Source organism: Nipponia nippon, unplaced genomic scaffold (assembly GCF_047370975.1).
Source record: "Nipponia nippon isolate SJK-2023a ecotype South Korea unplaced genomic scaffold, ASM4737097v1 scaffold_27, whole genome shotgun sequence".
Taxonomy (NCBI): Eukaryota; Metazoa; Chordata; class Aves; order Pelecaniformes; family Threskiornithidae; genus Nipponia; species Nipponia nippon.
The window spans coordinates 6172100-6458669 of record NW_028262344.1 but is presented as its reverse complement, the minus strand read 5'-3'; the positions used below and the strand labels follow the sequence as shown (position 1 = coordinate 6458669).

At 43.0% G+C, this 286570-nt stretch overlaps 4 protein-coding genes, 1 long non-coding RNA gene and 2 pseudogenes across 8 annotated transcripts; 5 read left to right on the top strand and 2 right to left on the bottom strand.

The window, feature by feature from the left end:
* Nucleotides 1-91826: 91826 nt before the first annotated feature.
* On the bottom strand, nt 91827-161228 carry LOC104017295 (geranylgeranyl transferase type-1 subunit beta-like). The gene is given in 10 exon segments (XM_087762685.1): nt 91827-93108; nt 93111-93248; nt 97503-97611; nt 97904-98088; nt 107360-107405; nt 109064-109196; nt 111573-111724; nt 120100-120167; nt 138041-138159; nt 160984-161228. Coding segments are annotated over 10 exon segments (1125 nt in total). The 5' UTR covers nt 161118-161228; the 3' UTR covers nt 91827-93067.
* Nucleotides 121775-129743, top strand: LOC148055106 (uncharacterized; annotated as a pseudogene).
* Nucleotides 161229-162200: 972 nt separating the features above from the next.
* On the bottom strand, nt 162201-184531 carry LOC148055104 (geranylgeranyl transferase type-1 subunit beta-like). The gene is made up of 4 exons (XM_087762675.1): nt 181531-184531; nt 171907-171974; nt 163383-163534; nt 162201-162234 (listed from the first exon to the last, which is right to left on the bottom strand). The coding sequence occupies exons 1-4, from the start codon at nt 181589-181591 to the stop codon at nt 162201-162203; spliced, it is 315 nt and encodes a 104-aa protein (XP_087618801.1). The 5' UTR covers nt 181592-184531.
* LOC148055105 (syncytin-2-like) lies at nt 173579-179092 on the top strand. Its single transcript, XM_087762658.1, is given in 4 exon segments — nt 173579-174893; nt 175163-175354; nt 177416-178454; nt 178456-179092. Coding segments are annotated over 2 exon segments (936 nt in total). The 5' UTR covers nt 173579-174893; nt 175163-175354; nt 177416-178155.
* Nucleotides 184532-193474: 8943 nt separating the features above from the next.
* Nucleotides 193475-207629, top strand: LOC148055103 (uncharacterized; annotated as a pseudogene).
* Nucleotides 207417-226674, top strand: LOC104014071 (protein fem-1 homolog C). Of its 4 annotated transcripts, XR_015705977.1 has the most exons (4): nt 207533-207755; nt 208525-209248; nt 220843-222909; nt 223934-226674. XR_015705977.1 is itself a non-coding variant. In XM_087763066.1 (3 exons), the coding sequence occupies exons 2-3, from the start codon at nt 208705-208707 to the stop codon at nt 222150-222152; spliced, it is 1854 nt and encodes a 617-aa protein (XP_087619192.1). In that variant the 5' UTR covers nt 207417-207517; nt 208525-208704; the 3' UTR covers nt 222153-226674. The 4 variants fall into 4 exon arrangements, 3 of the variants coding, with proteins under 3 accessions (XP_087619192.1, XP_087619190.1, XP_087619191.1); XM_087763066.1 differs by lacking the exon at nt 207533-207755 and adding an exon at nt 207417-207517 and having other exon boundaries at nt 220843-226674; XM_087763064.1 differs by having other exon boundaries at nt 220843-226674.
* A 2034-nt stretch (nt 226675-228708) lies between these two features.
* On the top strand, nt 228709-238093 carry LOC148055102 (uncharacterized). Its single transcript, XR_015705996.1, has 3 exons — nt 228709-228796; nt 229432-229538; nt 237877-238093. It is a non-coding gene; the product is annotated as an uncharacterized LOC148055102 (long non-coding RNA).
* The last annotated feature ends 48477 nt before the right edge of the window (nt 238094-286570 follow it).

The window sequence follows — 286570 nt, the reverse complement described above, 5'->3', positions numbered from 1 at the left end:
ACGTATATGGGGGAAAAAAAATCCCATCCTTTTTGCTTGAAAATGGTGTGATGCTTATAGCCATTAGTTTCTCAATTACAGTGCATTGTGTTTGGAGACTAGTAATGATACCTGGACTTTATTCCAGAGATTTCATGGATGTGTGTGTACACATGCACACTTTTGTTGATGAGAGCCATGAAAACTCTGGTTTTATCTGAGCACTTGGTTTCCATCTGTGGTCAGAGGTTTATTGTTGCCTTTCAGAAACCACAGACATACATGGGCTGAACAGAGAGAAAATAAGCTTTATATTTCAATGGGCAGTAAGGGAGATATAATGGAACAGAGCATAAGCTATTGTAGTAAGTGAATACATTTTAGTTTGAATGTAATGTACAATGACTTGATTTACTGCAGTTCTTGTTGTTGCATAATTTAATCTCTATCTCTGAAATAGCAGATTTTGCAAGCAAATGGTATTAGTATTCCAGGTTAGTATTTACCTCTGCTATCAGACTGATGTAAATAGATTGTGAATGACTTGTGATTAGAGGTTTTAATTGTAGACATCTGGCTTATGGAGGTCATTTGAAATTTTTCATAACTTCTTATAAATATAGTAATCTATCAAAATATGATATATAACCATATACTATTTAGTAGGTTATATACAGTGCAGCCTTTCCATAAGTTGCCTGAGGAAACTCAACAGTCTTGAAGACAGTTATCACACTTCTGATTCCTGCTGTGTTTTACACCCTCAACTTCACTTGTTGTTTTTGTGGTTCTGTCCAACTCATGTTGAGGGGTCTTCCCATTGACTTCAGTGGGAGATGAAGAAAACCTAAGCACACAAAAAATTGAATCATTAAAAACAAGGCTGTTTTCCTGCAATATCGAGCTTATACCTAGTTATAAGCATCTGAGTACCTAACCCATTGACTTCATGGTGAACAGATGCTTAAAGCTAAGCATGTGAATGCTTGTAGGATTGGACCCTAGTGAAGAATATTCATTGTTCCAATTAATTGTAATATGTGTATAAGATTTCTACACTGGGAAGTTTCCAGTGCACACTCCTGATAAGTCTTGTAAACAATCCCACCGTTTTAGTTTGCAAAAGTAAAGATAGTTGCAAGAAAAATGAGCTCAAAAGGAAGAATTGGCAATTTTCTACAGTAGTGCAGTAGTTTATTAGATTGGATGTGTGAATTCTCCATGGATTCAAAAGAATAAACTGCCATTTTACATTCATTCTTCTGTAAAAGGTCTAAAAAGTTTTTTCCCCTCTTCGCTTTTTCATATATTCTTATTAATGCTTCAATGTTTACATTAAGGATGAAACATCCTTTTAATTTTTATTAGCAAGTTTCCCCACTTGTTTTGAATCTTGTTTTGATTTGAGATTTGGTTGGAATTTCCAGATTTGTTTTGTTTTGTGTGTTTTTTCCTTAATTTTCTAAATGAAATCAGTTTCTGAAGATGGCAATATGCATGAGATCTCTTGTACATATTTTGTGCAGTGCCTAGACTCTCTTGTATTATTGTTCTGTAAAAAGGTTGAATAGGAATTATTATAAAGTATTGGGAAAAGTATAGTATTGTATTTGTAACAATATTGTTCTTTGTAAACACTGAACTTGGTGATCGCTCTCTCTTTATATATATAAATGAGCCTAGAATGTGAGCCTGCATATCTGAATGCAATTCCTCTGATGTTTTTTGTCACAGGTCTTTGATCCTTTCTCTGTAATGGAGCTGCAATGGTTTCATTTGGGGGGGGAGTTTGGGTTGAGGGGAAGTTGCCATCTGTTTTGTTGTGATGTATTTACTGTGCTACATTCCTTTATTTAGCAGAGCACTGATGTCTATAAGAATTGCAACAATAAAATACAGAACAAAAATACCTCAGACAAGGCTGAGAGTTTCCTGATAATAATTTAGGAAGTGGCTTGCCAAAACTGAATGAATGTATGATAAGAAGGTGTCCAAATTCTGCCACTTAGTTTGCAGTAATGTATATGTGCATCTGCAGAATCAAATACATAATATTAACTATGTATTTAAAACAGCATTGGTTTATGGTAATAAATGACACGACTGCTTCTAAATTATATCAATTACTTAGCTAAGGTTGTGTCCCAGCTTTCATTTTTAACTCTTGCCATGTGGATCTTTCCATAAATATGTTCACTATTTAAATATGTAATGCATATGGCAGAAATGCTATTTCACTGTCTAAATATGTTTTTCACTTAGAAAACAGTGTGGTGGGTTGACCCCGGCCAGCAGCAAAACACCCACCCAGACTGTCGCTCATTCCCCTCTCCTGTAGAGTGGGGACAAAACAGAAGGAAGTCAAGAAGACTCATGGATTGAGATAATAACAATTTAATAGGGAAATCAAAAGCTGCATGTGCAAGCAAAGCAAATAGAGGAATTCATTCCCTACTCCCATTGGCAGGCAGATATCCAGCCACTTCCTGGAAAGCGGGGCCTCAGTACACGTAACAATTGCTTGGGAAGACAAACGCCATAACCACAAATGTCCCCCCTTTCTCCTCCTTTCCCTGAGCTTTTACTGCTGAACATAACATCATATGGTATGGAATAGCCAATTCAGTCAGTTTGGGTCATCTGTCCCGGCTATGTTCCCTCCCAAACTCTTGCCCACCCCCAGTCTACTTGCTGGGGGCAGGGGGGGAGAAAAAGAGAGAAAACCTTGATGCTGTGCAAGCACTGCTCAGCAACAGCCAAAACGCTGCTGTGTTATCAACACCGTTTTAGCCACAAATGCAAATCATAACACCATACAGGCTGTTATGAAGAAAGTTAACTCCATCCCATACAGACCCAGTACAAAGAGGTTCTTCCTATATTACTAACTATTAATCTAGCAGCCTTCTATGATGGTGTGACTGCATCAGTGGACAAGGGAAGAGCTATGGATGTCATTTACCTGGACTTCTGTAAGGCCTTTGACACTGTCCCCCACAACAGTCTTGCTGCTAAATTGGAGAGATCCATATCTCTCTTTGATGGATGGACTGTTAGATGGATAAGGAATTGGCTGCATAGCTGTGACCAAAGAGTCACAGTCAATGGCTCAATGTCTAAGTGGAAACCAGTAATGAGTGGTGCCCCTCAGGGGTCCGTACTGGGACCAATACTCTTTAATATCTTCATTAATGACATAGACAGCGGGATTGAGTGCACCCTCAGCAAGTTTGCAGATGACACCAAGCCGAGTGGTGCAGTTGATACACTAGAGGGAAGGGATGCCATCCAGAGGGACCTTGACAGGCTTGAGGAGTGGGCCCATGCGAACCTCATGAAGTTCAGCAAGGCCAAGTGCAAGGTCCTGCACCTGGGTCAGGGCAATCCACCAGTATCGATACAGACTGGCTGTTGAATTGATTGAGAGCAGCCCTGCAGAGAAGGACTTGGGGGTACTGGTGGGTGAAAAATTGGACATGAGCCAGCAATGCATGCCTGCAGCCCAGAAAGCCAACCATATCCTGGGCTGCATCAGAAGCAGTGTGGCCAGCAGGTCGAGGGAGGTGATTCTTCCCCTCTACTCTGCTCTGGTGAGACCCCACCTGGAGTACTGCATCCAGCTCTGGGGTCCCCAGCATAAGGAAGACATGGACCTGTTGGAGCGGGTCCAGAGGAGGGCCACAAAAATGATCAGAAGGCTGGAACACTTCTCCTATGGAGAAAGGCTGAGCGAGTTGGGGTTGTTCAGCCTGGAGAAGAGAAGGCTCTGGGGAGACCTTATTGCGGCCTTTCAATGTATAAAGGGGGCTTATAAGAAAGATGGAGAGAGACTTTTTACCAGGGCCTGTAGTGACAGGACAGGGGGCAACAGTTTTAAACTGAGTGAGGGTAGATTTAGATTAGATATAAGGAAGACATTTTTTGTGTTATGAGGGTGGTGAGACACTGGAACAGGTTGCCCAGAGAAGTTGTGGATGCTTGTGATCCAAATGTAATTGAGTCTGACGACATGTTATAAAACAAAGCTTTACTGAGGCAGTAGGAATGATGAGTAACAACACGCCCATACAGAGATTCACCCAATCACCAATAGCGAACACAGGATCATAAGTGATGCCATGGCTCTGGTGGACTGCCAGTGACACTTGGTGGCCGGGTCATCTGGCAGCAACAGCCAATTGTGCAAATGCCTTTTGAATGTGGGTAAGAGTCGTGCCGCCCCATGGCTCCACCAATGGTAGTGTGATTTGAGAGAATCATACCTTACGTTAATAATGTGGGTGGCATCCTGCCTACACTGCCGATGTCAGTCTGGGGCAGGGTGTTGGCAGTCTGTCTACGCTGCCGATACTGGTCAAGGGGCAGGGTGTCAGGAGGGAGGGTGTCAATGTCCCATCATTGGAAGTGTTCAAAGTGAGGTTGGAAGGGGCTTTGAGCAAGCTAATCTAGTGAAAGATGTCCCTGCCCGTGGCAGGGGGGTTGGACTAGATGATCTTTAAAGGTCCCTTCCAACCCAAACCATTCTATGAATCTATGATTCTAGCTCCTACCACCTGCTACTGGTGGCACAGGTGGGGATGGGTAGAAAAACAAAGGCATGTAAAAGGAAAGCTCTGATCTCTGTGCCATGCAAGGAAGCAGCTGAAAAGAGCAGACTAGTGGAATCCTTTGTTTTGAGGTGATCAAGGTAAACTTGGAATGATATACATATTGTTTACAAGTGGAAAGTAACATGGCATGAGTACAGAGCTGATGGGAGCAGTGCAGGAAACTGAGTGTGGAACAGTGCTGTGCATAACCAGAGTGCTGGGTGCAGGAAGCACTGTGGAGTGTAGGGGTGCTGGTCACAGTGTGGAATGAAACTGCCCTCTGGTGTGTAGTTCTGGTTAGGGGGAAGGGGCGGGAAAGAGGATGGGAGGACTCCATAGCCTACAGTGTGGGGGTGTGCTGGGGATGTAGGAACACAGCTAAGCTGTGTTTTTACATGCAGTCCAATTCAGGCCCCAGTAAGGAAAAGGTTCCCAATCCCAAAATAAAAACTGTTTATATCTTATATCTACTCAAGCTAGCTCTAAATTTGTTGATGACAAAAACATGATTGCTGGCAATGAAAAGGTCGACAGCATACAGAGTCTGGACTTCCATTATTTTGCAGACTTTCAAATCAAAACAATTTGATGGCAAGAAGATGAGTGCACTGCAACTCATTAGCTCAGCACGCTATCTGCAAGAGAGGAGATAAATATGGACTTGTACATTCAGAGACAGATATCCAAGAAGAGATCATCTGCCATTTAGACACCCAGCATTTGGCCATGTTTTAAGAGCTGAGCTGTCCTGAATATCCAGTGCCAACTACACTTGGAAAATCTGTTGTTGTTGTTGCTTTCTTTTTAAGATAAGGACAGTTCCAAGCAGGGACACATTTTGGCCATCACCCATTTGAAGGCTTAAGACATATCACAGTCACCTTAACTGGATAAATTCTTCTAGATACCCAGCTGTGCCAGAAGAAGAAAAGATGACAGTGAAATATGTGAGATTTATATATAAAAGAGGCTCTACTACTCCATTGGATTTACAAGCTCTTTAGAGTGGAAATCTCTTTGCTGCTAACAGATACATTTCTATCTTAACTCTTCCCGAGTTATATTTTTTCCCACTCATTTGGATTTTTTAGAATGTTTATAAGCTATTTTTGAACTACTCTATGACTGAGGAATGCTCATGTCCTGAAAATCCTCAGAATATGTTCAGACTATTAAGTGATCAATGCTTTTTTTAGACCTACAGACATGTTGTACTTTCCAGGATAATATTTTCTGGCACAGGAAGGATCATGTCCGACACAAATATTAAATCATCTGAACAAACCACAGAAGGTAATGACAACAATCCTCTAATGGAAGCACACATTTTGAATAGCTAAGAAAATACTGAGAAATAGATCCAGGAAGGCTATCATATTCTGAAAGAAAAGAAACCACTGCCTCTGGCATCTGACAATTTGATCTTTGCTTTTTGAACTGGCCAGTGAGAGAGTCCAGTAACATACAAAATGTGTGATTTGAAATACAGAAGCAATAGCCCAAAACTAGGCAGCACATCAGGTGATGCAATCGCTAGTGATCTAGTGATGTGCTCCCCCCTTGGAAAAAAAACAACAAACAAAAACCAAAACACCCCAAAACAACAAAAAACATAGTCTAGTCTTTCTATTTGCATACCAAATTTCATGAAGGGCATTACAAGAAGAGTGGCTTATATGCTATTTTGCATAAAAATCAATCTTTAAGGTTTTTTGTCAGATTTGGTTTGGTAGAGGACTACCTCTAAAAAGGTAAAGCAAAACCACTGAGAATCCCAGCAGTAGGTTGCATATGTACCTGCAACCACAGAATTTATATGAACATGGTGCCTTCAGAACAGGTTCCCAAATACATAAAACCAGACACTTCTTAAAGGAAACTTTCCAATCTGGAAGACCTTACAAATATTTTTGAAGGCATTTAAGGCATTAGTGAGAAATTAATATTTTCACTTAAATTTTTATTAGTTTAATATACTCTGAATTGTACTGCAAAGTCTTTTTGAAGCCTAAGTGAGGTGCAAGGCACGAGAAGTAGAAATAGGCTATTACCTCACCATCTGTCATTTGGGCAGGATGCCTTAACTGGCATGACTGCTGTAGTCTAAGCATTGATTTTCACATGGGAGTGATTCCTCTCCCTCTATATGAACCATCTGATCGGCATAAACATGGTGGTCACCATGGAGACATAATATCCTGTTATTTGGAGGGCTGAGCAATAAATGAGATTTGCTGTCTTGTCAATTAGATAGCACTGTGTGAGATCATTTTATTTGGGACTAACCTGATTATAAGACTGACAACTCTGTATCTCCCAACTTCATTTTGATGTATTTGTGTATGATTTTACCCCTTGCTTATTTAGTTTAGTTTTTTTAAAAAAATCAAACTACATAAAATCAACAAGTTATGTGCATTGATATTTCTTTCTCAAAATGTTTGGGTTTTAATTAGTGAGAACAGGACATCAGGATTGATAACAGACAACTCAGCCCTCTGTGGGGGTGCTTGTGCACCCACACTTGGTAAAATGGCCTTGGTAAGAACAGACGATAAGATGCTAGTGTGAGTGGGTATATTGGGTCTGGCTGGAATGGAGTTAACTTTCTCCACAGCAGCCCTCATAGTGCTGTGCTTTGTATTTGTAGCTAGAACAGTGCTGATAACACACCAATGCTTTGGCTACTGCTGAGCAGTGCTCCCACAGCATGGAGGCTGTCTCTCCAACCCTCCCTGTCCCCAAAGGCCAGTAGGCTGGTGGTGGGCAAGAAAAGGTTCCTTTTCCTTAAGAGCCAGAAATGTGCACTTGCATCCCAGAAAGCCAACCATATCCTGGGCTGCATCAGAAACAGTGTGGCCAGCAGGTCGAGGGAGATGATTCTCCCCCTCTACTCTGCTCTGGTGAGACCCCATCTGGAGTACTGCATCCAGCTCTGGGGTCCCTAGTGTCCTATTAGAGCGGGTCCAGAGGAGGGCCACAAAAATGATCAGAGGGATGGAACACTTCTCCTATGGAGAAAGGCTGAGCGAGTTGGGGTTGTTCAGCCTGGAGAAGAGAAAGCTCTGGGGGGACCTTATTGTGGCCTTTCAATGTATAAAGGGGGCTTATAAGAAAGATGGAGAGAGACCTTTATACCAGGGCCTGTAGTGATAGGACAAGGGGTAATGATTTTAAAGTAAAAGAGGTGAGGCTGCTGCAGCTCCAGGTCCAACCAGTAGAAGGGCTGAGCATGTATTCCCAGTAGACACACAAATACACATATGCAATACATACATGATATACATACATATGATTTACATTAGACATTTTTTATGATGAGGGTGGTGAGACACTGGAACAGATTGCCCAGAGAGGCAGTAGATGCCCCATCCCTGGAAACATCCAAGGTCATGTTGGACAGGGCTCTGAGCAACCTGATCTATTTGAAGATGTCCCTGCCCACTAGATGATCTTTGAAGGTCCCCTCCAACACAAACAGTTGTATGATTCTATGATTCTAATTCTTAAACTACTATTCTTTTTCCAAAGTCTTCAGTATGATATATTCTAAACACCTAACATAACTTGAATAAAAACCATCTAATTGTAATATGTTTGTCATTAGAGCAAATCCTGGAACTGCCTGTGTGAAGACTGAAAAATATTTGTATTATTATAGGCTGACTTAAAACCAACATGGTAATATTGAAAAATTATTTATGCACAAAGATTCTGATATTATAAAAAATTAGATCTTTTTAAAGCATAAGAAGAACATAGAGAATACCCACAGAATTTAAATTCAGGGGCAGACAGAATTCATGGAGCATGCACATCATACCAGTGCAGGTTGAGAAATTAAAGGGATGGTTGGTGAATATTTCTAGCTCTGATGTCAACAGAACTTTTAAATTTCTTATGCCTCATGAGAAGGAATATGAAGTACATCAAGCCAGAGTCAACAGGGGAGTATTTCCTTATCAAAGTTTTCATAGAACCACAGGTTGTGTTAGGGGCAGACCAAATCTGGTAGCCCAATAGAGGCGAGGCTGCTGCAGCTCCAGGTCCAACCAGTAGAAGGGCTGAGCATGTACTCCCAGTAGACACACAAATACACATATGCAATACATACACACACACACATATATGGCCAGTCTCACAGATAAACACAGACATACTCAGCACTCACACAAACACAAAAAACAGCAATGGCCTCATCCTGTTCCCCTCTCTAGTAGTTCAATATGAAGGTCCACTAGTGGGAATATATATACATATTTACAATGTGGATCCCTCCAGTAGCTGGGCTCACACACTCAGTCTGCCCAGTAGCTGCCCCTGGATCCCAGTCTTCCCAGTTGCTGGCACCTGGGCATACAAGCTCCCAAGGCTGCAGTCCCACTCCAGTTGCTGGTACAGACTGTCGCACACACGCACACAGAGCTTTCTGGAAGTTGGCCAGAACTCTCCTGGTCCCTCTGGTAGCCAGCTCCTCCTGTGGTCTTGCCCTTAGAGACACACACACCTGGTTCCCAGGCTATTTCACCTACTCACTGGCTAGTATGGCTTGATCTTCGCTAGCATTCACACACTCACTCGCACACCCACTCTCACTCCAGTTGCTGGCACACAGGCCCTCCAACCTCTGGTTTCACTCCAGTTGGTGGCACTCAGACCCCCATACACACAAAACAGAGAGCCCTCCCTCACCCAGGAAAAGAATTAGAAAGGAATTTAATAAGAAGATAGGACAGACTGAGCTGATCAGGTGCAGGGCATGGCCGGACAAGCATACTGACCAGCCAACTATTTACACTCGACTGGCTCTTTTTATCCCTTTATCCCTCTATTTTCCCATGCTTGTTCCTCCCTAAACCTACTTGATCCCTCCGTTTCCCTGCCTTTGGTGGTTCCTCTAAACATCCCATAATAAGTCCTGTGTGACCCCAAGATGCTTTTCCTCTGCATCCCATAATGTGTCCAGCCCCCTAGGCAGCAACCACCCTTAGTCCGAAAGGTTATCTGGAGAGCTGCTCCCAATGACTCATGGTGATGGGTTTCATACCTGGAGACTGGGGATGAGGGTCTCCTGGGAGAGCCCTAGGAAAGACCTGGACAGGGGGTCCCTTCCTCTGAGTCTGTAATTTGAGTTCCCCTGCCTGCCTTAGTGCCTCTGTGCTCCTCTGGTCTTGTGGAGATGGGCCTTTGATGAGCAGATAGCTCCTGTGATGGGCCTGGGAGTAGCTGGGGCAGGGTATTACTTGGGTTCCCCCACCTGCCATTGCCTCTCTGGTCCTTGGGTGTGTGTAGAAGAGATTTTGGTCATATAACATAACAGTAAAGAGTACTTTAAATCTGCAAAAATAAATATATACACCATAGATGCTCTAGAGGAAAAATTGACCTTGGAGCTTCATGCACTGATTCACTAATCATAAATTGAAATATAAGTAGTATCAACATGGGAATGGGGAGGGACTGTATGCATACTTGTTCAAGGAAGGGAATAACTCCAATTACACCCACACCCACCCCGTGGAACAGCTGTTGTTGCCACACTGTTTTTCTATGGGTGTCTGTCAAAGCATGACTGTGGTTATAGAATCATAGAGTCATTTAGGTTGGAAAAGACCCTTAAGAACATTGACTCCAACTGTAAAGCTAACACTGCCAAGTCCACCACTAAACCATGGCCCTAAGTGCAATATCTACACATCTTTTAAATACGTCCAGGGATGGGTACTCAACCACTTCCCTGGGCAGCCTGTTCCAATGCTTGACCACCCTTTCAGTTAAGAAGTTTTTCCTAATATCCAACCTAAACCTCCCCTGGTGCAACTTGAGCCCATTTCCTCTAGGCCTATCACTTGTTACTTGGGAGAAGAGACCGACACCCACCTTGCTACAACCTCCTTTCAGGTAGTTGTAGAGAGCAATAAGATCTCCCCTCAGCCTCTTTTTCTCTAGGGGATCAGGCCCAGTCAGCATGGGTTTATGAAAGGCAGGTTCTGCTTGACTAACCTGATCTCCTCCTATGACAAGGTCACCCACTTAGTGGATGAGGGAAAGGCTGTGGATGTTGTCTACCTGGGCTTTAGTAAAGCCTTTGATACCGTTTCCCACAGCATTCTCCTGAAGAAACTGGCTGCTCATGGCTTGGACGGGTGTACTCTTTGCTGGGCAAAAAACTGGCTGGCCGGCCAGGCCCAAAGAGTGGTGGTGAATGGAGTTAAATCCAGTCGGCGGCCAGTCACAAGTGGTGCTCCCCAGGGCTCAGTACTGGAGCCAGTTCTGTTTAATATTTTTATCACTGGTCTGGATGAGGGGATCAAGTGCACACTCAGTAAGTTTGCAGATGACACCAAGCTGGGCAGGAGTGTTGATCTGCTGGAGGGTAGGAAGGCTCTACAGAGGGATCTGGACAGGCTGGATCGATGGGCCGGGGCCAACTGCACAAGATTCAACAAGGCTCAGTGCCGGGTCCTGCACTTCGGTCACAACAACCCCAGGCAACGCTACAGGCTTGGGGAAGAGTGGCTGGAGAGCTGCCCGGGGGAAAAAGACCTGGGGGTGTTGGTCGACAGCCGGCTGAATATGAGCCAGCAGTGTGCCCTGGTGGCCAAGAAGGCCAATAGCATCCTGGCTTGTATCAGAAATACTGTGGCCAGCAGGACAAGGCAAGTGATTGTCCCCCTGAACTCGGCACTGGTGAGGCTGCACCTCGAATACTGTGTTCGGTTTTGGGCCCCTCACTACAAGAAGGACATGGAGGTGCTGGAGCGTGTCCAGAGAAGGGCAAGGAAGCTGGTGAAGGGTCTAGAGCACAAGTCTTACGAGGAGCGGCTGAGGGAACTGGGGTTGTTTAGCCCGGAGAAGAGGAGGCTGAGGGGAGACCTTATTGCTCTGTACAACTACCTGAAAGGAGGCTGTAGCGAGGTGGGTGTCAGTCTCTTTTCCCAAGTAACAAGGGATAGGCCTAGAGGAAATGGCCTCAAGTTGCACCAGGGGAGGTTTAGGTTAGACATTAGGAAAAACTTCTTCACTGAAAGGGTTATCAAGCATTGGAACAGGCTACCCAGGGAAGTGGTTGAGTCCCCATCCCTGGAGGTATTTAAAAGAAGGGTAGACGTGGTGCTTAGGGATATGGTTTAGTGGTGGACTTGGCAGTGCTAGGTTAATGGTTGGACTTGATGATCTTAAAGGTCTTTTCCAACCTAAATGATTCTATGATTCTATAATGGACACAGGGTCTGAGGTCACTTTAATTCGCGGTAACCCTTCCCAATATCCAAGAAACAGATTGATGAAAATCAATGTCTTTGGAGGGATAGTTGGACGTACTTGTGAAATCAAAATCTCTTTGGTATTACAATTGGATTCCTACCCACCCTGACAGCAAATGGCTTAATAATATAACTGCTTTAATGAGATTGAATAAGAAGAGGATTATAGATAGCGAGTAAATCTTACATCCCTTCAGAGAGAATCATAGAAAGGAACAGAGTGACCCAGTAAATATCAATATATATGAGTTTGGAACATTGATCATGTGATTAATGCATAAATAACAGGTGGCTTTTCCAAAATTCATTTATCAAAAAACAAAGTTGTGTGTACAAGGAGTTTCATGCCTGCCTTTCCATCGCATGTGATTTGACTACAAGCCAACCACTTTATCCCATAAATATGACAACTTAAGTGAGCCTTCTTTGAGATCTCCCTGCTAGGCAGCGTGGCTGCATGGCAGTCATCTCCCCTTGAGCTGGGACAGCTCTTAAGGTTGCTCCTCAAGGCAGAGAGACCTTATACCAACAGCAGATCATTGGACAAGCCCGATTTGAGCTCCCCCTGAATTGCAGCTAGACTGCCACCAGTTGACTCTCCCCTTGAGCAGGGACGCCTCTCAAGGGTTGAGATTCCTCACCTGAGACTCAGAGATCCTTCCTTGCCCGAGGCGGAGAGATCCCTTACTCCTCGACACTGAGAGATCCCTTATTCCTTGACGTCGAGAGATTCCTTGCCACAATAGATCCTCGTTAAGTGACTAATAGCTTGTTAAGCTTTGTAAGTTTCGCTAACTCAATTTTCCTTTGTATGTTTCTTCCATACATAAGGTGAACCTTGCCATCAAACTTATTGAACCTTAGTAAACCACTGTCAAACTTTGTTAAATTCCATCAAATTTACTGAACTCTGTCAAATTATTATTTTACCTCAGTAAAACATATTGCCACTTCTCTCTTTTGAGTGAGGTGCATTCCACTCATCCACAGCAAAGGATGCCTTGGCTACCCCAATGAGACCCAGCAGCTCTTAGCACTGTTTTAGGGCTTGGCCTGTGCCTATCAAGCCTCTGTTCAGCATCATCAGAGGAGCATGGTTGAGAAAGGGACCCAAACCCCAACTACAGTAATCGCCCCAGCAGTGAAAAAGAAACTGGATGCTGAGGTCAACAGGTCCATACCATCGATTAGTAAGAGAGATGGAAGAGGAAGGGTCTGATCAGGAAGCTAGTCCTTCGGCAAGAAAACAGAAGAATCACACAAGAGGCAGAAACTACCTGGTCCCTAACCCTGGGTGAACTTCAAGACATATGGAAAGATTACGGCCACCAGCCAGGCAAGAGGTTTGCTGCCTGGTTGCTCTGATGCTTGGGATACTGGGGCCAACAGTCAGGAATTAGAAGGTAAGGAAGCTCAGCAGCTGGGATCCCCTTGTAGGGACCAGGGAATTGACAAAGAAATTGGAAGAAAGGTGACAATCCACAGCCTCTGGAGGCGGCTCCTGTTGAATGTGAAGGCAAGGTATCCCCTCAAGAATGATCTGGTAAATTACTGAGGCAAGTGAACCACCACTGAGGAAGGCATCCAATACCTGGGAGAATTAGTGGTGTTGGAAGTCATCTACAGTGACCTGGATGACAAAGATCAGATTGACATCCAGTGTACATGGGCCATGTGGAAAAGGTTTGTCCAAAATGCACCGTTGTCATATTCCAACACCCTGGAGGTGATGGACTAGCCAGACTTTTCTGTACCAACTGTGGAGGGACTGTCCCGCCAGCTCCAGAGAATCTCATCTGTCTTGTCCCCATGGGCCAGCATCTCCACAATCTGTTAAAAACACATCACAAACTGTTAACACTTCTTCAGAGTGCCACACTTGGTTTTTGGTTGCAGAAGTGCCATTGAAAGCCTCTACATCCATCTACATTGGGGGTGTATGTGAAAACAGGATTGAGCCAGCTGCTCAGGGTACTGCCACACTTTTGCTGTTTGAGCTGTCACACTGTAGTGTAAATAATAACCAGCAGATCTAGCTACTCTGGTAATGCAACAGACCTAGAGCTAGAAAGTGTTCAAAGTGGAGAGGAGTACGCTCTAACATGCCCCACTATGAAAGAGATCAGGGAGGCATTCAGGCTCCATCCCATAGCTGGAGTCAGAGGCACAAGGCACACATGCAGCAGAGTGGCCATCACCACCTTAGAGGGACAGCAAGTCAGGTACATAAGGAGAAACAGCTTGAGAAGCAGGTACCAGGTGAGTACTCTTGACCCACTCATCTGGCTTTGATTCTTGTGCCAGTGGAAAGGCATGTTTTCATTTTCTCCCTTGCTAACCCTAGTCACTCTGTGGGTCTTTGACACCACAACTCTGTGGTTTTGGTGTGCTTCTGCTGTTTTAGCTGGACTGTTCAATTTATACCCTGCTGAGGAAAGCTTCCTTTTCTAAGGAGGTGAATTTATGGTCCACTGGCAGATGCTCATTTGTTCAGGTCACCTTCTCAGCTGAAAACACTGCCCAGGAAGAATTACAGTAGCAAAAATTGCTTATAACATAAAGATGCATTTTAGCCATACAGAGTAGTCATCTTTCCAGGTGACAGAACAGTCACAGTCCAGAGGGATATAAACAAAGGGACAAACAATAGTAAAAGCAAGGTTTGCCCATGTTCAATCAGTCATGCTGAGCAAGCAGTTCAAAGTGCTTTCCTGTAACTGCAAAAAGTGCACTTGGAACCTGTTGAGCAAGTCCAGGCAAGAACAGTCACATTTTTGGTGCTTCACTCTGTACCTTGTGCTGTTTGTAAAGAGTCACTGACCATCAGGCTCCTCACATTCCTGTGTACCCTTGTGATATTAAGAGTGCTGAGGGCTGCAAGCTCTACACTAGTTGAATTAACTGTCTGAAAATCAGGTGCTTTGTGTCCATATAAGGATGGATACTTCCTTTTCAACAGTGGGATATTTTTTTCTCACATAGTCCAAATGCAGTGCCTATGTTTCCAAGGTGGCTGAAGATCACCAATATCCCTAATAGGAGGTAGTGTATGATCAAAGGTACAGCCTGTCCAAATGTTTTTTCCGGCACTTAAGGATGCTCTCGAAATTCAGTAACATTATCCAGATAACCTAGGAGTCCAGGCTGGCTTTGAGAGCACTCTTTGAAAAGTGTTGGGTACCAGTGCATCTGTATGGCACACTTTTGAAACCGTGCGATAAATATTGGGAGACCGTCACTGTCCTGATGCAGGGAGATATGCTTTGAAAGTTGAGAGCAGAAAATATCATAGGATTATAGGCAAATTCAGGTTGGAAGGGCCCTCAGAAGGTCCCCTAGTCCAACCTCCTGCTCAAAGTAGGATCAGCTATGAAGTCAGACAAGGTTTTTCAGGGCTTTGTACAGTTTGGTCTTGAAAATCTCTGTACTGGGTTTACATGGCAAGGTTTTGGTAGTGGGAGGGCTACAGGGGTGGCTTCTGTGAGAAGACGCCAGAAGCTCCCCCCATGCTGGACAGAGCCGGTATCAGCTGGCTCCAAGACAGACCTGCCACTGGCCAAAGCTGAGCCAGTCAGCAAAGTTGGTAGTGCCTCTGTGATAACATATTTAAGAAAGGGTAAGAAAATACTGTGCAGCATCTGTGAGAGAGGAGTGAGAAAATGTGAGAGAAACAACTATGCAGACACCTCCTGGCAGGACCTGCAGCCCATGGAGAGGAACCCATGCAGGAGCAGGTTTTCTGGCAGGACTTGTGACCCTGTGGGGGACCCACTCTGGAGCAGTCTTTTCCTGAAGGACTGTCCCCCATTGAAAGGACCCATGCTGGAGCAATTCTTGAAGTACTGCAGCCTGTGGGAAGGACATTGGAGAAGTTCGTGAAGGACTATATCCTGTGGGAGGGATCCCAAACTGGAGCAGGGGAACAGTGTGAGGAGGAAGGAGTGGGAGAGATGAAGCGTTATGAACTGACTGCAACACCCATTCCCCATCCCCCTGTGTTGCTTGGGAGGGAGGAGGTAAAAGAGTTGGGAGTGAAGTTAAGCCTGGGAAGAAGGAAGGGGTTGGGGGAAGGTGGTTTTAGATTTTTTTTCTTATTTTTCGCTATCCTACTCTGTTATTAATTGGCAATAAATTTAAATTAATTTCCCCAAGTCAAGACTGTTTTGCCCATGATGGTAACTGGTAATTGATCTCCCTGTCCTTATCTCAACCCACAAGCTGTTTGTTGTATTTTCTCCCCCTGTCCTGTTGAGGAGGGGGAGTGATATTGTAGCTTGGTGGGAACCTGGTGGCCAGCCAAGGTGAACCCAACACAACCTCTAAGAACAGAGACTCCACAACCTCTCTGGGTAACCTGTTCCAGTGTGTGACCACCCTCACAGTAAAAATTTTTTTTTCTTATGTTCAGACAGAATTTCCTGTATCTTAATTTGTGCCCACTGCCCCTTGTCCTGTCACTGAGCATCACTGAGAGGAATCTGGCTCTGTCTTCTTTATTCCCTCACATCAGATATTTATACATATTGATAAGATCCCCCTGAGCCTTCTTCAGGCTAAACAAAGAGAGAGAGTATGAGGCTGAGGGGCTTTCTCAGCCTTTCCTTGTATATCAGATGCTCCAGTCCCTTAATCATCTTAATCATTTTATAGTGAAAAAGGTTTTCCGTGTATCCAGTCTGTACCTCTTTTGTTTCATTTTATGCTTGTTGCCTTTCATCCTCCCACCATGCACCATTGTGAAGAGGCTGGCTCCATCTTCTTGATCTCCTGATACATACTGAAAGGCTGCTGTTAGATCTCCTTGAAGCCTTCTCTTCTCCAGACTGAACAAGCCCTGTTCCCTCAGCATCTCCTCATAGGGCAAGTGCTCCAGCCCCCTGACCATCTTGATGGCTTTCTGCTAAACTCACTCCAGTTTGTCAATGCCTTTCTTGTATTGGGGGGGCTGGGGGCCCAAAACTGGACTTGGTGTTCTAGAGGTGGTCTAATGAGCGTTGAGTAGAGAGGAAGAATCATTTCCTGCAATTTACTGCTTATGCTCCTTTTAATCCAGCCCAGGATGCTGTTGGCCACCTTTGCTGCCAGGGCACACTGCTGGCTCATGTTCAACTTGGTGTCTGCCAAGACCCCCAGGGCCTTTTCAGCAGAGCTGCTCCCCAGCTAGTTGCTCCCCAGCTAGTCAATCCCCAGCCTGTTTTGTTGCCAGGGTTACTTACTTCTCAGGCTCAGGACTTGTCATTGGTCCTTGTTGAATTTCATGAGGTTTCTATTGGCCCATTCCTCCAGCCTGTCTAGGTTTCTCTGGATGGCAGCCCTGCCCTCAAGCATGTTGACTAGTCCTCCCAATTGGGGTCATCTCCAAACTTCATGAACAAGCACTTCCTCCAGGTTATTGATGATAAGGTTTTTAAACAGGACAGGTCACAGGCTAGGCCTCTGCAGTATTCCACTTTTTTATTGAGCTCCCACTGAAGTATGAGCAATTAATCACCACCCTCTGAGCCCGATCATCCAACAGGTTTTTTTATCCACCTGGTTGTCCACCTATACAGATTGTAATTTCCCAATTTGGATACAAGAATATTGCTTTTGGATCACTTGGGCTTTTTCTTGTTTTTTTCCTTCACTTATAAAACTGTCTTTGTCTCGACTCACAAGTTTTTCTCACTTGTGCCTTTCTAATTCTCTCCCCCATCCTGCTGCAGGGGGAGTGAGCAAGTGACTGGGTGGGGTCTTACCTGCCAGCCCGGGTCAACCCACCACAGTCCTTTTTGGTGCCTGTTGTGGGTTAACCCTGGTAGGCAGCTAAGCACTACACAGCTGCTCGCTTACTTCCCTCATACACTGCCAGTGGGACAGGGGAAGAGGAAAGGAAGAGTAAAAGAAAGAAAACTTGGGGGTCCAGATTAAAAAAAAAGTTTAATAAATGAAGGATAATTGGAAGTAGAGAGAAAGAAAACAAAACAAAACAAATGATGCAAAGCCAATCACTCACCACCTCCCATGTATAGACCGATACCCAGGCAGTTACCAAGCAAATGATGATGTCGTGGTTTAACCCCAGCCAGCAACTAAGCACCACACAGCTGCTCGCTCACTCTCCTCCCAACCCCGGTGGGATGGAGGAGAGAATCGGAAGAGTGAGAAAACTCATGGGTTGAGATAAGAACATTTAATAATTAAAGTAAAATGAAATAGAATAGTAGTAGTAGTAGTAGCAGTAGTAATAATAATAATAATAATATAATACAATAATAATATACAAAGCAAGTGATACACTCTACAATTAATCACCACCTGCCAACCGATGCCCAGCACGTCCCCTGAGCAGCGATGGCCCCCGGCCAACTCCCCCCAGTTTATATACTGAGCATGACGCCATACGGTATGGAATAGCCCTTTGGCCAGTCTGGGTCAGCTGTCCTGGCTGTGCCCCTCCCAGCTTCTTGTGCACCGGGCAGAGCATGAGAAGCTGAAAAGTCCTTGACTGGTGTAAGCACTGCTTAGCAACAACTAAAACATCAGTGTGTTATCAACATTATTCTCATCCTAAATCCAAAACACAGCACTCTACCAGCTACTAAGAAGAAAATCAACTCTATCCCAGCTGAAACCAGGACAACATCCCTGGCTAGACTGAATTCCAGCTGGCCTTTGGCTTTCCTAACCTCATCCCTGGATGCTTGAACAATGTTTCTGTATTCCTCCCAGGTTACCTGTTCTTGCTTCCACACTCCATACATGTTCCTTTTGGTGTTTGAGTTTGGCTAAGAGCTCCTTGTTCATCCACTCGGGCCTCCTGGCATTTTTGCCTAAGTTCTTGCTCATTGTGGATGGATCCCTCTTGAGCTTGGAAGAGCTTGATCCTTGAATACTAACCAGCTTTCTTGGACCCCTCTTCCCTCCAGGGCCTTATCCCATGGGACTCTTCCAAGCAGGTCACTGAAGAGGCCAAAGTCTGCTCTCCTGAAGCCCAGGGTTGTGAGCTTGCTTTTTGCCCTGTTCCTTCTCCTCAGGATCCTGAACTCTAGCATCTCATGGTTACTGCAGCCAAGGCTGCCTTCAACCTTCACATCCCCAATGAGCCCCTCGTTTTTGGTGAGTATGAGGTCCAGCAGAGCACCTCTCCTCGTTGGCTCCTCTATCACTTGGGTCAGGAAGTTGTTGTCGATGCCCTCCAGGAGCCTCCTGGATTGCTTATGTCCTGCTGTGTTGTTCCTCCAGCAGATATCGGGGTGGTTGAAGTCCCCCATGAGGACCAGGGCCTGTGAAAGTGAGGCTGCTCTTATCTGTCTGCAGAGAGCCTCATCCGCTTGTTCTTCCTGGTCAGGTGGCCTATAGCAGACACCCATTATAATTTCACCCATACCTGTCTTCTCTTTAATCCTTACCCATAAGCTGTTAATGGTGGCTTTTGGCTTTTGCAGTTTGCTGTGCTGTTTATCACTTTGTTGTGTTTTGCCTGGGAAAACTGATAAAAGCACTGGCCTTGAGCCTAATCCAGTATTTGGGCCTTGCAGTGCTGCTGTCCCAGTACTCCGGGAATCATCTCGTGGAGACAATTAACAATTATATATTTTTCCTCTTCTCTGAGAGCCAATTTGTGGAGGAAACGAAGAATGGCACCTCCTTCTTTTCCTCCAGGGCAGATGTTTTCTGCCATGTTATGATGGCTTTTCAGTTTCTTGAATGTCCTTGGGTAATCAGAATACTCATATCGGTGTATGTCAAGTATCTGTTTCTGGTTTTTCCTAAGGTTAACGAACGTTTTAGGAATATCATGCAGGGATGTTCCCTGAGGCAGTCAGGTCATGAGTGGCAAGGTGCATGGGAGAATTTGGGCAGGTGATTTTCACCTCTGATGGTGTGGGACTTCACACCCCAAATGGTGTGGAATCCTGATGAAAGTGACAGAACACTTGAAGAAAGGATGCCCTGGCTATGCCAAAGAGATACAGCATCTCTCACACTGTGCTGGGGCCTGTCTTACACCTACCGAGCCTCTGTCCAGCCCCCTCAAGGGGGTGAGAAGGTCTCTGGATCTGAAGACATACAAATGGATGCTGTGAAGGTCTCTGGATCCAAATATGTACAGACACTGTGGCTAAGCCAGAGACCCAACCCTTGACTGTAACAGTCACTCCTATAGTCAAGAAGAAACAACAAAAAGCAGAAGACAACAAAGCAAAATGCACTATTCCAAACAAGGCCATTAATTAGTACAGCTAAGCCAGTTTTTGGCGGGGTGCAACAGTAAGCAAATGATTTTAGCACTCAAAGACCATGATGATTTTCGAGCACAGAGGAGTAGCAGGCAGGATGGTGGTAATAAAAGTGCTGGTGGGGCTGTTAGTTCTGAGGCCTTGACTTACAGGCTAGCAGAACAGAAAAAACTATTAAAATGAAGACTGTTAATTAGGAAAGCTAAATTAATTTTGTGTTGCTGCACGCATCTTATTGGCAAGGGGCTTAGAGGACCACAAGGCCCCTAAATGCAAACGTGGTGGGCCAGTGACTACATCTCCCACAAGGGTAGAAGATGACCCCCTGGAAGGGACTTCCTGGTTACTGCAGCCCCCTGCAGAGCAAGAGGCTGTCGAACACAATGAGGATGTTTCCCAGGGGAGGTTGCCTGCTGCACTTGAAAGGCCTGAGGGGGAATTTGAAAGCCCCCCACCCTCCAATGAAGCAGGCGTGGTGGAGGAGGCAGCAGACCACCCCATGGCTTCCATAGAGCATGTTAGGCCGTGGGACTGGCTGACCCAGAGGTTCAGAGCTAGACAATATGTAGAAGAATCCAGATTTGTTAATTTAGATCGGATATCACTACATGAAGCTTATGAAACATTTGTTTGGGGTGTAGAGCAAATTTCTGATCATTTATGCCAGCTGTTTGATCCTGGTGATTAAGCTCAGCTCCATCTTGAAGCTGTCAGCATGCATGACTTAGAACAATATGAATGCTGTAAAATTTTTAGACTGGGTCAGTACTCTCCTGCAACGTAAGAGAGCTGTGTTTTGATCAGTCTTTCCGCCTGGTTGTCATATTGTAAAAGCCATTGGGCAGTCTCTCCCCCATTCCAAAATTATAGACAAAAAGCAGAGTGTCCTGGTTTCAGCTGGGATAGAGTTGATTTTTTCTTCCTAGTAGCTGGTATAGTGCTGTGGTTTGGATTTAGGATGAGAATAATGTTGATAACACACTGATGTTTTAGTTGTTGCTGAGTAGTGCTTACACCAGGCAAGGACTTCTCAGCTTCCCATGCTCTGCCAGGTGCGCAAGAAGCTGGGAGGGGGCACAGCCAGGACAGCTGACCCAGGCTGGCCCAAGGGCTATTCCATACCATATGACATCATGCTCAGCATATAAAGCTGGGGGAAGAAGAAGGAAGGTGGGGACATTCGGAGTGATGGTGTCTGTCTTCCCAAGTAACCATTACGCATGATGGAGCCCTGCTTTCCTGGAGATGGCTGAACACCTGCTTGCCGATGGGAAGTAGTGAATGAATTCCTTGCTTTGCTTTGCTTGTGCGCACGGCTTTTGCTTTCCCTATTAAACTGTCTTTATCTCAGCCCATGAGTTTTCTCACTTTTACCCTTCCGATTCTCTCCCCCATCCCACCGGGGGGGAGTGAGCGAGCAGCTGTGTGGTGCTTAGTTGCCGGCTGGGGTTAAACCATGACACGGTGCTATTTAATTGATCTAAATAAGAGCGACAATAATCTCTGTTTTGCCGAGAGTCTCGCAGCACTTACAGCCATGAGGGACCTGACAGATGCAGCATTGTTAAGCAGAGCAAAAGAGCTACATGACCAACTGGGGTGGCCTGTGCACAGGAAGGTCATGCTGAATGACATCCTTTTGCTTGAGGATCTGCTGCACTTTAATATACACATCATCCTCCTATCCGAGGGGGAAAAGGGTTGGGGGATTTTTAAGTTAAACGACAGTCTTAAATATTCCAAGACCTGTTTCCTCCTTTAACATGATGAACATTATTATGGTGTTAAGGAAGTCAGGAAGTTGTTTCGGTGAGAAAATTTTGTGAGCTTTGTCAGACATTGTATAACCATGGCCATAGCTGTAAATATTATTGCTGGCTCTGTTTGTCTCCTGACTGTGCATTTAACTTGGGAACAATGATAAAGTACCCCAGCTGCAGGCTGTTGTGCAGGTCTGGGGAATGCTTACAGAGGCACAGGGCCCTGGCTATCAAAAAAGAAATTGACTGTTTGGCTATGATTTTCTGTGAAAAGCATAAGGCCTATCTAGAAAAAACAGCACTGGCAAAGCAAAGGCTGGAAGTGCGGAATGCTCTTCAGAGCAGATCTGTAATGTAAACCAGCACCAGTGTTTCATGCCTGTGATCAAAAAATCCACAAGAAGGGTGGGGCTATATTAGCTATGACATGGACTGTATGCAGGAAACCAGAACACATATCCCAAACTACATCTTTGCCATGGAGTTAGCACCGGATGCCCCTTGGGATGAAAAAGAAGGGGCAGAAAGGAAAACTGAATGGAAATGGGAGATTAAAGGGGTCAGGTGTCTTGTGGACTTTATTCAGTTGTTTATGGGCACAAAGTTCCATGGCTACACTTTTCTAGCTCATAATGCCAAAGGCTATGATGGCTATTTTGATGTTAGTCAGCTTCTGAAGGAAAAAATGGATGTGCAATTAATCACCCAAGGGGGTAAACTCATGTGCGCAGTACCCAAGTACACAGCCTGAGTATGTGTTTCATAGCCTCTTTAAATTTTTACCTTTGACTTGCAAAAATAACTGTTACTATTGCCAACAAGATGCAAAAATTTTGAGGGAGGCCTGCCAATCATACAGGAATGAGATTATGATGATGACCTGTTGCACATTCTATGAGAAAGAGGACAGTGAAAAGGTGAAGGTTTATCACTGTATAGACCCTTTTCAATATACTATGCTGGCCTCTATTTGCATGGTCATGTACCGGTTTATGTTCCTTAAACCTAACATGATTACATTCCTTCCTTCAGACAGTTATCATCTGAGGAAAAAGAGAAAATCAACCCTCTCTATTCAATTGCTTCTGTACGTGGCTGAAAAGGAAAATATTCAAATCCGTCATGCATTACAAGTTGGTGAATATCAAGTAGGATCCTAGTTCTTGGATGGCTATGCAATCATTGATGGGGTGCCAAGAGCTTTTGAATTTAATGGGTGCTTTTTCCATGTCTGTATCAAATGCTACCATGAAAATGACTGGAACCCTCTGGTGGGGCCACCTTTGGATATTTGCATTACACAAAACAACAAAAGATGGACCACCTAAAGAGAGCGGGTTTTAACATCAGATCTATATGGGAGCATGAGTGGGTTGCTATGACAAAATCTGATGGGGAGCTTGCAGAGTTCTTGGCCAGGACCAAACTGCCCACACCTCTGGCCCCCAGAGATGCGCTTTTCGGTGGCAGAACAAATGCCATTTGTCTGCATTACGAAGCAGCCCCTGATGAAAAGATACATGACTATGATTTTACTAACTTCTATGCCTTTATCAACAAAACAAAACCCTCTTGGGCACCCCAAAGTTATTTTTGAGAATTTTGATGCCCTGACAGCCTACTTCATGGGCTCTTTTCCCCTTTGCTTCCTGTGAGGGTAAATGGCAATCTATTGTTTCCCCTGTGACGTACTTGTGCTGAAACCTGCCAGACCCTCTGCACCCACAGTGATGAAGAAAAAGCCCTTGTGGGTACCTCGTGTTCCCCAGAACTGAACAAGGCTCTGGAGAAGGGCTACAGTGTTTGTGAAATTTATGAGGTTTAGCATTTTAAACAGAGGGGTAGCAGTTTTCTTATATGATTATTAGATTATATGAAACTCGACCTCCACCAGAAACAGGAAGCTTCAGGCTGTCCAGTCTGGTGCACAGATGATGACAATAAAGCTAAATCTGTTGAAGATTACAGGCAGAAAGAATACATCATTTTGCAACCTGAACATATTAAGAAAAACACCGCAAAACACCAAATTTCAAAACTGACATATGATAAGCTGCACTAATGTGCCAGTTAACTGCCAGCACATCAACACAATCAGCATTGAAATAAAGAGTGACCAGAACAAGCACAGCTCATTTCACTTTGGGAAGGTGATTGCATCTTTGGCCCCAGAAGCCTCTGATATTTTAAGAAGCCCCACCAAATTGGTAGTGGTAAAACATTATGGGGACCCATCCTTGTATGTGAATTATTACGGAGCCCACGACAGCAATGGTCTTTTGGGTTTTCAAGGCATTCCTGTGATGTATGGTGCAGGCATCGGACATATACACTCCATAGCCTGTTTAGAAAGGCCATCTCCCTTTTGAAAAGGGGCTTGGAAATTGTTAAGCCACACATTAAAAGTGCCACTCAAGATATTGCAAAAAACACATTTAGACATATTTCCAAGGTTGCCATGGACAAGTTGGAAACATATTGTCAAATCAGGAGGGTTGGAACTTGCTTATATTCAAAGAAAAAGCCTTAAGAGAGCCATGTCATGCCCCTGAAGGGAAGGTCCACCCCAGCCCTTTAAAAGAAAAAGGAAGGGAGGCAACAAGCCAGGCTGAACGGTTCAAAAGAAACAGGAAAACCCAGAGAAAGAGGTCCTGTTCTACTGCTAGAAAAGGAAATATATTTTTAAAGGGATGGCTTTCTTTCATGGCTGCTCAGAAGAATGTACCAAATCAAGACCTGGATTTGTTTGAAGTGTCCCCAACACAGACCAGCACTGAGAAAAGACTGTTAATTGAGGTGCCTCCACTTTCTACTATTTCAGAGTTAACACCTCTGGACTTTTTCATAGCTGGGAATGGGGAAGATTACAGAGAGCTAAACAACACCCTGCTGTACCTTTGCTGCAAGACTGTAAAAGCTGACAGGTCCAACCTTGGAGCCAGTGAGGCCGTGAGTCTCATGAATTACCCACTTCTCACTTACCCATTGGCTTCTATTTTCAGCCAGCTGGAGGTTATGCTGGGGGACTGACTGATAAGCCAGAGCAACAACTGCTACCCCTACCTGTTCTGGTTTTGGCCGGGACAGAGTTAAATTTCTTCATAGTAGTTTGTATGGGGCTATGTTTTAGATTGGTGATGAAAACAGTGTTGATAACACATGGATATTTCAGTTATTGCTGAACAGTGCTTACACAGAGTCAAGGCCTTTTCTGCTTCTCACCCCACCCCACCAGCGAGTAGGCTGGGGGTGCACAAGAAGTTGGGAGTGGACACAGCTGGGACAGCTGACCCCAGCTGACCAAAGGGCTATTCCATGCCATATGACATCATGCTCAGCAACATAAAACTGTGGAAGAAGAAGGAAGAGGGGGACGTTCAGAGTGATGGCATTTGTCTTCCCAAGTAACCATTACATGTGATGAAGCCCTGCCTTCCTGGAGACGGCTGAACACCTGCCTGCCGATGGGAAGTAGTGAATTAATTCCTTGCTTTGCTTTGCTTGCGTGCACAGCTTTTGCTTTATCTATTAAACTGTCTTTATCTCAGCCCATGAGTTTTCTCACTTTTACCCTTCTGATTCTCTCCCTGTCCCGCTGTGGGGGAGTGAGAGAGTGGCTGTGTGGTGCTTTTAGCTGCCTACCAGGGTTAAACCACGACACTGCTGCAGCTTCATTAAGTTGCTTCTCAATTACAGCTATGGCACCTTATCTACACACTTCTCCATGGGGCTGTTCTACAAAGACACAGGCGGGCAGCAGAAAGCAGCCACACTGGATGGTGTCAGTAACCAGGGGTTCAGGCAATGCTTGGCTATGACGACCCAGAGTAAGAGGATTAAACTATTGGGACCCCTCCACAGCAATCTGTTCTTTCAAGACAAGCTTCTGTTAAACGGTTTGGATGTAAAAATTATGCTGATGCACAGCACAGCTTTTGTTTGATGAGCTCCCTGGCAGCAGAAGCCTGCAAGCTGGTTATTAGCTATGCTTCTCTGTTCATGAAGATGGTGCAGGTGGTGCCTATAGTGCATTTGGGGCACGCTGCTGCACTATTTATGGCCAATGCTACATACCCAGCAGATCAGGCGGGCAGGAAAGTGTTCTGTCAGTCTCTGGGTCCATTTGTTGGTCTGTGGGGCTCTGGGTCCATCTGTCAGTCTCTGGGTCCGTCAGTCCGTCTCTGGTTCTCTGGGTCCATCTGTCCATTTCTGGGTGCATCTCTCTATCTTTGAGTCTGGGTCTGGGTCCATCTGTCCATCTCTGGGTCCATCTCTGGGTCTCTCGGACCCTGGTTCTGTCTCTGGGTCTCTGGGTCAGTCTGTCCGTCTCTGGGTCCATCTGTTTGTCTCTAGGTCCGTCTCTGGGTCTCTATGTCTGTCGGTCTCGGGGTCTGTCCATCCATCTCTGGGTCCTTCTGTAGGTCTCTGGGTCCATCTGTCCGTCTCTGGGTCATTGGGTCTCTGGGTCCATCTCTGGGTTCCTGGGCCTGTCTGTCCGTCTCTGGGTCTGTCTGTCCATCTCTGGGTCCCTGGGTCTCTGGGTCCATCTGTCTGTCTCTGGATCCATTGGTCCGTCTCTGGATCGGTCTCTGGGTCCCTCTGGGTCCCTCTGTCTCTCTCTGGGTCCATCTGTCCATCTCTGGGTCTGTCTGTCGTATTCTGGATCCATCTGTCGGTTTCTGGGTCTGAAGGTCCATCTCTGCATCTCTGGGTACATCATTCCATCTACGGGTACATCATTCTTTCTCTGGGTCTTGGGATCATTCTGTCTGTCCGTGGGTCTCTGGGTCTGTGCATCTGACTCTGGGTTCATCTCTAGGTCTGTCTGTCTGTCTGTCTGTCTCTGCATTTCTAGGTCGGTCTGTCCATCTCTGAGTCCATCTGTGAGTCTCTGGTTCTCTGCGTCCCTTTATAGGTCTCTGGGTCCATTTGTCCATCTCTGGGTCTGTCGGTCCATCTGTAAGTCTTTGGATCTCTGGGTTTATCTGCCCATCTCTAGGTCCATATCTGGGTCTCTGGGTCTGTCTATGGCTCTCTTGGTCTGTCTCTGGGCCTGTCTATCGGACTCTGGGTCCCTGGGTCCTTCTGCCCGTCTCTAGGTCTGTATCTGGGTCTCTGGTCCATCTGTCTGTCTCTGGGTCTCTGGGTCCTTCTGTTCATCTCTGAGTATGTGGTTCCCTGGGTCTCTGGATCCGTCTCTGGCTCTCTAGGTCAGTCTCTGGGCTGCTTGGTCACTAAGTCCATCTGTCGATATCTGGGTCCGTCTCTGGGTCTCTGGTTCCCTGCATCCATTTGTGGGTCTCTGGATCTGTCTGTCAGTCTCTGGGTCCATCTGTCCGTTTCTGGGTCTCTGGGTCCATCTGTCCATCTCTGGATCCCTCTCTCCATCCCTGGGTGTGTCTATGGGTCCGTCTGTCCATGCCTAGGTCTCTGGGGCCATCTCTAGGTGTATGGGTCCATCTGGGTAAGTCTCTGGGTCCGTCTCTGGGTCCAGATGTCCATCTCTGGGTCCATCTCTGGTTCTCTGGGTCAGTCTCTGGGCCGCTTGGTCACTAAATCTGTCTGTCGGTCTCTGGGTCCATCTGTGGGTCTCTTGTTCTCTGCATCCATTTGTGGGTCTCTGGATCCGTCTGTCAATCTCTGGGTTTGTCTGTCCATTTCTGGGTCTCTGGGTCCATTTTTCCATCTCTGGGTCCGTCAGTCCATCTGTAAGTCTTTGGGTCTCTGGGTCGGTCTGTCCGTCTCTGGATCTCTGGGTCCCTGGGTCTGTCTCTGGGTCCATATGTACACCTCTGGGTCATTGGGTGTCTGGGTCCATCTTTCCGTATGTAAGTCTCTGGGTCCATCTCTGAGTCTCTGGGTCTGTCTGTCCATCTCAGTCTCTGGGTCCCTGGATCCGTCCCTGGGTCTCTGAGTTTGTCTGTCCATCTCTAGGTATGTATCTGGGTTTCTGAGTCCATCTCTGGGTCCCAGGATATCTGCATCAGTCGTTTCATCTCTGGGTCACTGGGTCCATCTGTTTGTCTCTGGGTCCATGGTTCCCTTGGTCTCTGGGTCTGTCTCTGGCTGACTGGTCTCCGGGTTGCTTGGTCACTAAGTCCATCTGTCAGTCTCTGGGCCCATCTGTTGGTCTCTGGTTCTGCCTGTCCATCTCTGGGTCTGTCTCTGGGTCTCTGGGTGTGTCTATGGATCCATCTGCAGGTCTCTGGGTCTCTGTGTCCATCTGTTCGTCTCTGGGTGTCACCCAACACTGAGGGGACAGACAGGTTCTTTTAGGGATCCTTGGCAGAATGAAGACAGCACTAATCATAGTTACAATTAAAGCTTTATTTTCTTAACAGGATATTATGATTAGTATAGCACAGAATTTATGATTAGAATGGCACAGGTTTTCTACAAGCAGAATCAATATAGTGCAATCTATAAGTAGTGTAATACAGAATTTATAATACAACTTAACTTATAATTTCTAATCACCTGGACCCTCTGCAGATTGGGTCAAATCTTAATACTCGGTTTGCTGTATCAACATAACAATCATCATCTAGACTCAAAAAACATATGAAAGAATATGAGTCACTCACTCAATCCTAAGAGGAAGCAGACAATGGTGGAGGCATCCCTGACCACTGGAAGGTCACGGGTCTCACTGTCCAGCAGCAGTTCCAGTCCAAGTTCCCCACTTAGGACTTGTAACTGCTTGATTTTATAGACAGTGCTCTGTGTGCTGTATGACAGCTTCCCTGTTCTGTGACAGGGTCATCAACAACACCTGGTTGGCTGGGTGCCTGGGACCTTCAAGGCTGGTAAGGAGGGAGTAATAGGCCTGGTGCCCAGTAATCTTGAGGCTGGTAGGGAGGGGAAGAAGAAATCTGTTTGGTTTGTCTACTTGGTTCACAGGACCTTCAGGGCCCGATAATGAGGGGAAAGGGGACTAATATGTGACCCACTCGGTCACAGAGAATGGCTGCTTGCCTTATAAAATGGTGTTCGTTATGCTAACCACGTTACCAGGGGTCGGGACCAGGGGTACCAGTCACATCAGATCTCTGCATCTGTCTGTCCATCTCTGGATCTGTAGGTCTCCGGGTCTGTCTCTGTATCTGTCTGTCTGGTGTTATGTCTCTGGGTCCCTGGTTCTCTGGGTCTGTCTTGCTTGCTTGGTCGCTGGGTCCGTTTGTCGGCCTCTAGGTCTGTCTGTTGGTCTCTGGGTCTCTGGGACCCTGGATCCGTCTATGAGTCTCTAGGTCCATCTTGGGGTCCATCTCTGGATCTCTTAGTCCATCTGACCATCTCTGGATCTCTGGGTCTGTCTGTCCTTCTCTGGGTCTTTCTCTGGGTCTCTGTATTCATCTCTGTCTCTGGCTCCGTCTGTGGGTCTCTGGGTCCATCTGTCTGTCTCTGGGTCCATCTCTGGCTCTTTAGTCAGTCTCTGGGTCGATTGGTTTCTGGGTTTGTCTATCTGTCTCTAGGTCCATCTCTGGGTCCCTGGGTCTGTCTGCCCAGCTGTATGTCCATATCTGGGTCTCTGGGCCCGTATGTGGGCCTCTGGGTACATCGGCCCATCTGTGGGTCTCTGGGTACATCGGTCCATCTGTGGGTCTTCGGGTCTCTGAGTACATCTGTGAGTCTCTGGGTCCATTTGTCCATCTCTGGGTTTGTTAGTCCATCTGAAAGTCTCTGGATCCGTCTGCCTGTCTCTAGATCCGTATCTGGGTCTCTATGTCCGTCTCTTGGTTCATCTCTGTGTGCATCTGTCCATCTCTGGGTCTCTAGGTCCATCTGTTCATCTCTGGTTCTGTGGGTCCATGGATCTCTGGGTCTGTCTCTGGCTCTCTAGGTTGGTCTCCAGGTCACTAAGTCTGTCTGTGTGATGGATGCGCTCGACCCCTTGACCAGACCGATGGTGGTTTGGTGCAGGCTCCGAAAGAGATAAAGGCCTGAGCTGTAGACAGGCCATGAATTCCTCTAGTTTCAATCTGTTCTCTGAAAACCCACAAAGGAACGGAGTGACTCTTTTATCAAGGAACAAAGACAGTTGTGGGTACAAGGAGTCTCCTGCATACCTTTTCTATCGCATGTAATTTGACTACAAGCCAACCACTTTATCCCATAAATATGACAGCCTAAGTGAGCCTTTTTGGAGCTCTCCCTGCTAGGCAGTGTGGCTGCATGGCAGTGATCTCCCCTCACTGGGACACCTCTCAAGGTTGCTCCTCGAGGCAGAGAGACCTTTTACCAATGACAGATCTTTGGTAAGCAACCAATATTGCACATATGGTAACTTTGATTTTGTCTTGGTAACTTTGATTGCATGCTGAACTGATGCTAATGAAACATTATAATCCTTCAGACATAAACCGTTGACCAAGTCTGGGACTAGGATTGGATCCAGCCACACCTAGACTCCTCTCTGAGGAAGGAGTTTAGAAAGCAAGGGGGTCCTTTCTGAACCTCATGACTCAACGGGAGGGTCTTCCTTACTCTTTGTATTTCTTCCCTTAGACATAAACCGTTGTCCAAGTCTGAGACTAAGATTGGACCTAGCCGCACCTAAGCTTCATCAGGAGTTTAGAAAGCAAGGGGGTCTACTCTGAATCTCATGACTCAATGGGAGGGTCCTCCTTACTCTCTGCATCCTCAGTCTCTCTGTGAATCATTCTAACTCGAGTGTAACTCAGTTTTCCTTTGTATGATTCTTCCATGCAGTAATTAATAGAGTGAACCTTGCCGTCGAACTTTGTTAAGTCACGCTTTTATAACATCATATTAAACCCACTTTTGCTAATACCTATGTCGGTGATTCCTTAAGTGTTGTAAATCCCTCATTCACGACAAATTGGTGTAGTTGGCAGGATCCTAAATCAGGATTCGCGACAGTCTGTCTCTGGGTCCGTCTCTGGGTCTCTGGGTCTGTCTCTGGGTCAGTCTGTTTGTCTCTGGGTCAGTCTGTCTCTAGGTCCATATCTCCCTCTCTGGGACACTGGGTGTGTTGATGGGTCTGTCTGTGGGTCTCTGGGACCCTGGATCTGTCTATGAGTCTCTAGGTCCATCTTGGGGTCCTGGGGTCCATCTCGGGGTCCATCTCTGGGTCCCTGGGTCCATCTCTGGATCCATCGGTTTGTCTCTTAGTCACTGAGTCTCTGTGTCCATCTGTCTGCCTCTGGGTCCATCTGTCAATTTCCAGGTCCATCTTTCAGTTTCCGGGTCCAAAGGTCCATCTCTGGATCCCTGGGTATATCGTTCTGTCTCTGGGTATATCATTCCATCTCTGGGTCTTTGGATCATTCTGTCTGTCTCTGGGTCTGTCTGTCCGTCTCTAGGTTTCTGGGTCTGTCTCTCCATATGTAAGTCTCTGGGTCTGTCTCTGGCTCTCTAGGTCAGTCTCCAGGTCGCATGGTCACTAAGTCAGTCTGTCAGTCTCTGGGTCTCTCTGTGGGTCTCTCAGTTCTTCTGTTGGTCTCTGGGTCCGTTTCTGGGTCCATTTGTTGGTTTCTGGGTCAGTCTGTCCACCTCTGGATCTCTGGGTACATCAGTCTGTCTCCGGGTCTGTGGGTCCCTGGGTCCATCTCTGGCTCTCTAGGTCAGTCTCCAGGTCGCTTGGTCACTGTTAAGGGAGCAGCAGCTGCCCAAGCATTCACACACCATTCAGGGAGTCGCACGCACACCACCTGAGACTTTAACTGCTAGGACCAGAGTCCCTTCGCAGCGGGCAGCTCCGTTGAGCTGACGGGCACCCCTTTTCGACTCCTCACTCACACACTCACTCACCCTCGGGCACTTCCTCTCCCTTCAGGCTCGACCCTAGGTCTCCCCAAAGCAGAGTCTTTGACACAACGTATGCCAGGTGAATTTATTGAGTGGTACAGCAGTGAAGAGCAGCTTGAGCTGGGTGCCTCCGGAGAGGGACCCCGAACAAAGAAATCCCTGGGCAATTATACCCTTACAGTCTATGTTCCCCTCCCCTCATGCGACGGTTCAGTCCAATAGTAATATTTGGGTCTGGGGTCTTCTTGTTCCTTATTGGATCCTTTCCCTGTCTCCGGGCAGGACATTCCTTTTCTTATCTTGATTAGCTGCAGCTTCTGCTGATGGTTTTGGCTACCGTATCTTCCTGGTTTGCACTGGTTTCAGGGCCTTCCTTCATGTAGCTAGGTAGGAGTTCAGCGTACGGTCAGTGTATCTAGGTGGAAGTTCACAGCTTGCAGTCTAAGGCTTCAGCAGGTCTTTGGATCCTTATTTGAGCTAAAAATGACTTCTACAACAGTTACTAAGTCTGTCTGTTGGTCTCTGGATCCACCTCTGAGTAAGTCTCCTGGTCTCTGGGTCCACCTGTCCATCTCTGGGTCCATCTTTGTGTCCCTTGGTGCATCTTTCTGTCTCTGGCTCTCTAGGTCAGTCTCTTGGTCACTTCATTGCTAGGTCCATTTTTCAGTCACTCTGGGTCCATCTGTCTCTGCATCTCTAGGTCTGTCTGTCCATCTCTGGGCCCAACTCTGGGTCTCTGGGTCTTTCTCTGGGTCTGTCTGTGGGTCTCTGGGTCCTTCTGTCCATCTCTGGCTCCGTCTCTGTGTGCCTGGGTCTCTGGGTGTGTCTGCCTGTCTCTGGGTCACTGGGTCCGTCACTGGGTCCATCTCTGGGTCCATCTCTGTGTATATGTCCGTCTCTGGGTCTCTGGGTCCATCTCAATGTATATGTCCGTCTCTGGGTCTCTGGTTCCATCTGTTTGTCTCTGAGTCTGTGGGTCCCTGGATTTGTCTCTGGCTCTCTAGGTCAGTCTCTGGGTCACTTGGTCACTAAGTCTGTCTGTCTGTCTCTGGGTCCTACAGTCCATCAATCTGTGTCTGGATACCTGGGTCTGTCAGTCCATCTTTGGGTCCATCAGCCCACCTGTCCTTATGTGGTTCTCTGGGTTCTTCTGTCAGTCTCTGGGTCTGCCAGTCCATCTCTGGGTCCATCTGTCCGTGTCTGGGTGCCTGGGTCCCTGCATCTCTGGGTCTGCCTGTTCATCTCTTGGTCCCTGGGTCTCTGGGTCTGTCTTTCTGTCTCTGTTTCTGTCAGTCCATCTCTGGGTCCCTGGGTTTCTGTGTCTGTCTGTCCATCTCTGGGTCCCTGTGTCTCTGGGTCCCTCGCTGGATCCCTGGGTCCTTCAGTCCTTCTCTGGGTCCGTTGGTCTGTCTCTGGGTATCTAGGTCCATCTGCCTGTTTTTGGGTCCCTGAGTCTCTGGGTCTGACGGTCTGTCTCTGGGTCCCTGGGTCCATTGGTCCACCTCTGTGTCCGTCTTCCCATCTTTGGGTCCCTGGGTCTCTGCGTCCGACAGTCCGTCTCTGGGTCCCTGGATCCCATTGGTCCATCTCTGGGTCCCTGGGTCTCTGGGTCCCTGAGTCTCTGGGTCTGACGGTCTGTCTCTGGGTCCCTGGGTCCATTGGTCCACCTCTGTGTCCGTCTTCCCATCTTTGGGTCCCTGGGTCTCTGCGTCCGACAGTCCGTCTCTGGGTCCCTGGATCCCATTGGTCCGTCTCTGGGTCCCTGGGTCTCTGGGTCCCTGAGTCTGTCTCTGGGTGCCTGGGTCTCTGGGTCCGCCTCCGGGTTCCTGAGTCCCTCCATCTGTCTCCAGGTCAGTGGGTCCATTGGTCTATCTCTGGGTCTCCGTGTCTGTCTGTGGGTCCGTCCCTGGGTCTCTGGGTTAATCTGTCCATCTCTGGGTCCCTGGGTCTTTGCATCTGTCTGTCCATCTCTGGATCCCTCGGTTTCTGGGTTTGTCTGATAGTCTCTGGGTCTCCAGTTCCATTGTTGGGTCTGTCTCTGGGTGCTTTTCTGGGTCCCTCTGTCTGTCTCTGGGTCCAACTCTAAGAAGTCTCTGAGTTCATCTCTCCATCTCTGGGTCCATGCCTGGGTATCTGGGTCCCATCTCTGGGTCAGTCTCTGGGTCCGTCTCAGAGTCCCTGGGTCTGTTGCTCCGTCTCTGGGTCCCTGGGTCTTTGTGTCCATTTGCCTGTCTCTGGGTCCCGCGGTCTCTGGGTCTGTCTGATGGTCTCTTGGTCTCCAGTTCCATCATTGGGTCCGTCTTCCAGTCTCTGGGTGCATCTCTGGTCCATCTCTGAGTCTGTCCCTGGGAGTCCGGGTCTGTCTATCCATCTCTGGGTCTCTGGGTCAGATTGTCCATCTCCAGGTCCATTGGTCCATCTCTGGGTCCATCGGTCCATCTGTCTGTCTCTGGGTCCCTGGGTCCTTGGGTCTTTATGTCTGTCTGTTCGTCTTCTGGTCCCTGGGTCTCTGGGTCCATCTGTCTGTCTCTGGGTCCCTGGGTCTCTGCATCTGACAGTCCATCTCTGAGTTCCTGTAGCCCTGGGTCCTTATCTGTATCCCTGGGTCCATCAGTCCTTCTCAGGGTCCATCTCTCTGTCTCTGGGTCCATCTGTCCATCTCTCGGTCCATCTCTGGGATCCTGGCTCTGTCCCTGAGTCTTTGGGTCCATCTCAGTCTCTGTGTCCATCTTTGGGTCCATCTCTGGGTCCTTGGGTCTTTGTTTCTGTCTGTCCGTCTCTGGGTCCCTCAGTCTCTGGGTCTGTCTGATTGTCCTGGTTTCAGCTGGGATAGAGTTAATTTTCTTCTTAGTAGCTGGTAGAGTGCTGTGTTTTGGATTTAGGATGAGAATAATGTTGATAACACACTGATGTTTTGGTTCTTGCTGAGTAGTGCTTACACCAGTCAAGGACTTTTCAGCTTCCCATGCTCTGCCAGGTGCACAAGAAGCTGGGAGGGGGCACAGCCAGGACAGCCAACCCAGACTGGCCAAAGGGCTATTCCATCCCATATGACATCATGCTCAGTATATAAGCTGGGGGAAGAAGAAGGAAGGGGGGGACTTTCGGAGTGATGGCGTTTGTCTTCCTAAGTAACTGTTACGCATGATGGAGCCCTGCCTTCCTGGAGATGGCCGAACACTTTCCTGCCGATGGGAAGTAGTGAATGAATTCCTTGCTTTGCTTTGCTTTGCTTGTGTGCACGGCTTTTGCTTTCCCTATTAAACTGTCTTTACCTCAACCCATGAGTTTTCTCACTTTTACTCTTCTGATTCTCTCCCCCATCCCACGGGGGGGGGGGGGGGAGTGAGCGAGCGGCTGTGTGGTGCTTAGTTGCCGGCTGGGGTTAAACCACGACACTGATGGTCTCTGGATCTCTGGTTCCATCGTTGGGTCCATCTCTGGGTCTCCAGGTGCATCTCTGGGTCTGTTCCTTGGGACTCTGGGTCCGTCTATCCATCTTTGGGTCTCTGGGTCCATGCCTGGGACTATGTCTCCATCTCTGGGTGTCTCGGTCTCTGGGTCAGTCTCTTGCTCCCTGGGTCCATCTGTCCATCTTTGGGTCTGTTGCTGGGTCTCTGGGTACCTGGGTCTCTGAGTCCATCTCTAGGTCTCTGGGTTTGCCAGTCCATCTATGGTTCTCTAGGTTCATCTGCTTGTCTTCGAGATCCTGGGTCTCTGGGTCCAGGCCTGGGTCCCTAGGTCCATAGGTCCATCTCTGGGTCCATGGGTCTCTGGGTCTGTCAGTCCGTCTCTGGGTTCCTGGGTCCCTCCATCCGCCTCCAGGACCCTGGGTCCATTGGTCTGTTTTGGGGTCTCCGGCTCTGTCTGTGGGTCTGTCCCTGAGTCTCTGGGTCCATCTGTCCATCTCTGTGTCGGTCTCTGCCCATCTCTGTGTGTCCGTCTCTCCCTGTGTCAGTCAGTCTGTGTGTGTGTCTGTCTGTCTGTTGGTCAGTCTCTGTGTGTCTGTCAGTCAGTCTATGTGTGTTTGTCTGTCAGTTTCTGTGTCTGTCTGTGTCTCTGTGTCTGTCAGCTCTATCAAGTCTGTCAGTCTCTTAGCTTATGTCAATCAGTCTCTGTGTGTGTGCGCGCGTGTATGTATCTGTCAGTTACTGTGTCATTCTCTGTGTGTCCGTCTGTCGGTTGGTCTCTGTGTCCGTCTCTGTGTGTCCATCTCTGTGTGTCTCTCTGTCCATTTCTGTGCATGCCAAAGCAGATATTTCCCTGAACAGACTGTGGCTCATAGATGAGCCTATGCCAGAGCAGGAACATTCTGAAAGGGACTGCAGCCTGTGAAGGAACCATGCCAGAGCATAGGAAACAAGTGAGAAGGAAGGACTGTCACAGAGAAACCACTACGTCCCGACTGCAACTCCTCACTATGCCACTGACTGCCTCACTGAAGGGACTGAGTGTAACTTGCAGTGATAACAAGCAGGGAGGAGAGGAGTCTGGAGAGAAGGAGTGAAGTTGAGCCTGGGAAAGAGGGATGAAAGGTGTTTTCCCTAAGTGTGTAAATGTTTGTTTGTTTTGTTTCCCATGATACCATAATCAGTACTCAAATATTTATATTAGTTGGAAATAAATTAATTTAAATTCCCCAAGGTCGAGTCTGTTTTGCCCATGACAGTACTTGATAAGTGATTTTCCTGTCTTTATTTCAACCCATGAGTCTTGTCGCTCTCTTGTTCTTCTTATTTTCTTCTCCATCCCACTGGGGTGGGGTGAGTGAGCAGCTATGTGGGTGCTTGGCACTGAGGCCAACCCACCATAATAAAAAACAGAAGTAAAGCATGACAAGTAGCCTATTTTCCAGTATTAATTTTAGTATCTTAGCTTGAAGACTTTGTTAGAGATACAACCATAAATCAAAGCAACTGTGCCAGATTTGTGCCTGCTTACTTGCGGGAGAGAGATTCTAGAATTAAAATTGAAAGGAGACCCAAATAGTGAAAGCCTTTATCAGAACCCAAGCTGATTTCAAGTTAGCTCTGTAGAAATTTTAGCACAGATTAAAGACTTCAAAAGATGTAATATTATTGAGTTGGCATGAGTAGATTTTAACCTCAGAGCCCAGGTAAATCTTTGTGTATATTCTAGGCTACTGGGGGAGAATGACCCACAAACTTTCCTGTGAAGTCAGAACCATGTCTATAAAATGCCTGAATTATTTCTCCTTCTAGAAAAGCTGAGGTTTAGTCAGCTGCATAAGAAGGTCAATATTTGCATCAGCTTCAATGTCTATTTTGACCTATAACAAAGGTGGTTCAAAGAGAAGCTGAAGAAGCACCTAATATTGCAAAGCATTAACCAAAAAAAAAAAGGTTTTGCAAGGGAGAAATTTCTTAAAATGAAACTCTCTGAACACAAATATTTCTGATATTTGTAGGACCTTCAGTGACACAGGGGTACCTGAGCCAATGTGCACTTTGCTCTCAGACCCCGTTCTCCCCATCATCTGTGCTAGTCTGCTCTAGGAGCAGACAATAGCTCTCCTTGAGAAGCAGCTTGGATACATTATTGCTTGGAGCAAATGTACTCCAGTTTCATGCTTAAAACCTTCCATCATGCTGCCCCTTACATTATATCCCTTCTATAAAACAGACAAAAGCAATATGATAGAAAAAGCTTCATAAAACTGCCTCATTATTGGAGATACTTTGAATTGAACTTGCTGCATCAGCCCAGCCCAAAACATACATGTGGAGTTACATATCAGAACACTACCCAGGTGGGACCAAGAGATAAAATTACATGTACATGGCTAGTCCACTCCAGAAAGCACTAACTCTAAGCATTGCTGTCACAAGGAAGTCCATGAAAAATCACCCCAAGGCTCTCTCCCTGTCACAGGCCACAGCCATACAGCACATGCAGGGACATTATGATCTATTGTGGTCTTTTGTTAGAGAGGTGGCAGCTGTGACAATTGCTCCTCTCGTGTAACTTAAATTCAATAAGGTATAGCCATGTTCTTCATCACACTTAGCAGGAGAAACAAAGGTAACAGTAGTTTGCAGTCAGTCTGTTTTATCTGAATGCAGCAGCAGCAGCATGAAAAGTAGAAAACTAGCCATTACATTTTTCTCTTCTGCTATAGCTAAAAAATAATGGGGTGTAATAAGAGTGGAGACCTGAACTCTACCTTCTGCTATTGCTAGATGCAAGGGGGGACGACAGAAAGAAGATGCTTTGTATGAGGTCAAGTTCAGGCACAAAACATGCAAAAGGAACCAGTCTAAAGTGAGGGGTGGGGGTATATGTTTGTTTGGGGGTGGGGGGGTTGTTGGTTTTTTTTAAAGTTTCCCACACATGGATGTCCTGTTTGACCTGACCTTTAGAGAAAAGAGATGCAATTCTGGTTGTTCAAGATCATTAAGTCTTACAAAAAAAAAAAAAAAAACAAACACAAAAACCCAAACCACAAATAACACAATCCACTCCCCAAAGTAAAAAATTCTTATTAAAAAGGATTATTATATCACAAAATTGTTATTATTTCACTCAATAAATAACAGCAGAAGTCAATAAAGCAATAACAGTTCTAAAAAGCAACTACCACTGCACAGATATGTCTGAAGCTATATCCAAATGCTGCATTGTATTAAGATATACACTTACTTTGGGTCTGAAGTTGGTAGTTAGTCCTACGTATTCATGCTGGGCTTTTACAGTTCCCCAAGGATGGTATATTTTGAAACATTCATTGCAATAGCTTGCATTGCAGTACATGCAGCTCTCTCTGGATTCTCAAGGTGAAAGTTTGCAGAAATCAAACATAACAGCTGTGGCTGCACTGCCTGTATCTTTCCACAATGGTTTCCAAAGTAAAGTTTTGAAATAAGCCACTGATGCCACATTCTCAATGATCGATATCATGCTGACAGCCAGAACAAGAAAACACAGTCATTCTAGCAGTCAGTGAATTGCATTTTCTGCCTGTATAAACCACAAATCCTGGTTTAGTAGAAGCATAAACAAAAGGTTTAGATTTTAAAGGGAAAAGCACAGGAATTTATGAACCAATCCCAAACTATTTTAGCACATCATCCAAACCAGTACAATACTAATTCATATGCACTCTGCCAAGCCAAAGAGAACAGATTTGCCATTACAAGGCACTGTGTGTGAGTCAGCATAGGCAGGGCACAGGAACAACCACAAACCCATGGATGAAATGGAAAGAGTAAATTTATTTTCATTACCTCGCTAACCGGGGGATCCCCAAAGCAGCACCTGGGCAGAGCACAAGCGGGGATGCAGGCACCGCTGATCTTGGTCCATGCTGGAGGATCGCCGAACCTGATGTTTTTGCCTGTTTATCGGGGATTCGTGCAGGTGTAGTTTACCACTGTGCTTTGATCTTTCCCACAGCAGAGCAGGAATCTCAAGCATGTTTGATAGGGTGCCTCTAAGTCTATCACAGGCCTATGTTATCTAAACACAGGTGTTCTACTTGTCCAACAAACAAGGCTAAACAACAATTAGTATGATATATGTATTTTTCTACACCCCAGCTGCAAGTCACTTGAGCGTGTTTACAATCCTCCTCACCAATCTTCCATTATTTTCCCACACGTTGTAATGTTCAAATCCAGAGGACATTACAAACTACTCTAAAACTTAATTCCATGTCATTTAACTGTTCCAATTCTATCATCTGCTTCCCGCGGTTTTGTTTCTTGCAACAACGCTATATCAACAACCCTTTTCTTCAAAGCAGGAACTGCACACCAGACATTTCTAAAAACAGTTTCTTTTCTGTTCAGAATGTCTCACCATCCCTGCACAAGGTGGGGAAGTAGACTGGCTAAACCTGGGGCTGGTTACTTTAACTAGTCTGAGGGTTTACACAGGAACAAACTGCTTGTCTTCATAACCCTAAGAAACTCTTATCGTAATTATGTAGCATGTAGAGCTTAAAAAGACACTCCCTTAAGAGAACCTGCTGTAGATCCTGGTCTAGTTTTGGATGCATTCAATTTGCATCCTTTTTAAACACTAAACATGTATTTTCTGTAAACCAGCTGGTATTAGGCTAACTGGCTGCCCAAATACAGAGTCAAGGCTTTATAACTTTGATGGTAACTGGTGAGTGATCTCTCCCTGTCCTTATCTCAACTCACGAGCCTTTCATTATATTTTCTCTCCCCTGTCCAGCTGAGGGGGAGTGATAGAGTGGCTTGGTGAGCACCTGGTATCTAGCCAAGGTCAGCCCACCATAGATGCTTATTCCCAGAGTAAGAATAAACAGTTTTTCCCAGATGAATACAGCCAATTTTGAGCTCCTAGAAGTTTGCTCTGGCCGAGACAACTTTCTTATCCCAAGAGAATTCAGAAAAGCAAGAGAACTAGGCATTACCACTATGAAATACCAACCAAAACAGTCAAAACATACAGAGGTTGACTTGTCCTTTCCCCAGATAAATGGCCTTAATAAAAGATTACTGAGTCCCTACACCAATTAAAGGGAACACTGAGATGAGTAAATTTGAGAGATTCCTCTACCTTGAATTAGGGAACCATAGAGCTGCACGGTTAAACAAAATATGTCCATCTCTTTTTGTTTTAGAAGGGGATTGCAGAGAAGTTACATTCCCACCAAATAGCTATGCACACATTTCTTCTCCTCTCCAAAATAAAGTGATCCAAGGCTCAAATAAAGCTGCACGCTTAAAAGCTTAAAAAAGCCTTTGGAACTTGTTCTGAAAATGGCTCATGCAGACCCTGAAGATATTCATGGCACAATGTTCTTAAAGCTATCAAACACGGAATACATCCCTGTCTCGTTCATGAACTGAAGTGGAGCAACAATCAAAGAACAGTCATTTAAGTAAGTCTGAAGCAGGCTAAGCCAGCATTTAGGTCTAACATATCCTCTCAGCTTCCCCTTACAAAGAAACTAAAATCTAACCTCTGTAACTGAAGAACAGTTTTAAAATCCCTTTGAGAGGAGCAGAAGTTGCTACAACTAGCAAGTTTGTAAATGGAGGTATGACAGAGTACATATAGCTGAATTCTTAGAGTGTTGAAATAGGTTATTTTTTTAGAATGGGCAATTTGTTCTTAACTGTATTTAGTCATCTATCTTCTCTTCAAAAAGAAATGAAGAATCAACATTTCTGAAGTGTCCTTTGATGCTAGTCAAAAGACACTTGCCTTGCACTGGTTGCTTATGGTTGCTTCAACCAACAATTTAAACCCAAAACTTAAAAACAAACCAAAATAAGGAATTCATTCACTACTTCCCATCAGCAGGCAGATGTTTAGCCATTTCCAGGAAAGCAGGGCTTCATCACATGTAACAGTTACTTAGAATCATAGAATCATAGAATATCTCGAGTTGGAAAGGACCCATAAGGATCACCAAGTCCAACTCCCTGCTCCTCGCAGGACTACCTAAAACTAAATCATGTGACTAAGAGCGTCGTCCAGATGCTTCTTGAACTGACAGGCTTGGTGCCGTCCCCAGTTCCCTGGGGAGCCTGTTACAGTGATCGACCACCCTCTCAGTGAAGAACCTTTTCTTAATGTCCCATCTGAACTTCCCCTGACGCAGCTTCATCCCATTTCCTCGTGTCCTATCGCTGGTCACCAGAGAGAGGAGATCAGCACCTCCCCCTCCGCTGCCCCCTTTGAGGAAGTTGTAGACTGCAATGAGGTCACCCCTCAGCCTTCTCCAAGCTGAACAAGCCAAGTGACCTCAGCTGATCCTTGTAAGTCTTGCCCTCAAGGCCTTTCACCATCTTGGTTGCCCTCCTCTGGACACACCCTAATAGTTTGATGAGTATTGAGGTGCCCAAAACTGCACACAGTACTTGAGGTGGGGCCGCACCAGTGCAGCGTAGAGTGGGACAATCACCTCCCTCAACCAACTAGCTATGCTGTGCTTGATGCACCCCAGGACACAGTTGGCCCTTTTGGGTGCCAGGGCACACTGTTGACTCCTATTCAACTTGCCATCAACTCAAACCCCCAGATCTCTTTCCGCGGGGCTGCTCTCCAGCCTCTCGTCCCCCAATATGTACGTATAAGCAAGATTACCCCGTCCCAGGTGGAGAATCCAGCACTTGCTCTTGTTAAAGATTTCCTACGGTTGGTGATTGCCCAGCTCTCTAGTCTATCCAGATCTCTCTGTAAGGCCTCTCTACCCTCGAGGGAGTCCACAGCTCCTCCTAATTTAGTATCATTGGCAAAGTTGCTTCATGTACATTCGATTCCTGCGTCCAGATCATTTATAAAAACATTAAAGAGCACTGGCCTTAAAATTGAGCCCTGGGAAGACAAACACCATAACTCCGAACGTTCCCTCCCTTCTTCCTTCTTCCACCCAGCTTTTAGTGCTGAGCACAATATCATATGGTATGGAATATCTCTTTGGTTGGCTTGGGTCAGCTGTCCTGGCTATGTCCCCTCCCAACTTCTTGTGCACTCCCAGCGTACTTGCTGGTGGGGCAGTGTGAGAAAAAGCCTTAAGGCTGTGTAAGCACTGCTCAGCAACAGCTAAAATATTGGTGTGTTATCAACACTGTTTTGGTCACAAATCCAAAACATAGCACCATACCTGCTGCTATGAAGCAAATTGCCTCTATTACCCCAGCAGTAGCCAAAGCACTAGTGATAGGTGGGTTTATTGCAGCATTCTTTCCTCAGGCGGATGGTGACATACATCTGTGTTCATGTTTTGAAGAAAAATAGTTAAAAAGTTAATGCAGTTCTAATCTGAAGAATGACTGTAAATGCAGCATATTTTATTTTTTTTTAATGGATCTGTAGTTTCAATGCCATATATACACAGCTGAGCTTCCTACAAGATCAGTCTACTATCTGAAAGCCAAGCTGTCTTTTTGAACGCACTAAAGATTTCCCACTTTATTAATGTGAAGTGTATGTGCAGCTCCATTGTTTTCAGAAGCCTACTGATGGTTAAATGTACACAGTCCTCTTGACTTCCATGTAAATGCAAAATGTGAAGATAACGAGACTGGTATGGGTCATCTCACAAATGAGTTAATAGTTCTGTTGAGGTCGAATAAGGACAGAAATGATTCTTTCTCCTTGAAGCATTTAGCTTTTGTAACGCTGAGAATAGTGGCCTCAGTTTGGTTTTGCTGCAAAACTCAGATGTGACAGAATATGCCAGGGAAAGGTTGCAAAATAAGCAAATGTAATTTTTTCATAGGTGCTTTCTAAAATAGATTCAGAATTTGAACACTTCTGTAGCTCCTACTTTATGCAAAAAGCTCTGTTTAAATATTACATGGACTACAAAAATTACAAGTAACTTTTCACAACTGATGATTCAGGAAAATATTATTTTGTAGTCCTGATGTTCCCATGCTAAAAGATGTTAATAAGTTGTTGGTTTTAGAGGTAGCAGTGTTTCTTGATTTAAAATAGTAAGTGTTTGTACCAGTGTGCTTGTTGAGCAGTGATCTTTTAGAAAACTGTGTCTTGCCTTTGAAAATCAATCTGAAAAGTCAAGTGTCTTTTAAATGCTAGTAATCCTCTAGAATCATGAGCATACCAAAGTGAACTGCGAAAAGGCTATTGTTTAGTTTTTAGTAGTCTCTACAGGTAAGCATCTGCATAGGGTTGTCAAATGCAGGAAAGGCTATCAGAAGTTTCCTGAAAAAAAGCAGTTAGATCTGCTATCTTATGTTAATGCTACTTATTGCAAATATTAAAACCCCAAACATTAGGGTTCTACAGAGCTGGGGATTTTTTTAGAACACATACCTAAGTCATTAATCTTTTTCTAGATTTGAGCATAAATCATTATAAGATTTAAATAAATTTAGATAAATTTCTCTTAAACTGCTAGATGTACTGCTGATGCATCTCACTTGATATCTAATACAAAAGAATTGGAAACGTGTGAATTACAGGTGATGCAAAAGAAAGATTAAAAGATCTAACATGATAAAAAGAGGGAGAGGATGAAAATGAGTGTGCACATTTACTGAATGTAAAACACTGAAGTGAGATTTGCACTAGTAGAAGTATAAATCCACCTTGTATTTTTTTTTGTTTTTAAGACAGCTGCTCAGTAGTTGTGAGATTGTGTACTGCCATGTATTTGTGAGTTGCTCATGAAACAAAACATTTGGACCTATGTTTTTCAGCCTTGAAAAGCCTTGCATTTTTTATAGCTTTAAAGAGAGGAGTACACAGGCTGCATAGGTGTGTTATGGCTACAATGGAGTTGTGTATTAAGTTGATATGGATTTGCACAAGTGTAGAACTTTGTGGTTAAACTCACCAAATATCCCTATATAGCTAATTAGGTTTGTATATGGATTTTAGTGAGTATCAATGCAGCTTCCCACAGGAGTTAATATACTATATTTCCTGAAGTTGAGCTTTCCTTGCCTGACATGCTTTCTGCAAGGTCAATAGGGACTATATCTACTGAACGTGCTTTTGTCTGCATGTTAATGTTGATAGGCAGAAGCCATCTTTCAGAGAAGGTATCTGGCTAGCGAGACTCTAGCCATATAACTTCTTGTAATATCATTTTAGTCAGACATGAAATTAGTGATACCTCGAAAAGATTACCAAGTGTTGAGAATTTGGAAGGGACACATTAAGGTTGCATCCTCTTTCCATCTTTAGGCTGTGATTTCTTGGGAGGATAAGCCAACCTAATGGATTATTGTTGACCAGAGGGGGCAGGCTCACTCCTCTTCCTCCCAGCTTCCTAAAGTACAGCTGCATGTCCTTTCCCCTTTTTTGCACTAGATTTGGTGTATATTGAACATTTCTGCAAACCAGTTTAATTTGCTGAAATGTCAGAAAGCTGTCCAATTTTTCCTGCTCGGGTTAGTTTTCTTCCATGTTTTCTGAATTACTTTAAGCCATGGAGGGTGTTGAGCAATCTCTAGTGCTGGTATAAGACAGGCAGCAGGAGAGCTGTGGGATGGGGAAATAAGAGCATCTCATCTCTGCTGATCTTCATTAATTCATATCCTTAGGGTATTTTCTCTGGAAGGGGGGGGATTAGGGAAAGTGACGATTTTTTTCATACTTCTAAATCTTGCTGTTTGGCTACTGGTGCTAATTTTGGTGTTTCAATAGTCAGCTGTCCACTAAGTAGCCAGCTATCCACCTGACCTTTCATTTGCAAAAAAAATTCCTTCACGTTGCAGGGGACGGGGAGAGAAGATTTACTCTGTTGAAGGAAATGTATTTACAGCTGTTTTGCTGTTTGGCCTGAGAATTCAGAAGAAATTAAGTAGTGGGCAAGAATTGTTATAAACTAAAACAGACTCTAGTCTTAGAGATTGCACACCATCATTTCATGCTGGAGGGTTTGGGCAGAAATTATTTTCTTGTTTCAAATCCTAAGTTTAAAATGTAGCATCTGTTTGTTTTCCTTGGTTGTAATTATTCAGGGGTTTTGGAATCCAGGAAGAGTTGGCTGTTACAGCCTGACAGAAACATAATTTTCTTTTTCATTTTCCGTCCTGCTTTCAGATGCTTTACATGCCTACTTTGGGATTTGTGGCTTGTCGTTAATTGGAGAAACTGGTATTTGCAAAGTTCATCCTGCCCTGAATATAAGCACAAGAACCTCAGAGCACCTTCACCACCTCCATCAGATCTGGAAAACAAGAACTCTAAACAGTGTTCAGATGACACACACAGCTCTACATGAATGATTTAGACTTGATTTTTAGTTCTGATAGCATAATTGTAGCCCAAGGTTAAAAGCCATGTATAACCAGCGTGCTCTTTTAAGTGCTGAAGTCATACAATCAGATCTGTGTTGCTGGCATCATTTTGATAGGTAATTGCCTCCAGACAGTTATTCTGCACTGGGGAAAAAGGAAATATTTTGGATATATAGAAGTTTGTCACCACAGATGGTAAATAGATCTTCAAATGGCTTTACTTCTAAGAAATACCTTGAGGCAACTGAATTTAAGTTTTATTTTTTATTTTTAAAATTCATGCATACTGTGTCAAAATATATAATGGGAAAGTATTTTCAAAATCTGTTTACATATCATAGAGTATAGCACAGAACCTTGAAATTCTTTATGACCTTAATGTTTGACATATTTTTGGGTAAAGAATCTCCCATATTAACTCTCAGTTAAAAGTTACCTTTTATCATCTACTTTCAGATTCCATAAACTTCATTTGTTTTTTTTAAAGTAGATACAAATAAAATTATTTTATTCAATATACTGGACTTTTAAAGTTGTGTGGCCTTACTAAATGGATTTCATAATTCTACTGAGTAGCTTCTACACAGCTGCAGTGAATCGTTAGCCAGATACAGTGTTTTGCACTGAAATATTCTCTTCATGGGATATTAATGAGGGTGCAGTGTACTGATGTATAGCATTAAAAGATATTCAGCATAGAATAGCTGTGTGTGAGAGAAGCATTAGAACCTGTTTCTGAAGTCAAGCCTTTGCAATACATTAAAACTATACAACTGTACTTTGATTTTTTTGGATATTTTTCTCTTTTAGCGTGAAATAATTCTGAGTTTCTTAATGCTTCTGTGTAAAGAATGAAACATTGGGCTTTAAGATAAGTTGGTAGTGTTTTACTCAGATGATGAACATTCTCAGCTTATTTAGTAGCAGTGCCTTACTTTGTGTGCTTGAAATGCTGCTGTGGTGGGTTGACCTTGGCTGACCACCAGGTGCCTACCAAGCCACTCTCTCACTCCCCCTCCTCAGCAGGACAGGGGAGAAAATAAGATTAAAAACTTGTGGGTCGAGATAAAGGCAGCTTAATGAAAAAGAAGCAAAGGCCACACACAGAAGCAATGCAAGAAAAAGGAGATTTATTCTCTACTTGCCATCAGCAGGCAATGTCCAGCCACTTCCTGGGAATTAGGGCCTCAGTATGTGTAGCAGCTGCTTCAGAAGACAAATGCCTTAATAACGAATGCCCCCTCTCCTCCTCCTTTCTCTTAGCTTTTATTGCTGAGTGTGGTGTCATATGGTATGGAATATCTCTTTGGTCGGCTTGGGTCAGCTGTCCTGGCTATGACCCCTCCCAAACTCTTGCCCACCCCCTGCCTACTTGCCTTTGGGGGCGGGGTGTGTGTGTCGGGGTGGTGGTGGAGAGACAGCCCTGATGCTGTGGGAGCACTGCTCAGCAGTAGCCAAAGCACTGGTATGTTATCAACACCTTTCTAGCTACAAATACAGAGCACAGCACTATGAGGGCTGCTATAGGGAAAGTTAACTCCATCCCAGCCAGTCCCAATACAATCTCCACCCCTTATTCGGTACCATTTGTGTCATGCTCAGGTCCCACATAATTTGATACATTTACATATCTTCTAACCATCCCATTGTATCTATTTCTCATTCCTGAAATCCCCTCTTACCAACACTTACAACTTATACTACAGACTTAAACCATCTTTATACCCAACATACATACAGATTTATACATTCTCATTAACTACTATCCCCTGTCCCTTAACAGATAGGTAGATCTTATTTCCCCATTCTGTGGGCCTCTGCCACTCCCCAAAATGTCCATAAGAACAAGCTATGACTTGAGCCCCATCTGTCAAGGTGGTCGCTCAGGACAGGAGAAGCAGCATGTTCGATTCTTGGGCGCCAACACCAGCTTGGTTTTGGTCATCGCTGCACTCACCCGGTTCTTTGCGAAGCTCACTCTTTGTTGGTTCAGATAGTTCCTGCTACATTACTTCCTGCAACATACAACTCTCATCACAGATTATTTTTCCCCCAAGGTTAAATCTCCTTGAGGTACACACCGGATCTCCACATCCTTCCGCATCACCCACCAAGTACACGCATGTCCTTGAGCGAAGACAGTCCCACAAATGGGCTTGCCTTTTCCCAAGGGAGGAGCAACCCACAATGCCTTCCCCAGCCACTTCCCTACATGCACTACGGGGACCTTATCTCCTCCCACAGGATGTAGGGGTTTTGTTTGGGCAGGACCAGGACGGTTAGCAGATCCTCTGGTGTTAACCAGCCAAGTGGCTTCTGCTAAATTTATATCCCAGTGCTTCCATGCCCCAGTGCCCAACGCTCTCAGCAAAGTCTTTAACAGTCCATTATATCTCTCAATCCTTCCAAAGGCTTGTGGGAGATAGGGGATGTGATACATTCAATCAATGCTATGTTTCTTGGCTGAGGAGTTTATGAGGTTATTTCAGAAATGAGTCCTATTGTCTGATTCAATTCTTTCTGGGGTACCATGTCGCCATAAAACTTGCCTTTCAAGTCCCAAGATGGTGTTTCGGGCAGTGGCATGGTTTACAGGGTACGCTTCTAGCCAATCGGTAGTTGCTTCCACCATGGTGAGTATGTAGCGCTTGCCTTGGCGTGTTCGTGGCAGTGGTCCAATATAGTCAATTTGCCATATTGAAAACCCAACCACCACCCTCTATTCCATGGAGACTTTACTGGTGTGGCTCACTTGACTGTGGCACGTTTCACATTCATGGGTGACCTGTGTGATGGCCTCCATGGTCAGGTCCACCCTTTGATCACGAGCCCATCTGTATGTTGCATCTCTCCCTAGATGTCCCGATGTTTCGTGGGCCCACCGAGCTACAAATAGCTCACCCTTATGCTCCCAGTCCAGGTCCACCTGAGCTACTTCAATTTTGACAGCCTTGTCTACCTGTTCATTGTTTCAATGTTCTTCAGTGGCGCGGTTCTTGGGCATGTGAGCAGCTACATGACGTACCTTTAGAGTGATGTTTTCTACCCGGGCATTAGCCACCATCCATGAGTCAGTATAGAGATAGAGTACCGGCCACTTTTCTCGTTCAGCACTCTCCAGGGCCAGATGGATGGCTTTTACTTCTGCAAACTGACTTGACTCACTTTCTCCTTCAATGGCTTCAACGACTTGTCGTGTAGGACTCCACACAGCAGCTTTCCACTTCCGATGGTTTCCTACAACACGACAGAATCCATCAGTAAACAGACCATAACGCCTTTCATCTTCTGATATCTAATTATATGGTGGTGCCTCTTGGGCACGAGCCATCTCCTCAGGCGATGCTCTGAAATCTCTGCCTTCTGGCCAGTCCATGATCTCTTCCAGGATTCCTGGGCAGTTGGATTTCCCCAGTCGAGCTTGTTGCGTGATCAACGCTATCCACTTACTCCATGTAGCGCTGGTTGCGTGATGTGTAGAGGGGATGTTTCCTTTGAACATCCAGTGTAGCACAGGCAATCGCGGTGCCAAGAGGAGCTGTGCTTCTGTACCAACAACTTCTGAAGCAGCTTGAACCCCCTCATTTGCTGCTAGTATCTCTTTTTCAGTCGGGGTGCAGTGTGCCTCGGATCCTCAATACCCCTGGCTCCAAAACCCTAGAGGTCGACCTCGATTTTCTCCCGATGTTTTCTGCCAGAGGCTCCAGGTGAGGCCATGCTCCCTGTCTGCAGTGCAGAGCACATTTTGCACAGCTGGCCCTGTACGGACAGGCCCAAGAGCTACCACACGAGCTATCTCCTGTTTGATCTGCTCAAAGGCTTGTTGTTGCTCAAGGCCCCACTCAAAATAGTTCTTCTTTTGGGTTACTCGATAGAGAGGACTCACAAGCTGACTATAACCTGGAATATGCATTCTCCAGAATCCCACAAGGCCTAGGAAAGCTTGCGTTTCTTTCTTGTTAGCTGGTGGGGACATAGTTGTTATTGATCACATCCATAGAGATGTGATGACGTCCATCCTGCCATTTTACTCCCAAGAACTGGATCTCCTGTGCAGGTCCTTTGACCTTGCTTCATTTCATGGCGAAATCAGCTTTCAGAAGGATCTGGATTATTCTTTTCCCTTCTCAAACACTTTGTCTGCTTTGTTGCCCCACACGATGATGTCATCGATGTATTGCAGATGTTCAGGGGCATCACCCTGTTCCAGTGCAGTCTGGATCAGTCCATGGCAAATGGTAGGGCACCTGGGGCAGTCGATTCCAGGTGTACTGGACGCCCCTCCAAGTGAAAGCAAACTGTGGCCTGCACTCTGCTGCCAAAGGGATTGAGAAAAACGCATTAGCGATATCAATTGTGGCACACCACTTGGCTGCCTTTGACTCCAGTTCATGTTGGAGCTCTAGCATGTCCAGTATGGCAGCACTCAGTGGTGGCGTGACTTCGTTCAGGCCACGGTAGTCCACTGTTAGCCTCCACCCTCCATCAGACTTTAGCACTGGCCATATGGGACTATTAAAGGGTGAGCGAGTCTTGCTGATCACTCCTTGGCTCTCCAAGTGATGAACCAGCTCATGGATGGGAGCCAGGGAGTCTCGGTTTGTGTGATATTGTCGCCGGTGCACCGTCATGGTAGCAGTCGGCGCCTGCTGTTCTTTGACCCTCAGCAACCCCACAACAGAGGGATTCACCGAGAGGCCAGACAGGGTAGACAGATGTTTAATCTTCTCTGTATTCACGGTGGCTACACCAAAAGCCCATCGATACCCTTTTGCGTCCTTGAAGTACCTTCTCCTGAGGTAGTCTATGCCAAGGATACACGGGGCCTCCAGGCCAGTCACAATAGGGTGCTTTTGCCACTTGTCCCCTCAGCCTCTAATAGAGACAACTGTTGGGATCCCCCTGTCACTCCAGAGATCCAGATAGGTTCCGTGCCCCTGTACCCTGATGGCACCAGCGTACACTGTGTACCAGTGTTTACCAAAGCCTTATACTTCTGTGGGTCCAATATGCCAGGCCTTCGAATCCACACAGTCCAGTAAAACCGTTTGGCCCTTTCCTCCTCCTGGCTGAAGGCAGGGACCCTCTATTCCTGTTCGTGGTCGGAGTATTCACTGTCTGATCCTTGCAGTGCCAGACCAGAGGTCCCTTCACCAGAATCAAGGGAGGCGATCTCAGTCCTTCTTCTGCATCTGAGGATCGCTGATTGCCGCCTTGTGTCTCTAGAGCAACTAAGTTGACAGCCTTCTTGGGTGCCCCCTTCTTAGCAGCTGTCTCCCCACTCAGTTCGCATACATGGGCTTCTGGCTTAAAGGCGGGCTCACCATCCCACTTCCTCATGTCCTCTCCCTGGTCACGCAGGAAGAACCAGAGAGTGCCATGTGGCATACGCCTGGGGCTTCCCTTTCCCTCTGACCGGGGCAGGAGGAGACTGGCTCCATGGGCACCCCTGGCAGCCGAGGTGCTGGCGCATGGGGACAAGGAGGTTTTCTTCAAAATTTTGGAGTCAGGAAGAGGCTCTCCCCACAGTTGGTGTATCTGAATCTGGGCAATACATTGTTGCCAGGCTGTTGGAATATGACGCTGGGGCATTTTGGACCACCTCCCTCCACTTGGTCCATATACACAGGACGTCATCTGGCTCTTTGGAGACTTTGTCGTTGTCTAGGTCACTGTAGATGACTTCCAGCACCGCTAATTCTCTCACGTACTGGATGCCTTCCTCAGCAGTAGTCCACTTCCCTTGGTAATTTGCAAGATCTTCCTCGAATGGATATCTTGCCCTCACACTTGACAGGAGCCACCTCCAGATACTGTGAATTGTTGTCTCTTTTCTAATTCCTCTCTCAGTTCCCCGGTTTCTAGCAAGGGATACCAGCTGTTGGGCTTCCTTACCTTCTAATTGCTGACTGTTGGCCCCGCTGTCCCAGCATCGGAGCAGCCAGGCAGCAATTTGCTCACCTGGCTGGCAGCTGTAATCTTTCTGCATGTCTCAAAGTTGTCTCAAGGTCAGGGACTGGGCAGTTTCCACCTCTTGTGTGATTTCTCTCACTTCTTCCTCCCGTTTTTTTGCTGAAGGACCTGCTTCCTGATCAGACCCTACTTCCCCCTCCTCCCTTACTAATCGGTGGCATGGACCTGTTGACCTCCTTGTTCAGTCTTTCTTTTTGACTACTGGGGCAATTACTGTAATTGGGGTTTGGATCCATATACAACCATGATGTCCTCACATGTGGTTTGGGTTCCTGTCCGAACCATGGCTTCCTCAGGTGTGGTTTGGGTCCCTGTCTCAATCATGGTGTTATGTGAAACAGAATGGATTCACATTCAGAAATGAACCACAACAATTCTGATATTAATATCCTTTTATTCTGTATACTCACAAATCCTACAGCAGGGTGAAGCCCTGGGAGCACCCTGCAGAGAGGCATCGGGGGAGACCCAGGCGTGGCAGAGCATCCACACATGGTTGAGGCTTCAGCAGCTGTGAATTTTAAGTTTTTCTAAGGAGGGATTGTGTCATTTCTTGCATAAGCATACAATCACTTGTCAGCGAAGCGATTTGTGTGTGCACTAAATATAGGCTACTTTTTACTTGTTCCATACACCTGTGCATAGGTATATTATCTAACTTTTTTTGTATGTTTGTCAAGACCTCAAGCAGTGGGACATCCAGCTGCGCATATTTCTCTGGAGAACAGGGTGAATTGGTCAACATGACCTACTCCTCCTCGCCGTTCTTCCATTATTTCGTAGTTCCTAGTACACGTGGCATCCTCAGAGGTGGTTTGGGTCCCTGCCTTAACCACGGTCCTCTGATAGTACTGAACTGTGGCTCGGTAGGCACAGGCCAAGCCCCAGTACAGTGCTAGGAGCTGCTGGTTTTCATTGGGGTAGGCAAGGCACCCTTCTATCAGGTGGCGCATCAGTTCAACAGGATTACTTGCCTGTTCAGGTGTAAAATCCCAGGCTATGGGAGGTGATAACCTCCCTAGGCATCTGCCCAAAGCCTTCCACACACCCTGCCACGCAGGGACCGTCCGCCTCAGAGCATGTTTCAGTATATCTCACCCAAAAGGTGTCCCCTCTTGCGCCAGGATGACACCAGATTCCAAAAACCTGAGAAGGCTGAGGTACTCGACAATTTTTTTGCCTATCCCTTTGGTCAGTTGGGGTCAGCTGTCCCGGCTGTGTCCCCTCCCAACTTCTTGTGCACTCCCAGCGTACTTGCTGGTGGGGCAGTGTGAGAAAAAGCCTTAAGGCTGTGTAAAGCTCTGTTCAGCAACAGCTAAAATATCGGTGTGTTATCAACACTGTTTTGGTCACAAATCCAAAACATAGCACCATACCTGCTGCTATGAAGAAAATTACCTCTGTCCCAGCCAAAACCAGTACAACCAGTAATGGGAATCACATTGGTATTGCGATCGTACTGTATACTGCAATCTCTATATTTTGCTAAAAGTGTAACTTACACCTGTATTGTGATTTCAGTATATTGCTGTATCATGCTGCTAAATCAAAAATCCTATGTAACATCAAATATCTTCAAATAAGTAAATTTGATATTAAACATTATACCCTCCATGCATGGAATATCTAAAAGAACCTGGTCAGAAAGTACTGGACTCTGTCAATGCCACAAAGACAAATGTATTATATTTGAAATAGAGTGCATTATCCTTAAAATGAAAATACTCTTTGTATTGTTCTCTGTGCCATTGTTCTTGGCACAGAATGAACAAGACTTGCACTATCCCGAAGTCATCAGGAGTACTGAGAAGACACTTTAGCAATGCAGATACTGTTCAGTTCAAGTCACTCTAATATATAAAATTAGAAAAAAATATGCAAAATTCTGATACGTACCTGATCTACTAATCCGGTCAATTCTATCCATGCTAGTAGAATAGATTCTAATTCGAGGGCTACTCTGATTAGAGGATTCAGAGCCTCCATCAGTGAAAGAGAGTTTCTTTTATACATTTGTGACAGATACTGTGCTGATAAGGAAGGATCAATGGATGGGTAAACAATTCCTTGCATGCTGGGCAGAGGAGCTCTCTTTCAATATTCTTAATAGTAACCTTCATGACAGAAAGGGGGTAAAGCAAGTGTAAGCACAGAAAATGTGAGCCAGTAAGACTTACTGGATAACTGTACGCATATATGTCACCAAAGCCCAGATCTGCAGAATAATCATTCTACACAGTTTTAGCCGTTCTGAGGCACAGCTCTGATTAACACTGCAAACAAAGCTTAATTACCATTTATGAAAGCATTGACAACATTCATTTCAACTGAAACAAACACTGCTAATATACAAACTTCGTTCATCTTTAGGTCATGTCTGCATTGCAGGGAAGGAAAAAAGAGGAGGGGAGTAGCCTTAATACAGTTCACAAACCTAGTGAAATGAAAGCAATGATACTTCTTAAAAATAGGAATCTATAGGTTTAACTCATTTTGCTTATTTGCTTTTTCAAGAACAACAACAAAAAAAAACCAACACAAAACCAAACTCTCCAGAGTCAGACTGGTTAAATAACAGGCTTTCCTGGAGTGTAACTCACATTTAAGCACTGAAACTGCCTTGACTTCCTTAGGCTAATAGTTTGAACCAAGATAACTTTTTTTTTTTGGCACAAAGAGCAGTCAGTCCTTGGAACTATACAGTGTAAGGATATGTGGAAGGAGAGTGTCTGCTCCTTTAAGGCTATCTGGTCAAGGGCCTTTTTCAGTGCAACAAGGGAAAATAAGAAAAGGTGGAAGCCATAAACAAGAACGTACAGGGACACAACTAGATTTAGTGGGGGAAGGGGATGGAGTTTTGAGCAACAGAGAAAAGCCAGGGGCTGCTGATGTATTAGGAACCAACAGGGAAACACCTGTGAAATGCCTCAAAGGAATTAGGGTGTGTTCACCTGTCCATGAAGCCTTCTTACTTCAACTACAGGAAGCATCACACTTGCAGGCTCTGATCCTGCTGGGGGACTTCAGTCTCCCTGACATCTGCTGGAAAAGCAGCACAGCAAGCTGTAAGCAGTTCAGGAGACTCTTGGAGTGCCACAAGGATAATTTCTTAATCCAGGTGATAGACAGCCTGACCAGAGGAGAAGCACTACTAGACCTGTTGCTCACCAACACAGATTAACTTATTGGAGAGGTCAAGATTGGTGGCAGCCTGGGCTGCAGTGATCGTGCCCTGGTGGGATTCACAGTCTTGAGGGATATGGACCAGGTGAAGAGTAGAGTCAGGACCCTGAATTTTAGGAGAGCAAACTTTCACTTCTTTAAGGAATTAATGGATGGGACCCGCTGGGAAACTGCCCTCAGGGATAAGGGAGCAGAACATAGCTGGCAGCTCTTTAAGGGCATTATTCTTAGAGCACAAGAGCTCTCAATTCCCATGTGTAAGAAATCAGGCAAGGCAGGCAGGAGACCAGCATGGCTGAGTAAGGACCTCCTGGTCAAACTAAAGTGTAAGAAGGAAATGCACAGGCAATGGAAGCAGGGACATGTATCCTGGGAAGAATATAGAGATGCTGCCCAGATGTGTAGGGATGGGATCAGGAAAGCTAAGGCACAGTTGGAGCTGAATTTGGCAAGGGATGCAAAGAATAATAAGACGGGCTCCTACACGTACATTGGCCAGAAAAGGAAGATTAAACAAAATGTACACACACACACACACACACACACACACACATGCCCCCCAATAAAAAATACAGGAGAGCTGGTGACAACCGACATGGAGAAGGCTGAGGTACTCAACAACTTTTTTGGCCTCAGTTTTCAATGGTAATCTCTCTTCCCACATCTCTCAAGCCCCTGAACCTCAAGGCAGGGACTGGGGGAATGAAGTCCCTCCCATTGTAGGAGAAGACCAGGTTCGAGACCACCTGAGGAACCGGAACATACACAAGGCCGTGGGACCTGACGAGATGCACCCCAGGGCCCTGAGGGAGTTGGCTGATGTAGTTGCCAAGCTACTCTCCATCATATTTGAAAAGTCGTGGCAGTCAGGAGAAGTCCCCAGTGACTGGAAAAAGGGAAACATCACACCCATTTTTAAAAAGGACCCTGAGAACTACCAGCCAGTCAGCCTCACCTCCGTGCCCGGTAAGATCATGGAGCAGATCCTCCTGGAAGTTATGCCAAAATATATGGAAGACAGGGAGGTGATTAGGGACAGCCAACGTGGCTGCCACCAAGGGCAAATCATGCCTGACCAACCTAGTGGCCTTCTACGATGGAGCAACTGCATCAGTGGACAAGGGAAGAGCTATGGATGTCATCTACCTGGACTTCTGTAAGGCCTTTGACACTGTCCCCCACAATATTCTTGTCACTAAATTGGAGAGATATGGGTTTGATGGATGGACTTTTAGATGGATAAGGAATTGGCTGGATGGCCACATCCAAAGAGTCACAGTCAACAGTCAATGTTCAGTAAGAGTCACAGTTCAATGTCCAAGTGGAGATCAGTAACAAGTGGTATCCCTCTGTTACCACAAACCGGTTCAAAAACTTTCTAACACCAATTTGGCATTTAGAAAGTAGGCATTCTTTATTGCAGCGCTGGATGCACGGGGGATATCTCCACCTAGCGTGCATGCCGTAGGTCACGCCAGCAAGGTATTTATCAAACTTAAACATACATATTCATTAATTTTCTGAGAAAAGTCATTAATATTACAATTATTTCCCAGAAATCATTAACATATTTCCCCTCCCACTGGAGCATGCGCTGTTTAATTCTGGGGATTCTTTTGGGGGTCCTTGGTGGTCGTTATCCTCAAATTCGAGCTGTCCGCTTGTTGACCTCGTTGATTTTTTACACCTAATCATGCTGATTTGGCTGTTTTCTTTTGTTAAGAAAACAGCTGATGCTCCTCAATGTCCAGGGATGTTCTTGTTTTATGTTCAGACTCCCCATTATCTTTGTTCTGAGTTCACTCTCTCATTCAGATATTCCTTCTTATCTTACAGGCCTCTCCTCTGACCTTGGTTTCTGTCAGTTGTTGGTGATTGACTTTCTTCCTAGCTCTACTCTGTCCTTGGTAGCTGTCAGTCGTTGGTGATTAACTTCTTCTAAGCAGTCCTTGGTTATTAACTTCTTGAAGCAGTCCTTGGTGATTAACGTTTTTCTGAATCCCACAAGTAACACCTCAAGGGCCCATGCTGGGACTAGTACTATTTAGTATCTTCATTAATGTCATAGACAGTGGGATTGAGTGTACTCTCAGCAAGTTTGCAGGTGACACCAAGCCGAGTGGTGCAGTTGATACACTAGAGGGAAGGGATGCCATCCAGAGGGACCTTGACAGGCTTGAGGAGTGGGCCCATGCGAATCTCATGAAGTTCAGCAAGGCCAAGTGCAAGGTCCTGCACCTGGGTCAGGGCAATCCCCCAGTATCGATACAGATTGGCTGCTGAATTGATTGAGAGCAGCCCTGCAGAGAAGGACTTGGGGGTACTGGTGGATGAAAAGCTGGACATGAGCCAGCAATGCGTGCTTGCAGCCCAGAAAGCCAACCGTACCCTGGGCTGCATCAAAAGAAGCGTGGCCAGCAGGTCGAGGGAGGGGATTCTTCCCCTCTGCTCTGCTCTGGTGAGACCCCACCTGGAGTACTGCATCCAGCTCTGGGGTCCCCAGCATAAGGAAGACATGGACCTGTTGGAGCGGGTCCAGAGGAGGGCCACAAAAACGATCAGAAGGCTGGAACACTTCTCCTATGGAGAAAGGCTGAGTGAGTTGGGGTTGTTCAGCCTGGAGAAGAGAAGGCTCTGGGGAGACCTTATTGCGGCCTTTCAATGTATAAAGGGGGCTTATAAGAAAGATGGAGAGAGACTTTTTACCAGGGCCTGTAGTGACAGGACAGGGGGGAATGGTTTTAAATTAAAGGAAGAAATTTTTTACGATGAGGGTGGTAGGACACTGGAACAGGTTGCCCAGAGAGGTGGTAGATGCCCCATCCTTGGAAACATTCAAGGTCAGGTTGGATGGGCTTTGAGCAACCTGATCTAGTAGAAGATGTCCCTGCTCATTGCTGGGGGGGTTGGACTAGATTACCTTTAAAGGTCCTTTCCAACTGTCATGGTTTAACCCCAGCCAGCAACTAAGCACCACACAGCCGCTCGCTCACTCCCCCCCGGTGGGATAGGGGAGAGAATTGGAAGAATAAAAGTGAGAAAAATCATGGGTTGAGCTAAAGACAGTTTAAAGGGTAAAGCAAAAGCCCTGCGCACAAGCAAAGCAAAGCAAGGCATTCATTCACTACTTCCCATCGGCAGGCAGGTGTTCAGCCATCCTCAGGAAAGCAGGGCTCCATCACATGTAACGGTTACTTGGGAAGACAAACGCCATCACTCTGAATGTCCCCCCCTTCCTCCTTCTTCCCCCAGCTTATATACTGAGCATGATGTCATATGGTATGGAATAACCCTTGGGCCAGTCTGGGTCAGCTGTCCTGGCTGTGCCCCCTCCCACCTTCTTATGCACCTGGCAGAGCATGGGAAGCTGAAAAGTCCTTGACTGGCGTAAACTCTGCTCAGCAAGAACCAAAACATCAGTGTGTTATCAACATTATTCTCATCCTAAATCCAAAACACAGCACTGTACCACCTACTAAGAAGAAAATTAACTCTATCCCAGCTGAAACCAGGACAGTATCCACCCCTTATTCCATGCCATTTACGTCATGCTCAGGTCCCACATTATCCAATACATCCTCATTAACCACCACCCCACTTATTCTATGGACCACCCCTGTGAAATGTCTGTGAAATGTCTGTAAAATGTCCATAAACGTCCACAAATGTCCACATAATGTCCATTGAGTTCATTTATTCCGCGACTTTGGGCTCCATCTGTGACGGTGGTCGCTCAGGATAGGAGAGGTGGTGTGTTGCGTGGAGTTATTGGGCACCAAAGCCAGCTCAGGTCGGGTCACTGCTGCACTTGTACTGCTGCTTGTAAAGCTTCTCCTCCATGGGTTCAGGTGGTTCCTGCTATGGTAATTCCTATAACATGCAACTCAGATCATGGGTTACAACAATTTAAAGGTATTTCCATTACAATCTCCACCCCTGGCCCCTTTGGGCCAGGATTAACATTGCAAGGAACTCCTCCCCTTGCTCCTAGCCTGGCTAGCAATAGGGGTTCCTGCTATAGTAATTCCCATAACATGCAACTCAAATCCCAGGTCACAACAATTTAAAGGTATTTCCATTACAGTCTCCACCCCTGGCCCCTTTGGACCAGACCATTGGGTTTAACACTGCAATGGACTCCTCCCCTTGCCCCTGCATCGTCTTGGACTTATCCACAGACTGCAGTCCCTTAGGGGTTTACCTGCTCCAAGTGGAGCCTTGTCCATGAGCCACAGTCTCTCCAGGGGTATACCTGCTGCGGCACGGATTTATCCACAGCCACAGTCACTTAGAGGTGCACCTGTTCCAGCATGGCTTTCTCCATGGGCCACAATGCCTTCAGAGATATACCTGCTCCAGCGTGGCCTTGCCCGCAGCCACAGTCTCTTCAGAAGTAAACTTGCTCTACCATGGCCTTACCCATGGCCACATGCTTTGAGGTGCTCCAGCATGACCTCATGCACAGCCACTGATGCTTCGAGGTGTACCTTCTCCAGCGTGGACTTATCCTTGGGCCACAATCCCTTCAAGAGGTATACCTGCTGCGGCACAGACGTAACCATGGCCACAGACGCTTCGAGACATACCTGCTCTGGCATGGGCTTATCCATGTCCACAGATGCTTCGGGGTGTCCTGCTCCCGCATGGACTCATCCACAGGTCACAGTCCCTTCGACTCGAGTTCACACTGGAGTTCCAGCCTGTCCAGTACAGCAGCACAGAAACAGCAGCGATGCCCTGGCCATCTGCCAGCCCAGGCACGTGGCCATTGCTGTTATCAAAATGTTCCCAGGCACAGCAGAGTAAGATGATAAGCAGTTCAGCATGACAGCAAGCAGCAAAAGCAAAAAGCAGCCACTAACGAGCTCTAGACTCTAATATACAGTAAGGCAAGCAAGCCCCGTGGCAAGCACGGAAACCTGCCGATTAATACCTAAACAGCAATAACAGCTATAAATTCGATCTAGCACATTCCAGTTAAATCTGTCATTATCTCGAACCCTTCGAGCCCCACCTTGGGCGCCAAAAAGGACTGTCGTGGTTTAACCCCAGCCAGCAACTAAGCACCACACAGCCGCTCGCTCACTCCCCCCCGGTGGGATGGGGGAGAGAATCGGAAGGGTAAAAGTGAGAAAAATCATGGGTCGAGCTAAAGACAGTTTAATGGGTAAAGCAAAAGCTGCGCGCACAAGCAAAGCAAAGCAAGGAATTCATTCACTACTTCCCATGGGCAGGCAGGTGTTCAGCCATCCTCAGGAAAGCAGGGCTCCATCACGCGTAACGGTTACTTGGGAAGACAAACACCATCACGCCGAACGTCCCCCCCTTCCTCCTTCTTCCCCCAGCTTATATACTGAGCATGATGTCATATGGTATGGAATAACCCTTGGGCCAGTCTGGGTCAGCTGTCCTGGCTGTGCCCCCTCCCAGCTTCTTATGCACCTGGCAGAGCACAAGAAGCTGAAAAGTCCTTGACTGGTGTAAGCACTACTCAGCAAGAACCAAAACATCAGTGTGTTATCAACATTATTCTCATCCTAAATCCAAAACACAGCACTATGCCAGCTACTAAGAAGAAAATTAACTCTATCCCAGCTGAAACCAGGACACCAACCCAAACCATTCTATGAGTCTATGATCCCCCCTGCACCGCTTGGGGTTGGGCAGGGGGAGGAGGTAGAAGAGTTGGGAAAGAAGGAGTGAAGTTGAGCCAGTGAAGAAGGGGAGTGTGGGTGTGTGGGTCAGCACATGCAAGATGCAGGAACAACCACAAAAGCATGGATGAAATGCAAAGAGTAAATTTATTCTCGTTACCTTGCCAATGGGGGATCCCTGAAGAAGCACCTGGGCAGAGGCACACAAGCGGGGATGCAGGCACCACGGAGCTCAGGGCCATGCTAGATGATCACTGAACCTGATGTTTTTGCCTGTTTATCGAGGATTCGTGCAGGTGTAGTTTACCACTGTGCTTTGATCTTTCCCACAGCAGAGCAGGAATCTCAAGCATGTTCGATAGGGTGCCTCTAAGTTTATCACAGGCCTATGTTATCTACACACAGGTGTTCTACTTGTCCAACACACAAGGCTAAACAACAATTAGTATGATATATGTATTTTTCTACACCCCAGCTGCAAGTCACTTGAGCGTGTTTACAATCCTCCTCGCCAATCTTCCGTTATTATCCCACAGTGGGGCGAAGGTGTTTTAGTTTTTGTCTTTGTTTCTCACCATCCAAATCTATTTTAATAGGTAATAAATTAAATGTATTTTTCCCAAGTGAGTCTGTTTTGCCTGTGACTAATCGGTAAGTGATCGTCTTTATCTTGACCCAGGAGCTTTTTAATCTTATTTTCTTCCCCCCTAGAGGGGAGTGAGAGAGCGTCTGGGTGGGGGTCTGGCAGCTGGCCAAGGTCATCCCACCACATTTATGTGCTAAAAGCTCATCTGCACACTCACAAAGGAGCTCAGAGAGGCAATGGCAAGAGGGAGAGCCCAAATAATACCCTGCTGAGCTAGTCCCAGGCCCATCACAGGAGCCATCAGCTCATCAAAGGCTCATCTCCACAAACCCAGAGGAGCACAGGTGTGCACAGTGACAGGCAGGAACCCAAATCAAGGACTCCAGAGGAATGAACACCTTGTCCGGGCCCCTCCCAGGGCTGGCCCAGCAGAGCCATCAGCCCCATTGTCCAGGCGTGAAACTCATCACCATGAGTCATCAGGAGCAGCTCTCTGGATCAGCTTTCCAACTGGGGGGGGGTGTTGCCTAGGGGCATAGAACACACTATGGGATGAACAGTTAAAGATCGCGCAGGACTTGTTATGGGATGTTTAGGGGAGGAACCAAAGGCGGGAAAAGGGAGGGGTTTAGGTGAATTGGGGAGGAACAAGCTTGGGAAAATAGGGGATAAGAAAGGGCCAGTCAGTGTAAATAGTTTGCTGGTGGGTATGTTTGTCTGGCTATTCCCTGTGCCTAATCAGCACAGTCTGTCCTATCTTCTTATTAATTTCCTTTCTAACTCTTTTCCTGGGTGAGGGATCTCTATTCTGTGTGCATAGATGTGTATGGGGGTGTGAGTGCCACTAACTGGAGTCAGACCACAGGTTAGAGAGCCCGTGTGTCCGTGGTGCCAGTGACTGGAGTGAGTGCAGGTGTACAAGTGTGTGATCGCTGGTGAAGATTAAGCCAGACTAACCAGAGAATAAGTGAAGTGGCCTAGGAGCAAGGGGGTGAGTAGGTCTCTAAGGGCCAGCTCTGGATGTGAGAGCACCTGTGTGTCTCTAAGGGTGAGAGCACAGTGGGGTCAGCTATTGGGGCCTGGGAAGTCCTGGCCAGCTGTGTGTGTGCAACGGTCTGTACCAGCAACTGGAGTGGGGCTGCAGCCTCAGGGGCTCATACAGCCAGGTGCCAGCAACTGGGAAGACTGGAATGCAGTGGCCAGCTACTGGGCAGACTGAATGAGCTCAGCTGCTGGAGGGATCCACCTTGTATATGTGTGTGTGGGATATATTTTTTTTTTTTCTCCCCACTAGTGGACCTTCATCCTGCTCAGTCAGAGAGGGGAGCAGGGTGAGGTCATTGGTGCTGTCTGTGTTCATATGAGTGCTCTGAGTGTCTGTCTGTGACCTGTGTGGCTGGCCATGTATATATGTATATATGTAAATATGTATATGTGTGCACCTGCTGGGAATACATTTTCAGCCTCACTGGACCCGGGGACATGGAGCAGGTGATTGGAGTTGGTGATTAACTTCTTCTAAGCAGTCCTTGGTAATTAACTTCTTGAAGCAGTCCTTGGTGATTAACGGTTTTCTGAATCCCACATGTAACAGCAGGAGCCTCTAACACTTTTCAGACTGAATGTTGACAGCAGTTATAATTTTCTAAAGGTTGCAGAGGACATACTTGTTTCCCGTTAACACCTATGGCTTGTTTTTTCAGTCAGCAAACTGCTTATGCCTTCACCCCTCATTGAAAATCTAATTACTTTACTCGATATCTTTAATCTTCTTTAAGTTGACAAAAAAAATCTGCCTCTGCGCTACTAGCCAGCTCTGTACTCATGATTAGCCATTCTTAACATTCCAATCTACATCAAGCTAACAAAGATGACCATTGGACATTCCTGTGTAGCAGTGATTTTGATTCTGACTTACTGTGGTTAATGCTAGACTGCATTGCCTCTCCCATTTTTTGTGTGTATGATGTCTTCTGACTAGAAATATGATAAATGATAAATTGATAGATAAAAATTTCATAGAGAAAGAGACAAGTGGAGTCCATAAGCTAAAACAGGATGTGAGGATTGAGGCTTTAAACATCATTAAGTCTTTTGCAGCAACTTCAGTCTCTTGATTTGTATATAGCTACCGGCAGATGTGATAACACCACTGTGGAAAGCTGTTGCTAAATAAGTTTGTATTTATATATGGACTTTTAATCTTGAGAAATTTTGTTCAAAATGGGACAATCATCAGCTGTAATAGACCTGACTAATAAATAAATTGGGCATTGGAGAAACATCTGAAATATTTATATGTTGAAACACATAATGTCTGCCTTGCTTCATGTTCTAATTCCATGTAACAAAGTAAAAGACAACATAAAAGGAACAGATGAAGCTACATCAAATAAAATGTTCTCAATGCAAGCCAGTATAAAAAATGAAATATCCCTTAGCATCGTGGTTTAACCCCAGTCAGCAACTAAGCACCACACAGCCGCTCACTCACACCCCCCCTGCCCCCGGTGGGATGGGGAAGAGAATCGGAAAAAAGAAGTAAAACCTGCGGGTTGAGATAAAGACAGTTTAATAGGACAGCAGAGAAAGAAAAAAAATAATCATAAAAGAATATACAAACATGTGATGCACGATGCAATTGCTCACCACCTGCCAACCAATGCCCAGCCAGTTCCCAAACAGCGGTCGCTCCCCCCTGGCCAACTCCCCCCAGTTTATATACTGGGCATGGCGTCATATGGTTATGGAATAGCCCTTGGGCCAGTCTGGGTCAGCTGTCCTGGCTGTGCCCCCTCCCAGCTTCCTGTGCACCAGGCAGAGCATGGGAAGCTGAAAAGTCCTTGACCAGTGTAAGCACTACTTAGCAACAACTAAAACATCGGTGTGTTCAACATTATTCTCATCCTAAATCCAAAACACAGCCCTACACCAGCTACTAGGAAGAAAAAATCAACTCTATCCCAGCTGAAACCAGGACATTTAGAAACAATAGTGTTCCCAGAAAACTACATTTTACCTTTGCAGCAAGTCCTTAGTCATTTTGTTTGGGGTTACCTTGTGTGGAGGGACAGGAACAATGATTTCCAAAGTCAATAGCCTTTGTGGACAGCTCATCTCCTTGCATTTTGGAAGAACCCGGCTATTGCTGCTCCTGCTTGAGGTAGAAGACATGCTGTTGGGATGTGAGAAGGAGGGAGACCCCAGGTAAGCAGATCCTGTTGCTGCAGCTAAAATGTGAAATGTGTCTGAAAGTCATCAGCTGAATGAGAATCTTGGTCTATTTAGGTTAACGTTAGATACCATGGTTGTTCTTTTGCTGTTGCAAGTAGGTGCCACAACCACTTCTTCTGACTTCAGACAAGCATTGGGTGAATCAGAAGAAGGTGTCATTATCCTTACACTAAATAATTCTTAAATCACACCATTGAGTGGTTACATTATGTTAAAGAATTACACTTTCAGTCCACCATTTTAAAGCTTTTGTCTTCCTGGTCTTTATTTGCCTGATTAATTTCTTAATTTTATAAAAATCAAAAAACTGTTGCTTTGGGAATCAGGAAAAACTTGTTTTATTTCTGCTGAGTTGTAGCTCATGTTTTTGCAAGCCAGTCTGATGTTCTGAGTGAAGAACTGCCTACAGAGCATGTTCTTAGGGCACAGGAAAAGAAAACCTCCAAGTTGAACCCACCAAAGGCAGCAAAATCTCACACTATTGCTTTGCTTTTGAGGTACTGGGGAAGTGCCTTGTTTGATAACTGCAGTATAAGAACATCCTTTAAAATGTACATTTGTAAGTACAGACTCTACTTACAGATAGTGTTGGCTACGCAGTGGTAACAAACACCCAAACATTAGAAACCAGAGCATTACTCAGTAATACATCCGCTCAAAAGGCGGAATTGATAGCACTGACTCAAGCTCTAGAACTGAGTCATGGGAAAAGAGTCAATATATATTCTGATTCCAGATATGCATTTGGAGTGGTGCGTGCACACGGGGCAATTTGGAAAGAAAGAGCACTATTAAACTCACAAGGGACTTCAATAAAATATGGGGCATAAATTATGAAACTTTTACAAGCAGTTCTTCAACCAAAAGAAGTTGCAATAATACACTGTAAGGCTCGCCAAAAAGGAAATAGCAGAGTTGTAAGAGGTAATCGAAAAGCGGATCGGTTAGCTAAAGAGGCAGCCCTGAAGGAGCCAACTTTAGAAGGAGCCTTGATTCCAGGATCTCGTTTAGAACTATCACCACCAAAATACACTGAGAAAGAAAACCAATTGGCAAAACAATTGGATTGCTCCAAAAATGATCAAGGTCGGTGGGTAATGCCACTGAAATAATTATTGGTTCCTGAGAAAATGATGGAAACCCTCCTTAAAAAGCTGCATGAAGAAACTCATATGGGAGCAGATGCTATGTTAAGTAGTGTTAAAAGATAGGCTATAGGACCAAAAATGCAAACTGCTGCGGACATTATAACGAGGAAATGTCAGACCTGTTGTGCAAATAATCCAAAAATACAAAGAAGACCACCTGCGGGGGATGTAAAGAGAGGAATCACCCCTGGGGAACACTGGCAAATAGATTTTTCTGAGTTACCAAGGTGCAATCAGTATAAGTATTTACTTGTTTTAGTAGATACCTTTTCAGGATGGCCGGAAGCTTTCCCTTGCTATACCAGTCTGGCTAGAGAAGTTGTTAAGGTGATATTGAAAGAAGTAATTCCTAGATTTGGGGTTCCAGAGGGACTGTCCTCTGATAATGGACCCCATTTTATTGCAGAAATAGTCCAGGGAGTGTCCAAATTCCTTCAGTTCAGATGGGATTTGCACACCCCTTGGAGGCCACAGTCTAGTGGAAAATAGAAAGAATGAACCAGACCATCAGAAGACAAATTGCTAAATTATGCCAAGGAACTCATCTTAAATGGATAGATGACTTACCCATTGCCTTGATGAGAATTAGGATTACTCCCAGAGTTAGAGAAGGGGTAAGTCCATTTGAAATCCTATATGGTAAACCTTACCCGGTTAATAGTACTGTAACACAAGGCGATCAAATGCAAATTAAAGGGGAAGAAATACTGAAAAATTATTTGCTGTCTCTTTCACGGATTTTGTCATCTTTACACAGGTATCTTAATTAACGAGCTCCTCTACCTCTGGACTCAACTGTACACAACTTCCAACCAGGACACTCAGTCTACATTTGAACCTAGAAAGACGGACCGTTGAAGGGAAAGTGGAAGGGACCTTTTTAATGTCACTAACATGTTTATGTTTGCTGCTTGTAATTATATCGTATTTTAAAGTTTGGCGCTTGATTAAGCAAGTAACCCTAATGAAATCACCCAAAATATGCATGCTCATGACAAAGGGAGGTAAATCTCTTAAGCCTGAAAATCTCTCTCTGAAAAACAGAGATGATGTCCAACTAGATTTATTAGCATGGGAAAACCCCCGCAGAATTTGAGAACAGGACAGAAGAACTATATTATGAAAAGTGAGTGGAGACTTAAAGGATCTCAGGTGAGACTATAAGTCTCAAAGGGGGGATTTCTTGGAGATATGCGAGAAATAAGACAAAGGATGTTAAGGCAGAGGACGTTAATCAACCTCTGTCAACAGTTAACAAGACCTGGCCTGAGAGAAGAAACAGGAGGACACCACAAAGCAGTCTAGCAAGGAACTACCAAGATAAGCACGAGAAAACAAGGCCGCTGATAAAGCCGAAGTGAGAATCACTTGAACCATGAGTGAACTATTCTAATTAACATAGTAAAAACCACACCTCCAGCAATGAAGCCCCCGGCCCAAGCAAAGACCCCTACCCACTGGGCATGCTCTGTAAGTTTAAAACACACTGTACCTTTAAGTGGAGACGAGGCTTGTGAGAACCAATAGAAGCAAGGATGAATAAGTGGAAGTGTGAAAACACTGATAACAGCTACTCAGAACGTATAAAATGTCCCTGCATGTTAACCAAGGTGTGCTAGCTTTGTGGAGTTACCACCTAGCACCCATCTCCGCGCAGACATGAAATAAACAAATATCTCAACTCTGTGTGTTATTCGGCTTTTTTGCACACCGGGTAAAAGAACCCTGCTTTTTTGGGACAACACAAGGAGTCTGCAAAGATGTGTCACGAGCAGTTTCCATATATACACTCGCACCAGCACCAATCCTGTGAGCGGTTGCATGGGGCACCTCAGCCCGGGTCCATCCCCCAGCCCAGCTCTGATGGCCCAAGGTGGCCCCTGAGCGCTGGCATTCCAGGATGGCTACAAGAGAATGCTGAGGCTGTTCCTTATCTCATCACCCAGGGAAACTTCACTCCCTTGCAAGGAGTCATTCTGTCTCTGGCATTCCTGCTTCCAGCCAGTTTAACCCCTTCTTGTAGTTAGGCCTTCTTGCCCTCCATGCCAGATCATTCCTCAGTCACAAATTACCACTGCTGAGCAGTTACAATTAGAATTTCCCCTTCAACACATAAACAAAACAAACACATGCGATTAGCCATGTAATGAGGCAGAGCTTTTACTAAATGTGAAGGAAAGGTAGCAATGGCCAAAAGCTATGGAAGTAAAAAACAAACTATTTTGCAAAAATTATGGAAGACAGCGTCCTTTCAAATAAGTAGAAGACACCAAGGAAACCAAGCATCCAGCTAAGACTGTTAGGTTTGTGTGAGAGTCAGCTGATGTGTGACATGCCATTCTCTCCAAATTACAACAGGTATTGAGTCAGGCTCTAAAACACTTGAGCTGAAATTAATTATGATATTACTTTTTTGAATCTCCTATATTTCACAGTTACAGTAAAACCACAGAAGAATATAGTCTATCCTGATGGACCTTAAGCTTTAGTTTCCTTTAGTGCATTTCAATTAGGTTCACAAAGTGTATGTGTGCACGCTTTCTTACTGAGCTAGACCAAGATCTTCCCATATTAGTATATACAAACATATTACTTAATAGTATCACAGTATATTTTGAGATTATAACAAATAAGTATTCTAAAAATTCAAATTCTGAATTTTCTACCAGGTTCAATACTACACCACTATAATAGTTATTGGTAAAAGTAAACAGAAATTAAGTTTGTAGAGTATCGACTGTTCTGTCTCCATTCTTCGTTGGAAGCCCATTGTAAAGTAGCAGTAGTTCTCAAAATAATTTGAACTTGCCACCTTTAAAAGTGCCTAATAATCAAAAGTGAAGTACTACTGATATGGAAACTTTGGAGAGAGTAACATGAACAGCAGAGAAAACTTTCCAATAAGAATTACAGGAATTCTCTTTTTGTTCCTTTTAGGAATTCATCCAGTGATGCAATCAAAACCAAAGAACCAAGATGAGCTAAAAACATATTCCAATTTAAAATATAAGTCCACTGGTTTTCAATGACAGAACCAAAAGTAATGAGGACTAACATCAAGTGTGTCCTGGTTTCAGCTGGGATAGAGTTGATTTTTCTTCCTAGTAGCTGGTATAGTGCTGTGTTTTGGATTTAGGATGAGAATAATGTTGATAACACACTGATGTTTTGGTTCTTGCTGAGTAGAGTTTACACTAGGCAAGGACTTTTCAGCTTCCCATGCTCTGCCCGGTGCACAGGAAGCTGGGAGGGGGCACAGCCAGGACAGCTGACCCAGACTGGCCCAAGGGCTATTCCATACCATATGACGTCATGCCCAGTATATAAGCTGAGGGGAGTTGGCCGGGGGGCAGCGTTCGCTGCTCGGGGACGGGCTGGGCATCGGTCGGCAGGTGGCGAGCAATTGTAGAGTGTATCACTTGCTTTGTATATTATTATTGTATTATATTATTATTATTACTACTACTGCTACTACTATTCTATTTCATTTTACTTCAGTTATTAAACTGTTCTTATCTCAACCCACGAGTTTTCTGACTTTCACCCTTCCAATTCTCTCCCCCATCCCACTGGGATGGGGGCAGTGAGCGAGCGGCTGTGTGGTGCTTAGTTGCCGGCTGGGGTTAAACCACGACAGTCCTTTTTGGCGCCCAATGTGGGGCTTGAAGGGTTTGAGATAATGACAGATTAACCAGAGTGTATTAAGGAATTTGTATCTGTTAACAGTGGCCGGTCGTAATATTGATTCATCTGTTCTCGATATTAGTCTACCTGATCTGCACCATGCTCTTGTTTTTGCAGCACGTGTTAAAGATTGGTGTTGGGTTTTGCAGTTTGCTGTGCTCTGCCATGATTGGTGATGTTTTGCTTTGGAGACTTATTATTAAAACACTGACCTTGAGCATTATCTGGTATTTGGGTTCTGTAGTGAAGCCATTACTGTATTTCGGGTACCACCTCATGGAGACATTTAGCAATTATACCTCTTCCTCTGAGAGGTTTTTCATGGAGGAAATACAGAATGGCACCTTGGCTGCCACCTTCTATGATGTTTCCTCCTTCATTACAACAACTTTTCAGTATCTTGAACATCCTTGGGTAGTTAAGATATATCTATTGGTAGTTCTTGGGAATATTGTTTCGGTTTTGTCTAAGGTTAATAAGCAATTTAAGAATATCATCCAGAGATCTGCCCCAAGGCTGGATAGTTATGAGTGGCAGGGTGTGTGGGAGAGCATGGGCAAATGCCTAGGATGGTGGGCCCCTCCAGTGTTTTGGAACTTCACCCCTGACCAAATGCAGAATCCTGAAAAATTAGTAGAACATTTGGAAAAAGTATGCTGTCACCCTGGCAACTCCAGAGAGACACAAATCACCGCAATGTGCTGGGGCCTGGCCCATGCCTACCGAGCCCTATTAAACACTATTCAGAACCCACAAGGGGAAAGAGAAGGTCTCTGGATCTGATGACAAAACAACTGGCACTGCGACTATGCCAGCCCCAGCGACAGGCACTGCGGCTATGCCAGAGAACCAACCCGTGCCAGTATCAGTTGTCCCTATACAGAAGAAAAAATACACAAGAAAATCAACTCGTTTAGTAAGGGCTGATGATGAGCCAGGGCCATCACGAGAACAGGAGGAGGAAGAGGCAGAACCCATAAATGAGATGGTAACCACCTGATCCCTGTCCCTGAGTGAGCTGCGAGATATGTGAAAAGATTTTAGTCGTCATCCAGGCGAGCACATCATCACTTGGCTGCTCCGATGCTGGGATAATGGGGCCAGTAGCCTGGAATTAGAGGGTAGGGAAGCCAAGCAGCTGGGATCCCTTTCTAGGGAAGGGGGCATTGACAAAGCGATTGGAAAAGGGGCACAAGCCCTCAGCCTCTGGAGGCGACTCCTGTCAGGTGTGAAGGAAAGGTATCCCTTCAAGGAAGATGTTATATGTCACCCAGGCAAGTGGACCACCATGGAGAGAGGTATCCAGTACCTGAGGGAATTAGCTGTGCTGGAGGTGATTCATGATGACCTGGACAACGAGCAGTTATCCAAAGATCCAGATGAAGTCCAGTGCACACGACCCATGTGCAAGAAGTCTGTACAGAGTGCACCATCATCCTACACAAACTCTTTGGCAATAATGACCTGGAAAGATAAAGAGGGACCAACGGTGGATGAATTGGCCGGCCAACTCCGACAATACGAAGAAAGTCTCTCTTCCTCCCTATGGGCCTGCGTCTCGGCTGTGGAGAAGAAACTGCCTGATGTGCTAGCTGAGAAATTATCCCGGGAGTTCCAGCGATTCAAAGAGGACATGTCCTGCTCCTCACCTGTACGGACCAGTATCTCAGCCATCAGGAGTAAGTGTCCCTCTGCTCAAGAGAGAAGATATAGTGGATACACACCACGGGGCACCCTGTGGTTTTATCTGCATGACCACGGAAAGGACATGAGGAAAAATCTACCTCGACCCTAGAGGCACGAGTACGTGAGTTGCAAGGAAAAACAAAAGGTGGTTCTTCCGGGAAAACTGCTGCTCCAGTTTCCAGTGAGCAGTTCCCCAGACAGAGTAGAAGGGCTGATTTTGCTTCCCATCTTGGAAGTAATCTTGGACCCAGCCTTTGTATTGCTTGTTATACCCCTAAAGCCCACTTTAACTTCAAACTTATCATGGAGAAGTATCACACTGAAAGACATCTATATAAACCTACTGCCTGGGGAGTCTGCCTGTCAGTCTGACCTCGGTGCCGGGGAAGGTTATGGAGCAGATCATCCTGAGTGCCATCACGCAGCAGATATACAGAACAACCAGGTGATTGGGCCCAGGCAGCATGGGATTGTGAAAGGCAGGTCCTGCTTGACTAACCCAATCTCCTTCTATGACAAGGTCACCCGCTTAGTGGATGAGGGAGAGGCTGTGGATGTTGTCTACTTGGACTTTAGTAAGGCCTTTGACACCATTTCCCACAGCATTCTCCTGGAGAAACTGGCGGCTCATGGCTTCGATGTATGCTTCACTGGGTAAAAAAACTGTCTGGGCCCAAAGAGTCGTGGTGAATGGAGTTAAATCCAGCTGCTAGTTGGTCACAAGTGGTGTTCCCCAGGGCTCAGTACTGGAGCCAGTTCTGTTTAATATCTTTATCACTGGTCTGGATGAGGGGATTGAGTGCACCCTCAGTAAGTTTGTAGACGACACCAAGTTGGGCAGGAGTGTTGATCTGCTGGAGGGTAGAAAGGCTCTACAGAGGGATCTGGACAGGCTGGATCGATGGGCCGAGGTCAATTGTACGAGGTTCAACAAGGCTAAGTGTCGGGTCCTGCACTTCGGTCACAACAACCCCAGGCAACGCTACAGGCTTGGGGAGGAGTGGCTGGAGAGCTGCCTGGCGGAAAAGGGCCTGGGGGTGTTGGTCGACAGCCGGCTGAATATGAGCCAGCAGTGTGCCCTGGTGGCCAAGAAGGCCAATAGCATCCTGGCTTGTATCAGAAATACTGTGGCCAGCAGGACCAGGGAGGTGATGGTGCCCCTGAACTCGGCACTGGTGAAACCACACCTCGAATCCTGTGTTCGGTTTTGGGCCCCTCACTACAAGAAGGACATGGAGGTGCTGGAGCGTGTCCAGAGAAGGGCAAGGAAGCTGGTGAAGGGTCTGGAGCACAAGTCTTATGAGGAGAGGCTGAGGGAGCTGGGGTTGTTTAGCCTGGAGAAGAGGAGGCTGAGGGGAGACCTTACTGCTCTCTACAACTACCTGAAAGGAGGTTGTAGCGAGGTGGGTGTTGGTGTTTTCTCCCAAGTACCAAGTGACAGGACAAGAGGAAACGGCCTCAAGTTGCGCCAGGGGAGGTTTAGGTTGGATATTAGGAAAAATTTCTTCACTGAAAGGGTAGTCAGGCCCTGGAACAGGCTGCCCAGGGAAGTGGTTGAGTCCCCATCCCTGGAGGTATTTAAAACATGTGTAGATGTGATGCTTAGGCACATGGTTTAGTGGTGGACTTGGCAGTGCTAGGTTAATGGTTGGACTCGATGATCTTAAAGGTCTTTTCCAACCTAAATGAGTCTGATTCTGTGAGGATGTGGAGCTTTCATCAGTGGTGTTCTTTCACATCAGGTTAACTATCAGCTGTCAGGAATGACAGTAGGTACAATTTATCCTGCCTTGGGGCAGTTAGGTGGGCTCACTGATCTCTTAAGGACTGTCCTGGCCTATTTTTTTACACTTTTTTAGTCCTACTTCGACGTGATTATTTTTTCTTTTTTCCCCTCAGCCTGTAAATTCTTACATTGAGGTCAGTTTTTGCTGGTGGGACTGTTTAACATAGTGAACTGCAAGGTACATAAATGGAAATTGGCAGGTGTTTCTATAAATAGTACAAAGATACTTTTAGAGCAAAGCAGAAGTCTTAGAAGAATAAGGCATATTTGCACTGCAATCTATATGTTTGTACTATAAAGATCAGCTGTCCCACTTCCCCAATAGGGGTATTCCCAGCTCTGTGAATGGTGGGGGGGACAGCAACTAACAGTGGGAAAGCCTTTGTCTTCAGAGAGTAAAGAGATGCAGGAACCCCCCCACATTCCAGTGTTGCCTGCCCAGGCTGCCTGTGACATTGCCCTGGTAACTGTGTTACAGTGCTGTAGGATGCTACTCCAACAGTGTAAGTATTGATCCCAGTTTGCTATTGGATTGTAGGACCTGGTCAGGAGGACCTCAAACAAGTGGAGGATACTTGGTGTGGTGCAAAGCAGGGAAGGATGGTAGTTGTCTAACTAATGCAGAGTACAATGGGGTCTATACAGACATTGTTCTGTGCAAATTCAATCCACAGTAAACTTAATCCACTTTCAGTGGGGGTTAAAGACTATATTAACTGGCTGGTGTATATATATGAAGAATTTAGTTGACTGAACACAAGGCATGCTGTTTGGAAAAGGAAAGTTAACTGAAACCTAATCCTGGTGTAGTTAAGCTTAAAGAAAAGTGCAGGAGCCCAGCTGATGCATTTAAACCTTGAACACATAAATTTGACAAACTTGATAGAGAGACATAATACTCTTTGAAGGCCAGATGAGTCTGAAAAGCTTTCAGGCCTATGCCGCCTTCTTCAGAGCCTATAACTGTTATAGGCATGCCCCTTCTGTAATTCAAACACATAAAATCACAAATATATATATTGCTGTAGTCACATACAGATCTCAGTAGCACTCATCTTTCCCTTACCTTTCCCTTATTTCCATATGTCTCTGATTTCTTTCTTGGACAAATTCTTTGAAGTAAATTAATAGAATCAGTCTGCATGTTTTACTCTATTCTTATTTGTTAAATTTATAGATACTTGAATGTCTCATTATATTGTCAAACTTGATTAACTGTAGTTGTAGCATAAAATGGCCACTACATTATATATTCATAGTATGCATCTTTACATACTTCGGTTGATTCCTTATAAATGTATAATAACATACTCAATACATTAAATATTAGTAGTCTACATAATTTACTCATTTCTTAAATGAACTTGTTCTCAGGGGCATGTGATATTGTACCAGTGTCATATGGGACAGTTTAAGAGGAAATCATACATGAAGATATGCTTCCATGTAGTGCAGATGCAGTTTTCACACTATCTTTTGTTCGTTTGTGCCTCATAAATATTGGATGGAGATGTTTATGGTATTTGGATGAAGGTCTTTAAATGGAGCAAGACAAAAAATCTAGAGGTAGATACCTCTGGTGTCAGAGGTCTGAATACAATTCATAGCTGCCTTTTGTTGAACATAGTAGAACAAAAAGATTGACTCCAAAATATTGTAGATTTCAAATTCACCTTTTTATTTTACTACATTTGTCTTTGCCAGAGGACTTGTCCTGGTTTTGGCTGGGATAGAGTTAATTTTCTTCTTAGTAGCTGGTATAGTGCTGTGTTTTGGATTTAGGATGAGAATAATGTTGATAACACACTGATGTTTTAGTTGTTGCTGAGCAGTGCTTACACTGGTCAAGGACTTTTCAGCTTCTCATACTGCCCTGCCAGCAAGGAGGCTGGAGGTGCACAAGAAGCTGGGAGGGGGCACAGCCAGGACAGCTGACCCAAACGGGCCAAAGGGCTATTCCATACCGTATGGCGTCATGCCCAGTATATAAGCTGGGGGGAGTCGGCCGGGGGGCAGCGATCGCTGCTCAGGGATGTGCTGGGTATCGGTCAGCCAGTGGTGAGCAATTGTATAGTGTATCACTTGCTTTGTATATTATTATTGTATATTATTGTTTATTATTATTATTATTATTATTATTATTATTATTATTATTATTATTATTATTATTATTATCATTACTATTCTATTTCATTTTACTTCAATTATTAAACTGTTCTTATTTCAACCCATGAGTTTTCTGACTTTTACCCTTCCGATTCTGTCCCCCATCCCACTGGGGTGGGGGGAGTGAGTGAGCGGCTGTGTGGTGCTTAGTTGCTGGCTGGGGTTAAACCATGACATGGGGATTAAAATCACTAAGGAAAGCTAGAAACATTGAGGAGGTAAAATCAAATTCTCCAACACAAAGTGAGGATGTGAATAGTCAGCTGCATCACAGAGAGAGATCTGGAGATTCCAGGGAATCACAAACTAAATCTGAATCCAGAGTGGCATTTATTAACAAGAGTGTCAGAGAGAAGGGGCAGGAGTTTGTCTGTCTAAGGTGGTTTTGGTGGAACCTCAGCTGAATGTGGAGTAGATGCAGAAGCAGATGGCTCCCTGTCTGTGCACTGATTGCTTACTAAGAGACTCCAGCTAGTTGTGTTCTTTTTTTCCTCCCTAGAGCAGCACGGGTGGGAATGGAAAGAATTTATCATCCCACTGTGATCCCTAAAAGAACAAGTGGGGATGGGTTTTGTTGCAGGGAGAGGTTTAGGTCTGCATGCAGATACTGTGAGCTTTGAAATACAGTTTGGTTACGCTTATCCTGTTTGTAAAACCTTTCCAACCATCAGATGGGCTCGTCTGTTTCATGGCAATTTTTTTTTTTTTTTGGCTAGTGACAGTTCCCATCAACATCATTCCCTATAGAAAGAAACAGTTTATATAAAATTCATAAACTATTTACATCCATTCTCTTCAGTATTGGTCAAGTTTGATGTAGGCCTTTGAATGCTGCTAAGAGAATAAAAGCAGGTTATAATTCTTACCAGAGGCATGCATGCTTGGATATGCATGAGTGGGTTTTTTTTTGTGATTTCAAATATTTGTCTAAATGTACAATTTAACATTGAAATAGGTCATACTGAATACTGGCATAGTTTTCCACTACTTATAGCATCATCTTTCTTGCCATCTCCATTGCTCTGGCATTGAAATTGTTGATGACATTTGAGTGCTGTGAGATGGAAGTATGTCTATACAGACCAATTTCCCCCATGAATATTGTAAATGGAAGCTCTCCTCTGTACTGAATTATTTGTATTAGTCCTTCTATATTGCCTCTTGTAACTAGTTTCAAACACTCTTTAAGTAGATTTCCTCATGTTACGATGGCAAACAAGTTTAAGCATGGTGTGCAGATGTACAGTGGGGGAAGACCCCTGCTCAGGATGCTAGACCGCTGTAAAGGGTGTGCGCTTGAGTGAATTCACTGTATAATGGGAATATACCTTAGAATCCTATGACAGTGGAAAAAAAATAGCATCAGGATTCACTGCTCAGATTTAGTTCAGAAGCAGAAACTAAGCTAGAGAAGGACGTCAAGCAGAAGATCTAGAGCTGTCACTACTGTCCTTGGAAAATCGATATATTTCACAGATCAGGAAATACAAATTTCCTTTATAATTTAATTTCTATACCAATGTGCCAATACAGAGCACTGTGTCACATGACATTTCAAGATTAAAATACAGGGCCAGATTTTCCACTAGCATAAAATTATACAAATTAGTTTAGATCCGCTGATAATCTGGCCTGAGGTACTTGCTTGTTTGGAAACCTGCTTCAAGTCTAAGTGATATAAAACAAATTAAATCATTCTACTATTTAATTTTAATATATTATGACATATTTTGAGATTGATAATTTCATGCCAACCAAAGTTTTTAATTCATTTTCAGGCAGGTTCCATAGAGAGGAAGCAAAAGGAGGAAAAACATGAAAAGCAAATTCATATCAGCAATTTATGTGGAACAGGTGAGGAGTTCTCAGCTATTTCCAATATGCAGCCTACCTCAGAAAGGTTGTATAAAACACAGTGACCGGTTACCAAGGGGGTGAAAGTCCTTGGTCCCAGCTGTAACATGAAGCTTCTCCATCTGTCTCCAGCCTTCCAAATGCACATTCTACTCAGTTTGCAGCTATTCAAGATAAAGGCTAAGCACAAACTTTCTTACATCCAAAGGAAGGTAAACTGGATTAGAACAGCTAATGGAATAAATATTTACTGCAGAGAATAGTCCTGAATTCCTAACTATTATGGATCTATGGAGATGGCTCATGTTAATGTTACTGAACTGTCAACAAGGCTCAGTCAAGTCTTGCTGTACTCTGCAGAAATCCCCTTTTCTGCAGAGCTGATGGTAGACAGGGCTGTCATATAGGAGCCATGGTCATCCCAAACAGAGCTGTTTGAGATGATGCCATTGCTGAAGCTGTAAAATCAATGCAAAAGTGGGCTGTGAAATCCTCCTGTTTACCTATCACTGACAGCCACCCAAACCTGGAGTAAATATCACTGTTAGCAAAGCTAACTGAAATAAAGCTGCTCCAAGAAAAGATCTTGAAAGAATCACCAGCTTCTTCCTTCCCTTCAAGTATCCTTCTTGCCCTGGTTGACTTCATGACTTGTGCTACATTTACATCTGGGGATCCATGAATGTGCATGTGCTTGTGAATCTAGAGCGTCATGTGTGTGCCTTCACTAGTGAACTTCTATCTTTACCAGCTGAAGAGGAGGAAGGGGTCTTGGCTGTATGTGTTTATGTATGTAGGTGCTGTTGAAGGCAGCACCTTGTCTGTGGCAGTCTGTGTATCCGGCCAAGTCAGTGTCCTGTGTGTGTCTGTGTGTGTATATCTGTGGCCGGGCAGAAGGAAGTTCTGGGCTGGAGTAGCTGGAGGAGGCAGGCCCATCTTAACAGCCCTTACTACATTACATAAGTAGATGTTCTTCTGTATAGATGAGCTTACATACACACACTTTTTCATCTCAACAAAAGTTTGGAATTTAAGAAAACCAGATGGTGCTTTGGGAGAAATGCATTATGCTGTACCTCAGTATACATCCCACTTTGCGCTTTCAAGTCTCTTTTTGAAAAGAAGCATGTCTGCCTTGGGTACTGCCTTCTTTGGCAGATCCAGCTGCAGGATCAGCCCCATGCCCTAGCATCTAGTGAAGATTAAGAGTATTTATACTGTGATACTTAGATTTGACCAGAGCACAAGTATGTATAGTCTTGCTAGCTTCAACCCAGCACAAGCAGCTGTAGCATCAAAGTATGAACGTAAGCATCATGGTTTTTCTGAGTACCTCGATGTGCACTCTGATTGGTCAGCCCATGCTGAAGCCTGTACTGCTGCTAGGCGAGAGGTTTTCAGCCTGTGGTCTATATGCTCCCATGGTCCCAAGAGTAGTAGCCTCTACCAGGTGAGCAAATCTGAGAAAAACATCACAGCACTCCGACACCCACTGGAGGGGCAGTGCCTCCTTGGAAAGCAGGTAAGAGCTTACAAACTGGAAAAGGTTGGGGGTTGTTTATCCATGCCACCATGCCTGTCCTAGGGGGGACACCACAGTGGCTGTCCCAGCACCTTGTGCACCCATTCCAATGTGCCCTATGCATGGTCAGCGGGGCTGCCTGGGGAGGGCAAGGCACCCAGGGAGCACGGTGCTTTCTTTCGCCAAGTGCGCGGAATGCCAGAATTAGAACAAAATATATGTATTGTGATGGCCGGGCATATATTTTTAGACTGATTGGTCTAAGGAGAGATCAGTTACCTGTCCTTACCATATGTACTGCAAGCAGGGGGAGGATGCACGGCCCCACGACCCCTCCACTCCGCGCCCGCGGGGTAAGCACTCAGGCAGGGCCACCCCCTCCCGAGGTACAGCCGCCCCCATGAAGTTTTCACAGCCCAGCAACCTCAGGTGCTTCGCTGTCAGCCTCGTGGCCACATGGTCTGCGCAGCGCCCTGTCCCCTCTCCCCCCCGCCATGGCGGACGAGAATCATTTTGGCTACATCGTGGAGTTGCTGGAGCGGGGCAAAGTAGGGGTAGCGACCGCAAACCTCCCGTGGCGGGTGCCGTTAGTCTGCGACGTCGTCTCCCCGGCCCTCTCGGGGGTGGGACGGGCCGAGGCCGCGCCTATCCCCGAGCAAGGTCACCCTCTGGAGGTGGGATCGGGGTCGCCGGCGTGGCAGAACAGAGGCGGCAGGGGTGGGAGCGGGCCGGGCCTACCTGTGGGAAGGATCCCCGGGCCTGCCTATGGGGGTGTCCGTGGGCTGGGACAATTGTTAGGCAAGCTCAGGTACCTCTGCTGGATATGATCTGGGTTCCCCCTTGCCTACCAAGTGTGGAAAAAAAGACTACAGCTGTTCTCCAACTGCACTCAGAATTTAACGTCAGTTTAAACTGCCCTTTTTCTAGTGGGGTCAAGCTTGTGGTGGTACTTGCCTGTTTAATCTCAGTGTGTCCATACCACTTAGCAAGATGAATCCCAGGACATCAGCATTAATGCACGGAGTTCTCTCCTATGTACTTAGCTGGACTGTTGAAAAGTGGTGAGCCTAGATGCAAAGGTCTTGACATTTACAGTAGGGATGCAGTAAGTCATCCTAGAGAAAATAAGAAAAAAAATTAATGTCCAAGGTCACTGTTATTTATGTGCTCCTTGGGCAGGAGCAGCACTAAACCCCGTGTATTCCTGTGACTGAAACGAGAGGTTGTGCCCTTTTGGTAAAGAATGCCAACAATTTCCTGGGCTGCATTAGGAGGAGTATTGCCAGCAGGTTGAGGGAGATGATCCTTCCCCTCTACTCAGCACTGGTGAGGCCACACCTGCAGTCCTGTGTCCAGTTCTGAGCTCCTCAGTACAAGAGGGACATGGACATACTGGAGGGAGTCCAGCAAGGGGCCACTAAGAGGATTAAGGGACTGGAGCATCCCTCCTATGAGGAAAGGCTGAGAGAGCTGGGACTGTTCAGCCTAGAGAAGAGAAGGCTTGGAGGAGGGGGGGGGATCTCATCAATGTGTGCAAATACATGAAGGGAGGGTGCAAAGAGGATGGAGCCAGGCTCGCTTGAGTGGTGTCCAGTGACAGGACAAGAGGCAATAGGCACAAACAGAAACACAGGAGGTTCCATCTGAACATCAGGAAACACTTTTTTCCTGTGAGGGTGGCTGAGCACTGGAAGGGGTTGCCCAGGGACATTGTGGAAGCTCCATCCTTGGAGACATTCAGAAGCCATCTGGACATGGTCCTGGGCAGCCTGCTCTAGGTGGCCCTGCTTGAGCAGAGGGAGTTGGACCAGATGACCTCCAGAGGTCCCTTCCAATCTCAACCATTCTCTGATTCTGTGTTCTTCAAGATGTGCCTGAAAGAAAGGGTCAGTTGCTATAGCAGGGGACAAATGCCTCCTGCCCTCTTAGTTTTAGCTCTTTCCCATTCCCACTGTCGTTTTTGGGGTGCAATTTACTCAACTCATCATTAGAAGTGATGAATTTTGGAGGCTTGCTTGATGTTTGCAGCACACTTCTGAGGCTGTGAGATGAAAAAATAAAAAGAAACAAAGGTGAAGTGTTATTCAGTCTGAATCAGCTAGACATCTGGCATTTTTTCAGCTTTCTATTCTGTATATGACAGTTTGTCCTGCTAATTTGTGGATATAGTGTGCTAATGTAGGCATTACCCATGCCAACGTGTTACTTGGTGCTTTTTCTATTGATGTGGCTGGGGGCTATGCTGGAGTGAAAAGTGTCACCCACAGGAAATAGTTGAGAGTTTGCAAATATTTTGAGGGAAACAGTAGGATGTGCATTTTTTTAAACAGGAAAAAAAAAAAAATCCAACTTCTTGTATATTGTAAGCTGCTGATACATATTAAAAACTCAACCAAACAAAACCCAACTGATTTAGTACATTAGTGTGAAATATGTATATTTATTACAAACAGTGCTGTTCTTTTGTATTGGGTGTAGGTGGCAAGGTTTTGGTAGCGGGGCAGCTGCAGGGGTGGCCTCTGTGGGAAGAGGTAAGGGGCTGCCCTGCGCCAGACACAACCAGTTCCAGACAGCTCCACAAAGGACCCACCAAAGGCCACAGCTGAGCCCATCAGCCAAGTTGGTGGTCCCTCTGCAAAAACATATTTAAGAAAGGGCAAAAAACTCCACACAAGCAGAGAAGGAAGGGAAAAAAAAAAAAGAAAAAAAAAAACAGATTGAGAAACAGCAGTGTGAACACCAAGGTTCACAGAGAAGGAGGAGGAGGAGGTGCTCTGTGGCACCAGAGGAAGTATTTCTGGATGTACTGAATCATAGAATGGTTGAGGTTGGAAGGGACCTCTGGAGGTCATCTGGTCCAACTCCCTCTGCTCAAGCAGAGCTACCTAGAGCTAGTTGCCCAGGACTGTGTCTAGACAGGCTTTTACAGTAGCTCCAAGAACGGAGACTCCACAACCTCTCTGGGCAGCCTTTTCCAGTGCTCAGTCACCCTCACAGTATAAAAGTGTTTCCTGATGCTCAAAGGGAACCTCCTGTGTTTCAGTTTGTGCCCATTACCGCTTATCCCATCATTGGGCACCACGGAAAAGAGCTTGGCTCCGTCTTCTTTGCACTCTCCCTTCAGGTACTTATATATAGCATTATATTCATTAGCCTACTATTAGAACATAGAACATAGAATGGTTTGAGTTGGAAGGGACCTTAAAGATCATCGAGTTCCAACCCCCCTGCCATGGGCAGGGATACCTTCCACTAGACCAGGTTGCTCAAAGCCCATCCAACCTGACCTTGAATGTTTCCAAGGATAGGGCATCTACCACCTCTCTGGGCAACCTGTTCCAGTGTCCTACCACCCTCATCGTAAAAAATTTCTTCCTTTAATTTAAAACCATTCCCCCCTGTCCTGTCACTACAGGCCCTGGTAAAAAGTCTCTCTCCATCTTTCTTATAAGCCCCCTTTATACATTGAAAGGCCGCAATAAGGTCTCCCCAGAGCCTTCTCTTCTCCAGGCTGAACAACCCCAACTCACTCAGCCTTTCTCCATAGGAGAAGTGTTCCAGCCTTCTGATCGTTTTTGTGGCCCTCCTCTGGACCCGCTCCAACAGGTCCATGTCTTCCTTATGCTGGGGACCCCAGAGCTGGATGCAGTACTCCAGGTGGGGTCTCACCAGAGCAGAGCAGAGGGGAAGAATCCCCTCCCTCGACCTGCTGGCCACGCTTCTTTTGATGCAGCCCAGGGTACGGTTGGCTTTCTGGGCTGCAAGCACGCATTGCTGGCTCATGTCCAGCTTTTCATCCACCAGTACCCCCAAGTCCTTCTCTGCAGGGCTGCTCTCAATCAATTCAGCAGCCAATCTGTATCGATACTGGGGGATTGCCCTGACCCAGGTGCAGGACCTTGCACTTGGCCTTGCTGAACTTCATGAGATTCGCATGGGCCCACTCCTCAAGCCTGTCAAGGTCCCTCTGGATGGCATCCCTTCCCTCTAGTGTATCAACTGCACCACTCGGCTTGGTGTCACCTGCAAACTTGCTGAGAGTACACTCAATCCCACTGTCTATGACATTAATGAAGATACTAAATAGTACTAGTCCCAGCATGGGCCCTTGAGGTGTTACTTGTGGGATTCAGAAAAACGTTAATCACCAAGGACTGCTTCAAGAAGTTAATAACCAAGGACTGCTTAGAAGAAGTTAATCACCAACGACTGACAGCTACCAAGGACAGAGTAGAGCTAGGAAGAAAGTCAATCACCAACAACTGACAGAAACCAAGGTCAGAGGAGAGGCCTGTAAGATAAGAAGGAATATCTGAATGAGAGAGTGAACTCAGAACAAAGATAATGGGGAGTCTGAACATAAAACAAGAACATCCCTGGACATTGAGGAGCATCAGCTGTTTTCTTAACAAAAGAAAACAGCCAAATCAGCATGATTAGGTGTAAAAAATCAACGAGGTCAACAAGCGGACAGCTCGAATTTGAGGATAACGACCACCAAGGACCCCCAAAAGAATCCCCAGAATTAAACAGCGCATGCTCCAGTGGGAGGGGAAATATGTTAATGATTTCTGGGAAATAATTGTAATATTAATGACTTTTCTCAGAAAATTAATGAATATGTATGTTTAAGTTTGATAAATACCTTGCTGGCGTGACCTACGGCATGCACGCTAGGTGGAGATATCCCCCGTGCATCCAGCGCTGCAATAAAGAATGCCTACTTTCTAAATGCCAAATTGGTGTTAGAAAGTTTTTGAACCGGTTTGTGGTAACAGAGGGATACCACTTGTTACTGATCTCCACTTGGACATTGAACTGTGACTCTTACTGAACATTGACTGTTGACTGTGACTCTTTGGATGTGGCCATCCAGCCAATTCCTTATCCATCTAAAAGTCCATCCATCAAACCCATATCTCTCCAATTTAGTGACAAGAATATTGTGGGGGACAGTGTCAAAGGCCTTACAGAAGTCCAGGTAGATGACATCCATAGCTCTTCCCTTGTCCACTGATGCAGTTGCTCCATCGTAGAAGGCCACTAGGTTGGTCAGGCATGATTTGCCCTTGGTGGCAGCCACGTTGGCTGTCCCTAATCACCTCCCTGTCTTCCATATATTTTGGCATAACTTCCAGGAGGATCTGCTCCATGATCTTACCGGGCACGGAGGTGAGGCTGACTGGCTGGTAGTTCTCAGGGTCCTTTTTAAAAATGGGTGTGATGTTTCCCTTTTTCCAGTCACTGGGGACTTCTCCTGACTGCCACGACTTTTCAAATATGATGGAGAGTAGCTTGGCAACTACATCAGCCAACTCCCTCAGGGCCCTGGGGTGCATCTCGTCAGGTCCCACGGCCTTGTGTATGTTCCGGTTCCTCAGGTGGTCTCGAACCTGGTCTTCTCCTACAATGGGAGGGACTTCATTCCCCCAGTCCCTGCCTTGAGGTTCAGGGGCTTGAGAGATGTGGGAAGAGAGATTACCATTGAAAACTGAGGCCAAAAAAGTTGTTGAGTACCTCAGCCTTCTCCATGTCGGTTGTCACCAGCTCTCCTGTATTTTTTATTGGGGGGCATGTGTGTGTGTGTGTGTGTGTGTGTGTGTACATTTTGTTTAATCTTCCTTTTCTGGCCAATGTACGTGTAGGAGCCCGTCTTATTATTCTTTGCATCCCTTGCCAAATTCAGCTCCAACTGTGCCTTAGCTTTCCTGATCCCATCCCTACACATCTGGGCAGCATCTCTATATTCTTCCCAGGATACATGTCCCTGCTTCCATTGCCTGTGCATTTCCTTCTTACACTTTAGTTTGACCAGGAGGTCCTTACTCAGCCATGCTGGTCTCCTGCCTGCCTTGCCTGATTTCTTACACATGGGAATTGAGAGCTCTTGTGCTCTAAGAATAATGCCCTTAAAGAGCTGCCAGCTATGTTCTGCTCCCTTATCCCTGAGGGCAGTTTCCCAGCGGGTCCCATCCATTAATTCCTTAAAGAAGTGAAAGTTTGCTCTCCTAAAATTCAGGGTCCTGACTCTACTCTTCACCTGGTCCATATCCCTCAAGACTGTGAATCCCACCAGGGCACGATCACTGCAGCCCAGGCTGCCACCAATCTTGACCTCTCCAATAAGTTAATCTGTGTTGGTGAGCAACAGGTCTAGTAGTGCTTCTCCTCTGGTCAGGCTGTCTATCACCTGGATTAAGAAATTATCCTTGTGGCACTCCAAGAGTCTCCTGAACTGCTTACAGCTTGCTGTGCTGCTTTTCCAGCAGATGTCAGGGAGACTGAAGTCCCCCAGCAGGATCAGAGCCTGCAAGTGTGATGCTTCCTGTAGTTGAAGTAAGAAGGCTTCATGGACAGGTGAACACACCCTAATTCCTTTGAGGCATTTCACAGGTGTTTCCCTGTTGGTTCCTAATACATCAGCAGCCCCTGGCTTTTCTCTGTTGCTCAAAACTCCATCCCCTTCCCCCACTAAATCTAGTTGTGTCCCTGTACGTTCTTGTTTATGGCTTCCACCTTTTCTTATTTTCCCTTGTTGCACTGAAAAAGGCCCTTGACCAGATAGCCTTAAAGGAGCAGACACTCTCCTTCCACATATCCTTACACTGTATAGTTCCAAGGACTGACTGCTCTTTGTGCCAAAAAAAAAAGTTATCTTGGTTCAAACTATTAGCCTAAGGAAGTCAAGGCAGTTTCAGTGCTTAAATGTGAGTTACACTCCAGGAAAGCCTGTTATTTAACCAGTCTGACTCTGGAGAGTTTGGTTTTGTGTTGGTTTTTTTTTGTTGTTGTTCTTGAAAAAGCAAATAAGCAAAATGAGTTAAACCTATAGATTCCTATTTTTAAGAAGTATCATTGCTTTCATTTCACTAGGTTTGTGAACTGTATTAAGGCTACTCCCCTCCTCTTTTTTCCTTCCCTGCAATGCAGACATGACCTAAAGATGAACGAAGTTTGTATATTAGCAGTGTTTGTTTCAGTTGAAATGAATGTTGTCAATGCTTTCATAAATGGTAATTAAGCTTTGTTTGCAGTGTTAATCAGAGCTGTGCCTCAGAACGGCTAAAACTGTGTAGAATGATTATTCTGCAGATCTGGGCTTTGGTGACATATATGCGTACAGTTATCCAGTAAGTCTTACTGGCTCACATTTTCTGTGCTTACACTTGCTTTACCCCCTTTCTGTCATGAAGGTTACTATTAAGAATATTGAAAGAGAGCTCCTCTGCCCAGCATGCAAGGAATTGTTTACCCATCCATTGATCCTTCCTTATCAGCACAGTATCTGTCACAAATGTATAAAAGAAACTCTCTTTCACTGATGGAGGCTCTGAATCCTCTAATCAGAGTAGCCCTCGAATTAGAATCTATTCTACTAGCATGGATAGAATTGACCGGATTAGTAGATCAGGTACGTATCAGAATTTTGCATATTTTTTTCTAATTTTATATATTAGAGTGACTTGAACTGAACAGTATCTGCATTGCTAAAGTGTCTTCTCAGTACTCCTGATGACTTCGGGATAGTGCAAGTCTTGTTCATTCTGTGCCAAGAACAATGGCACAGAGAACAATACAAAGAGTATTTTCATTTTAAGGATAATGCACTCTATTTCAAATATAATACATTTGTCTTTGTGGCATTGACAGAGTCCAGTACTTTCTGACCAGGTTCTTTTAGATATTCCATGCATGGAGGGTATAATGTTTAATATCAAATTTACTTATTTGAAGATATTTGATGTTACATAGGATTTTTGATTTAGCAGCATGATACAGCAATATACTGAAATCACAATACAGGTGTAAGTTACACTTTTAGCAAAATATAGAGATTGCAGTATACAGTACGATCGCAATACCAATGTGATTCCCATTACTGGTTGTACTGGTTTTGGCTGGGACAGAGGTAATTTTCTTCATAGCAGCAGGTATGGTGCTATGTTTTGGATTTGTGACCAAAACAGTGTTGATAACACACCGATATTTTAGCTGTTGCTGAACAGAGCTTTACACAGCCTTAAGGCTTTTTCTCACACTGCCCCACCAGCAAGTACGCTGGGAGTGCACAAGAAGTTGGGAGGGGACACAGCCGGGACAGCTGACCCCAACTGACCAAAGGGATAGGCAAAAAAATTGTCGAGTACCTCAGCCTTCTCAGGTTTTTGGAATCTGGTGTCATCCTGGCGCAAGAGGGGACACCTTTTGGGTGAGATATACTGAAACATGCTCTGAGGCGGACGGTCCCTGCGTGGCAGGGTGTGTGGAAGGCTTTGGGCAGATGCCTAGGGAGGTTATCACCTCCCATAGCCTGGGATTTTACACCTGAACAGGCAAGTAATCCTGTTGAACTGATGCGCCACCTGATAGAAGGGTGCCTTGCCTACCCCAATGAAAACCAGCAGCTCCTAGCACTGTACTGGGGCTTGGCCTGTGCCTACCGAGCCACAGTTCAGTACTATCAGAGGACCGTGGTTAAGGCAGGGACCCAAACCACCTCTGAGGATGCCACGTGTACTAGGAACTACGAAATAATGGAAGAACGGCGAGGAGGAGTAGGTCATGTTGACCAATTCACCCTGTTCTCCAGAGAAATATGCGCAGCTGGATGTCCCACTGCTTGAGGTCTTGACAAACATACAAAAAAAGTTAGATAATATACCTATGCACAGGTGTATGGAACAAGTAAAAAGTAGCCTATATTTAGTGCACACACAAATCGCTTCGCTGACAAGTGATTGTATGCTTATGCAAGAAATGACACAATCCCTCCTTAGAAAAACTTAAAATTCACAGCTGCTGAAGCCTCAACCATGTGTGGATGCTCTGCCACGCCTGGGTCTCCCCCGATGCCTCTCTGCAGGGTGCTCCCAGGGCTTCACCCTGCTGTAGGATTTGTGAGTATACAGAATAAAAGGATATTAATATCAGAATTGTTGTGGTTCATTTCTGAATGTGAATCCATTCTGTTTCACATAACACCATGATTGAGACAGGGACCCAAACCACACCTGAGGAAGCCATGGTTCGGACAGGAACCCAAACCACATGTGAGGACATCATGGTTGTATATGGATCCAAACCCCAATTACAGTAATTGCCCCAGTAGTCAAAAAGAAAGACTGAACAAGGAGGTCAACAGGTCCATGCCACCGATTAGTAAGGGAGGAGGGGGAAGTAGGGTCTGATCAGGAAGCAGGTCCTTCAGCAAAAAAACGGGAGGAAGAAGTGAGAGAAATCACACAAGAGGTGGAAACTGCCCAGTCCCTGACCTTGAGACAACTTTGAGACATGCAGAAAGATTACAGCTGCCAGCCAGGTGAGCAAATTGCTGCCTGGCTGCTCCGATGCTGGGACAGCGGGGCCAACAGTCAGCAATTAGAAGGTAAGGAAGCCCAACAGCTGGTATCCCTTGCTAGAAACCGGGGAACTGAGAGAGGAATTAGAAAAGAGACAACAATTCACAGTATCTGGAGGTGGCTCCTGTCAAGTGTGAGGGCAAGATATCCATTCGAGGAAGATCTTGCAAATTACCAAGGGAAGTGGACTACTGCTGAGGAAGGCATCCAGTACGTGAGAGAATTAGCGGTGCTGGAAGTCATCTACAGTGACCTAGACAACGACAAAGTCTCCAAAGAGCCAGATGACGTCCTGTGTATATGGACCAAGTGGAGGGAGGTGGTCCAAAATGCCCCAGCGTCATATTCCAACAGCCTGGCAACAATGTATTGCCCAGATTCAGATACACCAACTGTGGGGAGAGCCTCTTCCTGACTCCAAAATTTTGAAGAAAACCTCCTTGTCCCCATGCGCCAGCACCTCGGCTGCCAGGGGTGCCCATGGAGCCAGTCTCCTCCTGCCCCGGTCAGAGGGAAAGGGAAGCCCCAGGCGTATGCCACATGGCACTCTCTGGTTCTTCCTGCGTGACCAGGGAGAGGACATGAGGAAGTGGGATGGTGAGCCCGCCTTTAAGCCAGAAGCCCATGTATGCGAACTGAGTGGGGAGACAGCTGCTAAGAAGGGGGCACCCAAGAAGGCTGTCAACTTAGTTGCTCTAGAGACACAAGGCGGCAATCAGCGATCCTCAGATGCAGAAGAAGGACTGAGATCGCCTCCCTTGATTCTGGTGAAGGGACCTCTGGTCTGGCACTGCAAGGATCAGACAGTGAATACTCCGACCACGAACAGGAATAGAGGGTCCCTGCCTTCAGCCAGGAGGAGGAAAGGGCCAAACGGTTTTACTGGACTGTGTGGATTCGAAGGCCTGGCATATTGGACCCACAGAAGTATAAGGCTTTGGTAAACACTGGTACACAGTGTACGCTGGTGCCATCAGGGTACAGGGGCACGGAACCTATCTGGATCTCTGGAGTGACAGGGGGATCCCAACAGTTGTCTCTATTAGAGGCTGAGGGGACAAGTGGCAAAAGCACCCTATTGTGACTGGCCTGGAGGCCCCGTGTATCCTTGGCATAGACTACCTCAGGAGAAGGTACTTCAAGGACGCAAAAGGGTATCGATGGGCTTTTGGTGTAGCCACCGTGAATACAGAGAAGATTAAACATCTGTCTACCCTGTCTGGCCTCTCGGTGAATCCCTCTGTTGTGGGGTTGCTGAGGGTCAAAGAACAGCAGGCGCCGACTGCTACCATGACGGTGCACCGGCGACAATATCACACAAACCGAGACTCCCTGGCTCCCATCCATGAGCTGGTTCATCACTTGGAGAGCCAAGGAGTGATCAGCAAGACTCGCTCACCCTTTAATAGTCCCATATGGCCAGTGCTAAAGTCTGATGGAGGGTGGAGGCTAACAGTGGACTACCGTGGCCTGAACGAAGTCACGCCACCACTGAGTGCTGCCATACTGGACATGCTAGAGCTCCAACATGAACTGGAGTCAAAGGCAGCCAAGTGGTGTGCCACAATTGATATCGCTAATGCGTTTTTCTCAATCCCTTTGGCAGCAGAGTGCAGGCCACAGTTTGCTTTCACTTGGAGGGGCGTCCAGTACACCTGGAATCGACTGCCCCAGGTGCCCTACCATTTGCCATGGACTGATCCAGACTGCACTGGAACAGGGTGATGCCCCTGAACATCTGCAATACATCGATGACATCATCGTGTGGGGCAACAAAGCAGACAAAGTGTTTGAGAAGGGAAAAGAATAATCCAGATCCTTCTGAAAGCTGATTTCGCCATGAAATGAAGCAAGGTCAAAGGACCTGCACAGGAGATCCAGTTCTTGGGAGTAAAATGGCAGGATGGACGTCATCACATCTCTATGGATGTGATCAATAACAACTATGTCCCCACCAGCTAACAAGAAAGAAACGCAAGCTTTCCTAGGCCTTGTGGGATTCTGGAGAATGCATATTCCAGGTTATAGTCAGCTTGTGAGTCCTCTCTATCGAGTAACCCAAAAGAAGAACTATTTTGAGTGGGGCCTTGAGCAACAACAAGCCTTTGAGCAGATCAAACAGGAGATAGCTCGTGTGGTAGCTCTTGGGCCTGTCCGTACAGGGCCAGCTGTGCAAAATGTGCTCTGCACTGCAGACAGGGAGCATGGCCTCACCTGGAGCCTCTGGCAGAAAACATCGGGAGAAAATCGAGGTCGACCTCTAGGGTTTTGGAGCCAGGGGTATTGAGGATCCGAGGCACACTGCACCCCGACTGAAAAAGAGATACTAGCAGCAAATGAGGGGGTTCAAGCTGCTTCAGAAGTTGTTGGTACAGAAGCACAGCTCCTCTTGGCACCGCGATTGCCTGTGCTACACTGGATGTTCAAAGGAAACATCCCCTCTACACATCACGCAACCAGCGCTACATGGAGTAAGTGGATAGCGTTGATCACGCAACAAGCTCGACTGGGGAAATCCAACTGCCCAGGAATCCTGGAAGAGATCATGGACTGGCCAGAAGGCAGAGATTTCAGAGCATCGCCTGAGGAGATGGCTCGTGCCCAAGAGGCACCACCATATAATTAGATATCAGAAGATGAAAGGCGTTATGGTCTGTTTACTGATGGATTCTGTCGTGTTGTAGGAAACCATCGGAAGTGGAAAGCTGCTGTGTGGAGTCCTACACGACAAGTCGTTGAAGCCATTGAAGGAGAAAGTGAGTCAAGTCAGTTTGCAGAAGTAAAAGCCATCCATCTGGCCCTGGAGAGTGCTGAACGAGAAAAGTGGCCGGTACTCTATCTCTATACTGACTCATGGATGGTGGCTAATGCCCGGGTAGAAAACATCACTCTAAAGGTACGTCATGTAGCTGCTCACATGCCCAAGAACCGCGCCACTGAAGAACATTGAAACAATGAACAGGTAGACAAGGCTGTCAAAATTGAAGTAGCTCAGGTGGACCTGGACTGGGAGCATAAGGGTGAGCTATTTGTAGCTCGGTGGGCCCACGAAACATCGGGACATCTAGGGAGAGATGCAACATACAGATGGGCTCGTGATCAAAGGGTGGACCTGACCATGGAGGCCATCACACAGGTCACCCATGAATGTGAAACGTGCCACAGTCAAGTGAGCCACACCAGTAAAGTCTCCATGGAATAGAGGGTGGTGGTTGGGTTTTCAATATGGCAAATTGACTATATTGGACCACTGCCACGAACACGCCAAGGCAAGCGCTACATACTCACCATGGTGGAAGCAACTACCGATTGGCTAGAAGCGTACCCTGTAAACCATGCCACTGCCCGAAACACCATCTTGGGACTTGAAAGGCAAGTTTTATGGCGACATGGTACCCCAGAAAGAATTGAATCAGACAATAGGACTCATTTCTGAAATAACCTCATAAACTCCTCAGCCAAGAAACATAGCATTGATTGAATGTATCACATCCCCTATCTCCCACAAGCCTTTGGAAGGATTGAGAGATATAATGGACTGTTAAAGACTTTGCTGAGAGCGTTGGGCGCTGGGGCATGGAAGCACTGGGATATAAATTTAGCAGAAGCCACTTGGCTGGTTAACACCAGAGGATCTGCTAACCGTCCTGGTCCTGCCCAAACAAAACCCCTACATCCTGTGGGAGGAGATAAGGTCCCCGTAGTGCATGTAGGGAAGTGGCTGGGGAAGGCATTGTGGGTTGCTCCTCCCTTGGGAAAAGGCAAGCCCATTTGTGGGACTGTCTTCGCTCAAGGACATGCGTGTACTTGGTGGGTGATGCGGAAGGATGTGGAGATCCGGTGTGTACCTCAAGGAGATTTAACCTTGGGGGAAAAATAATCTGTGATGAGAGTTGTATGTTGCAGGAAGTAATGTAGCAGGAACTATCTGAACCAACAAAGAGTGAGCTTCGCAAAGAACCGGGTGAGTGCAGCGATGACCAAAACCAAGCTGGTGTTGGCGCCCAAGAATCGAACATGCTGCTTCTCCTGTCCTGAGCGACCACCTTGACAGATGGGGCTCAAGTCATAGCTTGTTCTTATGGACATTTTGGGGAGTGGCAGAGGCCCACAGAATGGGGAAATAAGATCTACCTATCTGTTAAGGGACAGGGGATAGTAGTTAATGAGAATGTATAAATCTGTATGTATGTTGGGTATAAAGATGGTTTAAGTCTGTAGTATAAGTTGTAAGTGTTGGTAAGAGGGGATTTCAGGAATGAGAAATAGATACAATGGGATGGTTAGAAGATATGTAAATGTATCAAATTATGTGGGACCTGAGCATGACACAAATGGTACCGAATAAGGGGTGGAGATTGTATTGGGACTGGCTGGGATGGAGTTAACTTTCCCTATAGCAGCCCTCATAGTGCTGTGCTCTGTATTTGTAGCTAGAAAGGTGTTGATAACATACCAGTGCTTTGGCTACTGCTGAGCAGTGCTCCCACAGCATCAGGGCTGTCTCTCCACCACCACCCCGACACACACACCCCGCCCCCAAAGGCAAGTAGGCAGGGGGTGGGCAAGAGTTTGGGAGGGGTCATAGCCAGGACAGCTGACCCAAGCCGACCAAAGAGATATTCCATACCATATGACACCACACTCAGCAATAAAAGCTAAGAGAAAGGAGGAGGAGAGGGGGCATTCGTTATTAAGGCATTTGTCTTCTGAAGCAGCTGCTACACATACTGAGGCCCTAATTCCCAGGAAGTGGCTGGACATTGCCTGCTGATGGCAAGTAGAGAATAAATCTCCTTTTTCTTGCATTGCTTCTGTGTGTGGCCTTTGCTTCTTTTTCATTAAGCTGCCTTTATCTCGACCCACAAGTTTTTAATCTTATTTTCTCCCCTGTCCTGCTGAGGAGGGGGAGTGAGAGAGTGGCTTGGTAGGCACCTGGTGGTCAGCCAAGGTCAACCCACCACAGCAGCATTTCAAGCACACAAAGTAAGGCACTGCTACTAAATAAGCTGAGAATGTTCATCATCTGAGTAAAACACTACCAACTTATCTTAAAGCCCAATGTTTCATTCTTTACACAGAAGCATTAAGAAACTCAGAATTATTTCACGCTAAAAGAGAAAAATATCCAAAAAAATCAAAGTACAGTTGTATAGTTTTAATGTATTGCAAAGGCTTGACTTCAGAAACAGGTTCTAATGCTTCTCTCACACACAGCTATTCTATGCTGAATATCTTTTAATGCTATACATCAGTACACTGCACCCTCATTAATATCCCATGAAGAGAATATTTCAGTGCAAAACACTGTATCTGGCTAACGATTCACTGCAGCTGTGTAGAAGCTACTCAGTAGAATTATGAAATCCATTTAGTAAGGCCACACAACTTTAAAAGTCCAGTATATTGAATAAAATAATTTTATTTGTATCTACTTTAAAAAAAACAAATGAAGTTTATGGAATCTGAAAGTAGATGATAAAAGGTAACTTTTAACTGAGAGTTAATATGGGAGATTCTTTACCCAAAAATATGTCAAACATTAAGGTCATAAAGAATTTCAAGGTTCTGTGCTATACTCTATGATATGTAAACAGATTTTGAAAATACTTTCCCATTATATATTTTGACACAGTATGCATGAATTTTAAAAATAAAAAATAAAACTTAAATTCAGTTGCCTCAAGGTATTTCTTAGAAGTAAAGCCATTTGAAGATCTATTTACCATCTGTGGTGACAAACTTCTATATATCCAAAATATTTCCTTTTTCCCCAGTGCAGAATAACTGTCTGGAGGCAATTACCTATCAAAATGATGCCAGCAACACAGATCTGATTGTATGACTTCAGCACTTAAAAGAGCACGCTGGTTATACATGGCTTTTAACCTTGGGCTACAATTATGCTATCAGAACTAAAAATCAAGTCTAAATCATTCATGTAGAGCTGTGTGTGTCATCTGAACACTGTTTAGAGTTCTTGTTTTCCAGATCTGATGGAGGTGGTGAAGGTGCTCTGAGGTTCTTGTGCTTATATTCAGGGCAGGATGAACTTTGCAAATACCAGTTTCTCCAATTAACGACAAGCCACAAATCCCAAAGTAGGCATGTAAAGCATCTGAAAGCAGGACGGAAAATGAAAAAGAAAATTATGTTTCTGTCAGGCTGTAACAGCCAACTCTTCCTGGATTCCAAAACCCCTGAATAATTACAACCAAGGAAAACAAACAGATGCTACATTTTAAACTTAGGATTTGAAACAAGAAAATAATTTCTGCCCAAACCCTCCAGCATGAAATGATGGTGTGCAATCTCTAAGACTAGAGTCTGTTTTAGTTTATAACAATTCTTGCCCACTACTTAATTTCTTCTGAATTCTCAGGCCAAACAGCAAAACAGCTGTAAATACATTTCCTTCAACAGAGTAAATCTTCTCTCCCCGTCCCCTGCAACGTGAAGGAATTTTTTTTGCAAATGAAAGGTCAGGTGGATAGCTGGCTACTTAGTGGACAGCTGACTATTGAAACACCAAAATTAGCACCAGTAGCCAAACAGCAAGATTTAGAAGTATGAAAAAAATCGTCACTTTCCCTAATCCCCCCCCTTCCAGAGAAAATACCCTAAGGATATGAATTAATGAAGATCAGCAGAGATGAGATGCTCTTATTTCCCCATCCCACAGCTCTCCTGCTGCCTGTCTTATACCAGCACTAGAGATTGCTCAACACCCTCCATGGCTTAAAGTAATTCAGAAAACATGGAAGAAAACTAACCCGAGCAGGAAAAATTGGACAGCTTTCTGACATTTCAGCAAATTAAACTGGTTTGCAGAAATGTTCAATATACACCAAATCTAGTGCAAAAAAGGGGAAAGGACATGCAGCTGTACTTTAGGAAGCTGGGAGGAAGAGGAGTGAGCCTGCCCCCTCTGGTCAACAATAATCCATTAGGTTGGCTTATCCTCCCAAGAAATCACAGCCTAAAGATGGAAAGAGGATGCAACCTTAATGTGTCCCTTCCAAATTCTCAACACTTGGTAATCTTTTCGAGGTATCACTAATTTCATGTCTGACTAAAATGATATTACAAGAAGTTATATGGCTAGAGTCTCGCTAGCCAGATACCTTCTCTGAAAGATGGCTTCTGCCTATCAACATTAACATGCAGACAAAAGCACGTTCAGTAGATATAGTCCCTATTGACCTTGCAGAAAGCATGTCAGGCAAGGAAAGCTCAACTTCAGGAAATATAGTATATTAACTCCTGTGGGAAGCTGCATTGATACTCACTAAAATCCATATACAAACCTAATTAGCTATATAGGGATATTTGGTGAGTTTAACCACAAAGTTCTACACTTGTGCAAATCCATATCAACTTAATACACAACTCCATTGTAGCCATAACACACCTATGCAGCCTGTGTACTCCTCTCTTTAAAGCTATAAAAAATGCAAGGCTTTTCAAGGCTGAAAAACATAGGTCCAAATGTTTTGTTTCATGAGCAACTCACAAATACATGGCAGTACACAATCTCACAACTACTGAGCAGCTGTCTTAAAAACAAAAAAAAATACAAGGTGGATTTATACTTCTACTAGTGCAAATCTCACTTCAGTGTTTTACATTCAGTAAATGTGCACACTCATTTTCATCCTCTCCCTCTTTTTATCATGTTAGATCTTTTAATCTTTCTTTTGCATCACCTGTAATTCACACGTTTCCAATTCTTTTGTATTAGATATCAAGTGAGATGCATCAGCAGTACATCTAGCAGTTTAAGAGAAATTTATCTAAATTTATTTAAATCTTATAATGATTTATGCTCAAATCTAGAAAAAGATTAATGACTTAGGTATGTGTTCTAAAAAAATCCCCAGCTCTGTAGAACCCTAATGTTTGGGGTTTTAATATTTGCAATAAGTAGCATTAACATAAGATAGCAGATCTAACTGCTTTTTTTCAGGAAACTTCTGATAGCCTTTCCTGCATTTGACAACCCTATGCAGATGCTTACCTGTAGAGACTACTAAAAACTAAACAATAGCCTTTTCGCAGTTCACTTTGGTATGCTCATGATTCTAGAGGATTACTAGCATTTAAAAGACACTTGACTTTTCAGATTGATTTTCAAAGGCAAGACATAGTTTTCTAAAAGATCACTGCTCAACAAGCACACTGGTACAAACACTTACTATTTTAAATCAAGAAACACTGCTACCTCTAAAACCAACAACTTATTAACATCTTTTAGCATGGGAACATCAGGACTACAAAATAATATTTTCCTGAATCATCAGTTGTGAAAAGTTACTTGTAATTTTTGTAGTCCATGTAATATTTAAACAGAGCTTTTTGCATAAAGTAGGAGCTACAGAAGTGTTCAAATTCTGAATCTATTTTAGAAAGCACCTATGAAAAAATTACATTTGCTTATTTTGCAACCTTTCCCTGGCATATTCTGTCACATCTGAGTTTTGCAGCAAAACCAAACTGAGGCCACTATTCTCAGCGTTACAAAAGCTAAATGCTTCAAGGAGAAAGAATCATTTCTGTCCTTATTCGACCTCAACAGAACTATTAACTCATTTGTGAGATGACCCATACCAGTCTCGTTATCTTCACATTTTGCATTTACATGGAAGTCAAGAGGACTGTGTACATTTAACCATCAGTAGGCTTCTGAAAACAATGGAGCTGCACATACACTTCACATTAATAAAGTGGGAAATCTTTAGTGCGTTCAAAAAGACAGCTTGGCTTTCAGATAGTAGACTGATCTTGTAGGAAGCTCAGCTGTGTATATATGGCATTGAAACTACAGATCCATTAAAAAAAAATAAAATATGCTGCATTTACAGTCATTCTTCAGATTAGAACTGCATTAACTTTTTAACTATTTTTCTTCAAAACATGAACACAGATGTATGTCACCATCCGCCTGAGGAAAGAATGCTGCAATAAACCCACCTATCACAAAAGTATAAACTGATTTTTTTTTTCTGTAAAAATCCTACACCATTAAAATTCAACAGTACCAAAGAAAACACCAAACAAGTTTTCCCCAGAAATCTTATAAGACATATTCTATACATTGTCGGAGCTAGAAAAAATCTGGCATACCAGCAAAACTTCTGTACATTCATAAAGCAACAATCTAGTTAATCCTTAATACTCCAGTTCAATCTTCTTGTTCCATTTCTGTGGCCAGCTAGAGCATTCAAGTTAAAAAGTAGCTTACTCTCAAAAGAAAGTTTAAGAGACAGGAAAAGCTTGCTTTATAGGAAACAGTAGTGTATGGGCAAGAACACCATACAAATCAAAGCAAACAGCTTTATTAGTAGTCTTGCCTTCCTCAAATCTTATCTCAAACTATTTTAAAAGACAGGTTGAGGAACTTTTTACATGATTGGGGTTTTAAACATACTGTTTTTCTTCCTAACCTCCTAAGTAAACAGTTCATCAAGATAAACAGAAATATTTCCTCGAAGTGATACTGATTGGACTACATAATGTACACCAAATATAGCTAGTCATCAGGAATCCTAAACTGGTTTTCGGGGGGGGAAGCATGTCATGAGCACTATATTATCAGTGTGGGTCCACTCTGACAAATTGTCAACTGTTCTTCAAAATCAAATGATGCCATGCTGAAATATCTCTGTGCAGATTCTGAACAGTCTCCTCCTTTATTATAACTATGTTTTTATCTTCTTTGGTGAGTTTATGGACTGTTTATCTTCTCTGTACACAATGCCACTGAACATTACTACGGGCACAAAGTTTGTTTTCATATCTTTACAGTATCTCCTTTGAATTCTAGCATCTTTTCAAATTATCAGTTTCCACTTCCAAAATGCAACCAATAACTATTTCAGATATATTGATATGATTTCTATGTGTAATTACAATCTGTAAATCATAATATGTAACTATCTAAAGTTTGAGTTGAGTATTTTTAAATACATCAAAGATTTCTGAATAAGCTCAAAGGACTAATTTCTTAAGGAAATAAACATTCTGAAATATTTTACTCGGACCCTTTACGAAGATACCCACTGCACAGTATGATTTTTAATTAGAATGGTTAAACACATATGGAAAAGCTTGTCCAGCTCTAAACAGACAGTGATACTGTTTTGGTGATAGTCTAAATGACAGCATCTCACTTGCTCTGATGCTGAACAAGGAAAAACTCTCTCTCTTTCCCTCTAAATCATGAAAATCTCATATTTTAAGGTTTATTTTTTTCTGTTATTTGAAGGAGACTGGGAAAAAAAAAAACCCTCTCTTACACCTCTCGGATGTTTGACCGTTGGAATATATTTGTAGCTTAAAAGACACTCACCATAATTTTGAGAAGTAAATTTACCTGGATGGCTATCTGGCCACTTGGCAAATCCACCAACAAGACGATCTTGAGTTGACAGGATGTAATTTCGGTTTCTCTCAAAATTTGTATATTGGAATATGTTCAAGAGCTGAAAAGAAGTTAGAATGTTACAGTAATATACTAAACTTGAGTATATTTTTAAATATTAAAATATAATGTCTATTTACATAGATAAGTAGTGCAATATAGCCCTAATCTGTTAAACCTCCTTATCCTGCATTTTTTCCAAGTTGAAAAACCTTTACAGTGATTTTTGCATATTCTTGTACTTGCACTTTGTACTTTGTACATTACAAATATGTAATTCTTCCAAGTAAAACAAGATGGTTAAAGAAATCAAAACAAGTCAATAACTATCCTGTAGGTTTTCTGTACACTACCTTCAAAGTTGCTCCCACCCAAAAGGAATAGCAGGTGTCTACAGGTTTGTTGGGTCGTCCATGGTAGCCATTCTGTTGTCTCATTATACACCACCTTCTTATCCTGTTCAGTTCTTTTTCTGAAAAAACTTCCTCCAGTTTACCCATCAAACACAGTGATGCAATACCACAAAATGTAGAGCCACCTATGAGGAAACAGTTGTTTATGCAATGTTTTAAAATACTCAGATTTTCACTGAAGCCTGTGTGATCTCAATCAGAATTTTAATTAGGATAATATAAATTAAACCAATGGATTTCTAAAAAGAGTACAACAGGAATGAGTAAATGGTAATGCAACAGAAGACATTTCTTGATATGTTACTTGCACAAGAAAGCTAATGGGAAACCAGCAATCAGACTACCAGACTGAAGCAGAGATGCCAAAGGCAGTCACAGACACAACTCCCCAGAAAAGAAAAATAAACTGAAGGGTAAGTATCTGACAAGCAGTAAGCAAAAAAAAAAAAAAACCAACAACAAACCACAAAACCCAAAAGACATGGTTAATGCTATGAAAAAACTGGAGGATTCCCATGGTTGTACCAAACACACAAATTATGCTTCTAAGGAATTTTTTTATTGTCAAGGAAACTGCAAGGTAAAATTTGAAATTAGAAGAGAAACTCAAATTCTCTGTCTGTGTATCATTGCTATAACTTTTAAAAACCCATCAAAGCTCATTCTATTACCTGTAATTATATAATTACAGCCTGGAAGTAAGCTGTTGATACAAGGCATGAGGACCAAGATCCACTGTTACACTATTATGGCACTAGAAAACCCCATGAAATCTAGGATTATTTTTCATTCTGATGCTGAAATGCAGGAAGGATACTGAAGTAATGATATTTGTTATCACTAGCATTCTACAGCAACTTATTTAACTACATTTGAAAATATGTAGGGGTATAAAGTTTTATATACTTTTTCAAAGTTTTTCAATTTTGCCAGGGGTCTAGGGGCCAGCTGCTGGATGGACTGACTATCTTGATCAACTGCAGATGAGGAACAGCATCAGGTTGTCTGTGCTGTTCATATCTGTGTGAGTGCCAGTATTGTAATGGTATGTGGAAGGAGAGTCTGTTCCTTTAAGGGTATCTGGTCAAAGGCCTTTTCAGTGCTGTGGTGGTGCATTCCCCCCCCTTTTCTTGTGCACCTGGCAGAGCATGGGAAGCGAAGCTGCTTTACAATCTCAGTAACTCCCATCAAAACTTGGCCTTTGTGTAACAAGTTTGGCAGTTAAGCGTCCCTCGACCATATCAGAAACTCTTACATGGCTAAGGTGGGAGCAGCACTGTCTGTACCAGGGAGGCAGCTCTGACAACCTTGGAACATATTTTTCGTCTGTACCAGCCGCCTCCGACAGCCTTGGGGCCTATCTTATCTGGGTTGTAACTCAGGAGGATCTGTACCAGCATCACTGGAATTTTTGAGAACTTTAGTAATTTCCAACACGGGTTGTGAAAGTAGGATGGAAATTTACTGATGCCTAAAGTCAATCATCTCGTGACCCTATAAACAGCCATGCCAAGTGAGACCCTTTGAGCTCTCCTGGACCGCAGCGGGCTGCATCAGAATCTCCCTCTGAGTGGGACACCTCTCAGAGCTGCGAACTCTTAAGTTTGCATACGGAGGCCTGGCAACAGGACCTGAGCTGATCTCTGGTGCTCTTTGCTCCTTGAGGTTCAACTTTCACCTGTTGAGACAGTCATTTAAAGTGAGTATTTCACTAAACCCAGGGGGAATTTTTATTGGTGCCTTTATCTGCACATATTTCAATAGGTACCTTCATCTGCACATATAATGAGTATTTAGGCCTATTGTGTGATTGTGTGTGTGTGTGAATCGATTCAAATATTGTAGCAAACCTCATTTAATCACTTTGTAGATGCTAGATTAATCAATGATTAGTTATTACTAAATTCTTGGGATTTTCTCCTTGCTGCAAAAAACCCATAAACTGCTGCTAAACATATATAATCCTTAGACATAAACCATTGACCAAGTCTGAGACTAGGATTGGATCCAGCCGCACCTAGGCTCCTCTCTGAGAAGGAGTTTAGAAAGCAAGGGGGTCCATTCTGAACCTCGTGACTCAACGGGAGTGCCCCCTTTTCCTCCTTGTATTTTCTTCAAACTCAATTTCCTCTTTCTCTTTATATATATATTAATTCATTTAATAGTAATAGAGTGAACCTTGCCATCAAACTCTGTTAAATCACACTTTTATAGATTTCTATTAAAATCACTATTTGCAAATATCTTTGATGGTGATTCTTTAAGCGGCCTAACCACTCATCCCTGACAAACGTAAAAAGGGATGATACCAAAGACTTAAACAATTTAGTAAAAGATCAGGCCCCTCTTGTCCTTTTGTGTAAATTTTGTAAGGTATAAACTTTGTAAGATAAAGGAGCCTGCATGTCAAAGGTCTCAATAGTAGTATCTCCTGGGTTGTAAAGCCTGACAGACTGAAAGCAGGATGTGATAAGAAGGAACTGAAACAATGAGATGGGGAGGGAGGAATGATTACGTCTGCCTAAAACCAGTTTTGGACGATTGAGGCTTTAGAAACTTGTCCATAATCTCATGCAAATTACTAACCAATCATTGTAAAGAGAATGAGCTTTGCAGTTTTTGTGTATAAACGTATCGTGGAAGTCTTGTTTGGTGTGCATGTTAGGAGGAGAGATCCCCCATGCACCCAGCGCTGCAATAAACCATTGTCGGCTTTCTAAACTATCATTTGGTTTGGAGAGTTTTCTTGATTACTATTTTCAGTAACAGGGATATTAAGAAAAAGGGGGAAGCCCTAAAATACAGAGACACAAACCTGACCAACAAACAATAAGGGAAGCAGTGACGAGAACCAAACCAGGTCAGTCACACTAATTGGTAAGGATATACGGAGTGTGGGAATATTTATTTCATTAAGATTAACTGATCAAGGACCTTATCAAATGAGGAAAAGGGGGAAGTCGTAAAAAAACCATAGAGACACAAACCTGACAGGCAAACATAATGGAGACAAAGACAGGAAACAAACCTGGTCAGTCACACTAATTGATGGGCTATCAAGAAACCACAGGCAAACTTGGACTTTGCAACTGATAAGGATGCAAAGCTGAGGGTCCAGGATGTTGGAGGGGAGGTCGGTGAAACTATGCAAACAGATGAGGGTATGTGCAGGGGGAGTAGCCAGAAAAGGGTATAAAAAGGACTGGTCACATCTAAAATGGCACCAGTCAATACAATTGTCTGACTGAGCCCTGCGCCTGATCACTGCAGTCTGTCCTATCTTCTTATTAAATCCTTTCTTAACTATCTCTCTGCGTAAACTCTCTCTCTGTATCCCATGTGCATGTGTGCTGCAAGGACTAAGTGTCAGCTACTGGGGAGACCTGTGTGAGTGGATTTGGTGCCAGCTACTGGAGGAGTCAGACCAGGGCTGTAGGTGCCCCTGGGCTATGGTGTCAGCTACTGGAGTGGGTGGGGGTCTTGACCACCAGCCACTGGGGTGAGAATGAGGTGTATCCCAAAAAAGCAGCTACTGGGAGGGACCAGACTTAGTGAAGCGAGTGAGGGGCTCAGCGCCAGTGGCTGGAGCAGGACTGCAGGTCACAGTCCATGTGCCTGGTGCTGGCTGCTGGAGGGGGGGTGAGTGTCTGTATTTCCCCAAATCTGGTGGTGCATGGGGTGTGCATGTGTATTCACTAGCAAACTTCAAGCTGGACTAGCCGGCAAGTAGGAAGCCCTGGGTCTGGGCAGCAGTATAAGGCAGAGGGACTGTGCTGGTATTCAAGGGGAACTTGCCAATGTGGAGTGCCTGTGGGACAAGTGTGTGAGTGCGTGCATGTTTGCTAGCAAGCATCAAGCTGGACGAGTTGGCGAGTAGAAGACCCATGAAGCAAGTAAGAGGACAATGCTACCAGAGTGTGACCAGTACCCCCTGCTCCTGACACCAGCATTGTTGCCAGGATATGGTAACACCCGTTATGGAACAGGGAAGCGTAACAGCACATGAGATATTCTGGATGGCAAAACTCATGATCCCCCAGTGGTCAGGGATGCCTCCTGTGACTGTTCACTCAACTCTTGCTCAGATTTTGGCTAACATATAGCTCATGCTAAGGCCTGATGTATGCTGGGAGAAGCACCATTAGGTCAAAGGGAGAGCAACAGGAAGAGATAAAGATCATTATGCAGCTATTGCCACCTGCAGCTTGCTGTCTCCTGCAGACAAAATTCTTGCATATTGATTGTCTGGCAGCCTCTTCAGAATCCACTAACTCATGGAAATGGTAAAGACTAAACTCCCAGACTGAGAGGTATAAATATATTAGCTTATCCAAAAGGTTTTTGAAGGAGATCCAACAGCAGCCAGTCTGCTAAGGCCTTCATGCTTCCTGGTGTGATACAGGGGATGCCTACAACTTGATGGAGGGGGAAACGGGAGCAACTTCACTGTTGGCTAGAGTACCGTGACACTGCCTCCATCGATCTTCTTCCTCCGAGGACTGAGTGAATGACTCGTGTACTTTTTTAAAGTAAGAGTCTAGATTATAATTATTGTATTGTGTGCTGATTATTAAGAATTTGACCTGATCTGCAGAGGGTCCAGGTGACTGAAAAGTCTAGGTAACTGAAATTTTAGGTAATAGGAAAGCTATGCTAATTGCTAGAAATTCTGTGTAATAATAAGCTATGCTGATTACTAAAATCATTATATAATAATAAAGCTCTAAATATAACTACAACCCTGTGGCCAATTCTCATTCTACCAAGGATCCTTAAAAGAACCTGCCTGTCCCCATAGCGTCGGGTGACACAGACGGACAAAGGGGCTGCGCTGGTACTTGGGGAATGTTCATGTGCTTGTGAATTTAAAGAATGTCGTGTATGTGCCTTCACTAGTGAACTATCTCTACCAGGTATATTGGTTGTATGTGGCAAGGTCTTCGTAGCAGGGGGGCTGCAGGGGTGGCCTCTGTGAGAAGAGACCAGGGGCTGCCCCTGTGCTGGACAGAATCGGTTCCAGCCAGCTCTGTAACGGACGCACCACTGGCCAAAGCTGAGCCAATCAGTGAAGCTGGTGGCACCTCTGTGATAACATATTTAAGAAAGGGTAAAAAACACTGCACAGCAGTTGTGAGAGAGGAGGAAGGAAGAAAAAAAAAAAGCATGAGAAACAACCCTGCAGACACTAAGGTCAGTGAAGAAGGAGGGGGAGGAGGTGCTCCAGGCGCTGGAGCAGAGATTCCCCCTCAGCCAGTGGAAAGGACCATGCCAGAGCAGATGTGGATATGCTCTGAAGGAAGCTGCAGCCTGTGGAGAGCCCATGCTGGTGCATGCTCCTGGCAGGAACTGCAGCCCGTAGAGGACCCACACTGGAGCAGTCTTATCCTCAAGGACTGCAGTCCATGGGAAGGACCAATGCAGGATCAGGGAAAAGGTGTGAGGAGGAAGGAGTGGCAGAGACTAAGTGGTATGAACTGTCTGTAACCCCCCACTCCCCATCCCCCCTGAGCCGCTGTGGCTCTGGAATGAAGGAGGGAAGTTGTGCCTGGGAAGAAGGGAGGGGGAGGTGAGGGAAAGCTGTTTTAGTTTTTGTCTTTGTTTCTCACCAAGCAGATCTATTTTAATTGGTGTACTGGTTTTGGCTGGTATAGAGTTAATTTTCTTCATAGCAGCTTGTATGGTGCTGTGTTTTGGATTTGTGATCAAAACAGTGTTGATAACACACCCATGTTTTAGCTATTGCTGAACAGTGCTTAGAGTCAAGGCCTTCTCTGTTTCTCACACTGCCCCCTCGTGTGAGGAGGCTGGGGGTGCACAAGAAGTTGGGAGGGGGCACAGCCAGGACAGCTGACCCCAACTGACCAAAGGGCTATTCCATACCATATGATGTCACGCTCAGCAATATAAAGCTGGGGGAAAAAGAAGGAAAGGGGGGACGTTCGGAGTTATGGCATTTGTCTTCCCAAGTAACCGTTACGCATGATAGAGCCCTGCTTTCCTGGAGACGGCTCAACACCTTCCTGCTGATGGGAAGTAGTGAATGAATTCCTTGTTTTGCTTTGCTTGCATGCGCGGCTTTTGCTTTACCTGTTAAACTGTCTTTATCTCAACCCATGAGTTTTCTCATTTACGCTTCAGATTCTCTCCCCCATCCCACTGCTGGGGGAGTGAGTAAGCAGGTGTGGGGCTTAGCTGCCTACTGGGGTTAACCCACAACAATTGGCAAGAAATTAAATGAATCTTCCCTAAGTCAAGTCTGTTTTGCCCATGACAGTAACTGGTAAGTGGGGTGGGTTGACCTTGGCTGGCTGACAGGTGTCCACCAAGCTGCTCTATCATACCCCCTTCCTCAACAGGACAAGGGGAGAAAATAAGATGAAAAGCTCGTGGGTTGAGATAAGGACAGGGAGATCACTCACCAATTACCATCATGGGCAAAACAGACTCGACTCGGGGAAATTAATTTAATTTATTGCCAGTTAAACAGAGTAGGGTAGTGAGAAATAAGAACAAATCTAAAAACACCTTCCCCCACCCCTCCCTTCTTCCCAGGCTCAACTTCACTCCCAACTCTTTTACCTCCTCCCCCGCCCCAAGCAGCACAGGGGAATGGGGGTTACAGTCAGTTCATAATGCTTCACCTCTCCCACTCCTTCCTCCTCATGCTCTTACCCTGCTCCAATGTGGGTCCTTCCCACGGGCTGCAGTTCTTCACGAACTGCTCCAGCTTGGGTCCTTTCCACGGGGTGCAGTCCTTCAGGAACGGACTGCTCCAGCGTGGGTCCCCCGCGGGGTCACAGGTCCTGCCAGAAAACCTGCTCTGGTGTGGGTTCCGCCTCATAGGCTGCAGTTCCTGCCAGGAGCCTGCTCCTGTGTGGGCTCTCCACAGGATGCAGCTTCCTTCAGGGCACATCCACCTGCTCCAGCATGGTGTCCTCCATGGGCTGCAGGGGAATCTGCTCCAGCACCTGGAGCACATCCTCCCCCTCCTTCTCTATTGACCTTGGTGTCTGCAGGGTTGTCTTTCTCACATTTTCTCACTCCTCTCTCCCAGCTGTTGTGCAGCATTTTTTTACCCTTTCTTAAATATGTTATCACAGAGACGTTACCAACATCGCTGATTGGCTCAGCTTTGGCCAGCAGCGGGTCCATCTTGGAGCCGGCTGGCACTGGCTCTGTCCAACATGGGAACAGCTCCTGATGTCTTCTCACAGAAGCCACCCCTGCAGCCCCCCTGCTACCAAAACCTTGCAACGTGAACCCAATACAGTAAGTGATCTCCCTGTCTTATCTTGACCCATGAGCTTTTCTATCTTATTTTCCTCCCCCTGTCCTGCTGAGGAGCGGGAGTGAGAGAGCAGTTGGGTGGGGGTCTGACAGCCAGCCAAGGTCAACCCACCACACCAGCCAAAGAGGAGGAAGGGGACTTGGCTGTCTACGCTTATGTTTATGTGTGTCTTGTATGTAGGTGCTGTTGAAGGCAGCACCTTGTCTGTGGCAGTCTGTGTAGCTGGCCATGTCAGTGTCCTCTGTGTGTGTTTCTGTGTCTCTGGGATATGTGCTCAGCTTTGCTACTGGTTGAAATTGCATACAGGAAAGTGGCAGCTGCGTCCCTCAGCCTGGGCAGAGACCCTGGATCCCCAGGCTGGGCTTCAGCAACCAGGTAGGCAGGAGTCCTGGGCCAGAGCTGCTGGAGGAGGCAACCGCTTCTAACATCCCTTAACAATCAACACTGCATGTGTAGGGCATTCTAAACACTGAATATTGCTTAGAACTACACAATATATAAACTGACCATATCCTATAGTAACTGCATCAAAAGAAGTGTGACCAGCAGGTCGAGGGAGGAGATTCTTCCCCTCTACTCCGCTCTCATGAGACCCTACCTGGAGTACTGTGTTCAGCTCTGGGGCCCCCAACATAAGAAGGACATGGACCTGTTGGAGCAAGTCCAGAGAAGGGCCATGAAGATGATCAGAGGGCTGGAGCACCTCTCCTATGAGGACAGGCTGAGAGAGTTGGGGTTGTTTAGCCTGGAGAAGAGAAGGCTCTGGGGAGACCTTATTGCAGCCTTCCAGTACCTGAAGGGGGCCTACAAGAAAGCTGGAGATAGACTTTTTACAAGGGAGCATAGTAATAGGACAAGGGGTAATGGCTTTAAACTGAGAGAGGGTAGATTTAGATTGGATATAAGGAAGAAGTTCTTTACTATGAGGGTGGTGAGGCACTGGAACAGGTTGCCCAGAGAAGTTGTGGATGCCCCATCATTGGAAGTGTTCAAGGCCAGATTGGATGGGGCTTTGAGCAATCTGGTCTAGTGGAAGGTGTCTCTGCCCATGGCAGGGGGGTTGGAACTGGATGATCTTTAAGGTCCCTTCCAACCCAAACCATTCTATGATTCTATGATTCTAACTTAGGCCTGAAAGTATGGCTATACCACAGGGCAGAATAGTAACATATTAGTTAACATTAAACAGGTTAGCTCAGGCATTAAAAGCAATATAAGTGTGATAGTATAACATTTTGTTCATACTCTTCATTCCAATATGCAGGCTTATGTCATCAATGAACAGTGTATGAATCAGACTGACTTTAAATCTATGAAAAAGAACATTTGAAGAAAACTATGTTCCTAACCAGTATATAGTGGTCTGCCAGAAATCTTCCTGTGACGTACATTAACTGGACTGAGAACACTTCTTCATCTTTTTTACAGAGAAGATGTGTGTGTGTGTCCTGTGTGTGTGTGTCTTGCTCAACTTTGCTACTGGTTGAACCTGCAAGCAGGAAAGCACCAGTCCTGTCTCTCAGCCTGGGCAGAGACCCTGGGTCCCTGGGCACACCCACACCAGGCTAGGCTCCAGCGACCAGGCAGGAGGAAGTTCTGGGCCAGAGCTACTTGAGGAGGCGACTGCTCCTAAAATCCCTTACCACCTACTTACAAAAATTAACTGCAGCTTCAAGATTTGAGCCCCCAATGGATGCTGTAATCTAGCAGAGTAGATGTTTCTAGGCTTTACTGATATCTGCTGAAACTGGAAACTATCAAGTGCGTTGCACAAGATCTCTTCAGATAAATTCACAGAATACCAATGGTACATGCAGAAATAGGTTGCTCTGTCAGCAAGAGACGAGAACTACAGCCAACACCTTTAAACAAAACATTTGTGAGGTAAGAATAACAGAGTTGATATATTAAGAGCCCATCTGGTCTGATATTAAGCTGGAACTAAGAGAAGACGACATCATATTCTCAGGCATGTTTTGGATTTGCTCCTCTTCTTCCCACTTCCTTAAAACCAGAAAAGAAGGAAAAGCATGACATACCCTGCACTTCTAACAGCATTTCTCAATTCCAGTCTTAAAAATGGGTATAGAACATGTTAACATTCTTACCATGAGATTCCAGACCAGCTCCTTGTGCCAGGCCATTATCATAAGACTAAAGAAAAAAATCCACAAACCAGCTACTTTAGAGTGAAATCACTTACAGCCATTACAATTTATCAGTCTATTAACAAAATTATTATCAGACCATTCCACCATTTTAATCTAGTTAAATTCTGAATATATGTCTCAAAAAGCTCTTGGCACAAATCAGTGTTGTTTCAATACAGGCAGTTTTTATTACTTTTTTCTTCAATCAAAGAGCATGGAGTTCATTTCAGTTGTGATATATGTTAAAAGTATGGAATTAGGTAAACATTTCTTCACCAAAAAGGGAAAACATGCAGTTGTCCTGGTTTCAGCTGGGATAGAGTTAATTTTCTTCCTAGTAGCTGGTATAGTGCTGTGTTTTGGATTTAGGATGAGAATAATGTTGATAACACACTGATGTTTTAGTTGTTGCTGAGCAGTGCTTACACTGGTCAAGGACTTTTCAGCTTCTCACACTGCCCTGCCAGCAAGGAGGCTGGAGGTGCACAAGAAGCTGGGAGGGGGCACAGCCAGGACAGCTGACCCAGACTGGCCAAAGGGCTATTCCATACCATATGACGTCATACTGAACAAAAAAACTGGGGGAAGTTGGCCGGGGGGGTGCAGCTGCTGCTCGGGAACTGGCTGGGCATCAGTCAGCAGGTGGTGAGCAATTGCATTGTGCATCACTTGTTTTGTATATTCTTTTATCATTATTATTATTATTTTCCCTTCCTTTTCTGTCCTATTAAATTGTCTTTATCTCAACCCATGAGTGTCACCTTTTTTCTGATTCTCTCTCGCATCCCACTGGGGGGTGTTTAGCTGCCTGCCGGGTTAAACCATGACAGCAGTGTAGATAACCATTAAAAAAGCCCTGCAATTTTTGGGCCTTTCTAAAAAAGGAAAATGGATACATAATTCCAGAAAAAAATTGAAGTGCATAAATGAAATCTGTCTCTAACCCAAAAGATGGTTAATGTACATGAAGACATAATGTAGGGTACTACTGTATGTACAATGCTGAAGCACAAGAAATGGTTTAGTATGGAGCAAGAGCATCAGCCTTTCAAAAACTGAAGATTGGCGGGGTGGGGGGCAGAAGCAACAACATACTAAGCATACTATTTGGCACTGAACTTTACCTGCCCTATAAAATAGCTGCTGTTAAAAATTATTTTTAAAATGATGGAAAAAATGCTTTGTAAAGTGAAACAAAAAGGAGGAGCTTCACTGACAAACACAGCATCAAAAGTATTCTGAGAATACTTCTTCGTCTTTTTTACAGAGATGTAATAAAGATGTAATTACAGAGAAGATGTACATCCTTACTGTACTGTAAGGGGATGTACTGGACTGGGAACATTTAATAAGTTTGACTTGATCTCAATAATTAGTTTTTCCATTGATTCAGTATATGATTTAAAAAAGCGGGACTAGAGCTCATTGAAATTTGAGGATTTTAGTGATGCAATGTTTTACTTATGCATTTTTTAAAGCTGTAGGAACTTCAGGCGTCAATTTTTAAAAATTTGCTTTCAATTTTAAATCCAATTTTAAAGAAAAAAGATCAGATTTAATTTAACTTGCAGCAAACATTTTAGATAGATTTTTAGTCATAGTAAAGAACTAAAGCTATTAACTTGAAAATGCATTGAGAAATAACACTTCGGGAATACTCACCATACTTCTTCTAATGTAGTCTACTGCTTTTTTTGTATCCATGCCCGACCAGTTATCGAGCATGTAGCAGATGCAGGAAGCACAGTACACAAACCTCATATCATTCTCACTTCCTTCCAGCACAGCACAGAAACTGAAAGAAAGGTTTCTTTCATTATACATTTTATAGCCCATTACATTAGAAAATATGAAAAGCATTTTAGGAATTGCATTATTTTTCCTTTTAAAACAAATTAGTTAATTCTATTTATAGTATTCACATGAATGTAACCCAAACCTATATTAGATTTTCTTTTCAGAAGATGTGATTCTAACCAAGCTAAGCAAAATGAATAGAACTATTAATATTTAGGGGCTTGGATAACCTCATTTCCAGTAATGTAATGACACTGGTCTTTATCCAAATATGTTAATGTTTACATTCTTTCATGTATCACAGTATACACTGATGTATGAGTTACCATTGTATAATCTACTATTCTTAGCAGAATTCTTTTCCTCCCTAGAAATCTTCATAGCTCACATGGCTTTCCTGTCCAACTTTAGGATCAGATTCCCATGTATGTATAAATGTAATTGTTATCATTACAATTTCTAATATAAATGGTGAAAATTACTTGCAGTCCATTTTTTTGTTTCTAATGGTTAGATTCTTTCCAAACTCTGAAAAGATTTTAAAGTTGTTATATCTAGGTTATTTAGATACAATCTGGTGTTCTCTCAGAGACCCTTAAAAAGATGACTGATGCTGTGATTTGCTCCCTGATAAGCCTCCATTTGGTTCAAAGAGCTAGTTAGAATATTTTTACATAGGACAGTCTTTCAAGCGCCACTGTGACACTCCCCCTTTGACCCTGGCATTCCGGTATGTACTCCATCTTGTTGCATACAAAAGCCTCCAACACCTACTGGAAGACAGTTTCATCTCTCCTAACCTCAAGGTTGCCAGCTCCTGCTTTCTGCAGCTCAAATGGGGATCCACTCCATTACTCTTTGGATATGGCAAAGGATATTCTTGGGAACCAGGACACTTAAGATGTGCCAGTGCTGTGGTTTACAACTTCATCCCATCCTTAGGTAACAAGTTCCTTGTATGTTATCTAGATACTTCAAATTACATTAAGCCAAGGTAAAGTAGAAATGCAAATACACGCATTTATTCATGACATTTAAAAAGAGACAATATAATTACATTTTTTTTAGTTAATAAAAGATATGGGTGAAGAAATAAAAACTAAGTTTAGTATACTTATACTAGGGTAACACCAGAAAAGTTTCTCTTTCCCTCATTCAGCTTGCTTGCTGTTTCCATCTGGACAAGATGTTAGGTCAGGTTCCGGCCTTTGTGCATCCTTCCCCTTTGGTGCAGTAAAAGTTGTTTTAATAGGTATGAAAATGTCTGTTGTACTAGAAGTTGACTACCACCCAAGTAGCAATTCTACCCCAGAGAGGTGCAAAGCACTCTCCTTTCCCTCTGGTGGCTAGCTGGCACTCTTCAGCAGGGAACACAAAATACAGGATCAAGTATAAGAGGTATCAGTCTGTACATTAAAACCATACATGATACAAACATGTAGAACAGGTTAACTGTGTGCAGTTTATTATTGTAATCAGGCATGATGACAAGCAACTACTTCAAGATGTTAGCGAGTTTGGAGCAACTCATCCCTAACTCCTTCCTCTTGAATAAACTTTAACAACAAAAATGGTACAACATATAATAGGAATGCATACAGCAGTGGTAGAAGCACCCCCACATGCTAGAAGATGCTGCAAATGGAAGTAGACCAACAAATCCATGTATACATACATTAGAATTTAGCCCATTAAGGTCAGTCTGTTGCTATAAGTAACAGGAAACTGTAGATCATATAGTTCATATTTTGTTTGGTGTTTGGTTTTTTTTTTAAACCTACACATGTAACACTGCATTTTAATAGTTATGCTCCACTTAAAAAAAAGTTTTAATTATAGGAGACTTCTAGGCAATACAAAGCCATTTGACCAAAACAAAGGCTTTTGTAGCTAGGGACAGCAATTTCATTATAAAGTGAAACATAATTTCTTCAGGAATAAGATTTCTATAGTTATGCATTTCTTAAAGTACTCTTTAAAAATGATATTCAGTAAAATCTAAGTACACAGACAGATCATGTAACCTAGCAGAAGTTTTCATTACCTACCAGCTCCAGCCTACATAAAAATCAAACAGATGTAGTTCAAAGAGTATAAACCATCCTGTATATTAATGGATTGAATCTCTCAAAACCCTCCCACAAAGCAGAGCAAACATCATCTTAATAGTGCTCCACCAGGGCCTTGCAAAACCAGAGAATACAAATAGAGGAAACCTCACATGTTGTTCTATTGCTTATCCCCACCAAAATATTTTCTGATAGAAAGAAAATATTATACAACTATTTTCATAAAAGTGTGTATTACGTTTAATTCTACAATTGGGTTTTCTATTAACCTTCCAGAGAGTTGTAAGATATTTTATATCTTTTACCTTCCATCCTCCAGCTGGAGAGCTCTCAGTCCTGCCAGTAAGGCATCTTTATTTACTCGACTTAAATCATCTCCAAGAATAACCAGACACGAAAGACCCGTGTAAGTCATTGCTATGTGCCCACTATCATAGGGATGAGACATACCAGGACCCTTAAGGGAAAAAAAAAGAAAGAAAAAAACCCACATCATAAGAACTTATATTAAAATCACGTATTCATTTTTTATTATTAAAGAGGTAAGCAAAATTCATTTCCCTTCACTAATTATGGTTAGACTGAACGTATCCCACTTAGCTTTTCTGGATGAAAGTATATTACTGCACAGCTCTGCTACCCGCTTAAACAGCTCATCAGTAGGAAGCTTTGGAATAGGACTATGCCAATACTGATATTCATGCAAGAGTTAAGCGAAAAGAATCAAATGTGCTGAACCATATCTAAGTTTATCCTGACACACTACTGGGCATTAGTTCCCTGGCAATTGGGGGAACTCTCTGTTAAATAGCCATACCTCTACAGGTTCCTTCTGCAAAGATTTTAGAACCTAATGATCTACAAGTAGAAAGTAGTGTGAGGGATTATTGGTAATCTCTGTGTCAGTTGAAAGGAAAACAAATTACCCACTCATCTTACTTTCATCTATATTATAAAAAAATAATGAGAGTTTAAACAAACTATTTGCATAACAAAGTCTACTAGGAAGCTAAAATGAGAGTTGACTAGTTACATGGTAAAAACACAAAAAGGAGGGAGATTGATACAGCTGTCCTAAAATTATTATTTTTCCTTGTGATATTTTATAGGTACATCCTGGACTGTACCAATGCATGACAACACAAACCACATGTAACAAGATGACTTTGGATACTTAGGATGGTACTTAGGATGGATCAATTTGGAGTAACTGGAAGATGACTCTTTTTTTCTTTTAAAGAGGATAAAAGAGCTATTTCTGTACTGAGCAGCAAAGATGGACAAGTTTTTAAAGTACATTTTACTAGGATTATGTCAATTGCCATTTTTATTTTTCAATTCATATTAAAAACACATGCAAAAAGCAGTACAAAAACAAGTTAAATGAGATTATGTTATGGGTACACAGTATTTTTCAGGCCAAATCATGCTTGTTTCCCAAGCCAGAAAATGTTATTTGAAATAAGAAGCTAGGATAAAAATACCTATTGCCCACTGTTCTCACACTAGGGAATCACATTGTGGTAGGCAGGCACAAAACAAGGTGAAAGTGGCTGCAACAGCACTGAAAAAGCTCTAGCTACACAAAAGAGAAGGAGAACAGAGGAGTGCTGAGAGCTGCCCCTCATTTCTGGCCCCGGGGTCTCTGTCAAGAAGTGGGGCAAAAATCTCAGCAGTCATAGCTGGCTCCAACTTCTGTCCCTGAGCCAGTGCTCCCATCACTCTTCCCCTGCACACTCCCTGGTCCCAGACACACTACCCCATGGGGCACCCCATAGATGGAGGACAACTGCATACTCAAATGGGTTGGAGAACTATTGCAGTTGTGAAACAAGTTTTTCTTGGGTGGATGACAGGCTCTAATCTCTGAAGGAACAACTTGAACTATCATACCATAATTTTATTATAAGCAGCTTAACCCTTGTGATGTATCAACACATTTGAAATGTAGATTTTTCACTCTAAAAATCCATATATATAGAGAGAGTGATACAAACTTGCTCTGTCACGGAAAAGTATTCAGTTTCATGTAATCAATTAATTTACTTTTAAAAAAAGTGAGTCTCTCCTGAAAATCCAAATTTGAACCAATTCTGGCTATAAAGGATTCTCAGTGTCCCAGCTCAGTAGCTAAAACTTCTTTTCACATATTTTTGTCAAATGAAATACATGACACACGTTAGCAGATGAAAAAAATCTGGAAAGGTTCTTCGATGTTTAGTACCAACTGCTTACAAAAAGTCATAGTAGGTCAATCAGCAACTATGAAGAAAACTAAGTTTCCAAACACAGAATCATAGAATGGTTTGGGTCAGAAGGGACCTTTAAAGGTTGGACCTAGATGATCACTAGATCAGGTTGCTCAAAGCCCCATCCAACCTGATCTTGAACACATCCAGGGATGGAGAATCCACAACTTCTCTGGGCAACCTGTTCCAGTGCCTCACCACCCTCATAGTAAAGAACTTCTTCCTTATGTCCAATCTAAATCTATCCTCTGTCAATTTAAAACCGTTGCTATTTGTCCTGTCACTACAGGCTCTGGTAAAAAGTCTTTCGCCATCTTTCTTATAAGCCCCCTTTAAGTATTGAAAGGCCGCAATAAGGTCTTTTCCTTTCTTCTGCTTTTTGCTTCTGAGCTTCTTCATGACAAAGACATTTTCTTGAGCATTTTTTCTGAATTCTCTTTCTCCTTCAAGATTTCTTCTTTTTCTTGATGCTCTGGGGACCCCCAGAGCTGGATGCAGTACTCCAGGTGGGGTCTCACGAGAGCAGAGTAGATATAGTGAAACAGTTCAATTTTTATTTTGAAAATTCTATTTCCAAAGGAAGATTATATTTACTAAGCAAATGACAATTACGCTAAGGAAATTCAGGCTTGAGTTTTTAAAACCATGGTTACAGAAATTCTATCCAAATGTCTTAACTACTACAAAGGTGCTTGGATATTCAATACATTTTCTAAGGCATCTGTAAATCTCAAAAGAATATTCCCCTTTAAGTGGCAATTTTTCACACCGTGTCAACACAAAGTAACTGAAAATTCCTGCTTTCTCTAAATTGCACTTTTCTATATACACACACATCCATATTGTCTGCAAAGCTTTGGTAGCCTACAAACATATTAAAATAACTGGGTTTTTATTTTTTGTGTGAATGCAGGTATTTCTTTTACACTATCATTCGCTGCAATGTGTTATAAGCACATATACTGTATGCTCATGATACAAAATAACAGCCCCCCAACAAACAGTATCAATTACTACAGTATCTAGACAACGTACAGATTTTATCTCCTCTTCCTTTTCCATGCAAACATTTCAACATGCGTGGGTAGCATATTGTTTTTCCAAATACAGGATTTCAGCAACCCCAGAGGTGTGTAAAACTTTGCGCTCTACCCTACTACCCTACTAGCAAACTACGAAATATTTCAATAAAATTAAATTAAACAGAGAAGATTCAGAATCAAGTATGAGATCATATAAACAAATTATTACAAGGCATACTCACAAAGGCCGAGATGAAGTTTCACATGGGAGTTTTTGAGGGCCTAACAGATCTTTGTTCACCATACATGCTTTTTTTAATAATATAATTATTATTATAATACAATATAATATATTTATATATTATATAGAATATATAAATATATGTAAATATATAAAATATATAAATATATTTGTATATTTATTTTTACATATTATATATAATATATTTATATATAACATAACATAACATAACATAACATAACATAACATAACATAATATAATTGGCTCAAATTTTAAGTGCACTAGAATTCACTTTATCTCCTAGTCTGCTCTAAGATCCATGGAATTATTTCAAGCCTGTCATGATACAACTCATCACATATTATGTTTTACCTACACATAACAATATATACTTCACACGCTAATTCAATTAACACACCTGGGCCCGAATAACAGGGTTTCTTTGAGGGGACATCATTTAGAAGAACTAGACATTCCAGACAAAAAAAGAAAAAAATTACCTTTTTTTGCATGTAAAGAGGTAAAAAATTAAATGGGAAGTCATTAAATTTGTAGAAACTGGTCCTGTGACAATTTTATGCCACAAAGTAGAACTGAAATGTTTTTTCCAAAAGGAAAAGATTACAAGTTTTAAAGGTTTTGTAAGATAGTTTCTAATGCTTCCAAAATTTGTATGGATGGGAGAAAGTCTTTTGTGATTAAAGACTAATCAATGGCTCCATTACATGTATGTACACCCTTGTATTGAACTCCCAACTGCTTTTTCTGGCATAGGCCTTTGAATTATTGAAAGAAAAGGAAAAAAAAAAACACCACCAAAAAAACAAACAAACAAAAAAAAGAAAACAAAACCCAACCCCCCCCCCCAAAAAGCCCTCTTCAAGAATATCTAGAAACCTAGTACATTCCAACTGCAAAATTCTACTTTTGTACCCTTGAGACTACAGAAGTGAATATTTAAGGTAAAAACAATCTCATCTCCCCCTAATAAAATGTTTTCAAGTACAAAAGTGCACTTTTTTTTCTGAATGGAAATGAAATGCAAGAAAAATACCTGAACTACAAGACTGATGACTTTTAAGTTTCTTGACTTATGTTGGATATCAAGGGCGTTTAAACGTTATGTGTATTTAATAGAAAAACCCGTTGTTAAACTGCCTCTGCTATGTAGGACAAAGTAATTCAGACATTGTGTAAAAGTCTACTCTGAATTTATCAAAGACACCATAGTCAAAGCAACTGATTTTTAATGGGCACCTTTGTGCTTGGTTAAAATAAGCTGCTGCTTAAGTTCTGTGCTATGAATAAAGCTACTTTTAGTTAAATTGATCTGTTTCTGCTTCATAGGCACTGCAGACCAAAGGAATAGCAGCAGCAACTAATCAAACTGTCGGGCTAGTCATAAAAAACAAATAAAAAAACCCCCAAAACATTGCTGCTATCATCTCAAACCATTAGCTTCATGGGCCAAGGACACATAGGTAACCAAAATTAAGTTATTTTAAGACAGACAGCAGTTACATCTCAAAAATGAGCAACAAGAAAGGTGTTAAACTGCCTATGGATTGTTAAATACTTAGACTAAACATCCACAGGAAATAAATGTGACCCACTAAGGTTATGTCTAGATTAAGGAGTAATGCAGCGCAACAGGAATCCGTTTGGAGAGCAGAACAGTTAGTGCTGAAGTCCCAGTGCCCACACTATATGCATTTCAGAATTTGTGCTAGCTGTAGTCTGGCTTCATGGACTAAAGGCCCATTAATGGATGAGTGCATTCAGGGTGCACCTTCTGGTTTAGTTTCATTCAAAATTAATCCAGTTTGTTTCTCTCTCTGTGGAGCAAGCACGTTAAAGTACCCCTATTAAGTGCTCTCCTGATCTGAACTAAAACACTGATGCAGGCATACTCTGAGAACCCAACTACAGGGATATGGCCAGGTCCTGTTGCCTCCATACACTTCATCCTTTGTGATAATTACTGTTTTCAGGACACATAGGGACCAGATTAACCTGGCTTTCAGCAATGGAGTAAAACAGTCCTGCTCTATGAAAGCTACCATCACAGTCTTCACAACCCGAGCCTTCCTTAAAAGAATTAACACTAAGGATGCAAGGTGGGGGAAAGCTTTCAAACATTTACATCTGGTTCAGTGACCTGATAATGTTCCATAACACATTACCCAGAACAACTATTTAAACTTCATTCACAGCTATCAACAGTTTTTGCTGACCACTGCAGAGAAGGCTAAATAGCTACCTATGCTGCAAAAATGTAGGCAAGATCTTTCCAAACACTAAAGAGTGCTACCAAACATACTGCTACACAGGCAGAGTCAGACTTTCAAAAAGCTTTTTCTCACTTGGCATCAATGTTATAAACATGGATTGTTTCAGCCTTGAGAGAATACAGCGTTGTATTGGGAACACAAAACAGATCTTTTTTTTTTTCCAAGTGAAAACATATGTTACCTCCCACACTCTTACAAAGAAGTTCTAGGCACTGGCTTTCAATCTAGCCCCTAAAACTGATTTGTAACACTTTATAGAGATTGAAAAGACCTAGGCCTGTCTGAAACTGTAAGGAGACTGTTAACCTCTAATTTTGAAAGCTATTTTAAACTCAAGTAACACTAAACATGAGAGACCGAAGAATCTGGAGCCATTTCAGAAAATGATTGTTTTCTAATTTGAAACAATTTATGTTTAAATGCACTGATAAAAGTGGCACTCTCAGCCTTCATTTACAGTTAAGACTGTTAAGGCTTGTTAAGACTGTGCATGGGGAGTTGGTCAAGGTGATATGGTTGTGCTTCATTTTTGCTACCATCCCAAAGAGCTGCATAGACACTACAATCAAACACTAAAAGGATAATGGTAAAAAAAATGAGAGAACAAATGAGCTATCCTGGTAACATTTAGTAAAGTTGGGAGGATCTAACATATCCCCTGCTTTTTTTCTATTATCTTAAAGTGTCTCTAGCGATAAAAGATATTTGGCTAGCTCCAGTATTGCACCTTCTCAGAGTCCAAAAATGAAATCGCTGTAGCAGCATGAAATAAATAACTGCCAACACAAATCCAAAAAGGTTACAGGTTTCTTTTATTTTGAAAGACACAGATTTAATTGACCATTTTTTAATGACAAATACAGAAAAAAACCCCAAGACTACTAAACATAATTCAAAGTTATCACAGCGGATTTCCAAGTATTTCTTTCTTTGAGTCATTTCAGAACATTTTAGGGGAACAACTCTGGAAATACTTTAAACCTTTGTATGCCAATAAATCAAAGCAGATCTGATCCCTTTAATGCAGATGCAATACAAAGTATTATGATGCTTGAATAAAAAACACATCCCTCTGCAAACAGTTTTCCAGATATAACAACCTTGTAATTAATTTCCACAGGTTACATGATTCGACACTTTGTTCCTTCTACAGATTGACTAACAGGTTATGAGACACTGATGGGCTGCAACACATTTCCTGAAAAGAGAATATGTATGCCTGGAGCATGTACTATTGGAAATTGAGTATTAAATTAAAACACCAGAAAGTGCTGGCAAGCTACAATGACGCTTTGCAGTTCTTTTGAACTTTTCATCTTCAAAGGGCTTTACAAGATCTCAGAACTATATGCAAAACTCATTCTTCAAGCTTTATGCGCTGGGGAAGATTTGAAAAAGTTTCCCAAAAGTACGTACTCCTTTTAATGGCACGGCATTGACCCAGACCTTTGGGAAAATGTGACTGATACATTTTTATTATCTTGGTTTGAAAAATTATGTCTTTATTAATTTTATAACAGTTATACCACAATAATAGCCTTACAACCTCAACTTCTTTAGGTGACTTATCAAAAGGAAGACAGACAGCTTGCTTCCGATTAAAACTTTTTTTTTTAAACTACAACCATACTGAAATTATGGTCTGCTATTTTGCCTTTAAGCTTTATTTTTTAATAAAGTATCCCAATAAGTCACCAGTAGAGATCCCAAATTGGTTTGGGTTTTGTTTTAAGCAGAAGTTTTCCTTCTTTCCTTCAAGCTCAGTTGGAGGTAGGATTGCCACTGAGGTGAATTCCAATTAAAACAGATGATGAATTCATCTTACTACTACAATTGAAGCTCACGGCAGACACCAGCTCTAGTGTAAAAGGGGATAAATACCAAAGCAAACCAAGAGAGAGATTACCTTGTCTGTCACACACTGCTGTAGCACCTGATGTAGAGACATACAAAATCATCTTTATAATTATTTTTTCCCTTGTTATAAAGCATAACTTCTACATATTACTACTATGAATATTGGCTGACAAGAAGAGGCATTAAGCGGTTATTACTCTAGTGCAGATTAACATTCCCACAAGCTACTCAGAAACATAAAGCTGTGCTGTTAGAGTTAATAAAAATGAGGTCAAAACAAGATGCTGTACTACCTTCATAATCAAGCTAGTTCAAGCATTTTTACGCTCATCTACAGTCATAACCACATCAGATGTCCATCCTTGCTTTCAATTTCGTATCCCAGTATTCATAAACTCATATCTAAAATTTTCTTGTTATCTGTCCTCTAGAAAAATCAAATACTTGGTCATAATTTAGGGCTCTTTCAGATGTTTCATCCACTCTTTACTGAGGAGATCTGCCTTTTCATTCTCAAACACAGCACAGAACTTCTGTATCTTTTTCACAATCCTTCCTGCACACTGGCCCCTATTTCCATCTTACAACCCTATCAGGCCTTCTGTATCATCTTTAGCAGCCTCTGTTCACCTCCTTTCTCCCCTGTATTAAGGGCAATTTCTTTTCCTATACAGACTTAATTCTCTTGAACCTCAGTTCCATGGGCTTAAAAGCATCCTCTCTTATGGTCTTCTACCACAGACTGGGATGAGCAGAGCCTTGCCTATGTTTGAATGGATACCAGGTACAATCAAACACCCCATGTTTCATCAAAGGAAGAGGAACACTGAAGAACAGCATGTGCTGTACCACCTGATACAGAGCTGTTCTGCCCTTCACTTCCAGGTCCACAGACAGTTGTTGATCTGGAGAAGTTTCCCCTCCCCAGTTATAGATCAGAGAAGTGCACTGAGACAAACCACAATTTGCACGTCACTGCCCCTGGAAACACAAGCAGTACCATTTTAAGAGTACTGCACGTTTTTAAAATCTCTGCAATTGTTTCAGTATACTAACAGTGCAAAAAACCCCGTTTCCCAGATTTTCCACAATTCTGTAGTTAATATTATAAAAAAGACACACGATCATTTACTGCCTAATTGAAAATCTTTTTCCCCCACGCTTAACTAACCTTGGATGGATTGAATGGCATCCCTAAATATGAAGAGCCTCTGAATCCACAGCGATTCAAATTTGAGCCTGGAAAAGGAAGAAAAATAGAGAGTCAACTAATCTGCTTCGCTGAAACATTCATTATAAACCATAATTCTCCAGTCAAGATCAAAACCTGTTAGTTCAACACCATTCGCAGTATTACTAGCATTTGTATGTGTCCTTTCAGTATATTCCCAACCTCAGCTTGTTATCATTATGAAAAAAAAAAAAAACAAAAACCCAAAGAAAACCACAAGCAAACTGGGTCCTGGTGTAATGACGAAGCAGCCCATTTTTGATTTGGTAGAAATATATTGTTCATACCAGCATACAATTGTCTTCCATGCTCTCAAAAATCGTTAAAAAATTACTCCCCTGGAAAAGTGCCCAGAGTTAACAGATTTCTTTTCTCCTCTCTAGATTCCTGCCTGGTAATACTATCTGTTCCTAAATAGAATTGTTTTAAAATACTTTGCAGCATGTACAAAGACAAACAATTTACAGTTTTAAGCTAGTACTGATTTAACTCGATACAGTCAGAATGAAATACTTAATATGAAAGACAAATTTTTAATGGAGCTATTCCTCTCCCACCTAAAATTCAGGTACAAAACCATTTTACCAATCAAACATTTCTTTCAGCGATTCAGATGTTGATGTTGGTAAAGATTAACCTTGCTCATTTTACCCTAACAATACTATGGCATCATGAAACAGGATATATGTCTCGGAACAAAGAACCCTAAAGTGAATGATGGTTTGCTTCGCTAACGGTCCGTAAAGGACTGCTTAGTGTTGCCAAAGCTAAGCGAACTTAGGGGAAAGGTTATTCCGGCAGGGGGAGATCAGGACCACCGACTCAAGGACCACCCGCTCAAGAAACCCACCCACCCAAAAGGTTAAGGAAGTAAAGGTCTCGAGAATCATAGTGAGTGTGTGTAGTAACTTACATGGCAGGCGAAGAATTTTAACCAATCGTTTAACAAAAGTGACAACGAATATGTATTAGATGATTGTATAAATAACTGTTAGTTTACACCAACGGTGTGCTGGTTTGTACCATGCACCCGTATTCGCACATTTACGTAATAAAGGAAAATACCTCGACTCTGTGTGTGAATTGGGCGATGCACACCGGGTAACGGACCCAAGTTTTTGGGACAACAGTTTTTGGCGACCCAGATGGGACCGCACTGACAGCCTTGCCCGGTTTGTCTTGCCGCACCCGACGGGAGAAGGGAACTGAGTGGATTCCAGCGTGCACCGACCTGTTGATCGGGGACTCCATCGGCTCCTCTCCTGCAGTCAGGCGGTAAGCGACACAACGGTGCAACGCTTTTAAAAAGAGGTATTTTCAAATATTGGGAAAAGGGGGGGTGGGTGAAATCTCTTGAGAAGTGTAGTAAAGATAAGGGCTGGCGACCGGAAGATCACGCGCTGTACGGAAAGAGTTAAGGGTCGACCCTCCCTTGTCTCCGCCCCTTATAACATGACACGCCTACTGCTGGGGGTATAAAGGTAAACTGCGCAATAAACATTGAAGCTGAACACCCACACTGTGCGTGCTGACTGTTCCTTCCCCAGCCCGGGTCGGCTGGAGATCCGCCGGTATAACCTTGGTATGTAACGAACGCTACAGAAAAGCAGTAAGCTGTTGGCAAGCCCTGCGTAAGGCGTATCAGAGAGGATACGCGGCAGCGGCATCACCCTCCGTAAGGCGCATCAAGAAGGATACGTGGCAGGGGCATAAGTGTTAAATTCTTTTCGGTACCGAAATGGGCTCTGCTGCTTCTCAGGAGGCACCCCTTTGTTCTCCTCTAGGATGCATCCTAAAACATTGGAATGAATTTGGTGGGGGCCCCATGACAAAAGATAAATTGAAAAGATATTGCAATCGATGGTGGCCACAATATTGTTTGAAAGAATGTGTGCAGTAGCTCAAAAATGGACAAACTTGGATCCGGATGATGCAAGTAATATGAAATTGTTTAATATGTTGTTTATTGGCCAATCGGCGCCGGATATTAGGAAGAAATTGCAAAAAGTGGATGGTGCAGACAGAATGACAATTTCACAACTGATGTCAATTGCGTATAAAGTTTATAATAATAAGAATGAAGTGGAAGAAAAAGAAAAACAAAACAAACAAAAAAAAACCCCACAAAGCTACAGGCTTCCTTGTTAGCTGCCTTGGCAGAAGGACAAGGGAGACGTAACGGAAGAGGCAGAGGAAATTCACCAAGTGGATTTAGGGGCCGAGGAGGAGGGCGTGGAAATTCGAGGGGGAATCGGTGCGATACCCCTTTAGGTCCTAATTAATGTGCTTATTGTAAGCAGGATGGTCATTGGAAAAAAAATTGTTAGCATCGATTGAATAGTCAGGAAAAAAGGGATGGAGACAGCCGCTGAGGTACTGGCAGAAATAGGATTAGATTGGAGGGGACCGGAGGAATCTATTAAAGTTTCCCCAGCCGATCCTCTGGTTCCAGTGAAGCTGGGGAATGAAATAATAGATTTTTTTTGATAGATAGTGGGGCAGCACATTCCATACTCACAGACTGTAAGGGGCCATTAAGTAAAATCAAAACTAGTGTAATTGGTGCTACCGGGAAAAGAACTTTAAAACCATTTTTGCAACCAATGGAGTGCACAATTGGAAACACTAAGGTAACTCATTCCTTTCTCTATATGCCGGAGTGTTCCCTGCCACTGTTGGGGCAAGATTTACTATGTAAATTGAACGCGCAAATAACTTCCTCTGAAAATTCTGTACAGTTACATATTCCCCCAGAAAATCCCTGGAAGGCACAGATATGTTTGCTGACTCAACGTGAGAACGATGAAGCTGCGAATATTCCGGAAGAAGTATTTAATGCAGTAATACCGTTGGTATGGGCATCTGGAAAACCCGGACGAGCAAAGAATATGACTCCAATCAAAACTGAATTGAAGCCTGGAGCACAACCGGTAAGAAAGAAAAACAATATCCTATAAAATTGAAGCAAGGAGAAAACCGGAACCACTTATCAGCTCCTTCTTAGAATATGGACTGTTAAGGGAATGCCAATCGTAATTTAATACCCCCAGCTTACCGGTAAGAAAACCTAATTCTCAAGAATATAGATTAGTGCAAGACTTGCGAGAAATTAACATTCGGACAATCGATGTCCACCCTGTGGTACCAAATCCGTATACGTTGCTTGCTTCTATTCCTGAGAATAACATGTATTTTACAGTTCTAGACTTGAAAGATGCTTTCTTTTGCATCCCGGTGGATGAACAGAGTCAACTCATTTTTGCTTTCGAATGGGAAAACCCTACTACCGGAAGGAAAACCCAATTATGTTGGACTGTACTGCCACAAGGATTCAAGAATAGCCCCACGTTATTTGTTAACGTATTGCCAAAAGAATTGGAACAATAGCAAGGTGATAATGAACATATAACTTTGTTACAGTATGTTGATGATTTATTAATTGGCTCAAATAATTACAGCGAGTGCCTTGAAGCTACAATTACGTTATTTCGTAATTACGAAACGTAATTATGTAATTTACACGTAATTACGTAATTACACGTAATTACGTAATTACACGTAATTACGTGTCTCCAAGAAAAAGGCACAAACCGTAAAAGACAGAGTTCGATATCTGGGATTTGACATAATGCAGGGACAGAGGGAGTTAAGTGCAGAACGAAAAGAAGCAATTTGCAGAATTGCGGTACCCACTTCAAAGAAACAATTAAGAGGGTTCTTGGGTATGGCCGGATGGTGTAGGCTATGGATCCCTAATTTTGGGCTGATTGATAAACCATTATATGCTGCTACTAAAGGGCCAGAGGGGCTGCCGGAGTGGACTGCCGAATGCCGAAAAGGGCTTGATGAAATCAAGAAAAGACTAATGGAAGCTCCTGCATTAGGACTTCCTAATTTGGAGAAACCCTTTCAGCTATATGTACATGAGAGACAGCAAGTAGCCCTAGGAGTCCTAACCCAAATGTTGGGAAGTAGGAAGAGATCTGTGGGGTATTTTACTAAACAGTTGGATGAGGTCAGTAAAGGATGGCCTGCTTGCCTGAGAGCTGTTGCTGCAGCAGTGATTTTGATTGAAGAGGCCAGGAAACTGACTTTGGGACAACACGTAACTGTATTTGTACCCCATGCTGTGATCTCTCTCCTAGAAAATAAAGGGCATCATTGGATTTCTCCTAGCAGATTGGGTAAATACCAGGCTGTCTTGCTGGAGCAGGATGATGTTACTACCTCAAATCCTGCGACTTTACTGCCAGTTTCGGAACAAAACGAATTACAGCATGACTGCTTGACAACAATTGAACAAGTTTATTCTAGCAGACCGGATTTGCAAGATACTCCTCTTTCAGATTTTGATTTAGAATTATATACAGATGGGAGTAGTTTTATGTCTGAAGGAAAGCGATGTGCTGGATATGCAATATTAGAGACCATATTCTGGAAGCTGAGTCTTTTTACCCCATAATGCTTCGGCCCAGAAAGCTGAATTGATTGCTCTGATTTGAGCTTTAGAAATTAGTACTGGAAAGAAAGTTAATATATATATGGACTCAAAATATGCTTTTGGAGTAGTCCATGCACATGGGGCGATTTGGAAAGAAAGGGGCCTCCTAAACTCACAAGGAACTCCTGTTAAATATGGCGCCGAAATGATGAAATTGTTACAAGTTGGTTTACAGCCAGAAAAAGTTGCAATAATCCATTGTAAAGCACACCAGAAGGGAAACAACGAAGTAACCAGAGGAAATCGGAGAGCAGGTGCAGCTGCTGAAGAGGCAGCCCTAAAATAACTAAAGATAGAAGGAGCTCTAATTCCTGAACATTTCCTAAATTTAACTCCTCCACAATACACAGAAAGAGAAGATCAACTGGATGAACAACTAGACTGCACCAAAATCGAACAAGGATGGTGGATGACACCTTTAAAAAAACTCCTAATTCCTGAAAGGACAATGGAATTTGTATTGAAGAAATTACACCAGGAAACACATATGGGCTCTGATGCACTGGTTCTTGTTGCAAAGAAATATGTCATAGGACCAAAAATGCAGAGCCTTGCAGATATAGTGGTAAAGAAATGCCCAGTATGCTGTGCCAATAACCCGAAAATTGAAAAGAGAATACCAGGAGGAAATGTAAACCAAGGAATAGTGCCTGGAGAGTATTGGCAAATAGATTTCTCAGAGTTACCTAGGTGTAATCAATATAAATATCTGCTGGTTTTAGTAGATACTTTCTCTGGTTGGCCTGAAGCTTTCCCCTGCCGCGCCAATAAAGCTAGAGAGGTGGTTAAAGTAATGCTAAAAGAAATTATTCCGAGATTTGGTATTCCAGAAGGAATATCTTCGGATAATGGACCCCATTTCATAGACTGTATGGAAAACCATATCCTGCTAATACCATTACGATAAGAGGGGATCAGATGCATATTAAAGGACAAGAGACAATCAAAGAGTACTTAATCTCTCTATTGCAGGTTTTATCTTCTTTACTTGACACCGCTACCATTGGATACCCCTGTTCATTCCTTTCAACTGGGAGACTTAGTTTACATACGGACTTGGAAGGATGAATCATTAAAGGAAAAGTGGAAAGGACCATATACTGTGTTGTTAAGAACTTACACCGCAGTAAAGGTAGAAGGAGTGGATTCTTGGATTCATTATACGAGAGTGAAGAGGGCGCCACTTCCTGAGCAGAAACAGTGGACTTTGGAGCCCACAGGGGAACTGAGGTTGAAGATTTCCAGGAAAAATTGATGGTCATCAGGAATTGTTATGTTGAATGAGAAAGCATTTAGAGAATACTGATTATAGTAGTGTGAACTTGAACATGGAGAAATTAAAGACAGCACTAGTAGTATTGATTTACCAATGCATGATTACTTGTGAAAGCAATTTGGTTTTGCAACTAGTCCAATCTTTCGGGAGAATCCATAACATTAGTCAAATTACTGCATGTTTACCATTGCCAAAATCTGCTGCTTCCCCCTTAGACTGGGGAATTCTGACCATTGACCTAAATCAAACTTTTGATACCATGTTAACCAATGGAACAGGAATATTACAATTTAACTTAAAGAAAGAGAAAGTATTTGGATTAGGCAGATGGAAAATTTTGGGAAATTAATCAGAAAATTTATGTTGGCATATTAACGAGACTCATCGGCCAGGAATAATAAAAGTGGCTGAACCTTGTCATCGATTCCCTTGGGGAATGCAGTTTCCACCTGTTTGGAAGACCGCTGAAGAGGGAGAGTGGCATTACATGCAGTCAACTTCTTGGTGTATTGATTGGATAGGAGACCAATTGAAAGAGAAGATTAGGAAGTTAATTTTACTTTCCAATTTAACTGAGACTAGAATGGAGGTTCCAAAAGCCTACAATTGGAACTGTACTCGAGTTTTTAATTGTTCAGCTGATATATCAGAGATTCAAAGAATTGGACCGATAGTTAGAGCTTTAAGATTAGGGTGTTTATGCTGAAATTATTCAACATCCCTAAAGGACACGTGGAAAACGACCCCTAACCTTTGAGTTGTGGGGAAAAGTTAAAAGGTCCTATGGGGATCCCTGGCAACACCCATCAACTGGAACAAAAGTAGGGTGGATATTAGAGTCCATATTCAGCCCTCAGATTACTTCTTCTAGAAATAGGGTATGGTTACATAATTTAACCAGGCAAATCGAGGCACTAGCAAATGCCACAAAAATTGGCTTACATGATCTAAATGTACAGTTACAAACTACCTCAAGAATGACTCTCCAAAATCGTTTAGCCCTAGATTTATTGCTTTTACATGAACACGGTGTCTGTGGATATTTGAAATTGAGCGATGACAAGTGCTGCATCCATATTCCGAATGTGACTGAGAATTTAGAGAAACAACTAGATGTTATTCAGCAAGTAGCCAAATCAAGTCGGGACTTAAGAGAAGGTATGGAAACTGGGTGGTTAAATAAAATCTTACATGGTCTAGGATTCTCCCTGACAGGATGGTTGCAAAGCCTGTTGCAAAATCTGATTATTATGGTAATTGTTTGTATCATGTTTGGATGCTTGAAAACTCTTATTACTAGGCAACTACCCTAATCACATGTATTAGTGGTGCAAAATGGAGGTGAGACTTGTCGAAGATTGGAGCTTCGATAAGTCTCAAAGGGGGGAAATTGATGTTGGTAAAGATTAACCTTGCTCATTTTACCTTAACAATACTATGGCATCATGAAACAGGATATATGTCTCGGAACAAAGAACCCTAAAGTGAATGATGGTTTGCTTCGCTAACGGTCCGTAAAGGACTGCTTAGTGTTGCCAAAGCTAAGCGAACTTAGGGGAAAGGTTATTCCGGCAGGGGGAGATCAGGACCACCGACTCAAGGACCACCCGCTCAAGAAACCCACCCACCCAAAAGGTTAAGGAAGTAAAGGTCTCGAGAATCATAGTGAGTGTGTGTAGTAACTTACATGGCAGGCGAAGAATTTTAACCAATCGTTTAACAAAAGTGACAACGAATATGTATTAGATGATTGTATAAATAACTGTTAGTTTACACCAACGGTGTGCTGGTTTGTACCATGCACCCGTATTCGCACATTTACGTAATAAAGGAAAATACCTCGACTCTGTGTGTGAATTGGGCGATGCACACCGGGTAACGGACCCAAGTTTTTGGGACAACAATGTGACTTGTTTTAAACGTGTCATGGTATCTGAGCATGTAGTACAGAGAAGCGTGTATTGCATACTGTCTAGAGCTAAGTACAGGTTTCCAGGGCTCAAATCTTCTTCTGCACTGCAAAAACTCAACTGCTTCACTCCTCAACATCCAAAGGTAAGAGCCTAATGAGTGCTCTAATTCATCAGCACCAGGGTGTTCTTAAATTCCCTCCCCCCAACTTCAGCCTCAAATCTAAAAATACTCATGGAAATTAGGGAAATTTGCACCAGACTAAGTGAAGAAAAATAGTTATAATGTTGAAAGCCCTAAAAAAGATCACTAAGCAATGCGGTACATCAATTGTAGTGTAATTTATCAACACATTAACTTCTAACTTAAAATACATTCTGCATATACGCAACATCTAAATTTCAAGTACTTCGACTGATACAAGCTTCTATGTAATTACAGTGTGCAATTTTTCTGTCAGACAAGTCTTTGAATCTAACTTCCATGGAGTGAACTATCATTTAACAGAAGAAAACACCTGCAATTCTCCACTTCCTCCACCATCCACCTTTCAACCAAAAGGTTTTTTTTAATGACAAGTGTAATGAAGTCAGTTCGTCATGCATTAAAAACTGCTATCTTATAGTCATACCAACAAAGTGAAAAAGGCTCAAAGAAGGGGACCTCAGCTGAATTTGTACCAGCGTAAACAGTCTCAGGTATGGTGGTGACTCGCCACAGGGCAGTTTTCCCCAGCACACGTTGGAGCAGCTGTCCCTGCTAGGGTAGAGGCTTCAATGCAGGTGGAGCTTCAGATGGCAGATGCAGCCCTCTAAGCCCCAGGCTACAAAATTGAAGAGGAGCCAGATGTGCCTTCAAGCAAAGGATCTGGGCCACCTGACCCCCAAACCATGCGAGACCACCAGGAAGAAGCAGCGAGTCATCCCTGCTGAGGGGGACAGAGGCACCCATCTGTCAACCCAGCCTGTCATCTAGAGAGGTTTGCTGCTTGCCAGGAACCCAGATCCAGGCTGTTGTGGAGGGACTGCCGGAGCTCGTCTGACCCTCTGACTACTGCCCCCTGCTGTTCTTCCATGTGGGCACAAATGATACAGCCAGGGGCAACCTGGACAGTATCAAAAGCGACTACAGAGCTCTGGGGGCAGTAGTCAGGGGCATGGGGGCCCAGGTGGCATTCTCCTCTATCCTGCCGGTGAGGGGAAAGGGATCACAAAATCAACAAAACGGGGCTTAAGCAGGGTCATCTCCAGCATTTGCATGTAAGCAAGGAAGTGCCTACAAGGCACCATTATGGAGAAATCCCCCAAACCCTTTCTAGGAAGTCAACGTGCTGGGGTGCCTCTCTGAGGTGCCTGTACACTAACGCACACAGTATGGGGAATAAACATGAGGAGTTAGTTAGAGATCTGCAGGGCTACGATCTTCTTGGGATCACGGAGACGTGGTGGGATGGCTTCCATGACTGGAGTGCTGCAATGGAGGGATACAGGCTCTTTAGGAAGGACAGGCTGGGAAGATGAGGGGGGGAGTTGCCCTTTATGTAAGAGAGCAGTTGGAGTGCATGGAGCTCTGCCTGGAGACGGATGAGGAGACACCCGAGAGCTTATGGGTAAGGATTAAAGAGCAGACCAATACGGGTGGCATTGTAGTGGGTGTCTGCTATGACCTTCCTGACCAAGAAGAACAAGCGGATGAGGCTCTCTGCAGACAGATAAGAGCAGCCTCACTTTCACAGGCCCTGGTCCTCATGGGGGACTTCAACCACCCCGATATCTGCTGGAGGAACAACACAGCAGGACATAAGCAATCCAGGAGGCTCCTGGAGGGCATCGACGACAACTTCCTGACCCAAGTGATAGAGGAGCCAACGAGGAGAGGTGCTCTGCTGGACCTCATACTCACCAAAAACGAGGGGCTCATTGGGGATGTGAAGGTTGAAGGCAGCCTTGGCTGCAGTGACCATGAGATGCTAGAGTTCAGGATCCTGAGGGGAAGGAACAGGGCAAAAAGCAAGCTCACAACCCTGGGCTTCAGGAGAGCAGGCTTTGGCCTCTTCAGTGACCTGCTTGGAAGAGTCCCATGGGATAAGGCCCTGGAGGGAAGAGGGGTCCAAGAAAGCTGGTTAGTATTCAAGGATCACCTCCTCCAAGCTCAAGAGCAGTCCATCCCAACAAATACAAAACCAGGCAAAAATGCCAGGAGGCCCGAGTGGATGAACAAGGAGCTCTTAGCCAAACTCAAACACCTAAAGGAAGCATACAGAAGGTGGAAGAAAGGACGGGTAACCTGGGAGGAATACAGAAACATTGTTCAAGCATCCAGGGATGAGGTTAGAAAAGCCAAAGACCACCTGGAGTTAAATCTGGCGAGCGATGTCAAGGGCAACAAGAAGGGCTTCTATAAGTGCATAGGAGACAAAAGGAAGACTAGGGAAAATGTGGACCCGCTGATGAATGGGGCAGGGGACCTGGTGACACAGGACGTGGAAAAGGCTGAGGTACTGAATGCCTTCTTTACCTCAGTCTTTACTAGCAAGACCGGCCTTCAGGAATCCCAGGTCCCAGTGCCCAGGGGGAAAGGCTGGAGCAAGGAAGACATACCCTTGGTGGAAGAGGATCAGGTCAGGGAATACTTAAGCAAACTGGACATAATAAGTCCATGGGCCCTGACGGGATGCACCCACGAGTGCTGAGGGAGCTGGCTGATGTCATCACGAGGCCACTCTCAATAATCCTCGATCAATCATGGTGACTGGGAGAAGTGCCCAAAGACTGGAGGAAAGCAAATGTCCCTCCTATCTTCAAGAAGGGCAAGAAGGAGGACCCAGGGAACTACAGGTCGGTCAGCCTTACCTCGATCCCTGGGAAGGTGATGGAGTAGCTAATTCTGGAAACCATGGAAGTCTAGTTGGAGGCCAGTAACTAGTGGTGTACCCCAGGGGTCAATACTGGGTCCAATCCTGTTTAACATCTTCATTAATGATCTGAATGACGGGGCAGGGTGTACCCTCAGCAAGTTTGCAGATGACACAAAACTGGGAGGAGTGGCTGATACGCCAGAGGGTCGTGCTGCCATCCAGAGGGACCTCAACAGGCTGGAGAAATGGGCTGACAGGAACCTCATGCAGTTCAACAAGGGTAAGTGCCAAGTCCTGCACCTGGGGAGGAACAACTTGTGACAGATGCACTCCTCCTGTTTGAACTAACTGAACTTTGGTCCAGGCAGATGCTCAGTAAGTAGGCCTAACCAAAGTTAATCCTATTGTGTGAGGCTATCAGTGAGAACTGGCACCAACCCCCCAAAAAAACGGTTTGGCTGGAGACTGGGCTGATAAGTGGCTGAAACTGCATGAACACAGCAGAAAATCTGACTACAAATCAACCACTTTACGCTATAAATATCTGCAGTCATCAGGGTCCGTTGAGCTCTCCCTCCATAGCAGCTGGCTGCGTGGCAGTGATCTCCCCTTGAGTAGGGACGCCTCTCAAGGTTACCCCTCGGGGCTGAGAGATCCCTTACCTGACACTAGACATCGATGGGTTGGTAAGTGACATTTTTTGCATGCATGTGACATTTGTTGCATGCATGTAACATTTAAGATACGTATAGTAAGCTTAAGCGATAATCTTTGTATCCCATACTAACTTGAAGTGTAGTAAATAGTAGAGTATTGACTGTAATCCATCTGTACTTATTAAATATTTTACATACCTAAATTTACTGATTAAAACCCAATAAACTAACTACTAGATCAGATCTGTCTGAGTGATCTCTGACTCTTCTCCTGCGACACAACCCCAGGCACCAATGTATGTCTTATGTACCTCTTTGTCTTTTTTCCTCTGTATTTCTCCTCTTTTCTTTTGCCTCATCCTCTTTGCCCTCTGGCTTTTCTTGAAGATTTCTTTTCAGTCTTGGATCCTGCTTACTAATTTCAGATACTTTTGTGCTTTCACATTCCTGGGTTTGTTGCCAGCTGGTCGAGGGAGGTGATCCTTCCCCTCTACTCAGCACTGGCTTTTCTTATTTTGCTAAGTACGGGAGTAATTTTAAATACACCATCAATAGCTTAAAATACATGAAGAAGTCATAGCTTTAACATAGGCTGACATAGTATACCCAGATAAAAGTAAACATGAGCAATTCTTACTGAACTAGGGCTAAAAAATAGATTATTCTTATAAATCAAAGCACTAGAATGTATCATAAAATGTAAAGTTACATTCTCTATAACAGCAATCCACTACACATCTAGATAAATACTTCAAATCCAGCCATTAAAAAAGGTTAAGTTAGAGGAGAATTCATATTTCTGCTCAAGAAATTGATGATCAGAAAGCTCAGGTGTAACTAGGATCTCAAAAACAGTCAATGACATTTTCCCCATTTTTTTTAGTGCACAAGCAAAGGAGAAAAAAAAGCAGCATTATTACAAATCTAAATTTAATCTTTGCAAAAAAACCAACCAAACAAAAAAAAAACCAACCCACAAACATTTTAGGTCCCTGGTCTAGAGCAATGGTTTTCAGCCTGCTAATGCATGGATCCTGGGGGTTCAGACCAGAAAGTGAAAGATGTCTCAGCTTTACTTAGGGTGCAATTTCTTAGTATAGCAAAGCCAGTGAAACATCCAGCTGTCAAAGTATGTAATCTTGCTCCCTCTTCCCCCCTGGGCTGGCACTAGCATTCCCAGCCAATTCAGTACACAACGCAACACAAAGCTAACCTTTCTGACAGATAAATAAATACATGCTTTTCTGCCACTTCAGCAAGCTAAACCAGCTCCCAGCAGGGTCAAACAAGTGCCAGTGTTGCTATAGGGGAGGATGGCAGATGAATATGGCCGAGGAACCTACGTCCACTCGTTGTCCCAAAAACTTGGGTCCGTTACCCGGTGTGCATCGCCCAATTCACACACAGAGTCGAGGTATTTTCCTTTATTACGTAAATGCGCAAATACGGGTGCATGGTACAAACCAGCACACCGTTGGTGTAAACTAACAGTTATTTATACACAAGATTTTAACATATTTAATCATCTAATACATATTCATTGCTATTCTGTTAAATGATTGGTTAAAATTCTTCGCCTGCCATGTAAGTTACTACGCATGCTCACTATGATTCTCGAGACCTTTACTTCCTTAACCTTTTGGGTGGGTGGGTTTCTTGAGCGGGCGGTTTTTGAGTCGGTGGTCGCGGTCTCCCCCTGCCGGAATTACCTCTCCCCTAGTTTCACTTTGGCAACACTAAGCAGTCCTTCACGGGCCGTTAACGAAGCAGACTATCACTCACTTTGGGGTTCTTTGTTCTGAGACAGATATCCTCTTTCACGATGCCATAGTGTTGTTAGGGTAAAATGAGCTAAGTTAATCTTTACCAATATCACACTGTAGGTCTGTAATTACATTACTTCAGCCCAAAGCTCTGGATTCACAATCTTTTAAAAGTGCTGAAGTGGTTTTACATGCAACCTGCAAGGAACAACTGGGATACCTCTTTCTCACATTGCTAAGAGTTGCACTTTAAGATACTTATAATAAATTTGAAATTCTGTCTAGGAGCTGCTTTATGAGAGGGAAAACAGTAAAGTTATAACATGACAAGAATCTGAAGAACAAGGAGCTGAAACAGGGTCTTTTGTCAATCCTTTTCTAATTTCACTAACACTAAGAAATATGTCTTATTCCAAAGATATAATTTCTAATAAAGCTTGTAAAAGAGCACAGCCCCCCTTCTAATAAAAAAAAAAAAAAAGGAGGCTTTTTCAAAATGTCAGTGTCCTTCTAAAAGGAAACACAGTTTGGTCTTACTACAGTGAACACTGTTGGGGAATTTTTATGGTACCCCTCGAGGCGAATTAAACACACGCTTGTGCTTAAATATAAAATAAAAAAGTAACGAACAATGCATCGAGCAGAGTCCTACCACCATAAGCAGTTCTACAAGTGTTGGAGATATGCGAGAAATAAGACAAAGGATGTTAAGGCAGAGGACGTTAATCAACCTCTGTCAACAGTTAACAAGACCTGGCCTGAGAGAAGAAACAGGAGGACACCACAAAGCAGTCTAGCAAGGAACTACCAAGATAAGCACGAGAAAACAAGGCCGCTGATAAAGCCGAAGTGAGAATCACTTGAACCATGAGTGAACTATTCTAATTAACATAGTAAAAACCACACCTCCAGCAATGAAGCCCCCGGCCCAAGCAAAGACCCCTACCCACTGGGCATGCTCTGTAAGTTTAAAACACACTGTACCTTTAAGTGGAGACGAGGCTTGTGAGAACCAATAGAAGCAAGGATGAATAAGTGGAAGTGTGAAAACACTGATAACAGCTACTCAGAACGTATAAAATGTCCCTGCATGTTAACCAAGGTGTGCTAGCTTTGTGGAGTTACCACCTAGCACCCATCTCCGCGCAGACATGAAATAAACAAATATCTCAACTCTGTGTGTTATTCGGCTTTTTTGCACACCGGGTAAAAGAACCCTGCTTTTTTGGGACAACACAAGGAGTCTGCAAAGATTTGTCACGAGCAGTTTCCATATATACACTCGCACCAGCACCAATCCTGTGAGCGGTTGCATGGGGCACCTCAGCCCGGGTCCATCCCCCAGCCCAGCTCTGATGGCCCAAGGTGGCCCCTGAGCGCTGGCATTCCAGGATGGCTACAAGAGAATGCTGAGGCTGTTCCTTATCTCATCACCCAGGGAAACTTCACTCCCTTGCAAGGAGTCATTCTGTCTCTGGCATTCCTGCTTCCAGCCAGTTTAACCCCTTCTTGTAGTTAGGCCTTCTTGCCCTCCATGCCAGATCATTCCTCAGTCACAAATTACCACTGCTGAGCAGTTACAATTAGAATTTCCCCTTCAACACATAAACAAAACAAACACATGCGATTAGCCATGTAATGAGGCAGAGCTTTTACTAAATGTGAAGGAAAGGTAGCAATGGCCAAAAGCTATGGAAGTAAAAAACAAACTATTTTGCAAAAATTATGGAAGACAGCGTCCTTTCAAATAAGTAGAAGACACCAAGGAAACCAAGCATCCAGCTAAGACTGTTAGGTTTGTGTGAGAGTCAGCTGATGTGTGACATGCCATTCTCTCCAAATTACAACAGGTATTGAGTCAGGCTCTAAAACACTTGAGCTGAAATTAATTATGATATTACTTTTTTGAATCTCCTATATTTCACAGTTACAGTAAAACCACAGAAGAATATAGTCTATCCTGATGGACCTTAAGCTTTAGTTTCCTTTAGTGCATTTCAATTAGGTTCACAAAGTGTATGTGTGCACGCTTTCTTACTGAGCTAGACCAAGATCTTCCCATATTAGTATATACAAACATATTACTTAATAGTATCACAGTATATTTTGAGATTATAACAAATAAGTATTCTAAAAATTCAAATTCTGAATTTTCTACCAGGTTCAATACTACACCACTATAATAGTTATTGGTAAAAGTAAACAGAAATTAAGTTTGTAGAGTATCGACTGTTCTGTCTCCATTCTTCGTTGGAAGCCCATTGTAAAGTAGCAGTAGTTCTCAAAATAATTTGAACTTGCCACCTTTAAAAGTGCCTAATAATCAAAAGTGAAGTACTACTGATATGGAAACTTTGGAGAGAGTAACATGAACAGCAGAGAAAACTTTCCAATAAGAATTACAGGAATTCTCTTTTTGTTCCTTTTAGGAATTCATCCAGTGATGCAATCAAAACCAAAGAACCAAGATGAGCTAAAAACATATTCCAATTTAAAATATAAGTCCACTGGTTTTCAATGACAGAACCAAAAGTAATGAGGACTAACATCAAGTGCAATGCAGTTACTTAAGTCAAGATTAGTGGAATTTCCTTATTCTAGAAACTACACAATACATCAGTGTTAAAATTTAGATGCTTAAAAATCAGTTTTCCCCAGAAAGAGGGATATATCAGCATGCATGTCAAAGAAGTTTCAATAATATATTTCTTTAAAAGTAGAATCAGATTTTTTCCAGGAAAGATTCTGATGTATCAAGCTAGCAAGTATTCCCTTTAACTAGATATATGTACAAACGTTTTGAAGCCAAAAGCCTCAAGTGCTGCAGCCTACCACAGTTTAGCTAATTCTTCTAACAGGCCAAAAGAGATTCAGAGCTCTACTGGTGGGAGGCTGCCATATAGCAAATATTGGACACATCCAGAATTAAAAAACAGAAAGTCAGTGCATTTTATTGAAAGTAGACATTAAAGGAGGTTGTGCATTCCATTCTGAACATTTAATCATCCAGCATCCAATTTGTTGCTGTTGGTATCATTTACATTTTAATTCATCTATTGTCCATCAGCTGAAGTAAAAATGGAATAAAATAATGCTGAAATTTTAGGGGTCAAGGGACCAGATAAAGAGTAGTGTTAATACCAAAAGGAAGATAGCTTAACAAAAACAGAGTTCTTATGATGCGATATCAAGATACAGGATTGGAGTGAAGGTTGGTCTGCTGGAGAAATGAGATTTATTATTTATAAGCACAGAATGCACTGCCATAGGCATCCTCCCTAAAACTACTGTCCTGTAATTTTATGATAGGATGAGAGCCAAGAAAACAACAACAAAAAAACCCAAACCCAACAAAAAAAGATAGCACATCCTAGCTGTGCCCTGGATCTTTAGCCTCTGCTACATGCTGAGATTTATACCGTTGTCCCTAGAAGGCCCTTGATAATGATGTGACTATCCCAAATATTGGCTGGGAGGTGGGGTGATGGGACACTTACTGAGAATTACAGCATATTATCAAAAGGCAAACAAACAAAAAAATGCCTATTCTAATCCCTCTTGCAAAGCTGACTGTTCTTTCAGAATACACTCCTGAAGACAGGGATAGAGATCAGAAAGTATGCAACTCCTGAAAAAAAAGCATGTACAGCCTGGAAAATTTTCTCAATGCTAAGTGACACAAACCTTCTCATAAATAAAAGACCTGTAGGAACAATTATGTGATCCAAACCCCTTAATTTTCAGTAATCAGTCCTGAAATACAGCACAAGAAATCAAAATCTATTAGAGCTAATATTCCAGACAGATCTGGTGGTTTGTAAGTTGCCAGAAAAAGAAACTGGTTCTTTTTATTACTGTAAAAATCAAGCATCAGCAATCTTGACTTCCATATGTTCACTTCATAAAACTTTATTTCATAAAACTGCTTTAGGGAAGACACCTAATTTGTGGTATGTGATTAGACTAGATATTATAAGGAAATACACAATTTTATTTCTACAGCCATCCAACATACGAGGTACTTCACATGTTCATGATTTTATAGACAGGCACCTGGAATTACCTCTTCTCTAAAGACAAGCCTGGAGCTATCCCCACACCAGCACTTAACATGCCAGCACCTCACTTCTTAAAATGGCAGTGCCTCATCCACATCTTCCTCACTTCCACTCCTATTGCTATTAACCACTCACCTGAGCTACAACAGAAAAAACACCAATACCAACTAGCCCAGAGAAATAGCACCTCCCTCCACTTCTGTCAAGTTACCTGGAGAGGGCCACTTCTTCTGTGCTCCCTCCCTAACCTGAATCTACTATGAACCTTCCAATTTGAGGACAGCTAGGACAGAGCAACAGTATTACTCCTTCAGAAAACGTTAGGTAAATTTAACCTTCACAGATCTAAAGAATAATTTTTTCATTATAAAGTGGGAACTGTGTTTATCCCTTTTGCTTCTTAACCTCCCTTTTTCCAAAAGTCACACCTGTGCTTATAGCTCCTGGCATAGCTATAATTAGCAGAAGTCTATATAGTCATTAATAGACTTGTAATAACTGTATGGCATATGCATTTCTTTTAGAAACAGGTGAAAAAATTCTCTGAGAAGATGCTCAAAGGTAGAACTTCTTTAGTATTTTATATTGTCTTGTCTTTAAATTCATTTCATAGCTTCACCTTGAACACATAAAAAAAGCTGAACTAATCACTTTAGCCTTATTTCTTTAGAGGGGTATATTTCTAGGAATTGCTAGACATACTGCTATCAGAAATTATCAGGACAACCACCTCAGGAAGGTCAAGCTTGTATTTTATAAAAACTAAGAGCAATACACTATTCCCCAAGTAGAAAGCAAAAGTAAAGATGTTAATATTAATTAAAAAAAAACCAAACAAACAAACTAAAAACTCACTCACTGTCTTCTGTGGGAAGGACCTGCAGGGAATAAATCCATTCTATTATATCATTTTTGTTCACCACATCCAAGGAATCCAACATATCCAGACCAGAGAGTGCGAAAAACGCAATTGTCAACCTAAAAGAAAAAGAGAAGACTTACACTTCCCACCATAAATATCATTGGGAGATTAACAAATGGTTGAAGAAACAGAAATATCTATGAATTCTCAGCCTTTGAGAGCTGTACATCATATTGAGCCTAGCTCAGAAAGCATGAAATTTATCTACTGGACAAAATGAAGTGACAAGTTCAGCACCTGCATAGTCAGTTGAAGCATCACATATAAATGCAGTTATGAAATGGTACCACCTAGCATTCACTTTCAGAGTTAAGCATATTTAACCACTTTCTGAAAGAGCCTAATATACAACAAAAAGTAATAAACATTTTATCAATCGCTGTATGACTTGAAAGCAGAACAAAAAAACCTGGGAAAACTTGTCTTATTTGACAACAGAACTAAATAGATGTGACCCTTTTCCCAAGTCAAAAGACTCCACGTTTACATCAAGAGTTGAAACTTTACCTTGAAGAAAGTCACATTGCTTAAGTGTAGATCAGAAAGTCCTTATGATGTGTAACAGAGCTCCAAGTGATGACCACAAGTTTATCCTAGGATCTCTTATGTTAGAGAAAGGACATTTCTGTTATGTGACTTTTATGATTAACCTTTGATGGGAAGAGTGGTAACTTCTACCACTACTTCTTCCCCTTCAGGGTATGTATGCATTCCTCTGGTTCCTAGGCACTGGATCCAATTACATTGGATCATTGCAGCAGCTATATAAACAGCCTGTCACAAAGGCTCTTTATCATGATTCTAATCTTGATGATTTGAGTTTTGATTTACATACCACAGCAAAAGAGAAAAATCAAGAGAATAGTTTACATGATTAATGTTAAGTTTTCATTGTTTAACTACTTTAAGTCATATGAAAGCACTTTGCATGTCTATACATGCTTCAGCTAAAAACTTTGCCTCTGTTCCTCTTTAAAAGCATAGATTGCATTTTCAACTTATTCCATCATTTCCCTGAACTTGTCAAAAAAAAAAAAAAACAACTAAAGAAAAGAACAGAACATATCACTTAAGTTTAAAGTATTCACCAGTAATTCAGCACTATCCAGAAACACACATGCTTGCAGAGAATTCTGGAATGTATTTATTGCAGTGTACAAAAAAAGCCTGCATTTCCATCTCAAACAGTCTTAAAAGAAAGACTCATTTAGTCTCAAGGTGTGATTCCACTGTGATTTAGCTAACTGGATGCAAATCCCAGTATAAACATTTATTTCAATTAAAGAAGTGACTCATTCTGGGTAAGCTTCAACTGATTCACAGAATAAAACCACCTTATCCTAGAGTTTCCACCTTTGTTGGGTTTGGTTTTTTTTTTCAACAATATTTAAAATTTAGATGTGGCACTTAGGGACATGGTTTAGTAGTGGACTTGGCAGTGTTAGGTTTACAGTTGGACTCGATGACCTTAAAGGTCTTTTCCAACCTAAATGATTCTATAATTCTAATACAGTGACTTAAGAAGCTCATTCAAATCTTTGGTTTACACTAGGCTGTATCAATCCAATTTAACCTATAGCTCCCTAATTTCTACAAAGTTGGGCCTACAAAGAAACACCAAAGTAAGATTTTGTATACAGTCCTGTTAGCGTGCTTCAGTCATGTTCTGGACAAAGTCAAGTAAGACAGCTACCTAGAGAAGGCCTATTTTGCAATGGTAGAAAACTGGTTTAGAATCTGAGTGGTTTTAACCAGCGCTACTTCCCCATGGACACAAACTGATCACATAAGTTCAACTAACTTGGCTTTAAAAAATAATAAGAAAAAATACCCTAAATTGATACCACTGTATCATCTAAAACTCTTAGTTCAGCTTTCACATCTTGTTAGTTCTTAGCATCTTTGCTGACAGTTTAAGAAAGAAGATAATGGTTTTTTATAGTACAGACACTGAAAAAATGAAATTAGATGCATTTTATGTATCATCATAAAGCCCTCAGCTAGGAAGAGATCTTCAACCTGAGCTCCACACAAGGTAGTGGAGCACTGCAGAATGGGTCTTTCAGTGCCCATTTCCCAAGAGGTTCAAAACATCCAAACTGAAAAAGCTGTTTAAGCATTTCCAAGAGAATATTCCAACTTACACTTCAAGCCACCTGGATGGCTAGAAATTAACTCACCGTAGACCCTGCTCTGTGACCTCTTATCAGATAACAAGGGAGCTATACCTAAACTGCATTAAAATATTAACTTTATTTTACACGGGCCAAAGACTGACATATAGAAAATACTTGACTCTCAACAGCCTGAATAAACAAATGCACATCACTTCTAAGAGAGAATAAGCTGCTCTACTTCCACAGAGAACTGCAAGAACCTCTACCCTTTCTTACATTCCTCCCTTCCTACATCCCCCTTCCCAGATTCCTGGAAAAGCAGACAGATTGGAGGAGTATTCCAAGTCTGCAGGAGAACCACAAGCACAATTATCCAAAAAAATCTGTCTATAAGGGAAAATATTTTTAATTTCAACAGGAACTATTTTTTGCATCTGAAATTCAATAATTTATTCCTTTAAACTGTACCTTCTTCATTATTTTATTTATAGACATTTGTACTGAAGTTCAGTTTCACATAGCATCACACACAAAATATCTACAAATTGCAGTGCAGAGCATTGTGTAATATCATCCAAAAAAGGAAAAAAAAAAAAACAAACCAAACAAAACAGACACAAAACACTTTTAGAACAAGGCCTTTATTCACAAGGGAAAAAAGAGTGTTTGGAATTTTTTTTTTCTTGTTTTTTCCAAAATGTATCTTGGCAAGCAGACAAGACAAAAAACTCAGAACAAATCTGTCAGATTCCTTGATGTTTACTGCAAGGGAAGATTAATTATTTTTCATCTATACTAAACCACACCGGTCATGTTCTTTATACCTTAAGCATTTCTCCATCTCAACAAAGCTCTCAATATAAGCCATCCTGTCTTTTATGTAGTAATAAGATGCCAATTCAGACATTAACCTAAGAGCCTGCTTACCTGAAAAAGTCAGTACAAGGCAAACTAGGTTATTAACATATGGAACACTAGTTCTTTAATGAATTCTTACACGAACAATCTTATCAATATGCAGTAAGTGCAAGGTAACCCTGAACTGAAGTAAGCTGCCTCTCACTGTGTCCTAAATCCAACTTCAGATGCTTAGAAGTTAGGTGTCAAATAGCAAGGCTTCCTTTATAACCAGTCAATGTATCAATAGGCACACAGGATGAATTACCATCTAGAGGTACTTATTTCTTGTCATTGGATACAAAGGAGCCTAGATGAATAACTTAATTAAACATCTAAAATTAAGCAAGTCAAATCTAAGTATCCAACATGAGAAGTGAAGTCTGTAGTAGCTAGAATGCTGTACTGGGTCTGGCTGGGATGAAGTTATGAAGTTAACTTTCTTCATAGCAGCCCATATGGTGCTGTGTTTTGCATTTGCGGCTAAAACAGTGTTGATAACACACCAGTGTTTTGGATACTGCTGAACAGTGCATGCATAGTCAAGGCCTTCTCTCCCCCCACCCCAAAGGCCAGTGTGCTGGGGGTGGACAAGAGGTTGGGAGGGGACACTGCCAGGACAGCTGACCCAAACTGACCAAAGAGCTATTCCATACCATATGACGTTGCGCTCAGCAATAAAAGCTCAGGGAAAGGAAGAGGATGCAGAGACATTCGTGGTTATGGTGTTTGTCTTCCCAAGCAACCCTTACGTGTGCTGAGGCCCTGCTTCCCAGGAAGTGGCTGGACATCTGCCTGCTGATGGGAAGCAGGGAATTAATTCCTCTTTTTTGCTTTGCTTGCACACACAACTTTTGCTTTTCTTATTAAACTGTCATTATCTTGATCCATTTTTCTCCCTATCCCCCAGGAGAGGGGAGTGAGCGAAAGGCAGGGTGGGTGTTTGGCTGTTGGCCAGGGTCAACCTACCACACATGCTGAAGTTCTTTCTTGCTCATAGCTCATTTCCTTCCTTAAATTTGTGCTATTGCAACTGTTTATAAGGCTACACAGTAAACCAACTCCTTAGTTTGGGGGGGTTGTTTTTATAACTGGCTTATAGCATAGCCCCTCAAACAGTTGTATCAGTTGCACTGAAAAAGCACCAAAACAGCAGCACTGGGGTAGGAAAACATTCATGCAATGGTACCTTGGAAGTTCTGACTCAGATTAAAATTGGCTGAATGTACATTTTGCCACTTACAGTTGTATCTGCCTATCCTTCTCTAAATTCTTGCTCTGTTTGACCAACAGATAAACTGATTGTGAAAGAGCTTTCCTTAGGAGACTAAGTTATAATTTGCCTCACAGGAGACCTCACAGGCCTCCTGACCCACCCTGGGTATCAGGAGTAGGAACCTCTGAAGCAGTTCAGGACAGATGTGGACAGAAGCCTCTATAGCCATCTAATTTCTGCCTGTGGTTCTGCACCAGAGCTACAAACACTAAGGCAAAGAAAAAATGGTGATGTGAGTCAGCCCAAAATACACCTTAAAATGATTCTGCTAATTAAAACACAGCAGCCAAACTGATGCAGCAGACACTTATCTCAAACACAATGGCACACCCTACAAAGCGTGACATCCCTATCAGTGGGCTGACCTGCTGTTACAATAATCGTGTGGCCAGTCACAAGCAGTTTTTTAAGCCAACTTCTATTTCACAGCTGATATCACCTAGGATTACATACCACAAACAGTGATCACAACTCATTTGAAAAATGGTAACTTGTTACACTGAGGTTACTTGATTTCATGGTATCTTTTACTTCAACCCTGAGTTTTTGTATTGCTTCTTTGTACCATTCTTACAAAAAAAAAAGACTTTAATCTATAATCTGCACGGATTCTGACACTAACATTCCCTCTTCAAAATAATGCTCCATGCAACTCCAAGGTCCTTGTCAAAAATTTCAAACACAGAATAGCATGCATCTCCTCTACTGCAGGTATTCATGGTCAAAAAAAGAATAAAACTTATTTTGTAATCACTTAATTCTAAAATCTCTCTTTATTATTATTATTATTATTATTATTATTATTATTATTATTATTATTATTATTATTATTATTATTATTACAAATAAAGTTTTTGAGTACAGAAAGCCAAAAAAGTATGCTGTGCAGAAAACATTTCTACATGGAACAAAAATATCATTTAAGCCAAAAATATTATTTAAGCATGATCTGATAGCTGCAAAATTGTCTTTTTAAAGTGTAAGCTTAACACTTCAAGGCTTATATCAACTTTTGCTATAGATCAGATATGTGTAACCCAAAATCAGACTCTGGACAATAACCCACTACTTTGAGCAAAACTACTACTTTTTAAGAAACACAAGAAAAAAAAATTGAAAGATAGTTCAGCTACAGTAAATTCATTTTTGAAACCTTGCATATGATATGTTCCAATTTTCACAAATACTAAGTTTGACAATCTTTGATTGCAAATATTTAAAGGCATTTTCACACTGTTACCCAGCTAAGCTGTTATTCTGCCTCACAGAGAATTAACAGACACGTGTTCTAAGACTAACAAAGACTGTTATCAGCACCTTATCTGACACATAGCATGAAATTGGTGGGATTAATCCCATGACTGGAGTGCAGCTATCAATGGCTACAGGCTGTTCAGAAGGGACAGGCGAGGAAGGAAGGGCGGAGGGGTTGCCCTCTACATCAAGAAATGGATAGAGCATGAAGAGCTGCCTCTAAAGAATAGCCACGAGCAGGTTGAAAGCTTATGGATAAGAATTAGAGACTGAGGCAACAAAGGGAACCTTGTGGTTGGTGTTTACTACAGGCCGCCCGATCAAGGGAAGCCTATTGACGAAGCCTTCTTACTCCAGCTACAGGAGGCATCGCACTTGCAGGCTCTCGTCCTGATGGGGAACTTCAACTACCCTGACATCTGCTGGAAAAGCAGCACAGCAAGCTGTAGGCAATCCAGGAGACTCCTGGAGTGCATTGAGGATAACTTCTTAGGCCAGGTAATAGACAGCCCTACCAGAGGGGATGCAATACTGGACCTGATGGTCACCAACACAAGTGAGCTAATCGGTCATGTCAAGATTGGAGGCAGCCTCGGCTGCAGTGATCATGCACTGGTGGAGTTCGCAGTCCTGAAGGATATGGGTCAGGCGAAGAATAAAGTCAGGACCCTGAATTTTAGGAAAGCAAACTTGCAGCTCTTCAAGGAGTTAGTCAACAGGACCTCAGGGACAAGAGAGCAGAACAAAGCTAGCAGAACTTTAAGGACGCTTTCCATAGGGCACAAGAGCTCTCAATCCCCAGGTGTAAGAAATCAGGAAAGGAAGGCAAGAGACTGGCATGGATGACTTGAGACTTGATGGTCAAACTAAAGGGCAAGAAGAGAATGCACAGGCAGTGGAAGCAGGGACAGGTATCCTGGGAAGAGTATAGGGACGCTGCCTGGTTGCGTAGGGATGGGGTCAGGAAGGCCAAGGCGCGGCTGGAGCTGAACTTGGCATGGGATGCAAAGAATAATAAGAAGAGCTTCTACAGGTACGTCAGCCAGAAAAGGAAGGTTAAAGAAAGTGTACCCTCCAACGAGCAAGACTGGCAAACTGGTAACAACAGACGAGGAGAAGGCTGAGGTACTCAACAACTTTTTTGCCTTGGTCTTCACTGGCAACTTCTCTTCCCACACCTCTCGAGTGGATGGACTGCAAGACAGGGACTGGGGGAGCAAAGTCCCTCCCACTGTAAGTGAAGATCAGGTTCGCGACCACCTGAGGAACCTGAACATACACAAGGCCATGGGACCTGACAAGATGCACCCCAGGGCCCTGAGGGAGTTGGCTGATGTAGTTGCCAAGCCAATCTCCATGATATTTGAAAAATCATGGCAGTCAGGTGAAGTCCCCGGGGACTGGAAAAAGGGAAACATTGCACCCATTTTTAAAAAGGGTAAAAAGGAGGACCCTGAGAATTATCGACCTGTCAGCCTCACCTCCGTGCCTGGGAAGATCATGGAACAGATCCTCCTAGAAGCTATGCTAAGGCACATGGAGGACAGGGAGGTGATTCGAGACAGCCAGCACGGCTTCATCAAGGGCAAGTCCTGCCTGACCAACCTAGTGGCCTTCTATGATGGAGCAACTACATCAGTGGATGAGGGAAGAGCTACGGATGTCATCTATCTGGACTTCTGTAAGGCCTTTGACATGGTCCCCCACAATATCCTTCTCTCTAAATTGGAAGGATATGGATTTGATGGGTGGACTGTTTGGTGGATAAAGAATTGGTTGGATGGTCACATCCAGAGGGTAGTGGTCAACAGCTCAACATCCGGATGGAGATCAGTGACGAGTGGTGCCCCTCAGGGGTCCATACTGGGGCCAGTACTGTTTAATATCTTCATCAATGACATAGACAGTGGGATCAAGTGCACCCTCAGCAAGTTTGCAGATGACACCAAGCTGAGTGGTGCAGTTCACACGCCTGAGGGACGGGATGCCATCCAGAGGGACCTGGACAAGCTGGAGAAATGGGCCCGTGTGAACCTCATGAGGTTCAACAAGGCCAAGTGCAAGGTCCTGCACCTGGGTCGGGGCAATCCCTGGTATCAGTACAGGCTGGGGGATGAAGGGATTGAGAGCAGCCCTGAGGAGAAGGACTTGGGGGTACTGGTGGATGAAAAGCTGGACATGAGCTGGCAATGTGCTCTCACAGCCCAGAAAGCCAACCGTATCCTGGGCTGCATCAAAAGAAGCATGGCCAGCAGGTCGAGGGAGATGATTTTGCCCCTCTACTCCGCTCTAGTGAGACCCCACCTAGAGTACTGCGTCCAGCTCTGGGGTCCCCAGCACAAGAAAGACAGGGACCTGTTGAAGTGAGTCCAGAGGAGGGCCACAAAAATGATCAGAGGGCTGGAACACCTCTCCTATGAGATGAAAAGAACCCCAGCTGAAAGAGCTGGGGTTATTCAGCCTGGAGAAGGCTCCGGGGAGACCTTAGTGCAGCATTTCAGTACTTAAAGGGGGCTTATAAGAAAGATGGGGACAGACTTTTCAGCAGGGCCAGTAGTGATAGGACAAGGGGTAATGGTTTTAAACTAAAAGGGGGTAGATTCAGACTGGATATAAGGAAGAAATGTTTTACAGTGAGGGTGGTGAAACACTGGCACAGGTTGCCCAGAGAGGTGGTAGATGCCCCATCCTTGGAAACATTCAAGGTCAGGTTGGACGGGGCTCTGAGCAATCTGATCTAGTGAAAGATATCCCTGCTCATTGCAGGGAGGCTGGACTAGATGACCTTTAAAGGTCCCTTCCAACCCAAACTATTCTATGATTCTATGAAATTAAAAAACTTCATATAGAACAATTCAGAGAGAACAGCCCTTTTTAATACAACCCCCAAGTCTGGCATCACTATTGCTGTACCTTTTCTTCATGCCTTCTACAACTATAGATACTGCATGTGTGTACTGGGTCTGGCTGGGAGAGTTAATTTTCTTCATAGCAGCCTGTATGGTGCTGTGCTTTGAATTCGGGACCAAAACTATTGATAATACATGGATATTTCAGTTATTGCTGAACAGTGCTTACACAGAGTCAAGGCCTTTTCTGCTCCTCACACCACCCCACCAGCGAGTAGGCTGGAGGTGCACAAGAAGTTGGGAGGGAATACAGCTGGGATAGCTGACACCAACTGACCAAAGGGCTATTCCATCCCGTATGATGTCATGCTCAGCATATAAAGCTGGGGGAAGAAGGAAGGAGGGGACATTCGGAGTGATGGCACCTGTCTTTCCAAGTCACTGTTACGCGCGATAAAGCCCTGCTTTCCTGGAAATGGGTGAACACCTGCCTGCCGATGGGAAGGAGTGAATGAATTCCTTGCTTTGCTTGCGTGCACAGCTTTTGCTTTCCCTGTTAAACTGTCTTTATCTTAATCCATGAGTTTTCTCACTTTTACTCTTCTGATTCTCTTCCCCATCCAACTGAGGGGGGGAACAAGTGAGCGGCTGTGTGGGGCTTAGCTGCCTACCAGGGTTAACCCAAAACAACATGTATTAATTTAGGAAGTCAAGCATCAAAGTTTGACATCTGAAATTTATTTTTTTTATCGACTTACTGAAAGCTTACATAACAGATATCCTGGGTCTTAAGGTCCCCTCCAAGCTAAGCAAATAAAGTCATTTCTGATGAGATTCAGAGCTCCTGATCTTCAGCCACGTACAAAGACTATAGTTTCTCAGAATTCAAAAACCTTTTCAAGTGACTGATTTGAGAAGCTGAATAATCATGCTACAAAGAGCATCATGAAATATCATGATCTGAAAGACTTTAGAGACCAGGAGAGTTGCCAAACCTCATAGTATGACTGACAGTATACGAGACTTTACAGACCAGATTACCGAAAATCTACTGTCGCTGATGTCATATGCAGCAACTAGAGATAAAAATAATCATGAGGGCTTTGGACCAATAATTTCAGAAAAGAAGACTGCCTTGGGTCTGGCTGGGATGGACTTAACTTTCTTCATAGCAACCTGTATGGTGCTGTGTTTCGGGTTTGTGGCTAAAACAGTGTTGATAACACACCAATGTTTTAGCTATTGCTCAACAGTACTTGCACAACATCAAGGATTTCTTTTTTTCCTCACTCTTTTTCCCTCCCCAGCAAGTAGTGTGAGTAAGAAGTTGTGAGAGAACACAGCCAGGACAGCTGTTGTTATAGTTGCACCAACTCCCTTAGTGTTTAACAAACTACAGTTAGAATGGACCAGCACCATGCTGAAAAAAACTTCATCCTCTGCCACCTTGCCTTGTTACAACAAATGCAGTTGTTTCTGCTGCAGTGCAGTGAACCAAAACCAATCTCACTGACAAATTACTATTTTTTATTATTATTATTATAAGTTTCTCTGTAATTTAGTTGAGTTCCCTAATCTGGGTCACCATGGGACCACAGAAATGGAGGAACAAGAGAGGTAAGAATAAAAGGATGACAGCATTTCTTTCTGCAGCAATACCAGGTCAGGAGGTTTGCTGAACTCAGTGACCTTGAACTTGTCAAAAAGTCCAACTTTGTACCCTAGAAGCCAAACTAGGGGTGACACTTTTGTGGTACAATCACCTGCTTAGAATTTGTCAACAGAAACATATATATCTGCAGAACATTGATCTAAAAATCAGTATATTAGAACTCAAGAATCTCTGGGTGAGTAAAAATGTCATGACTTAAATAAATGCATGAATTTAGATGACCATGAGTTTTATTTTAATTGAAGATTTAAATTTGACTATGCCCATTGGCCAAAAATTAAGGACTCCTGAAATCGCTTCAAACAGATGGTTCCAATTTTCAGAAAACTTAGGGCTTTTTCAGTGTTGCACAACCATTCTATACAATCCACTGGGCACTGATTATTTAACGTATCATGGCTACTATGACCACACATGAAATTTAAGCTCAGATAGGTCATTAATTTCAAAAGAAATATAAAAACAATTAGTATTATTATTAGCATTATTCAATAAGATTAGGGAAGATGCCATGTAAACTAGAGCCTCTGCTTTAGCTCAGTGGCAAACTGTGACAGCTTGGTAATGTAAATCATGGAATACAAATGTCTAGGCTGGCAGGGACCTCTGGAGATTACCTGGTCCCATCCTCTGTTGAAAGCAGGGCATTAAATTAGGTTACCCAGGGCCCCATTCAGCCAAGTCTTCATCATTTCTCTGGGCAACCTATTCCAGCGATTAACTGCTCTCATGGTGAAGAACTTGTAATCTGGTCTGGTAGTTCAGTTTAGAGATTGGAAAGGATCTCCATTATTCACCACCTAAACAAAAATAACTGCAGTGAAAAAACAGGATTAGAAGAACCCTCCTAAAACTTTAACAAGGTATTGAAAAATGATGAAAGTACACTGAAAAAAATGGTTATGGTCGGTCTTTATAAATATTTGTCAGGCACCTATATATATTTATTTAAAATAGAGGAGAAAAAAAGTCTGCTGTAAGACTCCAAGAAGAATTTAGCCTTCTTACCATCTTATCTTGTTTTAGTTTGGATCATCCGCACCAGAATTATGAACATTTTCTCCACTTCATATAACGTGGCCATGTTTAGCCCTCCTGGCTACGATTTTAACAGATTGGGGTATCAAATTTATTATAACTTTAATGCCTAAATAAAGCTAGTGTATACCATGCTAAGACGACTTATTTACGCCACTTAAAATAACAAAGAATACTGAAACAAGCTAAGGCTTAATGAATGAATGCACTACTTATGATCAATATGTATATTTTTTTTCCTATAAAGCTATAACACTACTTTAACACTGTCATGGTTGAACACCAGTTCACAACTAAGCACCACACAGCCACTTGCTCACACTACCCCCACCCCCGGTGGGATGTGGGGAAAGAATCAGAAAAAAAAAGTAAAACCCACAGGTTGAGATAAAGGCAGTTTAATAGGACAGCAGAAGAAGAGGAAATAATAATAATGATAAAACAATATACACAGCAAGTGATGCACAATACAATTGCTCACCATCCGCTGACCGATGCCCAGCACATCCCCGACCACCGATCGCTGTCCTCTGGCCAACTCCCCCCAGTTTATATACTGGGCATGACATCATACGGTATGGAATAGCCCTTGGGCCAGTCTGGGTCAGCTGTCCTGGCTGTGCCCCCTCCCAGCTTCTTGTGCACTGGGCAGAGCATGGGAAGCTGAAAAGTCCTTGACCAGTGTGAGCACTACTCAGCAACAACTAAAACAGCAGTGTGTTATCAACATTATTCTCATCCTAAATCCAAAACACAGCACTATACCAGCTACTAGGAAGAAAATTAACTCTATCCCAGCCGAAACCAGGACAGTATCCACCCATTATTCTATACCATCTATGTCATGCCCAGGTCCCACACTTTCCAATACATGCCAGTTAATCACCACCACTTTTCCTGTCTTTTGATATATACACACAGATATCATTCCCTTAGTCTATAGGCTATCCCTCTAAAATGTCTGTTCAGTTCATTTAGTCCATGACTTTGGGCTTCATCCATCATAAGTCTTTCAGGGCAGGAGAGATGGTGTGTGGTGTTGGACTGTTGCACGCTGAAGCCAGTCCTGGTTCCATCACCGCTGCACTTTGCCTGGTTTCCTAAAAGTTCATTCTTCATTAATCTGGGTGATTCTTACTGTAATACCATTGATATGGCATATAGCCACCATAAAAGTGATGACATAATCTCCTTGAGGTACACATTGGACTCCTGCATCACCCACCAAGTGCACCCAGGTCCTTGAGCAAAAGCAATCCCACGGATGGGTTTACCTCTGCCTGAGGCAGCAGTAACCCAGACTGTCTTCCCCAGCATATTTTTTAGGTGCACTACAGGGACTTTATCCCCCTCTGCAGTACGTAAAAGTTTTGACTGGGCAGGGCCAGCTCGATTGGCAGATCCCCTAGTGTTGACTAACCAGGTGGCCTTTGCTAAATGTGTATCCCAGTCTTTGAATGTCCCACCGCCCATTGCCCTCAGTGTAGTCTTTAACAGTCCATTGTATCGTGTGATTTTCCCGGAGGCTGGTGCATGATAGGGGATGTGTTGTACCCACTCAATGCCATGCTCTTTGGCCCAGGTGTCTATGAGGTTGCTTTGGAAATGAGTCCCATTGTCTGACTCAATTCTTTCTGGGGTGCCATGTCGCCACAGGACTTGCTTTTCAAGGCCCAGGATAGTGTTCCGGGCGGTGGCATGGGGCACAGGATATGTTTCCAGCCATCCGGTGGTTGCTTCCACCATTGTAAGCACATGGTGCTTGCCTTGGTGGGTTTGTGGGAGTGTGATATAATCAGATATATTTCAACCATCGTCCTCCGTACCAGAGAGGCTTGAACCACTTGGCTCGCTTGATTGCATGTTTCGCATTCATGGATAACCTGTGCAATAGTGTCCATGGTCAGGTCCACCCCTTGATCACGAGCCCATCTATATGTTGCATCTCTTCCTTGATGGCCTGAGGTGTCATGGGCCCACCAAGCTAGACATAATTCACCCTTATGGTGCCAGTCGAGATCCACCTGAGCCACTTCAATCTTAGCAGCCTGATCCACCTGCTGGTTGTTTTGATGTTCTTCAGTGGCCCGACTCTTGGGTACGTGAGCATCTACGTGACATACTTTTACAACCAGGTTCTCTATCCGGGCAGCAATATCTTGCCACAATGCGGCAGCCCAGATGGGTTTGCCTCTGCGCTGCCAGTTGCTCTGCTTCCGTTGCTGCAACCACCCCCACAGGGCATTTGCCACCATCCATGAGTCAGTACAGAGATAGAGCACTGGCCACTTTTCTCGTTCAGCAATATCCAAAGCCAGCTGGATGGCTTTCACCTCTGCAAACTGACTTGATTCACCTTCTCCTTCAGCAGTTTCTGCAACTTGTCGTACAGGACTCCATACAGCAGCTTTCCACCTCCGATGCTTCCCCACAAGACGACAGGACCCATCAGTGAACAGGGCATATTGCTTCTCATTTTCTGGTAGTTTATTATATGGTGGGGCCTCCTCAGCATGCGTCACCTCCTCCTCTGGTGATATTCCGAAATCTTTGCTTTCTGGCCAGTCCATGATCACTTCCAAGATTCCTGGGCGACTGGGGTTTCCTATTCGAGCCCGTTGGGTGATCAGCGCGACCCACTTACTCCATGTAGCATCAGTTGCATGATGTGTAGAGGGGACCTCCCTTCGAACGTCCAGCCCAACACTGGCAGTCAGGGTGCCAGGAGGAGCTGTGCTTCAGTACGACCCACTTCCGAAGCAGCTCGAACCCCTTCATATGCTGCCAATAGCTCTTTTTCAGTTGGAGTACAGCCAGCCTCAGATCCTCTGTATCCCCGACTCCAAAACCCTAGAGGTCAACCTTGAGTCTCCCCTGGTGCTTTCTGCCAGAGGCTCCAGGTAGGGCCGTTCTCCCCAGATGTGTAAGGGCTGAAGATCACGTGCTGTACGGAAAGAGTTAAGGGTCGACCCCTCAGGCACAGGCTCAGCGAATGCGGGGGCATGATTTTGCTGCATCTTCGAAAGCTGCCCAGGAAGCGATACGCATCATCGTGGCCCTTGATAAAAGGGAGCCTCCATGGGTCCAAATACGGCAATCGTTAAGTGAGCCCTTCACAAAGTTTTTAGACCGGCTGCAAGCGACGCTCCAGGTTGCTCGACTTCCTGAGCAGGCTAAGGAGGCGATATTGCTTGACTGTGCACGTACACAAGCAAACCCACAAACAGCAGTGTTGCTAAGACAGTTACCCACAGGGACCATGCTTTCACAGATGATTCGTTACGTGCTGGAACAGGAACAGGTGCAAAGTATGCAACCGGTAGTGGCTGCGGTCCATGCGGCCTGCCGCGGCGCACGACTTATGTGCCATAAGTGTGGGGGGCAAGGACACATGGCGCGACAATGCCCTTCAAAAATAAACACCCCTGGAACAGGGGAAGGAGAGAGAGACCTACGATGCTGGCGCTGTGGGCGACTAGGCCACAGAGCTCGACAGTGCAAAGCGGGGAATCAGCAAAGGAGACCGGGCTGGGGAAACGAGAAGAGGGGATGGCCGAGGGCCGTGCCATCCCCACCTGCCCCAGTGATCAGCTCAACAGACCCGACAACAGCAGCGCAATGTATGGCACAGGGAGTCTCTCCTTCCCCAGGACCAGCACAGTCGCCTGCAGTTCCAGTGATGCAATATCCAACTCAGCTGCCTTGGGGAGATGGGAGCGCGCAATAGAGGAGGCTGGGGATAGAGCCTCGCTGTATGTGGCGCTCACCCTAAACATGACCACACGACCAGAAGCAGATATTATAGTTACCCCATGGCTCCCAGAGTTGGGGGGAACACCACGCCTCGTATTAAGAGCCCTTTTGGATACAGGAGCGGACGTTACAGTAATCCCATCACATCTATGGCCAGATGATTGGCCACTTGAACCGAGAGGTTCGCTGCAAGGCGTGGGAGGCATGCAGACCTCGCATCAAAGCAGGAACCCAATGCAAATTATGTTGAAGGATCCGGAATCCGGACAAGCTAGGGTAGCATGGCGTAACCCCGTCATTGCTGAGTTACCCATTGTCATCTTGGGACGATGTTGCTTGCAGAAGATTAATATAGTGCTGCGTACAAATTTATCATAATGGCCACTGCCTGTGTCCGCCCATTAAAACTCACCTGGTTGACAGATAAACCAGTGTGGGTAGAGCAGTGACCATTGACAGAGGAAAAGAGGGCGGCTGTTCGACAATTGGTACAACGAGAACTTGACGCAGGACACATCGAACCCTCTACAAGTCCCTGGAACACCCCCATTTTCGTGATAAAGAAAAAATCGGGAGCATGGCGACTGCTACGTGATCTACGCGCAGTTAATGCATGTATACAAGACATGGGCCCGCTACAAGCGGGCCTCCCTTCTCCGGCCATGATTCCACCTGACTATCAAATAGTGGTTATAGATATTAGAGATTGCTTTTTTAGTGTTCCCTTGCATGAAGAAGATAGAGTACGCTTTGCCTTTACTGTTCCTGAGCCTAACAATCAACACCCGTGCGCCAGATATCAATGGAAAGTGTTACCCCAGGGCATGAAAAACTCACCAGTCTTGTGTCAAATTGCTGTAGCTGCTGCGATACGCCCTATTCGAGAAAATTTCCCTACGGTCATCGTTTTCCATTACATGGATGACGTGTTATTGGTGCCCAACCAAGAGGAGTTACTGGAAAAGGCACGCGTGCAGCTGATAGTCAGTTTGGAGCGACATGGGTTACACATTGAGCCTCGGAAAACACAGGTAGGGCGTGCAGTAAAGTATTTAGGTACTCAACTGAGGCCATGAAGCATGACAGCACAATCATTTGAAATTCGGACTACAGTGACAACACTCCATGAGGCGCAAAAATTAATTGGACAACTATTGTGGCTCAGAAACTTTATTCCAATATCTGAGGCAGAAATGACTACCTTATATCAACTCCTGAAAGGAGGAGATTCCCCCCTAGCTCCAAGGACTCTTTCAAGAAACCATCAGGAGATTCTTAGGACAATTATGGAGCGAGCCCAGCATTGGGGTCTCGCTCGATTTACACCTGAACAACCGGTCACTGCCCTGATTTACATGACCGACACCGCTGGCCATGGTTTACTAATTCAAAATAATGGTGAAAAAGGCTGGCCTTTTGCTTGGTTGTATCAAGGCAAACCAAAGACGGCTTTAATTTCTTGGCCAACATTATTATCCCAGCTTATTCTCCGCTGTCGGAGGCAAACTCAACACTTAACAGGGAAGGACCCGGAGGTCATCGCATTGCCCTGTTCTTTGGCACAGTGGGAGTTGGTACTTCCACAAGTGGGGCTCCTGCAAGCGGCGATAGCTGAATTTACGGGTCATATTGAAGGTCTAAGACCACACCCCTGTGGGGAGATAATCCAGGTACTCCATTTTTTGCCAGCTAGTGCCATAGTTGAACAACCCACCGGAGGCCGCACAGTTTTTACCGATGCGTCATTGATTACTGGGAAAGCTGTCGTTACATGGCAGGAGGATGGTCAGTGGACCCACATTAGTTATCAAGATCAAGGGCAATCCGTGCAGTATCTTGAGGCCAAGGCGGTATGGATGGCTCTCACTCAATGGCCCGAAGAGGCCTTGGATCTAATCACAGACTTTTGCTATGTATATAAGTTACTGAAGAAGTGCCGATGGGCACTTGGGGCAACGTCGGAGATTGCCGGAATGTTGCTCACCGCACTGCAAATGAGAACCGCTCCTGTCTGTCCTATCCATGTTAATAGTCATAGTTCCATACCGAGTTTTCTTTCTGCCGGGAACGAAGTAGCGGACAGCTTAGCAAGGAGCATACTGGCGGTTGAAGAAACTTCTAACCTAAGACGAGCTTTCCGCCTGCATGAGCTCCTCCACTGCGGAGCTCGCGGTTTAGCTAAGCTCGCTGGCATTACGTTGCAAGATGCTCGCTCTGTGATTGCTGCTTGTCCTGTGTGTTCCAAAGGTCCCCTCTGGGAGGCAGGGGTAAACCCTCGAGGGTTGCAGCCCAACCAAATATGGCAGTCTGATGTTACGATTTATGAACCCTTTAATCCACGTAAGTATCTGCATGTCACAGTTGATACCTGCAGTGGAGTTATTTTAGCGACTATGCATGCTAAACAAAATGCTCTTGCAGTTATTTTACATTGGCAGGACTGTATGGCGCAACTTGGCATCCCACAAAAAATTAAAACAGATAATGGAGCGGCATATGTCAGCAAGAAGACAAAGGACTTTTGCGCGCGCTGGGATATTCAGTTGAGTCATGGCATTCCCTACAACAGTACGGGCCAAAGCATTGTAGAACGCGCGCACCGCACATTAAAAGGGTTACTCGACCGACTTAGGGAGGGGGGAAAAGATAAGCCCAGGAACAGGGGTTCCCCCTCCCCTTGACCCTCCCTTATTTCGGGCACAGCATCTGTTGACGACGGCACTAATTACCTTAAATCATACCATTCGAGGGAACACCTATAAAACCCAGACTGCAACCCAGGCACATTTCCGGCTCGATGAGAACGAAGGGCCTTACCCTTTGGTTCAAGTACGGGACCTGCAAACCCGTGAATGGGGGGGGCCTTATTCCCTCCGTTGCCTGGGACGTGGGTATGCGTGTGTGCAAACCGAGAAAGGGACGCTAGAATGGGTACCCAGTCGAAATATTTGACCGTATAGACGTTAATCAATCTATTGAGTCTTATCTTGACAGGTTACCATTTCCCTATGCATCCTGATGGTGTAGGGGAGTAATGAGGGAGCCGCGACGAACTACTGGCTGGATTGGGCAAAATCCATGAACATAACGGATACGTGTCTGTATAAGTCTTACCATATATCGATTATTTTACACGCAGCTTCCCCAGCAAGATCCAGAACTACTGGAGCTAAGGGAGGGGGAAATGTAGTAAAGATAAGGGCTGGCGATCGGAAGATCACGTGCTGTATGGAAAGAGTTAAGGGCTGACCCTCCCTTGTCTCCGCCCCTTATAACATGACACACCTACTGCTGGGGGTATAAAGCCCGGGTCGGCTGGAGATCTGGCGGGATAACCTTGATGTGTAGCATTTGCTACACAGAGCATATTTTTAACATCTTGTCCTGCCCAGACTGGCCCAAGGGCGACTACATGAACTATCTCCCCTTTAATTTGTTCAAAGGCTTGTCATTGCTCAGGTCCCCATTTGAAATTGTTCTTCTTCCGGGTCGCTTGATAGAGAGGGCTTACGATCAGACTGTAATTTGGAATATGCATTCTCCAAAAACCCACAACGCCCAAGAAAGCTTGTGTTTCCTTTTTGCTGGTTGGTGGAGACATGGCTGTTATTTTGTTGATCACATCCATTGGGATCTGGCGACGTCCATCTTGCCATTTTATTCCTAAGAACTGGATCTCCTGTGCAGGTCCCTTGACCTTACTTTGTTTTATGGCAAAGCCGGCCTCCAGAAGGATTTGGACTATTTTCTTCCCTTTCTCAAAAACTTCTGCTGCTGTGTTGCCCCACACGATGACGTCATCAATGTATTGCAGGTGTTCCGGAGCCCCACCCTGTTCCAGTGCAGTCTGGATCAGTCCATGGCAAATGGTGGGGCTGCATTTCCATCCCTGGGGCAGTTGATTCCAGGTGTACTGGATACCCCTCCAAGTGAAAGCAAACTGTGGCCTGCACTCTGCTGCCAAAGGGATTGAGAAAAACGCATTAGCGATATCAGTTGTGGCACACCACTTGGCTGCCTTTGACTCCAGTTCGTACTGAAGTTCTAGCATGTCCGGTACGGCAGCGCTCAGCGGCAGCGTGACTTCGTTCAGTCCGGGATAGCCTACTGTTGGTCTCCACTCTCCAGTGGACTTCCGCACTGGCCATGTGGAACTGTTAAAAGGTGAGGGAGTCTTGCTGATCACTCCTTGGCTCTCCAGTCGACGAATCAACTTATGGATGGGAATCAGGGAGTCTCGGTTGGTGCGATATTGCCGCCGGTGCACTGTTGTGGTAGCAATTGGCACCTGTTGTTCTTCGGCCCTCAGCAACCCCACAATAGAAGGGTCCTTCGAGAGACTGGGCAGGGTAGACAGCTGTTTGATTTCCTCCATCTCCAAGGCAGCTATACCAAAAGCCCACCAATACCCTTTTGGGTCCTTGAAATACCCTCTCCTGAGGTAGTCTATGCCAAGGATGCACGGAGCCTCTGGGCCAGTCACAATGGGGTGCTTCTGCCACTCCTTCCCGGTTAAGCTCACTTTGGCCTCCAATACAGTCAGCTGTTGGGATCCCCCTGTCACTCCAGAAATACAGATGGGTTCTGCCCCTTCATAGCTTGATGGCATGAGGGTACACTGTGCACCGGTGTCTACTAAAGCCTTATACTCCTGTGGGGCTGATGTGCCAGGCCATCGAATCCACACAGTCCAGTACACCCGGTTGTCCCTTTCCTCCACCTGGCTGGAGGCAGGGCCCCTCTAGTCCTGGTCATAGCATTCGTTACTCACTTCTTGTAAATGCGAATCAAAAATCCCTTTATTAAGATCAGAAGCAAAATCAGCCCTTCTACCCTGTCTGGGGAACTGCTCACTGGAAACTGGAGCAGCAATTTTCCCGGAAGAACCACCTTTTGCAATTGTTTTTCCTTGCAACTCACGTACTCGTGCCTCTAGGGTTGAGGTAGATTTTCCATCCCACTTCCTCATGTCCTCTCCATGGTCACGCAGATAAAACCACAGGGTGCCCCGTGGTATGTATCCACTATATCTTCTCTCTTGAGCAGAGGAACGCTGACTCCTAATAGCTGAGATACTGGTCTATACAGGTGGAGAGTAGGACGTATCCTTTTTGAGTTGCTGGACCTCCCGGGACAGCTTCTCCACAGCCGAGACAAGGGAGGAAGAGAGACTTTCTTTGTATTGCTGGAGCTGGCTAGCTGCTTCATCCACCGTTGGTCCCTCTTCATCTTTCCGGGTCAGTATTGCCAACGAGTTGGCATACGACAGTGGTGCACTCTGTACGAACTTCTGCCACATGGGTCGTGTACACTTCATCTGGATCTTTGGATAACTGCTCTTTGTTCAGGTCACCATAAATCACCTCCAGTACAGCTAGTTCCCTCAGTACTGGATAAACGATGGTCCATTTGCCTGGGTGATATATAACATCTTCCTTTAAGGGATATCTTTCCTTCACACCTGACAGGAGTCGCCTCCAGAGGCTGAGGGCTTGTGCCCCTTTTCCAATTGCTTTGTCAATGCCCCCTTCCCTAGAAAGGGATCCCAGCTGCTTGGCTTCCCTACCCTCTAATTCCAGGCTACTGGCCCCATTATCCCAGCATCAGAGCAGCCAGGTGACAATGTGCTCACCTGGACAACAGCTGAAATCTTTTCACATATCTCACAGCTCACTCAAGGATAGGGATCAGGTGGTTTCCATCTTGTTTATGAGTTCTTCCTCTTCCTCCTCCTCTCCTTGTGAAGGTCCTGTTTTTTCATCATCCCTTTCTAAACAAGTTGACTTTCGCTTCCAAGATTTCTTCTTGTGTATAGGGGCGACCGATACCAGCACAGTTTGGTTCTCTGGTTCAGCTGCAGTGCCTGTTGCCAGGGTTTGAGTAGCCGCAGTATTCTTAAATAGTTGTTTAACCCTAAGCAAGACCTGACACACATTCAGGAGACATAGCAATAGGAACATGCTGGTTTGAACATCCCAAGGATATTCAAAATTCTCAAGAGCTATTATAATTAGCCAGGAGAAGAAGAGGAAGATAGAGGAAGGCGTCTCCCCTGTAGGCTGCCTCTCCAAGGAGAAAAAGTAAAAAGAGTAATTACTAAAAGCTTCCGATAGATGGCCCTCGAAGCACAGAGGTGACGGCAATGCTGAGTACAAATACAAGATTGATCTCATGACCAATAATTTTATCATACCATAAGCCACTCTTACACAGTACAGCGAAGCGACAACCTTAATCCATATCCCAGAGGTGATAAATGGCACATAAATACTGAGAAACAGTATATATGGCAAGTAAGGTATTACATAACACAACTCTGAGAGCAAATGCCACAACTCTGAGAACAAGTACATCAACATTGTGACCAGCGATTACTAAACTAATATAAAGAATGCTTATAACAAATTTGATTTAACACGCTCTGGTCAGATCTGTCGTTATCTCAACCCTTCGAGCCCCACGTTGGGCACCAAAAAGGACTGTTGTGGTTTAACCCCAGTCAGCAACTAAGCACCACACAGCAGCTCGCTCACCCTCCCCCCTCCCCTGGTGGGATGGGGAAAAGAATCGGAGAGGAGAAAAAAAAAAAAAAAAAGTAAAACCCGTGGGTTGAGATAAAGACAGTTTAATAGGACAGCAGAGGAAATAATAATAATAATGATGGTAAAAGAATATACAAAACAAGTGATGCACAATGCAATTGCTCACCACCCACTGACTGATGCCCAGCCCGTCCCCGAGCAGCGGTCACTGCCCCCCAGCCAACTCCCCCAGTTTATATACTGGGCATGACGCCATACGGTATGGCATAGCCCTTTGGCCAGCCTGGGTCAGCTGTCCTGGCTGTGCCCCCTCCCAGCTTCCTGTGCACCGGGCAGAGCATGGGAAGCTGAAAAGTCCTTGACTGGTGTAAGCACTGCTTAGCAACAACTAAAACATCAGTGTGTTATCAACATTATTCTCATCCTAAACCCAAAACACAGCACTATACCAGCTACTAGGAAGAAAATTAACTCTATCCCAGCTGAAACCAGGACAAACACTATATCCATACTAATCTTCATAACTGAAGAAACACATGTTTTTTTCTAGGTGTCTGTGCTTTGAACTGAAGGATAGCTTCATTTAACAGGAGTACTTGATCAAAGTCATTGAGCATTCTTCACAGTATGTACAACTTCCAAGAAATTACGAAGTGGAAAAAATGTGATGATTTTATTGGTTGAATAAAATATTAAATCCTGTACACATCTCCAAATTTTTATTAAATGCACAAGATAGTCAATAATTTAACTATCAAGTTGCATCAGAAATAACTTATTAGCTTACATAAAGGCATTAAGAATCTGAAATAAATGCATTCTGAATCCATTACATGGGCAAGTGTCCCTCTACTTTAAAGTAAGGGGCATATTTCACTATTACCAGTAACATGTTTTAATGCTTGTACTAGCTAATGAAGATATAAATGATTTCTGTTACATAACGGTATTCTGCATGCTGACTTTGAACTACAGACGACTTAAGTCATTTATTTTAAAATAGGCTTTCAGGGTGGATTAAAAGAATGAAGTACAGGACTAAAGATAGATTAGAAGGATTAACAAGTGGGTTTTTTTCCTCATGCATATCAGGGAGTTTAACTGAGCACAGACCAAACTTCTACATAAATTTACATTTTTGTGAACTATCTGATGGTGGGGAGTTTTCTAGAGAAGGCGTTCATTTTGATCACCGCTGCGCCAGCTGTTAAGACTGCCGACACAGTGAGATCCTGTATCCTGCCCACAGCTGCTTCGCCAGTGCTACCACCTCGAGGGAAGCCGGGGCGGGCGGGTGAACAGCTCTCCAGGAATGATTTCCCGTCAAACGCAACCGCCCCTGGGAGAGGAAAGGCTCCCCCCGACTCTCTGAGGCTAGCGGAGTACACCAGGAAAAAGGAAACAGAGTCTGTCCCGCCTTTCCACCGTGGGGCCCGAGGGCGACGGGAACACGCCAAAGCTCCATTAGCCCGCCGAGCATACCTGCTTGTCTCCAGGAACGAGTACCGCTCGGGCAGGATCTGGAGACAACGCTGGAAAAAACACACATGTCGTTCTTTCAGGAAGTCCAGCCGCTCCACATCCCCCAAGTTCAGCACCAGCCGCGCCACCGCCATCTTACTCCCGCCTATGGTCGGCGCGCACAACCTGCGTCATATGTGGCTGCCGCGGGACACAACCAGCCGCCGGTCCCGCCCGCTGGGCGTCAAGTTCTCTTGTGGACTGCCCCAGTATCGTCTGCCAGCTCTCCCCACAGCCTCCTTCAGTGGCTCAGCTCCCCCGCGGGGGCTCTCCGAGTCCACCTCACTCCGGAAGGACGGGGAGGGGGAGGGAGTAACTGCTTACTTCGTAACGGCATTCTGTCAGCCTGCAAGAGCTGCCAGTCAGCTCAATATGTGCCCGAAATACTATTAGGTAAAATGACTACACATTGTTTTATTATAGCTGGTGATATCCTGCAGGTAAATCCAGTAACTTGAACTAATTATTCGTGTCTCAGGAAATAAGTTACTGTGTAGCAAATTGCATACAAGACTTCAATCGACGTTCATAAGCATTAATAGGAGCAAATAAAATCAGGGTTACTATTTCTCGTATACCAATCTGAAATTCAAGGAGGAGTATAAAAAAAAGCTGATCACAGTGAAGAACTTTTAATACAAACTGAAATATATGTCATGATGAAAAACACTAATAATGTAACAAAAAACAGTTCAAATACAACACTCACAAAATACAAAGGTAATACATGTCATTGGATAGAGCAAATTTTGTGAAAACTCCTGAAGACAGTTGGCTACTTCATATGCAAGGAAATCATCATCCTGTAAAAATGATAGGCAGATGCCTATAAAAAAAAGTGTTTATAAATAACTGTCTTTATAATGGTATGTGTCCATTGTTCTCCTTAACTATAAGGAATATGTAAAAGTGTTTCTGAACGTGTTGGTCCAATCTCTTTTCTGCATTCCTCCCAGCTCTTGATAGGCCTGCAAAACCTGGACAGGTCTCTGGCTACGTGAATTTCAACCTTACAGTGAAACAGACAAAAGAAATCTGTTCTTTTTGATCAATCACATAATTAATTACATATGCTCATTAGATCTTTATTTAGATTAAGTGCAAAGTAAACAAAACAAATCTACCTAGTGAGAAGGAGACTTTTGCCCACACTACCACAGGAAACATAGCAGAAGCTTTTAGGTCAGGTTCCGGCCTTTGTGCATCCTTCCCCTTTGGTGCAGTAAAAGTTGTTTTAATAGGTATGAAAATGTCTGTTGTACTAGAAGTTGACTACCACCCAAGTAGCAATTCTACCCCAGAGAGGTGCAAAGCACTCTCCTTTCCCTCTGGTGGCTAGCTGGCACTCTTCAGCAGGGAACACAAAATACAGGATCAAGTATAAGAGGTATCAGTCTGTACATTAAAACCATACATGATACAAACATGTAGAACAGGTTAACTGTGTGCAGTTTATTATTGTAATCAGGCATGATGACAAGCAACTACTTCAAGATGTTAGCGAGTTTGGAGCAACTCATCCCTAACTCCTTCCTCTTGAATAAACTTTAACAACAAAAATGGTACAACATATAATAGGAATGCATACAGCAGTGGTAGAAGCACCCCCACATGCTAGAAGATGCTGCAAATGGAAGTAGACCAACAAATCCATGTATACATACATTAGAATTTAGCCCATTAAGGTCAGTCTGTTGCTATAAGTAACAGGAAACTGTAGATCATATAGTTCATATTTTGTTTGGTGTTTGGTTTTTTTAAACCTACACATGTAACACTGCATTTTAATAGTTATGCTCCACTTAAAAAAAAGTTTTAATTATAGGAGACTTCTAGGCAATACAAAGCCATTTGACCAAAACAAAGGCTTTTGTAGCTAGGGACAGCAATTTCATTATAAAGTGAAACATAATTTCTTCAGGAATAAGATTTCTATAGTTATGCATTTCTTAAAGTACTCTTTAAAAATGATATTCAGTAAAATCTAAGTACACAGACAGATCATGTAACCTAGCAGAAGTTTTCATTACCTACCAGCTCCAGCCTACATAAAAATCAAACAGATGTAGTTCAAAGAGTATAAACCATCCTGTATATTAATGGATTGAATCTCTCAAAACCCTCCCACAAAGCAGAGCAAACATCATCTTAATAGTGCTCCACCAGGGCCTTGCAAAACCAGAGAATACAAATAGAGGAAACCTCACATGTTGTTCTATTGCTTATCCCCACCAAAATATTTTCTGATAGAAAGAAAATATTATACAACTATTTTCATAAAAGTGTGTATTACGTTTAATTCTACAATTGGGTTTTCTATTAACCTTCCAGAGAGTTGTAAGATATTTTATATCTTTTACCTTCCATCCTCCAGCTGGAGAGCTCTCAGTCCTGCCAGTAAGGCATCTTTATTTACTCGACTTAAATCATCTCCAAGAATAACCAGACACGAAAGACCCGTGTAAGTCATTGCTATGTGCCCACTATCATAGGGATGAGACATACCAGGACCCTTAAGGGAAAAAAAAAGAAAGAAAAAAACCCACATCATAAGAACTTATATTAAAATCACGTATTCATTTTTTATTATTAAAGAGGTAAGCAAAATTCATTTCCCTTCACTAATTATGGTTAGACTGAACGTATCCCACTTAGCTTTTCTGGATGAAAGTATATTACTGCACAGCTCTGCTACCCGCTTAAACAGCTCATCAGTAGGAAGCTTTGGAATAGGACTATGCCAATACTGATATTCATGCAAGAGTTAAGCGAAAAGAATCAAATGTGCTGAACCATATCTAAGTTTATCCTGACACACTACTGGGCATTAGTTCCCTGGCAATTGGGGGAACTCTCTGTTAAATAGCCATACCTCTACAGGTTCCTTCTGCAAAGATTTTAGAACCTAATGATCTACAAGTAGAAAGTAGTGTGAGGGATTATTGGTAATCTCTGTGTCAGTTGAAAGGAAAACAAATTACCCACTCATCTTACTTTCATCTATATTATAAAAAAATAATGAGAGTTTAAACAAACTATTTGCATAACAAAGTCTACTAGGAAGCTAAAATGAGAGTTGACTAGTTACATGGTAAAAACACAAAAAGGAGGGAGATTGATACAGCTGTCCTAAAATTATTATTTTTCCTTGTGATATTTTATAGGTACATCCTGGACTGTACCAATGCATGACAACACAAACCACATGTAACAAGATGACTTTGGATACTTAGGATGGTACTTAGGATGGATCAATTTGGAGTAACTGGAAGATGACTCTTTTTTTCTTTTAAAGAGGATAAAAGAGCTATTTCTGTACTGAGCAGCAAAGATGGACAAGTTTTTAAAGCACATTTTACTAGGATTATGTCAATTGCCATTTTTATTTTTCAATTCATATTAAAAACACATGCAAAAAGCAGTACAAAAACAAGTTAAATGAGATTATGTTATGGGTACACAGTATTTTTCAGGCCAAATCATGCTTGTTTCCCAAGCCAGAAAATGTTATTTGAAATAAGAAGCTAGGATAAAAATACCTATTGCCCACTGTTCTCACACTAGGGAATCACATTGTGGTAGGCAGGCACAAAACAAGGTGAAAGTGGCTGCAACAGCACTGAAAAAGCTCTAGCTACACAAAAGAGAAGGAGAACAGAGGAGTGCTGAGAGCTGCCCCTCATTTCTGGCCCCGGGGTCTCTGTCAAGAAGTGGGGCAAAAATCTCAGCAGTCATAGCTGGCTCCAACTTCTGTCCCTGAGCCAGTGCTCCCATCACTCTTCCCCTGCACACTCCCTGGTCCCAGACACACTACCCCATGGGGCACCCCATAGATGGAGGACAACTGCATACTCAAATGGGTTGGAGAACTATTGCAGTTGTGAAACAAGTTTTTCTTGGGTGGATGACAGGCTCTAATCTCTGAAGGAACAACTTGAACTATCATACCATAATTTTATTATAAGCAGCTTAACCCTTGTGATGTATCAACACATTTGAAATGTAGATTTTTCACTCTAAAAATCCATATATATAGAGAGAGTGATACAAACTTGCTCTGTCACGGAAAAGTATTCAGTTTCATGTAATCAATTAATTTACTTTTAAAAAAAGTGAGTCTCTCCTGAAAATCCAAATTTGAACCAATTCTGGCTATAAAGGATTCTCAGTGTCCCAGCTCAGTAGCTAAAACTTCTTTTCACATATTTTTGTCAAATGAAATACATGACACACGTTAGCAGATGAAAAAAATCTGGAAAGGTTCTTCGATGTTTAGTACCAACTGCTTACAAAAAGTCATAGTAGGTCAATCAGCAACTATGAAGAAAACTAAGTTTCCAAACACAGAATCATAGAATGGTTTGGGTCAGAAGGGACCTTTAAAGGTTGGACCTAGATGATCACTAGATCAGGTTGCTCAAAGCCCCATCCAACCTGATCTTGAACACATCCAGGGATGGAGCATCCACAACTTCTCTGGGCAACCTGTTCCAGTGCCTCACCACCCTCATAGTAAAGAACTTCTTCCTTATGTCCAATCTAAATCTATCCTCTGTCAATTTAAAACCGTTGCTATTTGTCCTGTCACTACAGGCTCTGGTAAAAAGTCTTTCGCCATCTTTCTTATAAGCCCCCTTTAAGTATTGAAAGGCCGCAATAAGGTCTTTTCCTTTCTTCTGCTTTTTGCTTCTGAGCTTCTTCATGACAAAGACATTTTCTTGAGCATTTTTTCTGAATTCTCTTTCTCCTTCAAGATTTCTTCTTTTTCTTGATGCTCTGGGGACCCCCAGAGCTGGATGCAGTACTCCAGGTGGGGTCTCACGAGAGCAGAGTAGATATAGTGAAACAGTTCAATTTTTATTTTGAAAATTCTATTTCCAAAGGAAGATTATATTTACTAAGCAAATGACAATTACGCTAAGGAAATTCAGGCTTGAGTTTTTAAAACCATGGTTACAGAAATTCTATCCAAATGTCTTAACTACTACAAAGGTGCTTGGATATTCAATACATTTTCTAAGGCATCTGTAAATCTCAAAAGAATATTCCCCTTTAAGTGGCAATTTTTCACACCGTGTCAACACAAAGTAACTGAAAATTCCTGCTTTCTCTAAATTGCACTTTTCTATATACACACACATCCATATTGTCTGCAAAGCTTTGGTAGCCTACAAACATATTAAAATAACTGGGTTTTTATTTTTTGTGTGAATGCAGGTATTTCTTTTACACTATCATTCGCTGCAATGTGTTATAAGCACATATACTGTATGCTCATGATACAAAATAACAGCCCCCCCAACAAACAGTATCAATTACTACAGTATCTAGACAACGTACAGATTTTATCTCCTCTTCCTTTTCCATGCAAACATTTCAACATGCGTGGGTAGCATATTGTTTTTCCAAATACAGGATTTCAGCAACCCCAGAGGTGTGTAAAACTTTGCGCTCTACCCTACTACCCTACTAGCAAACTACGAAATATTTCAATAAAATTAAATTAAACAGAGAAGATTCAGAATCAAGTATGAGATCATATAAACAAATTATTACAAGGCATACTCACAAAGGCCGAGATGAAGTTTCACATGGGAGTTTTTGAGGGCCTAACAGATCTTTGTTCACCATACATGCTTTTTTTAATAATATAATTATTATTATAATACAATATAATATATTTATATATTATATAGAATATATAAATATATGTAAATATATAAAATATATAAATATATTTGTATATTTATTTTTACATATTATATATAATATATTTATATATAACATAACATAACATAACATAACATAACATAACATAATATAATTGGCTCAAATTTTAAGTGCACTAGAATTCACTTTATCTCCTAGTCTGCTCTAAGATCCATGGAATTATTTCAAGCCTGTCATGATACAACTCATCACATATTATGTTTTACCTACACATAACAATATATACTTCACACGCTAATTCAATTAACACACCTGGGCCCGAATAACAGGGTTTCTTTGAGGGGACATCATTTAGAAGAACTAGACATTCCAGACAAAAAAAGAAAAAAATTACCTTTTTTTGCATGTAAAGAGGTAAAAAATTAAATGGGAAGTCATTAAATTTGTAGAAACTGGTCCTGTGACAATTTTATGCCACAAAGTAGAACTGAAATGTTTTTTCCAAAAGGAAAAGATTACAAGTTTTAAAGGTTTTGTAAGATAGTTTCTAATGCTTCCAAAATTTGTATGGATGGGAGAAAGTCTTTTGTGATTAAAGACTAATCAATGGCTCCATTACATGTATGTACACCCTTGTATTGAACTCCCAACTGCTTTTTCTGGCATAGGCCTTTGAATTATTGAAAGAAAAGGAAAAAAAAAAACACCACCAAAAAAACAAACAAACAAAAAAAAGAAAACAAAACCCAACCCCCCCCCCCAAAAAGCCCTCTTCAAGAATATCTAGAAACCTAGTACATTCCAACTGCAAAATTCTACTTTTGTACCCTTGAGACTACAGAAGTGAATATTTAAGGTAAAAACAATCTCATCTCCCCCTAATAAAATGTTTTCAAGTACAAAAGTGCACTTTTTTTCTGAATGGAAATGAAATGCAAGAAAAATACCTGAACTACAAGACTGATGACTTTTAAGTTTCTTGACTTATGTTGGATATCAAGGGCGTTTAAACGTTATGTGTATTTAATAGAAAAACCCGTTGTTAAACTGCCTCTGCTATGTAGGACAAAGTAATTCAGACATTGTGTAAAAGTCTACTCTGAATTTATCAAAGACACCATAGTCAAAGCAACTGATTTTTAATGGGCACCTTTGTGCTTGGTTAAAATAAGCTGCTGCTTAAGTTCTGTGCTATGAATAAAGCTACTTTTAGTTAAATTGATCTGTTTCTGCTTCATAGGCACTGCAGACCAAAGGAATAGCAGCAGCAACTAATCAAACTGTCGGGCTAGTCATAAAAAACAAATAAAAAAACCCCCAAAACATTGCTGCTATCATCTCAAACCATTAGCTTCATGGGCCAAGGACACATAGGTAACCAAAATTAAGTTATTTTAAGACAGACAGCAGTTACATCTCAAAAATGAGCAACAAGAAAGGTGTTAAACTGCCTATGGATTGTTAAATACTTAGACTAAACATCCACAGGAAATAAATGTGACCCACTAAGGTTATGTCTAGATTAAGGAGTAATGCAGCGCAACAGGAATCCGTTTGGAGAGCAGAACAGTTAGTGCTGAAGTCCCAGTGCCCACACTATATGCATTTCAGAATTTGTGCTAGCTGTAGTCTGGCTTCATGGACTAAAGGCCCATTAATGGATGAGTGCATTCAGGGTGCACCTTCTGGTTTAGTTTCATTCAAAATTAATCCAGTTTGTTTCTCTCTCTGTGGAGCAAGCACGTTAAAGTACCCCTATTAAGTGCTCTCCTGATCTGAACTAAAACACTGATGCAGGCATACTCTGAGAACCCAACTACAGGGATATGGCCAGGTCCTGTTGCCTCCATACACTTCATCCTTTGTGATAATTACTGTTTTCAGGACACATAGGGACCAGATTAACCTGGCTTTCAGCAATGGAGTAAAACAGTCCTGCTCTATGAAAGCTACCATCATAGTCTTCACAACCCGAGCCTTCCTTAAAAGAATTAACACTAAGGATGCAAGGTGGGGGAAAGCTTTCAAACATTTACATCTGGTTCAGTGACCTGATAATGTTCCATAACACATTACCCAGAACAACTATTTAAACTTCATTCACAGCTATCAACAGTTTTTGCTGACCACTGCAGAGAAGGCTAAATAGCTACCTATGCTGCAAAAATGTAGGCAAGATCTTTCCAAACACTAAAGAGTGCTACCAAACATACTGCTACACAGGCAGAGTCAGACTTTCAAAAAGCTTTTTTCTCACTTGGCATCAATGTTATAAACATGGATTGTTTCAGCCTTGAGAGAATACAGCGTTGTATTGGGAACACAAAACAGATCTTTTTTTTTTTCCAAGTGAAAACATATGTTACCTCCCACACTCTTACAAAGAAGTTCTAGGCACTGGCTTTCAATCTAGCCCCTAAAACTGATTTGTAACACTTTATAGAGATTGAAAAGACCTAGGCCTGTCTGAAACTGTAAGGAGACTGTTAACCTCTAATTTTGAAAGCTATTTTAAACTCAAGTAACACTAAACATGAGAGACCGAAGAATCTGGAGCCATTTCAGAAAATGATTGTTTTCTAATTTGAAACAATTTATGTTTAAATGCACTGATAAAAGTGGCACTCTCAGCCTTCATTTACAGTTAAGACTGTTAAGGCTTGTTAAGACTGTGCATGGGGAGTTGGTCAAGGTGATATGGTTGTGCTTCATTTTTGCTACCATCCCAAAGAGCTGCATAGACACTACAATCAAACACTAAAAGGATAATGGTAAAAAAAATGAGAGAACAAATGAGCTATCCTGGTAACATTTAGTAAAGTTGGGAGGATCTAACATATCCCCTGCTTTTTTTCTATTATCTTAAAGTGTCTCTAGCGATAAAAGATATTTGGCTAGCTCCAGTATTGCACCTTCTCAGAGTCCAAAAATGAAATCGCTGTAGCAGCATGAAATAAATAACTGCCAACACAAATCCAAAAAGGTTACAGGTTTCTTTTATTTTGAAAGACACAGATTTAATTGACCATTTTTTAATGACAAATACAGAAAAAAACCCCAAGACTACTAAACATAATTCAAAGTTATCACAGCGGATTTCCAAGTATTTCTTTCTTTGAGTCATTTCAGAACATTTTAGGGGAACAACTCTGGAAATACTTTAAACCTTTGTATGCCAATAAATCAAAGCAGATCTGATCCCTTTAATGCAGATGCAATACAAAGTATTATGATGCTTGAATAAAAAACACATCCCTCTGCAAACAGTTTTCCAGATATAACAACCTTGTAATTAATTTCCACAGGTTACATGATTCGACACTTTGTTCCTTCTACAGATTGACTAACAGGTTATGAGACACTGATGGGCTGCAACACATTTCCTGAAAAGAGAATATGTATGCCTGGAGCATGTACTATTGGAAATTGAGTATTAAATTAAAACACCAGAAAGTGCTGGCAAGCTACAATGACGCTTTGCAGTTCTTTTGAACTTTTCATCTTCAAAGGGCTTTACAAGATCTCAGAACTATATGCAAAACTCATTCTTCAAGCTTTATGCGCTGGGGAAGATTTGAAAAAGTTTCCCAAAAGTACGTACTCCTTTTAATGGCACGGCATTGACCCAGACCTTTGGGAAAATGTGACTGATACATTTTTATTATCTTGGTTTGAAAAATTATGTCTTTATTAATTTTATAACAGTTATACCACAATAATAGCCTTACAACCTCAACTTCTTTAGGTGACTTATCAAAAGGAAGACAGACAGCTTGCTTCCGATTAAAACTTTTTTTTTTTAAACTACAACCATACTGAAATTATGGTCTGCTATTTTGCCTTTAAGCTTTATTTTTTAATAAAGTATCCCAATAAGTCACCAGTAGAGATCCCAAATTGGTTTGGGTTTTGTTTTAAGCAGAAGTTTTCCTTCTTTCCTTCAAGCTCAGTTGGAGGTAGGATTGCCACTGAGGTGAATTCCAATTAAAACAGATGATGAATTCATCTTACTACTACAATTGAAGCTCACGGCAGACACCAGCTCTAGTGTAAAAGGGGATAAATACCAAAGCAAACCAAGAGAGAGATTACCTTGTCTGTCACACATTGCTGTAGCACCTGATGTAGAGACATACAAAATCATCTTTATAATTATTTTTTCCCTTGTTATAAAGCATAACTTCTACATATTACTACTATGAATATTGGCTGACAAGAAGAGGCATTAAGCGGTTATTACTCTAGTGCAGATTAACATTCCCACAAGCTACTCAGAAACATAAAGCTGTGCTGTTAGAGTTAATAAAAATGAGGTCAAAACAAGATGCTGTACTACCTTCATAATCAAGCTAGTTCAAGCATTTTTACGCTCATCTACAGTCATAACCACATCAGATGTCCATCCTTGCTTTCAATTTCGTATCCCAGTATTCATAAACTCATATCTAAAATTTTCTTGTTATCTGTCCTCTAGAAAAATCAAATACTTGGTCATAATTTAGGGCTCTTTCAGATGTTTCATCCACTCTTTACTGAGGAGATCTGCCTTTTCATTCTCAAACACAGCACAGAACTTCTGTATCTTTTTCACAATCCTTCCTGCACACTGGCCCCTATTTCCATCTTACAACCCTATCAGGCCTTCTGTATCATCTTTAGCAGCCTCTGTTCACCTCCTTTCTCCCCTGTATTAAGGGCAATTTCTTTTCGTATACAGACTTAATTCTCTTGAACCTCAGTTCCATGGGCTTAAAAGCATCCTCTCTTATGGTCTTCTACCACAGACTGGGATGAGCAGAGCCTTGCCTATGTTTGAATGGATACCAGGTACAATCAAACACCCCATGTTTCATCAAAGGAAGAGGAACACTGAAGAACAGCATGTGCTGTACCACCTGATACAGAGCTGTTCTGCCCTTCACTTCCAGGTCCACAGACAGTTGTTGATCTGGAGAAGTTTCCCCTCCCCAGTTATAGATCAGAGAAGTGCACTGAGACAAACCACAATTTGCACGTCACTGCCCCTGGAAACACAAGCAGTACCATTTTAAGAGTACTGCACGTTTTTAAAATCTCTGCAATTGTTTCAGTATACTAACAGTGCAAAAAACCCCGTTTCCCAGATTTTCCACAATTCTGTAGTTAATATTATAAAAAAGACACACGATCATTTACTGCCTAATTGAAAATCTTTTTCCCCCACGCTTAACTAACCTTGGATGGATTGAATGGCATCCCTAAATATGAAGAGCCTCTGAATCCACAGCGATTCAAATTTGAGCCTGGAAAAGGAAGAAAAATAGAGAGTCAACTAATCTGCTTCGCTGAAACATTCATTATAAACCATAATTCTCCAGTCAAGATCAAAACCTGTTAGTTCAACACCATTCGCAGTATTACTAGCATTTGTATGTGTCCTTTCAGTATATTCCCAACCTCAGTTTGTTATCATTATGAAAAAAAAAAACAAAAACCCAAAGAAAACCACAAGCAAACTGGGTCCTGGTGTAATGACGAAGCAGCCCATTTTTGATTTGGTAGAAATATATTGTTCATACCAGCATACAATTGTCTTCCATGCTCTCAAAAATCGTTAAAAAATTACTCCCCTGGAAAAGTGCCCAGAGTTAACAGATTTCTTTTCTCCTCTCTAGATTCCTGCCTGGTAATACTATCTGTTCCTAAATAGAATTGTTTTAAAATACTTTGCAGCATGTACAAAGACAAACAATTTACAGTTTTAAGCTAGTACTGATTTAACTCGATACAGTCAGAATGAAATACTTAATATGAAAGACAAATTTTTAATGGAGCTATTCCTCTCCCACCTAAAATTCAGGTACAAAACCATTTTACCAATCAAACATTTCTTTCAGCGATTCAGATGTTGATGTTGGTAAAGATTAACCTTGCTCATTTTACCCTAACAATACTATGGCATCATGAAACAGGATATATGTCTCGGAACAAAGAACCCTAAAGTGAATGATGGTTTGCTTCGCTAACGGTCCGTAAAGGACTGCTTAGTGTTGCCAAAGCTAAGCGAACTTAGGGGAAAGGTTATTCCGGCAGGGGGAGATCAGGACCACCGACTCAAGGACCACCCGCTCAAGAAACCCACCCACCCAAAAGGTTAAGGAAGTAAAGGTCTCGAGAATCATAGTGAGTGTGTGTAGTAACTTACATGGCAGGCGAAGAATTTTAACCAATCGTTTAACAAAAGTGACAACGAATATGTATTAGATGATTGTATAAATAACTGTTAGTTTACACCAACGGTGTGCTGGTTTGTACCATGCACCCGTATTCGCACATTTACGTAATAAAGGAAAATACCTCGACTCTGTGTGTGAATTGGGCGATGCACACCGGGTAACGGACCCAAGTTTTTGGGACAACAGTTTTTGGCGACCCAGATGGGACCGCACTGACAGCCTTGCCCGGTTTGTCTTGCCGCACCCGACGGGAGAAGGGAACTGAGTGGATTCCAGCGTGCACCGACCTGTTGATCGGGGACTCCATCGGCTCCTCTCCTGCAGTCAGGCGGTAAGCGACACAACGGTGCAACGCTTTTAAAAAGAGGTATTTTCAAATATTGGGAAAAGGGGGGGTGGGTGAAATCTCTTGAGAAGTGTAGTAAAGATAAGGGCTGGCGACCGGAAGATCACGCGCTGTACGGAAAGAGTTAAGGGTCGACCCTCCCTTGTCTCCGCCCCTTATAACATGACACGCCTACTGCTGGGGGTATAAAGGTAAACTGCGCAATAAACATTGAAGCTGAACACCCACACTGTGCGTGCTGACTGTTCCTTCCCCAGCCCGGGTCGGCTGGAGATCCGCCGGTATAACCTTGGTATGTAACGAACGCTACAGAAAAGCAGTAAGCTGTTGGCAAGCCCTGCGTAAGGCGTATCAGAGAGGATACGCGGCAGCGGCATCACCCTCCGTAAGGCGCATCAAGAAGGATACGTGGCAGGGGCATAAGTGTTAAATTCTTTTCGGTACCGAAATGGGCTCTGCTGCTTCTCAGGAGGCACCCCTTTGTTCTCCTCTAGGATGCATCCTAAAACATTGGAATGAATTTGGTGGGGGCCCCATGACAAAAGATAAATTGAAAAGATATTGCAATCGATGGTGGCCACAATATTGTTTGAAAGAATGTGTGCAGTAGCTCAAAAATGGACAAACTTGGATCCGGATGATGCAAGTAATATGAAATTGTTTAATATGTTGTTTATTGGCCAATCGGCGCCGGATATTAGGAAGAAATTGCAAAAAGTGGATGGTGCAGACAGAATGACAATTTCACAACTGATGTCAATTGCGTATAAAGTTTATAATAATAAGAATGAAGTGGAAGAAAAAGAAAAACAAAACAAACAAAAAAAAACCCCACAAAGCTACAGGCTTCCTTGTTAGCTGCCTTGGCAGAAGGACAAGGGAGACGTAACGGAAGAGGCAGAGGAAATTCACCAAGTGGATTTAGGGGCCGAGGAGGAGGGCGTGGAAATTCGAGGGGGAATCGGTGCGATACCCCTTTAGGTCCTAATTAATGTGCTTATTGTAAGCAGGATGGTCATTGGAAAAAAAATTGTTAGCATCGATTGAATAGTCAGGAAAAAAGGGATGGAGACAGCCGCTGAGGTACTGGCAGAAATAGGATTAGATTGGAGGGGACCGGAGGAATCTATTAAAGTTTCCCCAGCCGATCCTCTGGTTCCAGTGAAGCTGGGGAATGAAATAATAGATTTTTTTTGATAGATAGTGGGGCAGCACATTCCATACTCACAGACTGTAAGGGGCCATTAAGTAAAATCAAAACTAGTGTAATTGGTGCTACCGGGAAAAGAACTTTAAAACCATTTTTGCAACCAATGGAGTGCACAATTGGAAACACTAAGGTAACTCATTCCTTTCTCTATATGCCGGAGTGTTCCCTGCCACTGTTGGGGCAAGATTTACTATGTAAATTGAACGCGCAAATAACTTCCTCTGAAAATTCTGTACAGTTACATATTCCCCCAGAAAATCCCTGGAAGGCACAGATATGTTTGCTGACTCAACGTGAGAACGATGAAGCTGCGAATATTCCGGAAGAAGTATTTAATGCAGTAATACCGTTGGTATGGGCATCTGGAAAACCCGGACGAGCAAAGAATATGACTCCAATCAAAACTGAATTGAAGCCTGGAGCACAACCGGTAAGAAAGAAAAACAATATCCTATAAAATTGAAGCAAGGAGAAAACCGGAACCACTTATCAGCTCCTTCTTAGAATATGGACTGTTAAGGGAATGCCAATCGTAATTTAATACCCCCAGCTTACCGGTAAGAAAACCTAATTCTCAAGAATATAGATTAGTGCAAGACTTGCGAGAAATTAACATTCGGACAATCGATGTCCACCCTGTGGTACCAAATCCGTATACGTTGCTTGCTTCTATTCCTGAGAATAACATGTATTTTACAGTTCTAGACTTGAAAGATGCTTTCTTTTGCATCCCGGTGGATGAACAGAGTCAACTCATTTTTGCTTTCGAATGGGAAAACCCTACTACCGGAAGGAAAACCCAATTATGTTGGACTGTACTGCCACAAGGATTCAAGAATAGCCCCACGTTATTTGTTAACGTATTGCCAAAAGAATTGGAACAATAGCAAGGTGATAATGAACATATAACTTTGTTACAGTATGTTGATGATTTATTAATTGGCTCAAATAATTACAGCGAGTGCCTTGAAGCTACAATTACGTTATTTCGTAATTACGAAACGTAATTATGTAATTTACACGTAATTACGTAATTACACGTAATTACGTGTCTCCAAGAAAAAGGCACAAACCGTAAAAGACAGAGTTCGATATCTGGGATTTGACATAATGCAGGGACAGAGGGAGTTAAGTGCAGAACGAAAAGAAGCAATTTGCAGAATTGCGGTACCCACTTCAAAGAAACAATTAAGAGGGTTCTTGGGTATGGCCGGATGGTGTAGGCTATGGATCCCTAATTTTGGGCTGATTGATAAACCATTATATGCTGCTACTAAAGGGCCAGAGGGGCTGCCGGAGTGGACTGCCGAATGCCGAAAAGGGCTTGATGAAATCAAGAAAAGACTAATGGAAGCTCCTGCATTAGGACTTCCTAATTTGGAGAAACCCTTTCAGCTATATGTACATGAGAGACAGCAAGTAGCCCTAGGAGTCCTAACCCAAATGTTGGGAAGTAGGAAGAGATCTGTGGGGTATTTTACTAAACAGTTGGATGAGGTCAGTAAAGGATGGCCTGCTTGCCTGAGAGCTGTTGCTGCAGCAGTGATTTTGATTGAAGAGGCCAGGAAACTGACTTTGGGACAACACGTAACTGTATTTGTACCCCATGCTGTGATCTCTCTCCTAGAAAATAAAGGGCATCATTGGATTTCTCCTAGCAGATTGGGTAAATACCAGGCTGTCTTGCTGGAGCAGGATGATGTTACTACCTCAAATCCTGCGACTTTACTGCCAGTTTCGGAACAAAACGAATTACAGCATGACTGCTTGACAACAATTGAACAAGTTTATTCTAGCAGACCGGATTTGCAAGATACTCCTCTTTCAGATTTTGATTTAGAATTATATACAGATGGGAGTAGTTTTATGTCTGAAGGAAAGCGATGTGCTGGATATGCAATATTAGAGACCATATTCTGGAAGCTGAGTCTTTACCCCATAATGCTTCGGCCCAGAAAGCTGAATTGATTGCTCTGATTTGAGCTTTAGAAATTAGTACTGGAAAGAAAGTTAATATATATATGGACTCAAAATATGCTTTTGGAGTAGTCCATGCACATGGGGCGATTTGGAAAGAAAGGGGCCTCCTAAACTCACAAGGAACTCCTGTTAAATATGGCGCCGAAATGATGAAATTGTTACAAGTTGGTTTACAGCCAGAAAAAGTTGCAATAATCCATTGTAAAGCACACCAGAAGGGAAACAACGAAGTAACCAGAGGAAATCGGAGAGCAGGTGCAGCTGCTGAAGAGGCAGCCCTAAAATAACTAAAGATAGAAGGAGCTCTAATTCCTGAACATTTCCTAAATTTAACTCCTCCACAATACACAGAAAGAGAAGATCAACTGGATGAACAACTAGACTGCACCAAAATCGAACAAGGATGGTGGATGACACCTTTAAAAAACTCCTAATTCCTGAAAGGACAATGGAATTTGTATTGAAGAAATTACACCAGGAAACACATATGGGCTCTGATGCACTGGTTCTTGTTGCAAAGAAATATGTCATAGGACCAAAAATGCAGAGCCTTGCAGATATAGTGGTAAAGAAATGCCCAGTATGCTGTGCCAATAACCCGAAAATTGAAAAGAGAATACCAGGAGGAAATGTAAACCAAGGAATAGTGCCTGGAGAGTATTGGCAAATAGATTTCTCAGAGTTACCTAGGTGTAATCAATATAAATATCTGCTGGTTTTAGTAGATACTTTCTCTGGTTGGCCTGAAGCTTTCCCCTGCCGCGCCAATAAAGCTAGAGAGGTGGTTAAAGTAATGCTAAAAGAAATTATTCCGAGATTTGGTATTCCAGAAGGAATATCTTCGGATAATGGACCCCATTTCATAGACTGTATGGAAAACCATATCCTGCTAATACCATTACGATAAGAGGGGATCAGATGCATATTAAAGGACAAGAGACAATCAAAGAGTACTTAATCTCTCTATTGCAGGTTTTATCTTCTTTACTTGACACCGCTACCATTGGATACCCCTGTTCATTCCTTTCAACTGGGAGACTTAGTTTACATACGGACTTGGAAGGATGAATCATTAAAGGAAAAGTGGAAAGGACCATATACTGTGTTGTTAAGAACTTACACCGCAGTAAAGGTAGAAGGAGTGGATTCTTGGATTCATTATACGAGAGTGAAGAGGGCGCCACTTCCTGAGCAGAAACAGTGGACTTTGGAGCCCACAGGGGAACTGAGGTTGAAGATTTCCAGGAAAAATTGATGGTCATCAGGAATTGTTATGTTGAATGAGAAAGCATTTAGAGAATACTGATTATAGTAGTGTGAACTTGAACATGGAGAAATTAAAGACAGCACTAGTAGTATTGATTTACCAATGCATGATTACTTGTGAAAGCAATTTGGTTTTGCAACTAGTCCAATCTTTCGGGAGAATCCATAACATTAGTCAAATTACTGCATGTTTACCATTGCCAAAATCTGCTGCTTCCCCCTTAGACTGGGGAATTCTGACCATTGACCTAAATCAAACTTTTGATACCATGTTAACCAATGGAACAGGAATATTACAATTTAACTTAAAGAAAGAGAAAGTATTTGGATTAGGCAGATGGAAAATTTTGGGAAATTAATCAGAAAATTTATGTTGGCATATTAACGAGACTCATCGGCCAGGAATAATAAAAGTGGCTGAACCTTGTCATCGATTCCCTTGGGGAATGCAGTTTCCACCTGTTTGGAAGACCGCTGAAGAGGGAGAGTGGCATTACATGCAGTCAACTTCTTGGTGTATTGATTGGATAGGAGACCAATTGAAAGAGAAGATTAGGAAGTTAATTTTACTTTCCAATTTAACTGAGACTAGAATGGAGGTTCCAAAAGCCTACAATTGGAACTGTACTCGAGTTTTTAATTGTTCAGCTGATATATCAGAGATTCAAAGAATTGGACCGATAGTTAGAGCTTTAAGATTAGGGTGTTTATGCTGAAATTATTCAACATCCCTAAAGGACACGTGGAAAACGACCCCTAACCTTTGAGTTGTGGGGAAAAGTTAAAAGGTCCTATGGGGATCCCTGGCAACACCCATCAACTGGAACAAAAGTAGGGTGGATATTAGAGTCCATATTCAGCCCTCAGATTACTTCTTCTAGAAATAGGGTATGGTTACATAATTTAACCAGGCAAATCGAGGCACTAGCAAATGCCACAAAAATTGGCTTACATGATCTAAATGTACAGTTACAAACTACCTCAAGAATGACTCTCCAAAATCGTTTAGCCCTAGATTTATTGCTTTTACATGAACACGGTGTCTGTGGATATTTGAAATTGAGCGATGACAAGTGCTGCATCCATATTCCGAATGTGACTGAGAATTTAGAGAAACAACTAGATGTTATTCAGCAAGTAGCCAAATCAAGTCGGGACTTAAGAGAAGGTATGGAAACTGGGTGGTTAAATAAAATCTTACATGGTCTAGGATTCTCCCTGACAGGATGGTTGCAAAGCCTGTTGCAAAATCTGATTATTATGGTAATTGTTTGTATCATGTTTGGATGCTTGAAAACTCTTATTACTAGGCAACTACCCTAATCACATGTATTAGTGGTGCAAAATGGAGGTGAGACTTGTCGAAGATTGGAGCTTCGATAAGTCTCAAAGGGGGGAAATTGATGTTGGTAAAGATTAACCTTGCTCATTTTACCTTAACAATACTATGGCATCATGAAACAGGATATATGTCTCGGAACAAAGAACCCTAAAGTGAATGATGGTTTGCTTCGCTAACGGTCCGTAAAGGACTGCTTAGTGTTGCCAAAGCTAAGCGAACTTAGGGGAAAGGTTATTCCGGCAGGGGGAGATCAGGACCACCGACTCAAGGACCACCCGCTCAAGAAACCCACCCACCCAAAAGGTTAAGGAAGTAAAGGTCTCGAGAATCATAGTGAGCATGTGTAGTAACTTACATGGCAGGCGAAGAATTTTAACCAATCGTTTAACAAAAGTGACAACGAATATGTATTAGATGATTGTATAAATAACTGTTAGTTTACACCAACGGTGTGCTGGTTTGTACCATGCACCCGTATTCGCACATTTACGTAATAAAGGAAAATACCTCGACTCTGTGTGTGAATTGGGCGATGCACACCGGGTAACGGACCCAAGTTTTTGGGACAACAATGTGACTTGTTTTAAACGTGTCATGGTATCTGAGCATGTAGTACAGAGAAGCGTGTATTGCATACTGTCTAGAGCTAAGTACAGGTTTCCAGGGCTCAAATCTTCTTCTGCACTGCAAAAACTCAACTGCTTCACTTCTCAACATCCAAAGGTAAGAGCCTAATGAGTGCTCTAATTCATCAGCACCAGGGTGTTCTTAAATTCCCTCCCCCAACTTCAGCCTCAAATCTAAAAATACTCATGGAAATTAGGGAAATTTGCACCAGACTAAGTGAAGAAAAATAGTTATAATGTTGAAAGCCCTAAAAAAGATCACTAAGCAATGCGGTACATCAATTGTAGTGTAATTTATCAACACATTAACTTCTAACTTAAAATACATTCTGCATATACGCAACATCTAAATTTCAAGTACTTCGACTGATACAAGCTTCTATGTAATTACAGTGTGCAATTTTTCTGTCAGACAAGTCTTTGAATCTAACTTCCATGGAGTGAACTATCATTTAACAGAAGAAAACACCTGCAATTCTCCACTTCCTCCACCATCCACCTTTCAACCAAAAGGTTTTTTTAATGACAAGTGTAATGAAGTCAGTTCGTCATGCATTAAAAACTGCTATCTTATAGTCATACCAACAAAGTGAAAAAGGCTCAAAGAAGGGGACCTCAGCTGAATTTGTACCAGCGTAAACAGTCTCAGGTATGGTGGTGACTCGCCACAGGGCAGTTTTCCCCAGCACACGTTGGAGCAGCTGTCCCTGCTAGGGTAGAGGCTTCAATGCAGGTGGAGCTTCAGATGGCAGATGCAGCCCTCTAAGCCCCAGGCTACAAAATTGAAGAGGAGCCAGATGTGCCTTCAAGCAAAGGATCTGGGCCACCTGACCCCCAAACCATGCGAGACCACCAGGAAGAAGCAGCGAGTCATCCCTGCTGAGGGGGACAGAGGCACCCATCTGTCAACCCAGCCTGTCATCTAGAGAGGTTTGCTGCTTGCCAGGAACCCAGATCCAGGCTGTTGTGGAGGGACTGCCGGAGCTCGTCTGACCCTCTGACTACTGCCCCCTGCTGTTCTTCCATGTGGGCACAAATGATACAGCCAGGGGCAACCTGGACAGTATCAAAAGCGACTACAGAGCTCTGGGGGCAGTAGTCAGGGGCATGGGGGCCCAGGTGGCATTCTCCTCTATCCTGCCGGTGAGGGGAAAGGGATCACAAAATCAACAAAACGGGGCTTAAGCAGGGTCATCTCCAGCATTTGCATGTAAGCAAGGAAGTGCCTACAAGGCACCATTATGGAGAAATCCCCCAAACCCTTTCTAGGAAGTCAACGTGCTGGGGTGCCTCTCTGAGGTGCCTGTACACTAACGCACACAGTATGGGGAATAAACATGAGGAGTTAGTTAGAGATCTGCAGGGCTACGATCTTCTTGGGATCACGGAGACGTGGTGGGATGGCTTCCATGACTGGAGTGCTGCAATGGAGGGATACAGGCTCTTTAGGAAGGACAGGCTGGGAAGATGAGGGGGGGAGTTGCCCTTTATGTAAGAGAGCAGTTGGAGTGCATGGAGCTCTGCCTGGAGACGGATGAGGAGACACCCGAGAGCTTATGGGTAAGGATTAAAGAGCAGACCAATACGGGTGGCATTGTAGTGGGTGTCTGCTATGACCTTCCTGACCAAGAAGAACAAGCGGATGAGGCTCTCTGCAGACAGATAAGAGCAGCCTCACTTTCACAGGCCCTGGTCCTCATGGGGGACTTCAACCACCCCGATATCTGCTGGAGGAACAACACAGCAGGACATAAGCAATCCAGGAGGCTCCTGGAGGGCATCGACGACAACTTCCTGACCCAAGTGATAGAGGAGCCAACGAGGAGAGGTGCTCTGCTGGACCTCATACTCACCAAAAACGAGGGGCTCATTGGGGATGTGAAGGTTGAAGGCAGCCTTGGCTGCAGTGACCATGAGATGCTAGAGTTCAGGATCCTGAGGGGAAGGAACAGGGCAAAAAGCAAGCTCACAACCCTGGGCTTCAGGAGAGCAGGCTTTGGCCTCTTCAGTGACCTGCTTGGAAGAGTCCCATGGGATAAGGCCCTGGAGGGAAGAGGGGTCCAAGAAAGCTGGTTAGTATTCAAGGATCACCTCCTCCAAGCTCAAGAGCAGTCCATCCCAACAAATACAAAACCAGGCAAAAATGCCAGGAGGCCCGAGTGGATGAACAAGGAGCTCTTAGCCAAACTCAAACACCTAAAGGAAGCATACAGAAGGTGGAAGAAAGGACGGGTAACCTGGGAGGAATACAGAAACATTGTTCAAGCATCCAGGGATGAGGTTAGAAAAGCCAAAGACCACCTGGAGTTAAATCTGGCGAGCGATGTCAAGGGCAACAAGAAGGGCTTCTATAAGTGCATAGGAGACAAAAGGAAGACTAGGGAAAACGTGGACCCGCTGATGAATGGGGCAGGGGACCTGGTGACACAGGACGTGGAAAAGGCTGAGGTACTGAATGCCTTCTTTACCTCAGTCTTTACTAGCAAGACCGGCCTTCAGGAATCCCAGGTCCCAGTGCCCAGGGGGAAAGGCTGGAGCAAGGAAGACATACCCTTGGTGGAAGAGGATCAGGTCAGGGAATACTTAAGCAAACTGGACATAATAAGTCCATGGGCCCTGACGGGATGCACCCACGAGTGCTGAGGGAGCTGGCTGATGTCATCACGAGGCCACTCTCAATAATCCTCGATCAATCATGGTGACTGGGAGAAGTGCCCAAAGACTGGAGGAAAGCAAATGTCCCTCCTATCTTCAAGAAGGGCAAGAAGGAGGACCCAGGGAACTACAGGTCGGTCAGCCTTACCTCGATCCCTGGGAAGGTGATGGAGTAGCTAATTCTGGAAACCATGGAAGTCTAGTTGGAGGCCAGTAACTAGTGGTGTACCCCAGGGGTCAATACTGGGTCCAATCCTGTTTAACATCTTCATTAATGATCTGAATGACGGGGCAGGGTGTACCCTCAGCAAGTTTGCAGATGACACAAAACTGGGAGGAGTGGCTGATACGCCAGAGGGTCGTGCTGCCATCCAGAGGGACCTCAACAGGCTGGAGAAATGGGCTGACAGGAACCTCATGCAGTTCAACAAGGGTAAGTGCCAAGTCCTGCACCTGGGGAGGAACAACTTGTGACAGATGCACTCCTCCTGTTTGAACTAACTGAACTTTGGTCCAGGCAGATGCTCAGTAAGTAGGCCTAACCAAAGTTAATCCTATTGTGTGAGGCTATCAGTGAGAACTGGCACCAACCCCCCAAAAAAACGGTTTGGCTGGAGACTGGGCTGATAAGTGGCTGAAACTGCATGAACACAGCAGAAAATCTGACTACAAATCAACCACTTTACGCTATAAATATCTGCAGTCATCAGGGTCCGTTGAGCTCTCCCTCCATAGCAGCTGGCTGCGTGGCAGTGATCTCCCCTTGAGTAGGGACGCCTCTCAAGGTTACCCCTCGGGGCTGAGAGATCCCTTACCTGACACTAGACATCGATGGGTTGGTAAGTGACATTTTTTGCATGCATGTGACATTTGTTGCATGCATGTGACATTTGTTGCATGCATGTAACATTTAAGATACGTATAGTAAGCTTAAGCGATAATCTTTGTATCCCATACTAACTTGAAGTGTAGTAAATAGTAGAGTATTGACTGTAATCCATCTGTACTTATTAAATATTTTACATACCTAAATTTACTGATTAAAACCCAATAAACTAACTACTAGATCAGATCTGTCTGAGTGATCTCTGACTCTTCTCCTGCGACACAACCCCAGGCACCAATGTATGTCTTATGTACCTCTTTGTCTTTTTTCCTCTGTATTTCTCCTCTTTTCTTTTGCCTCATCCTCTTTGCCCTCTGGCTTTTCTTGAAGATTTCTTTTCAGTCTTGGATCCTGCTTACTAATTTCAGATACTTTTGTGCTTTCACATTCCTGGGTTTGTTGCCAGCTGGTCGAGGGAGGTGATCCTTCCCCTCTACTCAGCACTGGCTTTTCTTATTTTGCTAAGTACGGGAGTAATTTTAAATACACCATCAATAGCTTAAAATACATGAAGAAGTCATAGCTTTAACATAGGCTGACATAGTATACCCAGATAAAAGTAAACATGAGCAATTCTTACTGAACTAGGGCTAAAAAATAGATTATTCTTATAAATCAAAGCACTAGAATGTATCATAAAATGTAAAGTTACATTCTCTATAACAGCAATCCACTACACATCTAGATAAATACTTCAAATCCAGCCATTAAAAAAGGTTAAGTTAGAGGAGAATTCATATTTCTGCTCAAGAAATTGATGATCAGAAAGCTCAGGTGTAACTAGGATCTCAAAAACAGTCAATGACATTTTCCCCATTTTTTTTAGTGCACAAGCAAAGGAGAAAAAAAAGCAGCATTATTACAAATCTAAATTTAATCTTTGCAAAAAAACCAACCAAACAAAAAAAAAACCAACCCACAAACATTTTAGGTCCCTGGTCTAGAGCAATGGTTTTCAGCCTGCTAATGCATGGATCCTGGGGGTTCAGACCAGAAAGTGAAAGATGTCTCAGCTTTACTTAGGGTGCAATTTCTTAGTATAGCAAAGCCAGTGAAACATCCAGCTGTCAAAGTATGTAATCTTGCTCCCTCTTCCCCCCTGGGCTGGCACTAGCATTCCCAGCCAATTCAGTACACAACGCAACACAAAGCTAACCTTTCTGACAGATAAATAAATACATGCTTTTCTGCCACTTCAGCAAGCTAAACCAGCTCCCAGCAGGGTCAAACAAGTGCCAGTGTTGCTATAGGGGAGGATGGCAGATGAATATGGCCGAGGAACCTACGTCCACTCGTTGTCCCAAAAACTTGGGTCCGTTACCCGGTGTGCATCGCCCAATTCACACACAGAGTCGAGGTATTTTCCTTTATTACGTAAATGCGCAAATACGGGTGCATGGTACAAACCAGCACACCGTTGGTGTAAACTAACAGTTATTTATACACAAGATTTTAACATATTTAATCATCTAATACATATTCATTGCTATTCTGTTAAATGATTGGTTAAAATTCTTCGCCTGCCATGTAAGTTACTACGCATGCTCACTATGATTCTCGAGACCTTTACTTCCTTAACCTTTTGGGTGGGTGGGTTTCTTGAGCGGGCGGTTTTGAGTCGGTGGTCGCGGTCTCCCCCTGCCGGAATTACCTCTCCCCTAGTTTCACTTTGGCAACACTAAGCAGTCCTTCACGGGCCGTTAACGAAGCAGACTATCACTCACTTTGGGGTTCTTTGTTCTGAGACAGATATCCTCTTTCACGATGCCATAGTGTTGTTAGGGTAAAATGAGCTAAGTTAATCTTTACCAATATCACACTGTAGGTCTGTAATTACATTACTTCAGCCCAAAGCTCTGGATTCACAATCTTTTAAAAGTGCTGAAGTGGTTTTACATGCAACCTGCAAGGAACAACTGGGATACCTCTTTCTCACATTGCTAAGAGTTGCACTTTAAGATACTTATAATAAATTTGAAATTCTGTCTAGGAGCTGCTTTATGAGAGGGAAAACAGTAAAGTTATAACATGACAAGAATCTGAAGAACAAGGAGCTGAAACAGGGTCTTTTGTCAATCCTTTTCTAATTTCACTAACACTAAGAAATATGTCTTATTCCAAAGATATAATTTCTAATAAAGCTTGTAAAAGAGCACAGCCCCCCTTCTAATAAAAAAAAAAAAAAAGGAGGCTTTTTCAAAATGTCAGTGTCCTTCTAAAAGGAAACACAGTTTGGTCTTACTACAGTGAACACTGTTGGGGAATTTTTATGGTACCCCTCGAGGCGAATTAAACACACGCTTGTGCTTAAATATAAAATAAAAAAGTAACGAACAATGCATCGAGCAGAGTCCTACCACCATAAGCAGTTCTACAAGTGTTGGAGATATGCGAGAAATAAGACAAAGGATGTTAAGGCAGAGGACGTTAATCAACCTCTGTCAACAGTTAACAAGACCTGGCCTGAGAGAAGAAGCAGGAGGACACCACAAAGCAGTCTAGCAAGGAACTACCAAGATAAGCACGAGAAAACAAGGCCGCTGATAAAGCCGAAGTGAGAATCACTTGAACCATGAGTGAACTATTCTAATTAACATAGTAAAAACCACACCTCCAGCAATGAAGCCCCCGGCCCAAGCAAAGACCCCTACCCACTGGGCATGCTCTGTAAGTTTAAAACACATTGTACCTTTAAGTGGAGACGAGGCTTGTGAGAACCAATAGAAGCAAGGATGAATAAGTGGAAGTGTGAAAACACTGATAACAGCTACTCAGAACGTATAAAATGTCCCTGCATGTTAACCAAGGTGTGCTAGCTTTGTGGAGTTACCACCTAGCACCCATCTCCGCGCAGACATGAAATAAACAAATATCTCAACTCTGTGTGTTATTCGGCTTTTTTGCACACCGGGTAAAAGAACCCTGCTTTTTTGGGACAACACTGGTAACAACTTTGGTATCACTAACTACATGGGCTCTTCAACTATCTATCTGAGTAATGTGACCTGAGAGTATCTGAGGTGACTTTAGCTTTGCTCATTGCAGCCACAAGAACAGTCACTTGAGCACCACAGTGGTGAGGGATGACACAGAAATACACGGAGAAAAAAAATATATGGGTATACATAGAACAAAACCAAACCAAAACAACGAAACAAAAACTATTAACTTGGAAGATGCAATGTCAGCAATCAAAGCATTGATCATAGCCACTTTTCAGCAGTTCCCATTTTCCTGAAATCCTTAAAGCAAAATAAAGAAAAAGGACTGAACAGTAACATTATATTCCCATCCATGAGATCCCTGAGGAAACCACCTGTCTTATCAGGAGGCATCATCATCCACTGGATGTGGATCCCCAGAAAAAAGACTTCCCTATGCATATGTTTCTCTCCAGGTGAACTCAGCGTGAGGTGTTTGTTGGTGCCTCACCTCTGGGTCCTCAACAAGTATCCCTTAAGGCAGTTGTAAAGCAGCAAGCAGAAAAGGCAGCCAGTGTTAGAGAAGCAAACTGGAAGTACTTTAAAAGAGAAAGAGTACATTAACGGACAGAAGGAATGAAAGTCTTTAGCCCTATAGGTTTAACTAATCACAGGTGAAAGCATACATAAAATTGCCTAGATATCCCTGGACTATAAAGGCACCTGGTTGTTGCTAACAACATGGGCTTTCCTTGTATTTTTCTTTCTAAAAACAACATCTCCATTCCAGTCTAGTGTGATAGCATAGCCTCTTATCCACAGATCAGAATAAACCAACTTGGGACATCAACCATAATATGAAAAAAAATGTAAACAGGTAAAAAAATGCTATTACAGTTAAACTGATGATATGTACTTACTCTGAGATATCTGATAAAGCACTCCGGGAGGGGATAAGCAGAGTTGTGAGGGCACCTTATAAGTACAACAACAGTAAGTGAAGTAGTACAGCTGTAACCGAGGATGGTATAGTTCAGCTTTCAGATGAATTCAACACCCATCACTAGGAAAACGCTGGGTCACTTTGCAGCACTTTTGCTGGAAAAGAATATGAGAAAAAGTGGATACTGTGCGAATTAAATTAATCATTATTAATATTAAATATTAAATATTAAATATTAAATATTATTGTAGGAATACATGAGATTGTGTTTTACTTTGACGAGATGCAGCTGTGCCCTTGAGGCTTGTTACAGGTTCGCAGGAATGCAGCTGTGGCCTTGAGGCTTGTTACAAACAAGTTTGTGAAACTTAGAGGCAGAAAAATAAGGATGAGATTGGATACATCCCTGAAAGAGGAATTCGCGTGCACCAGCTTGAAGAACCAATAAGTAACGCTAAAGAGACGCATGGACAAAAGACAGTAGCCAATGAAATGGGTTTTGCTTGCTCGTGAACACTAGATCATATTATAAAAGGGATAGATTGTAAAAATAAAGTGTCTTTGCTTGTCTTTGCCTGAACTCATATGCGGAGTCCGTGTCTCATTCCCTTCAAATGGTGACCCCGACGTGATCCGGAGGAGGCAGCGCTGCAAGTAGCGTCCGGAGGGAACCCCAGCTGAACGACTCAAGCTGACAGCAGAACCGTGGCTTTAATCCCGGGACATCACCTTAAGAAACAGGTGAGCAGCTGGGCAGTAATCATGGGAGCTAACATATCAGCTGAAGAAGAAGCTATAGTTAAACTTTTAATGCAGCTATTAGCGAAACGAGGAGTGAAGTATGACACATATAAAATAAAATTATTACTGAAGTTCTTACAAACGCAACGGACTCCCTCTACAGTCTCTGCAGTATTTGATGTGAAATCTTGGGAGCAGGAGGGTAGACGATTTGGGAGGCGGCGTCCAGAGGGGACACCACTGCCACCGAAGTCATGACCACTTGGCGATTAGTGACTGAGACCTTGCGCTCATGGCAAGCTGAAAAAAAAAAAAAAAAGGAAAAGGAAAAAAAAAGAAAAAAAAGGAAAAAAAAAGGAAAAAAAAAAAGGTATAAAACGCAGTCGCTCAAGTGGCGCAGATAAGGAATGATGAACTGAGTGAAAGCAAGCCCCAAGAGAAGGAAGCTCTTATAGACTCAGGGGAAAAAGAAAAGAATGAGAACTTGTGTGAAACAAACAAGGGAACAGGACTCAGACCGCCTCCCCCAAGTTCCATTCCAATGAAATCCACTCCGTCCTGTCCCCCATGTCCGATGCAGACGCCCGCGCCGCAGGCTGTACCACAGCCTGAGCGAGCCTTCGACCCCCGGGATCAGTGGGAGCAGCTCCGTAGAGAAGCGCTGAAAGATGGAGAAACCGCGGGGTTCGCGTTTCCGGTGCGGGTACAAGATAATAGCAGTCACCCGCCCCGCGCCGCCGCTACCCTCCACGCCGTTTTCTCCTTCACCTGCTCCTATGCCTTCAACACCTCTGCTAGACCTCCCGATCCCTGCAATCAGTACCCCTCCACTTCCCCGCCCCCGGCCCCTGCTGCGTCGGCACTCTTACCGCCTTTCTCTACCGCTTCTAATGCCGATACTCCACAAACCCATAATCAATTGCCGCCTGAGGAATGGGGGGCATCAGCCGCTGCTACAAGGTGGCAAAAGATTAGACACCAAGCATTGCAAGCGGGGGATACAGCTTTTTGTTCAGCGATAGCGTGTCCCATCGTACGCAGCAACGCAAATGTCCCCAATGAGCATGCTATAATGTTTTAAAAGATCTACGACAAACAGTTGCCGCGCACGGACTGGGTTCTCCTTTTACACAGTCCCTGCTACGGGGAATATTTACAAATGAAATAGTACCATTTGATATATGCACGCTTACTAATCTTATATTGACCCCAATGCAAAAGGTGATCTTTGAAAGCACCTGGCGTACCGCCTGCCAAAACGCCACAATTATCAATATGCAGCGACAACAAGGCGACCCTTTACAAGGGGCAGGACTCCCACAGCTTATGGGGGATCCACCACTAAATCATCCAACGTTACAGGCACGATTATGACCAGAGATATTAGCACAAGGCAGAGACCTTGCTTTACAGGCATTACTAAGAGTGCTGGATGCCGGAAGAGCGACAAAATCATTTACATTAATAAAGCAAGGGAGAGGAGAGGGATATATCTCATTCTTAGATCGTCTTAAAGAGGCTTTGGAAAAACAAGTCGAAAATGTAGAAGCAAGAGAGGTCCTACTCTTAAAATTAGCCTCTGAAAATGCGAATACAGACTGTAAAAAAGTGCTTTTGCCTCTAAAAAATCCCTCCTTAATGGACATGATAGAAGCTACCCAAAAGGTGGGGTCAATGTCCCATCATATGGAAACATTAGCTACAGCTTTTGCCACCGCAATGAAAGTACAGAAATCATGTTTCTTCTGTGGAAAAACTGGACATTTTAAAAGAGATTGCCCACAACTAAGAAAAAGAGATATGACGAGCTCTAAACAGATATGGACTTGAAATAGCCCCTGAAAAAGTGCAAAAAACTGAGCCTTGGAAATATCTGGGCTGGAAAATCTTGCAACAAACAATTGAACCTGCAAAAACAAAAAGGGGGAACGCCAGGAGCCACTCCAGCAGACAAAGTAAAGCCGTGTATGTGTTAAACTACCTGAATATGTCTGAAAATAATATTCCAGTTATTATCTCTCATTTTCTGTCTCTTCAATCAAAAGATTTAATAGCCACCCCCACAGAGGGCTTGATTGGAGTCGGTGGCCTTTCTCAAACCTTTCAAAGTACCCACCTGCTCAGTATCAATACCCAAGAAGGGTCTACATTTACTGTACAGCCATATGTGACAAATTTGCCCATGAGCCTGTTGGGGCGAGACGTAATGTCCCAATGCGGCTTCACCTTAAATTGCCCTGAAAATTTTCAGTAGCGGCCGTTGATGAGCGACCGACAATGAAACTTATTTGGAAAAAAGAAACACCCATTTGGATAGATCAATGGCCGCTCTCCAAAGAAAAGGTCGCTGCCCTTCAAGAACTGGTCAAAGAACAACTTCAACAAGGCCATATCACTCCTACAACCAGCCCCTGGAATTCTCCTGTATTTGTTATAAAAAAGAAGAGTGGAAAATGGCGACTGCTACATGACTTGAGACAAATAAACGAAGCTATGGAAGAAATGGGAGCGCTCCAACCCAGCTTGCCCTCGCCAGCAATGATACCCCGAAATTGGGACATAATCATAGTAGACTTAAAAGACTGCTTCTTTACTATCCCACTACATCCTACGGATGCACCGCGTTTTGCATTTTCGGTACCAAAAATTAACCGAGGCGAGCCAATGGATAGATACCATTGGACTGTCCTGCCTCAAGGAATGAAGAATTCTCCAACGATCTGTCAAACATATGTGGCTAAAGCCATACGTCCTGTACGACTAAAATTCCCGGAAATGTACATCTATCACTATATGGACGACATTTTACTAGCAGGCCCCACGAACACCATGGTGCGTGAAGCACTACCTGTTTTAAAATATGCATTGCAAAGCAAAGGACTGCAAATCGCACCAGAAAAAATTCAAATGGAAGCACCATGGAAATATCTTGGGTGGAAAATCTTACAACAAAGTATCCAACCTCAAAATGTGATCATTTCAGCAGACATAAAAACCTTGAATGATGTACAAAAACTATTGGGAAACATAAATTGGATTAGAGCGCAGTGTGGTATCGATAACTACACATTAACACCCTTATTTGAGCTACTTAAAGGAGATACCGATATTAACGCACCACGCCAATGGACGACCGAAGCAAAAAACGCACTGAGAATCATAAATGAAAAACTCTCACTGCAACAATGTCACTGACGACTTGAAAATTTACCCATACAATTATATATCTGCAACCAAAACCAACAGCCTCTAGCAATCATCGGACAATGGGAGAACAAAGGAATAGACCCTCTCGTAATGTTGGAATGGGTGTTTTTGCCACATCAACCTGCGAAAACCCTGGCTACTCATATAGAAATGTTCGCTGCCTTGATAAAAAAAGGGCAGAGAACGAATTGTAGAAATGGCTGGAGAAGAGCCTCATCTCATTGTCCTTCCTGTCATAAAGGACTACTTAGATTGGTGCTTACAAAATAGTCTAGAACTTCAAATGGCCTTAGCAGGGTTTAGTGGAAGAATTGATACTCATCACCCCCCCCATAAAATGTTCACCTTTTACAATAATGTGAAAATTGAAGAGGCGCCACTATACCAGTGGCAACCGGTTAAGGGTCAAACGGTGTTCACCGATGGCTCAGGGAAAACAGGAAAAGCAGTCATCACGTGGCAAAAAGGTGGTCAATGGCAACACAAAATAGAACAAATTGAGGGTTCACCTCAATTAGTCGAGTTGCACGCCATTACCATGGCTTTTAGAGAATGGCCTCTAACTCCACTAAATATTGTATCAGACTCACTATATGCTGTAGGAATTGTGTAACGCATTGAAAGGGCACAACTAAAACATATACTGAAAGAAGCCTTGTTTTTGAAGTTTAAGGAGCTATTATTCTTAACAGAACAACAAAAACATCCCTATTGTGTAATCCACATTAGAAGCCATACAAACTTACCCGGGTTCTTTACAGAAGGAAATGCACGAGCCGATTACCTAACGAACATTGCATTACATACCCCAGTACCAAACACACTTTCTCAAGCTCAATTATCTCATCAATTTTTCCACCAATCTGCCAAAGCTCTTGTGAAACAATTTGTAATCTCTATGGGGGATGCAAAACTCGTTGTGCAAACATGTCCAGACTGTCAACAACAACCATCCCGCCCATTGTTTGCGACAAACCCTAGGGGACTGTCCTCCCTTCAGCTCTGGCAAACTGACGTGACTCATGTACCCAACTTTGGTCGGCAGAGATATGTTCACGTTTCCGTAGATACCTACTCCCATGCAATCTGGGCCACTGCAATGACAGGTGAAACTAGCTGGCACGTACAAAGCCACTTCCGAGCTGCCTTTGCAGCGCTTGGTATTCCAAAAGAAATAAAAACAGATGATGGCCCTGCATATGTCAGCCATGCGACACAAAAATTTTTCCACACATGGGGTATCGCTCATAAGACAGGGATACCCCATTCCCCCACAGGGCAAGCTATTATAGAACGTGCACACAGAACCTTAAAAACTCTATTGCAAAAACAAAAAGAGGGGGAAGCTCAGGAATCTCCCCAAAACAGATTAGGAAAAGCTATATATGTACTAAACCATTTATCGCTGCCTTTTCAACATGAAGATGTCACACCCATAGTCAAACATTTTAAAGCTATGGAGTCGGGAATGGCACATATATCACAGGAGAAGGCGATGGTAATGATGAAAAATTTAAATACTGGGTGTTGGGACGGGCCATATCGGCTACTAACTTGGGGTCGAGGGTATGCTTGTGTCTCAACAGATGTAGGACCTAAGTGGGTACCTGCAAGGTGCATAAGACCGGCTCTTGCATCGGATAACAAGAAGGAACAGCAGAAGACACTGAACTCTGAGAAGACTGATGGGGAATGACTTATCAGATAACTCCAAATTAATCCATAAAGCAATCAAAGATTTGAAGTTAGCAAATTACAAGTCAGTGATGGATTTGATTGGCTGAATCACTTACTGACAAGTTGTGGAATTGGCGGGTGGATAATGTCTCTAATCAAAATGGGTTTTTTCTTGTTACTAATATTTGGCGCTATAATAATGATAGTTTCTTGTCTAGTGTCTTGGGTATAGAAAATGCTATAGAATATGATTAAACAAGCTTTTGTGATAGAAAAACAAAAAGGGGGATTTGTGGGAATAAGTGAGATTGTGTTTTACTTTGACAAGATGCAGCTGTGCCCTTGAGGCTTGTTACAGGTTCGCAGGAATGCAGCTGTGGCCTTGAGGCTTGTTACAAACAAGTTTGTGAAACTTAGAGGCAGAAAAATAAGGATGAGATTGGATACATCCCTGAAAGAGGAATTCGCGTGCACCAGCTTGAAGAACCAATAAGTAACGCTGAAGAGACGCGTGGACGAAAGACAGTAGCCAATGAAATGGGTTTTGCTTGCTCGTGAACACTAGATCATATTATAAAAGGGATAGATTGTAAAAATAAAGTGTCTTTGCTTGTCTTCGCCTGAACTCATATGCGGAGTCCGTGTCTCATTCCCTTCATGATCCCCTGCATCTGGGCCCAGCCCAACAGGATGACCATGCAGTATCACTGAGACAGACATCAGGTTTTGCATGCTGCTGCAAGATACAGCAAACGCTGTCTGCAAAAATGAAAAACCGGCATAAAATGCCAACTTCAGAAGAACATGTGCGTGGGAACAATAAGGAAAAGATCCTAAGGGGATCCCAAAAAAGACCACGTGAACCAGAAGAACTGGCCAATGGGCCCATGAACTGCAAACTGGATTTTGAGGTAAGTGTCACACAGAGTGGGCAGGTGGTGGTGGAGAAGCTCCCTTTCCCCGTGGTTGTGGGGGATCTTACAGCTACCTGTAAGACCATTATGGGGTGCAGGCTGGTGCTATATGTGTTTCCTTGTCCTTAGGTTGATGCTGCAAATAAGACTGAGCATGCAAACAAGACTGTCCTGTTAGCCTGTCCTGATTACTGCAAAAGCAGCCAGACCCAGGCTTTGGGGGACAGACTGCAGCCCCATGCTCTTGGAGACCACAGCTGCTGCAGAAATAGCAAGCAGATCAGTAAGAGCAATGGGAACAACGCAGAGCTGAAAGACCATGATTGTTATGTGGTACAGAGGAGTAGCCAGCAGGATGCTGGTGAGAAAAGGGCAGGCGGTGGTGCTATGACAGAGGCTGTCAGAATTCAGGGGGGTGGTCATACAAGTGCTAGCTGTGCTGATAAGGCTGTGGCTACTGTTCACAGGACATCAAAGCAAAATGCACTATTCCAAACAAGGCCATTAATTAGTACAGCTAAGCCAGTTTTTGGCGGGGTGCAACAGTAAGCAAATGATTTTAGCACTCAAAGACCATGATGATTTTCGAGCACAGAGGAGTAGCAGGCAGGATGGTGGTAATAAAAGTGCTGGTGGGGCTGTTAGTTCTGAGGCCTTGACTTACAGGCTAGCAGAACAGAAAAAACTATTAAAATGAAGACTGTTAATTAGGAAAGCTAAATTAATTTTGTGTTGCTGCACGCATCTTATTGGCAAGGGGCTTAGAGGACCACAAGGCCCCTAAATGCAAACGTGGTGGGCCAGTGACTACATCTCCCACAAGGGTAGAAGATGACCCCCTGGAAGGGACTTCCTGGTTACTGCAGCCCCCTGCAGAGCAAGAGGCTGTCGAACACAATGAGGATGTTTCCCAGGGGAGGTTGCCTGCTGCACTTGAAAGGCCTGAGGGGGAATTTGAAAGCCCCCCCATCCTCCAATGAAGTACCATTTGGCTCTGAATCTCAGCTTTGCTGAAAATGAGCTTTGCGCAAGTACAAACTTATATTTATTAGATGGAATGTCCATTGCCCAAGTTACCTTGCTTTGATAATATCGTCTTTTGCAAAGCTTATCTTGCAAATGAAGCAAGTGGTTGATGGAAGTGTTGCCCAAGTAGAAAATGAACTTTGATCAAGTATCAGGGAACAAGAGCAGGTTGCTGGGCTTGTTCACATCAGCTCAAAGTAAAATAAATGATCAAGATTTTATTTTTTTCTGTGTGGACCTGACATAGTTCACATCAAACTGAAACTCAGAGGTAGGATATTTTTTTTGCCTTTTTTTTTTCTTCAAATCAGAAAGCATTTCAAGCATATACAAAAATCAAGAAAAAAATAGAGACCTCAGAAACACACACTGCAGTGACTGAGCAACCAAGATTATGCCTTTTCTGTATTTGCAACTTCAGCAGATGTGCTTTCATAAATGAATAATAAATAAGGAATTATTAACTTCTGTTAATGTTTTCTGTACTCCAGAGAACAAAAATTCAATTCTGAGAAGAGTGCCAAGTTCATCAAGAGGCAGCCTGTCAAGAGCTCACCAAATTACAGGAGGTTTGCATTTGAGATCAGACCATTCTGGCACTTTTTTAACCTTTAGAGCAATATTCAGATTGTATATTTGCTAGCTTTTCTCTACACTTGTGATAGCTAGAATATACTCTTATTTTCTCTTAAAAAAAAAAAAAAGAGAAAAGAAGATAAAAGAAAAAAGAAAAAGAGAAGAGAAGAGAAGAGAAGAAAAGAAAAGAAAAGAAAAGAAAAGAAAAGAAAAGAAAAGAAAAGAAAAGAAAAGAAAAGAAAAGAAAAGAAAAGAAAACGGAAAAGAAAAGGCAAAAGAAAAGGAAAGGAAAGGAAAGGAAAGGAAAGGAAAGGAAAGGAAAGGAAAGGAAAGGAAAGGAAAGGAAAGGAAAGGAAAGGAAAGGAAAGGAAAGGAAAGAAAAGAAAAGAAAAGAAAAGAAAAGAAAAGAAAAGAAAAGAAAAGAAAACTGCAACTTATTTAATCCCCTGCCTCGTCCTGATTAAGGTGAGATTCAGGATCAAATTCTGAGAGTTTAACAAGGGTATGAAATGTCCCTCTCACTTGTCATTCCTGAATGCCACCCTTGCAGTAGACCACTGTCACCTGTGCTCCCACATTCTTCTTATGGTTCCTCACCTTTCCAAGTAAAGAGGTAAGCACCTGCACTGTGACCTCATGAGCTGAAATGATGGGCAATCCACATAATGGAAAAGAAACATTCCCCATCTCACATTTAATGCTGCGACAATTTATTCTTTCCTCTCCCATCTCCCTGGGAGATTCTTTTGAGGCTCTGCAGCATCTGGGTGGGCTTTCACAGATAGAAAGATGCTCTGGCCACTCCATTATCTGAGCCAACTTTACTGCTGCTTCCACAGGCAAGGCACTGATTTTATTTCAAAGGATTCTTTCTAATAAAATGAATGTCAATAACTATAAACTCTCTGACAAAACATGAGATACTCAGCATCATAAGAGCCAAGCTCAATTAAGGAACAGGGAGGCTGTTTTGCTCTTATTTGGGGGTGGTAGGAAGAGAATAGTAGATGGAGAGCTGAAACATGCTCTTGTCTTGAGATTAGCAGTACACAGCACTGGGGGAAGAGGGAAGTTGAAGGAGTAGGATTACTGTGTGTGAATTTTCTGAGCTGCACAGTTATTTGCTGACCTTTTCCACCAAAGCTTCACTGTTATTAAAGGACATCCAATTAGGATATGTAGTGAAGCAAATATATTCTCAGACTAGGAGGACTGTACTTGCTAATGAGCATCATCCTTATATGTTGCTCAATATATTTAAAGTAGTGGTGATTAAGGCCACCAAAAATAAAGCTACCACACATTCCACTATATGATGTTATCTATCATCAAGTTTGGTGGCCAGACTGAGACATTTCAAGCACACCAGAAATTATATGTATAGGGAAGTCCTATAGGATTTCACTGAAAGCCACATTTTTATAGGCTTTTGAGCTACTCTGTAGAATCTAATATGGACCCTCCTCTGCGCTGACATACTGCAGCTGTCCTAGGGAGAGAAATGCTTGCATTACTGGCATTACAAGCTAGCATTACTGGATCTGCCAGAGATGTTTCTGGACCCAAGAAATCCACTACTGAAATCTTCAATCTGCTTAGGCATTCCTTGGTGGTGGTGGTGGTTCCTCTTCTCACTTGACAGCACCCTGTGCTGAAAATTTCAGAGCACTGATAGGTGCAACCAAGAGCATCACAAAATTGGAGCTTACAGAGAATCTCAGTCTGAGAGAAGGCTTGGCACAGATGGGAGCTGGCTAAGCGAGAGGTGTTCCCAAAGCTGCAATGGCATCTGGCATCGTGGGAACAGGAATAGCTATTTTCAGATGATAAGAAGACTTGTCAAGGAAGCTTCAGCAATGGAGGATTTATAGGATGGCGGAAGTTTTGGTGCTGCCAGGGCCAGGGCTAGCTGTAGGCATGGGCAGAGGGAGCAGCAGCCCTGGGAGCTCTGTGTCGAAGTGTGCAGATGAGTGGCTGCAGCTGCTGAGGAGGCAGGAAGGCCCAGCTGAGTGGTGCAGCGCCAGCATCCACCGCTCATTGCCTCCATCACACAGATCATCTCTTGCTTCTGATAACAGGGCAGGGGAGGTTTTAATGTAATTGTTTTTTTCCAGAAGGAGCAGCTCCTACCCGTGCTGCTCCCTCTCCAATCCACTGTGGGCAATGAAAGCCCTACTCCCCAAGGTTTCCCTCCAGCTCCTCATGACACCAATGCCTCTCTCCCCTAGAAGTGGCCTCGACTGCCCAGCCTCACAGCACTTGCTAGGTCAAACCGACAGCACATCAAAGCATGGCCCTTTCTGAGGGCAGGAGGAGTATGTATACATCATGATGGAAACAAAAAGGCACAGCTCATTTTTTCTCTGCCAGACTTGCCAACTGAGTGGCTTTGGGTGCTGGCCAATCAGGTGCCCACTCAGCTGACAGCCCGCAGAGCAGCACAGAGCATTTGGGGCACATCTGGAGCCAGCACTACAGGCCCTCCGTGGGGCAGAGAAGGCACTTTCTGCACCTCCAAGTCCAGATCAGACCAGACAAGCCCAGAAGGCAGTCTAACCCTGACTTAGCATCATAAAGAAGGCAGTGAAGCAGGTTTTTTTTTGTAAAAAACAGACAAAGCCTCGCTTTTTCTTTAGCTTTGGAAAGCAGGCTGCCAGCATTAAAGGACAGGGGGGTCTGGGGGCCTTGCTTAGGTTCTCTCCTGCTAGCACACATTGCTGCCGGGGGTGCAGATAGCCCCAAATATTTAAGCTCAGTGGTGCTAGGGAAAAGAGCCTATGGTGGGAAGCAACAAAGGTCACCTTGAAGACCAGTAATTCTCAATTTTGTTACAAGAGGATACTGCTTTCCAGACAACTTTCCCCCATTCAGTGAAACAGCCTGCTCGGCCCTACTCAGCATAAACAAGATCAAGTACACAATGGCTGCCTGCTTTTCACCTTTAGAGCCATTGCACTGAACTTGGTCATTATCATTTTGTAAAGTGCACTAGAATGCCAAAGTGCTTCATAAAGCTGAAATCCATTCATTCTGGTGCAAGTAGAAAAGGTCTGTACTGGCAAGCCATGGGTGGTACTTCATTTTTACTGTATGCCAAGTGAAAATAAGTCCTATTACTCTGCAAAGAAATATGGGAAAATTAAGAAAGGATAACAATTAAATGGCTAGCTCCTGATCCTGCAACATGTCTTTCAAACATCCAGAAGCTTCATCCTCCATGGAAAAACAATGAGTAGCCAGAGAGGCAGCAACCCAGGGACTCAGTCCTGATCATCCTTACTGAACTGGGTGCTTTTTGCTCAGACAAATAAATATTACTGGAGTCGGCATGACTCCCCACATGAATCAAGTTTACCCTCATACAGGAAGAGACTGGCAGATAAGGTTAAATTTTAGATAATCTTTTTCCACCTCCCACATTTTTTGTACATTATAGGGAGAGGGAGATGAGAGATGATATTGCGTTCTCATGAAATATGTAAAACAGGCTCTTATTTATTATACTAAATTGCAATAATTTATTACACTAAATGTCTTTGACATAACTTTAAAATCTCAAGAATTAAAACCAAGGCAAACTTTCTGACAGCTACCACTACTGGTAATGGCTGAGTCAACCAATAGCAGTGTTTGGTGCTTTTTGGGGGAGATAACTGTAACCCACAGCTGAAAACAAATCTCTAGAAGAGAGAAAAAAAAGCCCTTGTTGATTTTTTTACTCTGCCACAGCATGTGAATAACTCTGCTGAATAAAAACTAGTGGACTCGCTGGGAAAGAGTTCTTACCTGCTGCAGAAAGGAAATTGATAACCAGTGCTCAGCTTATCTAAAGTGTTAAGTGAGTTTAAGTCAGTCATTAATAATTACCACTATGCACCATGGAAATAATTGCTACTTTTAGCACGGTTTTTGCATGTCCAATGGCATTGCAATGGCTTTTCATTTTTATGCTGTGAAGGATATACAGAAGTTACTTTTTAGGCATAGCTTTGATGCGGGGATGGAAGAATCCTGAAGTACCCACAAAATAACAGGAGGAATGAAAGAAAGCTGAATAAGAGGGGAAGGCGCAGGGCCTTTTCAGACCTACTGCAGAGCAGCTCTCTGGGAATGTTCTCTGGTCCAGTCCACAACTATTCACAATAGTGTAATTTTGTTACTCATCACTTTCCCATTCCCTAGAGCATACAGCATACCAATTACTTGTTGTGGTTGTTACCGCAAACCAGTCCAAAAAACTTTCTAACACCAATTTGGCATTTAGAAAGTAGGCATTCTTTATTGCAGTGCTGGATGCACAGGGGATATCTCCGCCTAACATGCATACCGTCATACAAAACTACAGCATATTTATCAGGTTACATGATTAGTATAAACCCGCCTAAATTTACACTTATTGGTTAGTGATTAACATTGCATACACTATTGGTTTACTGTATTTAAATTAGCCTCGCTTGCTATGTAAATTAGCACGCATGCTCCTTTCGGGCGTGGGGGGGCAAGTCTTTTCGGTCCTGAATTGAGTCGGTGGTCACGATCTCCCCTTGTCGCATTTACCTTTCACCCAGTTTCTGCAGTTTTATCAGACTTCATCCTTCTCTGGCCACCGTCCAGTCTTTGGTGCCAAGATGTTCCCTTTTATCGGTCTGTTAGCTCTTCTTCAAGGTTAGAGCCAATAGTTTTCCACAGTTTGTTACTTATACAAACACTTTCATATCTTTTAGCTCCCTCCCAGATTCCTTTCCCAAGGCACAAGTGGTTAGTAGTTTTGCTAATTGGAAAATTACTCTTTCTGCTTAGCTTTAGAAACTATTTACAACAGCATGTCGGTTTGCATGGTACATTCTGCGTATGCATGCACCATGTGTGCGCTATGTGTGGGTGCACGCAGTGTCTGTGAGCACTCTACATCTATGTACATGATACCCTACCTAGGGTATCATGGTGACAGCCATAATAAATTTACTGTTACTTAAGAAAAAAAAGACATCAGAAAAAGACTGTCAGTAAAAGTCAGTGAAAAAGGCAAGGGAATTTGAAGCCTGGGAGTTTTTGTTAGGTTTCTTTTTTTTTTTCTTTTTTTTTTCTGACATCACTTTCTAGACACTGAAATATATATACACATATTAAAAATATGCATACTATTTTTCTGTCTGTTATCAGACATTTCGAAAAGACTTTTAACAACGTCAGCTATGCAAGGCTCAATTAGATGAGACAATAAGAGAGTCAATCTACTGGTACAAACTGACACAGTTCTGTTGAAATCAATGGAGCTATTTTAATTTACACTTGCTGAGTCTTTCTTTGAAAATTGACCCTCTCATTTAACACATCCAAAAACCCCGTTGGTGCATTCTGCAAATTAAAGCAGATCGGGTTTTTCTGGCCTGCCATGTGAGACTCTGGAAGCAGAGACACATAAAAGCAATTGCTCCAATTGGTAACTATTAACCACCAAATTCATATCTTTTTTGAATGACAGTATGTATCTGCCTGTTTGTCCAATGCCCTTATGCATTGGGAACCCTAAAGTTGTTTGCCCTGAAGGGTACATGCAGCTTAATGACTTCATATTTGTATTTTTTGTAGCAGTAACAAACCTTACGCCAGGAGGGCCCATTCCCCAAAGGCACCATACACAGAGACACAAGTTGCAAAATATCTTCTGTTTCATACCTACAGCTCTGCAAAAATTATCCAGTCTTTACTGAGAAGTGATCCTCTTAGCTGCCAAACTCTGCCTTACATGTTCAGTAATCAAAATAAAAAATCTTAAATAAAGGGGGTATTTTAAGAATCAAAATGTATTCTAGAGATAAGAGAAGCTATTTTTACATATATAATTAGTCACATTTGATAGAAATAATAGCGTAATTGGATTATGCTATGTTACTAATATGCAAAATACTAGATATCAGTTGTGACATGTAATGATCCTGATGGGAAGACCACTGTATATCTGATGAGTAATTGTTTGAATTTATTAAATTGTCTACCTTGAGAAGGAATGTACTAAAGATAATGAGTACCAGGATATCTATAATGAGGAGCAGAAGGTCACGAAATCTCTAAAACAACGAACATATATCCTCGAGTGTCAAAACTCCTCCTTAAACCCATTTTGCTAGTCAGCAAGATCCACTAATTGGTGTCCCCTAGGTGAACCAGCTAATTATAATATGAAAACCACACCTCTGTTGGAGGGGCTATCCGCCTCCAAAGGAAGACCCCTACCCACTGAACATGCATAGTGATTTTAAAGGGAGCTATTTCTTTAAATCGAAGCGAGAATAGAAATAATCAATGACTAACAAGTAGGTGTTAACAGTAGGCATAGTTACTTTGTTTAATTGTATAAATATGTGATGCAAGGATAATGGGGTGTGCTAGCTTTGTGGAATTACCACCTAGCACCAATCTCTGTGCAGAAATGAAATAAAGCAAATATCTCGACTCAGTGTGTGGATTGGTTCTTGCACACCGGGTAAAGAACCCATCTTTGGGACAACACATCGAGGAGTTAGTGATCCACATAACAATTAACCCGAGTAGGCCTAGGCCTGTGCTGCGTCGCACAAATCCCTTGGCCACAGGACAAACTCAGCCAGCTCATTGTAACAGAGGAGCCTGCAGGCAGCTCCCACCGGTCATTACGCCACGTGCGTGGCCTTCCTTTATCTAAAAGTGCAGCAAGACGTTCTCATGAGAACATCCTTTAGGTGTTACCGGAAAGCGGCAAAATAATTCACTCTCTAAAACTTAATTTTGGAGTTTTAGAAAGCAGGCATTCTTTATTGCGGCGCCGGGCAGCACTGGGGATAATTCCACCATAAGTGCTCCGAAGGCTTGATAGACTTTCAGTAATTATATACTATGAAAATATACATAGTCATAGGATTTCTGAGAATTCATCTACATAAACATGAGATTTCCTGGAACTTATTAACCTATATAAATGTACGATCCGCATGTGCAGTCATCTTCCGTGGTGGTCTTCAGGTGGTCTTTGGGGGTCTTCAGATGAAGGCTCGTAGTCTTCTTCACTGTGTTCGCTGACTGACCTTTACTTCTGTGCAAACTCAGTTCTGGGATCACGTATACTGTGTCCTTCAAGGTCGGTTTGTTCTGGTCTAATGGTCATCTTGGAACTTTATCCTCATGGCTCCGCATATCTGCTCTCCCAAGGCCTAGCTGTCTAAAGGGGAGTATTCAGGAGCTTCTTATCTTACAAGTGGCTTAACTATTCACAAAGATTTGCTTTTTGTTTGGTAAAGGGGAGTACTCAGGAGCTTCTATCTATATTCGCAGGTATCATAGGAATAGAGTTGTTTCCTTCTAAGGAAATTATATAACAGCTCGAATGACCAAAAGGGAGAGCTTCTCTCCACAGACAGGATCTGATCTGCACAGTGCACCATGGAAAAATCCATCTGGGCTCTGATGCTGCACAAACGTGGGGTGCCCAGCATCTGAAGGGATGTAAGATTTACTTGTATCTATATTCCTCTTCTTATTCTGTCTTATTAAAGCAGTTACCTTATTAAACCATTTGTTGTTGGGCCTTTCTTATTGAGATCCACAAAGAACCCTGCACCATCTCTCTCTCTCACCTGAAACACTCCCCCACCCACCCATCCCACCAGTGCAGAACAATTGGGAAACTGAGAAGGAATTGTCTGAATGCCTCATGGCAGCTAAAGTATTATGTTGTCTTTGAAAACAGGGGCTAAGGAAAGGAAAAGTCAAGGAAAATTTGTGCTGTCTTTGTTACTAACAGGCTTGAAACAGACATGGGGGTGTTTAGAGTTGATGCAAAAAGAACTGCAGGACCTGCAGATGCAGCTCCGCATGTCAGCCCCTGGGCAGCAAGTGGCGGTGCAGGCACCCATGGTGCAGGGGGTGCTCATGGAGCAGCCTGGGAAGGGCACTGCTGAGCTACAAGCTATTTGCCAGAAGGGTGAATGGTGGGACAAAGACCCCTGATCCTCTGGTGAGGACGAGTGGACAAAGGGGTTGGAGCATGAGTGCAGCAACAGCATTTCCATTGGGCCATTAGTGACTCACAAAGCAAAGGGGCCCCCAGGGGCACCCCAGAACACAGTCTAGGTGCGCAATTTTACACAGCTTGAATTTCAAGAATTAGCAAAAACATACTGGCAAAAGCTAGGAGAAAGGCTGGCACACTGGCTGTTGCAAGTATGGGCCTTTGGAGGTGATAGTGTACATTTATCCTAAAGAATTAAAGTGTTTAGGTGTCATCTCGCAAAACCCTATGATTACCCAGCGGCTGAGAGGACTACAGGGTAATGTATCCCACTCCCTGTGGGTATGGCTCTGGGAAGCTTTAAAAGTATCCCTCACCTACAATAAAGCAGCATCCTGGAAAAGTATAGCTGGTCTGTATTTACAGGAACTGGCCACACGGCCATTCACATAACTTTTTAGGTCCTTATATGTAACCTTTTACATCTGACACAAAACCCCGCATATTAGAGGGTGCCCCACTTGCCTTGAAAGAACCAATAATTTCCTTGCTAGGAGCTGCCGTGGGAAAACCAGTGATGGAGGGATGTTATTCTATGACTAGGACAGCTTGGCGATTATCAGCCTGAAAAAGAGGAGACGGAGCCTGAAGCATTTCAAATGCAACAGCCAAAGGGAAAGGTTACTCAGAAAGAGGTGTTTCTGGCACTAATACAGGCAGGAGTGCCTAGGGAGCAGAGAGAGGGCAAGCCAACTCCTTATTTGTGGAGTCTGTATAAGAAAGCAAAAGCAAAGGGGAAGGTGTGAAAGGAAGTGCAAAGCACCGGGGCATCAGTCCCACCCACATCATCATCTGTCAGCAGTGAAGTTGCATCTTCTTTAACTGCCCCTAAATACCCTGACCTTTCTCCCTGGAAACAAGAACAGGGAATGTGCAGTCCCCCTCCAATATGGCTGATAAAGGGAGCTAGCTGGGGGGACCGCTGTCCATGCATTCAGCTTGTAATACCTTGGAGCCAGCATAATAAACAACAGGTGATGGCCCTGCTAGACACCAGAGCATAAATAACCCTAATTCATGGAAATCTGTCCCATTGCCCCAAGAATAAACTGATAATATTAATGCGTTCAGGAGAAGGAAAGAGCCAGATCAAGAAGTTCCTCTAATCTTGCAACTAGAAGGATACCCACTGTTTTCGGATCAAGTATGGATTACGAGAGTGCCTGAATATGTCATAGAGCACAATCTGTTAGCAGACAAGACTTTTTATACCACTGGGAGAAAATAATTCCTTTGGTATCCAATCAGCTCGGATATGGAAGGTTATGGTAGGGAGGACTGTGGCTCCCCCTCACCAAGCCTATAGCCTTAAAACAATACCGGCTGCCTGGGGAGGGGGGCATACAAACTATTGAGACCTACTCTCAACTACTCAAACTTGTTAGAAGCAGGGGTTATCCAACGGACACATTCTCCTTTTAATAGCTCTATTTGGCCTGTGAAGAAGCCAGATGGGTCCTGGCCTATGACTGTGGATTACCAGCTTTTGAACAAAGCTGCCCCTCCCATGGCTGCGGTCCTGCCAGACATTGTCACCCTGTTAGAGCAACTGGAAACCGAGGCAAGCGCCTGGCATGTTGTAACTGACTTGGCAAATGCCTTCTTCAGTATTCCTGTTTTCGGAGTCTGCCTCTGGGCTCACCATAGCGTGGGACTATCCTTTAAATTTAAAATAGACATTATTGAGCCTAGTACAACAACATCCGCCCCAATTGTAAAGGATAAGAAAACCCTATCCCCACAAATTTCTGAAATTGGACCATATGTGATCAAAAATATAGGCCAACAACGAGTGTTATTTAACCCATCATGGTCTCTCAAACGAGTAGAACTGTCAATGCAGGTTAATATCTCTGCAATTGAACCTACCTGCTCATCATTCCTGGATACATCTTATACAGGATGGCTAGCACGGCTGCATGGACGAACGCTCACCTCTCCAAAACGATCAAGGAGAGATGTGACTGGTGTCTTAGGAACAGGATTAGGCATACCAAACAGCATAGACGCTGAAGTTTTAGCAAACAAAATAATCTCAGCAACAAGTAATTTATACAAATTAGACCAACCATTACAATCTTCTCTATTGGCACTGGGAACTAATCAGTGGCTCCTATCTGATATATTACCCCAATGGGAAAGAATCAGTGAGAAAGACCATCAATTAATTGTGAATGCACTAGGTGCAACCCAAATTAATGTCTCTCTCACTCTTAGCTGTATTCAGGCTCAACTGTGGATACAATCTACTGTGGCAGCAATTATAAGAGAAGGTGAAGAAGGCACCTTACCCACTGAAATTCGAAAAGTAATTTGGGATAATGCAACTAAATTTGAAAGGGAATTCCAATCCTGGTGGCAATTAGTTAATTTCACCTACGATCCCACTACCAGTAAAACCACAGCTTTTGTTTTGACAATATGCAATGCTTCGGTATACACCATATACCCAATCATTGTGCTGGGGTTAAATCACCATGGAACTGTTAGAACAGAGAGTATGGGCCCAGCAAAATAAGAACAAATGGCAAACTATTGATGTTGATGCATGTGTTGTGTGGGAACAACAGGGATTTATTTGTGAAGGTAATACCATTAAGGCCCAAGACATTTGTCTTGACACTGAACAAAATATTTGTCACTTTGAGATACATCCTAACAAAATGCCTGAAACTATACTCATATATGTTGGAAACGGATGTGTTTGCATGAGAACACTCTGTGATCTATAGACAACACCACTATAGATATATATAATTACTCAAATACCTGTGTTTGTAATTTTACCAAAATCATAGGATGTGACTTTAACTATTCAGCTCCTGTCAAAACTTACCAACTGTTACAATCTAACTATACATCATACCAGGGTCTATTGCCTACCCCTATCAGAATGAATCTTACACTGGTGAAGAAACTACTACAACATGACGATCTGCATCAACTGCAAGAACGCATCTGAAACAATGGACACAAAACTCTAATTACTGTCCATCATGATGCAGAGGAGATACGTCATGTCTTGGAAAGACTGAAGAAAGATGGAGAGCATCGCTGGTGGGATACCTTATTCAGATGGTCCCCAACAGCGACCGGGATACTGAACAAGATGTTATACCCTATTGTGATTTTGTTAACTCTTGATATACTATGTTTGTTATTGAACTTTTTCCTATACTTTAGGATGTGGGGAATAGCTAGACAAATAGCATTATTACAAAAACCTCCTTGTACATATAAAATTGCTTAGCTACACTTAACTAAATCCTAATAATCAAGGAAACCAACCAAAACTTCCCCTCAAAACTTACAATTGGAATATAATATTACTGTTTATAGGCACAGAGGCAAGAGGCAACCACACCACCACTCTGTGAGAGAGATGGATTGACTTTAGTCACAGGGTGGATTGTGGTGGTGCACGGGCCCCCCCCCCCAAACTGTTTTACAATCTCAGTAACTCCCATCAAAACTTGGCCTTTGTGTAACAAGTTTGGCAGTTAAGCGTCCCTCGACCATATCAGAAACTCTTACATGGCTAAGGTGGGAGCAGCACTGTCTGTACCAGGGAGCCAGTCGTCCCCTGACAACCTTGGAACATATTTTACATCTGTACCAGGAATAATCAGCCGCCTCCGACAGCCTTGGGGCCTATCTTATCTGGGTTGTAACTCAGGAGGATCTGTACCAGCATCACTGGAATTTTTGAGAACTTTAGTAATTTCCAACACGGGTTGTGAAAGTAGGATGGAAATTTACTGATGCCTAAAGTCAATCATCTCACGACCCTATAAACAGCCGTGCCAAGTGACCTAACTACTCATCCGTGACACCCTCCCCCGGTACCGTGCGCCCCCGCTGTCCCCTCACCCCTGCGACATCCCTCCCCGTCGGTGCACGCTCCGCTGTAGCGCTGCTCCTCCCTTTGTTTTATTCTAGAGAAAGGAAAATAAGGCACGGGTTGGGGAAAAGGAAAACCCCTACTTGGTCCCCACACACCACAGCTAACCAAAACCTACCTCCCTGCTGCGTTCTGCCAGCCCACCCGCGCTATAGTGGAGGGCGGTGCGGGGGGACTCGCCCGCCCCCCTAGCGGACAGCTACCGCATCGGCACCGCCCGCCAGCACCGCCCCGCTCTCAGCGTAGTTTGAGCGGCGGCGTAGTCCCACCCCCCGCCCTGCTCCGAGTGGCTGGCGGCGCTCAGGCGTGTTTCTCATTGGGCCTGGCAGCGGCCGGGATATGCTTGGTAGGTTCCGCTGTGCCCGGGTGCAGGGTTGGTGGTGGAGGCTAGTTGTGGGGACTGGTCTGTCATGGAGGAGCTGGACGGAGTGCGGGAGGCGGCGGGCGCTTCCGTGTGAGGGTGGCTTTGGCGGGAGAGAGCCCGTGGCATTCTGGGAAGGTAGCCCGCACCCTTGGGTCCTTCCTCACCGATATGTTCTCTGTGGGCGGTGGCAGTGGTGGTGCTGCCGCCTTTCCGGCTCCCGGTAGGCGGTGGAGGCCGCTGCGTTGCAGCGGTCGTGTGGGGAGCGGCTCTGAGAGAGCTGGGAAGGGATTTTGGGGACCCTGGGGTGGTATGGGGGGGTTGCCCAGAGGTGGGGGGCGGGTGGTTGTTGGACTAGGAGTGGAAAAGAGGGGGGCGATCTGAAGGGAGGCATCGGGGGTAATACTGGGGAGGTAGACGGTTTTGGGGTGCGAGGCAAATATAGCGTGGTCTTGAAAGAAGATTTGTAGGTCCTGCCTTTGGGTAGGCTGAGGGTGGTTGTGGCGGAAGGGCAAGTTCAGGGCTTCGGTGGTGTCTGATACTAAATCAAACGACTGTGGCAAGGATGTGTTTTGTCTTTCCGGTCAGGCTCTGAATTTGCTCCCTTGCCAGTAGGATGGCGGTAGCATGGGGGCGCGTGTCTGTGAGCATGGGGCTCTGCAGAGGACCTGAAGGGATGGGGGGGGGGGGCGTAATGGTTCCTTGCTTGGGCTGTGCTTAAAAGCAGAAGTTGATACAAGTGTACGGTTTGTTATGTTGTGAAAGTGTTTCCCTGCAAGTGGTATGGATAATGCACTGCTAGGATCAGGCTTCCTGCCCAACATCTTTCCTTAAGGGGCACTGTGCAGTCCAGGGAAGTCCCGTGGAAGGCAGCTGGATGTTGGTGTACCACAACCAGTGGTTTGCTTGAGTATAGCTGTAGAAAAATGTAATTGTATATACTTATTTGAGAAGTAGAAGGTAAAAACATTCAGAATTCTTTTCTTTTGCAGAGTTATTGAGTGCAGCCTGTGCTTTGTCAGGACCTTGTTCAGAGTCTCCATGTTGTCCCATCTGCCTGATCTGAGAAAAAGTTGGGGACGCTCTGTTTGGGCTGTGTGTTTCTAATAAGCTTTTGTTTGTGACTGAAAAAGGCAGGTGTGTATCCTTCAAGAAATAGAGGTACAGACTAAATGGATCTAAAGACAGCAGTGTTCAGTGCAGCTCGTGATGGCAAGCTGCGTCTCCTTTCCAAGTTACTGGCAAGCAAAACCAGAGAAGAGGTGGCCTTACTAATGTCAGAAAAAACCAATGGTGCCACACCACTTTTGATGGCAGCCCGTTATGGGCACGTTGACATGGTGGGATACTTGTTGGACTATTGCTCTGCTTCTATAGAAATTGGTGGTTCAGTTAATTTTGATGGTGAGACTATTGAGGGAGCTCCACCATTATGGGCAGCATCAGCTGCTGGTCACTTGAAGGTGGTTCAGTGTCTGTTAGATCATGGTGCATCTGTCAACAACACAACTCTAACAAATTCAACTCCACTTAGAGCTGCCTGTTTTGATGGTCACCTGGAAATAGTAAAATATCTTGTGGAGCACAAAGCAGACTTGGAAGTATCAAACCGTCATGGGCATACGTGCTTGATGATCTCCTGTTACAAAGGCCACAAAGAAATTGCTCAGTATTTACTTGAAAAAGGAGCTGATGTTAACAGAAAAAGTGTTAAAGGTAAGTTCATTGTTTCATTTTTCCTTCTAGTAAAGTTACTCGTGTTTAGTAAGTTACTCGTGTTCTTTAGGAGATTGTCATCCAAAAATATTCCTCTAGTCTCATAATGTGAATGTTTTTTCCAGTAAGAGATGAAGTGTATTTAGCGATGTTTTTACAAGTTTTTTCAGCATACTCATTTAATACTGGCTATAAAATGTAATTCTAAATTGATACGTTTTAATCTAAAGACTGCATTTATGCATGTGCCAAAAGCTAATTGACTTTTGCTGAGAACTCCTATTTGTAGCAGGTTTGTGTAGTAATAAATATATGAGCGTATATTGTGTAAAATCTAGGATGTTTTTCATACTGTTTTTTAACAAACCAAATATGCTGTACCTAAAATTCGCCTGTGCCACTAAGACTAGAATAGGGAAAGATGCGTAAACGAGAATTCTTTTCTACACTGGAAATGGATAATCACTTGCTCTTTACTCCTCCTCTCCCTCAAATTCCTGAATCCTTTTGGACCTTTTTTTTTCAATGTTAGTAAACAAAAATTTATTTTAGAATTAAGGAAATGAAGCTTCATGTGACTGTGATCACAACAGAAAGACTTCCAGTGGTGCACAGATCATGTAAACAGAGGCAAACAGATGTTCTTCAATTATCCTGACACATTGTTCAAAGCAAAGACTTATGTCCTTTTTTCTGTGATCATAATTATGTGGACCTCTTATTCTAATTGCTGGCTTTTGTTACATCTCAGACTTGCATGTGAACATGATATTGGCCTAAAAAGTATATTGATTATTGCAGGTTGTGGTTAACTTTTTAGCTCATTGAGCCAGGATTGTGTCAGCAGTATTATGTTTATTAATAATAAATCTGCTAATAAATCTTTCTGTAGCATAATACTTCAGTTGCCCTTTTCTGGCTAATTTAAAATTTTAACAGTATAATATACTTCAGGTATATTTTGACAGAAAAACCTGTACTGCCTAGCTTACTGCACAATATTGTTAAATGCCAAATATGAGAGTAATCTATTTGAAAAAGCTGTTCAGTTAAATATGCCTTTTTTCTGCAAGTCATGGAGTTACATGGGTTTAATATAAAGAAAGCTAAACGAAAAATTTGTCATAGAGGTGGGCAGAGCAAAATAAATCTTTCTTTGTAAGGATTTAAGGTTGCCTATGACTCATGGACTTGTGATAGGATAAAAATGTCATGTTTCTAGACTGGGTTCTTGGAATAACAAGCTAAATATAAAATATACATTATTTTTAGTTTAAAAGTCATCCCTTTATATGGTAAGTATGAACAGAGCAGAGCTGCTAAATATCTGATATAACAGGAAGAAAATACATCTGTGGATCTCTTATTCCTCATTTTTGTGTCAGTGGAGTAGGCTTTAATGATTGGATATGTTTTAGCTCATAAAAATTCATTTTATCTTTTGGACTACAGTGCGTACAAATGCATGTGTGCACATATATCTGTTGGTCAAGTATGGACTGCCTTTTTGTGTTTGGAAACAAATGCTCCTCTCTGATATGACATGAGCATACTTTTTTGGCATCATGAAGTCTGGTCTCTGAAGTTATTAAATAAGCAGTGACAAACTAAAGGAAGAGAGAAAGAGAGTGCTATAAACCCTGAAAATCAGCTGTGGAAAGGCAGAACAACTGAGCAAAACTGGTAGCCTTAAATATTACAACAGTATGGGTGTTGCAATGGCTGAGGCTCAACAACTAACCTTCTGAACTTTGTTTTGCAAGAATGCTCACTAGCTATTAATTTCAAAATGAATGTTTCCAATAGGATTCATTCTACATTGTCATATCCCACCTCAAAGTCTCTGTCTATTACTTTCAGTTTCTACTCCTCCCTGTTGTCTAACAACTCTCTTGACAGAGAGTAGGGGTGCTTGTGGTAGGGAGATGAAGAGAACTTACTTCTGCTCAAGTAGTTAAAGTTGTTGCTATCCTTGTATCTAAACTAGACCCCTTTCTGGGCCATACATGGAGAAGCCTACTGCTTTGTGAAAGATGCAAAAGCTTTAGCTACTGTCAATTTTGCTGCATTTTAAAATATAAAGCTTCTTATAAGAACAAAACTAATGTAATTTTACTGTTTAGAAAAATGCTGTTATGGGAGATTACTAGAGGTTCTCTTCCAGGTATTCTTGAAACCAGGGAAAGAGTGAGAGGGTAAAATTACTTGAACTATCCCTTAGGCTTTTCCAATAGATTTTCTTATTGTAAGATAGAACTTTATTCACATTTTAAAAATGGGGAGAATTCTAGAGCTGGGAAAAATGTGACAATATGTTTTCAAGTGTTGACAGTTCCAGGGAAAAATCCAAATACTTGGAGATGACAAAATAGGTAAGTTCACGGAGATCGATCTAAAAGCCAGGATGACAATTGAAGCACGGGTATAAGAGTAGTTTAAAAACGTGCAATTAAGTCCTGCTTCTAAAATACAGACATAATCCAGCAACTGTGTTTTGGACTACTAAAATTCAGAATGCAGATGTTTTGGAAGGAGAATTGTGGAAGTGCAAAAGTATAGCTAGGATATGATTTCTGAGTCTGATTCAGGTAGGATACTACGCTGAGGTAAAGCATAGGTCTAGCACCATCTAACAGGAGAAGGAGGTAACAAGATGTTTGGGGTTAGATAAGTGCTATACTGCAAAAGATGGTCAATAGTTTTTAATTTAAAATATGAGCATTTAGTTGTCTTTGTTCTTGCCACTGTTTTACGGATCTGACTTTTACAGTTTCACCAAACTTTTATGAAGAGCATATGAGACACAAATGGAAAGAAAGGATTTTCTTAATACTTTGTCACATGAACAGTGCAAGCGAGGAAAAAACAGGATAAGAAAACTCTTCTTTTTTTTCTTTTAGAATTGTGGAAAATAGCAAAGATACCTGTAGAATTAAAGACTTTTTTAGAAAAGCAGAAAGTAGCTAAAGCAATGCTTCCAATGTGAGTTAATTCGGCATTGTCTTCCTAATTCAGAGGCTTTTCCAGTACATTACTCTTGGCTTGAGAAGCTGCAGGTTAAAACTAACAGGCCTTGATATATTTTATTGGTATGAAACAGAGGTCTCAAACAGCAAATTAGTTTGTTTTGTTTTGGTTTTTTTAATTAAAATTTTTTTAATTAATAATTTTTTAAATTAAAAAAAAAAGCTTTTTTATTTTGCTCTTAAAATAAGGAATAGTATGGATAATACTGTAGTAGCAGAAACCTGAGTTTTTTCATGGGAAGAACCCTAGAACTAAACTCTGAATGAGGTACAGACCACCTACCCATGTGCTTGGATCAGGAGGAACATTCTGCATTTTGGCTGCATGCAGTTTTCTATTCTTCTGCATTGTGAAGCCTGCCAATGATCTGTAGTTAAAGGATAGTGCTCCCTTACAGTGTTAATAGACTTCTGGAGTCTTGATCAGTGTTTTGTTGATGTGTTTCTGTGCAGTCTTCTTTTGGCTAGTCAGTGTTTGGGTGGGGGTGGGGGAGATGCTTGCTCTTGTAATTCAAGTGATAGAAGTCTTTGCTGGCCTCAAAATTATGGATTTGGGCTTTGTTGGTGATCTACCTGGGGCTGTGTTTGTTGGAATTGGATTTTCTATTTAAAATTCATTTAATTTCCACAACAGAGATATTTTGCATGCAAACCATTTTAAAGGTGATTATACCTCTAGCCTGACTCCAGACAGAATACTTGGATCTTGCACTTTGAGAAATTGCAATGCATGTTTTGATACTTTGCATTATGCTTTATCCCTTCTCCATCAGACCTGCTCTAATAATAGAGGTTCATTACCTTACTTTCTGCAATTAAGAAGTTAAACTATAGATAAAGTACACAAGCTCTGATAGCCAGGGTGGTGTGTACATAATGGCACAGGGAATAAGGACTCTTTTTCCAAAAATAATTACTTGAAAGGCAGATTTTTTCTGAATGTGGCTTGTAACTCTTTCCATTGCTGAGTTGCTTGGAAAGTGGTCTGTTTATTATCAGGATGATTCCTGGGTTTCATTGATGGTCTTTACTACCTCTGTCTCCCTTCAGTTGTTAACAGACACATCTGCTAGCCAAAAGACTAATTTTTTTCCCCCTTCTAAGTATTAGAAATCTTAAGAACTGCTGGATTAGGCATTCATTTAGGTATCTCTTGAGATCTGCACAGGAACGTTTGGTTGGAAACCCTATTTTTTGTTGTCTATCATACTCCATACTACCATAAAAGTTAGAGGGAATCATGTATTTTGAAAATGCAAAATAATATGATTTGAAGTCTTGTTGTTCTTAAGTACCATTAGCTATGGTGCAGTATTTGATTATAATGGCTTTTTAAAATAATGTGGAGGATGAGGCTTGTTCAGTTTACTTGCTCGTTTTGGAAAGTTTATAAGTATACAGACCTCAGTCTCTATGAGCCCCTTATCAAGGTTATACATATAGTAGTACTATATCAAGGACTAGCGCTATTTCAGTGTTATCATTTATGTGGGAGACTGAAAAGCACAATACTCAGACCTGCGGGGGGGGGGGGATTTTTTTACAGACTTGGCAGACCCAGAAGTAGGGGGAGAATATGGATGCACACTCTTTGCTATATGACCAGTGTGGTTTAGTATACATGAAAAATAATTAATCTTCCCTGCAGTAAACATCAAGGAATCTGACAGATTTGTTATCTTCTGAGTTTTTTTGTCTTGTCTGCTTGCCAAGATTCGTTTTGGAAAAAACAAGAAAAAAAAAATTAAAAATTCCATACACACTTTTTTCCCTTGTGAATAAAGGCCTTGTTCTAAGTGTCCTGTGTCTGTCTGGTTTGGTTTGGTGGTTTTTTTTTTCCTTTTTTGGATGATATTACACAATGCTCTGCACTGCAATTTGTAGATATTTTGTGTGTGATGCTATGTGAAACTGAACTTCAGTACAAATGTCTATAAATAAAATAACGAAAGAAGGTACAGTTTAAAGGAATAATTTATTGAATTTCAGATGCAAAAAAATAGTTCCTGTTGAAATTAAATGATTCACAACATTTTCTACATGATTGCCATTTGTATTATTAATCTTGATAATATGTGTTATCATTAAGTACTTTTGTGACCAAGGGAACAATTATTCCATTACAGAACATAGAACAACTTGTTGAGCTTAACAGTTCTTTGCAATTTTTACTTAATTTATTTTTAAAAGGAAGGCATACCTTTAATTTTCCTTTGTCATGTATACTAAGTGTAGAGATGTAAAACAGTTTTCTTTTGCACTGCCTATATTTGTATGTATGTATCAATAAATTTTTTTCAAAAATCAGTAAAGCTACTAGAGGACTTATTTCCTTCAAGTGCTCTGCTTAAAAAAAAATTTAAAAATTCAGTGTTTTATGAACAACTTCACTTTATGAAGGTGATTAATCTGTGAGGCTGCAAAAATATCTATGTGGTTTATTTTAAACATATGAAGAAAAAATGATTTAATTTGAAGGATTGACCAGTGTGACTCAGCAGCTGAGTGTGTATTTTCAGGAAGAGATCTTTGGTATGATATCACACTGCTATCATATTTTAAAAATCTAATTTTAAATTTAAAAAGTGTTGCTATCCAGAAATTTGATTAAGCATTTTGCAAATTTTAGGAAGCGGATATATTGGTTGCAAATCAAGCCAAATCACTTCTTGTCACTGCTTCACTTTCTTTCTTCCCCATGTCACAAGCTACCAGCCTATTTTGAGAATAATTTGCTTCTGACATAGAAAGACACAACCTCATTATAAATTTGAATCTCCCTAGATGAGCTGCTTTTTTTTTTGCTTTTTTTTTTTTTTTTTAAAGTCTGGATAGTTAGGGAATTAGTTCTGTGATACATGAAGCATTTGTGTAATGCTCATATACTTCTGTTAAAGTAGGACTATAATGAAAGAATGAAACATGAAACTATGACATCAGTTTAACATATATTTTTTTCCCTAATGTGTCTGAGATTTGGATTATTCCATTTTGTTCTCATTTTTAATTAGAGAACACTATTAGGTAGTACGAATAGTAGAGTTTTATACAGATAGAAAGCTATTAACAATGCAATATACTGCAATATAACAGTACTTACTTCTCTAGCAGAGAAGTGCTATGACCAGCGTAATATTTCCAGTCCAATTTTGTTCTTGTGCAAGAATGAGAAGTTTCTCGTGCTGTTGTAATATTAGCTAGCTTCTACATATGATCAAATTCCAGCAGATCACTCTAAGAATTAGAAATGGATTAAGAAAATTTAATGAAGTCTGCTTTGAAATAATCATATTTAACTTAAAGAATGCTTAAAAAATTTGACCAACATCTCTGTAATGTTTCTCTTAGCTGCTTATCAAAGAGAATGACTTTCAAAGGACGTTTGCTTCTTTTCAGCCTATTTCCTCTTTAATACAGCAGTAGATATAATGTTGATTTTAATTTCTTTACTAAAGAAATAATTTGTTCCAAAAATTGGATTAACTTAACTGCAGAACTGCATAGATAGTGTTCAGGCACTGTTTATTCCTGTCACTATAGACAATATAGTATTTTTGAAGTGGATAATAGTTGATTTGCCATCCTTATATTTGAACGGTTGAATTCATGGGTAACATGTGGAACATAGACCTTGAGTTAGATATCAAGGATAACTGCCATGTCCTCTTAAATTCTTCCTCAAATTTAACACTTGATAATTGCTAGGTAGATGGCTGGAATTCTTGTTATTTCTTAAGGTTGGGTTTTATGTGTGTGCATGTTTTGTTGGGGGGGGGGGAGGGGGTTTGTTTGTTTAAGTTGGCAGCTCTATATCCATCTATCTGCCCATGTCCACTTTTAGTTTATGGAAGCTTGTATTCTTATAATCTTTCCTTCCTGCTGCTGTTCCATCCAGTCAAACTGAAGTGAGGTGCAGCCACTAAAAATTAGTGGTGATTGCTTTCCTTTATTAGTTTGTGCATTGCTTGAAATAATTGTGGTCTCCAAGGCCTACTACAATATAAGTAGCTAAAAAATTGCCCTACTTCTGATACACTGTTAGTAACCACTGTTTGAGTAAATAATTATAATGCTAATAAAGCAAATCTCTTAATGAAGGAGATCCAGGTGTAGAGAGTACTGAAAATCCTTGGTGGTTTAGGAATATTTCCGTGCGTTCTGCATAGCTGCATTGTAAATTAATGACACATAAACTGTTGGTTTGTACCTGAATTTATGCAGACAATGGCTAAGCTTAATTTATGTGAATTTTTGCACAATGTGTCATAGCATACATGTCTGGCAACTGATAAAACAGTGTAAAGGGCAACATGTGGTGATGGATCTACAGTGTGTAATATGAATAGCTGCTATGGATCCTACTGTCAAAGCTAGCAAGATGTATATCAATAGTTGTGAAGCAATTGTAAGAAGTTTGGTGTTACTAGTGCATTTTGATTTGTGTGTCTTTAATATGCTTTTATGTTATGACTTTTTTAATATCTTGAAAATATTGACTTGAAGGTAGAAAATAGAGGATTGTTAATGATAATATGTAAAGATGAAATAGTTGTGACCTGAGGATGACTCTAGTATTTTAACAAATACAGTATGGTCTGTAATAAAACATTTTTGAGAGGGTTTTTTATTTTTTAAATCAACTAACACCTCAAATAAACTATGTACACTAATATTTTGAAATTTAAATGTTAAATTTGCCCAGCTAACACAAGATTCTGACATACATTGGTGCAAACACTTGTAGTTCTGAATCTTTTTCATCCCAGGCCATGTCTAGATTGGCATTGGAATTTGCACCCTCCAAAAGACCTTTCTAGTGTTTCAGAGCTCTGCTGTGAGTGAGGTAGTATGGACTTGTAGCCAGTTTAGGGTGTATTCATTAACTGGTGGCTCAGCCTACACCCAGATGGATCTGGTTTTGGCTTCATCACTGAGTGTTCCAGAAGTGCAGATGGCCCAAGGAGCCAGTCAGTATTTACTTCTGGTTTGACAGCTATAGTTAAGTTTTAACTAGACTTTCTCCAGCGCAGCAAGATGACTTTTATAATGTGTCTGTGTATTGGCAAGCTGGTTTTGTGTATTTGTCTGCTTTTGATCTCTTTCTATCTTAGGAATTTAAAGGTTTCATGCTTGTCAATCTGGAGGTATGAACAGTTTTCCATAATAAAGAAGGAATTATAGTTAATAAACTACAGTTGACAAACCAAACTCTTAATCCAGCTAAATTTGGAAAAATATATATTCCCGTGATTGGAAATTTTGTTGGTCTTGGTAGAAACTGTAGTGTGACCAGACCAGCTTATAGGTGAAGTTCCTGTCACTGACTTAACGCTTCATTAGTGACAAAGATTGCCTAGGTTATTTGAGACTGAAAATCACTTCCTATTAAAGACCTGGGTTTAGTTTCATGAGTCTTGATCTAACAGATAATTTTGGGTGCCGCTTTCTGTGGGGTGTCTTCCTCAGCTTACTTTTTTTGTAAATGATAGTAAAATAGTTGGCCACTATTCAGAAATGTATTGGAAAAAGAACATTTAGCAAGTTAAGCTCACTGTATGTTAATAAACAATCTAATGTTGTTTTTTTTTTTTGTGGGTTTGGGTTTTTTTTGTGGGATTGGGGTTTTCTTTTTGTGGGTTGGGTGGTGGGGTTTTTTTTTAATGTTTGGAACTTGCGCTCAAAAAATTGTTAGAGCGGACAAAATGTGATCACAGCTCCTGTTCTACTATAATTGTAAAAACCTGTTAGCCTGTAGTCATAATCTTTTGAAAATAGCTTTTTGCACACCTTTGGTATGAATTTGATTAGTGTGGTAGCTAAATTCTTATTATCCAGTGTGTTTGGATTGAGACTCAGTTTGTCTTGAATAACTACTGTTCTTCCTTACCACTGTCTTTCTGGTTACTGGAATTGAGAGCGATAAGCAAGTCTTGGAATGTGCTGTCAATTCTTCCTCTGATGGTCCACAAGCAAGTTTGAGAAAGAAGCATCAGATTAATTTACATGTAAAGTTTCAGGAAGTGAAAGATTAGAAGAGAGAGTGAGGAGGGGATGGTTGGAATACTAGCAGGAGAACAGAGGCAAAATATTCTGTGCCCATTAGAACACTTTCATCTAAATAGACCTTGAGTTTCTACATCCTTCTGCTGTATACTAAAACTTGCAAAACTCTTGGATACGCTTGTTGTCATCCTAGTGGTTTATCTACAGAAGATAAAAGCAAGCTACTACTTGATAATCTAACTCAAAAGATAGGATAGAGGTTTGCATGGTGGATCTAAAGCATCTGGTTCTGCTGGTGACAAGTAGGTCACATTTAGAGGACAATCATCATGGTTTCGCCAGATATTTCTGAATTTTGCTTTTTTTTTCTTCAAACTTTGACTTCATATCCCCTTACCAAGTTTCTCATTAAAAAGGAAATAAGAATGCTGTGAAGTCAAAAGCTAGAAGATACCAAGATTATTTACATAAACTTAATTCAGATTCTTATAATTGGAATGAGAACGAGGAACAAAATTTTCTATTTCTGAAATGTATTTGACAAATACAAGGGTTTTTTTGGTGTTTTGGTTTTTTTTTTCTTGTAGATAGATATATACATGTACCAACTTAAATATTTTTGCATTTGAATTTAACCTTTTTAAGACAGCATGAACAATACATTCTGGGCAGAAAGAATTTGTTAATGGAAAGCCTTTACCTCCATCTTATTTTCAGTTTATTTCAGTGCAGTGTTCAGCTTTTAAGTCAAATCTCAGGCATGCTTTAGGGACTGATTTGAGTTTTACTGGCTAAACACTCTAATATAGAGTGAACTGTACATTCTAGAGATCAGAGCCGGGGGGGGGGGGGGGGGAGTACATTAAGGAAATATACGAAGTTAAATTTAAGCTGTTGAGATCAGGAGGCTGTATACCTACAAAAATGCACTTTTCCCAAACATCGGCTGAAGATTTCAAGACTACTGCTTTGTTTCCCTACCTACTTCAGTTCTGTTATAGATCTAGAAATACAACAGCAAAGCCCACTGCAAATCAGTGTCTTGTTGGCATAGAAAAAAAGCCTGCCAAAAGTGCAAATGAGGAAGTTTTAGGGAACTTTCTCTCTGAACTTTTAAAAAGCCAAATCAGATGACTATCAACGTACAGAATCCTTGGAAAAGGAGGTCTCACTTGAGAATGTGGAAACTTGATGATGGTGTAACAGATACTGATGATCTGATGGCCAGTAAACCAGAATTTGCAAGGCTAGTGGTATAAGACATTTTAATTGGGGGGTTGGAATTCTTACATGGGTGTGCTATTAATTATTTTCATGTTAATGTAGTGGGAAGCTGAAAAGTTGGTATGCCTGAATCTGTAGTATATATGAAAAAGAAGCTAGGTTTAAATTGTGTAGTTTTAAAAGCAATCAACCACACAAGAGGCTTTATTATGTTGGGGGGGGTGTTATTGGTCATCCATCTTCCTGTCTCCCTCAGTGAAATACTCATATATGATCTTAAGCAAAACTTTCTTCTACTTGAAGCACAGTAGTTAAACATTGGACACCACAGTTAAATATTTTCTTTTTTAATTTGCTGCAAATATGTTTTTTCAGTCAGGTGGCACTAGTGCTTGCTGGAAATTTTACCATGTAGTGTGAGTGCCACCTGAATGCCTTTAGCATGACATTGCACATTCTCTTAATGAGAAATAATCTTAATGTAAATGATAAGACACATAAGACAAATGGCTGCATGTTGTGTGTTGAAGGAATTGTTTGTTTGTTTTGGATTTTTTGTGTTTTGTTGTTTGGGTTTGGTTTTTTTTTTGGTTGTTTTTTTTTGTTTTTTTTTTTTTTGCTTTTGGGAATCCTGAGCAGAGGGGTTAATGTGGGACTTCAGGATAAAGACCTAATAAAGTACTAAGAATAGTTTGTCTGTGTGTATACTTAGGCTTGACAAAATAAGCAGGTCCCTCAGAATATTCTGGCAGTCTCTAAGGCCCCAGCTGAGATGAAGGGTCTATTGTGATGAGTTGTATTTGCCTTTGTGTACAATTATTACCTTGGAACACTTTAATCAAAGGCTTTGGATGAAAGAGAGAGGAAGAGGTACAGCGTAGAGGTGAGCAAGGCCAATGTTGAGTTAGCACAGCTTTAATTTTTATACAGATCTTATTATTTTTTTATCATGGATGGAGATAGGGAGGAAGGAAATAAATTTGCAAGGGAAGAAAGCAAAATATAACCACTTAAGATGGCAAGCTTAGGTTTCTGTTTTATACTTGAAAGCAGATACAAAATTGTTCATGTAGAGAATTCTGGTTTAAGTTTTGAATAATGAGACATAAGTGTTTAATCTGTTTAATTCTTTTGGGTAATGTCAAGCATTTTGATTTGTATAACTGCCTGGTAGCCTTGATGTTTTAATCAGGTCTTGAATGTTTTAACTTGTCATTTAAGCCTTTCATAGTCTGTAGATGTCAAAACATATTTTATTTTTATTTTTTTAACTATTAGTGTGGTGATATTTGGACTATAATTTGATTATGATTTATGTAATTGTTTTTCTTCTTTTGCTAGGAAACACTGCATTACATGACTGTGCAGAATCTGGAAGTTTAGAGATCATGAAGATGCTTCTCAAGTATTGTGCTAAGATGGAAAAGGATGGCTATGGAATGACTCCCCTTCTGTCAGCCAGTGTGACAGGCCACACAAATATTGTGGATTTTCTGACCCAACATGAACAGACCAGTAAGATAGAATGTATAAATGCTCTGGAACTTCTAGGAGCAACATTTGTGGACAAAAAGAGAGATCTGCTTGGCGCTTTGAAATACTGGAAACGAGCTATGGAAATGAGATACAGTGATAGGACTAGTATCCTGAACAAACCTGTGCCACAAACACTAATTATGGCCTATGATTATGCTAAAGAGGTAAACAGCCCAGAAGAGCTAGAAAACCTTATTGCAGACCCTGATGAGATGAGAATGCAAGCACTATTAATTAGAGAACGTATTCTTGGTCCTTCTCACCCAGATACGTCCTACTATATTAGATATAGAGGTGCTGTCTATGCAGACTCTGGAAACTTTAAGCGATGCATCAGCTTATGGAAATATGCTTTGGACATGCAGCAGAGCAATCTAGATCCACTGAGCCCTATGACAGCCAGCAGTTTACTATCATTTGCTGAACTCTTCTCCTTTATGCTGCAGGACAGGGCAAAAGGCCTGCTAGGCACTACTGTTACATTTGATGATCTCATGGGTATACTGTGCAAAAGTGTTCTCGAAATAGAGCGGGCCATGAAACAAATCCAGTGCCCTCCTGATCCAATACAGCTGAACAAAGCCCTTTCTATCATTTTGCATTTAATTTGCTTGTTGGAAAAAGTACCTTGCAGCTCAGAACAGGAGCATTTTAAGAAACAGACTATTTACAAGTTTCTTAAGCTTCAGCCTAGAGGGAAGAATAACTTCAGTCCACTTCACCTTGCTGTTGACAAGAATACTACATGTGTGGGTCGCTACCCAGTTTGTAAATTCCCCTCTCTACAAGTTACTGCTATCCTGGTGGAATGTGGTGCTAATATAAATGTCAGAGACTCTGATAACAACAGTCCCTTACATATTGCTGCACTGAACAACCATCCAGGCATCATGAATTTTCTTATCAAGTCAGGTTCACACTTTGATGCCACAAACTCACATAAACAAACTGCTAGTGATTTGCTGGATGAGAAGAAAATAGCAAAAAACTTAATCCAGCCTGTAAATCATACTACGTTGCAGTGTCTTGCTGCTCGTGTTATAGTGAATCATAACATATGCTATGCAGGACACATCCCTGAAAAACTAGAGAAATTTGTTTTGCTCCATAGATAATAGTGTGCAGTCTCAGAGTGCTGCTGTTGAAGCATGACTTGGTGACAATGTTTTTCTTGAGCACTGTTGTGATATACCAGTACTCCCTTAGTTTGCTCCATATTGCTGTCATTGACTAAAGTGTTGTTAGCATTGCATTTGCAGAGTTGGTTAACCAATATTTGAATATGCCATATATTATATTTTGTGGATTATTTAGAAATGTAGTGCCATATTTAGACTCTTAAAATTATTTGCCAAAGGCTTGTCTGTTCTGGTCTTATTTGCCTGTTGGGTGTTTAGGACTGAGTTGAATATTTTCCACTGATGTCTTTTTACTACAACTGTTGTGTGGATTTTATACAGTTGGAGGGTCATCTTTTTTGGTTTTGCTTGAGCATTTCTACTCTTACTCTATTCTTTTTCTATGGACTTGTTAAACTGTGCAAGTTGTATAGACTTGTTAACATTTGCAACTACCATAAGTGCTTTTTATCTTCTCTATGCACTGACTTAAATGCGACTGTTGTGTGTGAGCATATTTCTATGCAGCAGTTGGCCAATTTCAACTTAAATGCCCATTTTGATTTGCAGTTTTGTTTGGAGCTCTTCTTGAGAATGCTGCTTTCATAGCATGACAAATTTTGGAGCTACATATCACCTTTCTGAACTGGGGTTTAACTTTTTTTTATTCTAGCTGTAACTGAGGTTGCTTTCCTCTTGATCCTCTGGAAATCTGTGCTAAATTTGGGAGAAGAAAATCTCTCTTGTTCTCATGGTAATCCACTTGAATTTTTAATCTGATAATCGTTCTCTCACATTATGCAGTTAGGGGAAGAGTCCTCATCATGTATAACTGACAGCTTCCCTTTTGCACTAATGTCTTGCTTGCGTTGGTTATGTGACTTAGATGTAAAGTTTGTCCAAAGTTGAACCTCAAACTTAATGATACACTCTAATGAGAAATAAATGAAATGTATGCCATAGTTTAAATTTACAAATCAACTTCTTTAGCTACAAAAGGAACTAAAGCATGTTGGTGGTGTGATGCTTATCAGTCCAGAAATATAGGCATCATCTAGTATCATTAACATAGTAAATGGCTGTATGCCAGAGTAATAGAAATTCTATAACAGTGTCTCCTCTTCTTCATTTTTAATATCTTTATAAATGCATGTTTTTTCCCATCTCTATTATCTGTCAGCTATACTTAAAGAAAAAGCAGAAGTTCTGTTGTGTATAGCTCCTAATTAAACTTACCTATTTTTATATTTGCATAATAGCTTAACTTTTACAACAGAAAGGGCTCTTTTGACTTGATAAGAAATCTATAAAAGAATTTCATAAAGGAGAGTGAGATTCAGGTATTTATTATAATTAGCACTTTATTGTTGATTAATAGTAGAATTTATTATGGCACATTAGCCCTGCAAATGTCTAAGTGAAATTAATTTGTGTCAAGTAGAATACAGTTTACCTGCAAATTTAGTATTCTAGCACATCGGATATTGTTGACTTGATGTTTCATTTCGGTAATGGGCAGTAAATGGGTTTCTTGCTCCAGAAATTCAACAAGTTGATTTAGGCTTTTGTTGGTGATAGAGATATTTAAAAGCCTAATTAAGTAGATGAAGGAAAAAAATTATTTAGGAGGTGTTTTGTTTTTGTTTTTTAAATTTGATGTTGGAGTATTTTTCTTTTATGAATTAAGCTGATGAAGAATGTCTTAAGAGTATACAAGAGTATACATATATATATATATATATATATATAAATTCATCCTTGCTTCTTGGCTGTTTCAGGTTTTCTCTTAGTATACAGTGTGGAGCCAACAAGCTTAGCCATTCTTCGGGAAAATATTGGGATACTTTTAAACAAAGATATGTTGAAAGTAGTGCTGTTTGTATATTGCCACTTTCAAACTCTTATTTTGAAACAACTTTCACCTGTTTGTCCCATGACAAATCTATATTGTATGAAATTCTGAGTATAAGGAAATCCTATTTGTTTCTCTTGCAAATGTGCAGCAGTAAACTTCTATTAAATTGGCTGGGGTTTTTTCTGATTTGTAATGATTAAACTACATGCCACCCAAGTTGTCAGTTGTGAGAACAAATAGTTTGATTTTGTATTTCTTATTTTTGATATGCTTCTCTACTACTCTGTAAGTTGGTATAATCAACAAATCATACCACGCTAAAGACGATTCACATTATACTTCAAGTAATAAAAAAAGTCTTCTTTAGGTCAGAGAAAGGGATTTTTAGATCACTGTTTTATACTCTGTAATCTGTACTGCTCTTTAGTGTTTGCAATTTGAATTTGTCTTTAACTGTATAATATCCCATTTAAAATTAGTTACTTAGAGATTATTAGTCCAGAAATAGAACTAAAAAATTATGGTAGTATGTGCTGCCATTGTTAGCAAAGTTTTGAATGGAAAACACCCCAGAAGAGAAAGCATATCACTATCTAATATGTGTAAATCTAGTGAAAATTGCCAGACCTTACAGGGTTTATTGTTAGCTACTTGGTTTTTGGGGTTTTCTGTTTGTTTTTAACTTAAGTACTGATTTACTGTATGTAATTATGTCTAAATATCTACCAATACACATCAATCCTAAAGATTATCACCTATATTCAGAATTTAATTTTGCAAGGTCATGAGGCTATCTCCTGAATTCTTAACTGTGATGATGTCAGATATTCAAGCTTAGGTGACCAGATGGATAAGTTAATGCATTTAATTCCACTTTCTATTTAACCCTGTATGTGTACATTACCCCCATTTAATTTTTGCTTCATTTTAAAAGAAATTGGTACAGAGCCTATGTTGGGTAATGTGTTAGGGATTAGTTAAGGATTTACTGATTGGGAAGGAGGGTAAGGACAGTAGGCCCTGTCTGAGATGCCTGTGCCACTATGGTCAGTGCTAATGGGTAGTAGCAGTTTTGCCCCCTCAGCCCCTAATTCAAACCAGGAATGTTTCCACTTAAGTATAGATACCAACTTTCTGGACCAGTTTGGGGTTTTTTTTTGTTTTGGTTTTGGGTTTTTTGTTTATTTGTTTGTTTTAATTCTTAGTCTTATTACCCATTCAGAGATGGGAATAAGATTATTTTACTGAAACATGTTGATGCTAAATGCAGTAGTGTTGCTAGCTGAACACATACTATAGTAAGGACAAGGAACTAAAGAGCATTCAGAATGCACAGAACTGTTATCCTTTTTTTGTCATATTATTAACTCATTCTTTTTCTGTTCTTCCCATTTATTTTTTTTTCTGATTAAAAGTACTTTTTCAGAGCTGCCAACCCATAAAGATATTGAGAACGTTGAGGAAAAAATTGTATGCCCTGTGGGGGTGAAATAGATTTAAAAATTGATGAAATAATTTGCAGGTATTTATTTTTAAAGACAAGGATACTGATACCCCCTTGGTTGTTGAGACCTCTGAAGTTGGATTTATTTTTTTTAATAAATACTCAAAGCGCTCTTTCTTCTGACCTTCTTGGGCTTCCACTGAAATACTTCAGCCAGGAAGATGAAAAGTATTGTGTTTTTTTTTAAAAAAAAAAAAAAAAAAGAGCTGTTCTTGCCAAATTTTAAAATCAGATTCCTATTTTTATATTGCTTATGTCAGTAACAAGATTCCAGCTGTCTGGTGTCTCTGAGGTTCTGATTGTTAAGCACACGGTATAAAGGCATTTTTTAAAATGCAAGGCAGCATTGTGGTTATTTTTTTCCACGTATACTCTGCAACAGTCCTTGGATAGGAAGTATTTTTATATATTACCTAAATAATACCAAAAGTTCTCTTTTAACAACTGTTTTGAAACTGGTTGAAATTAAACTCTTTCCACTTTTATAAAACACTATGTTATAGAAGGAATGGAATGCTATAGCAAACTTTTTACTAAAGGATTAAAAAAGGATAAAAACCTTAACAGGAAAGACGTGCCTCTTCTCAGTTTTACATCAACTGCAAGTTAATAGTGGCAGGATATGGCTACTCTGGAAATAGCTTCCTCGTGCTTTGAATTATAGAGTGGAATGCCTGCTATGCTCTAAAATATTGACAAATGTGAGTACAAAGACTTAACACGAATTTCTGTGTTCTGTGACTACAACGAAGTGAAGTGGTATTTAATGCTTCAAAGTGACTTTGAGGAATATGATGGAGACATACTAGACTTAAATATAGTTTGTTTTACATTGTTCAAATCTATTTGCTTTGGGTGTGAAACTAAGTGTTGAACCCTCAGTGAGCAGAATGAAAAGTTATTGTTCATTTGGTTTTAACTAACTCTGTATTTGTGTTCCATTCTATCACAAAGACTTCCTGTGCAGGGAAATTCCATGTAACTGAAATATTTCAATTATAAATTCAAATATATAAATTCCATGTATTCAAATACTGCATTTTCTTTTTTGATTTAGCTTCAATGATAATGTAAAAAAACGAATAACAAATATATTTCTCTGCTCTTACTCTCTTTAGGCTCCAAACATAGATTACATTAAAAATATGTTTTGGATAACACCTGTCTGAGTCTATATATCTGTTTTCTTTAGGGTTACTCTAATACCAGTTGTGGGTTTTTTTGGTTTTGTTTTTTTTTTTTTGAAAATGCAGTTGGTCATGCTATTAACTCTGTTAAAACATAGTAGTGTTTGTTTATAGCATAAACAAAAGTAACTAGCAAGATCTTGTAATAAATAAGCAAGACACTTTTCTAATAAAGTTGCGCAAATTAATTTTTTTTATAGCTTTTGAATTCTCTTCCCTATTGCTTCCATAATTTAAAAAGAGAAAAAAAATACTCCAAGGATGAGAGAATTATAGCAAGGTCCTTATTAAAGTGGTCTTCAAAAGTCTTCTGTAGAACATTACCATCAGAATTTTGATATCTTTATAGTTATGCACAGTAGTCATACTTAAAAGGCAGTGTACACTTCATTTCAGAGTTTATTTAGATTTATTCTTAATTGGTAACAAACAGCATTAAGAAGATGAGGCACTGGATGAGGAAAATTGGTCCAGAGCTTTCATAGTAAGATAATTGTTACATAGATGACTTACTGAATCAAGTATAGATTCTCTTAATTAGGAAACAAAGAACTGGAAAGAATCACATCATTATCTCTCTGCAGTTGCAGATGATGATAGATGTCTAGTCCAGAAGTGTCTGCTGGCTATCTAAACCATGCCTATGCAAAATCTGTCATCTCTGTCCATGCCTGGGATTAATTTTTCCAACTCTCTCTGATTCTCTGTGCAGAAGTGTTTCTCCAGCTGTGATGACTTGCCTTCACCCCCACTGAACTCAGCTGTCTGCTCTGCCTCTCCCATCTGCCCTTGTGTTGCACTGCTAGTTGGAATCAGCTGCCAAACAAGTCAGCCCCTTTCTGCCAGTGATGTGCAGTTCTTTGTGAAAGTCTGGTGCAGAGGATGAGGAATGGTGGCTATTCAAACATAAAAATCTATAAATTCAATTTTCCCTCCACCTCTGATGACCCTTCTCTAGCCATTCTATTGTTGTTTCACATTGTGTTCTCTGTCTCTTTACTGTTCCAAATTGTTCTCAGGTGTTTCCTGTTTCCCAATCTTCCTCTGCCACAGCTGTGGCTGACTCCAAGCCCATGTTGAAACGGGAAGCACTTGGGAAGATTTGGCCCTTGCCATGCCTTAAAAAGTTTGTGCTGTTTCTAAATAATATTAGTTAGGAAGTGAGAGGATTAGAAGAAATGCAGGGTTCAGCTTGCTTGTCTATTCATCTGCCTGCTTCTTCAAACAAGGTAAGGGTGTTTATGTTGTTGCTTAGTCTCCTTATTAATGTGAAACTTAGGCTTTTCTATTCTTTCCTTAAAAAAAAAAAAAAAAACAAAAAAAAACCAAACAAAAACTTTCCTAGAATTTGTAGTCTCTGTGTCCTTCCCAAGCACTTAAACAGTGCAAACTACTGAAAGGTATCCTCTTGGACTTAGCAGCTAATGTTGAACGTGTGTTGGGTACCAAACAAGAGGCTTAAGACATTCCATCGCAGTTAACGAGGCAGGGCCTAGCAAGTGTGCCTGTATTTAAATCAAAATATGTGTATATACAGTTTATTGCATAAATATATGTGTATATGCATACACATACTTACAGGGAAATAACACTATTTGCTGCAAGAGCTGTGAACCATCTGTAGTAATTAACTGTGCTCTCAAAGTCTGTTCTTTTTTCCTTTGCCTCAAGTAGCAGAGGCAAAGCAGAGTGACTGAAAGTCACAAAGAAGCAACTTCAGAGGTATCAAGGCACTAAGAGAAACAGAAGTATTAAACATCATTGTTTTATTATTTGTCTGGCTATTAGATACTGGCTGCAGGGGAAAAAGAAATCTGTGCACTTGGACAGAGATATTCCCTAAGCAGAAAACTTCATAAAGGTTATTGGGTTTTTTATATTCAATAGCATGTGGTGCAACTGCATATCTGGGTAAGTAGATACTATTTTTTTGGGTCTGGCATAGTTATATAAATGTGTGACAACCTAATATAGCAGGGAAAAGAAATCTAAACCTACCTTTGTTTCCTTTTCTGCTGGGAGTGTTTTACAATCTGATTGTAAGTCACCTCGTGTACTTTGGCCCCGCAGTTATCTCTTGGATGAAATCTGATAGGTACGTACAGAACACTGCCATTGAGGCCGCTCATTAAGCAGAAAAATAAAGAAGAGCGTGTTCCAATGTTGATAAAAATGTGACCTTTTGAAGAGGAACACCTAGAGACTTAAGTTCTGTAGACCATGGGGTTTTTAAACTATTTTTCTATTTATTTTTTTTTTTTATAAACTCATTTGGTTTTGGAATAACTGCATGTAAAAGATAACTGCAACAAAATTACTTTATCTTTTATCTGAAAATGATCATACTACCTGTAAAGTAGGAGTGTGGTTTGATTAAATAGCTCACTGGCAAAGCAACTTAACTGAGAACTTTGCTAATCTTCATTTATCTGAAAAAATAGGAATCTCTTTGGTTTATCTCCAGTGTCTGAGAAAGTTTATAGTAATTCTCCATCATGCCCCAGTGAAAAGTGTAGTTTAGTTAGTGGGCACCTCAGTATGTGATTACTGTTACTAAAGTGTGTCATTAGGTATGGTTTATGCTGGAGAACATGTACTGATAAGAGACACCTCTGAAGTAGGGGAAAATATAGGTGTGAGTATTAACAATAGGAAGGAACAGAGACAGCAGCTTGCAGAACATCTTTCCTTTTGACTGTACCCTAATTTTAGACTTCTGTTTTATAAAAGGAAATGAAGACTAATGTTTATGGCTATAATGTTAACATTCAGAAGTGAACCAGTGGTAAACTAGAGATCTCATGTTTGCTGACAGCCTGAAGCTTTGGCATTCACAAGTGAGTTGTTTTCCAATCATCCATTCATTAAGGATAATGGTGAAAGCTCACAATGCTATGACAATGTTGTTAACTATTTAAATGCCACCTAAAGCTTCTACGAAGGGCAAAGAAATGTCAGGGTTACTAATATTGTTACACTGGCTTCCAGGATTGGGTGAAATTTAGGAGAGTGCAACTGCATTTGTTTGTTTTTCCTTATTCCCAGCCACAGTTAATCCAGAATGTTGTCTCCTGCTTATGCTGTGCATGTATCCAAATGCAGTTCCACTAAGAATCTACGTTTAGCTTAGTACTCCCTCTACAGCACTCCTGTGGGCTTCTTTTAGCTGCACTGCTAAAGATGAACTGTGTGCGGAAATCTTCCTTTGGCAAAGTACCTGTGCTGCTTTCTTCTTCCCACTTACGTAAATCACTGATTCATTGTCGGCAATGTGCTCTGCCAGCTAAAATAGTGATTTAACTATCCTCTGAGGTCGTGACTTTTCTCTGGAAGGAAGTCTGTGTTATGTAAGGACTTGCCAACACAGGAAAGTTCAGTGGCAGGCTACTTAAGATTTCCTCTGTCCTCCAGGAATTCAAGATATTTCTTAATGTTTCAGAGTACTCTGGAGTCAAGTTCACTAGATTTTTCCCCAACTACAGCACAGATAACATACAAAACTGTAAGAACATATTCAAGTTAGTGAAGGACACAGGGAGGAAAGAGATGCAGTGGCTCAGCTGTAGGTTATGCTTCTGCCTTCCATCAGTGGAATTAAGGCTTCATAAACTGGGGAGGGAACATTACACCAGCAGTTTGGTGGAGCTCCCCTGGAAAGATGAAAAATATCTGAAGTTAAGAGAGGTGGAAGCAGATGAATTGCTACTTTTTTTTTTCTCTTTTCAATTTATCCCCCCTGCCCCCCAAATATAGCTTTGGCAACTCATGTACGAGGAAGGTGCACAGCAAAAAGGGAGAGCCAGTGATAGCATCACTGTGGACATGGAAAATGGGGGAAATATTTCTGAGGAGGGCCTCTTCCTGTAGTGGCTCGCATGTTCCCCAGTCCTGAAGGATCTTCTTGTGAAGCGTGCAGGGGTGAGGCTGTGGGATTTTGGGGTATACTGATAGATGAAAAACTGGACGTGAGGCGGCAATGTGCGCTTGCAGCCCAGAAAGCCAATTGTATCCTGGGCTGCATCAAAAGAAGCATGGCCAGCAGGTTGAGGGAGGTGATTCTCCCCCTCTACTCCGCTCTGGTGAGACCCCACCTGGAGCCCTGCGTCCAGCTCTGGGGTCCCCAGCACAAGACAAACATGGACCTGTTGGAGCGGGTCCAGAGGAGGGCCACAAAAATGATCAGAGGGCTGGAGCACCTCTGCTATGAAGAAAGGCTGAGCGAGTTGGGGTTGTTCAGCCTGGAGAAGAGAAGGCTCTGGGGAGACCTTATTGTGGCCTTTCAATGTATAAAGGGGGCTTATAAGAAAGATGGAGAGAGACTTTCTACCAGGGCCTGTAGTGACAGGACAAGGGGTAATAGTTTAAACAGAGAGGGTAGATTTAGATAGGACTTACGATGAGGGCGGTGAGACACTGGAACAGGTTGCCCAGAGAAGTTGTGGATGCCTCATCATTGGAAGTGGTGGATGGTGGTCAGGCTGGATGGGGCTTTGAGCAACCTGATCTAGTGAAAGATGTCCCTTCCCATGGTAAGGGGGTTGGACTAGATGATCTTTAAAGGTCCCTTCCAACCCAAGCTATTCTATGATTATCTTGCTTCTCTTGTTATCTTGGGGGTATTTTGGCACTGAAAGTGAGGTTCTGCATTGTTGGTGTGCTCACTTTTTATCAAGCCACAATATGTTAAAATATGATTAAATTATTCATATGGAGGTAAGAATGCACTGTATGCAGTGACGTGAAGTGGAATTTTGTCAGGCATGGACATGTTAAGCCATTTAATAGTATAAGATCTAGACTGTCACAGATTACAGAGAACTTGTGATTAAACTGACTGTAGTCGTGTTTTCAAAAGCCTTTCAAAATGTATTTGCAATATGACTGTTCTAAATTTGCCTTGGCAGATTCCTGGTTTTGATGGTCTCGGGCTTTTCGGATTGCTTTAATGCCCACTGTTAAGGGAGACTGGAAATGTATGTTGTGTGCAAGTGTTGCAGGATCTGACTATTGGCCAATTAAAAAGTGAGACACTGCATGTTTTCTAGCTGTTGGTTCCATTAGACCTTAATAGGATAATTCAGGTTGGAAGGGACCTCAAGAGGTCTTTAGTCCAACCTCCAGCTATGAACTCAGATCAGGTTGCCTCAAGGCTTTATCCAGTTAGGTCTTGAAAATCTTGGTGGTACATGTTTCTTATAGAATTGTCTAAACTCTTTGCTGAATAATTGGAAAGAAAAAATTCTCATTTCTGCTCTTCAGTGTGTGTGTGTGTGTGTTTTAACAGCGTAAGACTGTGGTTATGTGACACTTGCTTTTTGTTTTGCCTTGCTCATGCATCAACTGTTAGAGGAAAATATATCATGCTGGATCCAACAGCCTGAGAGAGGTGGGGCTACTGTTGCTCTATGTCTCCAGATCCACCCAGTAGTGAGACTGAAGATGTATTCCCAGCAGGTATGCACACACATATATACTGCATATGTACATGGCTGGCCATACAGATCACAGAATGGTTGAGGTTGGAAAGGACCTCTAGAGGTCATCTTGTCCAGCTCCCCTGCTCAAGCAGGGCCACCTAGAGCTGGTTGCCCAGGACTGTGTCCAGATGGCTTTTGAATATCTTTGAGGGAGACTCCACAACTCTTCTGGGCAACCCCTTCCAGTGCTCAGCCACCCTCACAGGAAAAAAGTGTTTCCTGATGTTCAGATGGAACCTCCTGTGTTTCAGTTTGTGCCCATTACTTTTTGTCCTATCACTGGGCGCTGCTGGAGAGAGCCTGGCTCCATCTTCTTTACAGTCTCCCTTCAGGTAAGATGCCTCTTGAGCCTTCTCTTCTCTAGGCTAAGCAGTCCCAGGTGTCTGTCTTTCCTCATAGGAGAGATGCTTTAGTCCCTTAATTATCTTTGTGGCCCTTTGTTGGGCTCTCTCCAGTATGTCCATGTCCCTCTTGTACTGAGGAGCCTAGAACTGGACACAGGACTGCAGGTGTGGCCTCACCAGTGCTGAGTAGAGGGGAAGGCTCACATCCCCTGTGATCTGTCTGATCACTGACAATCACAGCACTCACAAACATAGACAGCACTCTGGCTGAGCAGGTTGGAGGTCTGCGAGTGAGAAAACTCATGCTCCCTCAAGGTAGATTCCTCCAGCAGCTAGGCTCAGGCACTCAGTCTGCCCAGTAGCTGGCCCTGGATCTCTGTCTTCCCCCATTGCTGGCACCTGGCTGTATGAGCTCCTGAGGTCCCAGCCTTGCTCTGCATATACCTGGCCAGGACTTCTCTGGTCCCATAGCTGACTCTGTGCCTGCCCCCCATGCTCTTACCCTTAGAAGACACACAGGTGCTCTCACACCTAGAGCTGGCCCTTAGAGATCCACTTACCCACTTGCTCCCAGGCTGCTTTGCTTATTCATTGGCTAGTCTGGCTTGATCTTTATTGGTGATCATGCTTGCTCACACACTCACACTTGTTCCAGATGCCAGCACCAGGGATGTGTGGGCCCTCCGACCTCTGGCCTGACTCCAGTTGGTGGCACTCAGACCCCCATATGCACGCACAATAAAGAGCCCTCCCTCACCCAGGAAGAGTTACAAAGGAATTTAATAAGAAGATAGAACAGATTGTGCCGATCAGGTGCAGGGCATAGCCAGCCAAGCATACTGACCAGCCAACTATTTACACTTGACTGGCCCTTTTTATCCCCTTACTCCTCTATTTTCCCACTCTTGTTCATCCCCAATTCACCTAAACCCTTCCCTTTTCCTGCCTTTGGTTCTTCCCTTAAATGTCCTGTAAGTCCTGTGCAATCCCAAACTGCTTTTCCCCTTGTCATGGTTTAACCCCAGCCAGCAACCAAGCACCACGCAGCCGCTCGCTCACTCCCCACCAGTGGGATGGGGGAGAGAATCGGAAGGGTAAAAGGGAGAAAACTCATGGGTTGAGATAAGAACAGTTTAATAATTGAAGTAAAATAAATTAGAGCAGTTAAATAGGCAAAGCAAAAACCGTGCACGCAAAACAAGGAATTCATTCACTCCTTCCCATCGGCAGGCAGGTGCTCAGCCATCCCCAGGAAAGCAGGGCTCCATCATACATAGTGGTTACTTAGGAAGACAAAATGCCATCACTCTGAACATTCCCCCCCTTCCTCCTCCTTCTCTTAGCTTTATATGCTGAGCATGACGTCATATGGCATGGAATAGCCCTTTGGTCAGTTGGGGTCAGCTGTCCCAGCTGTGTCCCCTCCCAACTTCTTGTGCACCCCCAGCCTACTTGCTGGTGGGGTGGCGTGAGAAGCAGAAAAGGCCTAGAATTACTGTGTCAGCACTGCTCAGCAGTAACTAAAACATCCTTGTGTTATCAACACTGTTTCCAGCATAAATCCAAAACATAGCCCCATACCAGCTACTATGAAGAAAATTAACTCTACCCCAGAAAAAACCAGCACACCCCTGCATCCCATAGTGTGTTCCATGTCCCTAGGCAGTGACCCCCTTAGTTTGAAAGGTGATCTAGAGAGCTGCTCCTGATGACCCATGGTGATGGGTTTCATGCTTGGACTGTGGGGCTGATGGCTCTGCTGGGCCAGCCCTGGGAGAGGCCTGGGCAAGGTGTTTGTTCCTTGGGAGTCCTTGATTTGGGTTCCTGCTGGCCATTGTGCTCCTCTGGGTTTCTGATGATGGGTCTGTGATGGACTGATGGCCACCTGGGAGTGTGTTATTTGGGTTCCCCTTCCTGTCATTGTCTTTCTGAGCTCCTTTGAGGGTGTGCAGATGAGCTTCAATCACAAAACCTAATAGTGGTATAATTATTAGTTATGCTGGGGTTTCTGCACATGTGAATTGGTTGTGTGTTGCATGCAGAGCAGGAAGTTAATTAATTTGTCAAATTTGTCTAGCACTGAGAGTGCCTGCAAAAATCTGAATGTATAATGTTATTCTGCACAGAGCAAATATGTTTCAAGTACTGTCCTGGTTTCAGCTGGGATAGAGTTAATTTTCTTCCTAGTAGCTGGTATAGTGCTGTGTTTTGGATTTAGGATGAGAATAATGTTGATAACACACTGATGTTTTAGTTGTTGCTAAGTAGTGCTTACACCAGGCAAGGACTTTTCAGCTTCCCATGCTCTGCTGGGTGCACAAGAAGCTGGGAGGGGGCACAGCCAGGACAGCTGACCCAGACTGGCCCAAGGGCTATTCCATACCATATGACGTCATGCTCAGTATATAAGCTGGGGGGAGTTGGCCGGGGGGGGACGTTCGGCGGGATGGCGTTTGTCTTCCCAAGTAACCGTTACGCGTGATGGAGCCCTGCTTTCCTGGGGATGGCTGAACACCTGCCTGCCGATGGGAAGTAGTGAATGAATGCCTTCCTTTGCTTTGCTTGTGCGCACAGCTTTTGCTTTCCCTATTCAACTGTTCGTATCTCAACCCATGAGTTTTCTCCCTTTTACCCTTCCGATTCTCTCCCCCATCCCACCTTGGGGGGGGGGGGGGGGGGGGAAGTGAGCGAGCGGCTGCGTGGTGCTTAGTTGCTGGCTGGGGTTAAACCACGACAAGTACAAATCTGTTGGTTGAAGATTTGATTGGGAAATCAAAATCTATGTTAGACAATTATACTGACAGCTGAGTGGTAAAAGTATTACAGGGCTAGAGCAGATCTGCTGTCTTTTCTGTGTTCTGCCATGGACTTGGGATAGATGTATCATCTTTTAGTGCCTCATTTTCCTGTCTGTAAAATGAGGATCACCTTTCACTTGCTGTTTATTTAGATTTTTAAGGCCTTTGTAATAGTGTCTGTAGCTTGCTATGAGGTCTGTACAGAGCCCCAGTATAAGGGCTGTGATCTCAAGTTTAGATCCTACTCTAGTCCTTCCTTGGTGAGTGCAGCTCAGCATAGCTACAGACATATAAAGAGCTTGGGTTTATACAAAAGGATGGCAGTAATGAAGTTCAGGATGACCTACTTAAACCAAGCATACTGAGTTACTAGATACTAATGAAATTCAATGTAAGGAGCTATGAAGCAGTAAGGAAAGGAAATTACAGCAACCTGAGGAGGGGTCACCTTCAGTTACATATTACAGAGCAAGCATGTTAATAGAGAATGATTTGGAAATTGAAGTAATTGAAATAGTAAATAAGCATTCTGCATGATATTTCAAATCAGTGCATCAGATGATTATGCCTGCCTTTAAAAATCTCTCAGTAAAAGTGCTGAATAAAAGGCAGAGGGAAATCATCCTCACCTAGTTTAATAGAAAGCTCTTCCCCGCTCCCTATTTCAAGGTGTCTATTTGCAGAATTGAAATACCACTCAGAATTGTGAAGGAGTCCAAAACAAAATGGAGGTGTGGGGTTTTTTTGTTTTGTTTTTTTTTTTTTTTTTTTAATGTGTTTCCCATTAATAATGTGTATGTAGCTCTGCAGGGGATTTTACTGAGTATTGTTTAGCTTTATTCAAGGGGCATGTGTTTCACTTTGTGATGACAACCATACTGAGACAGAAACGGGTCTTCCTTGGAAGAAAATCCAAAGTTTGGATTCTGTTCCTGGGAGAACTTATTGTTCAGCCCTTTGAAAGCTTAAATTTGGATGTTTTGTAGGTGTGTAGTCCCTGGTAAGAGCTGCTGTAAAGAAATGAGTTTGACCTCAAGTAAATGATATCTTAAGGCACTGAGAGCTTTGCAGATGAGGACCTTGATTCATTTTATGAAGTGAATAGGTAGGCAATGGGAGCCTGCAGTGCAGTGGTGATTTATAGTGATAGGAGGGTCGGCTAGCGTGGAACCTGGAATACAGAGAGTCCTGAAGCTACTAGGCTGGTTGCTATAAAAACATTCTTGCTACAAAATGGAAGTGTAGCAACTGGGCAGTAACAGGGTGACATGGATTATCATGAAGGGTTTTTAAGTAGCATATCTGATCAACTCACTTTTTCTCCAAGTTAAAGAGGGGGGGCAGGGGAAAAAGAAATTGCTATTAATATCTTCATTTCCAAGTTTGAGATCAACAGCTTTTGGGGTGGGTAGAGGAGGCTCTTGGCCTTGAACAGGTTCTTGCATCCCAGGAGCAGTAGTACACACCTCACAGGGCACTGATAAATCTTTGGCCTGCTGTAATTATATAGGATTTACAAAACAAACAAAAAACCCCAACCCCCAAACTAAAGAGCATCGTCAAAATAAATGAATCGTTAATAGACAGGGAGTGACATATACTCAAAGCTTTGTGTGTGCCCTAGCAGTCTATTTCTAGTCTCTTGGTTGCCATCTATAAAACTTAGGTTAACTAGAAAGAACTAAAACTGATACATGGCTGTCTTCTGGCTATGTGTCTTTGCTTCTCTTCAAAGACATTTTTTCCTGAGAAAATAAACAACTGTTCTTTTTATGTAAGCCAGTACTTGGTAGGACTGTCTTTGGTAGTCAATACAGGGAATTTTGGTCATTCCTTCCTAATTTCAAACATCATCAACTTTAAATGGAAGACATATCAAGAACAGCATTCAGTATTCACATGACAATTACTCATAGCAATGCAAGTTGTATAACCTGTCTGTTGGTACTGGGGGAACAACTTTTGATCTCAACTTTTTGTTTATTTTTAGCTATAGATCTACACATGCAATGGTGAACCTGATAAATATCAGATGAGTCATTGTACCCATGTATTTACTGTGGGCCAAAAGCAGCTTTAGGCATCCTTACCCCCACATTAGTACCAGCCAGTGTGGCATGTATATTCTATGTCACTGCATGTGGGGGCACTGCTTTGCTTTGCACTAAGACCAAAGCTATGCTACCAAGGTTTATCAAGTTACAATTCTATAGCAACTCATATAAAACAGCACATTTAGAAGAACATATATGACACTGGGTACAGAGCTATTCATGGTGTTTATTTAAATGCTTCCAACTTGGATGCAATAAATTCTTCCTCCTGTCCCTGTGACACGCACTTCTCTCCATGACTGGATCACATTTTAAGGGAGAGGGTGTAAATACTTCCTTCTATGTGATTTGTGCTGAATAACATGCTAATGGTGAAGTCTATCCCAGGGTAAATGTTGGTGGATATTTTCTTTCTGTCAATATCTATATTGTATAAGGCTGAAGAAAATGATTCATGCAGCTTATAAGATAAATACTGCTGGTCTGGTTTTCTTTCCAACAGGGGATGCATGAAGAGGAAAACTTCCCAGCAGCACAAAATCATGCAAAGTTATGGATGGGGAAATTTCAAAAGGAGTGCAAAGAACATCTGGCAAGGTCACTGCACAGTTCCTTCTGCTCTGTTTAATGGTATCTTGCAGTTATAACCACTGTCAACATATTGCCAACTCCAAGTTCTGGAGTGCACAACTTGCCATCCCAAATACAGTTACCCATAAATAAATAAAGGCACGTTGACCCTTCTGAATACTAGAATTTTGCATTTTCCCTGTCCCTTTCATGGAAATTTAAAAAAAAAAAGTTTCAGTAATTTTCAGAGTGCTGTAGTCTGTATAAGATCTTCTCTAACATGGCCTTCAATGAAGCTACCTAAATGAGAGACTGTAAAAATAATTCTATCCTTATGCTGAGCCTCCCTGCAACATTGTCTGTACTGCAATTCTCAGCTCTACTGAACTATCTAATTGCTTCCATTTATAAGAAGCAGTCTGCTGCATCTTGATTTAGAGTTAATTCATGTAGATACACTGCTGCACTTCAAACAATATGACTGCTCTGTTACTTTGCAAACAGCACATCCATGTTTGTTTAACGGTTTGGGGTAGAATTTAATGGAGTAGATCTTAAAGCCAGGCTAATTTTTACCCAAAGTTAGACTTTCTCAAAATGCAAGGTCCCATTTGTTGGTCAGATCCATCTCCAAAATGCTCCTTTTAATGGAAGGGACAAATATATGCCCCTCCTATCTAGAATTTGATTATACGTTAGCTTAATTTTTTTTTTCCTCATCTTCATGCACAATGAAGCATGTTAAAACTACTAATCCATATAGAATGCAAAATATTCTTGGGCATGGATTTGCATCTGTTGTTGAAACTCATGCTAGTCATTAAATGATACATTAGCATACTCGCACGTAGGTGGTCATGTATAGTTAATGCTCCAATATAGAAGGGCTGTTCCAGCAGGTACTGCAAGGACTTGTTATACGCTTTTGACCAACTTAGTTCTCCTCTGTCCACCAGTCCCTCTCTAAGGAGCCTATAGAAATTCATAAAATATTGTCTTTAAACCCTAACAAACCAGAGATTAATAAAACAACCAAAACCAGCTGGAGAAATGTCATTCATTTCTCCTTCAAACTGCTATACTTCTGTGTATTTGCTGTGATACCCAGACTCCTTAGCAATAGGCAAGACCCCTCCCATGGGATATTATCCCTGGGCTGCTTATGGTTGAGGAGGTTGTGTGGTCGAAGTAATAGGGAACACCGACTCACCTCTATGATAATGCCGTTGACCCCGAGATCACTGGTGCCTGTGGCACTGACAGTGGCAGTTTTACCCCTCTGGTAGAGGAGGGGGCCCAGGCCCTCTGTAAGAGTCAAAACTTTCTTCAGCCACAGCAGATGATGTTGCCATGGCAGCCTGTGTCCAAGAAAGCCTTTTAAAAAAGTCCTCTTGCCTCTCTCAAACTCCAGCTTTAAAATCAAAGTCTCAAAGTATGCCTGCATTTCTCCCCCCCCCCCCCCCAAGAACTTGGGTGTGTTTCTCTAGCTGTTGTTATTTTATGGTTGACTTTTTGCTCTGGTTTCTTATCATCTGAAGCTAATATAGAGTTTCATGTCTTTCAGTAGTTTTCCTGGGAGAGGGATTAATGGTTAGAATACAGCTGATGTGATCAACAAGTAAAGTCTTTTGTGTAGGTGACTAACAGGATACACAGTGGTGGGTGTGTGCATTTTTTTTTTTCTATTTAGGGTCTGAACAAACTGATCATCTCAAACATATGCAATGGGAAATATGGGCCATAGTATATTTGTATTTGTATGTGAATATAACAAGACATATACATGCATGTATATATACATGCAATACTTCATATGAAAGAAAAAAATCTTGAGCTTTACTGAAGTAATTGAAATTACAAAAAGTGAACTTCCTTTTTGTATGTAATATCAGTTGTATTAGGAACTCCATCTTAAAAAGGTTGTTTACACTGCTGTGAGACTGTTACAGAGAGCATTTTACCTCAAGGAAGAGATTTCCTACAAGGGGGTTTGTAGGCAATGAGACAAAAAATAATAGCACTAGAAAGTTGGGTATTTTGTTCTGTAGTTTCATATAATAGCATGATAAGAGGTTTTTCACGGCAAGCAACGGTAAAGGACTTCAAGAAATCAGTCATAGTGGGTTCATTTTATTGAATAATAAATAATGCTCTTTTTATTGAACATTTTTGTTCACAAATTAATTCCTCCCAAATAAAAGAACTGTACGTGTGTTGGAGAGGAAAAAGTAATGGAATAATAGGTGGATGGAGAAAATGGACTGGTATTGTTAAGCTAGCATCAAATGTGCTTCTTTTCTTTTTTTCATTAATTAGCTGATCCAGTGTCAAAAACCTAAGCAATCAAAACTTAGAACAATTTCAGTAATAGACTTAATATTTGAAGCAGCACAACTTGTACTGCAGCTGTTCCAGGGTTACTTAATATATCTTAATGAACAGATATTAAAGAGCAATTATAAAGAGCATGAACATGAAATAGCACTATTGCTTGTGGAGCACATGGGAGTAGTGGAAGTTCCAACAGCTGGAATTTGGGTTCCAAGACTTTCACCTCTATGTCATTACCTTAATCTTGCTATGATTAATATTAATGAGTGCTTTATCCCTTTCAAAGGACAGTTAGAGACTTCTATGAAATTACTCAATTGATAATAAGAGAGATGATTTAATGATGAGTCAATTTAAGCTCCAACACTTGCCATTTCATGTCATAAGCTGCCGTAACTGGCACTCTGGCTTGTCACTTCAGCAAAAAGGTTGCATGCTGAGTAGAGGAGAAGGCTGAACAACATTTTAAACCCTTCTCTACCAGCCCTGCACAGCACAGAGCTAGGAGGAATATGGAGTTGACTATATTGCATTATTGTTGTCATTTGTCTCCTCTAGAACGGAGTAGGAAGTTTTGTCTGGAAGTTTCAAAGTTTCATCTGACAAGCTTTACACTTTAGGCAGCTTTTGGGAGCCATTTCTGAGTGTTCACCTCTTCTGCAGTGGCTGGCCAAGGAGGCTAGCTCCTCCAGGTACAGAAGTGGCAAGGCAGCAACAACCAGTCCCGCAAAGCTGGCATCCACCAAAGCCCATCAGTGATGGGTGAAGGGGAAATTCAAAGTGTAACTGCTCAGCAGTGGTAATTCCTGACCAAGGAATGATCTGGCATGGAGGGCAAGAAGGCCCAACTGTAGAAGTGGTTAAACTGGCTGGAAGCAGGAATGCCAGAGACTGTAAGGGAGTGAAGTTTCCCTTGGTGATGAGATAAGAAGAAACAGCCTCAGCGTTGTCTTGTAGCCATCCTGGAATGCAAGTTCTAGGGGCCACCTTTGGGCAGCAGAGCTGGTGCTGGGGGATGGACCCAAGGCCAGGCTGAGGTGTTCCTTGCAACCGCTCACAGGACTGGTGCTGGTGCAAGCGTATATAAGGAATCAGCTCGTGACACATCTTTGTAGACTTGTTGTAGAACCACTTATGGTGGTAAGACTCTGCTCTGAATGCATTGTTCATTAGGTTTTTTTATATTTAAGCACAAGCGTGTGTTTAATTTGCCTCAAGGGGTACCATAAAAATTCCCCAACATGGGTGAGGGGAGACAGTGCTTGCTCTGCTCCCTTCTTGGGAGCCTGCCATGCTCTGTGCAGAGCTGCTGTTGTCCCTAAATCAGGGTTCTTCACACGGTATGCAAAACGCCAATTAACACACTGAGTTGAGATATTTGTTGCCAGTCTGCAGAGTGAGGTGCCCAGCACACCTCTTAGAAACACATAAGGTCTTTGTTATACCAAAGAAAAAAATTACATTAAAGTAGCTGATTGGTCACTTATACAAAAGTTCACCTGCGCATGCCCTAATTTTAGTTCAGCTCATTATACTAGGGTGGGCCTACATTTACACACAAAGTCTCCTCCTAGGGGTGTGGTTTTTAGTGTTATAATTACCTACGGTAACTAAAGGTTATACCTTCATCCTATCAGCTACCACTAAGTTACTGTTTAACTTTACATCCTGTTGGGGTTCCTGCTTAAATGATGGCTAGCCTCGAGGCAGATATTTGCAGATCTTTGTTTTAGGGACTTTCTATTCTCATTGTCATGGTTTCAAAACAGACCCGTCAAGGTTGCCTTAACTCTCCGGTATCACTGTCACCAACAGCTGAGTGCTAACAAGTGTGTGAAGAGAGGGCATAATACATTCAGTTCTTTCTAATTTGTGTTGTGGAGCTGGCTGGTCAGTGTGGGATTCAGAGGCTTGTAGAACTGGCCCAGCTCTGAGGACTGTCTCTTTTGTCAAAAAAGCCTTAAAAGGTTTAAAATCTTATCACTATAAACCCAAATTTAATCTTTGTGGCCATGTGAAAGGCTCAACTTCAGCCAAGTGTATATAAGCAGCCTGAGTCAAGAGTAGGCTAGCCTCTGTCTGGGACAAGGTGATGGGAGGGATGGCAGAGCACTGCCAAATCAGGCCATCGCCTGTCATGAGGTGCAGGGATACCCAAGTTCTGTATTCACACCCATATTAACATTAAAGCTTCCTTTAGGAAGGAGACTGCCCTGGCATTTGTATCATCTGGGCTGTGCAAAATGTATGGTTTTGAGTTGCATGGCTTGATTTGTTTGTTACCCTAGTGCTTAGTGCAGAAACTTCTTCCTGCTGATGTACGTAATCCTCTGATTTGGACACTGCAAAGGTCCCCCATTCAGATCACACAAGCCACCCTAGCAGATAGCACCGGCTTTGCTTTAGTTTAACACTGACTCGTCCATGGCCAGCAGCTGAACTGTGCTGATCTGTTGTGAGCAAAGCACATTGACAGGACAGGCTGGAGAAGTCTGATCTGATGCAGCCTGCACAAAAGCCCAGCCAGCAGTGAACCTCTGCTGGAGCTGATGAGAATCTAGTTCCTGCAGCAAGGGCAGGTTATAATTGGTTATTTCAGTAAGTAATGAAAGCATCTGAGAGAGAGTGCTGATCATTAAGAGTCCAGTAAAACTTCTGGTCAAAGCCAGGACAACCTGTTCTCTTCCCTGAAACAGTGGCTGATTGCTGCAGACAATTTCAACTTTCCGAAGTTGCTAGCTGCCAATATATAGCATGTGCTGGTACAAAGCTTTTTACAAACTGCTGTGACTACAATAGCATAGGATATGATGTTCTGCATAGAAACAGAGAAAGCACGCTGCAAGGACATAATAGCAGTGCACAGCTTTCATATTTACAATAGCAACCTTGCCCATTTGTTCACTTGCTTGCTCTTCTCCCTCCTGGTCAGAATCTGTGAAACTGGGTTTACACAGAGTCTATGCTGGCCTTGCAAGCACAGGTGGTGGTATGATGCTGCAAGAGGGGAAACTGAGTGTCTAGAGCTTGTGTGGATGTCAGGTACCTGAAACATCCCTTCTGCTGGGTAGGTAGCACTGGCCATAAGAGGAAGAGCACCTAATGTGATTGTTTACTGCATCTATGCTGCTGTTTCCAACTGAATGATTCCTGCTGTGTTCCTGAGGGAGATCAAGGATGCCCTTCTTTCTGCAAATCATTAACTGAGACAATCTTTAGTCTAAGCTAATAAGCTTATTTACTAAAGCTAATAAGCTTTAGTATCTACATTTCAGCAGGGCTGAATCCCATCATGCAAGTAGGTCTATAATCAGCACTGTGATGGCTGCCATCTCAGCAAGTATGCCAGTGGCTGCGCTGAGGACTGCTGTGGCCAAAACCGTGTTTCTTTCCAGCCCAAGTTACAAAACAAAAGTTTGCTGCTGACAGTTGCTTCTTCTCTGGGCTGTCACCAAAGGGAATGGTGTCCTTTGTCCTAAGAGGATGAGCTTTCTGAGTATCTGAGGACCCTGAAGGTTAAATCCCAGAAGGACTCATGCATGTGTGATAGCTGTCCTCTTTGCCAGCAGACTCTTTTAAATCGAGGATTGCCAGAGCTTTAAGAAAAGGTTCCCCTACGTGATGGGATCTCAAGGAACACATGAAAGGCTTGGTAACATCCCAGAAAGGCACAGGGGCTGCAGGGAGAGGTATCCTGGCTGATGGGCAAAGACAGCGAGATTCAAGCATCAGCTGCCTTGGGAAGCATGACTGAGAGCGGGCAAGGGCCAGGGTGCTTGCCAGGAAATCTCCTGCTGCCTCCATGCTCATCTGAGCCCAAGTCTCTGCATGGAGGCACTGAGTCAACCCAAGGCCTCATCTTTGGGCCATCTTGGAAGATCCTGTGATCAGCATGCAGCCATCTTATGGCAAGTCCTCTTGCTAAGGACTGCTGATGGATTCACATCTAAGCAGGTCATAATGCTGTCCTGTGAGTGCCCCGGCCTCTTCTTCAGAGGAGTAAGGGGGAATGACTGCATGGATGGTGGTGCTTTCATTGAGGTGACGTGTGAAATGGAAGCTGCTGGTGCCTATCCAGCTGGAAAGTTTTGGGTTTTTTTTAAATCTTCTAAAAAAATATATATATATATAAGCATAGGGGATGACCTTAGGGCCACTTCAGTAAGTTGGATTCTAATGTCCAAGGCTGTGTGTGAGCAATTGTTAAGTGCATAACTGCTGTGTTTGCTTTTGGAGTCTGTGCTGCCAGGATATGACTCTCATTGTTTCTGAAGGCTCTTTGAAAAGAGCATTTGCCCAGGGCCCACCAGCCAGCATAGTGACTGAAATTCTGGTCAACTTAATTTGTGCTCTGGGCCTGATTTGGGCCCCTTAACCAAGCAAAACTCCATAAAAATGTGAAAAGGATCACTATGAAAATGCTAGGAATCTTAGTTTTTTCAACTCCTACTAAGCAAACATAAAGAGAACATGTGTCTATACTATTTCCACTCAGCCTTAATAGGGAGTCTTATTTGTACTTTCAAAACTGTATTATAGAATACTCTAAGAAGGCTATTGTCCTCTACTACATTTTTATCTATGTATTTTTATAATTTATAAAGAAGTGGTTGTATTCTAGGCTTTTTTTCTCTTATCATACTACACTTTTTTTTTTTTTTCAGTGAAAAACCCTTAAACCTTGTATTTAAGGCTCTATTTAGGATTTGGGTAATCAAGGTTAAAACTACCTACTGTCTCAGACTGATCCAGGACAATGGCTCTTGTGCCACTCAGTAGTATGTTATGGTGAGAGGAGAGGCTGGAAAACTACATTGTGCAAGGGTATCAGGAGCAGAGCCACATTAACGGCGTTGCCTCCAATGACCAGCTTGAAAAGAAATGGGAAAAACTGAACTGAAACAGAAGTTTGTGTTTTCTTGTTTGTTGTCATGTATGGTGGTTGGGATTTTTGGTTTTTTTGTTTTGTTTTGTTTTTTTGTCAGAATAAAAAAATTTAAGTACACTTCTGATTTCAAATGCCAGTCTTGGCAGATAGGTTTTGTATCATGCTCTGGCAATCCTCCTAGTTTGTTCCTGAAAAGGAACAAAACCAAGATCATCTTGTGTGATTTGAGAAATATGCTTGCTAATCCAGGTTGGTTTTGACTTGGATGGCAAGCTCCTGCCTACCTGTCTGCCCTTGTTTCTGTCTCACGTCTCTCTGAGCAAGCTGCCCATGGAGGCAGCTGCCCTAACCTCCTCCCTGTTTTAGTGTTTCCCTTTGGTTGGTTTCTGGCTTTCGGAGGGCCTTGGGCACTTAGGTGGAAACTAGGTCAGCTGAACTTGGGCAGAAAAGTCAAAACTTTTATGCAAAAAAAAAAAAAAAAACAAAAGAGGAAATACTGTATTTCAAAATGAAATTTATGTGTTTAAAAAGTGCCTGTTCTGACACTTTTATTGAGAAGGGGCCAAAATGGCTTCTCAAATTTGCAGGTTATTTGATTTTCTCAATCTCTATTTGTTGGGAATTTACTAAACAGTTTTGCCAAGCTCTATCCACAAGGTCCAAATGTGATTTCATCCAAAACTGAAAAGTGACAGCTTAGATGTTGTTTATGCCTATTAAACATTTATTTTCCTGGTGCTTTGCTTTCACATTTCCAGGATTCAGTTCACAGTTAGAGATTTTGAGAAGATAAGGCTCATGGACAGTCCTTCAAAGAAGAAATGTGCTCTTTCACAGACATGACTTTTGAGATTATTTTTTTTTAATTGCCTTACATAGATAAGGCAAAAAAGCATTTACCGCTAATGCTTGATATATTTGCCTTAGTATAGAAAAAGAATACCATTAACACTTCACATGGGCCATGTTTATTTGTTGCTCTGAGTGTTTTGTTGTGCTGGTTTTGGCTGGGATAGAGTTAATTTTCTTCATAGTAGCTAGTATGGGGCTATGTTTTGGATTTGTGCTGAAAGCAGTGTTGATTGATAACACAGGGATGTTTTTGTTATTGCTGAGCAGTGCTGACACAGAGTCAAGGCCTTTTCTGCTTCTCACACCGCCCTGCCAGCGAATAGGCTGCACAAGAAGTTGGGAGGGGACACAGCTGGGACAGCTGACCCCAACTGACCAAAGGGCTATTCCATGCCATATGACGTCATGCTCAGCATATAAAGCTTTGGGAAGAAGAAGGAAGGGGGGGGACGTTCAGAGTTATGGTGTTTGTCTTCCCAAGTAACCGTTACGCATGATGGAGCCCTGCTTTCCTGGAGACGGCTCAACACCTGTCTGCCGATGGGAAGTAGTGAATGAATTCCTTGCTTTACTTGCGTGCACAGCTTTTGCTTTCCCTGTTAAACTGTCTTTATCTCAACCCATGAGTTTTCTCACTTTTACTCTTCCAATTCTCTCCCCCAACCCACCAGGGGTGGAGTGAGCGAGCGACTGTGTGGTGCTTAGTTGCCAGCTGGGGTTAAACCACGACAGTCCTTTTTGGCACCCAACGTGGGGCTCGAAGGGTGAGATAATGACAGATTTAATTGGAATGTGCTAGTTTGAATTTATAGCTGTTATTGCTGTTTAGCTGTTAATTGGCAGGCTCCTGTGCTTGCCACGGGGCTTGCTTGCCTTACCGTATATTAGAGTCTAGTGCTCATTAGTGGCTGCTTTTTGCTTTTGCTGTCATGCTGAACTGCTTATCATCTTACTCTGATGTGCCTGGGAACATTTTGATAACAGCAATGGCTCATGCTAGTTTTATAAAAGTGCAGGAGAAGCATTCTGTCTGTACTAGGTATGTTCCAATGATGCTAAAATAGAAAACAAAGAGGATTTCAGTGGACTCGCTGTCCCAGCATCTTGACATAATTTAACCAATAGGTTATGATAAGAAGACCCAGCTGGCTTTTTCCAGTATACAGGATCTTTAAACCTACAGCTGATTTGTATAAACAGTTATTTTCTCACTAATCTCTTATATGAGGAGACTTCCTGTGAATTGTATAGTTTCAAGTATAAAAAATACAGTGAGCAAATATAACACTGGAAGAGCCCAGACCATGAAAGGGAATGGCTGCAAATTCAATTGCTTCCACCATTGCTATCTCCGAGATTAATATCTCCCCCCCCCTACTAATTCAATGAGGTATACACAGAAACTGGGACAGGTGACTGGAAAAAGACACAGTGACAACCAATAGGGATGGAGCTGTTAACTTTCAACATTTCTGAGTAGTACAGAAAGCTTGAAAGTGAAAGGGGAAGAAAGGTGGAAGAAAAAACAACAAACAGCAAAAGCATGAGGAGAAAACTGGATGAGGAATTAATGGCAAAGACTGAAGAGCTAGGAAGTATGGCACCCCAGTAAGGGGTGAAGTATTTTAGTAGTTGATGTTACAGTGGAATGAGGGGTTGGTTCCTTAATCTGGCAGATTTTTTTTTTTCTGCATGTGTATACATTCAGTTGATCTCAGACATCAGGGGAAAGTTTCTGTCATATTATGACCCAAATCCTTTCATTTCTATAGAGGCGTACTGGGTCTGTATGGGATGAAGTTAACTTTCTTCATAGCAGCTCTTATGGTGCTGGTTTAGATTTGTGACCAAAACAATACTGATAACAGACTAATGTTCTAGCTATTGCTGAACACTGTTTGCACAGCATCAAGGCCTTTGTTTCTCACTCTGCTCCCACAGTGAATAGATTAGGGGTGCACAAGAGGTTGGGAGCGCACACAACCAGGCAGATGACCCAAACTAACCAAAGAGATATTCCATGCCATATAACATCATGTTCAGCAATAAAAAAGGAAAAGAGGGGGTTTTAGGGAGGTTAGCCATCATTTGCTTGGGAACTGCCTGGATATCGGTCTATACATGGGAGGTGGTGAGTGACTGGCTTTGCATCATCTGTTTTGTATTGTTTTGTTTTCTTTCTCTCTACTTCCACTTATCCTTCACTTATTAAACTTTTTTTTAATCTGGACCTCCAAGTTTTCTTTCTTTTACTCTTCCTTTCATCTTCCCCTGTCCCACTGGGGGTGTATGAGGGAAGTGAGTGAGCAGCTGTGTGGTGCTTAGCTACCCACTGGGGTTAACCCACAACAAGAGGCAATGACTCAGAATATATATATTGATAATTTGTAGCATTATCACTAAATTTCCTGCAACGTGAACATTAAATTTCACACTACCTTAGTTGTATAAAGAAATATTATTAGTAAACTGTAGTAAAGGTACCAGCTGAGAAGCAAAAAGCCCACCAACCAAAAGGATGCAGGAGAGGCTCTTCACCTCTGTATTAGGATGCCCCCACTCTGTGTTAGGATGGCTGGGGATAGTGCCAGGGCCCTACTCTCCTCCCATCTTGTTGCAAACATGAGAGCAGGTATGTTCCCAGGCTTGCTGGGGGAAAGTTTAATTAATCTATTGTCCCAGGCTATTAAAATACTCACAAACATGTCTGCCTAAAAGGAAATCTAAGCTAAACCTTACCTCAAAATGAGTCTTTTCAGGTGTATTGGGTTTGCGTGGCAAGGTTTTGGTAGCAGGGGGGGCTGCAGGTGTGGCTTCTGTGAGAATATGCCAGAAGCTTCCTCCATGTCTGACAGAGCCAGTTCCAGCTGGCTCCAAGACGGACCCACCGCTTGCCAAAGCTGAGCCAATCAGAGATGTTGGTAGTGCCTCTGTGATAACATATTTAAGAAGGGGTAAAAAACACTGCGCAACAGCAGGTGGGAGAGAGGAGTGAGAACATGTGAGAGAAGCAACTCTGCAGACACCAAGGTCAGTGAAGAAGGAGGGGGAGGAGGTGCTCCAGGCACCAGACCAGAGATTCCCCTGTGGCGAAGACCATGGTGACTCAGGTTGCCTCCCTGCAGCCCATGGAGATGGAGGTCCACGGTGGAGCAGATATCCACCTGCAGCCCGTGGAGGACCCCACACCGGAGCAGGTGGATGTGCCCTGAAGGAAGCTGTGACCCTGTGGAGAGCCTGTGCTGGAGCAGGATCTTGGCAGCACCTGTGAACCTGTGGAGAGAGGAGCCCATGCTGGAGCAGGTTTTCTGGCAGGACCTGTGACCCCGCGGGGGACCCACACTGGAGCAGTCTGTTCCTGAAGGACTGCACCGTGTGGAAAGGACCCATGCTGGAGCAGTTCGTGAAGAACTGCAGCCCATGGGAAGGACCCATGTTGGTGAAGTTTGTGAAGGACTGTCTCCCATGGGAGGGACCCCACACTGGAGTAAGGGGAAGAGTGTGAGGAGGAAGGAGTGGCAGAGACAAGGTGTGGTGAACTGACCGCAACCCCCATTCCCCCATCCCCCTGTGCCGCTCAGGAGGAGGTAGAGAAGCTGGGAGTGAAGTTAAGCCCGGGAAGAAGGGAGTGGTGGGGGGAAAGTGTTTTTTAGATTTATTCTTATTTCTCATTATCCTACTCTGATTTGATTGGTAATAAATTAAATTGATTTCCCCGAGTTGACCCTGTTTTGCCTGTGACGGTAATTTGTAAGTGATCTCCCTGTCTTTATCTTGACCCATGAGCCTTTCGTCATATTTTCTCTCCCCTGTCCTGTTGAGGTGGGGGAGTGATAAAGTGGCTTGGTGAGCACCTGGCGGCTAGCCAAGGTCAACCTACCACATCAGGAGGTTTATAAAGCTACCTACTATCTTTTTTCCTGGTCTTTTCCTGGCTACATTTCTCATGTCTCCTTATACTTATTCATGGATATGCAGAAGATTTCCAGGATCCATGAGCACATCTAGCAAAGAACAGCGTTATGCTGAGTTTTCATGCAGAACAGGATCGGTGTAGTCAGTACCCTGGAACTGACAGAAGTGGTTTAATGAGGAACTTCTAATTAGGAACAGTTAACCTTGAAGAAGAAACAAAACCTTGTTAACAGTTAACCTTGAAGAAACAAAAGACTGATAAAGAGGAGTCTCCTGGTCATGGGGCTGAGAAGTTGCCATACAAGGATTAAGTCAGCGGATTGTTGGAGATAGATACCTGGCCTGAGAGAAGAAACAGGAGGACACCACAAAACAGTCTAGCAAGGAACTACCAAGATAAGCACGAGAAAACAAGGCCGCTGATAAAGCCGAAGTGAGAATCACTTGAACCATGAGTGAACTATTCTAATTAACATAGTAAAAACCACACCTCCAGCAATGAAGCCCCCGGCCCAAGCAAAGACCCCTACCCACTGGGCATGCTCTGTAAGTTTAAAACACACTGTACCTTTAAGTGGAGACGAGGCTTGTGAGAACCAATAGAAGCAAGGATGAATAAGTGGAAGTATGAAAACACTGATAACAGCTACTCAGAACGTATAAAATGTCCCTGCATGTTAACCAAGGTGTGCTAGCTTTGTGGAGTTACCACCTAGCACCCATCTCCGCGCAGACATGAAATAAACAAATATCTCAACTCTGTGTGTAGATTGGCTTATTGCACACTGGGTAACGGACCCATCTTGCCCATCTTCTGGGACAACATCGGTGCCCAAGCAGTGACTGAGCCCTGCCAGCTCTGTCTGGGGCTCCTGACTGAACATCGCTGAGAGGCGATGTTAGGCAGTTCCTGCAGGAATCAGAGTGCTGGGCCTGGGAGGAGTCTTTGCCCAAGGTTTCCAGGATACACTTGTGCCAGCTGAACTGCCCTCAGAGCCAGGAAACAGTAAAGTTTTGCAAAGTGTTTGAACTTTACCAGCTCAGTATGGGATGTTGTCTGCCTTTATACTAAAGCATTTTAACACTGTGACATCTAGCATACCTGTATGCAGGAAGTACTGTAAATAACCCAGCATACTAATAGCTGAAGTGTGGCGTTGCAGGTTCCTGACCCTATCTCACAAGCAGCTGAATCTGATTTTTCAGTTACAAATTACATGCATGTTTCCGATTAGCAGGTGTCTCCTTTCTGCCTACAGTCTTCCCTCCTACAAGTGTGTGCTCTAGATAATGCACTGGTTTTGGCCCAAATAAAACATGATGGGAGAAATGACCCAATTGGATTCATCCTATTCCTACTACTTTTTTTTAGTGTTCTACTTCTACTCACTTCCTGTATGCTTGCTCCCAGCTTGTTTAAACCTTCATAGTAAGTGCACAGTGGCAGAGGGCTTCATATCCTGAGGGGATCCATGTTTCTTCACACTCCTCCTACATGACTTCAAAGATGAACTTTTTATGGGGCATTCCAAATAATAAGAAATCCCCACATTGACTGTGTTGACTGACTTCTATTTTTGAGCTGTGCCATCAAAAGCATCCTAGTTACTGGTCAGCACAAGCAGAATCATGCTTGTTTATTGGACTGATAAGTTAGACTGTGGTAAGAGGAAGTCACGCTGCATTTTTTGCCAATGGCATACTGTTGTGGTTTAACCCCAGTCAGCAACTAAGCACCACACAGCTGCTCGCTCCCCCTCCCCCTGCCCCCTCCTAGTGGGATGGGGGAGAGAATCAGAAAAAAAAAAAAGTAAAACCCGTGGGTTGAGATAAAGACAGTTTAATAGGACAACAGAGGAAATAATAATAATAATGATGGTAAAAGAATATGCAAAGCAAGTGATGCACAATGAAATTGCTCATCACCCGCTGACCAATGCCCAGCCCGTCCCCGAGCAGCGATCGCTGCCCCCTGGCCAACTCCCCCAGTTTATATACTGGGCATGACACCATACGGTATGGAATAGCCCTTGGGCCAGTCTGGGTCAGCTGTCCTGGCTGTGCCCCCTCCCAGCTTCTTGTGCACCTGGCAGAGCATGGGAAGCTGAGAAGTCCTTGCCTGGTGTAAGCACTACTTAGCAACAACTAAAACATCAGTGTGTTATCAACATTATACTCATCCTAAATCCAAAATGCAACACTACACCAGCTACTAGGAAGAAAATTAACTCTATCCCAGCTGAAACCAGGACACATTCTCTGATTTCCTCCTGATCGTCTCATTCAATAGGCTGATAACTGTTCACTCCCATATGAGTAACACTACATCACAAATGCTTAAGGACCTGTTTAGAGCCCACTTTGGCTTCTCTTATACATCTTTATGGGAATTTTTTTAGAAACATAGATGGTTGGTACTGCAGTCCAGCTTAAATCTATCTCTAAAATGAAGAGATTAAATTGAATCCAAGATTAGGTGGTATAGAAAGGTGTGAGTGGAACAGAAATAGAAGGTAGCATACAGATGTTCATGGAATTAATGCATACAGCCATCAAACATCTTCATGTTAATGTCAGTGAAGAAGTAGAAAAAGGTTTCGATTGTGCTTAATGCTGCGGGAAGCTGTGTGTGGTTCAAGCATGGAAGAAAGGAATAAGAGGAAGATATTTATGCATTGGTGACTTTAAAAAATCCCTGGGTTTTTTTAGGGGTCAGTATTAAGCTCCTGTCCATCTCATTTATTTTATACACCCAAGTTTCAAAATGCTGATTTTTAGCGAGAGCAGTGAATAGTCAGCAGATACCCTGCACAGAATAAGTTACTTGTTCTGCAGTAGTGCTAAGAGGTAGAAAGTGGATCAGCATTTTTCCAGAGTCAGTGCGGTTAGTTGATATCCCCTAAAGATGACAGACTGTTGTGGTTACTTTTTCCTTCTTCCTCACTCTGTTCCCCCATTCATTGATATTTTCTTTAAAACACAATAATCCCCCAGAATTGCTAAAAAAGAGCTGTCACGGTCCGTTTGGACCTCTCAAATTTACAGGACAACGTACTCTGCGATTTAAACTTTATTTCATGAGCTCATTAAGAAATACAACAAACAAACTTGACAAACAGGGGCTCAATCCCATTTGCCCAGACTAGTCTATCACATGAATTCACTTATTCACCACTCAAGTCATAAGGTTTCAAAATTTATAACCCATAACTCTTAATCCATGCATTTATAAGAAAAAAAAAAAAAAAGATAATTAGTTACCTAGTCAACCGCAAGAGTGCTCATCCTTCCTCCTCCCTCATGGTGCGGGCGTCCCCTGTATCACACCAGGAAGCACGAAAGCCTCAGCAGTCCAGCTGCTCTTGGATCCACTTCAAAAGTTTTTTGGGTAAGCTGAGGTATTTAGACCTTCCAGCTTGGAAGTTTGGTCTATACCATTTCCATGAGTTAGTGGATTCTAAAGAAACTGCCAGACAACCAATATGCAAGGATGATGGCTGCAGGAGACAGCAAGCTGCAGGTGATAATGGCTGCATAATGGCCATATAATATGGCTGCATAATAGCTCTTCCTGGCCATTGTGTCCTGCCCATGTATTGCCCTTGCTTTGACCTAATGGCACTGCTCCCAGCATACATCAGGCCTTAGCATGAGCTGTGTTAGCCAAAATCTCAGCAGTAGTTGAGTGAACAGTCACAAGAGTGAGTAGCCTCTGCCTACAGGTTGCCTGTCACCACAGTAAATCACCTGGATTTAATCAAATGTATGATGAGGGATTACACTGCAATTCTCATTAATGAATACTGTCTTATGTCACAAATCTCCTAAGTGACACAAAGAGGTCATTTTTATGGAGTCTGTCATCATCTTTTTTTTTCTCTTTTTTTTTCTTCCTGCAGAATTGCCTGAATTTCATTTTTCAACTCCATTCCAAATCAGGCCAAATGGTTGTGCAGAATTCCTCCTCACAGTCTGGGCTGCGCAGCCAAGCATAGGTGAGGCAGTGAAGGTGGGCCCATTGCATTGCAGAGGGTGTAATATTAGCTGTGTGTTTCCCTGATCAGATTCTGGTTCCCTGCAGTGTTGGGAACAGTTTTGTGCTGATCAACATCTTTGTAACTACCTGATAATTCCTGAGGGAGTAATAGTAGTTCCCATGATGCACTAATGCACAATGCAAGTTCATTTAGGCAACCTACTTTCAGCTACCTCCAAAGCTCTGTTTTGGGGCAAGTTATTTCTGTGCCCTGAAAGGGGCAGTTTTGTCACAGTGCTTTTGTTCTGTTTCTGATCGTGGCCTTGCTGGTTTCAGCCTGGCAGCTGAATTGCCAGACAAGTTTGGAAGACAGCTGTGGAAAGGGCAGAAGTCGTGCTTTGGGACTCTGAAATCTCTTTTCTGCATAGGAGAGAGTACAGAGAGCTGCCAGGTTCCCTAAGATGGAAAAATTGGTGGGCGAGGGGAAAATAGTTTCAGGTCGTTGTTTTGTCTGAATTGTTCTACTATTCTACAAAATCTAACAAGCAAAAACTTGTTTTAAAATGGGGTGCTTCACAGTCCAAATTCTGTTTTCTTTGTCTCCCAAAATAAGGTACAGGTGAGATGGACTAAATGTCGCAAACTGCTTTGATCTTTATAGAACCTCATGTCTAACACCATATGGCTGCATCAAAATTACCAAACCTAATTCTAGTTTGGGGCTGGCATATGTGAGTTACATCTCATGCTTCTCAGCAGTTATGTGCAGGGTACTGTTATGTTTGACTTGGCTCTGAAAAATCCTCTTATAAATGTTTTGACCTGCCACTATGTTATAGAAATATGTTCTTAGCAGCAAATGGTACTATGGCAACTGCCCCTGCAATATGACACAGTAGCAAGAATTCTATATGCTTCTAATCCATAACTCCCAAAATACCTTCTGCACATCCCAAGCCACCTGGCTTTTCCCACCCTCTTCTGAGCTGGGGAAGCAGCTCCTTCCCAATTTATTTTTCTAGTTCAGTCTGAGGCAAAGCTATTTTAAGCCAATTTAAGTAGATCTGAAATAATATACTCAGTCCCAGCTGTCATAACCTATATTGCAGGATATTCCCCTTGCTTTCTTATGACACTTTCACAGTTGTTCATATGCTCTCTTTTCCCCTCAGGACTTCCTAAATAATTCTTTGACATAAGTTCTAACATACACTATATTCCTCTTTGTATATCTTACCAAAGGTGATTTGTCAACATGAAATCTAAATAAGCTTCTGCTTGCACATTTTTAAATCAACATGATGTTTTATTCAGAGGTTAATATATCTATTTAAAGCCTCCTCTGACAAGACAGTCTTGTGTTTTATGAATTGATTTATTTCCTTTACAGTAGCTAGAGACTTGGGAGTCCATATGTGTCTGGAGTCTGCTTTTGTTAGGAGCTGTATAAGCACACTCTAAGAGATGGGCTCCGCCTTAAAGAGCTGAAGACCTGATATTATAAACACACTCAGAACTAGCTGATACAAAAATTCACGGATGCTTCTCCTCACAGTCTGAATCCCCCCAAGGGAGAAACAGAGTATTCAGAGAGTCCCTGAAATGAAACTCAATAGCAACGAAGTTACTGTTAAGCAGGTATCCTTTATTGCAGCGCTGGGCAGCACTGGGGATTCTCCACCATAAGTGCTCCGCCGATTTGGTGGACTTTCAGAGATTATATACTATAAAGTCCTACATATTCACAGGATTTCCGAGAAATCATTTACATAAACATGAGATTTCCTGGAACTCGTTAACATATGCAAATGTCCGATCCGCATGCGCAGTCGTCTCCCGTGGTGGTCTTCAGGTGGTCTTTGGGGGTCTTCAGATGAAGGCTCGTAGTCTCCTTCACTGTGCTCGCTGATTGACCCCTGCTTCTGTGCAAACTCAGTCCTAGGATCACGTAAACGGTGTCCTTCAAGGCTGCTGTTGTCATTCTTTTGTGACCTCCTATCTTCCATGTATTTGTTCTCCCAAGGCCCAGTTGTCTGAGATGGGATTATCCCGGAGCCCCCTTATCTTACAACCATTCTAACTACTCCCTAAATCACAAAGGCCTTTCTTTTGTTTAGTTAAGTGACTAAGATATTTAAATATACTCCTTGCCCCTAGGCTTTTCAGGAGTCATTTTGATGCAGTGGCTTTGTCTATCTTGGCTTTAACCCCTTCATAGCTATTATGCACTCAGATCCATTTAGTGATAGACCTATGGAAAAAATCTGAAATATTTCAACACTTTCAATCCACGCTAATTACTTTAGCTACAAATTTCTCAAGTACACTGTGGGCTCATACATGGCATTCTGCGAGTAATCAGGAGCTGCAAGTGCTTGAGTGCCAAGCCACCTACAAGTTTCACAGCATTTGGTGAGTAATTGAAGGATTTGTGTGTTTAGTACATCCCATATGCCATAAGCGTCTTCAAGTGGTGATAAAGTGATAGCAACAACAAGGTTATTGAAAAGTTCTGCAGATAATAGGCTAAATTAATCTCTGAGGTAACCCCATTGACTTTAGCGCACTGATAACTACCCTGGAACAGGAAAAGCAACATACAAGGGTGTATGATTTAAAGTGGCTCTTCCCTGTTTCTTTCTGCTGCTGCCCTGCCAGTATGCTACTGGTGTGTGAGCTGTACTGATTTTCTGAGGCATGGTTGATAATACCATTTAGAGCTCTTCAGCAGGGTCCCACAGGCATTAGAAAACTAAATTGTCATTGCCAGAATATGGGCATGAATAAAAATAATTGCCCTGATTTCTCTTCCATAATAATAATATTTTTAATATAAATTATGTTAACTTTATTCCTCTCATAAAGGGCATTTTGCTCAGAAAGAACAGTGACATACTAAGTATAATGTATTGCGCTTTACAATTTCTCCTCAAGTTCTTCTTAGTCAGAGCTCACTAATAGCATCCAGGTGTTGATACAATGACATGAAAGCTACTGAAGGAGTCACATCATTGGCTCACTAGGACTTATGTTTGATCAATCCCTTATACTTTACATCATGCCTTTTGTTTGTTATCTTCTATTGTACATTTAGCACACATTTTTAACTGGGTAATTATTTTATCCTTGTTCTAAGCATGTACTCAAGCACCTGTCATTAGCAGTACCATGTGTTCAGTTCATGCCATACATCTTTGAGTACTATGTTTGGATGTATTTATCATACAATACCACAGGTATATTTTCCTCCAATCCCACTTTAACCTGCAAGAATTGAGGTTTCTCAAGCCACTGACCAACTAAATTACAAATACCAGTACTAGTGATTTAGTTGCATCTTCAGCATCTTCAGGATTTGTTTTCCAACTGCAAAAAAGATACTCCATCTTTCTGATACAAGATGTCCTGGAAACTTTTTCCTCTTTAAGCTTTTTTTCCTTCAGTAAATCATGCCATTCATAATCAGTTGCTGTATATATGCTTTCCTGTAGGAATCATTAGCAATAACATTTTATTTTCTATAGAAATGCATCTATTTCTTATAGGAATCATTTGCCATAAATAATTTTTTTTTCCTCTGCATTTTTCACATTGAAAAGACTGTCTGAGGCTTGGACATTTTCCTGTCTTAGTGTGAAAAAGCATGATTTTGTTCAGACTCTGAAGATGTTGAAGGATCTGCTTGATCCTAAATTAAGGCTATTTACTCCCCCTTCCCACTGTCCTCCCCATTACAATGGGTTCCTACATCTTCAGTATTTATGACAGTAAAATTGGTGGAGGAATCTTTTCTGCCAAATGAGTAGTAATTTATTGTTATATTTAGCACTGGGTTCCTCATCTTCATGGAGCATACTCTGTAATGTATCCCAGAAAGTACCTATGGCTTCTGTGGGAGTTTCACTTTGGTTACTTATAAAATTCACTTATAAAATGCACGTTCTCTACCAAGGACAGAGTCTGAGCAGAAACATTTTCAGCAAAGTTTTTGGGTCAGCTGAGATTGAAATTATTCCAGCTCTGGCAAATAAATAGCAGTATGGTAACCAGTCTGGGAACCCTGAAGTAGTTCACATGAGAAACACAAACCCCTAAAACTGGAAAGGGTGCTGCAATGGGGGCAGGCACGGAGCACAACGCTCCAGCCACATTGGGGTTTCAGAGCCATTTTCCCTCTCCCTTGCCCCAATGCTGAGGCCTCGTCACATTTCCAGCACAGTAGCTTTTCCTCACCTTCCTAAACCTTGCACAGAATAGCTGGGGAGAAGCCAGCTCAGGCCATCCATGTGTTAGCAGTGGGGCAGAGTGGGGGGCAGCTGGAGGAGAGCCAGGTGTGTGGGGGATACTGAGGTTAACTGTGTGCAGTGGTCTGCAGCGGGAGTGTGAGAGCCAGATGTGGCAGGGCCTCTTCAAACCCAGGAAGTTTAGCTGAGGCTAATCTTTGGCCAGTACAGAAAAAAATGCTCATTCTGATCAGGTCTGTGCTAATGTCTCAGGGGGACACTGTGTTACGGTGTAAGACAGGAGGGTGTATGTGGCATGTGCTGTTAAATCACTGGGTCAGGGGGAGAGTGGAGCAGCAGTGGACGAAGGAAGAATGGAAGAGGTTGTGCCTGCGCGTTTAAGTCATTCCTCATAGGAGATGCCAGTTTTATAGTTACACCATGTTGTTTAAAAATATGTTTGTTCAGTGATAATTTGAGTTAAAAAAGACCTTAAAATAATAGTGCCTGGTTTAGCTCTGGTTCAAGAAAAATGAAAGATTAGACGGGTTTTCAGTTTGATTCTACCCTCTGTGCTTATCAAATATGCAACATCTATCCTATTCTCCATATCTTCTACAGCATTTTTAGTTCCTTTTTAAAAACTCCTCCTGCTGAAATAGAGGTGCATCTGATTAGTTGTATCATAGTAACATTCTTTAACGGTTGCATAAATAGTTCTTCTCATTCTCCTTCTTTCTCAGCTTAAGTTCTATTTATTTTTATGCATACATTGCTGGATTCGAGGCCCAGATACAACTGAAGGCTCATCTGAGTCCTAATTCCATTTGTCCTCCTTTAAGAAACCAGGGGTGGCAATTTCATGTTTCTACTTTGTTCCATGATGGACAACCCTGTGAATGGTGGGGTCATCATTATTTTCCTCGGGACTACTGATCATAAACCACTCCTTCTTGCCTGCAATATAAGTCATATTCCTAGGAAGGTTCTTTTTGCCCGGAAAAAGATGAGAAAGAAAATCTTCTGTATTAACAGAAAATCCCATGCATTTCAGTTCTTATTAACTAAAGCAGCTGGTTATCTTTTTCCTGCAGTGCAGCTTGGATACAATATAGTCCTACTTTTTAGAGATGACTCAACTGGTGGAATGATAGGAAGGTCACGGCAGAAAAAATAAAATTACCACAACTCCTCAGGAACCAGGTACTAAATCCTTTTCTAGAAATTTTATACAGCATCATTGTGTTTAGTTGTGTTCAGTTTTGGGCCTCTCACTACAAGAAGGACATGGAGGTGCTGGAGCGTGTCCAAAGAAAGGCAACGAAGCTGGTGAAGGGTCTAGAGCACAAGTCTTATGAGGAGCGGCTGAGGGAGCTGGGGTTGTTTAGCCTGGAGAAGAGGAGGCTGAGGGGAGACCTTACTGCTCTCTACAACTACCTGAAAGAAGGTTGTAGTGAGGTGGGGGTCGGTCTCTTCTGCCAAGTAACAAGTGATAGGACGAGAGGAAATGGCCTCAAGTTGCGCCAGGGCAGGTTTAGGTTGGATATTAGGAAAAATTTCTTCACTGAAAGGGTAGTCAGGCACTGGAACAGGCTGCCCAGGGAAGTGGTTGAGTCCCCATCCCTGGAGGTATTTAAAAGGTGGGTAGATGTGGTGCTTAGGGCCATGGTTTAGTGGTGGACTTGGCAGTGCTAGGTTAACAGTTGGACCTGATGATCTTAAAGGTCTTTTCCAACCTAAACGATTCTATGATTCTATGATCAGTGCTGAGCATGCAGCAAATCCTTATTATAAAAAAGGCATTAATGTACAGAGTACTGGAATAAGCATTTTATTAGTGCATTGCTTTTTAATGTAACAATTTTACAGCCTAAATGCACTTCAAAACCTTCCTTGTAATATGAGCCCTTGTCCTGGTTTCAGCTGGGATAGAGTTAATTTTCTTCCTAGTACCTGGTATAGTGCTGTGGTTTGGATTTAGGATGAGAATAATGTTGATAACACACTGATGTTTTAGTTGTTGCTGAGTAGTGCTTACACCAGGCAAGGACTTTTCAGCTTCCCATGCTCTGCCAGGTGCACAAGAAGCTGGGAGGGGGCACAGCCAGGACAGCTGACCCAGACCGGCCAAAGGGCTATGCCATACCGTATGGCATCATGCTCAGTATATAAACTGGGGGGAGTTGGCCGGGGGGGAATCGCTGCTCGGAACTGGCTGGGCATTAGTCAGCGGGTGGTGAGCAATTGCATTGTGCATCACTTATTTTATATATTCTGTTATTATTATTATTATCATTATTATTATTATTACTATTTTCCCTTCCTTTTCTGTCCTATTAAACTGTCTTTCTCTCAAGCCACAAATTTTACTTCTTTTTTTTTTCCCTTTTTTTCCAGTTCTCTCTCCCATCCCACTAGCAGGGGCGGGGACTGAACAAATGGCTGTGTGGTGTTTAGCTGCCTGACGGGTTAAACCACAACAAACATTTTTTAAGTTATTGTGAATACGAGGATATTTATACTGTCTCCATTATATCCAGAGCTGTTGTGGTTTAACCCCAGTCGGCAACTAAGTACCACACAGCTGCTTGCTCACCCTACCCTTTCCCCTCCGTGGGATGGGGGAGAGAATCAGAAAAAAAAAGTAAAACCTGCAGGTTGAGATAAAGACAGTTTACTAGGACACCAGAGGAAGAAAAAAAATATAATAATGATAAAAGAACATACAAAACAAATGATGCACAATGCAATTGCTCACCACCCACTGATCAATGCCCAGCCCATCAGTGATCACTGCCCCTCTGCCAACTCCCCCCAGCTTATATACTGGGCATGACGCCATACGGTATGGAATAGCCCTTGGGCCAGTCTGGGTCAGCTGTCCTGGCTGTGCCCCCTCCCAGCTTCTCGTGCACCTGGCAGAGCATGGGAAGCTGAAAAGTCCTTGCCTGGTGTAAGCACTACTCAGCAACAACTAAAACATCAGTGTGTTATCAACATTATTCTCATACTAAGTCCAAAACGCAGAACTATACTAGCTACTAGGAAGAAAAAAATTAACCCTATCCCAGCCGAAACCAGGACAATATCCACCCCTTATTCCATACCATCTATGTCATGCCCAGGTCTTACACTTTCCAATACATTCCAATTAAACACCACTGCTTTTCCTGTCTTTTGATATATACACACAGATATCATTCCCTTAGTCTATCGGCCATCCCTCTAAAATGTCCATTGAGTTCATTTAGTCCATGACTTTGGGCTCCATCTGTCATAACAGTCCTTCAGGGCAGGAGAGATGGTGTGTGGTGTTGGAACCAGTTCTGGTTCCATCACCGCTGCACTTTGCTCGGTTTCCTCAAAGTTCATTCTTCATTAATCTGGGCGATTCTTACTGTAATACCATTGATATGGCACATAGTAATCATAGAAGTGATGACATCCAGTATTATATAGCAACTAACATCATACCATTCAGTTCATTGGCTATTTTCACCCAAAATCAAATCCCCTTGAGGTACACATTGGACTTCCCCATCCTCCCGCATCACCCACCAAGTGCACCCAGGTCCCTGAGCAAAAGCAATCCCACGGATGGGTTTACCTCTGCCTGAGGCAGCAGTAACCCAGACTGTCTTCCCCAGCATATTTTTTATGTGCACTGCAGGGGCTTTATCCCCTTCTAGAGTACGTAAAAGTTTTGACTGGGCAGGGCCAGCTCGATTGGCAGATCCCCTAGTGTTGACTAACCAGGTGGCCTTTGCTAAATGTGTATCCCAATGTTTGACTGTCCCACCGCCCATTGCCCTCAGTGTAGTCTTTAACAGTCCATTGTATCGTTTGATTTTCCCGGAGGCTGGTGCATGATAGGGGATGTGCTGTACCCACTCAATGCCATGCTCTTTGGCCCAGGTGTCTACGAGGTTGTTCTGGAAATGAGTCCCGTTGTCTGACTCAATTCTTTCTGGAGTGCCATTGATATCCTGCAGAAAGTGAAAATTTTCCACTGAGCAGAACTGTGAACCACCTGTGCTCTGGGAAAGGAATTTGGGAAGGAGCTAAAAGATATAAGAGTATTTGTTTAATTAACGAACTGTGGAAAACTAACGGCTATGCCCTTGAAGAAGAGCTACTGGACTGATAAAAAAGAACATCTTGGCACCAAAGACTGGATGGTGGCCAGAGAAGCATGAAGTTTGATAAAACTGCAGAAACTGGGTGAAAGGTAAATGTGGTGAGGGGAGATTGTGACCAGCAACTCAATTCAGGACCGAAAAGACTTGCCCCCCCACACCTGAAAGGAGCATGTGTGCTAATTTACATAGCAAGCGAGGCTAATTTTAATACAGTAAACCAATAGTGTACGAAATGTTAATCACTAACCTATAAGTGTAAAATTAGGTGGGATTATACTAATCATGTAGTAAAATAAATATTCTGTAGTTTTGTATGAAGGTGTGCTAGCTTTGTGGATTTACCACCTAGCACCCATCTCTGCGCAGACATGAAATAAAATACCTCTGCTCTGTGTGTTAATTGGCATCTGCATACCGGGCGAATGACCCCACTTTTGGGACAACACCTTGCTTTTCAAGACCCAGGATAGCGTTCTGGGTGGTGGCATGGGGCACAGGATATGTTTCCAGCCATCCGGTGGTTGCTTCCACCATGGTGAGCACATGGCGCTTGCCTTAGCGGGTTTGTGGGAGTGTGATATAATCAGTCTGCCAGGCCTCCCCATATTGATATTTCAGCCATCGTCCTCCATACCAGAGAGGCTTTAAGCACTTGGCTTGCTTGATTGCAGCGCATGTTTCGCATTCATGGATAACCTGTGCAATAGTGTCCATGGTCAAGTCCACCTTCTTGATCACGAGCCCATCTATATGTTGCATCTCTTCCTTGATGGCCTGAGGTGTCATGGGCCCACCAAGCTAGAAATAATTCACCCTTATGGTGCCAGTCCAGATCGACCTGAGCCACTTCAGTCTTAGCAGCCTGATCCACCTGCTGGTTGGTTTGATGTTCTTCAGTGGCCCGACTCTTGGGTACGTGAGCATCTATGTGACGTACTTTTACAACCAGGTTCTCTACCCAGGCAGCAATATCTTGCCACAATGCGGCAGCCCAGATGGGTTTGCCTCTGCGCTGCCAGTTGCTCTGCTTCCGTTGCTGCAACCACCCCCACAGGGCATTTGCCACCCACCATCCATGAGTCAGTACAGAGATAGAGCACTGGCCACTTTTCTCGTTCAGCAATATCCAAAGCCAGCTGGATGGCTTTCACCTCTGCAAACTGACTTGATTCACCTTCTCCTTCAGCAGTTTCTGCGACTTGTTGTATAGGACTCTCAACAACTAAAACATCAGTGTGTTATCAGCATTATTCTCATCCTAAATCCAAAACACAGCACTATACCAGCTACTAGGAAGAAAAAAATAACTCTATCCCATCTGAAACCAGGACACTGCTGCATCAAAAGCTCTTTGCCTGCAAGTTTCTTCACATGCAGTTATGTCTATAAGGCTAACATGTTTTTCACATTTTCACAAGCTACAGTATACATTTGTCAAATGGGATGTGCAGTTGCTGGCATTCATGGCTTAATTCCAGAACCGCTGCTACAGGGGCCAGTGGCTGGGGCATCTCCACTTCCTACAGGCTCATTCCAGAGTTTGTGGCTCAGTCGTTTTACAAATCTGACCAATTCTGAAATTGTTTTCCATCAGGATCTGAATGCTGGCACAAAGCTGCTGATGTGTTTATTCCTGGCAATGCTCTCAACTAGGAAAGCTCTGAATTCAACCACCGCTCCTGCCTTTCGGGGACAGCAAAGGCAGAGAAAGTATGCTTTCATCTACATCATCTTTTTATTGAAACCCTTTCCAACAGAAGTCTAAAATTACCATAGATTTTCACATTATATTTTAACTGCCACATAACCACATCCTTTATGTACCTTTTCCTTGAGGGAAGAGACCTTGTCTGTGCTAGTGTTGTCCCAAAAACTTGGGTCCATTACCTAGTGTGCGTTGCCCAATTTACACACAGAGTTGAGGTATTTTCCTTTATTACATAAATGCGCAGATACGGGTGCATGGTACAAACCAGCACACCGTTGGTGTAAACTAACAGTTATTTATACACAAGATTTTAACATATTTAATCTAATACATATTCATTGTTATTCTGTTAAATGATTGGTTAAAATTCTTTGCCTACCATGTAAGTTACTACACACACTCACTATGATTCTTGAGACCTTTACTTCCTTAACCTTTTGGGTGGGTGGGTTTCTTGAGCGGGTGGTCCTTGAGTCGGTGGTCCTGATCTCCCCCTGCCGGAATAACCTTTCCCCTAGTTTCACTTAACTTTGGCAACAGTAAGCAGTCCTTCACAGCAGTTAACAAAGCAGACTATCATTCACTTTGGGGTTTTTTGTTCTCTGACAGCACAATGCCATAGTATTGTTAGGGTAAAAGGAGCTAAGTTAATCTTTACCAATATCACTAGGATAGAGGGCTTGTGGTTGTAAGTTTCTGTATTTCCTTGGAAAGTCCAATATTTAGGTGCTTTGCCTTTAATATGTGCTTAACTAGCTGAGGTAAAGCATATGGGAAAGCTAGGCCTTTTATGGCCAACTAACCTGGTGTCAGACATCCTAGCTTCATAACAAGATTTCTAATAAGGGTTAGAACTCTTTCTGCTTGAATTTCACAGAGCTAACGTGACTGGAAAAACATGCCCTTTTTGGCCACTGAAGGGGAAATTCAAAGTGTAACTGCTCAGCAGTGGTAATTTGTGACTGAGGAATGATCTGGCATGGAGGGCAAGAAGGCCCAAATGCAGAAGGGGCTAAACTGGCTGGAAGAAGGAATGCCAGAGACAGAAGGATTCCCTGCAAGGGAGTGAAGTTTCCCTGGGTGATGAGATAATAAACAGCTGCAGCATTGTCTTGAGTGCTGTGGGGCCACTTTTGGTAAACAGAACCAAACACCGGGTTAAGGTGCCCCATGCTGATGCTCACATGATAAATGCAGGTGTAAGTGTATGTAAGAAATTGGCTTGTGCCACATCTTTGCAGACTCCTTGTAGAACCGCTTATGGTGGTAGGACTCTGTCCAATGCATTGTTCATTAAATCTTTTTATATTTAAGCACAAATGTGTATTTAATTTGCCTTGAGGGGTTCAAAAAAATTCCCCAACACCATCCTAAAGGGTGTCCAGGGAAGTTGAGAATCTACTTGGATCAACTAAAGTACTTTTTTAAAAAGATTGTGGTTCCACTTGTGCTAAAAGAGCTAACTTGCTATCCCAACACACAAGTTTAGAAACACTGATTTTTTTTTTTTTCTCTGTAGACTAGACAAAGGGTATGAAAGTTCCTTAGGTGACCATGGTGGGTTAGCCTTGGCTAAGGGCCAAACATCCACCCAGCTGCTCACTCACTCCCCCTTCTCAACAGGACAGAGGGAGAAAATAAGATGGAAGCCAGATCATCCATTTGGTAACTTCATGAAACCTCTGGGTAATTCAAGTTTGCAAATTTCACCCAGCCACCCTTGTATTGAGTTGAATATTTCTTGTTTGCATAGAGCATACCTAACGCAAACTCTTGTGGTAAACTTGGGGGCTGAGCAAAGGATAAGTCTCCCATGCACTGCTTAGTTGGATGGCCGCATGTATGTATACATGTCACACAAAGTGTGTAAAGAGTCATCAGTTAGTTAATTTTAATTAATTTTATATAGGCATACAAGCTTTCTTTTCAGAAGGGACTGATTATGATTTTTTTCTTACTAAAGCTAGTGTGACATTGGGAAGTTCTTTTATACAAAACAGTATGTCAAATTCCTACTTTTGTAAAAGTACCATGTTACTCTTCAGGTTATTTTATGACTTAGCATTTCTTGTTAATCAAATTAGTGGTTGCAAGTGAGTGCAATGGGCCTCTGAAGTAACTGAAATCCACTGGGGTTGTAACAATCTGTTTTGATCTATAAAATTCCTAGAAGGAAGTGGTAAAAATCACAAAGGTCTCAGAGCTACTTACTGAGATAAATACTGGGTCACCATATATTTAGCAATGCTAAGATAAAGCACAGAAAAATAGAGTGGGAAAAAATTTTCCTCCAAGTGACTATAGAGAAGGAAACAGATAGGGGTTTGCCTGAGTATATTCTCAGCTGCTTCTCTTCACTACAGATAAATCAGTGAATGCTCTGTTGTATTTTCTGTGCTTTAGAAAGTTGGCTTACTCAGAGAAGGTTGGCTTACTCAGAGAAGGTCTGTAATTATTTCACTTAGAGTCTCCTCTCTTCAGAGGGAGCTGAAATACAACTGCAGCAACTGTATTGAGAAACTGGACTTAGAGGAGAAAAAAAATCTTCTGTATGTGTTCTGTCTTTTTCTATCACCTGGGTAGTATAATAATATTGTGTGGCTTACAGGCATGTGCAGGATAACAAGATAGTACCCTAAAATTATATCAACTGGGTATTTACTTCATATAGCAGTGGATCATATTGTAATGATGAGGTAAAATCAGAATGGATGCCTCTTGGAGATTTTCTTAAGGCTTCTTTGATCCACTGTAAAGTCTCACTTTTGTAGCAGGGCAAAGAAGGTCAAGGCCAGATACTTCCTGAAGACAAATGAACTGTTCTGACTTCTGGAGGATGCCACTGTACCTGTTTCATACCAAACAAATGGGGGCCCTAGGTTACATGCACAGAACAGTTCACTGTCTGCTGTATCTCTGTAAATATTTCAACATGGTGAACAGAGCTCCGAGTCCTTGTGCAGCCCAAGAGTCAAAAGCTTCACACACTTCCATTACATGCTCTCATAACTGAGCACATTTTCTAGCTGCTTCACCAGGCTGGAAGGTGCACCTTTCCACCTATTATTTCTGGGTGCTTTAGGAAAGCTCTTTTTATAATAAAGTGCCTGTCACACACATTTTCTAGTCTATACAGTTTTCTAGTACCGTCACCAGTATAGTACCGAAACGGAGCTTATCTGTTGGGGGATTTTTTTGTCTTTCTGTTTTCAATGAAGCCTTTTCCTCCCTACATGCAAGATCTCATGAAACCCATCTAGTACCAGTATTGCAGGCAGTAATGATGAGAACGTCAGAGGTCTGTTATAAATGAGCAGAAGCAGACAGATTTTGCTGAATGTCATGGTATGAGCAGGAATACCAGGTAGAGCTCATCTAAAATCCTCAGTCAGGAGATGGCTCACAAAACCTGAAAGACAACTAGTGAGTTCACATGCAATGTGCAGATTTGGTGTATACTGAAGTTCTTAGTGCCGCAATGTTCCTTTTGATGCCCAAAACACCAGAGTGTCTTTGTGTCCTGAATGGGTCCCTGCTGGACAGAGTCTGAGCAGAGCTTAGGTGTTTCTATACTTATGGATGGTGGTTTTGCATTTCTCTTTCAAATATTTGGCATTACTTAATTATATCATGCTGTTAGAATTGTAATGCTCAAATTTTTGTTAGGTTCTCAGCTACTTACTATCTTCTCTGACCTGTTACAGAGCATAGATTTACTGTAGTTCCTCTAACCTCTCCTCAATTCCTCTAACTGCTGTATAATCTGTAAGGGTATGTGGAAGGAAAGAATGTCTGCTCCTTTAAGGGTATCTGGTGAAGGGCCTTTTCAATGCAAAAGGAGATAAGAAAGAGGAGGAAGCCATAAACAAGAACATACAGAGACACAAACCTGACCGACAAATGATAAGGGAGGCAGTGACGAGAAACAAACCTGGTCAGTCACACTAATTGGTAAGGATATGTGGCATGTGGGCATGTTATTTCAGTAAGATTATCTAATGAAGGACCTTGTCAAATGGGATACTAAGGAAAAGGGGGAAGCCATAAAAAAACCATACAGACACACAAACTTGACAGGCAAACATAATGGACACAAAGATAGGAAACAAACTTGATCAGTCACACTAATTGATGAGCTATCAAGAAACTACAAGCAAACTGGGACTTTGCAACTGATAAGGATGCAAACCAGGATGTTGGGGGGGTCAGATCTGGCTTTTATTCCACCTTTCTGTAGGCAAATCTCTAAGTGACATCACACATTGTCCTTCTCAATTCCTTACTCATACTGGATACATAAATCTCAAAGCTGCACAAGCACTTCCTGTCATTCCTTTCAGGGACCTAAAAGATGGCTTCCCTTCCTGCTGGATACACAGCTATGCCACAAAGGTCTGTTCTTTTATGTCCCATAGGCTTGCTGCTTGCAATGCCTTGCATCTGAAAATGAAACCATAGTGACTGGATGGTGCATTGTGCAGCATTCTCCGATTTCAGCTATTCAAGGCAAGATCAGACTAGTGCTCTAATTTCTCATACTGTTTAAAACTAAAGGTCCTAGTCTAGATTTCCAAGGCCTACGTGGTTTGGCTTGAGCTGTTGGAGGGTCTGAAATTGCTAGTGAAAATATCTGATCGCCTGGGTTTGGATAACAACCTTTTCTTGGTGCCTGGTCTGTAGAAATTGTTCATTGTGATCTTGATCTTCCATGACAGAGTATTCACATAAAACAACTTTTGAATCTCATCTGCATATGAAAGCCAAACTAATTGAGCAATCTTATGGTAAGGGTCTCTTCAATTAAGTAAATCCTCCTACATTCTTACATTTTAGGGACAGAAAAGCTGACAAGCTCACAAATTCTTGACACCTTCCATTGAAGCTCTTTGACTAGAAAAGTATTCTGTACAAAGCAGAGAAGGGAAGAACCTGGTGGATGATGAAAGATGGGCCACGGAAATGCTACCATTCAGTGCACTGGTCTGGTCTCTGATCAGGATGTCCCACACCCCTGACACACAGCTGTAGGGTGCTTCTCCAAGGATGCTGACTGCCTTAGGCTCTGCAGGTGAGGTGAAGGGAGAATACTTAGAGCTTATGTTTTGATTTGTCTCAGCTAAGGAGACAGTAGATGGTTTTCAGAGTACATGCTATGTCATAGCAGAAACACAGGTAACATTACTGATGCAGAATGATGTGAATAAGTAATTTAGGTAGTTCTGAGATGGAGTTCCAGACTTGGGATTTACCACATGAATGACCTTGCTGTAGGTGCAGGGCCCCATGTGCTAGGAGAGGACTAAAAAGTGAGTACATCCAAACTTTCTCTCTGTGTTGTTTTCTGTGTGGCTTCTGTGAAACACATCCCTCCTGTTAGACATGTTTATATATACTTTCAGCAGAGTTAGATTTTTCTGACAGCATATTACCAGGCTAACAATGTAAAGTTAAATGCCTGTGAATCAAACTTGAGGAACAATTGGCAGTCTATAAATGTCATTTATAAATAACTAAATAAATCAAATGTATCTTCTTGCCATTTTAAAAGAGCTCTGGGACCACATGAGCCTGGATGAGGCATGAAAGAGTAAACAATAAAAAGGAAAACCAAGTCACTGTATGTAGGTGGTTAAATAAAATTAAATGTGATGGGATTCACCTAACCAAGAGAGGCAAGAGGGCCTTGGCCAACAAGCTGGCCAGACTTATAAGAAGAGCTTTAAACAAAGTTTAGTGGGGGAAGGGGACTGAGTTTTGAGCAACAGAGAAGAGCCAGGGGCTGCTGATGTATTAGCAAACCAACAGGGAAACACCTGTGAAATGCCTCAAAGGAATTAGGGTATGTTCCTCCAAAAAGGTGTCATGGTCAACAGCCCAGCTGAGGTGCCTCTATACCAATGCACACAGCAGGGGTAACAAGCAGGAGGAGTTGGAAGCCATTGTGCAGCTAGAAAGCTACAAACTAATAGCTATTGCTGAAACACGGTGGGATGAATCACATGACTGGAGCGCTGCAATCAATGGCTATAAACTGTTCAAGAGGTGTAGCAAACACTACACATCAAGGTTATCCCGCCAGATCTCCAGCCGACCCGGGCTTTATACCCCCAGCAGTAGGTGTGTCATGTTATAAGGGGTGGAGACAAGGGAGGGTCGACCCTTAACTCTTTCCGTACAGCACGTGATCTTCCGGTCGCCAGCCCTTATCTTTACTACATTTCCCCCTCCCTTAGCTCCAGTAGTTCTGGATCTTGCTGGGGAAGCTGCATGTAAAATAATCGATATATGGTAAGACTTATACAGACACGCATCCGTTACGTTCATAGATTTTGCCCAGTCCAGCCAGTAGTTCGTCGCGGCTCCCTCATTACTCCCCCACACCATCAGGATGCATAGGGAAATGGTAACCTGTCAAGATAAGACTCAATAGATTGATTAATGTCTATACGGTCGAATATTTCGACTGGGTACCCATTCTAGCGTCCCTTTCTCGGTTTGCACACACGCATACCCACGTCCCAAGCAACGGAGGGAATAAGGGCCCCCCATTCACGGGTTTGCAGGTCCCGTACTTGAACCAAAGGGTAAGGCCCTTCGTTCTCATCGAGCCGGAAATGTGCCTGGGTTGCAGTCTGGGTTTTATAGGTGTTCCCTCGAATGGTATGATTTAAGGTAATTAGTGCCGTCGTCAACAGACGCTGTGCCCGAAATAAGGGAGGGTCAAGGGGAGGGGGAACCCCTGTTCCTGGGCTTATCTTTTCCCCCTCCCTAAGTCGGTCGAGTAACTCTTTTAATGTGCGGTGCGCGCGTTCTACAATGCTTTGGCCCGTACTGTTATAGGGAATGCCATGACTCAACTGAATATCCCAGCGCGCGCAAAAGTCCTTTGTCTTCTTGCTGACATATGCCGCTCCATTATCTGTTTTAATTTTTTGTGGGATGCCAAGTTGCGCCATACAGTCCTGCCAATGTAAAATAACTGAGAGAGCATTTTGTTTAGCATGCATAGTCGCTAAAATAACTCCACTGCAGGTATCAACTGTGACATGCAGATACTTACGTGGATTAAAGGGTTCATAAATCGTAACATCAGACTGCCATATTTGGTTGGGCTGCAACCCTCGAGGGTTTACCCCTGCCTCCCAGAGGGGACCTTTGGAACACACAGGACAAGCAGCAATCACAGAGCGAGCATCTTGCAACGTAATGCCAGCGAGCCTAGCTAAACCGCGAGCTCCACAGTGGAGGAGCTCATGCAGGCGGAAAGCTCGCCTTAGGTTAGAAGTTTCTTCAACCGCCAGTACGCTCTTTGCTAAGCTGTCCGCTATTTCATTCCCAGCAGAAAGAAAACTCGGTATGGAACTATGACTATTAACATGGATAGGACAGACAGGAGCGGTTCTCATTTGCAGTGCGGTGAGCAACATTCCGGCAATCTCTGACGTTGCCCCAAGTGCCCATCGGCACTTCTTCAGTAACTTATATACATAGCAAGAGTCTGTGATTAGATCCAAGGCCTCTTCGGGCCATTGAGTGAGAGCCATCCATACCGCCTTGGCCTCAAGATACTGCACGGATTGCCCTTGATCTTGATAACTAATGTGGGTCCACTGACCATCCTCCTGCCATGTAACGACAGCTTTCCCAGTAATCGATGACGCGTCGGTAAAAACCGTGCGGCCTCCGGTGGGTTGTTCAACTATGGCACTAGCTGGCAAAAAATGGAGTACCTGGATTATCTCCCCACAGGGGTGTGGTCTTAGACCTTCAATACGACCCGTAAATTCAGCTATCGCCGCTTGCAGGAGCCCCACTTGTGGAAGTACCAACTCCCACTGTGCCAAAGAACAGGGCAATGCGATGACCTCCGGGTCCTTCCCTGTTAAGTGTTGAGTTTGCCTCCGACAGCGGAGAATAAGCTGGGATAATAATGTTGGCCAAGAAATTAAAGCCGTCTTTGGTTTGCCTTGATACAACCAAGCAAAAGGCCAGCCTTTTTCACCATTATTTTGAATTAGTAAACCATGGCCAGCGGTATCGGTCATGTAAATCAGGGCAGTGACCGGTTGTTCAGGTGTAAATCGAGCGAGACCCCAATGCTGGGCTCGCTCCATAATTGTCCTAAGAATCTCCTGATGGTTTCTTGAAAGAGTCCTTGGAGCTAGGGGGGAATCTCCTCCTTTCAGGAGTTGATATAAGGTAGTCATTTCTGCCTCAGATATTGGAATAAAGTTTCTAAGCCACAATAGTTGTCCAATTAATTTTTGTGCCTCATGGAGTGTTGTCACTGTAGTCCGAATTTCAAATGATTGTGCTGTCACGCTTCGTGGCCTCAGTTGAGTACCTAAATACTTTACTGCACGCCCTACCTGTGTTTTCCGAGGCTCAATGTGTAACCCATGTCGCTCCAAACTGACTATCAGCTGCACGCGTGCCTTTTCCAGTAACTCCTCTTGGTTGGACGCCAGTAACACGTCATCCATGTAATGGAAAATGATGACCGTAGGGAAATTTTCTCGAATAGGGCGTATCGCAGCAGCTACAGCAATTTGACACAAGACTGGTGAGTTTTTCATGCCCTGGGGTAACACCTTCCATTGATATCTGGCGCACGGGTGTTGATTGTTAGGCTCAGGAACAGTAAAGGCAAAGCGTACTCTATCTTCTTCATGCAAGGGAACACTAAAAAAGCAATCTCTAATATCTATAACCACTATTTGATAGTCAGGTGGAATCATGGCCGGAGAAGGGAGGCCCGCTTGTAGCGGACCCATGTCTTGTATACATGCATTAACTGCGCGTAGATCATGTAGCAGTCGCCACGCTCCCGATTTTTTCTTTATCACGAAAATGGGGGTGTTCCAGGGACTTGTAGAGGGTTCGATGTGTCCTGCGTCAAGTTCTCGTTGTACCAATTGTCGAACAGCCGCCCTCTTTTCCTCTGTCAATGGCCACTGCTCTACCCACACTGGTTTATCTGTCAACCAGGTGAGTTTTAATGGGCGGACACAGGCAGTGGCCATTATGATAAATTTGTACGCAGCACTATATTCATCTTCTGCAAGCAACATCGTCCCAAGATGACAATGGGTAACTCAGCAATGACAGGGTTACACCATGCTACCCTAGCTTGTCCGGATTCCGGATCCTTCAACATAATTTGCATTGGGTTCCTGCTTTGATGCGAGGTCTGCATGCCTCCCACGCCTTGCAGCGAACCTCTCGGTTTGAGTGGCCAATCATCTGGCCATAGATGTGATGGGATTACTGTAACATCCGCTCCTGTATCTAAAAGGGCTCTTAACACGAGGCGTGGTGTTCCCCCCAACGCTGGGAGCCATGGGGTAACTATAATATCTACTTCTGGTCATGTGGTCATGTTTAGGGTGAGTGCCACATACGGCGAGGCTCTATCCCCAGCCTCCTCTATTGCGCGCTCCCATCTCCCCAAGGCAGCTGAGTTGGATATTGCATCATTGGGACCGCAGGCGACTGTGCTGGTCCCGGGGAAGGAGAGACTCCCTGTGCCATACATTGCGCTGCTGTCGTCGGGCCTGCTGAGCTGATCACTGGGGCAGGTGGGGATGGCACGGCCCTCAGCCATCCCCTCTTCTCGTTTCCCCAGCCCGGTCTCCTTTGCTGACTCCCCGATTTGCACTGTCGAGCTCTGTGGCCTAGTCGCCCACAGCGCCAGCATCGTAGGTCTCTCTTTCCTTCCCCTGTTCCGGGGGTGTTTATTTTTGAAGGGCATTGTCGCGCCATGTGTCCTTGCCCCCCACACCTATGGCACATAAGTCGTGCGCCGCGGCAGGCCGCATGGACTGCGGCCACTACCGGTTGCATACTTTGCGCCTGTTCCTGTTCCAGCACATAACGAATCATCTGTGAAAGCGTGGTCCCTATGGGTAACTGTCTTAGCAACACTGCAGTTTGTGGGTTTGCTTGCGTACGTGCACAGTCAAGCAATATTGCCTCCTTAGCCTGCTCAGGAAGTCGAGCAACCTGGAGCGCCGCTTGCAGCCGGTCTAAAAACTTTGTGAAGGGCTCACTTAACGATTGCCGTATTTGGACCCATGGAGGCTCCCTTTTATCAAGGGCTGCGATGATGCGTATTGCTTCCTGGGCAGCTTTCGAAGATGCAGCAAAATCGCGCCCCCGCATTCGCTGAGCCTGTGCCTGAGGAGTTGCGAACTGCCCTTCACCCATCAGCTGCTCTAAAGTCACTCCTGCCATGGGATGGTTGGCCTGTTGCGCCTCAATAACAACTTGGGTGCACCGATTCCTCCACTCCTCCCTAAACAATACCATCATCGAGGGGGTCAATACGGCCCGCATCAACTGAATGATATCAAAAGGTGCAAGCGGCGTTGCAAAAACACAGTCTAATAGGACTTGGGTCTCTGGGGAATTTAATCCATGACTTTTCACCGTTGTGACCAATTCTTTCACCAACTTTGCATCTAACGGTTGCCACTCATATCCTCCACCTGGGGCTGCTCGGATAGGAAATGCTTGAATCGGAGGGGCCTGGAATCGCACTCCTTCCAAGACACAATTTTTTGCAATCATCTGCCAATCTGTCCCGTTTGCCCTCTCTTTCGGCATTCCCCCTGGCATAAGACTTTCCGCATTTGCCACCACCCCTCTCAATCGGCTGATCAATGCCTCGAGTTCCCTTGAAACCTCGTTAGTCCGTCTCGGAAGCGGGGGCGGATGAGCAACAATCGAGGATCCCTCGTCACCCCCTTCGCCCTCACTGCTATCAGAGCTCATGGGGTAATCGTGTACAGGCTCCCTCCACTGTGAGGGAATACCAGTTTGATTTCCCATTGCCCTAGGGATAGGGGTTCCCTCTGGTGGCTCAGGTATCACTGACAGTGCCGGGGGAGCCCTACCACCCCCCCTCGATGTCCTGCGCTCCGCTCTCTGTGTGTCCAGCACTCGTCGATCACTGGGATACAATGGGGCGTCCTCAGGTGTTTTGCCTTCTTTTTCTCCTTCCCGCCATCTTCCTTCACGTAGTTCACGATACTGCTGGGATCCCACATCAGCCCCCGGGACCCAATCCAGCAACCTATCAGTCAGCTCCCTTTCCACACATTGTTGCAACTCGCCCCAGGGGTATTGAGGAAGTGGTAGATCCACCGGTGCAGGAGGTGCCGAAGGTTCCGTGGGCGGCCGCTCTAAACTCCCCACTTGTATCGGGAACACCTTTCCCGACTCCTTTGTTCCCGCTGCGCCATAGTCTCCCTGCACCTCCCCTTCCTCCGTTGGCTCAGCCCCCAGTAACAACGGTTCCGTCTGTGTCCCACAGGCCACTCCTTCCCAGCCAGCCTGTGTCCCCTCCGAAACTAAACTTGTTGGCTTTTCGTTCCCAGGAGATTCCTGCCCCATCAGCACACCACGTGCAGCAGGTCGGCGCCGCCTTGCCGCAAACCCCCGCTTGAGCACCGTTGTCGTTACCGACTTTAGTACCTTTATGAGTTCCGCGAGCTCCATCGCTGTTGCCTGATCACGTCGGGGTCACCACTGTGTAGCAAACACTACACATCAAGGTTATCCCCCTAGATCTCCAGCCGACCCGGGCTTTATACCCCCAGCAGTAGGTGTGTCATGTTATAAGGGGTGGAGACAAGGGAGGGTCGACCCTTAACTCTTTCCGTACAGCACGTGATCTTCCGGTCGCCAGCCCTTATCTTTACTACAAAGAGGGACAGGCAAGGAAGGAGGGGGGGGTTGCTCTCTATGTAAAAGAATGGCTCGATTGCACAGAGCTGTCTTTGAAAAACAGCAATGAACAGGTTGAGAGATTATGGGTGAAAATTAGGGGCCAAGCCAACAAAGGAAACCTCATGATTGGTGTTTACTACAGGCCGTCTGATCAAGGGGAGCCTGTTGACGAAGCCTTCTTACTTCAACTACAGGAAGCATCACACTTGCAGGCTCTGATCCTGCTGGGGGACTTCAGTCTCCCTGACATCTGCTGGAAAAGCAGCACAGCAAGCTGTAAGCAGTTCAGGAGACTCCTGAATAATTATTTCTTAATCCAGGTGATAGACAGCCTGACCAGAGGAGAAGCACTACTAGACCTGTTGCTCACCAACGCAGAGGAACTTATTGGAGAGGTCAAGATTGGTGGCAGCCTGGGCTGCAGTGATCGTGCCCTGGTGGGATTCACAGTCTTGAGGGATATGGACCAGGTGAAGAGTAGAGTCAGGACCCTGAATTTTAGGAGAGCAAACTTTCACTTCTTTAAGGAATTAATGGATGGGACCCGCTGGGAAACTGCCCTCAGGGATAAGGGAGCAGAACATAGCTGGCAGCTCTTTAAGGGCATTATTCTTAGAGCACAAGAGCTCTCAATTCCCATGTGTAAGAAATCAGGCAAGGCAGGCAGGAGACCAGCATGGCTGAGTAAGGACCTCCTGGTCAAACTAAAGTGTAAGAAGGAAATGCACAGGCAATGGAAGCAGGGACATGTATCCTGGGAAGAATATAGAGATGCTGCCCAGATGTGTAGGGATGGGATCAGGAAAGCTAAGGCACAGTTGGATCTGAATTTGGCAAGGGATGCAAAGAATAATAAGACGGGCTCCTACACGTACATTGGCCAGAAAAGGAAGATTAAACAAAATGTACACACGCACACTTGCCAAGCCACTCTCCATCATATCTGAACAGTCATGGTAATCTGGCAAAGTTCCCAGTGACTGGAAAAAGGGAAACATCACGTACATTTTTTAGAAAAGGGTAATAAAGGGGAACTTTAGTTCCCTGGGAACTACCAAGCAGTCAGCCTCACCTCAGACCATGGAATAGATCCTCCTGAAAGTTATGTCAAAACATATGGAAGACAGGGAAGTGATTAGAGACAGCCAACAAGGCTTCACCAAGGGCAAATTGTGCCTGACTCATCTAGTGGCCTTCTATGATGGAGTGACTGCATCGGTGGACAAGGGAAGAGCTATGGATGTCATCTACCTGGACTTCTCAGGGTCTGTGGACTTATGTATGTCCTGTCAGGGCCCATGGACTTATGTATGTCCAGTTTGCTTAAATATTCCGTGACCTGATCCTCTTCCACCAACGGTACATCTTCCTTGCTCCAAGATATGATATTTCATACCATATGACATCATGCTGAGCAATAAAAGCTGGGGAAAAGAAGGAGGAAGCAGGAGGCATTCAGGGTTATGGCATTTCATAGAATCATAGAACAGCCTAGGTTGGAAGGGATCTCGAAAGATCATCTCATCAAAACTGTCATGGGAAAGGGAGCCTAGATGAGATTATCTAGCACCTCGTCCAATCACATCTTGAAAACCTCCAGAGATGGGGACTCTACCACATCCCTGGGGAGGTTGCTCCAGTGAATGATTCGTCTCACTGTAAAAAATTTCTTTCTTATGTCAAGATGAACCCTCTCCCGGTGCAACTGGTACCTGTTGCCCCTTGTCTTCTCCATGTGGCTCCTTGTGAAGAGAGAGCCTCCGTCCTCTTTGTAGCCACCCTTTAAGCACTGGAATACTGTGATGAGGTCCCCCTGAGTCTTCTCTTCTCCAGGGAGAAAAAAACTAGCTCCTTCAGCCTTTCCTCATAGGGCAGGTTCTCCAGCCCTTTGATTATCTTCGCGGCCCTCCTTTGGACCCTCTCCAGTCTGTCTGCATCTTACTTGAACTGTGGGGACCAGAACTGGACATAGTACTCCAAGTGCGGCCTGACAAGGGCCGAGCAGAGCAGGATGATCATGTCTCTATTTCTGCTAGTAAAGCCCCTGCAGATGCAGCCCGGGATGCGATTTGCCTTTGTTGCTGCAGCGGCGCACTGCTGACTCATGTTCAGCTTGTCGTCCACCGGGACCCCCAGGTCCCTTTCAGCAAGGCTGCTCCCCAGCCACACAGATCCTAGCCTGTACTGGGCTCTTTGTTTTTTTCTGACCCAGGTGCAGGACTTTGCACTTGTCTTTGTTAAACTTCATACTGTTCTTGCTAGCCCACTCTTCCAGCCTGTCCAGGTCTCTCTCTAAGATGGCTCTCCCTTCTGATGTGTCCACCACACCACCCAGTTTAGTGTCATCAGCAAACTTGGTGAGGGTGCTTTCAATCCCATCATCCAGATCGTTCATGAAGACGTTGAACAGCATGGGGCCCAGTATTGCTCTCTGGGGGACCCCACTTGTGACAGGCTGCCAGCCTGAGTAAAAACCATTGATCACCACCCTCTGAGTGTGGCCTGTTAGCCAATTCCTACCCACCTTGCAGACCACCCATCCAGTCTGTATCTTGCCAGTTTGTCCAGGAGAAGGCTGTGGGAAACAGTGTCGAATGCTTTCCTGAAGTCCAGGTAAACAACATCCACTGCTCTCCCCATGTCAACAGAAAACGTTATTTTGTTGTAGAAGGTGATCAGGTTAGTCTGGCATGATTTGCCTTTGGTAAATCCGGGCTGGCTTTTCCCAGTCACCTGCTTCATTTGGCTTGTGATAGTTTCTAGGAGGACTTGTTCTATTACTTTCTCAGGGACCGAAGTAAGACTAATGGGCCTGTAGTTTCCCTGGGCCTTCTTTTGGGCCCTTCTTGTAGATGGGTATGACATTTGCCCTCTTCCAGTCATCAGGGATATCCCCTGATCTCCATGACTTTTCAAAGATTATAGACAGTGGCCTTGGGCAACAATGTCAGCCACTTCTCTTTTAACACCCTGGAATGGATTCCATCTGGGCCCATAGATTTATGTGGGTTGAGCCCTTGCAAGAGGCCACAGACCAGCCCTTCCTCCACTACTGGTGGGTCAACACACGTGTTGCTGTAGCTACTTGATCCTGTGATCTGGGGTCCAGCTACGCCGGTAAAGACAGAGGCAAAGAAGGTATTGACAACCTGATTTGCAATGAGCCCTAAGGCATAATGTTACCCTAAAAACAATCTGGTGTGGGATTTGGGTGTTTAGTGGAAGCATATGTGTGTGCACACATACACACCTGACTGAGAAAGCAAGGACTGCCTAATGTGCACAGAAAACAGCCATAAGAAAGCAGAATCATAGGAAATAGAACTAGAAGAAGCTTTCCTCTACCCAAAGACAAGACTAAGTGTACTTAACTGTTCCTGACAGGTATTTGAGTAGAAAAACATCGGTAATGATAAAGATTCTCACAGTCTCTATAGGCAGTATCTTCTAATAATTAATATTACTATATTGCTTTTTTAAAGATTTTTTTTCCTACTCCCTTGCTGCTACCTATATATAGGTATGACTTACCATCTCCACCGAGGAAGTGAAGAGAATATACTCTTGTTTTTGCTGCTTTTTTGCATATAGTGTTTTTTATTTACTCCTGATCTTTTCTTTTTCTCATCTGGGTGCTCTCCATCACCTTCATATCTTTTTTTTGAGGTACAGTATCCCAAACAGGATATAGTACCCTAGCTGAAGCCTCAGCTAGACAAGATCTGTTCATTTGTAATTAATTCTAGTGTTCTGTAGAGTGAAAGGAAAGTGGAGACACTATTTTTGTTCTTAATTTTTCTCCAACCCCAACTATTTTATTATTTCTTGGCCCCAAGTTTGCCAGTATACAGTGACTACTCACCTGATCCAGCTCTTGCTTTGTCTGTTTCTTGAGTGCACTAAGTGGCTGCCTTTATTCTGTTCCTTTCTTTTTAATGACTAGCAGTTCCAATTCCACTAATTCCCCAGTGTAGCTTCTGTACCTTCTCTATTTAGTGACACCTACTTGTTTGTAGTTTTCCTGTCATTTTCTGCCTTCTAGCATCAGGGAGATAGTCAGCCCTTGTCTATCTATGATAGCCCTTTGAGGACAACTGACTGATGCAGTCTGGAATCAGAGTGTGATCATCCCTGTTTTAAATGGTAGAAATTTTTCCTTGTGCATATTCTTAAATAACAGATTAGCCTATAAACATGTCAAGAATATATCAAGTGAGCAGATAAATGGTTAGCAGACTGTTGCTTGTAGAATTGGCAAAATACAAAACTCCACAGATGTGTTAAATTTTTGACAGTTATACTGTAACGTCTAAAATCATAGATGAGCCTAAAATGCTTAAAAATGTAGGTAGTGAACTTTAAGAAAGGATAATTTTGATAAATTTGAAACATCAGCAGCTTAGGTGGAACATGACAATGTCATGTCCTCTATAAACAAGAAATGTCTTGAGCAAAAGTAGTGTTAACTACATAGCTTAAGTGACATTAATTGCTACAGTGGGAGGAAAAAGGATATGAAAGTATGCATTGACCTTTTGGGAAAGCTTGCAAGATCTGTACAAAAAAGAAGTCCTGAGAAGTTTAGATTTGATTTAGAAGAGTATTGTGTTCCACCCAAAGTTGCTGCAGTAATATTTTGTATAAGGCTGTGGTATCAACAATTATAATTTAACTAATTCACTTGATTTTATGTAATTGAATGAACAGAATTGGGAAAGTGGAAAAATCAGTAAATAAACATTTTTTTAATCATTGAGAGGTAATTAACTGAAGTACTTGACATTTAGTCGATTAATTTTTCAAAAATAAATTGGTAGAGCCATTTTTTTTTTTTAAATTGGCAGAACCAGATAATCTATATGCAGCAGTTGGAAGAACTGAGAGTATTTGTCATTCACATTAACTTCATCGAATCATAGAATCATAGAATGGTTTGGGTTGGAAGGGACCTTTAAAGGTCATCTAGTCCATCCCCCCTGCAATGACCATGGACATCTTCCACTAGATCAGGTTGCTCAGAGCCCCGTCCAACCTGACCTTGAATGTTTCCAGGGATGGGGCATCTACCACCTCTCTGGGCAACCTGTTCCAGTGTCTCACCACCCTCATGGTAAAAAAATTTCTTCCTTATATCTAGTCTGAATCTACCCTCCTTTAGTTTAAAACCATTACCCCTTGTCCTATCGCAACAGGCCCTACTAAAAAGTCTGTCCCCACCTTTCTTATAGGCCCCCTTTAAGTATTGCAAGGCCAAGAAGACACTGCTTCTGGGAATTGCACCGTACAGGTTTCTCAGCAAGGCTTAACGTTGCAAGATCATGGAGATAAATGGGTTGTGGTTCTCCAGAACCAGTTTCACTCGTGGAGCCGTGGTGACAGTCCTGAAATTACTGAGGACATTGCTGTCACAGAAAGGAAGACTGAGGATGTATGACAAGAGGAAGGCAATTAAGATGCTCCCGAGCTATCCGAAAGTGTGATGCGCCATGCATCTGTGCCAGAAGTCCTCGCATTTGTCAAAGCTTAAAGAGAATCAGACATAACTGACCTGGAGGAGAAAACCATCAGTGAGAAGCAATTGACAGTTGTACAAATGAAGCAGGTCAGATTCAGTTCTCTGTTCACAAAGGAAACCATTAGAAATCACTGAACCCAAGTGTTTTGGTGATGATAGACGGAACTAATGAGTCTGGAAGTTTTACGAGCGACTGCCTGGGCTGCTGGAGCAGGGTGATTATTGGGGAGGGTATGATATTTGTCATGATAACCATACCATATATTTGAATATTTCTAAAGGAAAGAAAAAAGCTATTTACAAACTGCACCAAATTTTCAGTCTGGTTTTGCTCAAGACTTGTAACAATACTTGAAAGACTGAGAGCTCAGAGATAAATGTAAGCTTAATTGTCAGCATTTTAAAAGGCTAAATAAAAACAGGCTAAATAAAAGGATAACTAATCTGTACCTTTGTTGGTTTAACAACTATGTGAGGTAAAATTGTGGAATTCTTGATTACAGTCAGTTTTTAAAAAGTCATCTAAAGGACAGTGGCTGTAATTAATGGTGTTTTATGAAAATAGAACACATCAGACTTGATGTTGGGTATTTTTATAAGATAGAACCTTTGATTATAAAGATAAGTATTGAAAAAATGATTACATCAGTTTTATGAAAGGGTTAGTACTTCACAACATCCTGATATTAAAAAAAAAGTGCTATGCAAAATTCAGTTATCCTATTTCCAAGTTAACTACCAAGTTCAAACCCTCTAAACTGTCAGGCATTATTTATATAATGGTTTAGAGACTAGCATTAATGTTCAGGAAAAAGAATACTCAAGGATTTTTGACCCAGGACAGCATGTACAAGAGTGAGCAGATCTCTGCCATTTAATGAGAAGGACAGTTAGTTAGGAATTCTGGTTTTCAGTCTCTGACAGCCTATTTCTGTATTTTATCTAATTACTGACTCATGTGAAACACACAAGTGCCACTGTTGGGCAGGGATTGGAATCCAGGTCTCTCTTTACCCAAGAATGGCTCATGCTTTTATGCTCTGTGGCCCAGCACATGAGTTTCAGTCCTCCAAATCTGAGGCATGAAACGCAGCTACAAGGAACAGCATGATCCATAATACAGGCACATGCTGATTTTACAATACTGTTACACAGGCCACTCGAGGTTTCCTCTGCCCCGCTTGTAAATCCCAGGTCACTCTAGCCAGCTTAATGATGCTACTGCTATTGCACCCAATTTTCTTTCAGTTTCTCAAATGTGTTAAACAGAAATGGTGACAGTACCAAAGCCACTGTGGTATCCCAGATCATTTCCATGATTAGGATTGCTTCTTCTCCCTACTTGCAGTGATCACTCAAGAGGAGGGCTTTGTCAAACAGATCCTTTTATCCCCTATTTATTTCTGCATGTTGCGCAACCAAAGTTTTTGGCACTGATAGTATCCACGAGAGTTGCTCAGTATCAGAAGGTTACCAGAGCCATTGGAACGTTATCCAAAATCTGAGTATCAACTGGTAAATGATCTTATCTGAGGAACTGACTTGCAATGTTTATTTTATTTAATTCTAATTTGTAACTTGAACTAGTCTTAAAAGAACATGAAAAATGTAGAGGAGCCAAGTGAAACTGAAGTTGCCCCTGTTAGGAGTGAAATGATAACTGATACATAGTCATGTCACCTATGGGGATATTGAGCAAATGCCATCTTTACTTTTAATTCCTGAAGAATTACTGCTAAGGTACTGCTAAGGAAAGGGTGTCTGTGTTAATTATCCCCACAACATAATCTTGAATGTACTGATCTCACAGTAAAATGGAGGAAAAAATCTCACCCAGCAATTCTGCAAACTCCTCCTGGACTCTAAAGCAGCTTCTGTTCATCCATTACTGTTGTTTGTGTGGTCATTATGCAGATCAAATTCTGCTTTTAGTTGCACAAGCTTTTGTCTTATGCTGTTCTCGACTATCCTGAATTCTTCATTATTCTTCAGGGATGTTGTACAGCAGTTACTCAAGGCATTATCATCTTCATACTTTGCATTAGCATCTTCATATTTTGAGATGAGGCAGAAAAGGGGAAAAAACACCTTTAACTCTGGGGTTTGCATGATGATTATGGCTCTATTACCAGCTTGTATAAAACACCATCTGCAGAAAATCATGTTTTCAGCCTTATTTTGTATTACATCAAGAGAACAAAAACATTTGATAAGACCGCATGTTAAATGTGTTTGTTCTTGTTTTCTGATACCACACTTCAGCTTTGCTAGCATCATACTTAATATGCTCCCAAGACTATACTACATATGAGAAGATTTTGTGTAATTTTCTTGCTGCTTTGCACGTGTTTCAATAGCCATAACCACAGGAGATATCAGGTACATTTCACCATATTTTAGTTATTTAAAAACTTTGACTCCATGCTTATCTAGAGAGAAAAAACCTCATTTAGAGGCTCCTAAAATAGATGGCTAAGAAAGGTTGAATGTATCACAATGCTGACTAGAGACTGAAATAAGCAAGTTAGAAGCTTAACATTAAACCAGTCAGACTACATGTGTGTTATTAAATAAGTAGTGCCAGGAACTTTTTTGGAGCACCATAGCTCAGTCATCTGTACTGTTAAATGGTAGAACAGTTGTTGGCACAGATTTTGGCCTGTGCATGACTCATGAGTCAGCAAGGTACCTTTTCTGGTTGACATTTTGGATGTGACCAGCCTGTTCTGGTGGTTAAGAGATGAATAATATGGATGCAAACTGTTCACTACCATTTGGCCTCTGTGCCAGAGAACAGTCCTTGGGATGTTTGTTAGTAGACATGCAGTCTCAGTTTCAGGTGAGATTTGATCCCTTGTAGCCACATTGAGAAGAATTAAACTTTTGCAGGGGAGGAAATCCACCCTCTTTTAACTTTAGAAGCAATCTCACAACTTTTTAAAATGTTTTTTCAGCTTTCCTTCCGTGTAATTGTCACACGCATATTCACTCTAAATGCCTAGCAACAGCAAGATAATGCAATGTTTTTTTGTTAAGTATGCAGTTTACAGATGATGAGGAAGTACTATTTATACATCTCAACTCACCTATGCCTTTTCTTATTAGAAGTAGATGATGAACATTAATTAGATTTAGGGAAAAGTGCGGTAGTCTCAGTGTCCTTGTTCTGCATCTTGTCATGGAATAATTCCACATGAATTTTTTTTATATATATATATCTCAGACTGAGTGAAACTATTGTTAAAATATCACTCCTGATATTTGAATAGTAGGGGGACATGGAGGGATTTAGCATTAAAAAATAAAAATAAAAGGCTAGAGCTAGATGTTCCAGTTGCAAAAAAAAAAAAAAAAAGTGGACTTAAAGTAGATAATGTCTTTCCCTCAGATCCAGCTTGGTAACAGAGCTAATAATACTGGCAACTCTTGGGAATTAAAATGCATTAAGAGCTCTCTGGCTCTGAAACAGGAAACCTCAGAGAAGAGAAGGGTTCCAAATAGAAAACTACATAGCAAATATTGTTAGCACTGGAGAGTCTAGGCAGGACTTTATTTAGCTTTCTCATATAAATATTGCAAATTGAAAGAAAAGGAAACATATTTTTTTTTTTTTCCCACAGTGTATAAATGTCAGTATTTTATATTTTATTTATAATATATGCACCTTCCACATAGCATACTAACATTCCACCAAAATTAGATACAACTAATTTCTTTCACTAGTCCTTTCTAGGCTGTGCGGTTGAATGTCTCACAGCTCTTCAGTGCAGTTTATTTGCTTCATTCAGCAGTACACATGCTGTTTAGCAGTTGTTACCTGTTCAATGTATGGCATGACTTATGGGGTATACTCATATACTTGATTCTTGTATTTTGTAGTCTGATTATGTTTCACTACATGATCTATGATACTATTTGTTCTCAGATCTTTTTGTGAATCATTGTGCAAGCAGCAGATTATGACACAAAATCTGTCACGTACTGAGGGATGTATCTGATTTATCAGGTTATATGATTGAGGGGAGGCTGCAGTTCTGTTCCACAGTCCCAGAATGAGTCAGCCCATTTGTATGTAGTGCTCCATGGGATTCACTGGTTATTTAGCTTGGTCTTCTAGATCAAAGTTTAGGAACTGCTACTTTAAATGGTGACATTGCTATATATTCCCAAATAGCAGAGTTACATTTGCAACAAACATTTACTTATGTTTCCTCCTGATTCTAACCCAAAAGGTCTTTTCTGTGCAAATGGTATTCTTCCAAGAGTTCAAAGATCTTCACAACTTTTTTGCCTCGGTCTTCACCAGCAAGTGCTCTAGCCACGCCGCCCAATTCACAGAATCCAAAGGCAGGGACTAGGAGAATGAAGTACTGCCCACTGTAGAAGATCAGGTTCAAGACCATCTAAGGAACCTGAATGTGCACAAGTCCATGGGACCTGATAAGATGCACCCGAGGGTCCTGAGGGAACTGGCAGATAAAGTTGCTAAGCCACTATCTATCATATTTGAAAAGTTGTGGCAGACTAATGAAGTTCCCAGTGACTGGAAAAGAGGAAACATAACCCCCATTTGTAAAAAGGGAAAAAAGGAAGACCCGGGGAACTACAGGCCAGTCAGTCTCACCTCTGTGCCTGGCAAGATCCTCTTGGAAACTATGCTAAGGCACATGGAAAACAGAGAGGTGATTGGTGACAGCCAACATGGCTACACGAAGGGCAAATCGTGCCTGACAAACTTGACGGCCTTCTACGATGGGGTTACAGCGTTGGTGGGTAAGGGAACAGTGACCGTCGTCATCTACCTGGACTTGTACAAAGCATTTGATACTTTCCCGCACAACATCCTTGTCTCTAAAATGGAGTGTTGTGGTTTAACCCCAGCTGGCAACTAAGCACCACACAGCCGCTCGCTCACTCCATCCCCGGTGGGATGGGGGAGAGAATCCGAAGAGTAAAAATGAGAAAACTCATGGGTTGAGATAAAGACAGTTTAATAGGGAAAGCAAAAGCAAAACAAGGAATTCATTCACTCCTTCCCATCGGCAGGCAGGTGTTCAGCCATCTCCAGGAAATCAGGGCTCCATCACACATAAGGGTTCCTTGGGAAGACAAACGCCATCACTCCGAACGTCCCCCTTCCTTCCTCTTCCCCCAGCTTATATACTGAGCATGACGTCATATGGTATGGAATATCCCTTTGGTCAGTTGGGGTCAGCTGTCCTGGCTGTGTCCCCTCCCAACTTCTTGTGCACCCCCAGCCTACTTGCTGGTGGGGTGGTGTGAGAAGCAGAAAAGTCCTCGACTCTGTGTCAGCACTGCTCAGCAATAACTAAAACATCCCTGTGTTAT

Coding starts and splice junctions, on each gene's coding strand:
- LOC148055104 (XM_087762675.1), bottom strand. CDS start 181,591: ATGGTCACTGCAGCCAAGGCTGCCTTCAACCTTCACATCCCCAATGAG. Junction 163,535..171,906: donor TGCCATTCAATCCATCCAAG/GTTAGTTAAGCG, acceptor TTTTCCCTTAAG/GGTCCTGGTATGTCTCATCC. Junction 162,235..163,382: donor CTCCAGCTGGAGGATGGAAG/GTAAAAGATATA, acceptor ACTGCACCAAAG/GGGAAGGATGCACAAAGGCC.
- LOC104014071 (XM_087763066.1), top strand. CDS start 208,705: ATGGATCTAAAGACAGCAGTGTTCAGTGCAGCTCGTGATGGCAAGCTG. Junction 209,249..220,842: donor TAACAGAAAAAGTGTTAAAG/GTAAGTTCATTG, acceptor TTCTTTTGCTAG/GAAACACTGCATTACATGAC.